This window comes from Anser anser (assembly GCF_964211835.1).
Source record: "Anser anser genome assembly, chromosome: 6".
Classification (NCBI taxonomy): domain Eukaryota; kingdom Metazoa; phylum Chordata; class Aves; order Anseriformes; family Anatidae; genus Anser; species Anser anser.
In genome coordinates this window covers 15,397,739-15,645,364 of record NC_139726.1, presented here as the reverse complement: position 1 = coordinate 15,645,364, position 247,626 = coordinate 15,397,739, and the positions used below count along the sequence as shown (strand labels likewise).

The 247,626-nt window shown below is 42.2% G+C and overlaps 2 protein-coding genes across 8 annotated transcripts; one reads left to right on the top strand and one right to left on the bottom strand.

The window, feature by feature from the left end:
* Positions 1-4,225: 4,225 nt before the first annotated feature.
* Positions 4,226-225,281, top strand: ADCY5 (adenylate cyclase 5). 2 transcript variants are annotated; one of them, XM_083841338.1, is made up of 21 exons: positions 4,226-6,166; positions 129,552-129,701; positions 134,857-134,978; positions 159,103-159,214; positions 159,425-159,552; positions 163,905-164,063; positions 165,093-165,234; positions 175,506-175,646; positions 188,873-188,895; positions 193,588-193,732; positions 195,372-195,469; positions 198,265-198,352; positions 204,402-204,518; positions 206,072-206,236; positions 208,186-208,361; positions 212,143-212,169; positions 212,988-213,120; positions 215,009-215,272; positions 215,588-215,792; positions 216,639-216,763; positions 218,691-225,281. In XM_083841338.1, the coding sequence occupies exons 1-21, from the start codon at positions 5,156-5,158 to the stop codon at positions 218,817-218,819; spliced, it is 3,660 nt and encodes a 1,219-aa protein (XP_083697464.1). In that variant the 5' UTR covers positions 4,226-5,155; the 3' UTR covers positions 218,820-225,281. The 2 variants fall into 2 exon arrangements, with proteins under 2 accessions (XP_083697464.1, XP_083697465.1); XM_083841339.1 differs by lacking the exon at positions 4,226-6,166 and adding an exon at positions 11,822-19,038.
* Positions 224,444-241,185, bottom strand: SEC22A (SEC22 homolog A, vesicle trafficking protein). 6 transcript variants are annotated; one of them, XM_083841343.1, is made up of 9 exons: positions 241,055-241,185; positions 240,086-240,155; positions 238,313-238,544; positions 236,147-236,350; positions 233,969-234,132; positions 232,513-232,707; positions 229,808-229,926; positions 227,184-227,249; positions 224,444-225,592 (listed from the first exon to the last, which is right to left on the bottom strand). In XM_083841343.1, exons 4-9 carry the CDS (start codon positions 236,326-236,328, stop codon positions 225,392-225,394), a joined length of 927 nt encoding a protein of 308 aa, XP_083697469.1. In that variant the 5' UTR covers positions 236,329-236,350; positions 238,313-238,544; positions 240,086-240,155; positions 241,055-241,185; the 3' UTR covers positions 224,444-225,391. The 6 variants fall into 6 exon arrangements, with proteins under 6 accessions (XP_083697469.1, XP_083697468.1, XP_083697470.1 ...); XM_083841342.1 differs by having other exon boundaries at positions 240,957-241,099; XM_083841344.1 differs by having other exon boundaries at positions 240,967-241,096.
* Positions 241,186-247,626: the final 6,441 nt, after the last annotated feature.

The window sequence follows — 247,626 nt, the reverse complement described above, 5'->3', positions numbered from 1 at the left end:
AAACACACTTTGCAAGTTCAGGTGCTCCAACTAGAGAATCATAGCTGCTGTGTAATCCCAAATGTATGCCTAACCAAAAAAAAAAAAAAGCCATTGGGGGATGATGCAGAAAGTGGAGGGCGTTCCAGTCAGCTGAATACAAGGTTGCTTTAAGATATCAGTTTGCTTTCGAGTTAAAGGTCTCTTGAGGTAAAATACAACAGCCTCTCTCGCTGGATAAAAACAAAAAATACTGAGTGCTGGGCTTCTCTGCTAGATGGCATTCTTGATACAAGTACAAGATGGAAGAAGAGGAGAGGTACTGGATACAGAGCTACTACTGAATTTCCAAAAAACATTGCTGGGAAAATTTCAAGCTTGTCCTCCTTTTTTTCCTTTGGTGTCCAGTAGATTTTTATTATTTTTTAAAATAAAATAATAAACGGGGGGGGTGGGTGGGAAATAGCATTAAATGGAAGTGCTGGTGGTGTGCTGATGACATGGAGTCCCTTTCATTCTACAATAAGCATCTATTGCATGTTTGTGATCGTGGGGAATAGTGTGCATGGCTTAGGTGCTGTTTTAGTCCTCTGTTCCTGTGTATAAAGTACTTTCAGGAAAACTACTGACTATTAAATGTTTCCTTATTCAGCTTTTCTGTGCAATTTAAACTGTTCTAGAAATGTTTTTCCTCTGTTTAGAATACTGCCTTTCTACAGCAACAGAGCTGAATTGGAGAAATGCTCGTATTTAGCTGAATAAAAGTAGTTGGAACTAATATTTACAGATGCATTTGTAAACACTATTTACTTTCTCATTGTTCATAGCATGGGAAAGTGTTGTTTCAGTAGAACAAAGACTACAGTATACAGGACAGAATACTGTCAATATAGCAAGGATCAAGTTCACTTGAGAAGGTAATGTTCTTAAATCCTCATGCTGACATAATGATGTTAGTTACAGCGTGCCGCTATTTTACTATATGTGCTTACTGGGGTTGCCTTGCCAGACAGCAAGAGTAGTTGCTTCAACTGTTCTGAAGTTAGAAAGCTAAACCAGCAGAAAAGGCCTTTCTTGCATCTGCAAGAAAATGGCTGTTGAAAGTAAGGCATCATGGGTTAGTTTACTTAGCAAGGATTAGAAATTAACAATACTGTCAAAGCCCTACCACAAGTAAATTATGCACTCTGAAGATAACTGCTTTGTTTTTTCAAAAGCACTATCATATCAAAGGATATATGGAAATCCGCTCTAGGAATATAGATGCACACGAATGTGGGGCAGACATAAACATTCAAGAGTCAGTGTGATCCAGTTTCCTGGTGACATATGACTGCAGATCAGGCCATAGCTTGCCAGATTTTGAAGAAATAAATCGCTGATAGAAAGATGTAAATACATATATATCATTGATGTTAAAAATCATATGATTTAGTTTTTCTTGGTTCTAAGTTTAAAACTGATACTTGTTTGCATATTGAACTGTCACTGGAATCCTATTACATGAATTCTTAAGAATAAAAGTACTGTACAGTATACTGACACCTGCCCATTGCAGTTGTATAATTTGGAAAAAATTCTGAACAGAATAGTGTCTGTATGTGGTTGTTCAAACCTGTGCTTCATGATGAAAACAGGCTAGGTAAACATTCTTTTTTCCAGCCCATTTACCTATTCTTGACATAAACTAGAGTCAATGAACAGTATCGGCCACATTAGAAAGAAGGGTAGAGGTCTCGGAGAAATTCCTACAGCTTGAGTCTGTGCTTATCTTCAGACCACCCACAATATGCTCTAATCTCATGCCCAAATAAATGAGGAGGGGAGCATACACAGTTAAGATGAAAACATTTGAAACTAACTTTCATTAGTCATCTTGTACAGAGAACACTGCTTTTCCATCCATGGTCTTTTTTTCCACCCTTTTATATATAAATGACAGCTTGTTCAATTTCAGTATTTCATGTCTCTGTATTGGATTCTCTTATTAGCTCTGGGTTTCAGAGGACTATTTTGGACTATGCTAAGATAGTCAGTGGAAGGACCAAGACCATGTTTTATAATGGCTTCACTAATTTAGGGAGCATAGATAATTCAGAGTTCTGGATTTAACACTTGCATGAATCACGAAGACTTCAGAAAGTGAAATGTGCACTGTGTGGTCTGAGGCCAGTACCTAGGTGTTATTCCCCATTCTAAGTAAATAATGCAAAGAAAGAATGCTAATGTTTGTCTACTGCACCTGTTGTAATAATAACAAAGTAAAATATGTTTGTATACTGATTTATGAGGCTACATTTAAAATCAGAATGTATGTGAACTCTGTGTGTGTTGAAGAGCTTTAGATCTGTGCTTCATTTATATGACTGTACTTGGTTCTCTCACACCTTCCCTGGAGAGTCTTGTGGAGTTGATATTCTAGTAATTTTGTGGTAGTATTCTCGCAATCTACCATATGCCTGCTGTCATTTAGGTGTAGAGAAACAACGGCTGAAGGAGGGAGAAACCCAAACAGGTAGGGTTCTATTTTGATCCAGAATTTGATTAAATTGTGACTGAGGGAACTTAATGGAATTTCGCTCCCCATCCTCACCCTACCTCATCCCCCCCACCTCCCAAAAAAAAACAAACAAAAACCAGCTTTTATGATTGGCTGAATAGATTTTGGGAAGGCTGCAAGAATTTGGGAAGGATGCAAGGTGAAACATTAGCTTTTCTAGATAAGAAGTTTCTCTGCTTCAACATTACACAGTTGTGATATTTGTGCTTGTTAATCTCTTTAAACAGGGTGAAAAGCTATAGGTGAGCTCTCTTATAATTTGTACCTTAATATTACGATATTGTACTAGTTAGCTTTCTTATACTGCATTTCCAAGATAAGAGATACTAAAAATCTTAAATGCCTACTTTTAGGCGTTCATGTTAATGTATGTGTGGTATCTTGCGTCTTTTGTGTCACAGCACTGTGTCCTCATTAGTGCCCGATTAACTGGCTCTTCTTTTTGCTTCTAATACAGAATCCTTATTGTTTTCTCAAGTCTACAGGTTCCTTGAAAACTTTCCTCCAAGTGTTCCTTTACCTTTCTTTTAACTCACCATCTCATATCTACCTACCTGTTTTTAAAGTTACAAACTTTAGGCTGAAGACTTTTCTCCCCTCTGGCAAGGATGAAGGTTGAAAGCTAAAGAATTTTTTTAAAAATACAACTTTGACGTATTCAGCTTTAACATCGATTATTGTAATATAAATAAGCAGAACGATCACTAGGTCAAATAAAATGACATAGTATAGAAACACGAATGATGCATTAGAATTGAAATGCTCAGTTTCTCTTACCTGTGGAAGTAAACTTTCTGGAGAAGGGGCTGTAGCTTAGTGTGCAGTGAAATCCTCACAGGGACTGAGGCTTCTAGAGGCTGTTGTGTAAAAACTAAATAGGACCTGATTTAGTCCCAGTGGTGAAACATGGGAACCTCAAAACTATTTGTCCCATTACCTGAGCAATGCTCTGTTGATACCCAGAACTGGAGGTTGTCAGATGTAGGCGGATCAGGTAGGGGCCTGCTCCTCAGTTGTTTTCTGTCACGGGGAATTACTTTTAAATTGTCGAGAGCCGTCCTTCTCCTTCCACTTTATTTTACAGTTGCAATTTTTTTTTTGAAAGAGTTTTTTTTCCTAGTGGTTTGGAAAGACCTCCAAAAGGGGGCTTTGTGCACAGAGCAGGACCCATCCCACCTCACAGCGTCCTGGACCGTCCTTTCTCTGTCCATCCCCAGCCCAGTGGCCGACCAGAGCGTTCCTGAGCCCTGTGCCCCTCCACCAGTGGCAGTGCTGTGGGACAGCCCCAAAATGGCGCACTGCTCCCCAAGGAAGGGGTTATTTATAAAAAACAGCTCCTGTCAGGGAGGGAATCGTGAGGGCAACCTGTAGCACAGCACCTGACAGGCCCACGCCACGTCGGTGAGCTACGTGCGCCTACTTTTTTTGGTGAAAACCCTTTATGCGTGTGTTTAGGACAAGGGAAGAGGCCGTGGAGGCAGCGCCTCGTCAGGGTGGGGGGGGAGCGGCCGAGGCAGCGCCTCGCCCTCCCGCGGCACCGAAAGGGTTAAACCTCCTCCCTCCTCCCGCGTTCATTGGCGGGCCGGCCGGCGGCGGCGCCCAATGGAGGCGTGCGGCGGCGGGGGGCGCGCCAATGGGGGCCGGCGGGGGGCGGGGCGGGGGCCGGCGCGGCCGGCGCCCGGTTGAATGGGGAGTACAAAGGGGCGCGGGGCGGGCGGGCCGGGCTGTGCCGCGCCGCGCCGGGCCGTGCCCGTCCCTACCCCGCTCCCCGTCGTGGTCCCGGTCCCCATCGCGGTCCCGGCCGTGCCGCTGCGGGCGGGCGCGCCGAGCCCTCCCCTCCCTGCTTTTTTTTTTTTTTTTCACCTTTTTCTCCTTTTTTTTTTCTTCTTTTTTTTTTTTTTTTCCCCAGCTTTGCCTGCTGTATGTGCATGAGCATTGCGGCTGCCGCCCGCCCTGCCGTGCCGCCGGGGCTGCTCCGGCCTCGCCTCGCCTCCCAGCGGCGGAGCAGCGCCGCCGCCAGCGCCAGCAGCAGCAGCAGCAGCAGCACCACCCGCCGCGGGCAGGCTCCCCCCGGGCAGGGGATGCTCCCGCCGCCCGCCGCGGCCCCGGGAGCCCGAGCCTGAGCCTGAGCCTCGCCGCCTTCCCCGCGGGGCGGCCGCTGCCGCCGCCCGCCCGCCTGCCCCGTGCCCGGCCCCCAGCGGCGGGTGCCCGGGGCCGGCGCGGCGCGGCGAGCTGCCATGCGGCTCCCCCGCCGAGCACCGAGCCCCCTGCGGCCGCCCCGCAGCGGCTGAGGGCGCCCTGCCCTGAGGAGGGGTCCCCCGGGTCCCCTCCGCCGCCCCCCGGCCCCCCTCCGCCGCCCCCCGGGTGTGGAAGCAGCGGGGCCGCCGATGGAGCCGGCGCTGCCCTGACGTCCCCCCTCGGGATGCCCCGGCTCTAGGGGACGCTGCGGAGACTTTGGGGTTTTTGTTGTTTTCTTTTTTTTTTTTTTTTTCCCCTCTTTCCACGTCGACTTCCCCATCTTTTTCTTTCCTTTGTTGTGTTCTGGGGTTTTGTCCCCCTCTGGTCATCCCTTTTGGTGTGGGGGAGCCCCCTGCCCGCTGCCCCTTCCCACAGGGCATGTCCCGGTCCAACAGCGTCAGCCCCCCGGGCTTCGGTGGCCCCGCGCCCTGGGCGGGCACTGAGCAGCACCGCTCGGCCTGGGGCGAAGCGGAGGCCAGGGCCAATGGCTACTCCTACCCGCCGCCTCCGAACCGGTCCTCGGGCAAGAAGGCCTCCCGCATGGCGAGCAGGTGGCGGAGCGAGGAAGACTACGAGCCTCAGGCGAGCCGGAGCCGCGGGGAGAGTGGCTGCAGGATGATGAGCTTTAGGTCCAAATCCGCCTGGCAGGAACACGGTGACGAAAGCCGACGTCACCGGTCCCGCCACCCGCCCGGCGGTGATTCCCCCGCTGCCCCCAATAATGCCAGCCCCCGGCAGCTGGGGGAGCAGGGGGAGGTACGGCCCCGGTCCGTGGAGCTGGGGCTGGAGGAGAGACGCATCAAGGCCAAGATCGAGGAGCTGGAGGAGGAGGACGGGGACGAGGGGGGCTCCGAGGCGGCCTTCTCCATGGGCAGCTGTTGCAGCAGCCTGCTGCAGATCTTCAGGTCCAAGAAGTTCCAGTCGGAGAAACTGGAGCGCCTCTATCAGCGCTACTTCTTCCGACTCAACCAGAGCAGCCTCACCATGCTCATGGCCGTGCTGGTGCTGGTCTGCGTGGTCATGCTGATCTTCCATGCTGTGCACGGCCGCTATGAGGTATCCTACGTCGTGGTGCTCTCTCTGGCCATCCTGCTGATGGTGGTGCTGTGCATGGTGTGCAACCGCAACGACTTCCACCAGGACCACATGTGGTTGGCATGCTACTCCGTCATCCTGGTCATCCTGGCTGTGCAAGTGGTAGGGGTTCTGCTGGTGTGGCCCAGGAGCGCCTCAGAGGGCATCTGGTGGACCGTCTTCTTCATCTACAGCATCTACACGCTACTGCCAGTGCGGATGAGGGCCGCGGTCATCAGCGGGGTGGTGCTCTCCGCCATCCACCTGGCCGTCTCCCTCAAGATCAACGCAGAGGATAAGTTCCTCCTAAAGCAGGTAGGCGAGCCCTCAGCCTGTTCATTCGTGTGCGCGCTTGGCAGCCCCGAACTGCCCTGGAAGAGCGAGGACAGTGGGTTTGGCTCTGTCCCCAGCCCCGAGTGACCTGCTGGGATGTTGTGCTGTCTGGCGGTACCCTCTGCCCTTTTTTTTAATAGCTGTGTGTTTCCTCAGTGCTGGTGTCACTAAGGCTCTGAACATTTAGGAAACCTGTCCGAGGGTTTTCCAATGCCCGCTGTTGCGGCACACGGCCGGCCAGCCCCTGGTGCCCTTCAGCTGTGTTTAGTGTCAACAGCTCTGTGCCACATGCACCTGTGGCACGGTGTCCCGCGGGCTGCCGGGTCACCAGGAAACAAACATGTGGAAAGTCTCGTGATTTCTGTCGGGTAGAGGCTATCCTCGTGTGTAACTCCAGGGGCTAAATGCACGTCAGCGCAGGGCTTGCTGAGGCGTCGGGGAGCGTGCTCCAAGGAAACGTTGAATAAGCTTTTGGTTTACCAGGAAGGTGTTTGCTCTGAGATGTGCTGGAAATGTCGACGGTGAGGAAGCCCAGAGTTCACGTGCAGCTAGCAAAAAGTAAAGATGTACAAAAGCAGATGATTATTTAGCTGTGATATCGTATTTAACTGGAGCAGCTCAGTTCACAGGGACAATAAGACTACTGCTGAATGCATTACGGTGCAATTTTTAATTACCGTATCTGTATAAACAACAGCAATACAAGGTGCCACTCTTCTTTACAAAGCAAAGCAAGTGGCTGTGGGGGTCATACACTACCAGCTCCGTAGGCACCGTGGGTGATCCCAGAACCAGCAACTGAAAACGTAGCACTGTGATAATCACCAGCCCTCTAAGGAGCAGGGGTCTGAGCAAGCAGGAACCTGTCGCAGCCAGCCTGGATGCTCGTGTATTTGTTAACACCAGGAGTTCGGTAGCCTACCGACCTGTCGCATCACACAAAATTCAGCCTCGTGCTTGCAGCGCCTGCCTCTAGCCTGACCGTGAAGTTGCTTTGAGTTCCACCGACTGCAGTATCAGGAAAAGTTCTAGGGCTTATTTCCCCCCATCAATAAAACTCCAGTATGCTCAGGCTGTCACTACTTCGCTGTACAAAATATCCCTTGAAATTATTACTGCATTCCCCCCCGCTTGCTCCCTATTCTCTTCTCCCCCTGTCCCTGCCCAGTTAAGCCTGCTCGGACAGTTTCTGGCTTTGTTCTTAGCTTGTTACAGATATTTTTATAAACTGCACATGGCATATTTTTCTTATGCTTGATATAAATGGCTTTTTGTGCATTTCCAGCAGAGCATACGCTGTAAACGGGACTGTTACTGTTTTTCTGCTTGACTTGGAAAAGTTTGCTAATGCCAGAAATTGCTCACCATCACTCTGGTCCCACAAAGCCTTGTGCATGCTCTTCCCTGCATACACTGAGACTTGTCCTCTTGAATTCAGTATATTCAGAGACCGTGTTCTTAAATAGGAAGGCAAAATCATGATGAAGGCCAAAAGACTTAATCTGTTACAAGTTGATTTTTGAGGGCAGTGATGAGCACATAACGTATTTTCACTGTGGAAAGTATTGGTAACTGTATCTTAATGGGAAGGAGCCTCGTTTGATCGATTCCCTCAGTGGAGAATTTGGGATGTTTACAGCTCAGGATCGCTAGACTAGCTCCCTCCTCCCAGCACAGCAGGTTTATTTGTAAGAGGCGGAGCAGGTGAATAAATGTGAACTTGTTGAAGGTAAAAGCACGGGCAGGAGGGGATGGTGCAGTGTTCACAAATCTGCGTGCCACAGTTGTGTTCCCTTTTGTGCCAGAACTGGGCTTTACTGCAGCTTCAGAAAAGTGTTTAGTTGATGAGGAATATCTTAGGAGTCCTCTTACTTTGTTTTCAAAGACAACATCTCTCTCCATGTTGCACTTCTTTCTACTTACCCCAAGTGCCGGTCTCTATCTTACTGTGGTCTCCACTGGCACAGCTCTGCTGAATCCAGCGGGGCTGCACAAGGCCAAGAATCAAGATTCCTTGCACATTTGCGTATGAACGTGAGCTGCTATCTCTGGCTGATAGAAAAATCTGTTCCTACAGAGCACATTGCCTCACAGCTATGAGCAGGCCTTTCTCACTGGGGCTGCGTTTGTTGCCATGGAAATGTGGCGCGTTCAGCTCTGCCCCACTGAAGCACATAAGCCCTATTTTTCCCTTCAGTCTCAGTGAAGGTGAAGGTGGATGAAAGCCGGATAAAATCGAGAGGAGAGGGTTAAGTTGTCTTCGGTGGCTGCACTCCGACTGTCACATCAGCCCGGGTTTTGTGGAGCAGAAGTGGATACGAATGCATCTGTGACTGCGTGACCAGATGGTTCTTTATCCATAGCATTCGCAGGAGAAAGGCTGTTTGGGATGTGCGTCCCCCAACCTCTTCTTGTCATGGCATTTTTAACCATAGTACTTCAGCAAGTTATTCTTTGTGAGGGCTTGTTTTCCTTTAATCTTCTCCCAGGTGCTTCCAAGCAAGGAAAAATCAGACACACTATAATTCAAATCTCAAGCAGGGTGACTCTTGCATAGACTTCTGCACGCTTTTATGAGGCTCAGGGACCCTGTTAAAAGCCTTGCTGCTTCTCTTGAGAAAGAGGGTGAAATTCTCGGTTGTCGGTCCCTTTTGGGAGAAGGGCAACTTGCTGGATTCCCTCTCTGAGGATGCACGATTTTATTTGACTGAATGGCCTTGCTCCTAGCACTCCTGGACTTCTCTGTCACCAGGTGTTGTGGTCTGCGGTGATGCTAGTCAGGCTGGTGTCTTTAAAGGCAGAGCCCTCCTCATCCGTTGCTTCAGGAAAGGATTAAGGCACACCGCTGTTTCTGAATTGGTAAAGTGGCAGGAATAAAGGTAGCTGTGATTGTTCCCTCTCAGCTGAGCTGCTTTTTAACAATTCTGGGGTCAACAGACTTAGAAAGGCAGCTCTGGCTTCTGCCTGTTGACTGGAGGAGTCTGGGGCCTGCCTTTCAAATGAGCAGCCTGAGTACCCCTGGCAAAAGCAGCGGGTGTATGTGGTCCCTCCATGAGTCTGATCGGGTACAGGCGATGATCCTGACTTCATGAACTAATGTTGGACTGGAACAAAACACGACGATTAGTGTGAATTATTGCATTAGTTTCAAAAGTTATCCCCTGCTGAGTGAGGGGATAAGAAGAAATTGTTTGAGAACTTACCTCCAAAGACTGCTGCCGGAAGCAGAGCATACTGAATGTCTGACACTCCTCCAACTACAAATCTTGATCACTTACAGGTTTTTGTGTACCTGGGATCAATTAATTCCAGAAGGACTGGGTTTGGATTCACTGGGGAGGGGATGACTGCAATTGTCTTCAGGTTTGTGTCCTTGTGTTATTTTGGGAAAGATGGGGGTTACAAATGTGTTTCAGTGCACACTGGTCTGTCTTCCCCTCTCCGTATTTATGCTGTATCTTTTTAGACTTTTCCATGTGGTGGTTGTGATACGTTTCTGGGCTCTGAAAGTAGTCAACTCCAAGATTCATGTGAGAAGTAAATGCCAATAAAACTGTCAAATACTTACCTGAGAAGGAAACACACTATTTATCAATAAATTGTCTTGTATTCACAACAAAGTTGATAATGAGGTTTGTTCCGTGTTCCAGAAGAAACAGACCACCTAACTAACAGACAAACTCTGCACGGACACACGGGGGGAACTTGCAGCGTATGGGTTGCAGATGCTTCACTGCGGTCATGTGAGTGGACCAGTTGCCCTCAGCGCAGCAGGTCTTGAGTAAGCCCTGGCATTTCTGTCAGGCTAGGGGCTAAGGGACAGGGAGTTTCACAACGGAGTTTGTTGGGCTCTGAATCAGAGTTGAAAAGGGATGGGGATGGTGTGTGGGAGGGATGGGGGACCAGGAGTAAAGGATAAGAATGTAATATACAAACATCAAACAAACCTGTGGACTGAGGTTAGATTTATTCCTGTTTTCCCATCCAAACCTGTTCTATTGTAACTTTTTGAGGTTCCTTGTTCAAGGATACAGTTAAGGCTTTGTAGTTTATTAACTCAGTGTGAGTGGGTGACTGTTAAGGTACCACAAAAACAGAAGACTGGGAAAGATGTATACAAGTTTTTTTGGGTGTGTGTTTTTTGGGTGGTTTTTTTTTTTGGTCTTGTGTCTGTAACCTCCCTGAAAGAGAAACTGAAAACCTCAGATCTCTTTCCTCCCCAAATACTGCTGCAAACCTTCTGCAAAGGCTTTCTAATAGCACAGTTGGCTGCAGCTGCCCCAGCACAGGGCTCTTGTTTTTGGCACTCCAATTCAAGGCTCCTGATGTTGAGCTTCTTGTTGCTCGGCCCCTTTCCATATGCCTCCATAATAACAACATCACATGAGTACTCCTCATCCTTCACTTCTGAGAACTGTGTATGTGTTGGCCTTTCTCCATGTCAGTCCATGTTAATGATACACGATTGATCCACAGCTGCACAGTGGCTCTCGAAACTGTGGTGTTTCAGTTTAACCATTTCTAGGAAGATGTTGGTATGAAAATGTGTCTTTTTCCTTTCCCTAGATAAACTGTCACTTCAGCAGAGCTAAAAACATCTTACTGTAATAGGGTATTGACTTGTGGATATCTTCTAGCATCTCGTAAAGATGCTTTTCAGATGCAATTCAAATGGCATTCGATGAGAAGCTAGTCACATAGCAGAAGTAGTACTGCATGTTCCAACTGAGCTGCAGCATGCGTAAGATATGTAGATAATGACTGATTTTGAGACTAACAGATTCTCAAGAAGTGTTACCAAGTCACTGTATTGCATTTTCATTGTCTTCTAGTGGCATTTATTCACAAAGGAGGAGAAATGTGCTACCTGAAATGCAGGTAGATCTGTTTGTCACTTTTTTATTTTTTTTAACAGTTGCATGCTGCCTCTTTTACTTTTGTTTGCCTGGAAAATAAATTTGAGTAATGCTTATTTAGGATGTGATCTTACTGTGTGCCTTGCAGCACTTAATGTCCTGTTCTGCATAAACACAGTAGAGCTGCTCGTGCAGGGAGGTGTGCTCCGGCAGCACTAACAACTGAAGGCTGACTGAGCCGTGCTTGGACTGAACTTGGTAAAAATTGACCATTTGAGGCCTTTAGGTCAGGAAAAAAATGGCAACCTGAAACATTCAGTAGCTGTTGCATTGATAATTGCCTTCCCTAGTGTAATTTGCTAACAGAGGTAATTAATTTAATCCCTGAGGTATTGTATATCAATTAGTCTTTATTAGGAATATTGTCGGTATCTCTTGGGAATGACTGTGTTGCTTGAGGTTTATAGAGGCATGTCTGCTTCTCTTATCTTCTAAATTACCCTGTGGTCCTGCCACCTCCTAATCTTCCTCCCATGTTTCACTTCCCTCCTTCCCACCACCCTGAATTTTTTTTTTTCATTTCACTGTAGCATTCCCCGACACCCATAACTGCTCACGTAACAGTGTTTACTGAGGGCTGTGCGCCTAATTTCTCTGCGTTCCTGGTAGGTTCGTTGTCTCAGTAAACTGACCCATTCAACTCGTTTCTCTTGGCCCTGTGGTAGCAGTCGCAGTCCCACGGCTGGCCTGGAGCTTGTGAGTTGAATACGAAACTCGGTGGGGGTGATTTGGGTGCCTTGCTGTGCCAGGTGTGCTAATGCTGGCAAAAGGCTTGTCCTGCTGAGCGTCTGATGGGCTGGAAAAGTCAGGGTGTGCTAGTTTTGTTTCCTTCTGGGGAGGCAAAGATGTTTCAGCAAAACGTCAGCAGATTTCATCGAGGTGCAGGAGGCAGAAGGACAGCTTTGGGTGCTGTAACCCCACAGCGTGGCTGTTGACTTGACCTCATGCGTCCTGGGCTGGGGGCTTTGGTTTGAGCCACACATGACCCTGTCCGAGTCAGGACCTCTTATTGATGTGGTCTTTTGTTACTAACTGCATTCAGGTGATTTATAAACCTGACCTGCAGTGGAAACAAAATGCTGGTTATCCCCATCCTAAAGACTCACCGAGGCTGGTTGTGCCCTCTCAGAGCCGGCGGCAGCACTTCCCAAACATCCTTACGGTGCTGCTGAGCTCCGGGGTGGAAGAGGACTGGGACTCTGCCCAGCAGCAATGTGAACTTTGGGCTCCAGACAGCTCTCCAAATATGCTTTCTCTCTCAATTTGGGTTTGATTAGCTAATCTTTCAGTCATGCACCACAGCTCCCTCGGAATCTTTTATGAAAATTGAAACAATTGCTAACTTTTTTGGCCGTTTCAGTAGTGGGAACAGTTACGGTCTTTTGGGAATAGCTGGGTTTGTTTTTACATTTTGGTAGTGGGTATTACTCTCATCCTCTCATCAAACCAAAAGACCTTTCCTTCTGTCCTGGCAAAAGATACAATGAAAAAGATCTTCAGCAGCAGCTGAAACATCGAGAGGTGAAAATCAAAATTATTTTGACAGTAGCTTCCATGTGTGTGGTAAAGTGGTCTACCCTATAGAAGTTGGTTGCTTCTGAGTGAGAACCTGTGCTTTGAAAAGTTCCTGTCCTCCTCTTTTTTTTTGATTTTTTTTTTTTCCCTGTGCAGGTGGGTGCGGTTCAGAGAAAATACCCGCTTTTGTTTGGGGAGGTGGAAGACAGGGCTCCAAGTTTTGCTACCCTTGGGCAAGGTTTATCTTACTGTCTGCTTTATACTGTAGGATTTACATGGCACCTTGCATGGGTAATATGTACCCAGAAAATGCAATGCAGACGGAGCTAGAGCGCAGCAGTCTCCCCCCAGCCTTATAGCTGCTCCGAGATTTCATGATGTGCTATATGGCTTTTTTTCATGGCCTGCAGTGGTAGGATAGTGACAACGTGTGTGTTTGTGAGGAATGCAAAAATTCACAGCTTCTGGGAAGTGGGTGGGGTTCCTGTATAGCTGCTGAGTGACTTTTTTTCATCTCCTGTGAGTCCTGGGTTTTGATGTGGGATGCACTCAGCGTTAGCTCCTTTACTCCTTCTGAAGTCTGGCCTAGCGATCCTAGCTTGTGATAGCTTGCATCCAGGGGATGCTCTTTCTTCTTTTTGTTTTTAAATTGATTATACTTTAAGAAAAACCTTTTTTGTCTTTACCCGAGATGTATCCTCCTCTTGCCAGGAGTTTAAATTGATTCATTATTATGGAGTCCTTAGGCTAGGTAAAAACCCAAGGGGAAATCTCATGTGAATGAAAAAACACAACCCCAAAGATATTAAAAAGAATAATCTACTTATGAGGGGGTGTGAGAAAGAGACAAGAATTTTAATATTTGTCTCCTGAACTCCAAGATGTTCTCACCTTATCGTAGAAAAGCTTGAGGTTTCAAGTACTTAATGAGATCACACACAAAATGGCTGTCAGGCCAAGACAAGAGGCAAAATGCTTTTTAGCACCTGCGACTGGACCACTCCCAAGAAAATCTGTACTTGATGTTTTATGATGTTGATGAGCTGCCAGCCTTGCTGCTGGCAGGTAGAGGAATGGCATTGCTGATCAAATCTGCAGCAGAACCTAGCATGGGTTGGTCTTGCTCTGATACTCGGAGCAGTGGACTGAGCACAATTTAAAGCTCTGCCTTTAGCTTCTGGTTTCAAGCTTGCGTTTGATGATGTGGGAAGCCCTTCTTTCTTCAAAAGCCTGGTGGTTAGACAAGTTTGAGAACTGTTTCTGCCAGACACATTCAGTTTTGCACTGCAAAGGTGATGCATTTACAAGTGAATTTAGAAGAATTCATGGGCAGCTTTGGCATCACTAACAGTATCACTCCTAGTGCCAGGCTTGGCTTGCTGATGAAGAGTAGGATTTTCCTTTCAATGTTAGCTGTAGAATGCTTCATTGTATCATCATGCTTTGTTCTGCAAATAAAATGTTTTTGTGCTTCTCTTTATATCCATCATAAGTGATTAATGCAATTGCGATGCATCTTTTGCTCTCTTCCCTAGACATCAAGAACACAAATCGCGTTTGTGTGTTTAAGATGTTATCTGGACTGTCTGTAGTAAATAGCATCAGGCAAATCCAGTGTGCACTGTATGGTCAAAGTTTTATGGCTTCTCCTGCTGCATAGCAGCAGAGATGACAGAAGAGAAGTGTGTTTCAAAGCATCCTCTGTCCTGCCCTGGTTTTCCCTCCGTCGCCTTTAGCCAGACTGATTCTTCTGCAGTTTGATGGCTTTTCAGGTGAAATGCTGAACTTTTGCATCTCTTCATGAAAAGTTTTACGCATCCATGGAACGCCCATAAAAGTTTTTACTGTGAATTGGGCGTTTATGGCACTGCAGTGCTTAGCTGCCATGCTCCCTCCTCCTGGGAAACTTTACTTCTGGGGAGCTGAGTTGAGTTGAGGATTAAAGCTGCACTACTGATTTAACATACACATTCCACTAGTATCAGAGTGCATCTTTGTAGACAGTAAACAAAGGACTGTGCTGATGCAACAGAGGAGGAATATAAATGCAGAAAGTTGCTCTTCCCCCCCTCCCAGACATTAGAAATTAATCTCTTAAAGCAGCAAATTACGCAAACTGTTTATTCCTTAAACGTGTTTGCAGCTTGTATAAGACATTCTGTCTCACTTCATAGTCGAAAGAAAAGGCTATGACATTGCTTGCAAGAATCTGTCATAAAACGTTTCTAATACAGACAGTTCCCTGGCTGTGTTCTCCCCTTCAGAAAAAGCCGTGGCTCCTTCCCTTTATTCCCTTCTCTAGACTAAATGTTACAAGCACTGATTTCTGTGTACCTCAGAAGCTGGAAACTGAATTCTTAGAGCTAGCACTGTGGTAAGGGACTACTCAAATCAGTATTTCTAAAAACAGTAGTTTGCCAGTCAGCCCACAGATGACAGAGCTGCTCAGACATGCTTGCTGAGTGATGAATTCTTTCCATTTGCTGGGAGGTACCCGACAGCAGCTTTGTCTGTGTTCTTGCTTAATGTATGGGGATTTATGCACAGAATTACAGCACAAATGGGTGGACCAAGGAATACATTATTAATGAAGATGTTTCCAACTGAATGGGCTTTCTTTTTTTTCAGGCAGGTGGTTACTAGTAAGCTCACAGAGGAAAGGAAGCGATGCTGTGTGGTGCCTGCAAAGGAAGATGCTATGCATTGCCGTGGGAGACTGTGTAATTAAAATGTCATTCTAGCTCTTTAAAAGCTAACTGCAGTCTTTAAAACCGTTAAGCAGGAGGGAGGTTACTAGTGTGGGAACGGCTGTTCTGCAGTGAGCTCGCTGATGGCGAGGCCGGGAAGGACTGCCGACGTTGCTTAGTGCAGCTCGGTGACTGATTCTTCTCTTACGCTTACTGACTTCTGTTCAGATGGCATGGAAAATCATTTTAATGCAGAACGCACAGTATTTGCCAGCTGAAAAAGGAATCAGCAACAGTCTCTGAACTGAAGGTGAACCGAACCTCTGCTTCCCCCACCTTAGTAAGACAGGTTTATAACGCCCTGTGGTGGAACATATTGGGGGTATTTTCCTACTTCGGGTGGCATCGTCTGCCTGAAACATAACACAGATGGTCGTGTTAGTTTGTGAAGGGGCTCTGACATCATGCCCAGATTTCATACTGGGTAATTACGTTCTTGCCTTTGTAACTGTTGTTGAATATGGCATTTTTCTTTGCTCCATTTCTGTTCTTGACTCTTTAACAGTACATGAAAGCACCATCATGTAGCTACTGCTCATATGTGGGGTTTACTACCGTATCTGAGAAATTTGCAAGGTTGTTGAAAAGCCAGAATAAAATGAGGGACTAGAGCTCAGGCTTGGGTCTTCTTAGTCATGTTAGTGTGCTGGAGCAAGTGCCATCCCACTGCTATGACAGATGCACTGACAGTTTTTGAAAGCTGCAGAACTGGAGATGATATGGTTGAAGGATGCCTCTGGAGGTCAGCTACACCATCCCAATCCACCAAGACAAGACTAAGTCAGCCTAAACTGTTTGTGGCAGGTACTAATCACATATTCATCCAAAAAACACCCGTCCTTTTTATCCGTGCTTTTTGGAGTCATGAAGATGCCGATATGCTTTTTTGGTTTTGTGCTTGTTTTAAGCAAACGAGCAAGCACAGCCCTGCATAGGATTTGATGAGCAGGTAGTAGAGATGCCCATGATCGTAGCTCTGTGGCTGCTTGTAGCTGAAACTGGCTCTTAGCTTCCTCGTTTCGCTTTCTTTAGTTCCCACCCCACCCCAAGCCTGCCGCTCTCTCTCTGTCACAAATAGTACATTTATATGACATCTGGCACATAAATGAGGTGGTCCTGAAAGTGCTGCAGTACCAGCAAAAAGCTTGATGCTCAGCTCCTCTCACAGGTGACTTCCCTTTCATCCTGTAGTCCTCCTCAGCTGGTGGAACAGGCATCCTTAGTTAACTACGTTCCTGACCTGTTAGCACTTCAGGGCTGCTCCAGGGGCTCTTAGGAGTGTGTGCTTTTTGCAGCCACAGTTGAAATGGCTGTGAACAAATACTTGAGGAAGTATTTCCTGAAAATGTTTTCATCTCTCATTGGATAAAGTTTGGAGACTGCAATTTTCCCTTCTAAACTAATGTGGATAATGATTATCTGGCTGTAGTCATGACACTGAAGGTTTGTCCAAGTAGTGGTGCCCCGGAAAAGTAGCCATAGGTGGATTAGTTAAGCCACAAAAAAATACCACATAGAAACTGTTGTCCACTGCTGAAATCACCTTATTCAACTATTGTAGATGCAAATGGACCCAGTTAATTTAATTCACTTCCAGAGGGAATGCAAACTAAATAAAGTCACGCTCATTAAGAGGAGCGTTCACACAGGTTTAAATAATCTTCTTCAATTTATTTTGATGAACTTTTCTGAGCAGACAAATCTTTACCATAATTTCTCCAGGGTAAGACTGGAGCTTGTGTAAGACAGGAGTACTTAATAATATTGGCTTAGAAAATGGCATATATGAGCAACGCACAGTTAGAAGAGTGTCTCCCTCTGTGCTTGCCCCTTGGTGTGGGATCCCAGGTTGCCAAACTGTGAAGTGGCAGCCAGTGATGCTGTTCTGGGTCTCACTTTGGAGAAGCTCCCCTGGTTTCCATGAGCTCTTCCTCTGCTTAAGCCACTTACAGCCCTGCACGCACTGTTCACCCAGTGCCTTGCTGCAACGTGAGTGTATCTGCTGCATGTAAAACCTTAGGGGCTGACAGCCCCGCCGCCAAACCTCCTGCTGGGGATGGGTGGAGAAGTGTCGTGCTCCATTCAGGTGGGTGGCATGACAACTTTGGCTTGGTGGCCAGTGCGTTAGGATGGAGTGGGAGAAAGTGACAATGTCCTTTCAGTAGAGAGGAAAAAGCCTGAAAGGTGCCTTCTGCACGAGCAGGGGTCTTAAGTAGAGCTGCAGTTTCCTGGGCTGTGTTAAAGAGCATTTGAATCTTAATGACCAGGCTACCTACTCCTCCCTCTGTTATTGCCTGTCCCTGCCAGATCTAATAGGCATCTCACCCCTGTTCTAACCATGCCCTAAATCCTTATTGCCTTGTCTAGTTTGTATTTAGCACCAGAAGAAATGAATGGGAATCTAAATGTGTTCTGCCAGTCACCAAAAATACCTTTTTCCCTCTGGCTGCTTGGGAATTGCCTTAAACTCCCCTCAGGGCTTTTCTGTATGAAGGGACAGCTAGCGTAGAACAATAGTGACTGATTTACACTGATCAGTCTTCACCTTTCTGAAAGGCATCTGTCTTACACCAGCCACCCTGCAGTGCACACCTTTCAGAGGGGTGCTGGTGGGAGATGTCTGCAGTGTCTCTAGTCTCTCCCCAGCCTGACTGCTCTGTAGGTCCTGGGGAAAAACAATAATAAAATAAATAAATAAGAAAGAAGAAATACTGTAAAAACTTAGTGGTGAGAAGTGCATTTTCCTCTTCTTCACCCATATGGCAAAGGATTACTGAGATTTGGGTCTTGCAGGGTTTTGGTTGCATGTCCTGTAGCAGCAGTGCTTGCCAAAGAGACTATCAACCTCAGTAACTGAAACGTTTTTGCCCCCATCCTAGTTTCAGCCCAACTCAGCTGAAATTAGTTTAGTCCATTTATTTGGACTAAAATAGTCCGGGAGGTGCACATATGCACCTGAGCTGGCAGAAAGGCAGCTGGGCATCATGTAGTGAGAAAGTGATGTCAAGGAGCCAGGAGCAGACACAGATGCAGCTGAAGGAAGCTGAGAACAACTGGTTGAAAGCTTCCTCTCCAGTCTCTAATAAATTTCAATGGATAATTTTATGGAGAAAATAAAAAAAGACACTGCCCCAATTCCCTCCATTTTGCTTTGGTAGGAATCGAGTGTGTGGTTGAGAGCATGACCCAACAAGCACTGTTTTGGAAGCCTCACCTACTGCATGGGATTAGAGTAGTGCCTGCTCCCTTGCATTTCATGTGAGGGCAATTAGTGCACGTGCATGGCAATTAGTGCTGCAAATGAAGTCGACACTGCTGTATTCTGCCTCTTTAATGGCTTGCTTTCCTCCTCTGCCAAAAGAGCAACCAGGCAGTCTCAAAGGAACCTGCTGCCTTCTGATATTTAATTTGCTTCAGGCTTACCTTGGCATCTGCCTCTTTCTTCTGCTGCCCAGCCTGGCCCACCTGCCTGTTCCTGCTACCAGCACTGGAGAGAAGCACTACACGTTTCTGGAAAATCAGGCTGTGACTTGCACACCATGCTGCAGTCCTCCAGCCCTGTCTCTCCCCGGCGTGTTTTGTCATTCTCCATTTCTGGCCTGTTCTCAGCACAACGCTGGGGTGGTTTCTGATGAGCTGCACTGGAAGTGGTGTCACTGAGCAGGCAGACATGCAGGTGGGAAGTTGCAGAACAATTTGCCTCTTTTTCATGTAGGTATTGTGGTGATGAGGACCTTAAATTACATGTGGCATGCAGCATTCATTTGTGACATGTTACTATCTGAAGCGTACGTATCCTGCAGTATAGTTGGATCGTGTATAAACTCTATCTGTATGTCCATCCGTGTCTTAACCAGAACATTAAGTGCTCCAAAAGATTTTTAAAACAAGAGACTGGATGGGAAAAGGTCTGGCAAATAAACATGTGGATGAGTACCCACCAACTATAGGAAAAGCTGGGTGTTAAAATGCTAGAAGAGACCTCTCAAGCTGCTGACAGTGGGAGGAGGGCATGGGAGCACAGGTGGAGCACGTTAATTTGATCAGGATGTTTTGGTGTAGGCCTCCTTGTATGGCTTTCCTTATTGCAGCAGAGCACCTTGCAACATGGACCACCCATCTAGGTTTGTTTTCTGAATGCCTTACAAGCGATATCTGCACGGTGATTCCTAACATGTCTCTTAATAGGAAGCTGGTAGTTTATGAAACATTTTTTAGGTGGAAGTAGGTTTTTTTCACAGGGCAGGATTGCTCTTGGGCAGGAGTATGGAGTGATCAGCTTTGCTTTTGAGTGGATGCTGTAGGCAAGAAGAAAAAGGTTGGTGTTAGTCCCTCCAAAAGAAAAATTACCTCAGAGGACCCCTCCACTGAGGATGGCACACTGGACTAATGGTGCTTCCTTGGGAGCCTTTCTCTTCTGCTCCCCTGATGGTGGAGACAGCTCAAGTGTGGGCCAGTGTTTCTTTCTAAGTAGAACTTGCCTTCACAGGACAACAAGCAAGCTGGTGCTTTCTAGATAACGTGGGTCAAGTGCTGCTTTGCTGAGGAAATGGGGAGGATTTTACTTAGCTAGTAGCAATACACAAGTTATTTTCTAACCCTTTTGTGCTGAGAACTTACACTGTTTTTCTGCTATTTCTTTAGCATAAGTGAGAATCAAGCCACGATTTTATGTCCTCAGGACCGGTGGCTCAGGTGATTAAAAGCGAGGAGCTCACAAGGGTGTGCAGGCCCCATCACTGTGGCTGCCATCAAGGCCAGCTCTAAAACTCCTGAAAAGCAGCTGCCAGAGGCACCCGGTGACTTTTAGGAGCAATGGGGACAGGCAGACAGAAACTGTATATAGACAGGACTGTATATCCCTGCTCTATGAAGTCGTGAACATATGGAGCAGACAGTTGTTTGGGAGGTCTTGGTGGGTGGAATATTAACCGCGGTGAAAACAATACCGGAGGAGCATGCATCCACCCTGGCACTTTGCATGCATGTCGTCATGGAATTTCCAAAGAGGGCCCTAAACAAAACTGCATTATAGGGGAACAATAACGCATTGTCAGCAGTGGCTGAGGATGCTGGCCTGGCACCTCTTTCCATAACTGTGCCCTAAACTGGTTCTTGTTCACAGTGTTTCTGGGGCTGTTGCATGCGCAGCTGTATGTTAGCTTCTGCCTTAAATGGTTTTATGAAACTGTGCTATAGAAAACAGTGTCTGGGCTTTGTTGGGCTATGCTGGCTTGGGGTCAGTGTCTGCATTTGGGATTGTTTAAAAATAGTTACTTTTCCTAAAACCATATTTTTTTTCAGATCACAATAACTTGTCCCAAAAGGAAAAGCATATGGATGCAAGAGATTCTGTTTGAACACCCGTGTTCATTAGTGTTTCCTTGCTTCGAGCTTGAGAGACTGTATTTTAGCTACCTTTCATGACTGTGTGCCTGATCCAAGGTTTGTGTTCTGGTTTGATCGAGGTTTGACCAGCCCCTTGAGCAGGCAGAACCCCCTCAAAGCTGGGGCGCTGAAGGAGCGTGGTGAGAACGGTGATCTGGTCCTCCTGGATGGGCATCTGTCTTGATCATAGTGGGGACATTGTACCACGTGAGAGTGGGTTTTGGTACATGTCGAGTGTCTGATACTTGTCACGGTGAACCCACGGGATAGCTGGTTTGACCCAGATACTTTTACAGCGCAAGGGAAATGCTTATGGTTTCCTGGGGTCCTTTCCAGCCCCAGTATCTGGGGAGGAGGATACAGTCTGAAGAACTGATCATCTTGAATTGGTTAACCTGTCAGTGTCCCCAGCTGCTCTTTCATAGAGTGCCTAGGCACTCTACACGGGATGCCTCAGGCATCTGGAAGCTGAGTTAGCTGTAGGCTCCCAAGTGGGTCTTCTGTAATTAGGCCTCTAAAATCACCCTAAACCACATTTTTCATTGACCAAGTGGTGCGAGTCAAGTTGTGCCTCACGTCACTTCTACAGAATAAATAACAGTCTTGTGGATTTCTGTATTTATTACTGTTTGGTCAAACTTTCAGAGGTAGCTGCTCTTGAATAGGCATAAGCTGCCTGACCAATCTCATGTACCCCAGCAGGCCAATTACTTATGTGATCGGCAGTGCAAATAGGTGTGGTAAAGCAGAAAGGATCCTCACAGAGCCTTTGGCTAGGCTCTGAACAGCACACTTGTGCTAGAAAGGAAAGATAGAGTATACTCAGAGGCTAGGTGTCTGTCAGGTTTTGTTAAAACACATAAATATTCCAAATGGGAATACAGCTTTGAATTTGAATGCTTAGAGAGCAAAAGTGAACAAGCTCCTTGTAAAAATGCTTTGTGTGTTGGCCTGAAGAGGAGGGGCATGGTCTGTGTTGTGCAGATGAAAGGCAAGCACCGAGGGATGCTAACGGTTGGGTTCCAGCTTCTTTTTTGAATGGGTTACAGCTTCTTTGTTGAATTCTGTGCTCGCAGCCCTGCCTGTTTTCTTCACTTCTCTGCATGCCTTTTGCGCTATCCACGGCAAGAGAATGGTGTTGGCAGCGTGATGTTGAGAGAAGGTGGATCTGGGGAGTTAGTCTGCAGGACCTTGGGGAGGGTCGGACTGAAATGGACTGCGAAGGAGAGCCTGTGTGTGAGGAGAGAGCAGGCAAGGTGACGGAGGTGTCTTGTGGGCCTCTAGGGAGGTGGTGGGGACAGAGGACTGGAAATAAAACCAGGAAAATCAGTGGGATGGGGCCTGGAGATGAGGAGAGGCAGCTGTGAGACATCACTTGAGGTTGTTATTTTTTGGTGTAAATTTGTTGTTATTTTGAAAGCAAGGATTGCTTTAGATCTGTACCAGTATTGTTACATAGGCCAGACCAACCACTTCTTAAATTTTCTCCTCTCTCTTGAACAAAGAAAACATTACAAAGAACTTGCAATTAAAATGAATTGTGAAGTGTTATTTGGTGCCTGCTGAGCAAAATATCATGAGCTAGCTGAATTAGCAGTCTGGGAGTGTGCTGTGTAGGATGCAGTGAAGCACAGAGCCTCGGCTGTAGCAAAGAGATGGGGCACCAAAATGCTCCAAGTACGCCCAGGCTCTGCTGCCGCCTTGGCAGTGGATATATGGCAACAGGCCGGCAGGTAAGGGTTGCTTAAAATTGGCTGAAGGGGGCTGCAAAGAAGAGGGGGAGGAGAGAGCAAGGGGCTAGAAGAAGCAAAGACAGACTCTGAAGGTGAGACCCAGAACGTCTTGCCATGCGTCTTACATAGGGGATAATGCTTTACTGAAGTTTTCTGGTATTTCTGGTCCCCTGTTTCATGTGCAACTTGTCCATAACAAACAGCTCTCAGCTGGAACTGACAATAGAAAAATTGTAGGAAACTTTCACCAAACAACTCACTGGTAGGTCTGCCTCCTGTTTTGTTCCTGAGCTTTTCTGTTTTAAAAGAACCAGCTGCTGTGTAGCTGTAAACATAGCAGACTTTGCTAGCAAGTTTTATCTTTGGAGGGTCAGCATCCATCCAATGCAAACTGCTGTCGGGCTCGTTTGTCCTGCCTCCACATTGCCACCAGCACCACTCCTTCCAGGACTCACCTAAGTCTGCAGGTCACAGCTTCCCACCGCGTGGTGATGGTGTGATGCCCACGCAGAATGGCTGGAAGCAGACAGAGCCGTGGATGGAGGAAGCTGGTGTCACACCATCCCGCGGGATGTTAGTGCGGCTCTGACGTTGAAGCAGGCTCAGCAGCTGAGTGGGTGCATTTCAGTTTCTCTTTGCAGGATACTTTACAGGGTCTACTCATCAGGAGATCTTATCTTCACCAGGCAAAGCAGAGCACTGTGCACAATCCTGCTTGTCTCTGTGTGCCTTGTCCAGTGGCACAGGTCATCAGTTAAGTGAAGAAGTGGTTTTCCTAGGGGGTGGGGTCTTACATTATAAGCATATTCTAATTTTGGACATCTTTTGATGTTGCATATGTTAGGCTTAATATGACTTTTTTCTTATGCTTTTATTGAAGGCATGTTTTACCTTTCAGAGCTTCTTCCACAAGGGAAACGTGTAGGCTGACAGGGCTAGGTGGAGAGAAAGAGAGATGCTGAGGACTGAAGGAGTAAAAACTTTGTTCATTACTGCAGGGAACGCTGAAGGGGGGTTGCTGGAGGAAGTGCTGATAGTAGGCATGCTGTACCAGGTGCAATTTCTCCTTAGCAGAAGAGAAATCTTCTGGCTTGGTTTAATGCACGGTATGATCCTGTATAGCCTGGCACAGCTACCAAAAGAAGCATTTGTTGTGGCAACACAGTTATTTTTGTGGCACGTGGATGCCCAAGGCTGGGAACTGTCAGGATTTGAAATTACCTGGGGAAGGGGAAGGAAAGGAGGACGCTTGTAAGTGGTGCAGGGGAAGGCAGGACACATAGCAAGCTGAATAGTGCTTGTGGGGGTGAAATTGTGTGTGAGTTCAGTGGGGGTGAAACAGGCCAGAGCACAGCTCTTGAAGGGCTTATTTCTGGTTTAATGCATCCAACAAATGTGCCCTGAGCTGGACCTCATTGGAGTAAAAGAGGAGAAAGCAGTTGGCACATCTGGACAGTCGGTTAACAGCAGATCACAGGGCTGACAGCCTGCAGGGCCCAAGTCATGCCTGAGAGATGTTTTGAATCTCTCATCTCTAGCAACTCAATGTATCAATATCATCTTTGTTAAACTGATGAGGAAATTAATGCATGTTTGTAGAGACCATACCACAAGCGATATGAGGAGCAACTAGTTAATGTTTAGCGAAGTTCTTATGAAGATGAGGAGTGGTATACAAGCCCCGTTCTGACTGTCTCAAGGTTACTCTTGAAAGAAAAATGCTATTTTAGAGGAAGCTGTTGTCACTGTGATTGCAGTAAGCCTAAAATACAGCTGTACATTCATCCATTGCCCGGCTGACTATATATAGCATTACAAGAGCATGTCGGGTAGAGATGTATATCCCTATAAACTGGAGAGATGTAAGTCAGGTGAATGAAGCCAGGAGAAAAGCCTACCTAAAAAGCATGCTGAGCTAAGTGACTCAGATGGCAGCATGCCCCAAAGGAAACTTTCAGTGAGGGTGATTCATTAGCAGTCAAACACTCCTTTTTGTTTTCCTGCCCTGCTATGTTTACATTTTGAAATGTGTGCACATCTCACTGAAATGGCCTTGCTAGCTAAAGTGTTCTTCTAAATGGGAGAAAGGAAGATTTTGTGTTTAATGTTTGATCGGCTCTGAGGCTTGGACTACAAACAAAAGCTGTATTTAACAGGATTCATGTATATAGTCTGTTAGGTACTGCTAACATCTTATGCTGATAGCATCATGGTGTTTTGGGCTGTGATTTAGCCCTGCCTAAGGAGACCCTGAAGTTCCAGGCCTAGATAGCTGTCTTACGTGTGCAAAAGGGGGAGACCTCGAATTTGTCAGATTCTACACACATCCCAACTTGTTTAGAGTGTGTTAAGACATCATAATACCTGTGAGCCCTCCTGCATCCAGAAATCCCATTGAAACCGAGGGAAACGTCCCACCAAGGGGGAATCCCACTGAAACCAAGGGGGTGTGCTGGTCGTGTGAGCTACATGGCTGCTGTGACCCACGCTGTGTCCTGGGGGAGAGCTGCTGTCCCCTGCAGCAGCAGTGAAGCTCTGCTTTCTGCGTGGCACTGCTGGCTGTATGCTGTGTCATGCTTGCAAGGCTCCTGCTGGTACTGTGCAAATAGGATGAGGTTTCCTGCATCAGTGTTGTGCTGGCAACAGCCACCAGCTCCTGATTCAGTTAAATCCAGGCATGATGCGGGCAGATTGGTAGTTGTGATTTACAGGGCTCTGCTGGAATAGAAAGCCTGTTGTCTATCAACACATTGTCCAGACAGCACAATAGGGCAAGGTAAGCACTAGAAAAGCAAGGTCAAAGAGTTGACAATACCGTATTGTATTGCCTGACCCTGGACAAATGGTTTACATGCCTTGCTTCTGCTATTCTGTGTGAAACCAGAGTAGTGCTCGCTTTTATAAAAAAAAAAAAAAAAAACGCTTTATGGTCTGTGGGTGGAAAGCATTCGTTTGAGTGTGAAGTATTTCTGTTGTAGAAAGAATTAGTCTCATTTGCCTTAGTTTCCTGTTCCCAGGCCTGGTATTCAGGGAGATCACAAATTCCTTTTGAAGATGGAAATCTCTTTGTAGGTGTTCTGAGTTTCATTCATCACGATCCATCTGGAAATGCATTTTGGAACAATCCGTTTTGTTTGTGGCTTTGGCTGGCTTTGCATTCTCCGAATAGCAGAGTGTGGTTTGGGCTTTATAATGGGATATATGGTCTCTCTGGCTTGGTTCCAGCTCAGGCTGGGAAGGACTGAAAGGAATTACCCTTGGGTCTGTAAGGCGGACCTCTAAGGCAGTAGCACAACACCAGGTATCTAGCAGCAAAAGCCAGAAAAGCAGCCTGTGTGGGACGGTTTGGTGGTCGCAGGCAGCCAAAGACGCTGCAGAGTGCCTTTCTTGGGGAGGGTCCCAGCAGGCAGATATGGTCGGCAGTGGAGAACCAGTTACTGCTTCAAGTCACTCTTCACAAGTAGCCTCCTGCTCCGTATTGCTGCGGTGGGTTGTCAGCTTCTGTGGCATCGTTTTCTTGCTCCTGCTAGTCTGTGACCTTTCTCTGAATTCACAAGCTGTTGCCCAGTCTGCCAGACTACATGGGAATGGCACGTGTACCTGCCAGGTGAGCCAGCACCTTTTCTTTCTAGGCAATGTGGTGCCTAAAAGAATTGCAAGAATTTAAGCCTGTTAAGCCACAAACTCTCTTAGAAGTTTTTTTTTTTTTTTTTGCTCCTCAGTGGGACAGGACCAGATATTATAATTAACCTCCCCCCTACCTCCCAGCTAGCTTTCCGTTGAGCGTCTGCATTTTTAGATTCCGCCTGTCTGCGGTCCAGCCCCAAGATAGTTAAATGTAATAAATAAATAATGATAAAAATAGTCTCTGAGGACTCGGCAGGCAGCAGGCCAAGGAATCTGGGCAGGCTGCCAGCAGCTCTTCCACTGGAAATCTAAAGTTAACTCAGACTACGGGCTTGCATCGCTCTGCTCAAATGATTTTTTGGGGAAAAGTCCCTCTCCCTTCCCCACCTCAAACAGTACCCAGCAGCATGGGCTTCAGGGTTTTGATACAAACATGAACACGGGGCAAAGGCTGTGGTGTCCGTGCTGCCCTGGTGAGGGCTGGAGCAGCAGCAGCAGGGGCAAGGCCTTCAGGCCTCGGCCTGGGGGAGCGGGTCGGCTGCCAGACACCAGCATAGAGGGGCCTGCCATTCACGGGGCTGACCCTAAAGCCTGCTCGGGTTATGTCCCACCCCATTACATCTTAGGGTAGGAGCTGTCACACCGCATGCGTTTGTACTCCCGTTTCCTATCATGCTGTATATCCGCGGAGTATAGCTCCGGGATCTGAGAGATCTACCTGCATCCCAGGCAGGCAGTTACCACTATCAGGAATATCTGGGAAATTATGTATCCTAGGAAATGCGTGCCCTGTGGTGAGGAGCAGCCTGCCAGCAGGTGGGAAGGTTTAGAGTAAAAGAGCTGGGATTCCCCTTTAAGGAGAGGCGAGGGGCCCGGAAGAGCGAAGCTTTCCAAACTTATCTGCACGCGGCAATCGGCACAGCTCCTGCAATCGCGCCCAGCACAGAGAAGTCGAAAGTACAACCCTAGACCTGTGCCTCCTCACCCTGCACTGCCGGGAACACTCCCCGCACCAGCCCTGCTTCACTCGAGCCGCTTGATAAATGTTTTAAACTGTCCAGAAGGTTCAGGCTTGCTTTTCTGTAGGCATGTCGCTAACAGAGCGATTGGAGGAGGAACTGGTAGCAGCCGGGTTCAACGCTGGCTCCCACATGCTTTAAAACCCCTAAGTGTGGGATAATCAAACATCCCCAGATTGCCACACACCTGCAGCGTGGAAATTCCAGCAAAGGCTGGTTTGGGGTATAGTGCCTTTGTTTTGCAGGCAAGGTTGGGCACGGTGTCAATTTTGTTCCTAGCTTTATCATCTGTATTAATAAAGTGTGACCTCGAGAACTGGCAAGGTAGCGAAGATAAATGCGCTTTTCAGATTTGGTACTGTGCAAGCCAGTCCCTGTGGATGTGCCTGTTGGTGGTCTCACCTGGAGCTGGGAGCATAAAATAGCTGTTCACAGCGGGGGGGAGAGGGCAGCAGGTGATGGAGAGGGGATACCTGAAATACCTCTGGCCCCGACCCCAGGGACAGTCTCCGGTGGCACAGGATAAATAGTGAGAGGAAATCCCCTTGAAAATCTGAGACATCTGCTCCATTTCGGGCTCTCTGAACTGGGAAGCTATCATACACCAATCCTCCTGTCCAGGGCTTTGGAGTGCAGGATTCAGGCTTTCGCTGCTATCGTGTGCTGAAGAACCTCTAGAGGGGCACCGCCAAGGAAGATCTGTGATTCTGTACAGGCTAGAATTATGGTTCTCTTTTATTTGCAGTTATTTTTCCCCTAATTCTGCACTTTTCCCTAATTCTACACTGTGCCTGCTTTTACTGATCTGCCCACTTTTTTTTATAGAAGCCTGCCGGTCCATGGCAGAGGTTAAAGCGGGCTCTGAGTAAGACTTCACTGCTTGGTCTTTCTGAGGCAAATGAGTCAAACTAGAGCAGACCTAAAGAGTCAGCAACCCAAGATGTGTAGGGAGAGGCCAGTAAGTAAAGGGCCTCTGGGATGCTTATGCTGTCAGCTACCAAATTTAGAGAGGGAATTTCCTAGCAGTTGCAGCAAACCAGCACCACTCATGCAAAATGCAGATGCAGAAAGAAAATCAATGGCTTTAGATACATCCCTGGAGCTTCAGTACATTTGAACTCCATATCCCGTTGCAGGGTGACAAAAAGCAAGTGTTAATTTTGAGCTCTTTGTATATGCTTTTCTAAAGGCAGAACCCTTCGTTTTTGTTCTAAAGCTCGAATGTCTGCACTTTTTTTTTTCTTTCCCTGGCACCAAATGCACCTACTACATAAGTGCAAAAGTGAGCCCTCCTTTGGGACAGTGCAGTGTTGATAGGGCTGCTTTCTAGCTGGAGCAAGTCCATGCAGCTGAGAGCTCCAAGTGTGTCTCATCTCAGGGAGACTTTGTCCACAGTAGAAATCCCTTCTTGCCCTGTAGCATTATTGGACCGATTTGTCATGGAAGTATATGAAGTTCTATAACTCTGGTCTTGACCCATGACCCCAGACAATGCAGAGGGTGATGGATTTCCTTTGGTTCAGGAGCTGTCCTAGAGGAAATATTTAAATACGAATTCTCAACTGACTAAATTACTTTTTCTGGCTGGCTCTGACTGTATGTGTTGCAGCAGCTCATTCTGGTATTAATCTGGGCATAGAGCAACCCTGCATTCAGGCACTTGGTTCATTTCAGGTAGTTAATAGGTAAGTACTTAGGTCCTGTAGCAGTGACTGCTTCACTTAATAGCTCACTGACTTCAGAGGGTTTTGGATAACACTCACAGTATATACTTACAGTCTCTATTCCCTGCATAATTGGACTGAAATCCTTTGTGTAGGTGTGGGAGGAAGGGCTATATGGATTTTTATACCCAGATATAAATTAGTTATAGAAGTAGGAAATCACACGAGTAGTTTTGCTGATTCAGTGAAGCCTACCTAGTCTATAAGAGCCTTGAATAAAAATACCCACATATACCTACATGCCAGGAAGGTCTGGTTCCTGCCAGGTCAGCACGCAGGGCGGTAACGGGGAGATCAGCAGTCTGTCAAGCACAAGACAAAGCAGGCAAACTAATTACATCTTGGCAAAAAAAGTGTAATTAGGAAAGAAAGGCCATTGCTTAGGTGGCTGAGAGCCTGTGCCCCTGCCGTGTATCACAGCCCTCTTGGGTGGTGCTCCCTGGAGATTCCCGCTGTGGTTGGGGTCCAAGCACGGGGCCGTCACAGCAGCCCTCGCGTGAGTTTTCTCTTTGGCAGGAGACACTTAGAAGCGGGCTAAAGGAAACAGCTTGTTCCGACTTCAGCTCCCTGTGCCTGGTGAAGGTGCAGCTCCCAGAGGTGACGAAGGGCCGGCTAATCCCTGGGATAACCCCAGCAAAACCTGGGCCACAAAACACCACCCACCACTGGGTGTCTTGCTCTTTACAGAACTGTGGTGATCGGCTGCTTGAGCTGCCTCCTTCACTGAGCCAGGTCACCGCTGCTGTGAAGCGAGCTTCACAGACTGGCAAACACTTTTCAGCTGCAACCGATGACCACTGCCTGTATTTCCAGTGACAGATCCCATGTTGTTTTCTTGACGGAGTTGCCACCGCTTGCGCTGTTGATTCAGTTAACTTTTTGCCTTATTTCTGTGCTGTTTTTACCATCCCTCCCCCCAAGAGCATGGTCGGTTCTTCCAGCTTGTCTCTTTGCCAAGGTATTGCTGCATACATGGAGAAGGGAGTGCCTTTGCTGTGGCCCATCGCTATTTTTTTTGTTGTTGCTTCCTGTAGCTCTGACTCCTTCCCTGTAACCAGATATTTTTGGTTGAGACATCCCCTTATCTACTGGCAGTGACAATTTTCTCTGGTTGTCCTTCTCATCCCAGTGTGTCTTCCTGATACCTCCAGCCACCACAATTTTGCTTTGTTGGATTTGTTTCTCTTGATGGTGGGTAGAGTCCATTGGAACAGGGATGACACCAGAGGTTTTATTCAAATACTTGTGGTTTAATGCCTGGAAAGAGGAACTGTGGCTTACAGTGGATGGGGACATGGGAGACACGGGTTCTCTTGCTGTCTGTCTTACATTCAGTGCAACATTCCTCAGGCATCCCTATCTGCAAGACGAGGGAAATTGTAAAACTTTTTTTCTACTAGTGAAAATATCGAGTTAGGCTGTGCTTAGGAAAAGAGTCCATTTTATCTTATGATGCGTTGGCAGTGTTGGGAGCGGTCCTTTTTAGCTTAGAAAAGTATGGATTTTAAAGGATCTAAAACGTTGGCAGCTTGCAAAAGGCAGTTAGAATGCTGCAGCATCAAACACCTATTTTTCAGTCAGCTACGTCGTACTAATGAAATAATATCAGAGGTTCAATGAGAGCCTCTGAACATGTGCTTGAAAGCTGCAAGTAAAACTGTTTACCTTTCATTAACTTGTTTAGCTTTTACAAATCACGTGAAACATGAAAGTGTGTCTAAAGAGCAATCCTTTTAGATATGAAATAATGTTTGAGTGTTTAAAAAATAAAGTAGCTTTTAAAAATATTTATGTCAAGGTAAACAAAAAATATTCTTGTAATCTCTTGCTTCTTTCTCTGTGTGTCAAGTTTGCTTTTGTTTTGCATTTGACTTGGCTGTTTCTACTCCAGATTTTTTTGTGTTTTGGCTCTGTTAAATACTTCCTTCTTCAATTAATCTTCACATTGTGAAAGAAGTTGCAAAGCCTACACTCATTCTGAGCATGCTGCGCAATGCTTCCGTCTCATATCAGTTCTCTTCATTTAATACTTGAGGTAGTGTTAACTTTCTTCCAGAGAAACTAAATGAAGTTTGGTAACCCAACTTTTGCTGTCTGGAAGTTCCTAGAAGATGTTTTGATAAACGTCGTCAGTGTTTCATGAAGTCCATGTACCCTCCTCTCATTAGATTTGCTTTGCAGAGAACAAGGAGGGAACTTGTGAGAGGCGCTTCTGGCTGTGGCCATGACACTGGCCGAGTTCCTTGTCCTCATTTCACTTTATTTTCCATGTTTGCATTTTGTTTTCCAAATTTATTTTCCATGTTTGTTATCCGGGAGCACTATGGACTGGTAAGAAGTGAGGTGGCAGGTTTCTCTAGAATTTCTGAACATCCTTTGAATTTATTTTCTTTGTTGCTGGCGACTTGGACCCCTTTGCCATTCCACCCTCAGGTATTTGTGTATCGCCACCACCACACTGCTGCCTCTCAGTCAGAAGGCAACAGTATTGCAAAGGCAAAATCAAGAGCCAAATTTCACCTGGCAGCACCTCACTGCTGGCTGTGGAGGGATAGGGAAGTGTCTGTAATTCCCCCAGGTTTGTAGGATGGCTTGTCCACTATTGGCCTTGTGGGAGAAGTTGATAACAAGCTAATTAGTAGAAACTGCATTATTAAGAGCCTGTTTATTTTTTTTCTTCCTATCTCCTGTGTCAAAAATGAAATTCTGAATGATACTTATCAACGTTGTATGTTTTAGTGACCTTTTGGTAGAGTGAAAGAAAGATACATGAGGAAATAAATAATTAGAGACTAAGTTAGAATGGTCTTAAAACTGGCAGAAGTCTGTGGTATCAGTAGTTTCTGGTATATTGATCAAAAGGTTCAGACACCAGATTTTCTATGTGTGTAGAGTCTGGTCTGAATGTTTTTGTATAGGATACAGGCAGATGTTAGAGTACTTATTGCAGATGCTGTGCAATAGATTTCCCTCTCAAGCCAGTATGTGTCTTGCATGGGCTTAAGTAGTAAACAGCAGAGGAGTTATTTCAGATTTACACTGATGCAGTGTGCAAATGTGATCTAGTCCTCTTCTGAAGTCATTAGGAATCTTTCCATTGCCTTTGTTGGAAATCAGGCTACCCCACAGAGCAGAATATTTCCTGTTGAAATTTCCCACCCTTTACTATTTCTGTGGTTCATTAGTTTTCCCGAAGGAGTGATACGCTGCAATGGAGATGGAAATTTGGAACTCTGCTGAATGCCGTAGGTGCCATTTCCCAATTTAGAGCTCCTGTTTTTGGCTCTGTCTGTTAATGGTTGCACATGGATGTAAGTATACCTTAATTGTCCTTTCTATAATAATCTGTGCCAAAGTAGGCTGACCTGTGGGACCTTCACCTAAAACTACCTACTTAATAAGGCCTTTTTCAGATGGATGGAGCAATTTCAATCAGAAGCAAAGTACTGTCTACGCAACAAAACTTACAGGCTTTGGATGGTATCTAGTTCATTTTGTTGACTTTCTGATGCAACTGGCAAATGTGTTTGTTGTGGATTGTGGTATTTTAATTACTAAGATTCTTAGGACAATGGATAGGAATATTTTAACCCCCAAATATGTAAAATAAGTAAGGAAATATTGGAATAACAGAGCTATTCTTAATGGAAATCTCTCTATTAAATATCTGAATCTGTCCTGTAATGAAGATTTCTAGTGCAGTTGCATTTTTAGGCACCAAATACTGGTGGAAAAAAGAATGATGGAAAGGTCCTTATGTCTCAAGATGAATCTGATGAACAGCTTAGGTACCTAAGTATTTGTTTGCTCCCCAGAGTGGAATAAGAAGCCCAGATTTAGGCATCTTGGGCTCCTTGTACAAAGAAAGCTGCAGGTTGATGCGGACAAGTAATTGCACGCTGTGAAGACACTTACAGAGCTTTCTGTATTTAAATACCTAATGAAGAGGTACATTCAGGCATTCGCACCAGAGCACAGCGTCCATTCTGAACCAGGCACCAATTTGTACTCTTAAAAACACAGTCAGGGAGAAGGCAATAACAGCCCAGTGCAGTGGCTGGGGGCAGTGGCCTCCCATCTTTTTTTCAGCCTGTGAACTTGAGAAAATCCCTTGCTTCCACGGGAACTGTGGAAGGAGTTTAAACCTGCTGACTGCAGGCTTATGCTTTCTCTATGTCTTTCCATAGCTCATCAAGGCAAGGGTGCCTAAGAGCCAGAGCAACATCAGTTTTCGTAAAATTCCTAAATCTCCTCTTCAATCACTTTTTACAAGTCTTTCAAAACAGCTTCTTGTTTGTGCAAATACCTCGCACCAGGCACTTTTTCTCATGCACAGGTTGTTTTTTAGGTATCTCTGGTTTCCAGGGAAACTAGCTAGGTTGCTGCCAGCCCAAGTTGTTAGAGGTGAACCCAGAATAACTCTTCAAAAAACAGATCTGTATTTGCATCTTTTCCTAATTCTACTACTTAGGGCAAACTCTAGAATGGATGCGCTGAACTTCATGAACTTTTTGAGATAAATATTTTTAAACTTCCTCTGCTGGAGGAGGAGCAGTTCCTAAATATCACAGTTGGCAAATCGCTGTCCTTGTGAAAGCGGGATTTAGTGTGAATTTTCTGCACATACCTCCTTGCAATCAGTTTGAGAAATTTTATTTTGTTCTTTTAAATATTTGACATTAGTCACAGTGCATAAATATCCATTTTAAATGGAAGTATTAAGAAAATCGTGGGAGTCTCTGCTCACGGTAAAAAGGAAAAGCATTCCACCTAAATAAATAATTTAAATGTGTTTGGCTTTGAGACTTGTTAGGCTTGGCTTTTACCTGGAATTCCTAGCAGTTAAATATTTATTTTGAAGTATGATGATGGTTTGTATCAACATGGCTCTTAGCTTGTGCTCGCTTGTGTGACAGCATGCAGTGCCTTTTACAGAGAGGTTTGTGTCTTCTGCACAGAAATAAAATATTTTAAATGTACTCATAGTAATGTAGTTTCATCCATGCTAGGGAATTTGCACTGCTTTTCATGAGAGTGGTAGAGCTAGGTACACACCTTTGGGATGTTAACAAAGCTTTTATTCCAAGCTATTGACTTTTGAGTTGTTTTTGTTTCAGGAGCAACTGCGTGACCCTGTATTACATTCAAACCTTTGGTGACCCTCTCATGTGATGAGAGAAGAGATCAATGAAACTGCCAGAAAACTATTTGTCATGTCCTCGGGTTGAGAATCAGTGCAGCAAGCACTGCACATCTCAGTGTTGGTAGGGGCCATTTTCTTAGAAGACCCATTTGCTATGAGGAGAAGGCTGCTAGGATGCTTGGAGTGCTAGCTGAAACAGCCTCCTAACTGTGCTGGTTCTGTTTGTGAGGTCACTGAGGTACTAGAAGAATGGAAAGTATCAGAACTAATGCTGTCTTTCCAAACTAATAAAAATAAAAAATAAAAAAGGGGGTGTGTGTTGGCTGGAGGCAGGGAGAAGTGTGGGGGAATTGTAGATCCATCAAGCTTCACCTCGCTTCCTGGAAAAATCTGCTAGAATTAATAGCACAGTGTGCAAGCAGCTGGGACGTAACGGGGATATGAACAACAGCCAGAGTGGCTTTGCAGAGAACAAATGGCATCTAACCAGTCACACTTCCCTTCTGCTACAGCAGTAAGAGAAATGATAATAACAGTGATGATAATAATAATAACTCCCTGCATCTTGTAGTTTGGCTTTTGACACTGTCTCATATGACAATCTCAGAAGCAAACTGCATTGAGACTGTGTTTCCCTAATATGGGGTCAAGCACAAGAGAGAAAAGTGACTGTATATCCTAGTGCAGCTATAAAGGATTTGCTGTCAAATGAAAAGATGCGTTGTGTGAGGGTTTGTAGGTGTGTTTTTTCCTGGGTCTGCTTCTACTCAATGTCTAGCAGAGGAGATATGCCTATTAAATATGTAGACAACAAAATCCTGGGAAAAACTGTAAGTGTATCTGTACTGGTGGTGATACAGCAGGCCTCTCCTCGAACCTGAGCTGTCCCAGGAACGAGTATTTCCTCTGGCTTTTATCTGTAGGGCTAGGCTGCAGTCACTGCAACCGGTTGCAGTCACTGACAAATCTCTGTTGATTTTGTCCCAGGAAAGAAGTAGAGATTTGGAGCAGAGGTTAGGCAGGCCTGCTTTCTGTCAGGAAGCGAGAGGTGACCTGGAGGTTCCTGAGCTCCTCATTCACCCTGCTTCTTCCACCCTTCACCTCTCCAGAGCAGCGTGTGGCTGCTCCATCCAACTTCCCATCTCGTGAGAGAGGGCACATCAAACAGGCTATCCCTACAGGCACAGAAATACAATTGCAATAAACACTTCACACATCTGGTTCTTAACTTTTAATTTTTTTTGAAGTTCCAAATTGTTTGGTTTTATTAAACAGTTGGAGGTTTTTTTTTTTTTTTTTTAATCTACAGCTGGTCTGGGCAATATGCCTTAATGAAACTGATCTAAGCATCACGGCATGGGCTGCCTGAAACAATTATCATTTCTGGTCACTGACAGTCACCCTTTCTGACAGTTTGATCCTTAAAGCCATAACTTCAATGGGTACAGAAGAAACCAGTCAAATGCCATATATTTCTTCACACCTTTTATGACAAGCTAGAAATAGCTCTTTCACATGCTGACTTAATATTTGTCAATTTTCTTCAGCATTTGGGGGAAGCACGAACAACAAATACAGATGGGTAAATTAATTTTGCTCTAATTGCCTCCATTCTAATTAGCATATACGAAACAAGATATTGAAAGCAATGCAACACAACAGATTTCTAGGGCGTTCTTAAGGGATGGTCTTGGGATTCTCAGGCCCAGCTTACAGAGCTGGAGGTAATCTAAAGTATATAATGTTAATATGAATAATCTTGTGCTATTTTTGGCCTAGCTTGTAATGGAAATGAGGCTTAAACAGTCTTTCTCTCTTCCCTCCTTCCTTGCTGTAATTTTCAAAACCTGCCAGTCAGTTTCATCCAAACATGACAGAGATGCAGCAGCAGCTTCAGATGAAGTTTCATGAACTTAAGCAGGTGGGGGACAGGACGTGCCAGGTATTAGTGCCCATTCAGATAGATGACAACACTGCGAGATTGACCTCTGTCATTTCTGGAGAACCCTTGGAGAAGAGGATATATCCTAACTGCAGAAAAACCTTGAATTGCCAACCTCATTAAACTGCAGAGAACCAAACCGTAAATCTATAGGAAGCCGTCTTTATTTCCCCAGTTTATGGAATTGCTGGTTAATGTCTACAGACAGCTGGCTGTACTGCAGAGTCCTCTTTCCATGTTTGCAGAGCTTGGCTTCCTTTGAAATCCAGAAATTATTTGTAGGCTGATTTCTTTGTGTCTCGTACAGTGACTCCATGAACTGTGATGGGGCTCCCAGTTGTGCTGTTAGCTCAGAGTGGTGTCCCTAGAGACACTGCTGTTAATGTCTCTGTTTTAGTGATCAAATAACTTCTGAAGAAGCTGCTGTGAAGATATCAGAGGGATTTCTGTGTGGATCGCTTGTTCCCTCAGTGCTTATATCTGTTTATTTTTTGTCCGGTCTATAAGAACTTGGGGAGAAGGTACTGTAGGTGATGTAGAGGTATTTCTCTGAACCCACGCTATTGTGTTAAAATTTTTCCCATTTTTTTCCTTGGGGAAAAGTTGAAAGTGGTACTCCTTTTGTCTTATAGCTCTTTGTGTACCTCAGGAATGAGGTATATTGGAAACATCTGTAATAAAAATTGACATATTTAATAAGTACTGAGTGTAAACTGTTTCATCTTAACAGAGAAGCCTACAGGTGGTGGCAGTTACACCTGAAATAATGTATGTACCTTGGCTGCTTCTGTTAGGCTCAGAGGCAATCGTCACTGAGGTTAACGTGGTGCCCTGTCCAGCCAAGGGACACCCAGCAGTCACCAACCAAGCTGAGAATGTCGGGCTGATGGACAAGGCCTCCGCGTTCACCCAGCTCAGACTCTGGCACATCTCGGAGCACAAGTCTGCTAGGTTTGCCATCCTGAGGGCCTCTGTCCCCAGACCTGTGAAGCTGTCCCGCTTGAGCCAAAATATTTGGTTTGATGGGTTTTACTTCTGGAGCAGGCACCACTAGATGGGGGCAGAAGGCCACGGTGGGTGTGTGATTTCCCCTTCTCTTCCCCCTTGGCCAACCCAAGGAACTCTTACCATTTACCCTGCTTGTGCACCGTAATCATAACATGCCTTCCTTGCTCCCAGAGAAAGGGTGGAGGGAACTACTCAAAGGAGAGGAGGAAACAGCATTAGGATGCCTTGCCTTTCTTTACTGTACGCAATTTTGCGTGGTTGAATGTGATGCAATTACCTAGAGAGCAATAAGCTTTCAACTTTGCCACCTGTAGTTGTTCAGCCTAGATTAGTTGCTGCTGAAAGTTTTTCTCCTCTGATGGCTGCTTGTGGGTATAGGCTACATTTTAGCAGATAACAATTCACACAGAAGACTGATGGCAATAATGAAAGTAAATTGTTCATACTGAGGTCCTAAAAGCTTGGCCCCTGACTTTACTGATAGAGGGAGAAAGCAGAACATTCATGAAGTGTGGGTAAGAACCTAATAGACTGGTGACTGAACCAGAGATGAGTTTAAAGGAAACCTATATTTATGTATGAAGAAGATGATGACTGAGTGTGATAGAGGAGAAGAAAAAGGTTGTCCCCATTTCCCAAAATTTGACTATGTTGCTCCCCTAGCTATTTAAATTAGGCGTTTGGAGTATCTTTCACTACAACAAAACCAGGTATTTTTTAAGCTTGGAATATGTCTTTTTCTTTTAAGCCTGGGTGGGGCATATTTATGTACTTGCTGGTTAATATGTAAACTGAGAGGGTGCATGTTGCAAAATGTAACCTCTGTTTACAAAGTAAGGAAAAACAGATGCCACTTTTGGGGGACAAGCAGGAAGACAAGCTAGCATTGTCCCTGTTAATCTACGTGGAAATGTATTAAAGCAGCAAAACTGGGTAGCTCATAGCGATGCTGTCTTAATGATGCTGCATTGGCACTTGGACTTTTTCATGCTTCCAGTCAGTGGTGGATCTGGAAAGAGAGTGGTCTGGCTTCAGTTATCTCTGGCTTCAGTTGTGTGTTGCAGCTATTAGTGGCTGGTAGCTCCCCTTATTTGTGTTACTGGTGAGAACAACTAGTAAACAGCACCTTGCTAAATATTACCAATTCTGAATAAATCTTACCCACGGCGTTTTGACTTGCAAAACAGAGGCTGTTGAAGAATGCGTGAGTCAGGCAAGCTGGAAGAAAAAAAAAAAAAGCCTTCACTTTTGAAATAGATCTGATCATACGATCTAATTAGGGCAGGTCATTCCTTTGGCTTTCTTAATTTCAATGTATGACTGGCTTTTATTTCCTAATAATCTGTCATTTTGTAAGGGTGAGGAATGTGGTAAATGGGACCTCTGAGCTGCCAGCATGGAAAACATGCAGTAGTGCAGTGAGGTGGCTCTTACATATGAGGGTACTTACACTTTCCTTTGAAATCCAGAAAAAGCACCAGCTCTAGTCCTTGCTGCAAGGTCAATGAAAGCCTAACTGATGAATGTTGTTATCCTTAAGTGTTCCCAGCACTTCCATTTGTTTTTGACTTTGATGGTAGCTTCAGCAAACTGCCTATATAACGATTCTTTGCAGTAAAAGCAGATGAAGGGCATGTCTGTCACTCACACGGAGAATTGGTGACAGTCCTACAGTTATAAACCACACAGCTATTTATAGGTTTTGTTGCTTTGTTTGGTTGCAGATCAAAGTCAATGCATTTTGCATTTGCTTTGTTTAGAACTGTAGAATTATTTTGTAATGTAAGACTTCAACTAAAGACCCTTCTTCACTCTTTTCTGGGTGCTCAGCTGTTATGCTGTTTTTAAGGAATTCCTCGCTGTATACTCCAGCTGAGGACAGGACAATCTCCACTAGCCAGCCAAGCAATGCTCTTTTTCCAAGGTCCTTACTAATATCTTCCTGATAACAGCACTTTCTCTCTCTTTGTGAGGAAAAGGTCACAATGGTGGAAATGGTGTGTGTTTGTTCTCTTGTTCCTAAGCTGTGCTCTTCTGTCGTTGTTGTTGTTGCCTCCGACAAGATGGTTGCCAAGCCACTTTGTCATCACCTCTGCATCTTGACAGAACCCAGGAGCTGTCCCAGATAACAGGAATATGTCCTTCCAGCTAAACCTGAGTGACTTGATCCAATCCCCGATTTAAGCAGGCCTGACATCTTCTGACCATGTTTATAAGCAGGGTACTTCAACAGGACTCTGCTACAGGAATAGCTACACTTCTCTTGCTAGAAAAAAAATGTTTTATTTTGGTGAAACCAGAGCTTGATGCTGATGGCATAATCAGTGATGAATCTTTGTAATGAGCTCATGCTGTTTATCTGTCTTAAGCTTCTGATATTGCATTGTGCTGCATGTTGAAAGACAACATACTAAACAGAAACTGTCTGCTGAGGCTAGTAGTCTAAATTCAGTCAATATAGTTTTGCATTGCATTATGTGTATAGTCACTCTAATTGCAGGAGGAGAAGGAAGAACAATGAGTGAATATAACAAACTACTGCCATCATTATCTTCTGTTCACATCCCTGTGCTACAGCCAATTACTTTAATGCTAATGGTAAGAGCCTCTTTTGATGCTCTTATCACTCTGCATGCAGTTCCTATGCCCTGATGACTCCCAGCAGTCCATCGAAATGCACGCTGCGTGTGCAGCTTATCGTTCACTGAAGTCATATCCTTTCCAGTTTTCCTCCTCCTTGCACATACAGTAATAAAACATATCCATTTTACTTGCATATGGATTCTTGGATTTGTCTGTTTGGCTATTGGTAACTTAAAGCTCTGTAAAAATGGTATTTCAGAAGCTTCCTTGTGTATCTCAGTCAGGACAACACAGGGAGATGCTGCTTCCATCCAACTCAGCCACACAGCTCTACTGGTGCACTACCAGATGCTCTAGGTGATTTTATGCTCTTGTGGTTGCTCAGCCATGCTGCCTCCTTACATACAGTTGCTAACCTCAGAGCTATGAGCTGCTTTTAATGACACACTTGTTCTTAGAGATTGATTTTGCTTGGCAGCTGTGTCAAGATGTGGTGCAAATTTTCAGTGCTTACACCAAGCCCTATTTGTCTCTTTGCTTCTGCTGCTACTAACAAGGGAGAAACCGTCTCTGAGATAGGACAGACACACTAAAAAGTCTAAAGAAAATCTAGGTTGTTTTTTACAGACCAATTCTTTTCAAAATCAGTGTATTTGAGACAACCATTTTGGATCCCTTGTTAAGCTTAAATCTTTCTCTCAAAAGCTTGTCAAAATTCAACATCCAGTTGAGTCAGGCTTCTAAAATTGTTTCAGAAGGTTTTAAAGAGATGATCAAATAAGACGATTTGTACTGGCAAAATGATGAGACAAATATAAATTGAAGCAGGGCAGAGAAGAGAAAATAGTATTCAGTAATGCTTTTCAGTGTTTTTATCTTGGCATCTCATTAAGTAATGTAAATATCCATAGCAATACAGAAGAATGGAGAGAGAGCTGCCTTTAAAAAATGAAGACGACTCATCACATGCTAGTTTATTACCATCATTCACCAGAACTGCGTGCTTCGGTCCTGATTTTTCAATAGTCTGTGCTATTGCAATAACCACATCCCTAGAGAGGAGAGCTGGGTGAGCCTAGACTGAGCTCCAGACTATTCAGATGTTTTGTTCTTAGGAATGAGACCTTGCATCTAGATATCCCACTTCCAGGACAGTGTCTTAACCACGGGACTCTGGTGTCATATTCTGCTTTTTTTCTCCCGTGCTGTTGGACTGCACTTAGGGAGTGGCAGACTCTGTGCAGACCAGCCTGACAGTGCAGTGTACTAGCCTGGGAGGTGGGTATGGCAAACTTCAGTGTTCTTTAACTGAGTAGGACATATATTTTCCTGGCTGAATACTCTAAATTGTTGATTAGAGGTGGTCAGGGACAGAATTTTTGTATACCAAATGTCTCCTATTAGTGGGATGTAGGTGAATCCCTGTTATGGCATGAGAGCCCAGGGTGCCATCTTTCTGAGATACCCAGTTCCCGTCAGTGACTGTGCCAGGAGCCTGAACATCTGATCCTGCTCTCTGAATTGCCTGAGCCGAGGCTAAGTGCTTATCAAACGCGCTGGTCTCTCTTAATGTCAAAGAGGACAGAGGAAGTCCCGGCTGGTGATTACTTACTTGACTTCACGGCCTCATGATGTCACAGACCTCCTGAGGGAATGAGAAGTGCTCTGAAATAATCTCATGTTTAACATCAGGTGGGGAAGATCAGGAATGGCAGATGTGATGTTGCAGTTTGGGCTTTAGGTATGAGTTTGCACACAGGTGAGAACAGGTGGGCTCTGGGCACTCCAAAGAGGACGGGAAGCACGTGGTCTGAATGGAGGTTTTGTCGGTCCTCTCCCACTGAATGCCGTAGCACCTTGGTTTGTTTCATCTGTGCTTGGGGGAAAACCTGCTTCGTCGGTGGCGTGGGCAGCGTGAGCTGGCAAGTAAGAGTTGCCATAGGAAGACACCTTCCTGGGGGAAGACATGGAAACTCAGGCTTTGAGTTTCAGAACAGGCTCTGGCTAGGGACCTGTCACTTGTCTCAAAACCACCTTGGGGAAAAGGAGATTGTTTTTGTTACGATAAATGCACTTAAGAAGCAGCACTTGCTTTTCTCCTACACCTGGATGTTTTAAGTGGACAACAGTCATACTCCTCTCCCAGACTATCCATCCATACTCTGAGTTATCAGTTCTCAGTGGCTGCAATGGAAAGATTGTCCTTGGCTTACGGATGACTTCTCTGTTACCAGATGAGTTGGACTGTTCTTAAAACCTGTCTTTTGCTGGGTGAAGAAATGAGGTTTGTGCAGATCCTTGTTTTGTATGAGTACGTGAAAACTTGAACTGTTAAAGCTGCACAGTCCTTTGGTAAAATTAAGGAATAAATTAGGAATAGCCAAAGTCTGTGTCTTTTGACAATGTGGTTGGCTGAGGAAAAGTTTAATCTTCAGGAAGAGTTGGGTGCATATGTGAATTACTATTTCTATTCAAAAATAAAATCGTGCGTAATCAATGGGCAGCATTTGTGTGTCAGAATGGTGTCCAACTTCCCTAGGAAATGTCATCAAATCGGGTATTCAGACAATAACTCGGATAACTCCTGCTTGTTAGATAGGTGGAATTCAACTCTTTCTGGAGTATAGCATAACCTCTAATAAGAAGGAATCTGGAGTTACAAAAAGAAACAAGAAAGCTGTGTTGTTTTGACCAACAAGTGGAGGATTGTTCCTCTCCTGCCTATGGGAGTCTTTAATAAAGAAGTAGGAGTATTTGTGATGGCAGGCTGACTGTAGTGAAGCATCACAACATTTTACAGTGGAAAATGTTACTCTTGCAACTCAGTGGTGTTTGGTGAAGCTTGGAAAATAGGATGATGTGGCATTGCCTAGTCACAAGCAAAATGGAAGTCATGATTGCCCTGCTAAGTTTACCGAAGAGCAGCCTTTCTTTTGGTTTGTTGGAAACTGTTCAGGGCCATATCTTCTTTCAGAGGATTCTGCAACCCAGGCAGAGCACTGAAGGGCTGCTGTTCTTGGACAAGCTTTCCCGTGTAGCAAAGCAATTCCATGCTGAAGGTATTCCTGTCTGTCTAGTGGCAGATCCAGAGTCTGTTCTCTGGCAGTGTAAAGAAGCCCCAAGCAAAGCTGCCTTGTGTTGGTCCCCGAGGCAATAGGCTGTAGATAGTGGTCTCTGTTCCGAGCATTAGACCCAGGATCTTTTAATACTTTATATTCTGCCATTGGTTTCACCTAACAGACTTTTCTTTTAGCTCACGTAAAAGATGCTTGAGACTTTGGTGTTTACCAGGCAGATAACGAAGCTAAAGTTATTATCTTACTGCATGTTGGTAATTTAGATGGCTTGTTGTGGTTGCTGAAGAACATAAATTATTCTGCAAAGCTGCCTCCATAAAAGTAAGTTACATGTGTTGGATGATTCAGAGCTTTACATGATACTAAGAGCAAGTGACATAGGAGGGGCTTGGGAAGTAATTCCTTTCTTCTGGGTTAGAATGTGTCTGGTTGACTTTAAATGATGCTGGTTCATCTTGACATCAAAGGAGGAGTCACTCTGCAGAGGAGAGAGTGGATGCTTGGCAATGCAAAGACATTTTGATCTTTTCCTGTTTCTTCCTAGCTCCAAGAACTGTATGTGCAGGCAAACGACAACACTTGGCAAGCTTGGCTATACATATCTCCGTATATTTTATTTTTACCCTCTTCTTTTGTGTTCTGTGGATTGTTCATATATGGCAACCAGATCAGTGAGGAGCACGCTGTGTGACTTGTTTACAGGAAAGATATTAAAAAAAAATATCTTAGACCATCCAGTTAGATCAGTCCAATACAAGTCATTAATTTGTCTGGCTCTTTAGCAGCATTTCAGTGTTGGGGCTATCTCTGTGCTAACAGTGTGCTCAAAATCCAGTGACATCTCTCTTCTTTCTTTCCTCCCTGTTTTGCTGCCATAATACAATACAACATGAAAAAGGGATGTGTGCAATTATTAGAGACTTCTGCTTGAGACAGTGAAGGACAAATACTTTCTGCTGCTTGAGTTTCTCTGTTATCTTATGCTCTGAAACAGAACCTTGAATGGGTTTTCTTCTATGCTGGCACTAAACTGAATGTTCATTTTGTAATGTGTTGGGTTTTAGCCTTGTTTCCATAGGAAACAAGCATATATGATGAAGCTGTTTCTTCATGTTTTTTTTTTCCTTCCCTCTTCTTTTCTCCTCTCTTTTTTAACCTGTTGTCCAGTAGCAGCCAAACTTTACAGACTGGTAGAGGTCTTGAGAATAACTGCATTACTGCAGATGAGCTTTTTCGTCTAGACACCAGAGAGTCTACCCAAGGCAGACCCCTGAGACATGGTTCCAGCTGTGGGAAATATCTCTTACGCTATGAGTCATTACAGAGCCCAAGATGCAGATTTGCAGAAAACTAGACTTCCTTAATTCCAGGGAATGACACATTTTGTATCCACAGGCAGCACATCGCTGGTCGTAGCCAAGCCTTACGTTGGGGTGGCATTTCTGTGCAGCACTCCGTGGGGTGAGCATCTCCTGCCAGAGACTAGACTGAAAGCCCCTGTTGCCTCCGAGGCTGGGGTCTCAGGATGGCCTCACGCATCTGTTTGTGCTGTCTCTGTCTTGTTCAAACAAATAAATAAATCTTCCTTTAGCTGTTCTTGCTGTTGACAATCTCTAATTCTTGTTATGACATTTTTATCCTCTGGAAACAAGAAATACAGCCGAACAGTTTTTCAAAGCACAAGCAATCCTAGTTAGACTCCTGGGCTTTACAGCCTCATTTCCATGATGCATAGCCTCCAAGTGATGTCTTTTGGTCTGTTTTTCTGCCACCCCTCCTTTGATATTTTGAATAATTCCTGTGATAGTGAAGTTTTCACCGAGCCACGCTGCCTTCAAGTGTGAGGTATTTCACTGAAAAAGCAAATCTTGCAGTTAAAGTAGAAAAAAGCTGTGGGATATTTTCCCCAGCTTTTTCCTCTAAATAGTCTGTATCTACTGAATTATAAGTAGTTGGAGAGATGTTTTCATTGTACTGTGCTTCAGGCCTAAAATGCTGTGTAAACGTAAGACTTCATGAGCAAAAAAGCCGATGTTGGTGGCATGGTCTAGTGGGGTTCCCATTCGATCAGCATTGCTAGCTCACCGGGGTGCTGGCGTGATAGCAGATCTGTAAGCCAGTGATTAGTGTCTACCAAATACAGTGTAGCTGGGACTTTAGCTCATGGTGCTGTTCAAACTTAGTATGATACAACTTAATTTCTTTAGACCTCCCTCCTTGCGTTTCCCACTTCTCCTCTTTGCTTAATTTTGATCTCTGCCTACAGTTGCTTCATCCTCACATCCATTCCACGTTGATCAATCCATTTTCAGCTGTTTCTCCATCCTGGCCACAGTTTCCTTACATGCTAGCTATGTGAGCTGCACAGCTGCCTCAGGATGTTCTGGCCGTAATGGGATTAAACAGCCTCTGTAGGAGCATAAGCCTCGGTGACATAGGAACATGAATGACATAGGAACATGAAAGAGAAGACTAGAATGTCAAAAGTGTCTTAAATGTGAGGCTAGCAAAAGTCTGGGACAAATTGGAGTTGCACAGTGGGGAGGTTCCTTGTAGCCTGTTGCACTGTTTCCAAAACACAGACTTAGTTTTTTTCCTTTCTCAGAGAGGCAAGGAAGGTGAAGGAAAGCACATGGAAGCACTTTGTTTCAGGTGATCTTTCTTCTCTGGTTGGTAACCGTATCAAAGACATCCAAACTTTCTCAATCCTATGATACTTTAATCGTGGCATCATTCTGTTACAGAGCTCCTAATAAGAGTGGATATTTAAGAAGTCAGTCCCCCCCCTCAAGGTGAACAAAGTGGGGGAGCAGATTCTGCCTTCCAGCTTCGGTCTGCCCGGACAATGCTGACCACAGCTAAGTCAATCGCATCCCTTTTTTTGTAGGATCGTGCCAATCTCTGCTGATAGAGCTTTAGGATGAGTCATGGGGTGATGCTCTGCTCTTAGTCTTAAGAGTAGGACAGATGGATTTTTCCCTTCTGCCCTCCTGGTGAGGTCCCTAGCAAAGCTCGGCCTCACTTTCTTGCTGCCCCCTGGTTAAAATCTCCTGCGTGTTTCACCGTGCCTCAGCAGAGATGTCCTGAAACGAGAGTGAAAGAACTCGTGCTACTGCACCGCGTGTATGTGCTTGCACGTGCTCAGCGGGGTAAGCTGGTCATCCTTGCATCGCTGATACAAACAGGTGGTGTTTCTATTTCTGTCCTACCAAAGAAAAAAAAAACATTCTTGAGAAGCTTTTCCTTACCTTCTAGTGGGGAATTTGGGGCTCAGAGAGGTCTTGCGACTTCAGTGCTGGTTTTGTGACACAACAGCAGCAGGAGAAAGAAAGGCCAAGTGTCTTAACTCGTAGTTTCTCTCCACTTGTTTGTTTAGCGGTGAGCTCTGCTGCTCGTTGTCAGGTTGCATGCCCTCACGTGAAATTTCATCTTGCTATAGCCTGGCGAGCAGCCTTACATTGGGACCTCTGTGCGATTGCAGCCTTCGTGACACCCTTCGTGACACCTTGCCAACTGCCTACCCACTTCTTCATAACTACTGTCCTCTCCTGGTGCACTTGCAGGTGTTTATTTTCTCTGTGGCTCTGCATCATTATTCAGCTGCTGCAAGCACAGCCTCAGAAAACAGTGCGCAGTCTGGTGTAGTGGGAGGACCCACCAAATTATGTTATTTAAGCATGAAAAGTTTTTAAATGCAATATTCTTATGCTGGATGAGCTGAGTATTTTTCTCTAGAGTTTTTAATGACTGTATCTTTTGAAGTTTTAATGGGGAACCTGTTCTATATAACAATTAGATTGAAGTTTTCAGAGGGAGAAGGTCATGGTTTACTTAAAATGTCAACATCTAAAACATACTGACATTTTGCTTTAGTTTTTGATGAGTATCGCTTTGTGTTTCAGCTTTCGGGGATCTTTTCTTTTAATTTCAGTGTCACTGTGGCTGGCTCTCAGCCAGCTTTGGCAATTTCAAAGGAGTCATTAAGATGAGTATCCTAAAGATAATAAAATTTGAGATAAATTAATAACAACGTGGTAAAAAGTTTTTATTGCATAAGGTCTTAGAGTAGCGTATTATTTGCCAGCAGCAAAGTCAGTGCATTGTAGCTTATTCCGAATGATCTCTAATAAAAGGAATGTGAACCCCACAACTGCATGTGTATCTTAAAGGATGGATGTGTGTGGTTTATCCAGTACTTAGAAAGGAGCACCTTTAAGTAATGCTACATTTTTGTCATCACTTCTTGAGCAAGCTAGTTTGTCCTAGTTCTGTTATATCCTGCTACCATAAGAAAAGAGCAAAAATACAATGTTTTTCTAGAGCCTGAAGACTTCAAAAATGTTCACATAAAACTGATTTGTATTGATATAAAACTCGCGTGTGCTGTTTTGTGTCCCGGTGTAAATTTTAGACATTGTTCTGACCACAGAAAGTTGGTAGTACAGAAGCCACAGTCTTCACCTGCGAAAATGTGAGGCTTGTCCATCTCAGCTTCTACAAGGTGCCACAGGCCATGCTTAGCGAGTAATTGTGGAAAAGAAAATGAGAAATGTCTAGGAGCCCACATCACTTTTTGGGGATAAATCAAGCATTTATCGGTACTGCTGCTGGGAAAGAGCACTATGCTTTGCCCTGGGGATGGCGGCGGAGGAGCAGGAGCACTCTGTGCAAGGGGAGCCCTGCATTCAGCTCCAGCACCTCACCATCTCGAGGCAGTGTGGGCAGGTTTCCCTGCTTGTGCCAGCATCCAGCCTTGTTCAGCAGCAGCTATCTCTGCACGGTGAAGGGAATGTGCCTGAGGATGATAACAGCTTGTTTGCATATCCAGGGAAAGCTGCACGTATTGATTGGGACCAGGTGGGAAAGCCCTGCAAAGATTAAGTCACAGTTTGTCATGGCTATCTTCAGGCTTAGAGTTTTACCTCGTATGTGGCGTGTTGTGTGGCTCCAGCGATTCTTGCATAAACCGGGATGTGTACTGATGAATTACAGGATACTCGTGAAAAATATTCAGTCTTAATTAAAGTGGGCCCTAGGTGATAGCTAATTATTGTTGTACTCAGTAAACCATTACAATAAGGAATTACCTTTATGATAAAAGGTGCCTTTTGCTTCCAGCTTGAATATCATGTTCCTCAAATTCTGATCACTGGAGCTTGTTTTGCCTTTATCTGCATGACTAAGAGTGTTGTGGCATCAGCTCTCTTTTTTGTGCATGAACAATTGCCTCCCCATCTTGCTTTTGTTAAGCTGCGTAAATGAGCTCCTTATGATCTGTTCTCAAGACCAGATCATTCTAATAATTTATTCTTGAAGCCATTCCAGTCTTTTTTCACCACATTGTAGCACACAAGACACTCGTCAGGGCTGAGATCCTCATAGCAGAGTTGGGAATACTACATTTCCAGGGAAGTCCATACGATTTTTTATTAGTAGTATTATTTTAATAAATTTCATTCTATCTTCACCCCACTTGGGGAAGATGTCACCTGCATTATCAATTCAGCATACAAATGGGTGTAATATTGTTGTTTCAGCTGACTGCAGGTTTCTAGACAGTATTTCTTTCTCATCATGGTAAGTTGCTGTTCAATGGGAGCTCTTACAGCTTGGAGAAGATACTCGATTTGCTAAACAGCATTATCTGCAGGTCCTTTTCATGCAAGGTTTTGATTCACAGGTGGTTGGGACAGCCCTTACGAGGCACAATATTGATCTTGGTGAATTTGTGGAACTGTTTAATAGTAAGTCTGTGTGGAGTTATGGGTTCTATTGGAGAGATGGAAAAAAATCCTTACAAAAATCTTACGTGTGCATACCCCGGCCTTAGAGTACTGAGCAATAAAAAGCAGTTTAATTTAGGTTTCTAACGTAATGTTACAATTGTACTGCTTTTGGAAAATCTGTGTTAGATTTTTTTTCTGTTCTATTTCTCCCTTTTCCTCTGTTGGCTGGCTGCTGGCAGGTGGTCATTTGAGCCGTGATCTTTATCAAACATGGAAATGTGTGGGTGATTTCCTTTCCAAATGGATTCAGAAGAGAGCTTCCACCTACTCAGAAGTGACAGTCAAATACTTTTATTGGCCTTTGAGTTGCCTGAACTTGCAGCCCCTAGTGGTTTCCCGAATTGCTCTTTAAAACAAAAAGAAAGGCATTAGGATGTTTGCCTAACTAAGTGATTTGAGCAATTGAAGGTGTTTTTGTGCTTCTCCTCCCTCTCTCTGTCCTCTCCCTAAATAAAGGAGCTGCTTATCCCACAAGTATATTCCAGGCTTTTAAAGATCTCTGTGGGGTAATAAGAGCCAGCGCTGCCTTTTATGTGTGAAAATAACACAGCAAACAATTGATTCTAAATTAAAGTTTGGAAGAATGAGTCAAATCCCTGTAGAAAAATAACATGTGGCTGAAAATGCTTCTTTTGTAACAAGGTGATGTCAGAATTCAGAGTTCTGAGTCAACGAAATTGTCACCAAGTCAACAAAAGGTGCCAGACAAATGTATTGCCTTACCGCTTGGTTGCCCTGCTTCCACTGGAGATGCATTTTTAAAAGCAAAGTACCACCTCCCTCCCCAATGCCGATATTTCTCTTAAAAGAAATTTGTATTTCATTCCAAGCGAGCTTCCAGGCCAGCTAATTGGAATTAATTTCCTAAAGCGCGAATATAAATTTTAAAGATGGTGTTGTTCAGGGGAGGCAGGATCCTGCAGGTCTGCTGCTTATTCTGAGAACTGGGAGAAAGGTGTTTCATGTAAAGACAGGGTAAGGAGGATGTTGAGCAGATGGTAAGTGGCAATGCCTTTTTAACAGTTCTGCAAAGGAAGATTAAATCCTGGTTTTATGGGTGAGGGGGGACACAGGCATGGACAATTGAAGCCCTGCAGCAAACGAAGCTTACGTTTGAGATGCCAGATCTGTCTGGTGCTGTTAAAAATGTGTGGCTTCCACTGTTTCAACACTTGGTTTTCCCAGGTTTTATTTGCCTAAAAAACTTCACAGATTTTTGACAGTTTTGTTTGTTCAGAAATCATGGTTTTCTATGAATAGGTTAATCTTTCTCCCTTACGTCCATAGTGGTTTTACTTGCTCTCCAGTCAAAATAGTTGCTTTGAAATGCCTTCATTGCAGTACTTCTTGTTTTTCTGTTGTGTCAAAATACTAGGGAAAGCTCCTGGGCAGTTGCAGAAATAGCTTCATCACACCTAGAGCTGCACAGCAGGCAGAGGATGTGGCTTTTTCAGTCTTATGGAGTTTTGCTACATCTCCAGGATCTCTCTATTGCACATTTCTGTATGGAGAAGACGTCAGGATGAAAAATATGTTCCTCTGGGAGGAAGAAAAATGAAATTTCTGGCACTGAAATAGCATGCCTTTTGCTGCAAAATCTCTCCGCTCTGGATTTAGAGACTGAAATTAATGTCTTCATAATTGGCAAATAAAAATATGAACTCCTTCTTGCAACATTTTTAGATGTAAAAATACTCCTTGTATGGTCGTGCTTGTATTCATCTTCTAAGGAAACATGGAAACCTTCTCAGTGGTGAACTTGCAGCCCTCTCAGCTCTGACCGGAGGGCTGGTCAGTTCTAACCATCAAGTTCCCAGCTCGACATTGCTCTTGTAGCCACTGTTGACACATGGGTACGTGAGGAGGGCAGGCAGCACCTGCCGTCAGCTGGTAGGATGGAGAATTCAACTAAAATGCCTCCTGGGGCAGAGCCGATGGCCCTCGCTGGCAGGTGGCTGCGCTGTCCCTGAACTCCATCGCGCATCTGCTCCCAGTGCAATGCGTGAGGTGAGTCTTTTGGCCAGCAGAAGTCACAAAGCAGCCAGTCAGGCTTGTGAGGCGTTGAAAACAAGTCATACATTTCCTTTTGCAAAGCTTTTTTAAAGCACTTCCTTCCAGGTTGGTGTTGGCTGGGCTCGCCTCAGGACAGGGTGAAGGACATGCATGCTCTACATTGTTTCATGCCTTGATATTTTATGATACAGCACAAATCACGCTCAGTCCCTGCATCCTGACTGCACCCAAAATATATCAGTCGTGGCACAGTATAGATATACACAGGTGTATTTCTCCCCATGAAGTGACTTCAAGTACCTACAGCAGCATGTTGAGATGTTTCCCTTGCTCAAATTGCATGTTGGAGAGAACATCTGCAGGACTGGACCTTGGCATCAGTCCTATGGAGACGTCAAGGACACTACAACACCCCACTGTCAATTTATTAAAGTATTTGCTTTTCCAAAGTTCAGGCAGCTGAAACAAAAACAAATTGTAGGAAAGGAGTAGGCTGTGTCCGGGTGAATAATGAAAATGTTCTACTTCATTTTTCTTTGAGTGAAGTATACCATTGCTTGCAGTTGCTAGCCAGCAAAGTTCTTCCAGATCACATTGGGAAGGACGATGCTAAAATTATTAGCAGTGTTTGTGCAACATGTCACTGCTGCTTTGTGATTATATTTTTGTGTGCGTTTCTTTCAGGTGACAGTAGGACTTGAATTATACAAATAAGTAGTATCCTTAAGCTATAAAGCATGTGTTGTTGGTAATTTTGCTTATCAGTAGAGGACAGTTATGACTTGATTTATTACTTTAACTCAAGTTGTTTGGCAGCAATGTTGAAAGGTACTGTACACACTTGCCAAGCTCCCCGAAATTATGAGTGTTGTAAAACAAATCTCTTCGGTTGCTGAGAGAAATAATTGGAAAATGAAAAGGTCAAAATTACAGTATGAAAAGCTATGAACATATTTTAGTAGGTTTCATGTGCTCTGGTGAACATGTCATTGTGGTATTTGCTTATAAGCCATAAAACAGAACTGGTTCTGGTTGGGAATAATTCACTGTAGTCATTTTGAGAGTAGCTGGTGTATCTCTGAATTTTTATACAGTAAAGCTTTAAACATATCCAGCGGTGGTTATGGCACTGGGAACGTATGCTTCACTTCAATTCTGAATATAGAAATGGGAGAGGATGGGTAGGAAGAAAAGCACCCTCTGTTATCAATGAATGTGGAATTACATGTTGGCTTCTATATGTGCTACCACAACATGTGTATCTTGGTTAAGATCTTCTGTGTTGTCCTTTCATGTGCTGCTCTGTTCTGAATTTTCGGCAGTGTGCTCCTAAGTGGAGTAGCTCTTAAAGAATTAATTTGTTAACATGCAGTTAGCTCCTGTTGTTTCTCCTCCAAAGCTTACAAAACTGTTTTCTCAAGAAAGTCTAGACTTGAAATTGAAGGCTGTGAAATGTGATTTCTGGCTTATGTAGAGGAGTTATTTCCACAGGACGAGTCTCAGTTGAGTGGAGGAGCACTGCGGGCTTCCCTGTGCTGATCAGTAGCATATTCTGCTGGAGGTTGTACTTCTGACAAAAGAGGTTTTACAAGAACAAACCTTTCACTACTGTGCCAAAGTGGATGTCCAAGTGCTCCTCTTGCCAGTGATACTGAAGTCATGAAGTCTAGGGGATTTACTTGGAAGTGACTTAAGATTCAGTCACTATCAAACCGACCATCAACACCCTCCAAATGCCAACAATTCTGGTCTCTGAGCCAATGCTGTAGATGTGTGCATGCAGTACTGCAGTGATACAGCTGAAATAGGTGACGCAGAAAACGGTCAAATAGATCTGCAGAGATTTTCGTTTCATTCTGCTGCATGGTTTATGTGCTTTTGCTCCTTTCATTTCCCTGTCTCCAACAGGTTTGGTTGTTGAAGGCTGTTTCTAGAGGAATAAGGCAAAATTCACATTCTTTGTCATCTTTGTTTCAGCAAATACACCGTCTTTCATGCAGGGTCAGTCTTAACTGATAACTTCTTGTAGGCACAAAACCATCTGGTAGCAGTGAAACGGACTGAAGTGATGAAGGATAGAGGGGAGTCGTTTTGACTGAAGCTGCTGGAGGGTGGCTCTTTACCTGGAAAAGCAGATAACTGACTCCTGTGACTGTCCTTCAAATGAAGCTTGAGGTTTCCTACTACTATCTCATATGTACAGCTGTAAACGGAGCATGTGTCCCCCAAGTGCTGATGGGGAGCCTAAAAGGACTGAGCAGCTCCTGGGAGCCTCCTTAGTGTGGGTAAGCACATGCCAGCATGTGGAGTTGTATTGGGCTATTTTTATCAAAATGATACAGGGAGATAACAGCGGTTATCAGAGAGATCAGAACATGCAGCGATTAAGCTTTGGTAGGGAAAAATGCAAAGGAATACCCTATTCTACAAGACAAATTGTTTGCACTTAATGGCCTCTGTGTTGCCACGATAGAGATTACAAGGAATAGATGCACACGCCTTTTTCCATTTAAATGCATAAGATGTAAGATTCAGAGGATCAAGACGAATTATTCAGCTCTTTCTACTGGCGTTTCTTTCATTGTAAAATTCACCCAATCTGGAGAAATTTCTGAATAATGTACTGATACAGAGAAAATCTTATAACGGACTCCTCTGTCTTGCTTGACAATTTAATCAGTGCAGCAAGGATTTTTTAGCCCCTGTTTTTTTTTTCCTTTTTTTTTTCTGCTGGTGTCTCACTAGGTTTATATCTGCCACTTTTTACCTGGGGAAACTGTCTCAAAAGCCATTTCTAACATCATGTTTACAAAGGCTCCCTTGGAGGCACGGGGATGTTGGCAGCAGGAAAACAAGCCCGAAACATGGCTGTATCTAGAAACACACCAAACCTGAGATCCTGCCAGCGCACAAACCCGCTGGATTTATTGCTTAAGAAAGGAGAATCCTGAATAGGAACAGGAACAAGCATCCGAGGAATGGACTGGCACGTTACTGCCAGGGAATGTGCAAAGTCTTGTGGTATAAATTCAGTAGATTTATTTTCTCAACTGCAGTACTGGACTTGATGATTAAACTCTGTCCTCTTTTGAAATGCTATTGTTTGAAACTCTGGATGAAAAAAAAAAAACACCTCTGTCCCTACAAGCTTCCTTTCTTGCTTCCATTTTTTCATTGGGAATCTCCCTTGTTTTTACTACCAAAGAAGCAAAGTGGATTTTTTCTTGTTTACTTCCTTGTGTGGTGTTATCTCTGCCTGTAGTTTTGGGAGTGTAGCTGAGCTAACTGAGTCTGCGTGGGTGAGACAGAGCATCGAAGAATCCGATACAGAGCTGTCATTTGTTTAAATAGTCCTGACTGTGCCGCAGCTTGAAGTCTTTACAGCTGAAGGGGTGTGTCTGTGGAGAGGAGAGCGTGTTCCCCGAGCTTTTATAAAATCATTTTTCTGCCTCGGTGCCAAAATTCCTTTCTGAAAGGAGCTTTCCTGGTTTTCACCAGAAGAAAGTGTGAAGTTGTTGTTAATATTTTTATCAATGAAAAGAGCATGAAGATGCTGATGGAGGTGGAGCAGACAAGGACTGAGCGTGGCTCTCCAGGACTGGAGGGATCTCTGGTGGCAGATCTGCCACTGACCCCCTCTGTCATTTTGGACAAGTTACTTGAAAATCTTTACCTTTTTTGATTTTACCTATTTAGATAGTGAGTTCCTCAGGCCTTGAATGATGTCAGTGTGATGCTGTATTAGCTAGGAAAAATTCCTAATGTTGGTTCCGTCTCTTCATTTGAACATAGTACTGATAACTAGTTAGGATCCACAGGTTACTGCAAGAAAGCAACATCAGGGAGGCAGCATTTGTGTTTTTGGAAGTGTTTTTCAGAAACACTCATTTTTGACCCTGCTCTGCTCCCACTTGAAGGCAATGGGAGATTTGCCTTTGACCTAAATAGGAGAAGAATTAGGCCACTGGGGAGTGAATTTTAAAATGTTGCTTTTATGCAAGGCATAAGGAGTCCTGGTGTGCCTAGAAGACGGCTCTGTGGTGATCTATTGATGTGATGGCATCCTTTTTTTCCTCCCTTAATTTATCTCTTTCTCTTCCCCACCTCTCTAACTAGAATTCAGGGAAATATTCACTAGGTAGCTAAAACCATGGCTTTAAAGAAGCAAGCAAGAAGTACTTGGCAATGCTAATTCCACCCCTCCCCAAGCAGTAGTTGCTTTAAAAGTGCAACTTCAGTAAAAGCCATCTCTCCCATCAGTGTTCTTCTCCTGGTGGCAAAAAATAGACTACTTAAATTTATTCAGTTGGTTGAAATATCTTGTTATAACCTTTTATTGATCTTTTATGTTGCAAACTCATTATCTTGTTTACAATAGATGAAAGTACAAGCGCATTATGTTGCAGCATGCATCGTGTCTGGTGGGTGTGACACAAGAGCCAACAGGATAATCCTTGGGATTCCTAAATGTGTGTGTTTAACATAGCAGAGATGATCAGGAAGAAGCACCTGTTTCTTCACAAACTGCAATTTCTTCACACTGTTTGAAACAAAAATGAGGTGGAACAGGATCCTTTTTGGGGGCGTGTGTGATAATCTATTTTCTGATAGAGTTTTACAGCATTGCGCAATGCTGTTACAGCTACACAAAGCTTCTTCCAGGATTTGGCAGCTGGGGCTGGAATTTATTGTAATTAATGACTTTTTCTTAATGCCTGTGACATGTATTGGACTGTCCCCTCAGGCAGCTGGAGTTAACTCTGGTGACACAGCAAGGCTGGCACACAGAGGGGCAAGGGGACCGTCTCCAGGTGTCTGTGACGCAGCGTGTGCTAACACTGACCTGCAGCCACGAGCCCTGAAGCTTCAATTTCCAGACCCCCTCAGTCCTCAGCCAGCATTGCTAACCAGAATGCCAGACTTTTGGGGGGACAGACAGGCCACCAGGTCGATGCTGGGGATCAGCTGAGTTATCCTGCAGCTCGTCTGCACAGGGCGCTTGTGATGCCTAATCCGGCCCTAATTCACTTGCTGGGATTTGATATCCTTTTTCCATGTTGTGGAGTCATTTTCTTTCAGAGGAACACGTAAGATAAACACACTTGAAGGAAAGTGCAAGACATTGTTTGTGTTAGGGGTGTTGCCAGCAGTAATACGAGCATATCCATTTCTCTTGACAAAGTGCAGTCTCTCATGGATTTAGCCCGTTTAAAGAACATATTGTGCTGCACAAGCCATTAAAGGTGGAAATCTCGTAATGCAAATGACATATGCTACTTTTTAAAGGTTTTTAAAGTTTCCTTGATAATCTCTACCTCTGAAATTTCAAGACTGGAAAGACGGGGGGGAAAAAGTTAAAATCTGGGATTATTGGAGTTTCTGTAGCTCTCTGGATTGTTAATTTGCAATAGTGTGTGCTGTGAATAACTGTCCGCTATATTCAACCAGAGCCTCATTTAACAGAGCCCTGCTCATGTCAGGGGAGTTCAGCCAAACTCATCCTTTGTGTGTTTTTAGTTAATCTGCACTAAAAGCATCCTTTTCTGTGGCCTACAGTGGGGCTGTTAGCCAGTGTCCTGCTGTGCTATTTCATCCTCCACTTGAATGAGTTATTGATCCACAGGCTGGCGTGACGTGATGTAATTGTCCTCAGCTCCTCCGCTCGGCCCTTACAATAGGGACCGGTCACCCTGTGCTAGGAACATGGGAAGTCCCAGGGCGGGCTCGGAAATGCTGATTCAAACCTCGCCGTGCCACCAAACATATCCAGCTAGTTAGGTAGCTGTGGCTTCCAGTAAATTTAGTCTATTGAAAACTCTTGAAGGAGAATAAATTGTGAATATTAAAAAAAACGGTTTTGTAAAAAAAAAAAAAATCCTTATTAAGGATTCGCCTTCTGTAGCATCTTTTAAAAAGTTTTGGTAGTCTTCTATCTGCATAGCATACATTAAGCTGGCAACTTTTTTTTTGGGGGGGTGTGGGGGGGGTTGGTTTGGTTTGGTTTTGAATGGACCATTTCCTGTAGAGTTAGTTCCAAATTTGTGATCAGTTTTAATTAAATGTTTCAGGACCTTATTTGTAGAATGGGGATGATACTTTCTTCAATGAGTATGTTAACAAAGTGTTTTGAAACAGAAACTTTCACAGAACGTAGTCATTGGAAATTAAATTCAGTTTAGTGAGCTTCAATTCTAGCAAGTTCTGAAGCGTCCTGTTGTTACTTTGATCCCTGTTGCTCACTTTCCTCTCCTCTGTTGGTCATATATCCATATATATTAAGCTCTAACTTACTGCAGAAGACACTGATGTTATTTTATAATCCTGCAGCGTAATGTAAGATCCTGGCCTGGCTAATGGCTTCTCTGCAAAGCACTGATTTGTATTTTACTTGCGGATAGTATTAAGGATCTCTGAAAATTAGGCTGTAAAACATCTGGCTAAATGAATTATTCAGATATGGTCTAACATATCATAAGACATGTCTCTCACTCTCTTAGTCTATCTTCTGACATAATGCTTTCCATCTGATTTGTGCAGAAGTGTTTCTGATGGGAAGTTTGTGTGGGCTGTGTGATGGGTAGATCTCTGCTGACGGCAGGGGAGAAGGCAATCAAATGCATTACGCATCGCGCAGTAACAGCCGATGATAATACGCCCATCGTAAAAACTGACCAGCTGTTTGCATCAGCGGTGGCATAACAACACCTCGTGATGATAAAGTGTGGGAACACGCAGTCCGCTGCCATGGAAAGTGCTGGAGGGATGGGTAGTAATGATTGCTGGGTTTAATCTGTGGGGCAGTTGGGATGGATATGGGGACAAAGCAGTTAACTTTGCTTGGAAAGCTATCAAAATAATGAACCCAGCAGGAGCGGTTTGGCCTTGCTGTGCAGATGTTTCATTTGCCATGTGATAAAGAAACTGCCTGCCTGTTCAAAGCAGGGATGATGCTTTGTCAAAAGAAATGAATACCAGGTCTGCTTTGAACTGATGAGCTATTGGAAGCTTCTTCAGCAGAGACTCCTTTCTGGGCGCATGGTTAACTTCACAAGACAGAGCTATAAGGAAATACATTAGCGTGCAGGAAAAAATGCTCCTCGGAGTAACGCTTTACTATTTTTACCCTATGAAGATTTCCAGAAAATGCTTAGGAAAAATGAACTTTGTCAAACTTAAGGAGTCCAGAGTAGAGTGGTTAGCTTCAAAGAATATTAGCTTAAAACAGTCCTGTTCCCTGGGACATGAAAGAGATGCTCAATGGTAACTGTGACTATTGCCTTTTTAAAGAGGGTTGAAGGTGGAGGGCAAAGGCTAGTGATGGGTTTGAGTTCCCACAAATGAAAGACTGGATTAGAATCTACCCCAAGCATTTTGTATAGCCCACTGTCCAAAACATCGTCAGGAAGGAAATGTATTGATAGGAGTGGTTTTCAGCTCCTGTGAGGTTTTGAGCAGCTTGTTAGTCAGCTGGGCTTCAAAAGCCAAGGAAAGGTCTTGTATAGGAAGCTGGCACAGGAGGGTGAAGAAGGAAGAAAATAAGATTGTGGGAGAAAGGGAGGTCGCTTAAAAAGGACATTTTGAAGACGGAGGAAGCAGAAGCTAAGCTTAGTGCAGAGAAATGGGGAAACTAGGAATATGATGAGGAGGGGAGAGTAACCTGATAAAGAGTAGGATCTTACTACTGGTTTTAACTAGCATAAATCTTGTAGTGTGCTGTCCTTTATTCAAGTTCATAAAATGGAGAAGTAGTACCTTTTCGGCTTCTTTTTGTGTATAATCAGGGAGATATTTCCTAAATAAATAAAAGAATAATTGATGTCTCCTTTAAAGCCTCAAACCAGCAAGCAGGAATTTAACATTGATGTTCCCTTTTTACTGAAAGATTTGTCCTACATGAAAATAAACAGACCAGTCTAGATTTCACAGGTATTACAAGCCTACCACTTATTTCAGCACAGATTAATCTTTTTAGGTCTCTAGTACCTTGAAGGAATTTTTTCACCTCTACAAAGACAATGCCAATCCTATTTTGGTGGCCTATATTTTTGGCTGGAACTTAAACTGCATGAATGAGGCCTCTAGAGGAATGAATATATTTTAGGTATCCATTGCTTGTTGTACTGAGTTGCATCATTTATACAGAGAGAAATACTTACAGTTGTTTTGGAGGAATACAATTTTTAGATACCAAAACAACCTAGAAGTCACAAGACCTAAAAACTTTGAAGTTTTCTAAAATAAATGGTGTTCAGAAATAATTTATTAGTTCCTCACTCCTTTTGCACCTTGGCCAGTTTTATATCTTGAATTGAGTTGACTTCATGTATTCAAATATTAGAAATATTGTGCTGCTTGACAGTTTGAATGAGGATGCAAGCTTACCACCTTCTGGAGGTCAAATAGAAGGCCCACAGCTGAAATCTCTTACAGTTTCTTGTGGGTCTGTGGTTTTAAAGGGATTCTTCAAAGTGCTTTCATTTTTTATTTTTTTTGATTGATCCACACTGCTAAGGTCAAATATCATCAATCAGTTTTGATATCAAAAGAACTTTTGAACATGAACCAAGCCCCTTCATCTTTCTCATCATAAGTGCCCATTTCTCTCTCTTGTGAAGTTCGTGACTTTTAAAGATGAAAGTTTTTGTCTTTTTATTGTTTAGAAAATGATGTTTGATATATTTGAGAAATCAGTTTAACTTTCATTGAGTTGCTGCTCTACTAATCTGGTTAACCATATTTACGTGGGCAAACAACTGTAGTTATATGTTGCATGTAAATGAATTAATATTCAGTTTGGTAGTCAGGGAAAAGTTTTATTTTAAGCTTTGCTACAGAATTTTCTGTTTGACTGGATGACCTCTGGACAAGAAAAATGTTAATGTTAAAAAAAAATCCTTTGCTTCATTTAAGAAATATATTTGGAGTAGACTCATTGAGATCAATTTCTAATCCAAATTAAATCCTTAGTACAAATGTACAAATCTCTCTTTCAAGCCTTTCAGCTGGTTGAGATAGCAAAGGTTCATAGGTGACAGCCTGGGAATCTCAAATTTTTCAGGGATGGTAACAATTTTGGACAGGTAAACTTCTTGAGCATATGGAAAGAAGCCTTGTTAAAGGCTCACTGGGGGCGAAACTGTCACTGTTCTGCTTAATGGGGGATTTCTAAGCACCATATTGTGTCACTTGAGTGCCTCAGGACGCATACTGCAATCTGGGCTTTATATCTTCACTGTCAGCAATATCACAGAGAAAAGCTGTATATGTTTTGGCATATTTACACTTAAAATAAATGAGAGAGGGTATGATAGGCAAAGAGTGAAGTGATTTTCCTGGAGGAGCAAGCAGAGCTAACATTCAGTACTATGTGTTCAGTGCCCAGTCCAGTGCCTTATTGTGGCAGGATTTTTTAATCCAGTGGCGCTTGTGAGGTTCAGAGCCTCCTCAGTTTTGGGAGACCTCTGAAGGCTGTACTTACAGTCTGCTCCTTGTTCCTCAGAACACCTTCTCACGGCCATGGGAGAGCAGGGCTGCTGTTTGAGGGGTTTGCTTGTACTTCTTTCCAAAGGACGGATGGCAGCCAGGCTTATCACAAAAAAAAAAAAGACTCAGTGACAGCAAAATACATCCAAGTGTGGCTTCCAGGTTCTGGTAACAACTAGTTTTGGCTCAGTGGACTTGGAAACCTGATTTCGAGGTGTCCAAATTCTGTATTGAATTAGAATGAGAATTGAACGTTTCCCTGCCTCAGGACACACAAGGTTTTCTGGGACTGTTCTTACTGTTCCTACTTTTACCCCTGTTAACAATGAATTTTGTTAAGAATATAGCCCAGAAAGGCTATGCTTGAGTAGATTAAGCTTGCATGTATTTTGTCAGATTTGCATAGACAGGTGTGACTAGATTCCCTGATGCACATGAATTATAATCGTTTTTAATTGTAGCTTCATGTTGTACTTTGAGTAGTGAACTGAATGAGTCTGAGCATTCAGCAATGTGTTTGTAAATGCCATTTTGTTGGCTCTTTTGGATTAAATCCTTGCCCTTTGACACTACTCTTAATCTCAAAGCGCTACAAAGAGCCGTAAATGCCCTAATTCCTTTTGTGGCTGCAGCAGGATCTCTCCAGCATAAAAACTTCAGAGGGCAGCGATTTTGTAGGACATCTATAATCCATAATGCAATATGTGGTCTGAACTTTGGTGTAGCCCGTGGGACATCCTTGCAAGATTACCATAATTTGGAAAGGCTCAAAGGTCTAGGCAGCTAAAGGAGAGGGTGAGCAAGAGTGTCAACAGGTGACACACAGTCTCTTCAGTTTGCCCTGTCCTTACACTCTGATTTCTGAGCTGCTCCTTTTTATGGGTGTGGAATGAAATCCTGCCCTTATTTCATTCCCAGAATTAAGTATAATGCTGCAAAATGCCATCAATTTCTGTCTAAAACGGTTGCGAAAGCCTTATCTGTGATAGCAGATAGAGTGCATCACTTAAAAAATTCATCCTGTGCACAGAAAAGGTAGGAGTTCATCTTGTGCTAGCAGATTTAAAATGGCTTGTATGACTTCTTACTATTTAATTAACTTGGTGTTTAAGTGCATATGAGAAATCAAAGTGTTTTTTCTCTGACACAGGGCTTTTTTCTTTTAAGAGCTGGAATATTATTCATGTGATAAGCTGTAACAAATCTGTAATGAGAGAGATGAATATAGAACAGTTCATTACTTTCCTTTAAGAGCACCGATACTGTAGATATTTGTTCATTTAGACTGAAAAATTATTTTTGAGCTGTGTGCAGAGAAGAGCAATGCAATCAATCTTGTGCCTTTGTGCAGGGCATTCCTTTCAAAGTCAGCAGAGCGCACAGAATACAGTTGGTGCTGGAAAGAAAGCAGGATCCAGCTATTGTGTGTCCATATCTGTATTTTTCCTTCTTCACAGGTAGCAGTTGCAGTCCCTGGAAAAGCCGCTGTATTCATCACACATGTTGAATGTGCAGCTTGTTGCTTCTCGAAAAGACCATTTCAGTTTTTTTAATTAAAACAGGTTTTTCATGTGCAGCCAGTGATCACATCGGGTATTGGGGACAGATTCAAAGCCTGCACTCTGTGAAACCTGTAATCTAAACAGTGGCTTGGGAATTTTAGAGGGCTCAGAAGGGCTTTCCCCAGTAAGAGTCTGTGACAAAGCTGTTCAATAATAATTAAGGGATAATGTTAGAGACCCACAGCTAATCTTGACAAGATGGTATTTTTTCCTTCATGCTCTGTGAGCAATTTGAATGCAATTCCTTTTTCCCTTTCAAAAATTATTTTTATTAGCATTTCCAAAATATACTATACGGGAGGCTGTGAACATTACAGGATACCAATCTAGCTGTGGTTTGATACAAACTAAAATTACCATCATCAGCAATCAGCAGGGAGACCATAAAAGGGAAGCAGAGCAAGGTCGAACGTGAGAGATGCTCCAGCCTCTGCTGAGGAGGGAGGTTGTGATGGAAGGGATGAGGCACTGGGATTTCATAAGGCTCCAGTGAATGTTTGGAGGGAAGCCAGAAAGACAAAATACTAGCCCTGCTTTAAGGGGAGAATAATTCAGGTGGGATAAGCAGGCAGCGTGTTATGTCAGGGAAGTTAAATCCTTCCATTTTTGAAGTGGACAGAATGATTTAACCTACCAGGACGGGCCTGTGGGAAGGAGTAGTTTGTTGTGAGTCATCTTTGCTTTTCCATTGACCGACCTGATCTCCTGGGCTGGCCTTCTGAGGCTGCTCCGAAGGGCAAGATGTGTGCAGGCGCCCTGTGGACGCCCAGCACCCTGGTACCCGTGGTGCTGCAGCAGGTGGGAGGCTCTGGGGGTCAGGGCTGGCTCCGTGCTGCCCATGGGCCTGATCCTGCCTCCTCAGCAAAGGCAGAGCTGCAAGCCCGAGGCTCTCTAAATCTGCAAGTTCAGGAGCATCCGTGCGGGCTCCACCTGCCTCTGCGAGGGGAGATGTTCACTCTCGCAGGCATTTCTCCCGGGGTACCCAGGGACAAGGTATGACTGGTGACAAGTGGCGGTGGAAGGTGGCACTTCTCATTGCAACAGCAGGCTCTAAGAGGTGACATCTCTCCGTAGCCGAAGTTTGAGACACTCGGATCTGAATGAGGATTTAAAGACCTCTCTTCTGGCATGGGGAGTGGGAGATTCTGTCGTCGTCTTCTTTCCTGTAAAACCAGAGCAAGTTTTTCTGCAAGGGGAAGCTGACCCAAGTAGCTGTTGCCAAAAAAAGACCGCTTTGCCAAAGTAATTCTCTCAGTTCATATTCTGAAATGGGTTTTACACTGTAAGACTCTGCCTCACTCCAGAAGAAAGGCTTTGCATAGATAAACCTTCTGAGGGAGAATAACCCTGGAGATACTGAAACTGGAATAACCAAAAAGGTCACAGGAAAGCTAGAAAAGCAAAGGGAACAGCCTGAGACAGCAGTCACTAGCATGAGACACCCAGTGCTCGGTGGAACATATATTGTACCGCTGATGCTTAGACTAGTTTGTACGGCGTCTCTCAAGCATCCTGTAATACGATGATGAGAAAAAAACATAACAATCGATAACACAATTATGTCTCAGCCTGCCATAGGTAACTCATCTTTAACTGCAATTTCATCTCCGTGTGCAGGTGTGCTCACATCCCGCTAGCTGGAGGCTCTGTCCTGGGTGCGTGATGAGCGCTCTCTCTTGACTTTGCACTGTTTGCTCACTGGATAGCTCAATGTTCTCAGAGTAGTGGATTTAAGCTCTTTTTTTTTTTCTTTTTTCTGTATATGGGGTAAGAGAAGTACTGGGAGAAGTGTATATAAAATGGGACTTGAGGGATGTTTTCAGGTCATCTGTTTGCTGCTGAATGCTTACTGCTGCTCTTCCAGCCTCCTGAGAAATACGGCTACCCGAAGACCTTTTTCACTGCTGGGCTGCCTCATCACTGCTTAGTTTGTGGCTTTATTTTACTGCACCTGTCAGCCGTGCGCCCACCCCTACTCCCACACACAATCACAGATACAAAACGGTTCTGCTAAACAGACCCAGATTGCATTGCAAACAGTCACACTAAAATTACAGTTCAGCACGGCGCAGATGATTTGCAGTTACGGTGCAGTGGTCTGTGATTTAGAGTTACTGTACGTGTGTGTTCCTGGAGGGATTTGAGCTGGGGAGCAGTTAGCACACACGTGCTGTCACAGGGAGCTGCGTGCATGCTAAGCTCCTGCTTAAGCCAGCTGCCTGGTCCGAGGGCCTTCTAGTGTTGTGCCCAGCATGTGAGGGCAGAATGGTATACAAGCAGCTGGATCCACATCGGTTTAACTTGCCATTTACAGCCAGAAACCCATTGCCAGGCTCTGCCAACATCCCTCCTGGTCCCCAGGGAAGAGCCAGGGATTCGAAGAAATAACTTTGTTTTCTGGGTGGTGTGCTCAGGTGGTTGCAGGTAGTAGGATCAAACCCAAAGACACATTACAGAGAGGTTAAAGACCGCAACGTTACGGAGACAGGGCTAACAACTCACGTTTACTGATGCTCTGTGGTTCCTGACAGGTTTCCAAGGTCAATAGATTAACTTCACACATTTTGTCAAGACCTAGAAGGAATTGCGTCTTTGAATTGCATGTGATCACTGTCAGTTGCAAGGTCGAGCTAGCCTAGAGGAGACTTTAAAACTGCCACTGCCTGTGGATAAGGGGAGCTTATTTTTTAGAGTAGTGAGTATCTTATTTGTTCTTGTTTTCATTTCTTTTTAATTATTATAAAATTTTGTTTATTTTATTGTAAGAAAAAATATTCTTGTTATTTGTTGTATCAAACACTGATGCCAACAAAAGATACAACATTTTTGTTAAATATACTCATATTCAGGTGTCCAGAGAAGACCGTCACTGATTCAATATGTTACTTTCAGTCATTAGCCAGAGCTTAAGGAAAAACATAGTTTTCCTTGGTTAAATCTGGTTCTTCTGTGCTTGCGTACTGTGCTGTAGTAATAACATACTAGCTACGCTGACAAGGCAAGTGATTGACGCTGACAACTTCTGTAGGATGGCTTATAGCAATCTGCACAAGATGTGTTGATGGTTTACTAATGTGAATAGATTTTCTTTAAACACTATAAAACCTTCTAATTAGCTTGTAAATAGAGCACTGCATTTTGAATAAGGGAAACGTTAAATAAAACATAATATTTAAACCAGATTTTATTTCTGGCAATTACCCAGGCTCCAAATATAAATTCTCTTTTTATTAAATTACATTGAGGGCCTATTATTGCTAGCCTTTGTATAGACATGTACTAAGCTATAGCCAGAGAATGACAGGCTGGAGAGAACAAGAGCAATGTGTCGAAGGAGGCAGCACTGATAGGGGATCGTTGTGAAATAGAGAAGTTACATTAGTATAAAGTAGTCCTCGAAGGTTATTGGCATTGCTGCTTGCATTGTGTTTACCTCTCATTATCAGTGAAATTCTGATAGAATTAATTCCCCTCCTTCCCAAATGAAGGTGGCTATCAAAACAGAATAGCTCAGATAATGCTAATTCTTATGGACCATGCCTGGCAGCTGCAGTGTGTTGGCAGCAGGGTTGCATTTGCTTTTCTGCCTCTGAGGGAGCTTGTAAACAAACAATCCTTCTAGCAGAGAGCTGGCAATACCTGTGCCCCCGAGAATTCACAGGGGAAATACTTGATAGCTAAATGGGGAAGATGGAAGTAAACTGAAGAAGTCAGGTGGCTCCAACTCATGTTGGGAACGCCCCTATTGTCTTCTCTTGAGGATGATTCGTCCTCTTTTGGAAGTAGTTGAGTCGGGAAAGGTCTAAGTGCATGCTTTGGAGAAGATTTTCATTTCCTCCCTGCTCTGTAGGTAGGATGAAAGGTATGAATTTGTGAGATGTAGGGTCTTTTAAAATCATAGCACATGCAAAGTATCAGGTGGGATTAAGAAGGGAAAGCCTTTGTGCTCTGGTGCAATTTCCCATCCCCGACTCAGATCAATTTCTGAGAAGCAGACGTACCTGACCTGCCTCTCCATGCTTGTACGGACCTCTGTGGGTGCACAAGTACATGTGCAAGTCTGGAAATGTAAATGTGGAGAAGGGGGCCTAACACTGCTCAGGCTCATTAGATGCTAAAAAATGCTTTCAGAACAACGTGTAGTTTCATCAGAGGTTTTCAAGAGGAAAAGTCTTAAGAGTAACTTCCAAAAGTGTTTCTAACATCGCGTATAAGTAGGATTAATCCCTGTTTCGTGTAAAGCTAAGTGATCTCAGGTCATCGCACAGCAGTGGTAGTCCAGCCCTCAAATATAAATGTACTTTAAAAAAGCAAGGAAAACAAAGGGCTGGGAGAACCAATTAGGGCAACTGCAAGAAAAACATGAAAAAAATCTTTCCCTGTTAGAAAATTGTGTTTTAGGATCTGGGTTGCCACAAGAGAACACAGAGATTGGAAACTGCTTCTGGGATTTTTTGTACCATGGAACTTTCACTGAAAGCAATAAAAGTTTGTTTTGAAGTTCTCAAGTCAGAAACGCAGCCTAGTTGGCTTTGCCAATGTGTGCCAAGTGTTTCTGCAGCTAGCACACAGACACTTTCCTCCCTCATCTCTCCCACGAAGAAATGTAAAATTGGGAGAGTATGGTTTTTTGCCTGTGGTCAGTCTGGTGATTGTTCGGTGTCCAGCAGCATGGATATGGTGAGTGGAATTTGTAGATGCGAAAGACCTTTTTTTCCTGTGATTGCACTTGGGCAGGTGCAGCCGTTATCCCAGTGAATGATACAGGCTGGAGTCTCTCCACACTCACCATCATTTTCCGGCGTGTCTGTGGCAGTACCTGCCAACTGCTCCACCACTAGGTCTGCAGTGCTGTTAAATAAACACTCCTGTGCTGTATCCTGTGTGGGCTGAGCCGGAGCATTTTTAGCTGAGCAGTCCCTTTGCAAAATTGTACGCATTCACAGCTCAGCACTTCTCACTCGTGGAGGTAACACCTGTCACTGAATTGTACGTCTAAACAGATGCTTAATTTTTCATTGGAGTAAATACTAACTTAATCCCTGTTTCAGACAGCTCCTACTTACTCTAATGCAGAATAATTTAGGGTTAATGTTACTTGCTTGATTTGAGAATGAAGCGGTTGTTCAAGTTAGGGTGAATAATTCATTTTTTGGAGTTCTTCTAAAGGGTAGATGTTAATATTGTGAAGCTGCAGCTGATGTTACAAAAGCCATTCACGTTATGAGAACAAATTGCCACTTGGCATGCTGAAAAATTAACCCAATTTACAGCATGGGTGAAGATGAACTCTCTGGCTAAAGCTATATTTAAATCACCAATGAGATAATTGTATCTTGGCCTCCCAACACATCCCAACACATGTGGCACAGATGTGACTGCTTTTCCCTCATAAATGAATTCAGCTCTATCAACTTCTGAACAATTGTTTGTGCTCATTTTTCTAGATAACACTTTTATCTGGAAATATAACAAAAATAAATAAATAATGTGAGACATGAATACATAACGTGCCACCTAAGGATTAAGCCACAAGATAGGCAAAGTAGAACCAATGTAGACTGTTTATTCATGAAAAAAAACTTTGGGAGAACTGGTTCAAGTCCTATTTCCAAGCAGGATGAGTATCAGCTGTGGGTGCAACTGCTTCTGAACGTAGGAATCTAAGTGGAAACCCCATCTTTTGCTTTAAATTACCTTGCATGAAAAAGTGAGGTAGTTGCGTGGATAAATTAGGGTCACTTCAGTATGATGTTAAATATAAGGTCTATGAGCTCCGTGTCTTTGTCACCGTACTTTTGAGCGTGGGGCTTTTATTTTATCCGTTTAAATTACTTGCAGGACCACACAGTGCTATTCCTGAAATCGAGCTGAGCTTTCCTGAGCAAACAAATTATCCACCAAAACAATGTCTTTGTGTTTCTAATGGAGCTGGAGCAAACACATCTCTTTTGTTCCCTTGTTTGTGCATGATCTGTGTAGAAGATGACATCGCAGAGCCGGGCATGCCTTTCGTTTGTTAAAATCCAGCCACAAACCAGGCTGCAGAAAGATCCTGGAAGTGCCCACCACCCTGTATATCCTTTTGCCTCCCATCTCCATTCTAGGGGAAAAGGCAGTGCAAGTTTGGTATTGCATGCCAGGTGAGAGCCGAGGGGAGGCACTGGCACCCCATGGCATGGTGTCACCAGGTCCTGCCCAGGAGAGCTGAGCTGTCACTGGTGGTCACAGGGCGGAAAGAGAACAAGGAGGGGCAGGGGCATCCCCAGGGAATTGTGTACTGTCCTGGATTTTCCTCTCATCTTTCTTCCCTCAACTCTTTGGTCTCACAGCTGCCCTTCCACAGATGTCGGTAAGCTTGATGGCCTCCAGGAGCTCCTCAGCACTCAAGTCTTGCCCCTTTCTGAAACTTTCCTCTCTGGCACAAACTGGTTCATATTGAGACCACAGATTTGTCCATTTGCTGAGAAGATAAGAAATTATACTTCCCTGCAGAATGCAATAAGGTTAGATAAACAGATCATCTTTCTGTATGGAAATCAGCCCCGTTGGTTTAAGCAAGCTGGGATGCAATTGCAGGGGGAAAAAAAGCTGCTCTGTATTCATAACAGAGTCCAGTCCTCCAACTTGTCAATCAAAGAGCACTTTCTATACTCTGCATACCTTCAAACGTGCCTAAGATCCTATTGTTTAGTTGGTGCTTCCAGGCTGTGTTTGGGGAACGAGTTTTGTGGCACATCATGTGTTTGCATCTATAAAAGGTAACTAATCTAAGGTTTTTTGAGAAAGCTTTGGGAAGCTGTGATGCATTAAGGTACTCTTGATCTCCACATGGTGCAACTACATAGTAGCTCTTAGTCACATGCACCTAATTAAATGCTGATTTGTTTTCTGTGTAAGTAGGAAGGTAAAATTGAGCAGAAACTGTTAGTGAACATCTTAAGCTCAAAAGGATGATGAAAACGCAGCTTGTGAGGTGGAGCTGTTGGACTGGTCCACAAATTTATTCAGTTTTATCTAAGAAGAAAAACAGCATGAGAGATCTCGGTAAATTGCATTTTCTGTTTTGTTTTGAAGTGGTGTCTTTACCTCTAAATTGACCTGAGTCTTAAAAAACGATCTGGATATCTGAAGCTAACAATAACAAAGCAATCACTTTGTCAACCTCAACAAAAGGAAAAAAAAAATAAAATCCTACTTTTGGGTAGGATTCTCATTCTCAACTTGATTATTTGGTTACAGGTCTTTCAAAAAAGAGAAGACTTATTTCATGCAGGTCCATACCTAATTGAGTGACTGAGTGGCCAGGAAACTTACCTCCCAAACTGAAAAGCAGAGGAGGATGGACTCAGAAAAGAGTTGTTCCCTTCAGTTTTATTAATAGAGGAACAAACACAAGGGCAAAGCGGTATATGTAAGGTCACACCACAAGTCGGTGACAGAACTGAAAATGTCACGCATTTGAGTGTCTTGGTCACTGCTCCCTCTTGCCTTTGTGGTATAAGGAAACACCTGCCTGTGGCTGGTACATGGAACAGAACTTGCCTTAATGCCTATGCCAGACCGTATTAGAAAGATCATATTAAGGTTTCTTTCTCCTTCATTCGATGCTATGGTAACTCTCCTACCTCCTCTCAGCCATAGAGCCAATCATTCGTACAAAACTGAGTTTCGTAGTGGTGTTGACTGGTTTTAGTCTCTTAGTGCTACTTAGTGACTGCAGGTTAGGAAAAGAATGAATACTCCGTGGTTACCTGTATCGCATTAGGTGTTCTCCATTAAATGCAGATACCTATTGACTGCAATTGTGGGAAAATCAGATTTCTAAGGTTTCGAGTGCTAGTTCTGAGACCTGCTATTCAGTTGGATATTGGTATAGATAGACACTAAAGGGAATGCTTTGCAGTTCCTAGGTGCCTACCTGTGGGAAATACTGGATCCCAACTTCAGTCATGTGGCCCACTCAAACATGGGAACTTACCTAATAAATAAGGATTAAAAGCATTACTAATGGAGTGAGGTACTGGACAGATTTGGTGGCTGGGTGCCGGAAGTATTCTTTGACCTTGTGAGTGCCCTTTAACTGCTGTGTGCCCATAAAGTAGGCATAATTGCTCTATGCCCATAAAATGGGTATCGGAGCTATCTCACAAGGCTAATTAATGTTGGTAAAGTGCTCTGAGGCCGAGAGATAAAAGGGGTCATAGACTGGTGGTGCTGAATACTGACATCTGTTTATTGATAAAGTAATCTCCCTCAGTTATTGCACTCCTGTCCTATTGTCTAGGATCAGACTGTTTTTTGCTTAGTTATTTGCACGTATGCAGGTCTGGAGACAGATAGTTTGTCTGCTATAAATCACTACAATTAGTGATACTGAATAATCATTGTTTATAAGGATTCCCTGAAACTGCTTCTTTTTAGGTTTGAATTGTCCATGCGCTTAATTGCAGGCTGGCACGATGAAAAGCTTTCATTGTGATGAGCAACTGGAAGGACAAGCCATTTCTTCTTCCCTCACCAAATGGCTTAGTCAAACGTGTGACATACAGTCCTAAATACACAGGACCTCTTGTGCCATAGATAACCTCTTCCCCTCCCCAAGCACACATTTCCAAGCTTCCAGGTGAACCTTACCTGTTTCCAAATACCATTTGATGCATGTTTAAACAGAAGGTTGTGTGGATTTAAATACTTTGTTGATTCTTGCTCCAAGACTTGATGGCCAGAGGAGACTTGCTACTCCCCAATGCAAAGAATTTGCCCTAGTTGTCTAGGGATTCAGAAATGATTTATTTCTTACAATGACGGTCAGATGGGAAGGTTGCAGGCTCCTTCACAGGAACAAGGTGGGAATGTACAAAAAGGCCTATCAAGCTGCATTTCCTTAGCTAGCATCTTAACCCCTTTGATTTCCTCTGGAGGAGCTGTGGTTGGTGTTTAAGCTGAAATTAGATGGTTAAAATAAGAACAGTTTTCCCTGTGCTTTTTCCTCACTTCTTGCATAGCTCTTGCTCTATTGTATTTCTGCACCTCCAGCCAGCACCAGCCAGGATCCAGTAGTTCAAACTGCTGCCTGTTTTCCACAGCTCCCTTCGATGGCCCCGTCAGGTCTCTACTTGCATCGCTTCCAGCTCTGTGGCCATCCTGCTTCAGGGGGATGGCCAGGGGCTCGGAATCTGAAGGCAGATGTATGTCGGTGGTGCCAAAACAAGCAAACAAACAACCCCCCCCAAACCCACAAACCCCAAGTGCTGCAGTCATTCATGTAACAGGATGAAGGGCTCTGGCAGCTCCCATCTGTGGCCAGGAGATTGAAAGGGATCTGCAGACAACCTTTAACTCTGGACAAGCAAATTCTGCTGACGACTGGTAAAGAAGCTACAGTTAAATGCACAGCAGAACCCAGCAGGCAATGGAAAAAGGCAACAGAAGGAAGAAACTGAGAGAGGCTGAGGAAAGGCGAGAGGAGGAGTAAGGGTGAGCTGGTGTCTGTCTGTTAGCAGGCAGAACTGGCAGCACTGTAGCATTTAGAACAGTAAAACTTTCTGATACCCTCAAGGGATCTGAACTAATTCTCCTAGTCCCTGATATGAACTACCAGAGGAAAAGAACCCCGCTGTACAAATAGGAAAAAATTAGTCCCAGCAGTGCCAAGCATCTAAAATTTAACCCAGCATTAATGGCAGCTGCCGGTGCTCAGCACCTCTGCAAGACAAAACTGCATAGAGCTTCTCCAGCTCACAAAGGGCTTTGGTGGTCATGCTTGCAATAGCCCAAATCATTCTTGCTCCAGTCCATAATAGCTGTCTTCCCTTGGAGTTTCACAGAGGAATCTAATACTCCCATAAACCAATTTTTCCATTTAAACTATAGCTGTGGTAGCTGCACATTCCCATCACTGTAATACCTGAATCACAACCTTCAGCTCGCTTCCCTCCATCTCCTTCGGAAAGGAAAAGCCTTGGGTTTGTGTTTGGCACAGCTGAGGCACAGAGAAGCTGAAATGACTCACCTGGAGGCAAAGCCCAGAGTCATCCCCAGCTACTCCAGTGACTGGATTGGAATCAAACTACTAAAATATCCCATTTGCTTAATCTATCTTCATCTGTTGTAAGACCTAAAGGCCTGAGAAAGCTGAAGTAAAAGAAGGCAGCCTGTCTTGCACACACCTGGCCTGCTGGCAAAGCAGAGGAGTCAGGCTGTTGGTCTGTGTGCGTGTGTGCGTGCACGCTTGTGTGTGCACTTGCAAAAGGAGAGGGTGAAGTGATCAAAGCAGGAATTGTTTTAGGATCTTACTGATCACGGTGGATGGGAGATTACAGAACTGCAGGAAGATGTGTTCCCATGGCAACTGAAAGCTGTTTTACCCAGAGGATGCTGTGCCTTTCCTATGGGCCCTTACTACAACTTCTGTGTCCAACATTAAGGGCTCATTAAATCTGAATTGTATTGATCTGGGTGTAGGGATTTTTCAACAAGAGGAGGAAGGGTAACCTGGTCTCTGCTGGCTGTGACAATGCTTGCTGCTGGAAACCACATGATTCTCTGCGGGCATTGGGGTTTTTAGCAATAGAAACGTATTTACAGTACTGTTGTGGGCTGTGCAGCTTATGCATTTCTTTTTGTTTGCTTAGAATATGAAGCAACAATTCAATCGGGGTCTTGTTTGAGCTTGGGAACTTTGCACCATCACTTTTATCTGCTTTGGCATTATGCTTTCAAAACTTCCATAAGTAAAGTAATATTTTGCTATATATGCACCTAATATTTCAGGCTCTCAGCCACAGGGGAATAAAGACTTAGCTATTAGCTCTGAGAATGAGCTCTATACCACTGTCATGCTGCGTGTCAGATAGCTACCTCCTACCTGAAAAACTCTAGGTAGTGTCGTGTCTCAGTAGCATCCTTATTCTGGAGGCTAGGAACTGGCTGCCCACGTGCTTCCCTTTGCAGCCAAGGCCTTCAGCTTTAAACTCTCTCTTGAAGGAGGACAACCATCCCTTCCCAGACCTTAAGCTCCAGGTGGAAGAGCCAGAGAAAGTGGATCTGCCACTTTTACATGAAGAGTCTACTGTTAGTAGATTCTTCATGTAAAAGTGCACTTGTGTATGAAGTGACCTCAGCTACAGTGGAGTTAAACTTGTCTCTAAGCAAGAAACAAGGTGGTAGGAAATATTTCCTCATTTCTGCTGGAGTGTGTCCCTTCACAGAAAAGGGAATTATTCTGTTGCACAGTGTTTGAGGGGACTCACCTGGCCCAGGGAAACACAGGGTTCTCATCCCTTTTGTCAGAACTACCCATTTTCAGTTAAAATTGTTGTTCATTTCTACTGTTTGTTTGTCATTGCCTCTCACTGGGAGACAACATGCTGATTACACACCCCAAAATCATTCCTTTCCCACCGCCGAAGCACTATGCTGTGCACGGTGGGATCTGATAGTCATTTAGGAGTGCTGAGCTGCAGGTTGCTCTGAAGCAATTCAGAATGCACAGCCAAGATGAATGCCCTCCCCTGCTAAAGCTGGGGGGGGATTTACATTAATCAGAATTAAATACTTGGAATGCAACCTTGGTCAGGAATGAATTCTTTACAAGGATTTCTCTGGCATCTTTGGCAATGAAGTTTTTACCTTCTGAATACATTCATTCTAGCATCTGTTTTCCTTCTTCCTTCATTTCTCTCCATCACTGCTGAGACCACATTTATAATGCGACAACTTCCAGTGTTACATTGGTCAAGATCAGTTTTAAGTTAATCTCTCAGGCATTACATCTTATTTTAGAGACTTGTGTTAGAAATCAACCATGTTAGTTCTTTTGAATTTGAATCTTCCGAATACAAGAGCTATGCTTTCACGGTGGTGATACATTTTGCTTTATTTTGTATATACTTTTCCTACCTGAACATTTTGTGGAGCCTACACAAAACTAGCCTGTTTGTCTCTCTAGCCTGTCTTGGAAACGGTGACTGGGAGAAGTGGAGCGGACACTTTTGAAAAACTGAAAACTCTTACAAAGTTGTAAAAGGTTTAGTGCAAAACGCTCTCATTTCAAATCTGTCCACCTACCTGAATCTTATCTTTCCAGTTTTTTTGAAAGTGCAGAGGAGGAACAAATCTCACTTTGATGAAATTGCTTCATCTTGTTCCTTAACCAGCTGAGTAACTCCGTATGCTAAAACTATGCTAGGGAAATATTAAAGCAGAAACAGAAAAAGAACTCAAAAAGTTGACAGTGATTTGTGCAGCCTGGTGCACACGCATTTCTGTATAGCCTTGAATTATTGATTAGATATTATTTCAGTAATTGATTTTTCTGCTTTACACTGCCCTTAGAGAAACCTGCAAGAACTAAAACATTAATTTGTATCCTCGAAAGAACCTAGTATGTCTTTACTGGCTTTTATGAGGTGATTCAGCCCTTCTACAGCACTGCGGATCTATAGAGATTCAGTGCAGTTGATTTAGTTTATACTGATATTTATGAAAGAAGTTGGGGTCTTTCATTGTTTTTATACATTTATTTCCCCCCTCAAGCAATAGCTCTTGTGCATTTAACCAGATGTTTTTCTTGTACATTTAAACTTAGAAGCATTACTATAGTGTCTTGCAAAGCTTTTGTCATGGACTCAAACTTTCAAGCAGCAATAAATTTACCCAAGTGGCTTTTGAATCGTATAGAAATTCTCAGGTTAAAGACAATCCAAAAGTATAGCTAGTTACTTTAAATAATCGCTGTTTGTACTACTTCTGGTAATTTCTGGTCACTCTGTCTCACTACAAGGAAGGAATTAAATTTGGGTTTTAATAAGCATCAGATTCTCAAAGACAAATTAGTTCATTTTAGAAGAGCATCAGAACAGCTATACTGAATCAGAGCAAAGATCTGTCTAATCCAGTATCCTGACTCTGACCATAGCTCGGTCCTTCACTCTCTTTTCCCAAAGCATCTGCTCTTGGTCAGTGCAGAGCAGCATCCCTTCCCGGCTTCTGGCAGTCGGCTCTTTGGGTACTTCTTGAGCCAGAGGTTGTATCTGTGTCTTAATAGCCCTTGATGGATCTTTCTTCCATGAATTTTTCTAATAGCTTTTCTTATAATCCATTTATCCTTTTGGCTTTCAAAACATCCTGTGGCAATGAGTTCCACAACTTAATTACGTAGTGTATAATAAAAAAAATAAAAAATAAAATTGGCCCCTCTTGTTTTAAACTATGTTTGATCATTTCATTTTGTGCCCCCTATTTCTTACATCATGCGAACAGTTGTTCCTGTTCACTCTGTCTATGCTGTTCATGATTTTTGACCATAATCCTATTCTTCTCCACAGTCATCTCTCTTGCAGGCTGAAAAGTCATCCTTTGGATAATCTCTTCTTGTAAAGAAGCTGTTTTGTACCTCTGTTATTTATATCTTCCTTTTCATGTCTTTTCCTAATTCTTCCAAATCTGTTTTAGAACTGTGCGTAGAACTGAAGATGTGGGCAAAACTTCAGTTTATAAGGAGAGAGACGGTATTCGCTGTTCTTTTTGTAATCACCCTTGACATTGTTTTTCCCTTTTACCATCCCTGAGCATTCAGCCTGATGCTTTCAGAGAACTGTGTTATGATTCCAGGATCTCTTTCCTGAGTAATAGCGGGTAACTCTGCATTCACAAACTCAATGGGTTTTATCCACGTACAGCACGTTGCATTTACTGACACTGTATTTCCTAGCATCCCGAAGCGACTTTCTTCCTTTATGCTGTTTATAATATTTATGCTTTCATAACGAGCAGAACTGAGCAAATCATCTGTCTGAAGGATTTTTGCCTTGGTTGTTGCCTGTTTCAAGTAAATTGCAATTGCTTCAAATTCAGATTGTGCCAGGGCTGTACAAAGCAAAGTTGAGAGATAAGGGAGAAAGGAGACAGTAGCTTGAGCAAAGAACCACACTGATCTGCTTAAATTTTCCAGGTGCCCGAGCTATGTTGGGACTTCTTAAGCAGCCCTGCACTGTGGAAATGTGTCTGTGCCCATATAGCAACTGGCCAGAGAGAAAAGCACTGCTCAAAGCCAGTTTTCCTATCTCAGTTGTAAAGATCACAATTAACAATAGGTAACATTTTTTAAAGATTGTGGCATATATGGGGCCATGGTACAGCCATATACTTTCCTTCAATAAAAAGATTAAAAGTGAATGGAGGACTCTTCATGCCATCCTTCACAAAGCTGAGGCAGGAGATGCCAAAGGGGCAGGAAAAGTGATCTGTAAGCAGGACAAAAGGTGCAGAGAGGGACCCTTCTTTCCCCGAGTGCCTGTGTTGCATCCCAGTGCTCTGGCAGGACAGGGATCAAGGTCTTCATTGTTCTTTAGTCATTTTCTCTTTCCAGTTTCTTTTAAAACAAACCAACCAAAACTAAATACAAAGGTGAAAATCCATTTTACTGGCATATGAAATGCTGAAATTGCAGTATTCCTGAAAATGGAAAGCTTGTGTGCCGTGACTATTTGATGGAAAATATAAAGGCTGAATAGCTTTGGTGAAAATAATAATAATAATAATAAATACATTAAAAGAAAATCCAAATAATCTATTTTCTCTGAAGCACTGGCTTTCCTAGTAGTAAAGCAATAACCAGACTTGGTTCCTTAGAGGCTTGCATGACCATTAGGTATTTAGTATTGAGTAAATATTAGCTTTCATGGTCTGGTGGATTTGTGTCACTGTGTGTGATTATCATTTTTTATTAAGAGTTATCTTTAAACATCTGCGTGATAAATAACTGCAGTGTTATGTCAACTTGTATCTGTCATGTGAGCTCACACACAACCAGAAATGCAGTCTTTCTTCCATGGCGAATGCACATGTTTTTGATGTTATTTCTTCCCCAGAGAAACAAGCAGACTCTTGTGCTCGGCAGCTCTGTGTTTATTGTCCTGTTTCTGTATACCAGAGCCTGAAGTGAAGGGAGTGTTTAAAATTATTATTGCTATCTATTAATTTGTTTTTTTCACCCATCCTCATTGTTATCCAGAAATAAAAATTAAGACTTCTTGGGTAGGAGCAGAAGGTATAAGAGGGCGATAGTGACTGTAGATGGGCTTGCTCGGAGACCAAAAGTAAAACTGATGAATGCATAGCTAAACCTGAAACACCCACAAAAGAGATCAGGGAAAAATGTCAGTTAAATACTGACCTGAGGAAATATCTGGCAGAGCCTTCCCTTTTACCTACCTCTCGTAATTTTCAGAGCATCCACTGAAGATAAATTTAGAATCTCTAATTCTGTTTATTGTATGATTTTGTGTGTGTGTTTGTGTGTGTGTGTGAAAGTTGGTGTTGGAGAAAATGGGAATGCTTTCATTTCCACTTTTTGGATGGAGAAAGGAGGAAAAGAAGAGCACATTTAGGCCTGACTGCATATGAGAACAAAAACAGTTTGCTGTATCCAAGAGTCTTTTGGTAGCATATTAGCCAGCTAATCCCTTGTGGATATAACTTGTATTGATCTCATTAATGGACCTCTAACAATGAAACTTCCCAGCTGCAGATGGCTTACATACAAGTGGAAAATATTCAAAAGAGATCTACCTTGTTGACTATATTCCATTATATTTTAATGTATTATTATATACAAACATAGATGGATATTTTTGAATCCTGTAACCCTTGAATAACTATGATAAACTGGTAGAGGAAATTATTTGTCAAGGAATGCTTTTAGATTATTTCTGAATCACTAAAATTTTAAAATTAAGAAACTTTTAAGTTTACATCTATGAGGGATGGCAAAAATTAGTTTGTATTTTAGTCTAGTAAGTATTCAACATACTCTTTGAGTATCATCATAATGTGAAATGGAAAAGCATATGTTGAGAACAATTGAAAGAAAAAAATCAGCATCATTTTGTACTTGAACAGGTCTATATATAGACAATGAATCATTTCACCCACCTCTGCAAAGGAATGTGGCCACTTGCTAGCAATCTATTGCACCACTGCAGCAGCTCAGGGCAAGGAGCGAGGGGCTTCACGGACAGCTGAAATGGGGCTGCATTGCAGGTAGGGTGCAGCTGGACTTTTGGCTGACACCTCTCCTTCCTGGTGAGCTCTGCTCTGCCATCGGCAGCACCTGCAGATTTCCAGGGCTGGAAGATGGGTCTTTGCCAGTACCCTGAGGCTCCTGTCCTGTGCCTGCTCTGCTGCGAGTGCACAGGGAAAGCTTGCCACCTGCTAGCAGAACACTAGCTGCAAACTTCAAGCAGAGGTTTCCCTTCCTTTGCACTGCAAGATCAAAAGCTTCCCAGTCTGAAACTCAGAGTAGATATGTATTTCTTAAAACAAAAACTAAAAGATGAAAGAAATTCTTCATCTTTTGTTGACTGCTTTGTCTCTGATTGCTAGGCCAAGACTTAGTTTTGCATGTCGTGCTGACCATCATGTATTTCCTCTGAGTCAAAGTAAATTAGAAAGTTTAGAAAAACACTACTGTTGCAAAAAATAAGATTGTATGCTCCTGGTCATGCTGATGGAAATACTGAACATGCTTTAATAGCTGATCTAGATTAAATTCGCAGCTCTTCATCATTTTCCACATATTAGGAAGAAGAAAGACTGATAACATCAGAGTTAATAAGTGGATATGAACACAGTATGGGAGAGAAAGGAAAAAGAGTCCTTAAGAGAGGCTTCAGAAAATATTCAGTTACGGAGGAAGTTTCTTTGGATCCAAGGATGATTAGCTGCTGCTCCTGATCCACATATTGCAAACATTCCTGTGCATTATTGTAATTCAATGCAGAGGGAAGTGTCACCGGGGCAGTACTGTTGGGCACTGAAGGTTAAAGTTAACGAGATGAGCTGTGACTACATTACGGTCTGAAAGTGAATGATGGTTGGTTATTTCAGTTCAAACCACAGACTTGTAGGGAATATTTCTGCCCAAGTGAATTATGTGAAATTATTCACAAGGTTGACAATTATTAGTTGCAGACCTAATTGGAACATCATGGGAGGAATGGAAATTTTTGCAAAAGAGGCTGAGCAGTTTTGTCATTTGTATGCCAGTAAAATGCTTGCACTTTGGGGATCCAAGACTGCATATGTTTAAACGTAAATGAAGCTCTGGTAGCATTGCTGTATTTCCGTAAATAGTTTGTGAATCCCCAGAGCTTCACACTGTATTACTTTTGATTTTTTCCAGTACGTTTGTGTATTACTAGAAACAGATCAGTGCTGTGTTTTGTTCGTAGCCACGTCTGCAGCGTGTGTGCAGCAGGACTAGTAGCTGGGACTCAACTAGGCCTCGGGGTTTCTTTATGTTTTTTTTTTTTTTTTCTGAGGAGAGCAGACGCACAAGGAGAATGTGATCCCCTCTGGGAGTGGAACAGAACAGAGGAAACTGGAGACCTGGCAAAAGCAAAACTTGAAAGTCCCCCTGCACCTGCTGGATCTTGAGATACTGCTGGGTTGTGGTTTGAATTTCATCTTTAAAAGAGGGAGAGGATGGAAGCGAGGGGAAACCTGTTTGTAGAAAATATTTTTGGGGTTGTCTTTTGGTCTGAAGTTGTGTGGTTTTTATACCTCAGGAGAGGACTGGTCAACTCCCTCCTTGTGCCTGCTTGTTTTCTCTGTAATACCCAGACGCTCCTCAGGGACATGGATCCATCTATTTTGGGACAGGATGAGGGGGACACAAGCTCTGTATTTCTGAGAGGTGGGAGATGCATTTACCTTCAGCATAGCAGTGCACGTGGGATGGGGAGTAACCAGGCCAACTCCTGGTGCTCCTCCTCCTGCCTGGCACTCTTTCTCTTAAGCAGATCTTAGAAACTAGGAAATGCTTTGACAAGCTTTCTGTTTATATTTGGCTTTTTCAGCCTGGTTTTCTGAGGAAACAAGGCTGTGTGATCACACTGTCTGTGAATTTGCCTTACTCCCTCACCAGGACAGATTTAAACTGGCTTACTGGTTTCCACCAAATTTGACAGGGCAGAAGAGGTCTCAAAGGTTACAGAGTTCCCAGAAGTTGCATAAAGGAGCATCTGGTCAGAGGAAGGAAACCCAAATTCATGCCCTACTGAGGGGAAGGTAGACGAAAATGAGGGCCAGAAGCAGCAGCTGCTGCCCAGCCTGAACGTGGTGGTGGTGGCGGCCTGGCAGCCATCACTGGGAGCCAGCCCTGGCAGGTCTCTCCTTGCCAGGATATATGGGAAGGGAAGGAAGTTTGGGAGTACCACAGTAAGAGAAGGAAAGAGAGATACATGTCAGTGCATAAATCCCTACTTGCATGGCAAAGATGTTTCAGTTCACTCTTCAGCCAGAGACTGTGAGGCCAAGAGCTGGCTGTTTCACTTGGGACAGGAGCCAGGCTGAGACCTACATGGAGTATGTCCCAGTTGCATTTGCAGCCTTCCTCATCAGCATTTCCCATGCCTGTGGTGTCAGGCTGATCCATGACCTGTCGGTGCTAGTGGGAACGGGGCTTTTGTGACACACCGTGCTCCAGAGGACAGCCCTGGAAACCTAGCCTAGCGTCCTGCCTCACAAACGTGGGTAAGTGCCTGTGCTCACACATACTTTGCTTTATACAGAGCTTTTAAGAAGCTGAGTTTACTGAAAGTCAGACTTTGGTGCTTAATTCACATGAGGTACGGCCTTGGGACATGAAGGAGATGGAGGAGAAGTGAGGTTTGGGGTCCTGCTCAGCCACCCCAGCTCCTCGCCTCCTGTCACAATTTAAATCACCAAAACCGAGCCTTCAAAGCAGGAAATGTGTTAGAGTGGTGGAAAGTGCCCAAATCCAGCCAAGCTCTAATCATTCCCCTGTGTTCACAAGATAAAAATCCTAGCTCATGCAGTGAGGTACCTGTGTCACCTAGCTACCAGTGACATAGGGTGAGTGTATGACAATAGCCCAGGTACACAAGACTTCTTCACTTCTGACTTCTGCTGAGCATTGGTGGAATGCAGTTGTGTCTTTGCTGTTAATCTGTTCCCGTAACATCTGCTAGAAGATAAAATATTATTCCCTAGGACACGAGACAGTCGTGTGAAAGCCCTGTTTGCATCACAGCTTCCAGCAGAGCGCACGTAAATCTCCATCATGCGTTCCTGAAAAGCTGAACGTGACGTTGGCGTTTGTTGCCTGTGGCTCCCCTGGTGCTGTGAAGTTTGTTCTTGGCAGGCTACGTGCAGATGCATCCTCTTGGGGAAGGCAGATGTGTCCCAAAAAGGCTGTGGTGGTGCAGAAGCAGGACAAGGCTGTGAGATGGGACCACAGTTTTGTCCCAGGGCTCTCAGCCGTTTGCTCTGAACTTAGCAAAGCAACTTCACTGTGTCTTGTTCTCTAGAAGCTCCCTTGATCTGTGTGGGGGACATGGGACCTGGAGCCAAGCACCGCCACAGGGAAGTGCCTGAGCATGAGTGGCAAGGTTTCCAGGAGAGGGTGCAGTAGGAGGAAGGCGAGTTTGTAGGAAGTGTTTGTTTGTTTGTTTGTTTTTAACAGCTGTGACTTTTAGCAGCTGCTTTCCACCAAATTCTCTCCAAATTGCAAAGACCTGGCAATTGTTTGTGACCAAAGTGATGGAGGGCATCTGTGGCCAGTGCTGCTGGTGGAATCAACATTTTCAAACTTCAGGGAAGAGAATATTTTGCTAATGTGTTGCTATATACTGTTAGCCAGAGAGGAATGTCTGTTCTTCAGTTTAAGTGCTTTTCTGCAAAAATAAGCAATATGTCTTGTAAGTAAAGTGAGTAACGGAAAGTATCTTCATCTATGATGAAGCATGGGGTGTAGCATCACTGCAAATTTTTTCCCTGATCTTGGTGAATGCACAGAAAGCTTCCAGAAACAATCATTTATTTTGAAAGTACAAAGTAAAACAACTCTTACTGCTGAATCTTTACAGCTAGTGAGCATCTTCATCTCCCAGTGGCGTAACCTGAAGGTTAAGTTATGGCACTCAAAGCTGACAGATATGGGGAAACAATGACGAATTCTTCTCTGGGGCATGCTTTTTTATATTCAGCTGTAAAATAGGAATTATATTTACCTAAGTGTTTTAGGACTTTTCTGAGATTAGACATGGGGAAAGCATTTGGAAATCATTTAACGATAGAAAGCATTGATAAAAGTTTTGTAATAAATTCATTTTTATTCAGAGATTGTGGTTGATAGTAGAGTAAATCTGGCTATAAATCATCTAATACTTTAATACTCTAGTATCAAAACCCCCATGGCAATGTTGATATGGTAGCTCTACTGTATGTTGCCTGTCCAATGAGAGGTGATGTAGACTCACTTTGTACTGGCAAACTTTCTAGATTGTGCTGTGTCCATCCTTCAGCAGTCACGATGGATTCCATTGTGGAATGGATTCCACAACATCTGTGGGGTCACAGGTTAAGGTGTACGAAAGCATTTCTAAACTCCTCTGAAGAGATTTTTGATGCAAATTTTAGAATATGAAACATCCTGTAGGTGCTACATGTATGGCATCTTCCCTCAGTGAATTGAACTGCAGTTCATGAGTAGGACTTCTTTCCTTAATGCCTAAGATCCCACCAATATAACTGCAGTTGGTTTTGGTACGTTGTGTGCGAATTGTGAAAATTTGCTAGTTCAAGAAACTATAGTGTGAACTCAGCTCTTGAGAGGCACTTCTTCAAAATAATAAAATAGCCCAGATAAAATGACAGTACAGGTAGGTAGGAGCCACTGTAAGTGGCTATTGCAGGAACTGGGCACCTTGCTGGGTTTTGGTCCTGTTCTTTGACAGGCATATTCAGTTTGCGTTTAGTTTGTATTAACTTAAGGTTTCTGTTACACTGTTCTGTAAGGTATATACTTATAATTCCCTTTGTTCCCTTTAGCCAAACCATGTACTGGAGAGCTTCCTCAGGAAGCTTTTCTAAGCATTTGTGTTTCAGGACAACTATAGGAATACACAGAGCTGCTGATGGCAATGGGAGTACACTGAGCGTCTGTTGTATTTGGAATAACTGTAGAGTAGCATAGTAAAAAAACAGGGACACAGCTTGAGTGATCCAAAATGAGATACAGATCTCAAGTCAGCCTATAATTCAATTTTTCTGTCAGTTCATTGTATTTCACAGTAAGAATAGACAGAAGAGAGGGAACGCAAAACAGATTTACTTGTAGCTTGACGTTCTATCTGCATACAAACTAAACATGTTAAACTTGGCACACAGTGTGGATTCACTATGTTGTAGCTGCATGGCTTCATAAAAGAGTATTTACAATACATGGTTAGCATTAAATTTACCAAAGCCTCAGTCATCTGGAATATGTTCTTCTTTCCACATTAGCAATCCTGAAGTTAAATTTCCCATAAGATTTTTGTTTCTATGCCCTATTAGTTTTATGAGCAGCAAACCAGCTATTGGAGGACTGGTTCCAATTGCTCACTCAAAAATACCTTTGCGTCAGCCTTGCAATCTTGCAGCAGTTCTTGCTGAGCTAGTTTCACTATATCACTAGATCATGTTACTCCAACTTTTTATGATATATATATATATGTGTGTGTAACTAGTATAAACCTTGTAGTAGTCAAGGAATTTTTCCCCTCCACCGTAGGGCTTTTTTTTTTAAGCTATTATTAGAAGTATTTAATAGCTCTGGGCAGAGCAAAGATGATCCCTGACTCCTGCAAGTAGTCCAGGCAGGAGCTGGTAGTACAAGTAGCATTCTTCTTTACTCAGGTACAATTGGCCTTCCTTGTTACAGGTAATTTTACCATGATAGTATATTATTATTATTATTATTATTATTTATTTCACACAAAGAGAAATTTATCTTCACTGTGATGATATTCTTCCTTCACCAAGAAAGGAAAAGGTTCACTTTAGAGCCCATCCACCAAAGACTATATCAATAAATTTTGTTGTCCAGCTGATAATAATAACCAGCACATCTCTGTCCAGATAGCCTTTCCTGTTTCATTGCATCATCTGCCTCCTCTGGGAATGTCATGCTGTTAGATGCTAAAAGGACATTAGCTTCTCAACAACATGCCTACTAAATTTTAAGAGCTGAATTTAAGTATAGACTTTCCTGACTTCCTAGCTGTATTTCTGTAGGCGGATGCAAGTTTACCTCAGGGCAAGGACATACTGAGAGGCCTGTAGAAACTCCAAATAATGTGACAGGCAAGCTCTGGGTTATCTGGTGTACAGTACTTTATTCCTGCAGGTTAAGTTGCAGCATTTAGCTCTGGTAGCCATTTGCCTTGATTTCTATCCTATTTGTCCTTAGTTGTATCCAAACAAAACATTCCTGCTCCTCTCCCCTCCTTAAAATTTCTACCAATTTATTTTGTGGTAAATCTCCATGTTTTAGCACTGCTCCTTACAAGCTGCATGGTTAATTTTGCATGTTTTTGCCCTTAGTGTCAGAGTATTACAAGTCAGTCCTTGCTTCTGTGGCTGCCAGCTACAAGGGCTGCTCTGCACTGGAGGATGGACTGTCGTCATCCTTTATAGACAAGGCACGCAGCGAATGAACAAAGGCTTTTTTGGAGCATGTTTTGCAAGTCATTTCTCTCAATGGCAAAGTGAGTTTCTGTTCAGTTGCGCTAAAGGCCACCCCCGTTATGGCACAGAAATTGCTGGTGGCAATTGCAGATGCCAGCTATCATTGTACGTCTTCTCCACATCGGTGCGTGTTACCTCAGTGATGCCCAGGCAAATGAAACCTTTCCCCAGCTGCGGAAGATGGTTAAATGCAAGGTTGTATAAAGTGCTGTCTGGAAGTGCTCTCCCTAGAAAGAGAACATGGGGTTCATGTAGGCAATCCATGGCTAATATGGGTCATGCTTGCTGGCTGCAGCGTGGGCAGAGTTTTATTTTTCAAGTGAAATAGTACCATTCTGAGCTGTGCCATTTCAAGAGCTGAGAGTAGTATTCAGGAAGGTTGGTGTAGCTCTGAAGGCTGTTTTCTCAGCCTAATGAGCCAAGAGGGAAGGAGAGAAGTAGGTTTTTCTGGGGGAATTCAGAGCACCTACAACAAAGCTCCAAGTTTGAATCGCTGTCCAAAACCACATATTCTTCCAAATACATTTGCAATGTTATTTTAGCTTTTCCGAAAGAACCAGACATTGAGAGACTTAACAGCAACCTGGATGTGGGCTTTGCTTTTTGCTTCTTTGTTCTTTTTTTTTCCTTTCCAACATCATCTCAGTTTTGTTCTTGAGGCCCTATGGAATCACAAATGTAATGTAGCCCTGAGAGGGACTTCAGGAAACTATCTAGCTTCATTTTTCATGTCTGCTTCCCCTTTTCTCTGGCAGAACTAAATATCCTGAGGCCAATCCTGATAGCTGTTTTCCTGTTCCTGAGCATCTTTAGTGGGAATGGTTCCACAAGTATCCCTGGCACATGTTCCCGTTCTGAAGTATTCTTACTTTGGGAAAAAATCCCTAGTGTCTGACCTAAGGAAACCTCCTTTTCTGCAAGTGGAGCCAACTGCTTGTCTTCTGCTCTCTAAATGTGGAGAACAACTAATTGTTGTCTTTAAATATTGCTATCATTTATGATAAGCCATTGCACCTCAGTCACTTTCCTTTTTTCCTAAACTAATGCAGATCTTTCACCCTCTCCTTTCATTAGTTATTCTGCGTCTTTGTTTTCTAGAGAGGATTACAGCACTTTACCTTCCCACTTAGCTGGGTCTTTAATGTTCACTGTAGATTCTGAAAGACATTGGGGAGTGGTTCAAAGATTTGGGATTTGGGGTTGAATTCACTATTGAATTTTATTAGAAATGCCAGCTTGACTACATTTAACCTGCCTTATATTTTTCAGCTGCTTCTTTCCTTATTCTAGTCATTCTTAGAATGGTGTGAAGCTTCTGGTCGCAACTAACCCCCCCTTTTTTTTTTTTTTTTTGTGAAGACCTGGAGCCTTGAAAGCATAGATTACTTCAGCCTCTCTCTGTCATGAATTATTTTCTCTTCTTTCTTATTAAGCAGCAGAGCTGTACCGTCCTTCTGATATATTAAAAGAATATTTTCTTTTCATCTTTCATGTCCCCTGGTACTTGTAATGCTCTTTTTGATATGTAGGTTCCAATTTTGTCACAGCTCTGCTGTTATTTTATATTTATTCTTAGCCATAAGAAGTTGTTTCCATGTCAGACTTTAACTAATTTTTAAACTGCTAATACAACAGCCGTCTTCTCTACTGCCCCATTGCCAGCCTCTTGCAAGTTTTCAGTGTGATTCCACTGAAGTTTCTGTTGTAGGAGTCCAACCTACTGGTTCCTGAGTTTACTAAACCCTCTTTAAGTCCATCATTCTCATTCTGTTGCTTTTACTGTTCTCCCCACACACTCTCAGAGTGTTTTCTGATAACATTAATGTCAGTCATCTTCCCTTTCTGAATTCTTGGAGGGTTTTTCCCTGTAAATCAGATTTTTTTTATCTAAAATAATCTCCATTGTAATTTTCTCCAGTTTTGAAACCAAAGTAAGTCCCACCGTAAGCAATTCTCCTTTGAATAAATGGTCAAGAGGCTAACATTCGTTTTATCTAAATATAGATATTGACAATGGTGGATACCCAGTTTTGACCAGTGCTTCAAGCGGTAAGAGACAGGCACCAGCAGAGCAATGCATCTCCTCTTCGGAGGAAGAAATTCTGCTGGAGGTTTGCAGGTCTGAGGGCAGAGACAGAAGAACAGTTCACGTGGCTGAAAGCCTCTTATTCTCCTGTGTCAGTCAGTCTAATTAGACATGTTCCCTCAGCTGGCCAACCTTGCCTTGCCTTGGAGGAAGGGCTTCCTTCAGCCCACCTCCAGCAGCCTCAGCCTCTGCCCTTGCCTCCGGGAGGCTGTTGGCTGGACACCCCTGCGAGAAATTCCCCGTGCACGTGGTAGCCTGGTCCAGCAGAGGAACTGCTGGAAGCGAAGGAGCTGCTGCTGTAAACTGCGGGACTGAAAACCTGGGCAAAACCTTCTGCCGTTGTCCAGGCGAGGAGAGCGGCCAGTGTTTACCAACTGCTCTAGCTGTCCGTTTACCTAAAGTAGGAGCTAAGTGGTGTTTAAAATGTTAGCTAATTCCTTTCCTAAGCACGCCTGGTCTGGTTTGTTTAGACAAGACTGGCCAATGTCTCCCTTCATTGGAAATGATTAGTCACAACCCAAAAAAACTCATAAACTCAGTTTCTCATAAACTCCTCTTGGTCCCAGAGTGGATCCTCAAACCTTGGTCCAGAACAGGTGGATGGTGCTTACAGTTCCCCTTTTAATCTTTTCATGTCAGTTTTGTGGGTTTGGCTTCAGTAGGAATTGTGCTTTTTCACTGCACCTCGATGTTATTTCAGGGTCCTTCACTGCGTAGCTGATGTATGAGAGAACTTCTGAGGGAACTGAAATGTTCAGACATTTCAGCTTTGGAAGATTTTCAGGCAGCTGGCTTCTTCAGCACCTTCCAAACAACTTACACAGAGAGATTGCTGTTTCCCGGAAGGCTGGTGCTTGTTTTGCTTGAGTTTATATTACTGCATGGGCTGGAGCACATGAAAAAGGGAATTTGGGGCTCTAAACCAATGTGGGACCATGGCAGAACATATATGATTGCAGGGAGGGACCTGTCCAAGAACTTCACATTTAAACACTCAGCTAAAAGTTTGGAGTTTTTCAGATTTGCACAAGGATTTGGTTTATTCTACACCTGGTTTGCCATCAGCCTAAATCTCTAGTTTCCTGCTTTTCCACAGCTTCACACAAAAGTAAACACATTATTTTTAGACCAACGATAATTTCCTTATTTTCCTTTACCTTTGAAAAATAGGTAGCGCAGCCTTGACTTGAAACTTTCATCCTCAAAGTATATATCCCCTCTATGTCATGTCTTTCGTTAAGCTAACTTTCTTCCTTTCTTCCTTTCCCTTTCTCTTTTTCTTTTGCTTTTTTCACCTTTGACTGAACATTTATCAAGTGGAGTTGTATGTCACCAGCTAGACTGAGCTGGGTCAATAGGGAATGCCTACCTGCAGCATTCTTAATTTTAAGTAAAACTGAAATCCAAAAATGAAATTCTGTTGAAACTGTGAAGTCTTGCTTATGTTGTGTCCTGTGAGCAGAGAACCAGCCTGGGATGCCAGCTAGGTTGGTTTTGTTTCAGTGGTTGCTATTGGCCTGTTGCACCACTACAGGCAACTTTCTTCCCAAACTCTTCTTTCATTCCAAAAATGGGGCAAGAGGGGAAACTGTGAAAAGAGCGAAGCGCTCAGAAGCCTTTCTTTGGAAAAGCACTATGTGCAAAACTGGTTATTTACAGTGATATGTCTTTCAATGCCAAAATCAAGAGTTGACTGCAATTTTCCTAAGTCAAAGTCTGCATGTAGTTAAGAGCTCACCACCTTATAGTGAACTCTCGCAGGACTTAAACTTTTTTCTTGACAACAACAGAAACATGAATCTTGGGAGGAGCGGGGGAAATGTTTCCCTGACCCCTACCTTCCTAGCTTACTTGGAAGTGTTTGTGAGATGCTGATGAGAATGTTTCAATAATTTTCTGAACATCCCAAGTCATGCCAAATCTGAATGCCTGTCTCTAATTTTTCCCTGCAGCTGCCTCAGCAGGATTTTTGCCTTCTTTTCATCCATCTTTCAGCAAGTGTATTGTGCAAGAGTATGTAAATATCTTTACAGAGAGGGTAGCACAAACTGCACACATGGTACTGTTTAGGCAACTGAAACAGATGGTGCGAGTGTAGTTACAACGAAAACAATTCCTTAAACATGGGTGGGGGAACATTTCACGTCTCTTTGCTTATGTGGAAGCTCTAGCAAGACCTGAGCCTGGGATCACAGTAATCCCTCAGCTCGGGGCATTGCTGGCAGAAAATTGCGTTATACAGTTCCAGGTAGCTCAAGTCCCGTACTATTTCCCACCTCGGCAAGGATGCAAGATGAAGAGGTAGTGCTGTCTTGGCTGCTTTTCATTCACATCCCTTCCTATTGTTGGGCTGGCAAGAGGCATTTTTATTTACCCTTTCCCAAATGAAAACATGAAACAATGGTGGGATTTGTTTCTCAGGCCTCAGATCCTCTGTTAGTTGACTGCAGTGCTACAAAACACTTTCTGCACTGCAGACGCATGCTGCCTTATGCCCTCTACATGCCTGCGCGAACACCAAGAACCCCTTTTGGAAACAGGAACTGACACCAAAGCTTGCCAAGTCAGACTCCCCCGTAGCACGAGATGGGTTGTGTCCTCCCCATCACTGCCTGCCTCATCCCCTCGCACTATTTTCCTACCTTTCTGTAGCAATGCATTTAATCTGGGGGCTTGGCAACGGGGAAACAGCTGGGGCAAGAGGAAAAGCAGAGAGGGCGCGCACCTAGTGGTGATTGTGGTAAATCTGCGCCCAGGCTTTTGTTTGATAGCTCTCCAAGCTGCTCGTCTATCCCTGGCAGGGTTCCTTGGCTGCCAGGTTTTGGGACGCAGAGGCTCCTCACAGCACCGCTTCGGCTTGCAGCTTCCCCACTCGCTGTCCTGCCCCGGCCGCACAAGAGCACCGCGGGCCCGGCTTCCCAGCTGCTTCCTTGCGGAGCCCCCAGATGACTGCTATGCAGAAATATGCACGACAGACAAGACCTTGCTCAGTCTAGCAGCTGTTGCTAGGGAAGGATGTGACATTTAGTGCTAGTACAGAGGGTCAATTAAATAAGAGCCCTAAGGATAATTTCTGTAATAAGGGGGTTTGGTGGTTTGGAGTCGGGGAGAGAGCTGTAGGAATTATGCAGCTACAACTAATCTGGTTGGGGTGGGATTTTTTGTTGTTTTTCTTTTTTAAACCTTGCCTCAGAGAGCTCACAGTTTCACCAAGACAGATGTTACCACCTTCAGATATTAAAGACATGCTTAATCTCTATGGAGACATTTGCTTCACCTAATGAAATGAGCTGCAGCAATCAATTTCATTCTGTGCCTATTGATCATGTCTGTTTTAGGGAGACAAATACAAGACAACCTTAATTAAGAGGATCTATCTCTTGCTTTAGCAGTGCTTTCCAGCAGGAAGCTTTCACATCTCATATTGTATTTTTTGATAGAAAATCTCCTTCTACTTGAACCAGGATTAAATTGAAATCAGAAGCTCGTATTTCTATCCCCTGTACAGATTTTAAAGGAACAAAATGGCCTGTATTTTTTAAGTACTTAATTCAATTTATTTAGATTTATTATCCCTCAGGAATTGGAAAATCAATAACTTCAGCTGCCAGGTGCACTGTTTATTTATATATGTTAAGGCTGCAAATGTGGGTGACATCTATCTGTTCTGAATTGAGTGGCTTTCTTTTAAATAAATAAAAAAACAAAGGATTATTTTTTCTTTGGCTTTGGCTTGAGGGTAATCTCCCTTGGTCTCTTTCCTTCTTTTCCTGGCCATATTCCAAGTGCTGGTTTCAAACTAGTCTGCCTTTAGCATAGTCATCAAGGAGAGGAGCTTCAGGAAGTCAAAGGGTTGTCATCAGTGCTGTTGAGGGAGGTCTAACCCAACAGCGGTCCAATTTGTTAGGTGAGATGTTGGTGCCACTGGCATAGAACATGCTGCTTTTGCACCTGAGCTCTAAACAGAAGTTAAAACTCTGTTGTACAGATAAACCTGGGCACAGGGAAGAGACCTCTCCAAGCCCAGTATATAGCAAAACTGGGAAGAAAACAAGAAACCTTGTCCTCAGTCCCCTGCACCTCCAAATATAAAAAAAAATATCTTTTTTACCTTTTTTTTTTTAACCTTTATGTGTGAGCTGGTAGCTCAGCATTTATAGGGCTTTCTCCTTGCTTTGTTCCAAGCTGGTTAAGCTGGGCACAGCGCAGAAACCTGGAGCACCTCTGGCCTACAGGTACAGCGTTTCAGCAGGGTTAATCGCCCCTGACTTCGCTAGGGCGCTGAACTGCAGCGAATTCCATCGCAGTGTGCGTTGGAGTCGCTTGGATGCGATGAGGCTGCGTGTGGGCGGCCTTAATCCCAGAGCAGTTCTGTAGGAGCAGTGCTTTACCCAAGTGCTCTGGGTTGAAAACTCCTCTTCTCTGCAGCACCGCCTGCCCTGCTGACTTCCCGGCACCTGCATAATGTTAAGGCTCATCCAGAACAGCATCCTCCACTCTTTCAGAGTTTTGCTCCAGGTGCTACTCAGGTCAGGGTCAAAAAGATTTTTTTATTTTTTATTTTTAATTCTGGGCTAAAGTTAGCCAAAGTAGTTTCCTTTTATGGGAAAGCTATGTATGGCAGCTGGGGAAAATGGGTCTTTAACACTTTGCTATAAACAAAGGGAATAATTTGAATCTTCAGTCTTTGAATCCCCACTTTCTGTAATGCTCATACCTCTGTTTTTGGAGAGCAGTGGTTGAAATAAGTATGTGTAGAAATCATCTACTCAAAGCAACAACGCAAGTGCTTTTACTGAACTAACACTGAGAACTTTTTTATGAACAAAGATGCGTTTACGTAAGCTTATCTTTATTTACACGAAGTTCAATAAAATAAGCAATTTCAATCTATTGATATTTTCCTCCTCCTCCATTCTAGAACATAAACTTGATGTTGTTTGACTTTCTTAGACATTTTTTGCCCCTATAAGGAAGTTCAGCATCTCAAAGCAGTATGCTTTGCTTTGTTTTAGTTCTCTGCTGGATCTCTGGGTGAAGTTTGGTGTCCTTTAGATAGTGCTCAAGATTCAACACACCAGTTTATTTATTTGTAGGAAAATGGTTGTTGCTGGACATCTGCTGCTTGTGGTTCATACTGGAGTTAATACTGTTCCACTGCTCTGCCTGATTTAGTAATAAATACAGTTTGACCTACATGACTTTGAGAAATGGGACCTATCCAGGACCTTACTGAGAGTGGTATGAAATATTATATGGAGATCTGCACTGGATTTCTAAGTCTTGTGATGATGGATATTGTGAAGCCAGCAAGAGACTGCTGTAATTCAGTGTTCTTACTTCTTTTACTGCTATTTTTCTATGCAGACATTTGGTTGTCACAAAAAAAAACAAACTTTAATGATTCATTAGTTTCGTGATTCAGCCAGTCCCTGTTGGTTCAGTTTAGACTGTACAGATTAAAGGGTCTCAAAGTAAGACCCATTCAGTTGGTCTCAGACAGCTGGGCTGCACAGGAAAGTGTTCTCCAGAATGCTTAGTTTGAGGGAGGGGAACTCTCTGGGGCTTTTCTAATAAACTGAGAGATCTTCTAAGGGCCTGCTGGTGAGACAGGAGCCCATTGTTCTTCCCCATCCCCTCCCTCTGTCTTTGAGTTCATAATTACGAGTAAAGCAAACAAAAAAACTGTGATTCATACACGAAGGCTTTGGAGAGATGTGTCTGATATCCTCTGAGATATTGATGCTTATGTTGTCTTATACATAACAGATTGGAAAATGGTAGTTCTGGCACGTGTCGAAAAGGCAAGGTAGATTTATTCATAGAATTGTATAATGGGCAATGTTAGACTTGGTTAAGTACCGACTTAGATTATTGCTTTCAACCTACTTGAATTTCTACTGGAATTTTGCTTGGAGATCATGCTCTTCACTTCTTCCTCTCTGTTCTCCGTGTAGTTGAGCTGTCTTAGCCTTTTCTAGTGTGTTTGTCTAATGGCATCAGGTTGAGTGTATGTGTACTTCATTTCTGTACTGAGAGCAGCAGTTCCTGTACTGATATCTCTGCAAAGCCTTTGGGATAATGGCATTCTGCTGTTGTGAAATGTTTTCTTGTTTTATTACTGCAGTGATAACATCCTGCATTGCTTTTCCAGTAGCAGTATTGCACCCAAGAGGCAAAGGGTTCATGCTTTAGGAGCACTACTAATTAACATCGGTCTTCTCTTCCTCTTTAAAGTAAGGAAGTAGCATCACTGTTTGATAAACATGAGTTTGTGGACGAGTTAAAATTTCCTTTGCAGAATCATCAGAAAAGCTATAGCAGTAAGGGATTCAACCCAGAAGGCAGTCTGTCATTGTATCTATTCATTCCAAAGAACAGAAAACCTCTTCTTAAATTAATGAATTAGTTACAATAATGTTCACCCATAAACAGCCTTAAGTGTCAAGGGTTTGCTGGTAATACCAGTGAGATTGTTACATGGAGGCAGCAAACTTACCTTTCCATCCTGAGGTGTAGGAATCTGATAGATGGCAGCAGGGAAAGGGAAGACTTTTGTCCTTCTTAGTAGAAAGCATCAAATCTTTCTGTAGTTCGCTTTCATTGCACAGAACAAGATAACTAAATTCATGGAAAGAGTTTGTTTTGAATGTGGCTAAGTATCCCGTACTGAAATAAGTGGTGAGCATTTAATAATTTTGAGGTTGGTGGCCAAACATGTTACATTACCCCTTAGTATGCAGTCACAAAGTAGAGTGTGCAAAGGCATTTGACTTGTGAACTCTGCTTACAATCGAGATGTTATTGCAACTTCAGCTTCCTAACTTGCTGTTTAATGGTTAAATAATGAGAGTGGCATTTGGTTATTGCAATACTGCATTGATTCTTAACCACAGGTTTACTTAAATGGTAATGATTCAGCTTTCCTTTTGAGGAGACTTAGCAGAAAGACCTTGTTCTTTGAGGAAAAATGCAAGTAAGTGGGCATTTTCAGGGCATCTCCATAGCACTGTTTCTGGAAACAAAGCAAAGGAAGCAGCATATGGTATTAAATCTGCAGACTGTTTGACAGTAACCAGTCCCAGGTACTTCAGAGGTCAATTTACAGAACCCAGAAGAAAGCAGTTAATCTGCCCAAGGAAGTTGCTCCTCTTAAAGCCAATAGCTTGGAGGTCAACATAAACTCCGAAGTGTTAGACACGTAACGCCTCCACTGCTCGCCCTTGCTGTCCTTACAGAACAGTGTTTCTGGACAATCTGACTGTTCTGAGCTTGGTCCAGTTTTCCCTTGAACCCTGATCAGACTTCGGCTTCAATAGTGTCATTAATACTTTGCAATTTTGCAAGCCTTACAGAGGATCTGGTAAACTTTTGAATAACCCATTTCACTTGAATTATGAGATGGAATAGAGGATTCTTATATATGTTCTGCTGATTATTTGCAATTGTACATACTTCTGTCAATCACCTCTTTATTTAAGTTAAGCAGGTCCAGTCTTTCAACATAATTTTGTGAGAAACCTTCTGCCCTCATGCTTTTTGTCACTGTCATCTGTTTCTGAGTTATTTTCAGTTCCTCAGGGTCTTATAATGGAGGGAAAACTTTGGGATGCAGTCTTCTAGACAAAGGGGAGACACTGACTTGTGGAAGCTTTTGCTACAACTGTATGGAGAGGGAAAGGAAGCACTTATCAATCAGAAGGCATTTGGGTTTCCTTATCCATAGTCCTGTCCTTAAACCCTCGCTATAAAATTCCCATTTCAGATGCTCTGTGATTAAATACAAAGATCCCAGTGAAGCAGAGTCCTGTCAGAATGCAAATTGCAGGACGAAGATTGCTTTAAGTAGATAAATGACTTCTGGCCTATGAAGGCTTAGGTGTCTGAAGAGATTGCATTTTAGCACTGAACAAAACCAGTGTTATAAATGATGTGGTTAGGAAGATGAGTGTGTTTTTCACTGTAACATGAAACTGGCACATGAAAAACAGCCTGAACATTTAAACTAATAGAGTCATTCTTATTTTCCATGTGTGTCTTATTGTTTCACATCTGTTATGTTTGTGTAATTGACTTTTGTAGTAACTCCATAATACAAGTAAATTGTCACCAACAAAGCAGATGGGATGAAATTCCTTTTGAATAATGTAATTAAAAAAATGAGTACAACGTAGGAAGGAGCTAGTACGTTGCTCTCTCTCATAGAGCAGGAACTCATCATCCATGCCAGCCTCTGTTGGCAAAGCACGTGGGTGCTTTTTCTCTTCTTAAGCATTTGATTGTTCTGCTTGGTTTTTCTTTTGATTTTGTTTTAAAAAGCTTCATATGGATGATGATGTTTGAAATTACAGCTATCTCACTGAAATTGGTGGGAGTTTTGGCCTCTTTGAGAACACTGCTGAATTCCATAGTTATACAAGCAAGTGTGCATTTTTCTCTTAATTAGGAAATAAGTGTTTCTAATAAATAAAATAATTTGAGAATTTACTCAGTCTGTTTCATTCTTCTAGCACAAGCCAACTGAAATGTATAATCCTCAGATGTGCTAATTGATGCACCACGTTTATAAGAAACTGTGCCATTTAAAAAGTCGTGCTTATAAGATAATAATTAAAACAGCACGTTGGAGGGATTAAGTATTTGCTCGTGTCTTTTTTGACCTGTCTAAATTATTATGTAACATCTCTGGAGTTTGAGATTTCCCAGTTTCCCTAGGCAATCTATTTCAGTACTTAATTATTTTCACTTTTAAAAAGTTGTGTTTGGTACTTGGAAAAAAAAAAAAAAAGAAAAAAAAACTAACGATGATAATTTCCTTTTTATTGTTTGCAATTAACTTTTTGTCTTGGCTAACACAGATATGAAGAACAGATGATTTTCCTTATGATTTTGCAGTAAGCCTTCATGTCCCTCTTGCTTCCCTTCTCTTAATCAAGCACCCATAGTACGTACCTACTTACCTGTAGTCATCCTTGTTGTTCCCCTCTTGGAGCAGTGGATGGCAAGTGCTGGGTAGAGTAACAGCATTGATCCGTGTGGTATGCAGATCGTATTCCTGCTTGAATACCTGTCACAGAATTCCTGTTGTTTTCTGAATACTTGAACTTGATCTCATCTCAACTTCATCTCCACACACTTTATCTCAACACTTACATGTGATGAAAGTGTTAAATAGGAGTCAACTGTGTCACGTTGTTATGCTTAAAAGGGGGAAAGATATTGAGCTTGGGTGTGTAAACAAGGAATAAATATTTTCCTAATCTAAATGCTATTTCTAACATTACAATTTTGCTGTGGTTCATATGGGGATCACTAGTAATTACTGACCTCCTATTTAAGTGATAGTTGCCTGTGGCCACTGAGATAAATCAAAGAAACTGCTCATAGTTTTGCAAGTGGTTGATTTATCTTGTTGCCTTCTGGAAAAAGCTGAATACTAGGTTTAGCCAGTCTCTTTCAAAGGAAAATCAAATGAGGTTGCAAGTAGAGTGGGAACAATGAAGGAATAAAGAGCTGGTAGGGAAGAAACCTAGTAAAAATTGTAGCAACTATGTTGTTTACTATGTTTTACGCAAACTATGTTTGCATGGTGTTTTATTAGTTCTGAATTGATTAATAATAATTATAAATAACTGTCTCACAGGGTCTTGTAGTAATGTGGTTTTGTTTACTCTTAATGGGGTGGAGTTCAGCGATGCTTTCAGCAGTGATCTGTGAGTTGTTTTCAGCACATTTTAATTCTTGGCCTAAAAATCTGGATCTTGATTTTGTTGAGCATCAGAAGATTTTTGTGATGTCATTTGTGGTATCTCAGTATTTATGATGTTTTTGAGATATATTAAACAGGAGTTTACAGACCCAGAAGGTACCTAGGCCCTACTTGATTGACTTCGCTGAATCGGAGAGAATGATAGAAACTTAAGATAAAGGCTTTTTAATCCAAAGAGAGATCAACTATAAAACTGCCTATAAGTGCAGCTGTTGAAGAGATGAGGAAAAGCCATTTCCATCCTTCTGGTCAATTGGATCTTTCCATTTGTGGCCATCTGCTGACATCTAGCATATTCCAATCCACAGCTTAATTTAAGCAATCATTGTCATCTTACACAAACCTGCAAATCGTTGGATGCTCTGTCATATGACACTGTCCAAGCAGGAGATGGGATTGTTGCAGAAGACCTTACAGTTTGCTTCTGTTGAACAGCAGGACAATGCTGGTTGGTGGAATTATCCTGTAGGCAAATGCGTTATTCCTTTAACTACTCTTGGGAGTTAACGTAATTGAGTTCAGCTAATGTTCGTAGGATCCAAATGTCAAAAAGGAATAGATAATAGTTAATAGTCATGTGTTCAGAGTAACTGAAATGTCTTAGGCAAGTTATTTTTATAACATGCCTAAGAAATACAAATGTCAGGTACAGTCCTAATCTTTTTATTGTTTATAGCTCAAGATGCTGAAGATAACTCTGAGTGTCACCATTTCTGTCATAAGATTAGTTAATTCTAGGTGATGCAGAAGAAAATGGGACTGTTTGTATAGAAAACACAATGAGAACTGGTCTTTTCTTGTGTGTAATGCCAACAAAGGGAAGCATTCTGTGCTATGGCCGTAAGGATCTGAAAAATATAAAAAAATCATGAATAGCTGTTGAACATTTTCCTGGTAAAATGTGTGTGCGCCTTCACATTTTCAGCGAGGATAGCTGTCAGGGAGTCAGTAAAGACTGGAATTCGAGCAAAACAATAGTTTTCTTCTTTCTTGGGTCCTTGGCTGTGGAAAGTGAAGGGACAGTCCCTGATAGCTTCATTTCCTCATTCCACAAGGCATTAGGGTTCCCAGGAAGAAGTGCATAGAGGATAGCATACACAGCATCCACAAACACTTTCTAGCTGAAACCCAAGGCACAGAGGCATCAGCCATGGGATGTGACGTAACTTTGTAGTCCATTCCGGGAAGCATCTGCCCAAGTGTGGGAGGCAGCAAGGAGCAGAACAAGGGGAAGCACAAAAACTTTGGCTTGAAAAGTATAACAGATAATGAGGTGGGGGAGTGGATATGCTGAGGGTGAATAAGACAGGATTGAGCAGATAGGACAGGAAAGGTCAGCCACGAAAGAGAAGCTGAGTTTTTTTTGTGTGCAGTGTGGTGAGTGTAAGCATTTTGCTCCATTCCTAGTAAGGGCTGTCAGGCAATCTGCAGTAGTGCTTTGGCCATAAAAGAGGCAGAATTATAATTGTTAAGCCTGAGATGGAGAAGAAGCTGAGGATCCCAGCAGGAAGCCTAGATACATAGGTGGATCTCTTAACAGCAGTGTTTGCAAACACGTCCTAGCATACACTGTCTCGACCTTACAACCTTAAGCGTTATAACAAATTCAGTACAAAGACACTTGAGCTAACTGGATGCAGTCGGGTTGAATGTCACTGACTCAGAATTAGCATGAGTTCAACCTAATAAACTCAGTGCATCTTAAACTAGACTTACTATGGTGGCTTTGAACTGTGCAGTGCAGGCATATTGTCTTGTGCCAGCAATAGTTCTGGATTGTTGTGTTATTTATATGGACTTGTCCACCGCCTCACAGGTGTCTTAACAGAAGAATCAACAACTTAGGGTTTCTATGCACTGCCATTACTAGAGTAAAACTAAAAATGTTGATTTTTGTGGCAGATGTAAAGGAGATAAACGACTACCTGATACCTGTGGAAAAAAAAAATCTTTCATAGTGGCTTATAACTCAACTAATCATTTTCTTTTGCAACTTCCTAAGCATATTCACTCTAAAACATGTCACACCCACACTACAGTTTCAGGTAGAAAATTGCATAGAAAAATAGATTAACAATAAAACAGAAAGAAATGAAGATGTTCAGACCAATAAAGTTCTTGCTTATAACCTTAATAATATTTGCAAATAGCACTTCTGTATTAGATCTTGTAGAAAATTTACTGTAATGCAAATGTCCTCATTAAGTCTGAAAGATTCAAGAGAAAGAAAACAAAGCTATAAATGGATAATTTTAAAAAATAAGGCAGACTTCAAACTTCCCATTAAGGTATTTCTTTAGAATTTCATTAATTCATTTTTCTGTAAAAAAAATCCCGGTGTAAAACTATTTTGGCATATCTAATATAATATTATTTTCCTAATGAACAGCTCTTCAAATTGAAGTTCAGATTGATAAGCATGTTATCTCTCATATTCTAAGCCAAAAGCCACCAAAAAAGGCTTTCTCCCTTCTTGCCTTCAGGGTGCATCTTGGAATAGAGACCGTGTGGAAGTATTGAAATAGGACATGTTATATTGTAGATTAAGAGCAGAATTTGAAGCTGAGTTGGGCACGTGTTCAAGCTTCGTAGCACTGCTTGGTTTCAGAGTTATGTACAAATTAGAATCTATACTGCGTACTGGTAAAGCAGCGCAAGAAAAAGGAGTTCAGATCATCTTTCACCTGAGACCAAAACACTTACCAAGATCTCAGCTTCCCAATGAACAGCTGCAGGACTGAAGGCTTTCATGGTTTCTCAGGAGCTGTACAGCCCTGGGATGTGTGCAGAACACACTGTGGTTACAAACCGGGCTCAGAAGCCGAAGTAGTGTGTCGTACTGTCATTGTGTAAGGAAAAGGCTTTTAGAACCAGGCAATCCAGTGTAATTTGAAATATGTTACCACTTAAGCAGCAAAGCAAAAGCAGACAGGCACTCGCAGTCCTTATTGCTGAACCCGTCTCTGAAATGAAAAGCTTCAGAATACAAAGGGAGATTTACTGAGGAAAAAATCAACTGATGTATGAATTTGAAAGAGATGAGAGAAATAACATGGCCAAAAAAAAATGTCTTGCCCAAAGGAGGAGTAGCAGATGTCACTTGTATTGTGGTGAAAATTTTAAGAATATGTTAACTTTTGTCCCTGCTGCCATTCAATGAAGTTGTACATGCTGATGGACTGACCGGGAGGTGGCTGGGCGCACGTGGTGCTGGCACACCCAAAGACAACGCTTGGGCATGAAGAGGATAAAGGAGTAATCCAAGCTTCTCCTCTTGTCATGAAATAGCATCTCAGAGAATATGGGTGGGAACCCTAACTGAAGGATTACTTTAACCTTAAGGCCAAGAAACAGGAAACCTTTAGGAATACTTAATTTACTAAATGAATGATTGGCACTTCGGTGGTGGGAAAAAGAATGGGAGGACTGACTGCTCTTTATCCTGTCCTAGTTTTTTGTCCCCAGGTCAGCTTAACACCTGAGGTCAGCATCTGAAAGAATTGTGTTAGTAAGTTCAGCAGAATTTATTGTTCAATGAAGAAAATGTTGTGTATTTTAGCCACTCACATATAGTCTAACCAAGGTTAGCTCCTCACCAAATATGCGTCCATCCTAGGACCCCACTCATCACCAGCTTCCAGAAGATAAGCTTGTTGGGGAAAATAGGTGGTTGAACACCTAGGCTACCTTTATGCCTTTGGTCTGTCCAACTACTGGGAGGTTGAGTGAAGTTTTCAGCACCCAAAGGGTCCTGATAGCAGAGGGCATAGGGGTGACTTAAATATTGGATTGTAAGCATCATTGTTCTCTATTTCTCTGAAGATGTTTGTAAAATTACTCACTGTCATTATTAGTCCTCTTCTCTCTCCAAATTGCTGCTGTTCCTAACTGTAAGATTACTTTGACAATAATACCAAGAAACAGGAAATAAAGATTTAGGAATATTTACTTATTTTGCAAAGTAAGTGAATGATCAGGACTTCAATATTTCATATTATGAGCCACGGACGATATGCATATAATTGGGATAATGGGGTGAAGGAGACATAGCAGAAGTTGAAGATTATAGGGAATTGTAGAGGTTAATGAAGATTAAGGAAGTCTAGGGCAAAATGAGGTGAATGGATGTGGTGGCACATGAAACGAATTTTGTCACAAGCTAGGCACAGAACAAAGAGTAACAAGATTGATTTGTGTGTGTTACAGGGTTTTAAATTAAGAACCATCATTTGTGGGTGGAAAAAATATTGTGGGGAATAAAAATATTTATTCCCACAGCTTCCACTGTGGGAAGCTGAATGAACATGCCTGCTCAGTGTGTAGTGGTGATCTAATAGAACATATGCCAGGACTGCAAGGAAGAGTATAGCAAACACTTCCCATTGTTGTTAGCAGGCATTTTCTGTCACTGATCCCTCCTATTTCTGCTGCATCACTATGTAGATAAGTGAAGAAAGTGAACAAAATAATGTTGATCCAAGGTTTGGAATATGTTCGCTGGTAGGCTGTCCCTTTTTTCTTTATATATATAGAAAAAAAAATGCATCAGGCCATAAATTATGGTGAGTGGTGGAGCTTAGGAGAAAGCCTTTTTCTGTATGCAGTTTATCTCCTAATTTATGTTCTGAAGAGTTTCTTGCAGCTTCTGATGTATCTGTTACCATTCGTTATCAATTACAGGATACTGAATGCAGTAATGGTTGGTCAGATTTGCATTGATTTTTGTATTGATTATCTAGTAACACAGCTTTATGATGCTGCTATTACAAGTATTTTCGTATCTGATACAACACAAAATCAATCTGCCTTTCGTTGGTGTTCAGCTGCATCAGCATCGTCTCCCAGTATGAGAAGAAAGAGCAAAGATCTGGGCACTCTGTGCAACACCTGATATTGCAGGACAGAGTTAGTGACCCCTGGGACCTCAAGCTCAGCTTTGATAAAGCTCTGTTGACAAAGGAGAGGAGCTGACCAAGCAAGTGTTATGGGCTGATTTCTGCATTGCACTACGAGAGCTGTGACTTCTATGAATACATCTCTAACTTAATTCTGACCCTGTTGACACGACAGGCAAATTCCCACCAGCTTCAACAGATGAATGTTAAGTCTTGCATCTACGGCTAATCAGAGCTGAGGGAGACACCTGCTTGATGAATATATTGACGGAGGGTGGAGAAAATTCCATCCAGCTTTCCTCAGCTAATAATAAAGTGGCGTTGGAGAGAGACAGCTGGTAAGGCAGAGGTCTGTGTGATGTAGAATAGTTAAGTAACAATCACAGATCCTAGAAAAACTTGAAATCTAAGGAACAAACTAAATGAGGAAAATCAAAACTGGACCCTATCTGCATGTATTCTTTAGTCAAGAGTAAAAAACACACAAACAAACAAACAAAAAACACATGTGGTTTGCATTCAATGTTCTGCAAACTGTGACAAATGCTTTTGGCCTGTTTACATTGGTGCAAATACTGAAGACCCTAACAATTCTAGGGAGAGAAACTGGCAACAAGACCAGAAGCCAGTTAAGATAGCTTAGCAATGGCAAGACAATGGTTCTCAGAGGATTTTTGTAGGCAAGTTGAAAAGATAACAGCAGACAATGGGCATAAGAATAACTGATGTGAAACAATCTTATCCCCACAAACTCTGTGTTTGTGTTGGGTGGGGGCTGAGATAATTCCTGACTAGTTCCAAGCAGACCTTATTTTTCTATTAGACTGTAAGTGTGCAGTAACAGGGACCAGGACCTTAATGTAGTGAGGACTGTGCAAACTCATAACAAAAGATCTTATCTACCCCGTCAGAAGGTAAGAGATGAGTACAAAGTAGTGTTAATGCTGCATTTGTTCTTATGTTCTGAACATGCCTATGAGAGCCACTGAATTAATGTGTCAGATTTTTCTGATTTAAGGGTTTCAGTGGGAACTTACAGAACTGAGAGAAACTGTGCTTCAAAACTCCGAATACAGATGATTTCCTTAAAAGGTTAGCTATAGAAATAGGGCCTGGCTCATGAATCCTTCAGGCTCTTTTTGTATCATCCCACATTATACGGATAGAAACTTGGGCAGAGAGAAAAGAACTTTAATTCTCAAATATGTTAGTCCATTATTTGTGCAGTGCTTAATTTGAGATACAGATTACCTGAAACTCCCATGGACTGTGGGGTTCCAGCAGGAACAAAACTGACCCAGATGACTTAACGTGGAAAAATAAGATTAGGTAAAAATAACATGAAGTTCCTTCCTGAGATTTGTTTGCAAGCTTTGCTTACTAACTGTTCATACAAATTCCCACTGAAATCCATCCAAGCTTGCATTGCATGAGGCAGAGCAGAATTGCTCAGAAAAGGTAGTAAGTGATGTGAAAATCTAAGCTATATTAGAAAAAATTGTTCCTCAAGGAGAGATGAAATGTGGTGTAGCTTAATGACACTGCTTGTTTGTAAAGATTGCTTCCTGCCCTTTGGCATAAAGTAACCCCTTTGCACGTGCATTTTTCCTTGAGGAGTAGTACTTAAAAAGGCATGTCCAGTTTCCACTTCTGTAGAAATGTAGTTCTTGCCGTGATTCATGACCACCTGGTTTTAATTTTTTATCCTTAGAAAGCAAGGCACGTTACTAGCTCGCTGTTACAGCTGCTTTTCTACATAGGTAGCCTTTTTCCTCTCCTGCTACACAATGTGAGGGTAGTTTGGGCTGCAGTTCTCTCTCCTGACTCCAAGGGCTGTCTGCCATCCTTTCTTTTTGGTCTTGATGTCTTCCATAACCCAGGAAAGTTTTCCATAACCCACATGCCTTACTGCTCGTTGTGAAGCTGCCTAACTGATTTGAGACAACTCTCTCTCTTTGATACTCAGCTTTTTTCGTCCATTTCTGTCCATGGATTTTTTTGTGTTTGATTCAAATATTTGCCTCTGCCCTTTTCCCAGCCTGCCTCGGTTCTGACGTTTCATCAAGTTTTCACGTCTGTTTTTGGGGATGGATTTATGTGGACTAAATGTTGACAAGATTTTGACAGGTTGGCATATTATGTTCCTTGTGTAAACATGACTGTAATGATCTCTGGCCTGTTTTAAACCAGTGTTCAGAGCTCAAGGGCTGTAAATGAAAGTGAGTCATGGTGGTCTATTGTATGTAAACAGAACAGGAGCTTGATTGATTTCCAAGATCAGTTAACGTGACTTGATTGGGAAGGGTTGCCATGGGAGAAGGAAGGTGATAACAAAAGTAAGCAGCTTGTGTCAAAGCACGATGGCAATCGTAAGCTCTCATCACATGTAGAGTAAAATCTTTAGTAGGGTATTTTTAAGCCTTACCTTAATCGTGCAATAATGTAAACATTTGCTGGAGTTCTGCCTTGGCTGTGCGAGAAGCAATATTTGCTAGAGAAAAGGGAATAAGGGGCAGGGTCAAATCAGCTATTCCTTGGCACACCACAGCCGAGATGGTGTCTGATGTGCCTGCGAGCCTACCAGTCCACTCTTGTTTTTCCTTTCAGATGAATGATCTCTGAGGCAGCCAGGTTTCTGTGATCTCTCAGCAGGGGATGTGTGGCTTTATGTGTGTGAGGTTTTATGCTTGCTTTGGAAAAGGTTGGCTTTGCATGCCTTCTCTCTCATTCTGGCTAAGTCCCTAGAATAGAAATGTGTCCAGTAAATATTTAATTCCAGGGATGCTGCCAAAAGATTCCATGCTCTGTGATTGCTTCGAGGTTCGTTAGCGTGAATCAATTTTTACTGTTTCTTAGAACTAAATTTACAGAGGGAAAAAAAAAAAATGGATCAGAGCCGTAATCAAGAACACAAGGAGAGCTGCTGGCCAAGGATTTCTACGGGCACGCAGTTGGTACCCTGCTACATCCCAGGAAGGGCACCAGGCTTGCGAGAGCTGAGCGCGACAGCTCACCTGCCTCTGGAGCAGTGGTTCTGCTTCCCTGCTCTGTTCTGTGCTGGGTTGCAGCAGGTATGGCTTTAAAGTGTTACAGACTCCGACTTTCTCCATTGCACTGTGTCATTTGACTACCCACCTAACTGCAGCACGTCTTATTTTGCCTGTCTGAGCATATTTACATAGATAAAAATGGAGCAAGGGAAGAACAGCAGCTGCCAAGGCCTGGTTTAAGTTTAAGACCACCTAGGAACGGATTAAAGGTGAATAACTGTTTTGCCTCGGGACAATACTTGAGCAGCAGGGGAGAGAGAGAAGGGGAGAAAAGGTGAAAGGAGATATGGAGATGTGGTGGTGCAATTGCCACATCTAAATGTAAGCAACGCTGCAAGTTTTTAGCATGCTCAAATGGAGGGAGGGCTGGAAATGAGAGAAGAAACCCTAAAATAGGCAAACAGTTTTACGTTACATTGCAAGGAGTTTTAATGGATGCATCACGCTGACAGGATGCCATAGGTCTGAAGAACAGCGAATGCAGATGGATATCTGAGAAAGCAAATTCATCTCAGTGAACTGTCAGGGTGCTCTCAACTGATTTCAGTTGTGATTTCAGTTGACGAATAGAAACCTTGGGCTTAAATCTTGTTTTGCAGTTGTGCACTCTTTCTTCTTAGAGGTAGGGTCTTACCAGTTTGACAGCTCTTAAGTCATGCTAGATTTAATTTCAGCTCTGCACTCAGCCTTCATCAGTTGGAAAAGACAGAGAAGGAGAACGATGGCAGTGCATGAGTCAGTCCAACAGTGACTAAGCTGCTGAAGCGATGTAGCTGTGAAAGACGAGCACAACCCTGGGCTGCATTCAGTGAAGTGCTCCCAGGAGGAGAGGAATTAGTAGCTCTGCCATGCAATGAGTGAGTGAGACCTTGCAGTGCTGGAAGTACTGCGCGCAGTTCTGCTTAGCCAGGTTTGGGAGTTAATTACTTGACGTTGAACATGTAAAAAGGACTTTCCTCTTAGCAAATGAATGGAGGGTCTATCTTACATAGAGAAAGAAGGTTCTTACTTACAAAAAAAACTAACACTAAATATTTTAAAATATAGTAATTACCCTGTTTCATATTTGTAGACAAACTGAGAAAGGGAGAAGACTGAGTTAAATAGGAGGACAGCATTCAAACCCCAGATCCCTGTCTGTGCGTAAAACACAAGGTGAAGATTAGAGTAATGTTCCTCCTTCTTCAAACAGCATTATTTTAGGATACCTTGGGCTGGCCCTTTCTCAAATATGTGCCCTTAAGCTGAAGTTCCTTGGTCCTTTAGTTACAAACAGAAATGTATACCTGAGTCGTCACTCCGCGGCACCCGGCTGGCCAGCAGCTAGAAGCAGAGGAATAGCAGCTGAGATCGCTGCTGTGCAGAGCACGCACTCGGGTACGTTTCAAGCTGCTTCACTCGTGCGCAGTCGCTACACAAACAAATTCATCATCTGTCAGCATCATGACAGCATGCTTGCTTGCATACTTACTCAGCAGATTTAGGACTTCTCTAGCTTTGGAACAAGCTTTTCAATTAGTGTACACAACTAAATCCAAGTCCAACGTGGATTATTTAAATACAGGGCTTTTGCTTCCATTTGCCTGTCAATACAAGCGTTAACCCAGCTAGCACAGGCACCCAACTGGAGCCACTTCTGTGCTAGTTTGATGGATAGTATTTATGATCAGTAAGAGATCTGCGTAGTAGAGATGAAAAAAAGATAATTAGATTCAAGAGTCGCCTACATAAATCTGTGAAAGATTGCCTGCGACACCGTGGTCCTAGTTTCTATTTCATATTCTCTCCGGGCGTGAGTGGCAGGATGGCTGTGGCACCAGCTTATCGGACCATTTTTAAGGGGACCACATGCTCCATGAAAACAGCAATATTGCATGTGCTGTTGGCAGCAGATCTCTTTCCTCCTACCCCTTCCGCTATCATCCCTCTGATTTGCTATGTTGATGTTCTTTAAAAAAAGAAAAAACGCAAAAACTGAAGTCTTAGTCAACTGAAGTCTAATAATATGTACTGTCAGAGCAGCAGCTTTTTTTTTTCTCAAGATTTGTCTTTTTAGTACTGTTTTAGGTCACGTTGTGTCATTTTACACCTGTCCAACCTTGTGTAAGGCTTCGTTGGGGTTGTACAAGGACAGGCGTGGGTGGAACTCAGTGTTTAAAACCTTGTATGGCTGTTGACAATGTGTGAGAAGGGAAGAGCCCTCTGCTTCCCAGACCCCAAATTAAGCCTGCAGGGCTGACAGCAAAGCAATTCTTGTAATGGTACATGGAGCTAATTTGTTATGAAATCAGAGAAGCAATAAATTTGGAAAAAAAAAAAAAAGAAACATTCCAAGTTTAGAGTAGTCTGGAGGGAAATTACACTGTGAGCTCTGCACTCTGCTGCTGCTAGCTTGGCATCTGGTAGACCTGGGTAGCGATAGGGTATGGTGGGTTCATCCCCTCACGTTTTCCCTTCCGTGATACGGGGGGCATGCAGATTTCTCCACTGCAACTTAAAATCAAATGAATTCTTGTGTGTTTGTTTGTTTGTTTTCCCACCCAGGGTTCTCAGGTGTGCCGCTCATTCACAGCCCGGAGCTGCTAGTTAGCGTGGAGTTGCTGTGATCTTTAAAGAAGGGCAAGCTCAGCTGTTCAGGCCCTGACATTTCTTGTCCCTGCGACTCAGGGTGACCTGCTCTGGGCCAGCTGCTTACCGGCAGCAGAGGAAGAGCTCCCTGGCCTCGGCCAGAGCGAACTGAGCTACATCTGCGAGATGTTTTACAGGCAGATGTGAGCCCCTCCGAGCCAGCGAGCAGCCACGTGGCTGCATCACCCAAGCCCGGAGCTCTGTGTAGGAGGGCTCACAACTATCTCTGGGGCACCCACGTGTCGTCCCGATGGTCTGCATCATCCACAGCACTCGCTTGCTCGTTATGCCTGCGAATAGCCTGCAGATGTGCTCGGCACAGGGAGCATGTGCTTTGTGGCAGCACAGCCCTGAGCAAAGTCGGCTGCTCACTTTGCAGCTGAAGTGCAGTGAGGAGGGCTTCAGGCTGCTGAGAGGGGTTGGGTACAGGGCAGCACAGGTTTCCTGTGACCTCTGAACAGTAAGCAACTTGTCTGCAAAATCTAGGCTTCATCAGTGCTTGAGTTTTTAAGGCATTGCCCATGCCAAGCTTTTTCTGTACAGGCAGCAGCTGGGAAGTGCTAGTCAAATACAGGGTTTCTGTGCTCCTCTATTCATTGCAGGGCACTATTTTATTCAGCTCTATCGCTGTTTCTGAATTAATGACCAGAAAGAAACAGAGGTCCTGCAGATAGTGTAGGCTATGGGAAATTGCAGCAGTGCTGAGATAACATAGTTGGTACCAGTACGTCCTGCTCTCATGCTTTCCGAATTACTTCTGTTAAAATAAACAAATAAAACAAGAAAACTCTGCTGGCCGGGAAACCCTTAGGCACACTTAACTATTTTGTGTTGAAAAATGTAAAGAAAAATTCATCGTCTGCTTGTTATTTTTGCTGTTTCTTTTTAGAAATTCCTTTATAAAAACAACAAAACAGTTTTATTCATTGTCATAAGCAAATGTGTTTCTGGGGAAGACGAGGCTTGCATGGGAGGAGGAAAGAGTGCTTCACGTTGCCGTTGGAAGTTGGCCTTCACGGCCAGACTGGGACTCAGCGAGCTGGTTGGGGCTTGGTGGGATAGAGGGGATTCAACACCTTCTCAGTCTTAGAGACGGGTGATGAGAAATAACAGTTCTTTATGCTGCCGTAAGTGCATTGATTTCACTTCTTAGAAATTAAGGGTTTAATCTGACTAAACTCCAACTGAAGGAACTAAGATGGCGTTTGCCCAAGGGGCAGGACTGCAGGGTTAAATCACGAAGGGCAGTTGCACCGTGCATGCTGCGCCTTCCACCAGCCTTTCCAACCTGCCACGGGTGTGCCATGTAATAAATCGGTATTAAGCTGTTCTCTCTAGGACCAGGACTGGAGCCACATTGTGCTAGATGCTGGGAAGCTGCATGGTAAGAAACTGTGACCTGTTCTGTGAGCATCCCGATGACATGAGAAAGGATATGAAACAAAAGCAATCCACAGCCAAGCTCTGGCACGTGGTGATATGAAGTGAGTAGCTGTAGGTTGTGTGGTAGGTCTGCTGCACAGGTGGAAACTGAGCTGAAGTCTCCTGTGCTGTCATTATGTGCTTCAAAAAATTATCTTTCCTTTATTGTTTTTGTTCTTCTCACTTGACTGCTCCAATTTATCCCATCAGCTCTTGTGCAGAGAATGGTATAGATGAACCAGCAAGTGTGACTGGGCTGTCCCCTTGTCCCTCAAGACTGCTTGTTCTCAATCCTCTGCTATCCTCAGTAACATAACTAAAGGACTGCAGGTGGCTGGATATTACACTGGCAGGAATGGCAAGCATCCTTGAGTCTGTTTCTTTTGAAGTTAAGCTTTTGTGGATAGCATCTGCATTTATGCAAGATACTTTCATATCCAGGGTTGCATTCATTCCAGTTTAACCTAAAGAAGAGATAGGTGCTGCTTTGAAGGCATGGGTCTGCTCACCCAGTTTTTTCCTTAGCTTCTTTCCTCTCCCTGTGTTCCCGTCTTTTTGACAGAGAATTGGGAAGGACGGTGGGCTCTTGCCTGTATTGTATCATCTCTCCAGAGAAGCAGCAGTGGCCAAGGAGGTTCAGCATGGCTGCATTGTTCTTAAGTATGCAGGAACAAGAAATCCCCAAAAGTGACTTTTATGTTTGTGCTTGCTGGGAACACCGTAATAAATTAAAAGTTCAGGAATGCCTTGTTCGTGTGCAGCCTGTACCACAACATCATCAGCAAAAGCAAGGAATCAATCTTTCATCCAAGTACACGGTAGCCATGGGGCTCAATCTCTTTTCTGGTGATGTTTTATCCTTCCTTCTCTGTTCCCTCTAACCCTTTGTTTGCTGTATTTGAGGGGCAGCCTGCACCTTGGTCTATGGTTTTGGGTCTTGAAAGGGTTTCGTGAGGCTACATTAGGGATTAGGGGAAAGCCAGCAGGTGTCTGCAGTTGAATTCAGGGAGAAGGCATAGCCTGTGCCTTGGAGCCCCTGAGCCTGTGTGTGTGATGCAGAAGCTTGGTGTCTCTTGAAGTCAGTGTGCCAGGCCATGGATTAAAGCTCTGCGGACTTAGTGGGTTGTGACAATTGCACATTGGTGAAGGCACTTTGAAAGGGCTTTCAGACATGTTTTCTGCAAGTGCTGAACTTGATCAAGAGCTGAGACTGGTAGCATGAACCGTGAGGAAAGAGGGGAGAGGGATGTAAGAAATCATTATTTGTGGCTGGCCATGCACTGGTGGGATGAGATGGTTCAAACTGGGGTATACTGGTAGTACCTGTAAGACCATGTCTTGCAATCATGGGCTCTGCACACTCATTTACTCAGGCCACAGCTCTTGTCATACATGTGGGCATTCAAACAGCCATGTTGGAAACTGCATCCCATCTTATTATTATTCTTTCTTTTAAATGTTGTAATTCATCTGAGGGTAAAGAATCACAACAGAATTTGGGACCTCAAAATCTCTGGGACTGCAGGAGTCAGCACTTAAAGGCAGCTTTGCCTCTGGTCGTGGCATCAAGTTCCTTTTGAAGCCTTTGAAGTCATCAGGGCTGGAGGGAGAAAGTGTTGTGTTGTTTCTTTAAAAAGAAACATGCTTCAGTTATATTTGCAGCTGAGTTTTTAATGGCTGAGAATTAAAGCATGTTTTATTTGGCCTTTGATTTTAGTGCATTTTTCTCCCCTTAGGGGGACTCTAAACCAAGGCGCAGCTTGAAACACGGCAGACTGCAGTGCACCGACTTAGCCGTCGCCAGCATGGTCTTTGGATGCTCTGCGAAGCTCAGTGCTCACGATTTGTGTTCCTGCTCTCCCTGGTTTACTTGCCTGGCACCTCTTTGCATGTGCCGTGCCTCGGCTCACGCAGCAACAAGTAGCCTGTGGCTGACGTTGTGGCTTGGAGTGAACTGGAGTAAACTTTGTGCATTGGCCCTGGAGACCTTCATTTCTAATCAGCTCCTATTAAATTACTATGAATCTGATAAAGGGAAAGAAGCTCAGTTTAAAAAGGCGCGGATAGACACTTAATGTGATTTAATGTATGTCTAAATAGTTTAGCTGCTTATCTGCACATCTGGCCTAAATACTTGTGCAAATCTGACCTGTACTGTATTTTAACCATATTGGCACTGGAAGGAGAGAAGGTAGATGATGCAGTTAATAGGTTACAGCTTGATCCCCAGTTGTTCCTGGGATCATCAGGCTTCTTGCTGACTGTGCTGAGTACAAAGAAAAGTACTGGGACAGCGATGGCAGTGGCTAAGCAAAGTGCTCTACACTGCAGGTTTTTCCAGCAGGATTTAGTTCCCTGCCCTGCTGTTTCCACAGAAACCACTGCAGACACAGGTATTAGTCTCCTGAGTAAATGTTTTGAATCCACCTTTAGGCTCGTCCTAATTGTTGTGCAAAACTTGTGCTGCCCGTATGCCACATGAGGAGGGGTGTGAGAGCCCTCTGACCAGAGAAAATGGAGCGATCTTCTCAGCCCTACATTCGGTGCACCTTACTTGGTGGAACCTTTAGCACATCACATCAGATGTGTGGCGTGGGCAAAAAGAAAGTCTGAGCAGCACCTTATTTTGTCCTTGTTTCATACTCCCTGCCTGACCACCAGTGTTATTACCTTTGTGTGATCAGCAGGACAACTCGGCTGACTCAGCTCACTCCAGCAAGCAAGAAGACAGGGTAAATTTAATTTATTTGTTTATGTGAATTGAAAGCAGTTTTGTAAGTATCTACAATGAAAACTTTTTCAAGTAGGGGAAGGGGGCATGTAATTTTATTATCAAAATTGATCTTCAGAGGCTTGTGCTCATGTGGCAGATAAGCTTACAAACATCCTAGCTCCAACTTTCTGTATGATGTTTTCAGTGTCCCTGGAAAAATTCGCAGAATTGTACTATTACCTGGTTCATTGAATTTATGTGAATATAGTAGCAATCATTCTGATCCATAATCCTTTGGATACTGAGTACAAACTGCTTCATAGTTTCATTGAGATCATAAAAAATGGCCAGTGAGGTTCCTACAAGTCCTCCTCACACTTGCAGGTGGAAAGTTGTTTCATGCAGAATAGAGATAATTCTCTGATTCTTTTTATGAAGATGCCATTCTTTGGATCACAATGGGTTTATTTCTTATTATTTGAGATTTTTACAGCTGTCAAATGTTTCCAGCCCTTCATGTGTTTTGGACCTGGAATCACTTTCTCCTCTCAGAGTTCATAAAGGGAAGAGTGTATGGTTAAGGCAAATTCTTTGTCTTTCAGCATTTCTGACTCCAAGTGACTGAGCAAGAATATTTTGCTTGTTTTTTCCTGCATGGCTGTTCTCACGGAGGCTGAGACAGAGAAGGAACTAGTGAATGCTTTCGTTAAAGTATTGGGCAATTTGGCTCTTGAGAAATCTGTATGCAAATCCTGGCTTTGCCTTTGGTTTCTTCTGTGACCTTGGACAAATTCTTTGCTCTCTCTGTATATATGAAACATGAGGGTAATATCTCTCTCATTTGCAAGGGCGTTATAACAATAGATCTGTAAGTACATGAGGGGGCGTGGAGGCAGTAAATGTCGTCAAACCAAACTTCTGCCATTTTATCACCACCCTTCTATACTGCCGTAAAGAAGGAAGCTGAAAAACAAATGTTTTTTTTTTACATCTCCTAAAATTCTGACAGTCCATATCTCCCATCTACCTCGTGTACTCAGGGCAGTTGGTTTTGGTTTTGCTGGTTTTTTTAATTATCAGGGCACAGGTGACAAAGCTTGCAACATTCATTTTGCCTGAGCGTTGCCATGCTTTCTGCATGTGTTTTAACTCTTTAACCTTCTCCCCTATCTGTCAATTCTACCCCCCCCCCCCCCCCAAATAAGAGCAGTGGAAAACAGTGGAACATTTCTGCTCTGTAAGGTACTTCCCCTCCCTCCCCTTGCTTTCTGTGCCTGGGAAGATAGTGGCCTGCAGTGGATTCCCTGCAGCATCTGCGTTATTGCATACACATGCTTGTGACACTTTAATAGTAGCTGTCAGATAACATTAACGTATTGCTGCTACAAATAAATCAAGCAGGGCTACAAGTGAAGAAGTGAGCAAATGAGAAAGGACAGTCTCGTCCACTGCTATCAGACAAGGCCACCAGGAGTATTGTCTGCTCACTTCACCAGAGAAATTGTTGGCTATATAAAGATAAGCTCAGCAGGGACAGCCAGTCCCCAGCCAGAAGCCCTCCTTCCTGTGACTACCCAAAGAGCTCCATCTACCAATTATTCACAAAGTGGGGAAGAAGCCTGCTGGGATACCCTTGAAGACCCTCTCTTTTAAGTCCTGAGGACTGATCTCTTTTTGTGAGGAATGATCTCCTGAGGAAGATATGCAGTGTTTGAATGATCTCCTGAGGAAGATATGCAGTGTTTAACTGAAAATATTGTTGCTGCAGCAGGGTCCCAAATCTCAGGGTTTCTATCAGGTGGTTTAGCATGGTTGGTGTGCTAAATCCTGTGGCAGCAGGGGACACTGGTTAAAGACTGAGCAGAATACGTTGAACAGGAAGGGAACAGGCTTCAACCTGCAGCCTGAAACCCCTGTCCAGCTTCCAGACCCTCTTTCTAGCAAAGATGTAGCTAGTGGAGCTAGCTAGCAGAAGTCACTGAGAGGGGATAAAAACAGGCTGAATTTACTCCCACAGAATTATAGCCCTCATTTTTTCAGTGTCCTACCACTTAAGGATATCCGTTTTATGGCTCTCTTTACACTTTGGAGAAGTTCTTTAACTTGATACTGCTTATAGAAGGCTTTTTTATCCACTAGTGCAGATGTTTCCAAACTCAGGAGTGGAATTTGCACCTGGAATATTGTCCTCATACTGCTTGTAGAGATTATGGAAGTAGTTCTTGCATTTGATCAATGTGTTAGAAAATCAGCCAGTGTTAACTTGCTTCCAGCTTAGATTGCTGTACACTTAATGCACTGACTTGTCAGGCTCTGCAGCTACACTGGCAGTGAAAGTTTGACTTTTGAGAGCTGGCATAACGTGGCTGGAAAATTACTGTGTTGGTTCTCCCTCTTTAACTCTTGTTGACATGGTTTGATTACGTTGTGATAGACTACAAGGAAATATAGATTGGAAACTTAATGTATACCAGACCATTGCCTGGTTCCTGAAAAGCATTCAAGTGTCACTTTGAGTGACTCTGTGATTCAGACAAGTCCTTTGTACAGAAAGCTTAGAAAGTTTCAATAAATTTAAAAAAAGCACAAACTTCTTTCAGAAACAGTTGCTTTTACTGTGTGAAGGTGGAAAGTTATTTCTTGCAGATCCAGCTGTGGAAAGTAGCATCAGTACTTTTGTTTAATTTATACATGATTGTCGTGTTCTTAAAATTCTCACTGTGACAAGTCTTTTGTATTTCCTTAAACTGGTGAAGGGTTTATTATGCTGAATTTGACAGGTTAATGATCAAGTAGGAAATCACATAACACTTGTTAGAGCAGTTTCTGATGATACAAAATTAACTCTATCCTTTCTACGGGTAAAATCAGAAATTAAATCTAGAGTTTGCAGGTAGGGGAGAGATTGTAGCAGACAAGTACCAAGAAGACTGCATAAGATAATACTCACACATTCCCTACTTAAGTGTTGTATTTAGTGTAGAGAAAGAGATGTAAACCCTCATACAGAAGATTGTAAGTCAATACCTAAAGAGTGGGATTTGAGGGGGTGTTGTGTGGGGGTACGTTGTTCTAGTGATAGATTGGCCTAATGCAGGATTTCTTGAAGCATCTTTCTCTGAAGTATCAGGGTTGGAGTTTGCTCGTTTATCAGATGGAGGGATATGTGGTGGTTTGCGTGCTAGTTTGAAAGACTGAGTCTGTTAGAAGTGGACTGCCACCCTGTATTTATTCAGTCATTAGCTTCCTTGCTGGAACCACTGTGAAGTGTTGGTTTGAAAGGAAACATTTGTGATTTGGGCATTCCCTGATAGTATGATGAGGAAAGCGATATTGACAGCAATACTGACATGCCATTGCTAATAATAAGGATAATACTAAAAAGCAGTAAAGCAGTGATCAAAATAAAGGCAGTTGCTTTGGCCAGCATTGTTCTAGATTTGTGCTTGTCATTTTGACAGCAAAAGACCTCACAGCCTGTTTTCAGTCCTCGTATGGGTATGTATTTTAATAACATTTTTTTCCTGCTCAAGCAGAGCAAAGCCAGAACAAGCTGTTCTTCTGGATTCCTGTAGTTCATTTATTCCCAGTGGATTCCAGTGGGAAATAAAATCAACAGCCTCTCCACTTTTGAACAGTGACCCTCACTGCATTTGCTAATACCACTCAGTGTTTGTCTCCATCAGAACTCAGGATATAATTGCTAGACCAGAACATGCAGGAGAACAAGAACTGAGATTTATGAGATTCAAAAAAGTACATGACTACATTTAATTTTGGGTGCCCAAAGACTGCACCTTACTTCAGGAGCAGCTCATTTGTTTAAACAGCTTTTAAGTATCAGACTTTTTATACAGATAGTTTCAGCTCCTAAAACCACATCATCAAAGCATCTTAATGAGCTGGTACAAGTTATACACCTGAAAATCTTTGAGTGTGTGGGCTTAGATGCCAAAAATTGATTTCCCTCTGGGGCCAGGAGAAAAAAGATTTTTTTTTCATCTCCTAGTTAAATTTGCATTTGACTTACCTATCACTTTGTGCTGCTTAAATGGATTAGTGACTGAGTCTTGCAGCACAGGAGCTGGAGAGTATTTCCAATGAGTGTACTTTGAAAATGCACAAAATGATTTTAATTCACCTGTTGCAGAGCAATTAAAAGTGGGTTCTGTAACACACGTAGCAAGAAATAGAGGTAATAGCCAGATGACAGAAGGGAAAGGTCAATTTACCAAAATAAAAATGGATAGGAACCCCGTCTAATATCTACTTGAATAGAGGGTCTCCTAGAAGTGCTAAAATTGTGGCTGAATCTTAACCCTCAAGGTCTGGACTGGAACTCCACTTTCTGTACGCCTTGACAAGTCAAGAAGGACTCGAATGCTCAGGCAGGTGGCGGGCCGGCAGTGGGCAGCAGCCACCATTTTGTCTCCTCCCGTTGCAGTGAGAAAGGGGCGAGGGGGAGCAGCGTGTTGCTGGTGCGCTGCGGTTCCCTGAATTCTGATTTTTGTGTGGTCCTCTATGGAGCTAGGACTTGGACTTGATGATCCTTGTGGGTCCCGTCCAGCTCGGGGTATTCTGTGATTCTGTGAATTATACTCAGGTATGCAGACAACAATGTAGTTGGGGGCCTACAGATCAGAGCAAACTGTGGTGGAAGGGGAAGTATATGAAAAAAGGTATTTTCAGAAACATGATAGTTTCTTTAAAAGATAAAATAAAACCTGTATATGGAATTGTCACAACTGTTTTTCCCTTATTATTAGATCCTTCCAAATAGAAAGAAGATCGTAGGACCTTTGATTCCAACAAATAGCTAGACTGAATTTCTGTAAAGGATTCCAAGGTTTGGAAATGTGTAATATCCATTCAATTCACTGGCTATTAATACAAACAAACAAACAAAAACAACAAAAAACAACCACCCTCCAATTCAGTCATCTTTACTATACAGACAGAGGTAAATGATCACTTAAAGAAAAAAAAACACTTGATAGTTATAAAAATTAGCAAAGATAGTTTCAGTGATTAAATAAATTCTGTTGTGTGAATAAAATACTCGTGATGGTGCCAATATTTTATGAGTCTTACCACAAAGTGCTTGACTACTTGAGGTGAAAGGTGGAGAGAGGATTAATTAAATGTTTGTTGGTTCTCTGAAGATTCATGTAGCAATCATACTGTGGGGATGAATTATAACACATACAAGTAACAACACATCTGTTCATTATAAGCTATTCAATGGTAGAGCTTCTCTTGCTCTGTTTTGAGAAGATCTGACATAGTAGAAATTGTAATGGAGAAACTCTGGTTGTGTCTTGTATCCTTGGGATCCCCCCAGCCCGGCCTGGCTTCAGGCCACAGCACAGTGTGGAAGCAGTATGAGTTCCTTGATCAGTGGCGATTACCACCCATTGAGCAAGTGTCAAGTGTGGGTGTTGAAAAATATTGTGGACATGCCCTTGGTACGTATTGAGAACAGAGGTAAAGGTAATAAATAGTCTGTCACTGTTGTCCATTTGCCTAAAACCTTTCTCATGAAAGGACAAATTCCTATGTTGTGCATTGCCTTGTTGTGCCTTCATGTGTTGCATTCTCTATTGAATATTCAGAAGTTTGGCATGGTGAAACAAAATAGTTTAGAGGGACCAAAGGTATTTAATTGCTTAGTGCTTACTGCTGATGAATTATTGTATGAGCTATGTCAAGGAACACTAGAGTACTCAAATGGGCACCTAACATATCTAAGATCAGGAAAGGTGTAGGCTACGTGCCTTTTTAGTCATGAGATAGCATGAAGAAATGTGTGCTGTCTGTTTGATACAACTGTTATAGATGGAGTAGTTAAAAGGCGGCTTGATTGAACATGTTCTGGGTGAAATTTAACTGTAGTTAGAATGAAGCAATTCTGCAGAGCTGGGGAAAAAATTAGATGCCATGGCATAGGATTGTTCACCTCCCCTGAGGGAATTGCACCTGCTGTTATTAAGATGATTTTCTATGTAGGGGATCTTTGACTGCTTCCAGACACTTTACAAATAGGTATACTTGAGCACATTTTCCATCCGCTTTCAGTCTGAGGACCAACCTTTTTCTCCTTAAAGTGGAAGCTGTTACTGCCAGGTGCATCTTTTGTTCCTTTGATACTGGAGCTGATATTACACACTCAAACTGAGAAGCAGAAGCAGAGCTGAGAAGGCATGCTTGCAAAAGGCACTTCATGGGCAACCAGGTTTCTTCACTATTCAGTGTCAGGTACATTAACTTCTGCTTCTAATGATTTTGTTAAGATATTACATTCAATGGTGGACTTAGGACAATGCACTTTTTAAGTCTTTCTTTCTCTACCCTTCCGCTCTCCGAAGAAATCACCCTTCTTACAATAGTTGGGTTAAAGAAAGGAATGGGAAGTCACCCAACATTATATTCCTGTTTCTGCTGTTTTAAATCTCAAATTCCCTTCCTGAATTCCTTTGGATAGATAACTTCTGGCACTCTATTTCCTGTTGTTTAGACCTGATGTATGCATAATTGGATCAAATCATGATTAGATGCTAACATCTGACCCATATGCAGTGGTAGAAAACAGTGGGGAAGGTAAATACCCTCCTTGGCGTCCAAGTTCAGGTTATTTGCTTGTATCAAATAGGTATTGACAGTCAGATAAAACTCAGTGCTGATTTTCCAACTAGTTTCTGTTTGAAAGCAGCACAGCTTGTTCTGAACTAATTAAACAGTCATTCATAGCAGAGATCTGCTGGGTGCCGATAATCAGATATACCGATATTACACTGTAAAAATGGCATTTTAAGGGCAAATTGAAGCTGTGAAGTTGGGCATTCATGCTAGGAAATATGACATATTGCCTACTGAGCCTTGATTGAAGCTGATAAAAATTTGATTGTGAGCTGATGAATGTTATTCAGTATTTAGGTGGCCTCTGTAACCTTAGTTCTGTTCCCTCATTAAGGCAGTCCCAGGACAAAAATAGTGTTTAATATCTGTGTGCTCTGCCAGCTAGGTGTTGCAACAGAGGACCATTTGGTTCTCTGCAGACCTACCATTTGAAGGGGCTGTAAACCTAGTTTGTTATTGAGCAGAAGTTATTTTACAGGTGGAAAAAGCAATGGAAAAAATAGTTTTGAATTCAAGTTGTAAAAGAAAAATGTGTAATCATCAGAGAAAAAGTATAAATGTTTGTGCTTCTCTTTTTTTAGTCATAAGCAAAAAAGATACATCTGAGATGGTGTATTTTGTTGCTTGTTTTTTAAGAGTTATATGATACTACTTTCTGTAACTTCTGATGAAAACATTTTGAGAAGCTTTTCTACTATTTAGGAAAGATATTTGACATTATAGTTCCCAAAAGAATAGTTGGTTTATTTTAAAGACTGTCTTGGAGACTGCAGTGGATGATAGAAGTCAATGGTAGAGAAGACCCAGTTAAATCTCTTATACATGTCTCTTCTGTTTCTGTTTTCTCCTTGGTTTGCACTGCCTATCTGGAGTTATGACTTTCTTCTTCTGTTTACTGTTATTTTACAAGCGCTGCAGCGGTATGCGTGTTAGAGCATTTGGGCCTTCTGTATACCAGCTGATGTATTCGTTATCATTGCGATCTGTCAAGGACCACCTGCTTTGCCTTTGAAGGGGTATCTCATGTTTGCTTATTATTGATCATCATAAAGCACTAAGAAGTGTTTGATGAGCTAAGATCGTGGAGATTAATTCAGCATTTTCTCTAGCTCTATCTGTCTTAAGTTGATAGAGTTAAACTGATAAGAATAGAGAACTGGATCCAATCAAAAGCTTTTCTATCAAAAGCTACTTGGTAGCTCCCTATTGTATTTAGACCAACAAATGGTATCAGATTACAGTAGTATGCCAAAGAACCAGTTTATGATTTCAGACTGCGGGCAGGGAACTGATTACATGCTAGGGCACGGAACTGATCACATGCTAATATATTTTTCTCCATTTTATGCCATTTTTAAAATTATCGTTATCTCTTGATAATTTCTTTTTTGTTTGTTTGTTTTCACATGGCTCTTATTTCTCAGACATAAAGGCCATAACTGCACCTCATTTTCAGCAGACAGCAAAACCTCTCTCAGCTATATTTTCCTCTTAAAGCAATTGCTTGTCCAGTTACCTTCCATGTTTGAAGTATTTTTCATAAACTCATTTTGTTTTCAAGTGTACTAATAAATCTCAAAATAATACAAAATGACGAGTTGTGAAAGGCTTACTAGGCACAGGTACTGTATTCTTGGAAATGAAAAATCTGTTGCAACACCATGACTAAATGTTTAAGCAGTGGAGCAACAGATGATGTTCACTGAGAAAGTAGACTGCAAACTGATTTATTTATGATCAATATTACCCACTCCAGGGAAAGTATCTCTTTGGGATGTATAAAGACAAGTACTGTATATAATATAAAGGAAACAAGTAAGGCTATCCAATGCCATTTAAACTTCAACAGGATGGTTGTATCAGTTTTTGGATACCATACTTTTTAAGAGGCAAGTGGAGAACTATATAGTCCATAGGGTTTCTTAAGTTCCTTACTGTCCTGTTGTTACGTTACAAAAAATTCTGAAATTAAAAGAAAAAAGTCTTCCTTTTTTTTTCTCTATTTCTTCTTCAGATTAGGTTACTTTAAATATTTGTAATTCACTTTTTTTTCAAAGTCCACTTCTATGATGTACACTATCCTCTTGGGGAGGTCAGTATGACATTAGGTCTATTTTAAGTTCACCTCAGAAAACCTATTCAGCTGCATAATCTCTGGTAATGATCTTTGGGAGAGTAAAAGTACATGCTCAATTACAGACTCAAAATTTTCCACTAGCTAAAGAAATTTGGATTTCTTTTCTTCATATCCTGCCCAATTCTCAGCAGACCCAGCTTATTTCATATGTCAGAATTCAAAGACTCTTCCAAATTGTGCATCTTGAGCAAAATTATCTTGATTTGTTTGTTTCTGTTAGGCATTTGAATTTTTACAGTGTTATAATCCCAATATTTCCAGGATATTCGTCTTATACATTTGCTAGCGAGAGCAGAAGGTCCTAGCAAAAATAACCATCAATTGTAGCATATCTCAGTTCAAGAAGCCAGCTTCTTGCCATTTCATAATGTTTAAAGAAATTAACGATGCAGTCTCGTGGTATGGGACTTGGAGAATGTTTTCAATACTTATGCCTTGAAAGTATAACTTGAATTTTTTTCCTTCAGATATTGCAAAGCAATTGAAAATGTGCCCTGCACTGCGAAAAGCACATCTAGTAGCAGAGTAACCAAGTTGTTGGAACTAGCAGAAAAGAACAAGGTTCATCTTGGCTTATTTAAGAATACTAGTTTGGTTTGATCCTGGAATTGTGAGGCTGTGTGTTTGTGTGTATGTTTGGAGGAAAGACAGGACGGGGGACCTGAGAAGAGAATCCAAGGTGGACAGCAATGAGAGTTACAGTACAAGTGAAGAATTGCAGGTCTAAAAACAGAGGAAAGACGGGCTCAATATAGTGAAATAAAGGCAGGCTAAATTATGTTGTGTAATTTGTATTACACAGAGCTGGTTGTAAACACTGCTGTTAGGTTGTCTTACTCTTGTCTGTATAAAAAATTCTGAAGAGTCTGTTGGAGCTTCTCTCTAAAATCACTATTGTTTTTCTGAATTTTCGAAATTCAGTATGACAAAGCTGAAGGCCAAGGAATGTGCCTTCAAGCTGTCCATTGTGCTCAATTAAAATTTGGTGAGAATTTGCCTACTTACCTTTTTTTTTTTTTTTTTCCATTGCTGAAACTCAATCTGTATGCTCAACTGCTTATGAAGCCTGGCTGTAAGACACAACAATGAACCTCAACTTGTATGCGTCCCCCCCCCAATGCAGACACAAGCTTAGCTTAGTGTAACAGCTAGCAAAACAGCACGTTGGCTTTTAAAGAAGGGTGTTCAGTTGGGATCCTCTTAGATCCCTCCTAGGTAGGCTTGTACGTTAGCAGGGGCTGTGCACGCTCTGTGCTATCTGTTAGGAGTGCTGCTCCTTTGCCGCGTGTGGTAAAAGTCACTGCTTCAGTTCAAGAGCAAAGACTTAGTGGTTCTTGGTGAGTTTTGTATGTTAAAAATGTGTGTTGGGATATGGGTTTGTGAGGAAGGAGCCTAGCTGGTGGGAACCTGAAGCAACAGAAGAAGGAAGGGGGTTGTCCTTAAAATGAAAACAACAGAAAATAATCCATCTGTATTCCACTCTTTCTCTCATCTTCTATTTCTTCCCACACAAACAAGCAAAACCAGCCTAACTCACCACCACCCAAAAAACACACACTCAACTGCCTGGGAAATAATGATTTTTATATTTTACAGACTGTATTTAGGGCACTCATTTCTGCCTGCTGAGCAATTGGCAAATGCTCTTTTTTCCCAGATAAATAAGACTTTCATGTAACTAGATAAATATTTTTGTTTTCCGAGTGACCTGGAGGTGACGCCTGTGCTTAAATGACTGTGGAAGATAAGGGGTGATGCACTGCCTGTGTCTGAGCACAGGGCTCCCAGAGATATTCCCAAAAACACTAAAGACTGGGGTGCGCTGTGGTGGGGAGGCAGAGGGATGTTGATGTTGAGGGATGTAATTTTGCTTATTTAGTGTGGGCATTTTTTCTCATAGGCACTGGAAGCAGCACAGGTCTTGGGAAACATGCTTCTCTGTGAAGCGTGTTTGCTGGCAGCAGGCTGATTGCAAGGCAGAGCACCCCATGCCAGGAGGATGGAGAGGGTAGGTGGTGGCAGCTGTGGAGGTGACCGTGAAGAACTGGGATGGGCTGTGGAGGTCGCCTCGGCTGAGATGTTGTAGGAAAATACTGGCTGCCATGTACAACCTGATCCCAACCAAAAAAAAATGCAGAAAAGCAAAGCAGGCAAAGGCCTGCTCCCATCATGGGTCAAATCAAAATACACATTTGCTTGCTGAGTTAGTGTATATTAAATGGAGTTTCATGCATTTGTCACTATAGCGAACTAATTTTAACAGGACCTGATAGAAAATCTAAGCATTTGGCTTTCTTCATATCCCCTCCACCAGACAGGAAGGAAATATGATATAGGAGATAAATTAAGCACCTTTCTGGACCTTTCTCACTGATTACACCTTCCTCTAGCTGCAGAGGGCAACAAGGAGAACCTTGAGAGTATAACCAGACTTCTTAATCCAACTTCTGTGCAATTCCAATTTTTTCTATTACACCCCGTGTCTGCTTTTCTCAACAGCTCTCCTGCCTTGGGAGTGGTAGGATTGGCAGGAAGTGTACCCGAAGCCAAACATGCTTAGAATCATTTGCAGGTTTTGCTGGGATGTCAGGGTTTTGCTTAATTTTCTAAAGCTATAGTTATTGCCTAAATTGCCTAAGCAATCATGCATCTGGGCAAATCTTATAGAGTTGTCAAAATTATCATGACTTACCTCACGTGTGAAAATGTCCACCCAATGACTGGTAAGAGTCGTGCACAGAAAGACTAGGAGCTTTCATCCACTTCTGGCACCTCAAGGAGATGTACCTCATGTCTGAAGTCCTCTTTGAAGAGCTCGTGTTTCAGTGGGGCTGTATTTGGTTGCTCAAGCCTTTGACGTGAGATACCTCTGTTGACTGGAAAACAACGCACGTCCAACACAGTGAATTCATGCACAGCACAGATGTGTTTTCACTAGGCTTAAGTCAGGTGGGCTGGCACGTTAAACCTGCCCAGAGCTGCAGGAGTCCCCCCCTTCATTTCTAGCACGTTTTGCCTCGTGGAGGCTGTCACAGCGCCTGGCGAGAGGTCGGCTTTGAAGGTGGCCAAGTGCACAGCTTGTGCTCAGCTCTCCTGCCAGTGGGTACGTGGTGAGGAGAGGCGTCTGGCTGGCGAGATGCTCAGATAAGGAGCCGGAGGAGACAGCCTGGGTGCAAAGACTTAGCAGAAGTGGCAATTTAAATGATAAGGTAAGGGTTGAATTGTTAATGGGGCAAGGGAAGGGAGATACGTCCCTGTTCCCTGTCCGTCACGCTTGGCTTGGGGCTGCCACCTTGCTTCATCCATTCTCCATCAATGTTCCTCACATGACAACTGGCCCTTATTCATAGCTCACTGAGTTTGTTAAGAGTAAAGATGCATGGAAACTTGGTTGCTGTGGAGATTCAGTGAGGATGGACGATAGGACCTGGGGATCTCCTTCCCTGCTATTTTGTTTCTAACGGAGAGCAACGCTATCTCCCTACCAGGTAGTGCCACCACGCAGAGGATGCTTTGCTGGGATCATGATAGAGTTCCAGGAAAATTTAGACACGGAAATACTTCTTTTAGTTGGTGTTATGCCAAGATTTGGTCAGGACAGTGTATTCTCCTCCTCTGCACCTTATCACTCAGTAACTCAAGAAAATAGGATCTTGCTGAAACCCCAGTGGAAAAATTAATTAAAAAAAAAAAAATGCTGATGAGGAAGTAGAATTTATCAGTTTGATGTAGGAATGTTTCCTGTTGAGCTGCTTGCTAAAAATACATTTGTTTGTAATATTTTTGTTCTTTAATAAAATTGTGATTAAAAGTTTTAGTTATAAACACAAATCATAAATACTGTCCTTTATGGTTCTGTGTTCCATATGGCAGTGAGGATATCAGCAGGAAGGAGCACATGGAAGGTTTGCAATGACAGCAATCAGTAAATGAATGAAAATCTTGTAGAACAGGGTGTGAGGTTAAAATGAAGAAAGCAGCAGCAAACATTTGGCTGTCATCTGAAACAACTGGAAGAACTGAAAAATATCAAAATGTTAATTTTTTCCTCTGGATGAGGTATGCAATATATTATGTCTTTACCTGCAGGTATGTATTTTAAAGCTGATTTAGATATTAATTTTTTATTCTGAAGACCGAACTTATGCGGGGCAAAATAATTGTTTGCCTTTCCCCTGGGAGAAGAAGAGCATCACATATTGGGGTGGAAAGGTGAGGTGGTCACTGAAATATACAGAATGGATAGCTCCAGTGTAGTACTTCTATTGACTGGAATTCTTCAGCAAAGATACTCACAAGCGGCATGAGGGTTATTTCAGTGTTTTCAGCCCTGGTACCACTGCTTCACTGTCAAGAAGTAACTTTATGCTGAATGTAGAATCTAGCTGAAAGGTTGAAGTAGACACCTTGTGCTCCTTGTAGGCTTCCTAAATGGAAGGAATATGCAAAAAAAGTGTCAAAAGAATTTCTACAAGGAATTTTTTTGTTCTCAACATTAACTGAGTGGATACTCTGCCTATCTAGAGCATCACTCTTTAATAAATTCTGCAGATTTGGGATTGCTAAATTACACCATGACATAGGGAAGCATTTAAATTTTCAGAGCTGGCTTCAGTAGCACTACTCATACATGAAGTGCACTTAGAGAAGTCTTTGGAAGATAGTGGCTATAATCAGTATTCTGTTCTGCTCGAGATCCAGATAAGTGGTTGCTGCACAGAAGTAGCAGAACAGAGAGGGAAGGCACCATTTAGCAACTTCAGAAAATGTGTTCTGAGACTGGTGTATTGATTTAATCTTTTGTTGTTGCTGTTATTTCAAGAACTCAGTAAAAGTACGTGTCACATTTAAAATAGTAATAATAAAAAAAACTCTTCCTAATTTCTTCACTAGTACTTTTCTTGTTCTTTACTGACCACGAATGAGGAGAGGACCACGTGACTCTATTTAATTATCTTTTTAGCATAATCTACAAGTTTTCACTTTCTTAGTATTCTTAGTTGTAGCTTTGGGAAATGGAAGATGTTGTTGTGTATACAGCACAAATACATGAGTAATTAGATCTTGGAGCCAGCTGATGTTGTCTGTCTTTTTAATTTTCATTATGCCTTTGGCTCTGTAGCTGCTTCAGTTTTCTTGTCGTTGTTTGGTTTTAGTTTAGTTTTGGTTTATTATCTTACTAGATAGTCGTATATAAAAAGGCAATACAGGGTTAATTGCTGTTCAGGGAAAGTGTTTAAAAAACAATATCAGCTATACCTCATAACAATATTTTTTTCATGTTTGCACTTCTTATTTTTGAAGCTTTAAGATGTATCCATATGTCTGATTCTGAATCACACACATAGGTGCTATAGAAATACAATTAGAGCTTTTGTACACCATCATATTTTTGTTCTTATATTCTGTTTCAGATACGTATTAAAATTTTATAACAATTTTTCATTGTTAAAAAAAGGAACTCTCAAAAGTAAATCTAATTTCAGTGTTTGCCCCTGTAATTAATAGTTGGTCCCCTTGGTCAATTCACTATACAACTACTATAAAAAGTAGTCTAGAAACTCAGTTGTTATCTGCTGTTAACCTAGCTGCTACACCAATAATTGATTTAACAAAAGATTTCCTACTGGATAACTGTTAAGAGAACTGAAAAGCAGAGGCAGAGCAGTGAAAAACTCCAGAAAGATGGGATACGTCATTTGTTTCCTCTAGGTAGTTTTCTGTGACTTTTTGGTCTCTGTGTGTCATTGAATCATAGAGTGGTTTGGGTTGGAAGGGACCATAAAGATGATCTAGTCCCAATTCCCCTGCTACGGGCAGGGATGCTACCCACTAGAGCAGGTTGCTCAAAGCCCCATCTAACCTGGCCTTAAACACTAGGCGCTTTTCTTCTCCTTGTGGCAGTTTTACTGTCCCACAGTAAAAGCTTGAAAAGAGGGTGTCTGCAAAATGGGACTTCATGAAATATCAAGATATTCTGATTTAAATGAAAAATAAATAGAAAAAAATATTGCTGTGGGGTGTTAGAAACTATTAGAGAATGGCTCGATGCTGTGATCTCAGAACAGAAATAACCCTGAGCCTCTGAAAGAGAAGTTGACCAAAGGAGGGTAACTTGGGAAAAAAAAAAAAAAAAAAAAGTAAAAAGCTGTGATTATTATAATGAGCTGTGATATTCAGAGGAATATGGCCCGTATTCTCATGGTAGTAACCAGCTTTGTTTTCTCTGGCGGAGGTAAGGAACTAACAAAATTTATCTTGGTGCTATCCCTCTTAAGCATGTTGTTTACTCTTAATTACATATTGAATAGCAGCTGGTGTTTGAAGAATAATCAAATAGAAAGTTAGTAAGGAGAAGCAGGGCGATAATGATTCAAGCTGATATTTCTTTCTGCTTGTGATGGTCTGGAGGACTCTTGGTGATCACTGAACCATCAGGGCTCCTCCTCAGTCTTGCCTGAAATGCCCAAAACATCAATTTTGTAACAATAGAGGCAGACCAGATTTAGCTCTCAATTTTGATTTTGTAATACCAGGTTTTCATAACTCCTAGAACACGTGGAACTAAACTGTTTCCATCTCTCTCTCTCTATTTTTTTCTTCCTTCCATTACCAAGGAAAAAAATATTGAAAACCGTTTCCTGCAAGAGATTCAACAAAAGCCTTACACTGCTCTGGTTGTGAGCTAAAACCAAAGTGACTGTCCACTCTGCTCTGTTCTTTGAGACTGAGAGATCTATTATTTCAGGGGAATGAAGAAGTCACGCTAATTTTTTGAGAAACCCTCCAAGTACTTTTTGTTAGATACTGAATTGCCTGTAAAGAGCTCTGCCTCAGTAACATCAGGATAATAGCATTTCACTGCCACACACAGATGCTCTAAGAGTAAACATATTAGTTTATGAAACACTCAAATATGGCAATAGTGTAGGCCAGTTTAATAGCTTATCTAGGATTTATAGGTAAGTGAAGTGGTCTTTTATAAACTATTATTTTCTAAAATCAGAAGGGCAGGAAACTTCCTAGTTTAAATCTCTGGCTAGGCAGGGGAAGGAAATCAGCTCCAAAATAGCCAACTGTATTTTCCCATTGCCTTGAACAGCTCTTCAAGCACAGATTGTCTGAAATAGTTGCCATGATATGTTTTTACTTTTCAGGCCATGGAGCTTAGGGAATCAGTTTTTTAATATCTACATCATTTCTTTCCTCCTGGGACTGAAGCTGGTTACCATAGCAAAATGGCAAGGAAGCTGATAAGCTTGTAGTACCATTTGGCAAACAGGGTACAAATTTATTTTATTAAGACAGCGGACTGTGAAAAAATTGAGATTAGATATTCTTTTTTTTCTTCTGCTTTAGTATAGTTTAAAATACTCATGAAGAAAATTATTGAGAATACGTATTGAACAAATGCTCTTGGCTACATAACAAGTGTTGCTGCAAATAGTAGGAGCTGCAGTTTTAAATCTCTGCAAATTTTTGATACTCTCAACATTGCACTCTGATTTCTCTCTTTTCCTCCCTATGGCATCCCTCAAAGATGCCATACTGTGAATGAAATGAGCTTCTGTTTAACAGAATAGTTACAGGTGTCTGTCTCTTTCTACTTAAAAATTACTTTGTCATATAGTTTTTATTCCCTCTAGACAAAGCGTGGTCATCTGTGCCTGTCTTATAAATCAGTCTGCGAAGTCCCTTGGATACACCCACGAAGGATATACCCACAAAGAGCTTGTCTTCAGGACTGAGCTGTTCCTTTTTTTCTGCTCAGTTAACTCCTGAGACATTGCCTGGCATCCAAACCACCCATTGTCTGCTGTTCTGGGTGCAAGAGTTGAGTCACTATTTTGGGGAGTTTGCTTTGGTTTTGCACTACTAACTCTAAGTGAAACGAAGTCTCGGTTTCTTGGGGTTAAAAAAGAAAACAGAATATTTCCTGAAAGTCATTTGTGCTCTCATCTTTTTCCATTTTGAATATGCGATGCGTGCTGTTTTATGTGCACTGACAGATTTTCCATTTACTGTAAAATTAAATCGTTCCAATAGAGAGGATTTGGGAGTCTTGCTGTAATCCAGCCGTGCAAAACATGCTACTTAGTGTTAACCCATTCGATCTCGTACTAACCATCTTGAACTTGGAGAAGTGCTGTTCCCAAGCTGCCAGTAATGCAGCTGTGAAGGAGGAATCAGAGTAACTCCCAGGAAAGCCTACTTCTGCTCCTTTTTTAAGATGTTTCTTCAAGATAATGAGCACTAGTATTTTTTTATACTATGGGGGGATTTTTCATCCTTAAAACCCCAGATTTTTGCTCATTCTAAGCAAAGCAATGTGATGTAGCAGTGGGTTAGGGTGCCTGGGCAAGATCTAGGTGGCAGCTGGCCGGTGTCTGATCAGTTTGGGGAAGAGATGTGGGACCTCAGACCTGGGAAGATTCAGACAGCCATAGAAAGAGCTGAGTAAGAAGATAATTGTAAGGGGAATATGTGAGTTTCGGGTCGGGGCTTATTGCATGTGTGTGTGTATGACCTGCGCCTTAGCCCTTTCTCTGTCCCTTGTGTGGACTCTTTGGATGGAGGGAGCAATCTGCAAGGGATGAGAAGTAGTTTCCTCCTTGGAAACCAGTTACCTGCAGATACGTGTAAGTGATAGTGATGATAACCACCCACGGGTATATGTATATATGTATATATAACCTGTGGTCACTGTGTTTTACTGGAATTCCTGAGTGTGGAACTCGGTGCAGGGATGTAGCCCAGAACGCAGCACTTTGATGCGGGAGCTTCGGGTGTTGCCATCTACTGGCAGCCATCCAGCGAGAGGAGAAGTCCCTCCGCAGTAGTTTAACGTACTGCTTCTTTTGAACTGAAAGATGGGATTTTTCTGTGTAAATCCTCTTTCAGGTCAGAGTTGTTAATAAAACAATTTCTGCTGTCCTCTGCGTATGGATGTAGTCAGTCCCAGCGGGCTTTCTCTGAGACACCGTTGCTCTTCGGGATGTTAGTGTGTGACACGGGGACAGCTCCTCTCTCCTGCACAAAACGTGGTCTGGGGAGTCCTGAGCACCCACTGTGAGCTTGGGGCTTGACAGGCACCCACATGGGTGCTGATTTTCAGAGCCTGGCCCTGTATTTTCAGGGAAGGGGTTGGTCTGGAAATTACTAGTAACAAAGGCAATGGGTATGTTTGAACTCATTGGAGAACAGGTCAAAGATTCCTATTTTTAAGAATATTGCAATTCTGACAGTCTTTTTTTTTCCCCTAGAAGAGATGAGAGGTGTTCCAAATAAGTCTGTCCTCAAAGGGAGAGACAGTACAGCTTGTGCAGCTCTCCAGAAGTTGTAGTTTGACCTCTGTCAAGGGAAATGTTTATATGATACTGTCAAAAGCTGTTTGAACATTATACATGAACCAAATGCTAGCAATGGGCATGTTTCTTTCCTTTTTATTAAAAAATGGTTAGGAAATAAAAGAGTTGCAACACTAGTTTTCAGCAGAAGTTATGTGATTGCTTTGTTACAAAACATACTCCATGTGGAAGCAGAAGAGTGGCATAGCTTTTCCCTTGTACTTGTCCAATCCAAATACACACCAGACTTAATAACTCTCTCTGTAGTCATGTTCATAAAAATGTTAAAAATGTACTTTTAACATAAAATTTTATAACATAATTTATTTAGAAGAACTGGATATTCCAATTGCTCTTAAACCCTGTGAAAAAAAAAACAGCATTTTCTCTTCGTTATTTTAAGCACTATTTCAAAATAGTGGTTTAATGTATCTTTGGTATGTTTTCAGGCCAGATATGTAGGTACATGAGCACAGAAATATTTGTGTTCCTCTGTCAGGTCTGTCTTCATGAGTCCTAGCTGCGTCTTAGCTGACACAGTGGTAGCATTTTTAGATGGATTTTTGTCATAGTAGTTGCAAGGTACTGGATTACCAAAACCAAGATTACAGTATTGCTAGTAAAGTTGTATTTTTACAGTGAAGCAATACACAGTGTTAAGAACATATATTTAAGGCCATATATGGAAGTTTTGTATTTAAAAACTAGAGAAGTGAAATACACTGGAATTAAGAGCTTAAGGTTTAACCATGGCTTGGATCAGGGAGTCATGGAATGGGCTGAGTTCTAGCTGTGCTTTGTTACTGATGGCAGTTTTCCAAAATGTAATCAAGTATTTCTTTTTTTCTTCTCCTTTTTTTTTTTCCCCTTTTATTGCAGCTGGTCTCCAATGTTCTCATCTTCTCCTGTACAAACATTGTAGGCGTCTGTACCCACTACCCAGCAGAGGTGTCCCAAAGACAGGCTTTCCAGGAGACGAGGGAATGCATACAAGCCAGGCTGCATTCTCAAAGGGAAAACCAGCAGCAGGTAAGACCAACAGTGGGAAATAAAAAATGAAATTGCTGAAATGGAATTAGCATGCAAATTGTTCCTGTAGGATTGGATTTGCAGGCCTCTTGCTTGATGACTGATGCAAGCAAGAATAGGCCAATAGGAGACGGCAGGCTTTTTAAAGGCTTGAAAGAGAACTCAGGGAGTATTTCTTCCCCAGTACACTGATGGATTTGTCCACAGACATCAACAAATTCTGTGGACTCTGCTCTGCAGATGAAAGTTATATAGTACACAGAGTGTGCACTGGTTTTTTGCACACATTGGAGCTGTGTGTTGAACATGGATGCAGCACACAGGCTTCAGGTGGACCCTCTTTGTGAGGATACAGTGTGGTGTGTTTATCAGCAAAGCCACTACCAACAGGTAAGGCAGGTTTCTGAAATGAAAGAGGTATAAATTTGGCCACAGAATATACTGTCCCTTGATGCTTCCAGAGAGTCCTCTTCCTGCCTCGTCCAAGGTTTCCTGCCTGCTTACACACCTCTGTGCACCATATAGGCCTGAAGTCAATTCTATTTTATAATAGGATAGAAGTAATAGAATAGAAGTAAGTTTCATCAACATGTCCAATGTTTGTGTGCTGACAGTAAACAGCTTAGTTTTCAAGGGGACCGACCATATTGGCTTCCCGTTTCAGTTGTGGGTTCTGTGGCAATGAACCTCTCGTCTCCTCAGGATTAGATATGAAAGACCTTTTGGACCAGTGTGACTATTCCTTTGCTAATACACATCTCTAACTCGCAAGATGTCTTGCAGTGGTCTGTCCCGTCCAGTTTGAAGGGAATCATGAAATGGGGCTTCCAGTCTTCCCTTGGGAGGTATCCTGGAGCTTGGTTGTGGTTGTGAACTTGGGGAAGAGGTCAGGGGAATGAATCCAGTGGAGCATCTTTGTATCTCTGTGGCAACACAGCTTATTTTTCCCTCATGTCCCAGCCCATCTGCATCTATGGATCAGTCTTTTGGCAGCGTTTATGAGGTTCTTCTGGCTGACATACTTGCTGCTTAACCCTTACGGTTATTTTGACAATATATATATGAAAACCAAATTCACAATCACAGCTCTTTTTTCCTTTGTAACAAATGTAGTTTCAGAAAGATGAAACAAGTGGCCAATCCTCCTTTGGCACCTTGAAATGAAGGAAAGAACTGAGCCAAGAGAATACCCTATTTTATTTATTGATTACAGCTCTGTCCTCCCTGCTGAGAGGGAGGCTGCCTTTGCATGTCTCAAATGCATGTGCCGTTCTGGATTTAGGAGCTTCTGTGCCAGAAGTACCACATGAAAAATGTCCTTACAAGTGCCATAGTCTTTGGCCTTTTTATCTCTCCCTCTTCCCCTCCCCAAAGGTACCATACCATACAGGAGACAGCTAGGACATCAGTAAAACACAGGTCAAAGCCAGTCACTAAGTTGTGTCCTCCAGTACATCCAGCAGGAACCGTGGATCCTGGCAGCTGGGGACTCCTAATAAGATTATTTGCTGCTACAGCCTGCACTGACATTGATTTCCAGGTTCAGTTCAGATGCATCCCTATGCATAATGCATCGAGATAATCTTGAGGTGACAGCAGATGCAAATACCGGCAGCTCAGCCCGCCTCTGTGAGAGCAGGTCTCCAAATAGGCGTGGAGGGAAAGAGCCCAGCACTCTTATCATCGTTTGCCTGTTTCTGGAGACCTGACGATGCTCTTGTGTGCTGTTCTCTATTAAAGGCAGGCAGATTATCTCCAGCAAAGGAGTGTATATTTTCCCTTATTAAGCTTCTACTGGCATCCAAAATTAGAAAGAAAGTAAACAGAAATCCAAAGTGTCCAATCCAGAATAGACAATCCTCAATGATTTTATTACTTGAGATAACTTAGGGCAGAATCATAACAGGAATTACTGTACCTTACACAGAATAAAATAGTAGTGGGTGAAAAAAAATATATATTCTCAATAATCTGCAAATACTTAAGATCTGAGTAAAAGAGTGGTTGTCAAGACTGCAGTTTTCCTTCTAGCATTGCTTGTCTTCTGTCTGTGAAGTCGTCTTCTTTACATCTCTGCATCACTTAACTTGTGATGAATAGTGTTATTAAACCTGAGGACAAGTGGACAGATGTAGCACACTGAATATTTGTTAATGCTTTGGGGTCATCTTGGGAGAGTACGACATAAACAGTTAAAATTCCTGTGTAGTATAGAGTCATTGTACGGATGTGTGTGTTTTATATATCCACCCACGTATACATATATCCATGTGGATGTATGTAAATAGAGTAGATCTGTATTTTACTCCTTAATCTGTGCCTATTCTAGTGAGTGGTGCTTCTTGGTATGCATTTGTTTAATGTATAATTCAGTGGAACTATACTCGCATCGTATTTTGAAGTGAGAATTATATATGAATTTGCTTTTGCTTTTTTTTATCAGGTCAGACTGCTGCCTTGTTAGACTTGTAAAACAGCAGTCCCAGCCACCTCACTTGTACGTAAGTGATTTTACAGTGAGGGCTGCAGTACATTCTAGTCATTACACCAAAATGAAAATTGTACTCTGGTGGAGACTTTAATTTCTGTGCTCCATTTGAAATAAAACAAAGGGATTTTTTTGTTGTTTTGAAGGTCTTTTAGCGTGGCTTGTGCCTTACTGAAGCACTTGTTACAGCCTCCTCCTGGTAGTTTCAGAGGTTATTTTCAGTGATCATGATGCTCCCAGAAAACAGGATGAAAATAATGTCCAGCTCAGTAACACAGCTCAACCTCCTAATTAGTTGTTACACGAAGGATTGTTCCTGTTGCATGCATTCGTTTCACTTGTTAAGTCTTATTCCCAGTCGGTGATAGTTCAGAGTGGTGTTAGTCTCATGGAGACCTCAACTGTCTTGAAAATATTGGTGGTTTAATCTGGCAAATGCCTGTGGCGTCAGGAAGAGCAGGGGTGAGGGTTCTCAAGCACAAGTTATCCAGAAATCTACGTGAAAATCCCTTGGAGTACCAGTAGAAGAAGCTTACTCCCCCAAACATGTCCCTGCTTTTCAAGCAAGTAAAAAAAAATCATCCTTCACTCTGGTGCACCCACAGGGAATGTTCCAAACCTGCGGGTGCCCTGAGCTCCCCGTTGAGCTCTGAGTTATTTAAAGGATGTGTAAAATCACACGTAGAGTAGCAGCTTTCACACATTTGAGGATGCCTATTATAATATGCAAATGACAGCAGTGTATACACCAGTTACCCTGGTAAACATACAAAATGTGTTGCGCTTTTACGCTCAAGGAGTACACTAATAGCTGACAGAAGCCTGAGGACATGTGCATGATTCATAATCTTTATATATATATATGTGTGTGTGTGTATATATATATATATATAAAATTTGGCATTGTGAATGCTAGCACATGCAGTATGCCAGTGAAGGTGAGAGCGCTTTAAAACACAAGTATCTTGTCAGGACTGCTGCAGTTTGGAGCTGGGGAGATAGACATCCCTCCAACACATCTTTTCCTGTGTTATTACTACCTCCTCAGGGACCGGAGGCAAGAATCAATCTCTTTAAGGTACACGTTGAGGGGGAAAAAAGTAAATACTGGGCAATGTTGCAGCCTATAAAATGTCTCAGTGCATGCTGAGTACGTATCCAGTGAATCCATCTTCATCTGGTTTTCCCAACGTTTCTCTCCCTCCTTAGAGGAAGAAATAAGTGGGGAACTTTCAGATAAAGCCAGAAATTAGAATCCAGGAATGTGTTTATAACTGAAGTGTGGGCAAGAGGTTTGGTGACGTGAGTAATTAATACAGGAATGCTGACCCCTCTGAGTCAGGGCTGCAGCTTGAGCCCAGCTGCTCCCTGTGTTGTTGAGAATTAATGAGCTGTTAGATAAAGTTAGGCACCTTCGTTTATTCTACATTGTGTCTGTGTCGTCAGGAAGGAAGGCCCTTTTCTTCTGCTCACTGCAGGGAAAGAAAAATAATAAAAACAAGAGCGGCGCAAGCTTTTGGAATTCTTCAGCTATTCCAGAGCACTGCTTGCAGGTTGAGCTGGAGCTGAGCCCTGAGGAGATGCTCCCCACCTTCTCCAGCCAGAGCAAAAACTTCCCCTGAACTGCAAAGGGTGTGAGTGGGAATAAAATTAAGGGATTGAACGGTCTGGGCAGAATTGATCAGGTGAGATTCCTGAAATACACAAATGTGTCCCTGGGGTGCATGTTACCTGCAGGCTTAAATTCTATAGCTTTTGCATAAAATTGCCACCAAATTTAGAATAATAGCAAGCGCGGGCTTTTGTGTGAGTTTTTAGGAAAATTACCAGAAAGTCATCATTTTGTCATGTAACTAATTTTTGCCTAGCATACAAAACTATATATGGAACGGCTTACAAAATGGTGTTATGAAAGTCACACTGAAGCTATTATCAGTAAATAAAAGTGCAATTTAGTTGTTTCAAGGGAGGGTGAAGAGCAGTGAAATGCTGATGACAGAAGGTGGTTATTGGAAATACTTTTGTAGGTGAGTGGGCGGGTGTACAGGTCTTAAATCAGTTGGGCCCTAAGTGTGGTTTTAGGTGTAGAAGTATAACACCGCATTGCATAGTTGGGCTAACTTCTCGTGCTAGTTTTATTGGGGCATTCCTACTGACTTGTTATCTGCCAAGAACAGGTTTGTGCCTGTTGGGGGAATGTGCCTAGATGATTAGATGGGAAAGGAAGGAGTTGTAGAAGGTGCCCAAGGGTGTTGGGGTGTCAGTCCTGTAGGGCTGTGTGAAAGAGGACTTCGTGGTGGTGTGGAGAGGCTGTGGGGAAGGTCAGATGGTATCATTTAGCAGAATCATTCCAGGAATGTGTATGTGCAATTTCTGAGTTGCATGGATCCTTCATTTGCAAGAACTGGCATTAATCACAGGCCCAGTGCAGCTGGGATGAAAAATAATATTTTCCCCTCTAAAATCATTGAATTATTGTTTCAGGCTCAGGACAGAATCGCAGATGCCTTGACAGAGGGTCAACTGCTGGGTTTGTGGATGTGGTTTCACTTGGTCACACTCTTCGCTCCCCAAACTGATGACTTCATTTCTCCCCAGCGCGGAGCAAAGTGTGTTTGTTAACTGGGCAGCAGGTGTTTTAATTGCTTCATCTGTCTGACTCCACAGGAGCGGCTCCTGCTCTCTGTACTTCCTCGACATGTTGCCATGGAGATGAAAGCTGACATTAATGCCAAACAGGAAGATATGATGTTTCATAAAATCTACATCCAGAAGCATGACAATGTCAGGTAAGAAGAGCAGCCTATCTCCCAGCTGCCAGGGGAGGAGGGACCATCCCAGTATTTAGCACTTAAGTCCTGGGAACGAAGATGACAGCAGCACTTAATTCAAAATAAGTGTAAAAGCTCTAAAGTGCCACCAGTTGACTTTTGTAAGTTTGTCTATAGGATGGGAGGAGGACTGCCACGTGTCTGCAACATCTTCGTCTGATAAGCAGCTTTAACTGATCTCTTTCCTTAGCTTCTTTATTTTTTCTCTTTTTCCTCGATTGCATCTTGGTGGCTTTGAAAAGGTGGAATGTTTGAGTTTGGATATTTTTTTTGACAGTAACAAGCACCCTTCTGATAAGCATTGAAGGGATGCAAGTCAAAGATTGACAGCACTTTCCAGGGGGTGAGTTGCAGAGACCAGCTGAGGTTAAAATCACTTGGAGTAGTCCCTGCCAGTCTGTAATTACAAGCAGGGGGTCCATTAGTGGCAGCCCTTGGCACCTGCTCAGTCACCGGTCAGCCACCCAAGGCCGTGTCGCTCCTTGGTCTGCCTGGATGAGCGGATGAAATGGATGTCTGGTGTCTGGGAAGCGGTGCAGAATCACAGCCAGTCCGTGTTGCTGGGGCAGTCTGTCCCCATGAGCTTCGGCACATCACCAGGTTCCCTGTGTCCACTTCCCAGGGAAGAGGGAATGAACTCATACTTGGTATTGCTGCTGATGTTGCTTGATATCTTCATGGGCTGCAATGAAAAGTAGTTTAACTTAATCTTGACACATTTTAATTCTGCTGTTGTACCTGGCCTCTTTGGGAATGACTTATGTCTCTGCCAAGCCAGGTCCTGGTGCTGTGTAACAGCTCTTTAAGTCTGTAAATACTTCTGCCGAGACACGGGGATGGGGTTGGAGAATCTCTCTCATTCCTCCTTCCCTCTTCCCTTCAAATAAGAGGTTTTCTTATAAACTGCTTGTGTAGCCTTCTCTCTTATGTAGCTTTAAGTATGTTGGTGAATTATATTTTCTGATACTTAGTGCTCAACAAATAAAAGTGGATTTATTGCATCTCCAACATACTGCACCTGCGTAATCTCCAGTAGACGATGCAGTAAAATTCACTTAAAATTCTGAAGCATTTGAAGACTGCAGCAAATTGACATTTCCTTAGTGTTAGCAGTGGAGTAGAGCGGTAATGTACAAGCAGAAAATTGGGAAGAGGGACCTATAGGTTAGGTTTTGATTGTGACTGGGCAAAGTGATAAAGATCCCCTAGCAATACTGAAGACAAAAATGTTATCACCTGTAAAATGCTTTAATGGTTCTGTAATGAAAAATAATCTACATACAGTGATGAAGGCGAGCGGAAGAGGCCTCCCAGAGTGCCCACAGCAGAATAAGTGTTACAGTAGATGTTTTTTGTCTTTGCATCCAATTTTTCCTTAATAGCACTTAGCTTGTTCAAGTAGGTTTGTAAATTTCTCATGGTAGATGGCATTTGTGTATTTTCCTAATAGAGGAATTACTTTTTTTCCAGTACTTAAAGGTCAGCTTGACATTCAAATTGAATGCAAGTTGTTGGATATGACATGAGATTAATCAGTATGATATTATATTCTTCCACATTAGTTTCCATATATCATTATTTGCAGGTCTAAAAGTCATTCGGTACAGTCAAATCTTAGCAAAAGTGATTATCTCTTTTGGATGATACTTCTCTGAAATTTTGTTTTAACTATATCACCAAATAAACAAAAACTAATTAAAAATAATATACTAAATTAGCAAATGCACAACAAGCATGGTATTCAATATATGCATTTTTTTTTTCTTCTTTAGTTCCTTCACTCTGCCAGACAATGGCTTCTTGTAGCCTTTACCCATATGTGCTGAAAGCAAAGAGAAGGTAACATAGGAACATCTCATCTTCATATACTTTAGGGAAATGAATAACTAAGTATGAATATTGAAAGAGGAAACATGATTTGGAACAAATGACTCATTTCACACTAGGAGTTCAGCATGGAGCCTTTGCTCTTGCCTGGGTGCTCTGAAACCACCTCTGGTGGGAATTTTACTGTGGATGGTTTTGAAGCATTCACATGCACCCGGAAACGCGCTGGTGGCAGGGAGTAGTGCCTCCATGATGGGGATTAATGAATTGGCTGAAGAAAAGCAAGTGCACACATTACTTTTCATGGGGAAATGCTCAAGGGGAGGTTTTTGAGATTAGAACACTCCAAGCAATTTTGTTTTGTTTTTGTCAGTATTCAAAAATGTCATAAGATCTGAGTTTTTATGAGCTAAAGGTTATTGTGTTAAGGCAATTGAGAAGCATGTGAAGTCGACGCAAGGGTGCTGTGCCCAGCCATTGAATCTGGTTTCCTGCTAATGATTTATGAGCAGAAGCATTTCCTTTCAGTTCTCAGAGGTGGGAAAGGTCCGTGTGTGTGTGCAGAGGTGTGCGTCTCCCTCCACCAGCGGCCGTATGCAACGGTTCTCTTTTCCCACTCTCCCAGGTTAGTTAAAAAGGCAGATTGTAAATGAAAGTATGACGGATGGGAAATTTTGTTCGCTGCTGATTTAAACCTTTAAGTTTTCTTTCATAGCGCCTTGAGTTCAAGAGCTTCCATTTTTCTGGATGTTCAGGGTGCTCACTGATTTCCCAGTCTGCATGGAGCCCCTGAGCCTGCCTGGCGCTGGTGGTTTCCATCCAGCCGAATTTTGTTCTGTCCCTGTGAGCTCAGGAGGCTCAGGAGCAGAGCCATGCTCTGTTAGCCTGCCTTGACATGCTGTGTGGGAGAAGAAGTTTGCAAAGTCCTGTGCCAGACGAGATTAAATATTTTAATTTTCAGGGATGATTGGGCCCGGGCTTTTGGGACTACCTCTAATTGAAATTAAAACACAAACTCAAACCACTCTACCAGCAGAAAATGTTATGCTAAAACTATGTCAAGTTGCTGTGTGGTTTTTCTTTCTATTTTGAAATGACCAGTTATTCTGTGATATGCTTGGTTTCAGATATTATATTACACACTTTTTTTCCTTAAAAAACAAAACTAAACTAAACTAACTAACATACAAACTATGTAGAAAGATCTTTCCCAGCTGCCAAGAGTAGGCCTGTAAAACACAGCCATTATCCTTTCATAAGGGCAGGTCTGCCATGATATTGCTTACTATGTTACATTTATCTTAGGGGTTAGGTTATCTCTGTGGAGGAAAGGTGATGTTTTTATGCAGAAGTAAAGTGGCCTGTCTGACCTGAATGGATAAAAGCAAATCTTTTTAGAACCTTATCAGGGCTTCCTGTGAATGAGTTCATAATCTCCTGCTTATTGTTATGGAAAGTAAAGTTCAGAGACTAATTTATCCACAATGAAAATATAATTTCCTGTCATTTTTGGCAGCAAAATTTGCTTCAAGACTACATTCTGAAGAATTTAGGGTGATGAAGAAACTAAGATGAAGAGGTTTGGGGTTAATATTCTCTTTTGAGATGCAAATGAACAGAACCTTTGAATGGGGAACGAAACCATTTTCCATCCTGATTTATTGAATGAGAATTAACTTTGACAAATGGAGAACCGCAGAGCGTGACATGACCTTTCCCACGTATGTGTGTTAAATATAAAGTCTATTGTCAAATGCAATCAGGAAAGGAGTTCCCAAGACCATATGAGTAATTTTGGGTAAACAACAAGGTGAGTTACATAAGTAAAGCAGTTCACTTTATCATGAATGAGATTATGTCTGATAGAGAAACCTTAAAATACGTATAGATAATACTGTTTATCTGAAATGCTTCCTAGGCGGAATTTTAAATGTTTTACATTACTGTAGCTATTTATAGTGTCTTGCTGCAGTGATAGTGGCTTTAATGTTATCTAGGTTTGGCCAAATATAGTAATCTCTGTGCTATAAAAGAAGGTTTGAAGTCCTCTGTGAAGGGATCAAGCTTGGCTTTGTCATTGAAATTCCTTTGATGAACTGTTTCAAGCTTATTTTAGGGCTGGCGTCCAAGCATGGTGAAAGTGACAGTTTCCTCTTTTCTACCCTTCACGTAATTCTTATGAATCATGTACTCAACAACATTAACCTGATCTCACGGTTTTCTAAACATCTTGACAACTCAAACCAAACTCCTTGCAGAAATAAAACAGTCCATTTCCTTTCAGCTTTGTAAATGAAACTCATTTTTAATTAGTCTTCTGATCAAATTACATTCTAACACCAAAAATTCTCCCCTTAAAAATGACCAAACAGTCGCACTTTGGCTGAGTGTCAGGGTATTCAGTCGGCCATGTCAGCTAAACCTCTTCATCTTATAGGTGATTTGATGCTTTATTAGTTGATTATGAAGGGCATTAAATTCTTAGATTGCAAGATGCTATGTAATTGTATGTTATGGTTTACAATAATTTCAACTAAACAAACAACCTTCTCCTTCCTGCCACTGTCCTTGCACACAGGACATCCAGTATGAATGTTTCTTGGGGTTAAAGGAGTTTTCAATATAAATAGCAGTATAAGGCTGGGCTCTGACTGCAGCTAGTAGGAGTGCTCCCAGAATAGTGCTGTAACGGGACATACCAGTGCCAAAGCAGTGTGCTGCTTAATGGTGTATTCTGGTTGGTGAGTACAGGCATAAGGACATTTTTCCAACTTGCTAAAAGAGACATGCCTTTTGAAATGCTAAATGGGTTTACAATGAGGCATATTCTCTCAAATCCAGGTCAGACATCAGATTGTCTTTGGGGGCAGTTATGCCAATTGGTTTTGTTCAGGAGCTCATCTGGATTCTGTTTTCATACCTTTTTTTTTTTCATGAGATGTTATTGAAGCTAAGCAAAAAGCAGTTTCATTTTACCATCTTTAAAAAATAAAACTACATTATGGAGTGTATAAATTTGTTACAGTTCTTCTCTGGATATTTTCAAAAATTCCCCAAATAACCTTGTTTCAGCCAAAGCTTTAATTTCTAGGCAAAGCCTTGTTGCCAGGGAAGGGCAGCACCAATAATTCTTATATATTTGCTATATAATTAATTTCCTTCCTCATCTTCTCCTCCCTTTTGGGAGAATGAAATATATGGTTTATGTATGGAGTTGAGGAGATCAGCATTAAGTGGGAAGAAGCCTAAAATCAGGTTTCGTCCATGCTCTCCCTGCCAGTCACTGAGCTTCCATTTCCTTATGAAATGCTTTCGCGGGTTGCTTGCTTGGTTGGTTCCCAGCATCAAGTCCTAGCAAGAACTTCTGCTGTTTTTCTTCACATGAGGCCTATGCCCACATGTACCAGCAAGTTATTTTTGGAGGTAGGTGGGGGGAAACTGTGTGGGTTTCGTGTGGGTTCAGGTGTCCTCCTCATTTAATTGCCATTAGTTCTGGTTCAGGCTGTAGGCTGAGAAAAGTGAGTAGGAGGGAAGTGATCAGCCTTCCCACGCCTTTCCCCAGGTGACAGCAGTGAGTTTTACTTTTTCAGGAACTCTTCTGTTTCTCTGTCAAGAGCCAGCTCTTGGGTACTTCACCTGTGTCTGCCTGGTGTGAATCTTAGCTTTTTAATTTTCCAGAAAATTTAATGATTTTTTTAATAAGATAGCAGTAGTTTTTAGGGAATGTCAAAGTCCCTTTCACCCATGGGTGGTGGTGAATTACTTTGCACTTACCACTAAATGCTTGAGTCTTCCTAGACAATTTGTTGTGTTTGAGAGGGAAATCAGTGTCTTTTGGAGAAAGGCATTCAAGCTAAAACATGTAAAGAAAGGATTTTTTTTTTTTATTTTACAGCCATTATTAAATCTGAACTTGACATCAGAGCTATGCAATAAGCTTGGACATTAATATTCAGGGAGGCATTTCATCCAAATATCACTCCCCCTTTTCAATATGTGTGTTGATGGTTCAGTCCTGAAAACTTTCAAGCTATAGAATAGCGCATGTTTATATATTTTATTGAATCTGCCTCTTTGCGTATGTGCACAGCAGCCTTTAAGAAGAACAAATACATGCTAACTTGCTTAAGCATTCATCTGGCTGTCTGCAGATCTGTCTTTCTGAACTGGGAATACACTGTGATCTTGGTCCCTGCTGGGAACCCCTGGGCATGAGAGTCTTGTACCCTCCGAAGAACAAAACAGATAAATAACTGGTTGCAGGGCACCCCGCTGGATGCATTACTTAAACACATGTGTTGTAATAAAGACAACATCCCAAAAGTGCAGCGTGCCAGGTGACTGCAGATCTGCAGCCACCAGCAAGCCAGCAGCAATTAGGAAGAGCCTGTGATGTATAATTCACACCCTGCTATTCTGAGTGTACACAAGGGTCTGTGAAGTTCACAGGGTGATGGATTGAAGAGTGTTAGATGTTTTAATGATGAAATACTGTGAATAGTAATTTGGAGAGAATAATGAATGTGCCTGCAGAAGTTTACAGAGCAATATTTTAGCTCATCAAGGTTATTTGAATTCTCTTTTTTCTTCTGTAGTACTAGAAACAAATTACATTTTTTTAAAATGCAAGTTTCACTGCTGATTACCCTGATAGTAAAAACAAATGCATTGAATGTATAGTAAACATACATGTATATACATATGTTTATTAAGCAAATCCACCTCCAGTCTTCTCTGTTCTGAAGTAACCTTGAGGGGAAAAAAAATAAAAATCGTAAGAGTCATCTCTGACCAAAACTTTACTTTTATAGAGGCTTGGTTATAAAAACTTTGTTAACTTTTACTTAATCACCTACTGCGTCATGTAGTTAACATGCAAAGTGGTTTTAAGAACATTGAGTTTATATAACATTTGAAGAGGTTCTTGTAAAAATCATCCTACCTTTTTGCTTCCTCCTTAAACTATAATGATTGAAAAGCAAAAATCAGTTAAACTTCTTTGTTCTGTAATGCACTGAACTTTGCAAAACTATTTAAAGCACTCCTTTTACAGAAGCTGAAAAAGAGAAGCACAGTGTTCAAAGGGGATGGGTTAACTTCTCTTGTCTGCTACTATGTTTACACCCCTCAACAATTGTTGCTAATGCATGCATCTGTTTTCACTGGTGTATATATCATTTTTACACCGGATAAATAATGAAGAGCCAAAAGCTGAAACCAATTAGTGGTGAAGAGCTCTTGAGAGGTCTGGTATCCTGTGATTCAAGTTAGTGCATTGCTAACTTGAGTCTGTCCTCCACTCTCTGAAAATAAGAGTGTATTCTTGAAAATTTCAAGTTTTTATTATTTTTGCTTGAAACTTAGAGGTTAAAAAGTTAAGAACAGGCTGGTACTGACTGTGTAAACTGCAAGATTCCTTAATGGTGTTTCTATAAGAGACCAGGCTAAGAACAGGTCGCTTCAGATAGACAGCTAAACAGAAATAAGAAGCAGCCCGAGGACTGCACAGAACAGCAAAGGAGGAAAAAGACCGAAGAGTCTTTTTTGAATTTCACAGGGCATTGGCTTTGTGGAATGATGGAGGTGATTTTTTAGAAATCGGAGATTTTTCTGTGTCCATTTGTGTTTCTGTTACAAAGACTTTGAAAGATGCACCAAGTTTTAAATGGTGCGATTGTGAAGGATTTGCAAGAGCAAATATGTTGTGAGGAATTGGAAGTTTGCAAATAATTTTCGTAAACCACAAAGAAGTGCCTGCATTAGCTCTGCTTGATCAATGATCTTTTTTTAAAAGTCTGCAAAATACAGGAATATGTGTGTTTTCTTCCCCGATCCTTAGCCAGCAGGAATATTTGTCTGCTGTTGCTGTACACGTTTAGCAAGTACCTGAGGCCCTCAAAGGCACTGAAAAATTCTAAGGATGTTGCCATTCCTAGATGAATCCATTAAATATATAGGAGGATACTCAGGGTTTGAAATTAGCTCCCTCAACTCCAGGTCTACAGAGCTGGCCCCCAAGACATGGTGCAACGACTCCTTGTGTTGGGTGCTCCACCACGTTCAGCTTCAATCTGTGTGACTATCAGCAAAATATTCTCTCCCAGCCTCCTCTGGCAGAAACCACCCCAGTAAATGGCTGGTGACGCAGAAGGCTGGATGACCACAGCTTTGTTCGGCTGTAAGTTCATCCATAAATCCCTGTTTGTCCCCTTCAGCTGCTGGAAGCACAACTTGCCCTCCCAAATGAAGAGGAAGGCTGAATGTGTGAGGCAGCTGGGATTTTTTGTTAAAAATGAGATACAATAGAGAGAGTTTGTTGATCCACCAACGAAGACAGCTCACTTGTTTATTTGTTGTTGGTTTTTTTCTTTTTTGGTTGTTGTTTTGGGTGCTTTTTTTTAGCTTTAACAAGAATTCTTTGCAGAGTCTGATAAATACATCAGCACTATTTCACACTCATTGTGGGGAATGCGTTGCTAATAGGACGTTACTAGGACAACCCTCGTTCTTCTGACAAGCACTTAACTTCAGCTATCTCCGAGGCCTGGCAGCCCCATACATCAGTGCTGAATGCAGTAGCAAGTTGGAGAGAGGCATTGTGACATCCTGGGATGTGAAGGAGATGAGAGACATATGTCACGGAGCTTGTGGGATGTTTGTGTAGCAGGCAAAAATGACAGGGAAGACCAAAAAGCCTTGGAAAGCAAGGAGCAAATTTAGCAATTGTTAGCGATGGCTGGAGAAAAGGCAATGAGAAAATGGAAAAAAGCCACGTACTGTTTTAGATAGTGGGCGGTTATGTGCCATAGTGGTGCTGGTGGAGAGCCTCCGACCCTGCAAACATGAACACCAATGTGCTGCTGCTTTCTGCAGGGGTTGTTTGCAAAGAATGAGCTAATAAGAATCAACTTGCAGAACAAAGCAAACAAAATTTTGGCTTCTGCTCAGGGGAACTGGAGCAATTCAAGTTACAGATCCGGCCACAACAGGAGCCAAATGGTGATCCATAAAAGTATAATTATTCTGTTTCATTTGGAGCCTTTTGTTCTGGATTATATTCAAAACTACTGTAAGCTCCTTTGTAAGATTTGTTTTCTTTCCAGGAAAGAGAAAAAGAGGCCTTTTGAGTTAATAGTTCTACTTTGTTTTAATTAAAAAGGAGGAAGAAACCACGTTTTCTGTGCCTTTCTTCCTTTAGAGTCTTGCCTTTTGCAGAGCAGCAGCCTGCAGGTCACAGTTTAGGATGACAGGTCCGATGTAGGACAAAGTTGTGTCATAAAACGTAAATGGTAAGTGAAAATCTGTTTTGAAGATCCAGTGCTCTTTGTCATTTACAGCTGCAAACTGAGTAAAATTTTGTTACGGAAATCAGAAGCGATTACAAATCTCTTGCAAAGCCCACAAAGCCTGAAATTGCAGCTGTGACTTTCCTGCTGAGCTCCTTTTCCTTGGAAGTGCGTAATGATGGAAGGAATAAACTGAAAATGGCGTACTCTCCCAAAGCTTAAAAACAACTGGAAAAAAAAAAAGGAGGAAAAATAGTGTTGGCGATCAACTGTACAAAACTAAAGTTGTGTTTAAGGATGAAATGAGGGATTCTGGGGGGACCTGGGATTCTGAGAACAGCACAGGAGGGTGACAGCGTTTGCTCACACATTGTGAAATGTCATCTCTGCTGAGAATCACGCAGGGCTGCACTTCTGTAATACAGAGTAACACCAAGTAACACCAACTTCATTAGCATTTAGTAGATCACTGTACTTCACTTACACCTATCCATTCCCTGGTTTATTTAAATTATTTTTTATGCGTTCTTTCATGTCTTCTTAGGTTATTTTATCTGCAGATTTAAGGATCATTTCTAGTGGAAGATCATAAAAGCTGTATTCTGTCAGTCTGTCATGTCCCGCAGCTTTTTATTTTTCTATTATAAATATGAGACCCAGAATTTCTTGGACTACTAATAACTGGACAAATTGTAAGCCATCTCACTGGATAACGCGCACTGCTGGGAAGCACCTCCTTGCATTTTTTAGGGCCTTCCACTCACAAACCCTTGTGTGAGTGTCCACGGCTACCGCTCAGCCCCATGGGGCAGGCTGCGGGTGGCTGCTTCATTTAATTTGACTAGGTAGAGAGGCTGATGAGAGCTCAGACGTTCCTGGCTCCTGTTACAGAAGCATCCTAATGAGCAGCCCACGAGGGCTCTGCTCTGGCCAGGCTGCAGAGGGGCAGTGCAGAGGCTGCAAGCGGGGAGCGTGCGCAAACAATCGCGCTTTGTGCTGGGAGCCGCTCACGATGCTGTGGCTGCAAAGGGACTCAGCGCTAAATTACAGGGTGGAGACCCAGAGAAATTAATGAATTCAGTTGATATTCGGGGTGACAGAAAGTAAAACGCCAAAGTAGTGAAGGCCTGAAGAGACACAAGGGATGAGGCATCCCCTCCTCATCTGGGAGCGCTGAGGCTCGACCCACACGCCTGTGCTGGGTATCCAGGCTCAGTGTCCCCACGTGCAAGAGGGCATCTGAGGCCACATCATCTAGAAGTGCTAACCAAACGGGGAGTCCTCATTTTCTTTTGTGAACTCTCCTTTTTTAATACAAAAGAAGGAAACCGTGCAGCAGCGTCTTGAATCCCACTGTCCCATGTCACGGGGAGCACCGTAATCAGCAGGGCAGAGCGTGGTGCTGCCTGCCTCTGCCTCTAATTATTCCAAGTATTTTATACATAAAGAGCAGCTGCAGCACGAGGTCCTGAGGGCAACCTTGTTTCTTATCCAATATAGCCCCTTGTCCAGTTCAGGCTAGATTCAGGCAGAGAGAAAATCAGACCTGTATTTGCTCCCTTCTGTCATGCAGGGGGGTCTTAACAGACAGGTTCCTCGCTTGCCTTCTCTCTCCATTTATTTATATATATATAGCAGGCTTTTGCAGAATATCAAAGAATACAGGCTGCAAGTCACTGTGTGTGCTCCTGTTCCTTAAAGGTGTGCTGGTGTGCTGGGGAGTTTTAGCTGGCTGCAATATGGGTTCCCAGCAAAGATTTGGCAAGAGTCATCCAGCAGGCAGCGCGGATGTGGTAGGGATGTTCCTAAATGCGGGACACATCCTTTTCTGCTGTAGCTGCTGACTTAGCCTGAGCCCTGTCTGTATTTCTCAGTCAAAAAAAAAAAAAAAAGTCAACTATGCCTGTAAAATGCTAATATGAGGCTCAGACTGAAGTGAAAATTCATCCGCTGGGGTTTTGCAGCCTCCCTAGTCCTTGATTAACCACAGAGTGTGCAAAGCAAGCAGGAGGGGCAGAGGCCAGTGTGATCCTGGGGATGATTTGCTTTTGCGTTTGACCACTGTTAACTTTTGTCCGGTCTGTTTGTAAGGACTCTGCTGACCGGCTGTTGTCAGCAGGATTTTTTTTTTCAGTTGCATAAGGACTGGGAAAACAGTGTCTGTCTGACTCTGCCACAGTGAATGGCTTTCAAGTTAAGCCGTGGCTGCAGTTATTGTGCTCTAGCCGTGACACTATAAATAAAGTTATTAACAGCAATATGTAAATGGGTTTCTATTTTTGTCCTCTGTATTGTTTGCAAAATCTAGGGCAGTTATTCAGTAAGAATCATCTGCTGTTTAGCACTGAGCCTACCAGCATTTGATGCTGTGTGGGCTGTTGCTTTTTTTTTTTTTTTTCCTTTGCCTTTCTTTCTTTCTTTGCACTGGCTTTTAGAATCCAGCTCCTCTGCAAGTTTGTTTATTGTGGTATATAAGAAATAGAGGAGCTGTGCTAAGCATTTTCAGGCTTCCGGAGAGTGGCTTGGTACTTAAGAATAGAGAATCATCTCTTGATATCTGAACTATAGGAGCATTAAAAACAGCTACACAAACATCAAATACCACAGCTGCTATTTGCCTTAGTGTGCATCTTGCAAATTCCAGTTTGTTCAGACATCTTCAGTTTGTGTTTCCTTCCGCTCCCCTCCCGTGGCTCCGGCTCAGGCTGGAGACGCGTGCCCCCCTCGCTGGCGCAGACCCCGCGGGAGGGCACAGTCGCGTTGTTTTAGAAACACTTCCCTACTGTCATGGCTACTCCTAACTGGAAGGGCAAATTATGCTAATCCGAGGCATCTGTTTAGGAACCTGAATGCATCTGTGCTGGGGACAGCGGCAGTATTGCCTTGCTGACTAGCAGATACACTGCACGGCACATCGCAAGCGTGGCTAAGGCACGCCGGCTGAAGACCTGCACACACCCTTCAGTGCACCACACAAGGCAGCTTGTTCAAACTTCTTCCTGCTCTGCACATCTATCTAGCTCTGGCTTCCCCGAATCCCCTGCAGAGGAAGCCCCAACCTGCTTGTCCTGCACCTCATTAGCCACAATTTCGGTGCCAGCTGTGCTGGCTTGCAGACAGGCATGTGTCCTCCGAACGCCGTTCGATGCAGCGCTGAGAACAGCCATCCTAGAGCTGAGCCACCAGCAGGCTGTCTCCTGTTTCACTCCTAACATGCAGTGGTGGTTAGTTTTATGGTATATATATCAGATGAACGTATAGCAGCGGTTTGAGGTTGTGACAGCTGCTATTGTACACTGGACGGATCCTTTCAAACGCCTGGCACTTTATTTCATTTTTTGTTCTTTAATCTTCCAGCCGAAATTTTTGCTACTCTAAAGGCTTAGAAAGTAAGCAGAAGTAAGCTAAACTGGTTTAACATAGATGTAGAAAGAACCACACCAGTAACTTTCCTCCTATTTTTACACTTTGATGTACATTACTATAAATTAAATATTTAATAAGTGGTCCCCAAGGTGACTTCCTATACTATAGAAAAGATCTGGTCAGACTCTATTGATTTTATTGGTATTAGTTCAGTGGTAAACTAATAACTGTTTACAGGAACTTCATTTGGAGATGATATTTTGTGAATATTGAGAGTAGGAAGCAAAAGGCTTAGTGAAATATCTTAATGCATTAACACAGAAATGAAATTTTCCAATGGAAAATGCAAGAGAAAAGCCATTTCTTTATATGCAGATCTATTATTCCAGTGATGGCAATTACAGTAATTCTCTGAAATCAAGTTAAAATTACATGCCTGCTTCATTATGAGAAGAAACCACTGATTGCAAAAATCAAGGGAGATTCGGCTGAAAGTTAAAAAGACATCCACAAGCAGCGGGCAGCCCTGCCTCACCGTGCTGCCTGCTGCAGCATCTCAGGGGGAAGGCTTTGTGCGGGTGTTCTTGGGATTCACGAGGTCAGGATTCACATTCCTGCTTTGCCACAGTGTTCCCATGTGACTGACCCCTGTTATCTACCTTCTTTATATACCGTGCTGCTGTCTGGGTGAAATTGTGTGGCGTTGCTTTCGTAGTGCTGGTGAGAGAGTGGAAAGATTTGTGGGGTGCTTGCACACTGTGCTCATGGACCCACATTTGTTTTCTCTGTCTGCACACCCTTCCTCCTAAGTGCCTTTGAGGCTTGATACGCACATACGCGTTTAGTGCCAACATTGCTGCAGGCTGTAATATGTCACATCTTGTGAGCCATGGTCTGTTTGTTTGGGTTTTACACCAACTGGAGTGGGAGTCAATCTCTTTAGTCTGTTTTCTCATTTATATTTGTAAAAAACAATTTTTTTTTTCCATTATTTCCTCTTATTAGCCATTACCTAATGCTGGTTTGTTTGAAGACTTCATGCACTTATGAAGCCCAAGATACAGTGGTCCATTTTATTTTATGGAGAAAGAAATTGGCAGAGACAGATAAGTGGCCACAAAGTCAAATGACAGGCAGTCAAAGATGAGACTCAAGGTGTCTTGATAGCTTGTATCTTGACCAGCATAATGAAACAAAATTGCTGTAAATGGTGTTTTTTGGGGGTTTTTTTATTTGCATAGGTAATCTAAAGGCCATAATGTAGATTTAAGACTAATTAGCAGGTACAAAATGACATCTATATGCAAAGTATTTGGAATATGAGGTCAGTTAGGGAATGAAGAGGTGCATGAAATTTAATGTTCCATGTTCAGAGATGATCTTTGCATAGAAATATGCAACTTAGTGAGCTCACCTATACTGATTGCCTCAGAAGGGGAAGTTTTTTTACTGCTGATATTGATTGCACAGTATTTCATTATATTTACATTGCTTCTCCACGGCAGCTGGAGTCTTCTGTGTCACCAGAAGGAAACGCAGCTATATGTCTGCTCAAGTGTCATTGATCTGTTGCGATGTGATAGTAGACTAATATCACACTATTAAAAAGAGAAGAAGAAAAAGGAAAAAAAACTTAAAGTTAGATTGTAGTCCCCATAAAGTTGGGAGAAATTTACTCATGACTTGAGCATATCTATTCATTACTGGTTCTTATCAGATAAGAAATATTAATATAGTGCACAATAACCAGATAACAGGTTCAATTTCCTGCAGGGTTTTTTCCTTTTCATTTAATTCTGAAATTACAGCCAATCCCCCTTCTCACTGAACATATCATGTGTTTTATTATTAAATTTATTATCAGGTTTGTTTATTAATTAAGAACAAGATGATCTCTCAATTAATGAGCCGAACCATTTTCTTTGGTCAGCCATTTTACCTTTCAGAACCCCTAACAAAGAATTATGTCTTAATTTAAAAGTTCTTCTCCTTTGATATTGCATTGTTGTTTCTCAGAAAAGTGGCCATTAGGAAGCATTCATGGTTAAGTTTCTCTGTATAACTTGGGTTTCTGTTTACAGTCTCACTGATGTCATTTAAAAAACGCAAACACTCGATTACATTTAAAAATATAAAAATGAGGAGGCAGCAAGTCAGCTCATGTTGGCTGTTCCAGAAAGGGTGGTAAGATTCATGTGCCTTTTCTCCAGCAATCAGTTCTCCCAACAAATGGCCACTTCAGTGTTATCAACCTGGTAAGCTCCCAAACACGAATGGCAATTGCCTGTACAGAAAATTGCATCGCTTGTCTGTTTTCTGCTTATCTGTGAAACATTCTGAGTATTTTTGTACCTAGTCTGTGTCCTTGGAAAAAAAGCAGATTACTATAGCAAAGGCATAGTTGCTCCTTACTGATGTAAGTTATGACATTTGTATTTCAGTGCAGTGTTTTCATTATGTCATCACTTTTCAGAGGAAAAAGTAGAAGACACCCCAACTTACAGACCTGGCAGAATAAATAAATCACCAAAGGACAGGATGCTGGGGAAGTTAGTGGAGGCAGTGAAGAAGTGAGGATATGTTCAAGTGATCACTGCGTGCAGAATTCCTGCAGCTTTTTGGGTAGGGAGTGCAGAAGTATCATTATTTTGGTATCCATGATACCAGGGAAAAACAGAATGCGATCTGACCAGGTATGAAGAGCTCATTCTTTCAAAAACAAAGACAAAGAACCAAGTAATATATAACAGAAAACACTCCATACTTGATTCAATACAATTTACTCCATCTCTACCCCTTATGCCTAACCCAGTATTTCAAGATACACATGTGAAACTGTTAACTGTCCATGCCAGAACTTAATACTCTCTTGCCTTCTCTGACAAGTGACTCACTGATTGCTGGCACTCAGCCTCTATGCAATAGAGCATGCTTTATTTAATATTTAAGTTCTGAGTTTTTTCTTTTTCCTGTTGCACTGCTTCTACAGCATTGGTCACTCTTGCAAGCAGTCCTCTCGAAGGAGGGCAGGCAGGAACAGCGCCAGACTCCTACAGCTGTGGTGGTAATGGATAGTCCCTTCTTGCGGAACGCTCCTAGCTCTGACTTCCTTCTTGTTGGTTTTTGGCAGGATTTTGACATCAAAAATTGCTCTAAGGCCAGAAAAGAGATTCCGAAAATGCTCACAGCAAAAAGCATGCCTCAAGTTTGAAAAACAGAAAATAGCATGACTTCTCCTTTTTGTTTTATATACAGTTGTGAACTTCAGGCTGTCTTGTGAGACAAATGAATCTGAGATTTATTTTGGTGAGGGTTGGATCCAGCTTCAGTTTGGACAGACCTGCCAGCTGGTTTGCACTGGTCAGGAAGGCCTGGGTGAGTCTGGGCTTGCTCTAAATGGTTATTTATTCAGCTATACAGTAGATAAGACTCCTTTGCACCAAGTGTGTCCTTAGACTTTTCCTTCCTAAGCTTCCTCAGAGGTGGAACAGATTTGGCATCCTTCTCACTTTCGTGTTTTTCCCCTGACCTCAGTGATTGGACATACATTTCTCATTTCCATCAGTTCCTTCTCAGACACTTGAAAAAGTCCCTCCTTAACAACCCCAAATCTCATTTAGGCTGCTTGGATTTTCTTTTCGCTGTTCAGCAGACAGCAGCATGTAATTTGGCTTGTGATGATGGAGTAATAAGATTCCTTCCACTCATCTGAAAGACATCTATAATGTGCTCCACCTATAGTTTGGCAGATAGCCACTACATATCTTTATTTGTTTTGCCTTTCCCAAATAGTTTTTCTTCCCAACAGGCTATTTATTGTTCCTGTTCCCAGTGAAGAATCAATCTGGTTAAATATAGCCTGCTGAAATAGGAAAATCTTTTAACTCGAGATGTTTAGAGGGAGAGGATGGCAAGTTTTTCATGTTTAAAATTAAAAATGAGTACTGAAGCTGCTTAGCTATAAGTAATTTCTGATAATTGGGGTTGCTACTCATGCTTGTAAACTGCAAACCTATGAAGGTCATGGAAAAACTTTTCCCTGTGTGACTGGTGCAGTCTTCCCCTTCTGCTTGGTGATCTCAGAATCTTATTTCCTGCACTGGCAGTGAAGGGCAGACCACAGGTGTCGAGTTGAGGAGCACTGACCATGGTGGAAAATGCCGTGCCGTTTTTCTCAGCAGCTCTTGGGAGCATGAGGAGGGCTGGACGCTCTCAGCCCGACGTTCCCAGGAGCACACTGCTAAAGCAGACAGCACGAAAACCACAAATGCTGGGAGTTTGTGCTGGTTGTATCCATCTCCCATCTGTGTCCCCCAGGCAGCTCTAACCTCCACTCAGTAATGCTCATCTGAGAGCAAACATTGGAAAATCAAGTAAATGGAGGGTTCTGCAGTTGGTATCTTTGCAAATGAGCCTTGGTCATCCGCAGGGGCTCTGCGGATGGCAGTCCGCACATTACCGCTGATGTCTCCAGAGCCATCTGGTCTCCTGCTTTTATGTCGGTTCTTTCTCTGTCACCAGCTTCAGTCGGTATGGCCTTGCAGAGTGAACTTCTGGAGTATGGAATGTGGTTTTGGTTTACATTTGCGGCTACTTTGGAAGAGCGACAGGGGCTTTCTGCCTTAACTCTTAAGAAAACGGTAAAAAGGCCCACAGTTTTCTGGGCTTTTGTTTTGGTAGGGTTTTTGTGTACATTTCTTCTTGGTTACTGTATTCTCTCTTTCTCTCAAGCATTGCTTTGCTTATCACAGCATTTGTGTATGTACGTGCCTTCTCACCCTCTTGAGCAAGTGGGAGCCAGCATGGCTGGTCCCAAAACAGAGCACTGTCGTGGTGCGTGGCCGAGTCCTGCTTCCCACGGGGGAGCCGTGCCAGCCGATGTGTCACTGAAGTGCTACGGCTCAGTTACCAGAGGTGATTCCCAACAGTAAACGGATCTTCTGCAAAATGACCATAGAAGTTTAGGAAAGAGAGAGTTTATCTTTTTACTGTTGTTGTGTTGGTTCTTTGTTGTTGTTTTTTCCATGACTGTAAGAAAGGGAAATATTTTAACTTCTGTTCTGTCTGATGTCCTGCTGTTCTGGAGAATGTTTTTGGTATTACTGAGGCTAAGACCTTACCCTGTCGCGTAGACATCCCTAGAGAGCAAGGCTGACGTGCTGTTGAGACATGAGTAAATCTGGAGGTAGCAAGCAGCCTTTGCTGGACCAGTCACTGGGCTGTTCGTCATCGCAGTGATCTGTGTGGGCCACTTCGCCCTCCTTACGTGGGCTGTGCTGCCCTTAATGAGGCTCGTGTTGCTTTACCTAGACATGCTGCCCGCCAGTGGTCCATTTGTACTGAGTCCTGCATCTGCTGCTGCAGACTTGTCCTCGGTTTGGTTTGGTTTGGTTTGTCCTTTTGTTGTTGCTGCTGTTAGATTCTTGAGGGAAAGAGTGTGATGAGATTTTCTCACTTTCCAGAAGGTGAAATCCTTTGCGTGCATAAGATATGTGCATAGAAAAGAGCACACAAAGCATCTCCATGCCATCCCATCCCCATGGGGCTATAGCAAGGAAAGAGAAGACTGGGTGCATCTTGATACCAGATCTATTCTGAGAACTTCTAGAACTTATCACTATGCAGAACAGCTTTTGGGCTTCCACTGCTGGCAAAGAACTTGCGCAAATGAATGTCCAAGTGCAAAAATTGACTCATTTAGCAAACTGCTCAAGAGATACTCAAAAGCTGTCTACATATGGTTCTGGGCAACTGGCTGTAGATGGCCTTGCTTGAGCAGGGGATTGGACCAAATGATCCCCAGAGGTCCCTTCCCACCTTGGCCATTCTGTGAATCTATGCAAACTTTGGTGTTAGGAGCCTTCTGCTGAGAGTTTTGTCATCTTTACCTCGTTTTCCTTCCTTGTTTGTAGTATCACTTAATAACATGCAACACCAATAGCAGTGGGTGGTGGTGCAGAATAACAGCAGCATTTTTGAGACACCATCCTCACCAATTAGCCTGGTGAATTCATGGACATGGACATGCTGGGTGTATAGCAAATGACTTTCTCTTGTTACACCTTTGCTCATGAATGCAAATTAGTGAGCTTCTACTTAGTGAGTGATGGTTATTTTGTTATGGTACATTAACTCTTCCTTTTCTTTTTAGGTACCATTCATTGCAGTAAAATACCATGGCTTCTATTCACATGCAGTTGGATGCACTTAGCTGTTTTTATGTCATTAAAGCTCACCGAGTCTGGGGTTTTGTTGTTTCCCATGCAGTGCCTGTGGTGTTCAGTTTCCAGTAACACATGGTGTTTATATTCATGACTGGCATTACCGTTGTGATGGTGATAGGGTTTGTGTTTCTTGCCTTGCTTGATTTATGTTGTGGCTGGCGTGCATGGCACGCACATGTCTTGAAATAGAACATGACTGTTTTTTGTGTTTTTGCATTAAAAGCACTGATGATTTAATTTAGCATTTTGAACAATCCTGCATTTGCAGGGGAACCTGGCTGTGTTGTGTCCCTCTTTCAATAACTCTACTAGCCTCAGATATCTAAGGCTGCACTTCAAAATCACTCTCTGTAGGTGTTTGTGATTTTTAAAAAATTCATGTGAGTTTCCTGCTTCCCACTTTTTGCTTAGCTCTTCCTAATCCTTACATTCTTGGCTTTCTGGCAAGATCTGTCCCCTTGCCGTGCTCTTGCTAAGAACCTCCTTTGCCATCCGTAAGATGCTGCAGTGCTTCTGCCTCGGGGTCTGTTAGCAATGCAGTCACAGCAAGGATTACCTGAGTTACAGGAACCAGTTTTAAATGATCTGCAGTGGTGGAAGGGGCAGGGGGACGGACCTGGCACAGACATCAAGGGCAGGCAGGCAGCAGGCTGGCCTCTGTGCAGAGGGGAGGATGGCAGGATCTGGAAGCTGCTCGAGCTCCTTTTCATCTTTCCTCTCCAGCAGCCGTGAGCCATATAGGGCAACAGGCACAGAACTCAGCTTGTCTTGTACAGCTATCAAGTCTTGAGCCAGTCCTTGATGGAAATAGGAGCTGAAATAGGAGCTTAGGAAAGTATTCACCTCTACCCTATAACACAATTTGTGGTACTTTTCGACCTAAATTAAATAAAAATAATTTTTGAGAAACCTTGTAAAATGAATGTTAACTCCCCATTTCTTGTCCTGCCTTCCCAGAACTAAGTCATTTTTTGGTCTTTTTTGAGGTCATACCCTGGTTGCTGCTGGACAAAACCCAAATCAGATGGTAACTCTGAAGTCAGCGATGAAGTGGAAAATATATCAAGAGCTCTGAAGCCATTACAACATTTTAATTACTTGCGAAATGGGTTTTTCCACACAGCAATAGCCTTCAAGATGAAGGGACCGGGACTCTTTGCTGATAATAGTGGCTGAAGCCCAAACTGCAGATTGTGTGGTCAGTCCCTTCCAGTCAGCTTCATTTAATAGTCCTTCTAAACCACTCATTTATCTCATGATATTTTATAGCTGTAAGAATCATTTCATTTGACCTTTTGTTGACCACTGTCATTCACCCCAAATTTTGGCACAGGGAAGGCCGATTACTGGCATTATGCTCCCACCAGCAAGGAAATGCCTTGCCCTCTGAAGACTGACAAATAGTTGGCTTGAGTTGTGCCCTTCGGCACAATCATCCATCACCAGTGTCCTTTAATAAAATCACCTCATTGCTAAGGGGAGCTTGAATTGAAAGGCTGAAGTGAACTGGGGGCAAGGACCTAAGGGTGGGGGGAAGCTGTGTGGGGAAGGCTTCTAGGCAAACTGGCCAGACTGGGAGATGTTCCTGCAACCTCACTGTGCATTGAGGGTGTAAGGAAAACGAGTAGGCTGCTTTTTAAAGAAAAGCTCTTACTAAACACAAGATGAAGTTCATGTGCTGTTCTCTGGCAGCTGTTTTAAGAGAAATATTTTTTTTCTAGTTTTTGCTCGGCTGTTGGGTATTTTGCAAGGAGGAGGGTGAATTCCAGGGTCACTGGGGTTAATAACAAAAGGAACAGAAGTGGCACAGCATGGCACCTCTGATCCCCATTCCTCCCTTGTGGGCTGTTAGCAGTGTTGGGAGCAAGAAACCCAGTTGTTGTCTCTGCTGCTGGAGCTGCTGGAGCAGTGCTAGCAGGAGGGTGCTCAAGGAACACATGAGGCAGGAGGAGGAAAACGTGATTTGGTGGCTTTCAGAGCTCTTTGTTGGCAGCAGAGGACAGAGAGGCTTCAGGCTGGGTTCCTGTTTCAAAAGGCTGTTTTCTCTGACGGTTTTTTGCTGCTCCTTCTCCAGTCTGCTGCCACAAATGTGTCTCTTCCCTCCCTGTCTTCCATTCCCAGTTCACTGCTCTGTCCTCTGCCATCTCCCACGTGGTCGTTTCGGTCCCTTGATGAGATTCTCTGTCCCCTGCAACCTGTGTGCCAGAAGAGGGACAGTGAGAGCCCAGGCAGCATCTTCTGCTGGCTCAGTGGCTTAGGTATGTGCTTGCAGGGCAGATCTTACATCTGTCTCAAACCTGTAAAGGAACAGGCTCAGGTGCTGCGAGAGGTACATATGCCAGCTGTCATGGAAGAGGGGAAGGGGATGGACTGTGCTCAGTGCGGGTAGATGCTTCTTGTTAACCACAGAGCACAAAAACTGAGTCATATGAAGGGCTTACTTAACATGCAACCAGTTCTGAGCAGGTTTCCATACAAACAGCAAAAGGCACATGCCAGATGAAGCTCTTCCCCTTACTGCCAAGCATCATGTCCATGTTCAAGACTGTGAAGAGACTGGAAGCATCTAAACAAGTACTTCCAATTCATTCCTTTACTTTAGATAAGCCGAACTTCTTTTTTCTTGACTTCCCTCTCCAAAATGATAAAACTAGCTTTGTTGAAATTATTTCACACGCCCCTCTTTCCTCAAACAAAGCACACATCCAGAGAAGCATCTCGTGCAGTACATGTTGGCTTTCTAACAGAGACATCAGAAAATGTTGACTTCCAGATATTGCTACCAGCTCGTGTGCAAAATGCCTTTCTGCGTCCCATCACGCAACCTTTCCAGGTTTTATTCTCATAATAAACCCTTCTGTAGTTGCTTATAATTCTAGTTTTCCAAAACTTGTTCAGAGCACTGCATGTGGAGCTGCAACCGTGCTGTCCTTGGAAGAGCAAGCTGAGGATCAAGCCGACAAGATAGCTGCTGAATTTGAACAAAGAGCAATTTGCTGGTCACCTGCAGAAGGTTGCAAGTCTGAGAAAATGTTGTAATCAAGTAGTTTTAATTTGAAAAGGCATAAATCTGTGGGTAGGTTTGCTCCATAGGTCTCTGCAAATTACTCCATTTGCCTAGGTGAAAATATTGCCGCAATTTAACTTCTAGGAATATCTGATCCATTTATCTGGCATAATAGTAACAGTGAAAGGAGGGCAACCTTTGGTCATTTATCCGTGTTTATTAGGACACTCTGCTGGCACTAATTTTCTGATTCAGGCATGAGGAGGCAGCTCGGTGCCTCCACAAGTGAGGAATTTGCAATTTGTCCCATGCTGGAACAGGAACAAATTCTCATCCCTCTGAATGAATGAGTTTGCACTGGTTTTGTGCATTTTTTATGTTGTGTCTTTTGTGCTGGACACATAGTCCTCTCTTAAAAAGTTAGCAGTTGTGTTAAAGAAGTATTATTTAGAGTTTCAACAAGATACATTTTGTTACTGCCACAAGAGCTGGAGAATTTTCCTCTTTCTATGTTTCATATGAAAACATACTTAAGTTGCTTAGTGAGCAATACAGACATCTCTAAGATTTCAGTAGGTTTCAAGTGTATTTCTTTAGGAGGTTTACTTCTGTTTGTAAATATGTGAGATGGTGATTTATTTTGTGTGTATTTTGTCAAGTGTTTTTAAAAATGGCAAAGTATATTTTGATTCAGACATCCTTGCATTCCTCTTTTGTGTTTTTCTTGTACATTTTCTCTCCAGTCAGGCTAGCAAAGAAATATTTAATGCAATATGTTTGGCTGATGATTTATTGGAGTTGAAATGTAGAAAAATATGAAAAGCATGCCAGAATTGAAAAGTGTTTCAGCATTTTTGCAAAAAAATGCTTGTGAAAATATTTTTGTTGTCTTTCCTTCTTGTCTGAAGATGTTGCAGGGAATTATCACTGAAAACATAGCCTCTGCAATTGCCTAAAACATGTTAAGAGTTCTATTTTACAAAGAGGCAATTTTAAAGTGCTTGTTATTTACACTTTTATTTCTTTTTCTATTCAAGTACAGCTTGATGCAACTTCAGAGAAGATATTTGCTAGTTGAAAAATGTTCTAATAGAAAAAGATATACAAGTATAGCTTATGAATTTTATATTTATTTCAATGCATGTGCATATATACATTTTATCTTAGATCTGCATAGACATAATCTGGTGCTTATTTTACTGAACAGCTTCAAATGTATCATAATAACTATGTTTGATTACAAATCAGTGTTTCCAGTGTTGTAATTGTCCCTCACACAGAATTGTTTTCCAGTTAAAAAATGATTAATCGAAATCAAAGAATCATTACTAGTACAAGTAATTTTTCAAATCATTCCATGCTGCTTTCAGAGGGCTTTCCTGGCCATTCCTCAGCTGATGCTAGCGATTCAGTGTCCCTGCTGCAATAGCAGAGGTTTCCTCAGTTGGCTGCAGAAAGCCGGGCGATGCCTGGCTGCAGCTGTCCGAGAGGAGCTCCTGAGCCTGTAGGGGTATGTTTGTGTAAAGCATCTCAGGGGCTAAAATTAGAGCGGAGTAAATCAGCAGAGATTTCCTTCTCCAGTAAATGAAGAGCATTAAAAGCTCACTGGCAGGTCCTCACCTATGTACGGTGGTGAATCGTGGCAGGACACGGCAGCCAGCCCTGCTGTGCCCAAGCCTTCGCCCCGACAGCACGTGGTGCTGTTGTGCCTGGCTTTGCTCACCGAGAGCTTTGTAGGAGTGTGTGTCCACACATGGTATGGGCAGGGTGCTGCCAGCCCCGGGGCTCAGGTGTGAGCGTGAAAGCCCACCACAGAAGCAGGAGTGAAAGCTGTGGGAAGCAGGCTAAGTGTATTCACTAGAGAGGGAATTTATCAGTTGGCTGTGCTTTGGCAGAGGAGGAAGCAGGCAGAGGGATTTTCATGCAGCAGAGTAGAGAAAAGAGCAATGTTATTGAGCTGAGAGATTGAGGAATGTGAAGAAAATGGTAAGTGTTGGTTTTCTGGCTGGGCTAACCTGGTCATTGTGTAGGAGAGCCTGGTTCTTAATAATGGTCAGTAGTATTATCACACCACCACCAGCTCCCAATGTACTATACAGTTTCTGGGCACAGGGTTGGGGGGAAGAGAGGATTGTAGGGTTTTCTGGCCCTTTCTAAACTCTGTAGGGGAAGAGGTCATGTCCCTCAGGGCTTTATGTGCAATAGAGACTGTAACATAGATGGTATTGGGGGTGCTCATCTCCTTGCTCCTGTAGGACTGGGACACCCCTATTTCACACGTCTCCCCATCCCTGGACTTCTACCCAAGATCTTACACAAATATCAGCAACAAATTTTATGACACTTTCATTTTTTTTCTCTTTTTTCCCAAGCATCCTCTTTGCAGACATAGAGGGTTTCACAAGTCTGGCCTCCCAGTGCACTGCTCAGGAGCTGGTCATGACGCTGAACGAGCTCTTTGCCAGATTTGATAAGCTAGCAGCTGTAAGTTTTCTTTTATAATTCTGATATATTTTTTTTCCTGTTGCAAGAATGACATACTGTGCTGGTTCACTGGATTTCTGTAAATATTCACTGCCCTAAAAGGCAAGCTATTACAAGCATGAATATAAGCTGAATATTTCTCTCTCCTTTATTATTACTTTTTCTTTTTCTTTCTTTCTTTCTTTTTTTTTTTTTTTTTTTTTTTTTAAGGAGAACCACTGTTTACGTATCAAGATCCTGGGTGATTGCTATTACTGTGTGTCCGGGTTGCCAGAAGCAAGAGCTGACCATGCACACTGCTGTGTTGAAATGGGAATGGATATGATAGAGGCCATCTCGTAAGTACCATATTCCCCATGGAGAATTTCAGAACGAATAGCAAGTTAGATCTTCTGTACTTCAGTAGCAAGGTAGCCAAGCCAGGGGACTGATGCCAGCAGAGAGAGAGAACAGCTGGAATGAGAAAACAGAATGCAATAAAGATTTCACAGTAGAAAGACAGACATTTAAGTCCGTTACAGCCACGTGGAGATCAGAGCTCAATCTCCTGATGAGAAAGGCAAAGGTTACTGTAGTTAGTAGGAGTCTCATTCCCAAAGGAGGATTCCAGTGAATTACAGAAATATGAAATCAGAGGATTAATAATAACTTCATTAAATTTCAATCACTCTGCACTTATCTGTCTTTAAACCAGCTTTTTACTCACCTGACAATTCCCCTGCTGAGGTCTGTCTTCTCTAGTTTAACTAATCCTTAGCCAAGTGTTCTGACACCAAATGGGTTAGATCCAATGCTTTCTGAATTTAGGCAAATTAATTATTGAGGAAAACCACAAGCTTGGTCTGGCACAAACTGAGACAAATCCATAGTGCTTTTTACTTTATTTCTCTTTCCTTACTCATCTTTGGATTTTTCTTTTAAAATCCATTATGAAGATTTGCCTGTTTCTAAGGTCAAACTAACAGTTCTGTATTTGTCCAGACAATCTCTTTCTTCGGAGAGTGACAAGCATGAGACCCATATCTAATAATATTACTTGGAGGACTGCACACAATATTGAATATTCTTTGCATCGGATGTAAGCTTTCACATTCCAGTTCTTTAGGAATGCAGGGAAGGGATATTTATTTCGTCATCATGAATGAATGTGAGTTTAGGCACAAAGTTGAGTGAGCTTTGGATGGTAACTGAGCTGACCTTAGTATCTACACCATCCTTAGTGTGCAGAGACTCTGCTTTTTCTTCCCTTCTATTTTTTTTTTCTTTGTGAAAACAGCTTCTAAAGTACCCATGGTACTAACATGAGAGATCTTTATGCAGTTCTCCTCTCATTCTGTTCGGTAAATTGATCGAGATTTCACTTCATCTTGATAATAAATAGAGGTACCTATTTGATGAGCTTGATACAGAACCTCCTTATAATTTGGATTTCTGCAAGGACACAAATAGTCACCCACTTTTCAGCCTCATTTTCTCCACACAAATACGTAGTTTGAAGAGCAGCGTTTTCTACTAGGAGACGTCATTCAAAAAGCAGTGTGCAGCAGCATTCCCTTGCTTTGTATACAATGTATGCTGTCAGTACTTACTACCTCTTCTTTCCTGGTCTAAACTGTTGTTTTGCATTAGTCCCCTTTTGAGCTTTGAATGTAAAATGCAAAATAAAAACAGTTGCAAGTAGCCCTTGAAAGTACGCTGTTTCTTCAATGTGAAGTACACTTAAGTGGCAGGTGACAAAGTATCTTGTTGAACACAAGAAGCAGTGATTCTTATCAAACCAGCCCTATAAAGAAAATACTACGTACATTAACCAGAAGCGTCTCACTTTCTGCAGTAGTTGGCTTGATGAAATCCATGGACCTTGACATGTTGCTCTGTAACCCCCACAAGGCTGGGTAACACCTCAGATGTGTAGGCTTCATTGATTAACTGCAACCCACCTCACCTTGAAATAAACTGAGCTGAAGTGCACTCAGCGTTTGTTTACAAATAGCTCTTCAGCATCCTTTAAAACCGGTTTCCCACTTGATGTGCAATTAATGCGTTTAACAATCTTATATCTTATTAAGTCTGGAAGGTGACACTGTTCTGCTTGTCTCTCCATCCCCCTCTTCCTCCGACCTTAAGGATCAGGACAAGAGGTTTTACAGTTAAGGTAACAAATATCTACTGAACATTCACCTGCAGGCTTTGCCAACATTGGGTCCTGCTTGTCTCATTTCATCTGTACTCAACTGCAGGGCATGTTATCCCAGATCAGAAAGAGAATCATAGAATCATAGAAGTGCTCGGGTTGGAAAGTACCTTAAAGATCATCTAGCTCCAACGTCTCTGCCATGGGAAGAGACACCACGCACCAGAGCACCAGACCAGGTTACCCAGGGCCTCCTCCAACCTGGCCTTGGACAGCTCCAGGAAGGGGCATCCACAATCTCTCTGGGCAAGCTGTTCCAGTGCCTCACCACCCTCGGAGTGAAGAAATTCCTCCCGACATCTGATCTATATCTCCCTTCTTTTAGTTTAAAACCATTCCCCTTTGTGCTGTCATTATCTGATTGAGCAAAGAGTCACTCATCTATTTTATAAGTCCCCTTTTAAGCACTGAAAAGCCACAGTGAGCTCCGCCGGGAGCCTTCTCTTCTCCAGGCTGAACATCCCCAGCTCTCTCAGCTTTTCTTCATAGGAGAGGTGCTTCAGCCCCTTGATCATCTTCGTGTCCTTCCTCTGGACCTGTTCTAACAGCCCCACATCCTTCTTGTGCTGGGGGCCCCAGACCTGGATGCAGCACTCCAGGTGGGGCCTCACAAGAGCAGAGCAGAGGGGGACAATCCCCTCCCTCCACCTGCTGGCCATCCCTCTGTTGATGCAGCCCGGGATGCAGTTGGCCTTCTGGGCTGCAAGTGCACACTGCTGGCTCATGTCGAGCCCTTCGTCCACCAGAACCCCCAAGTCCTTCTCTGCAGGGCTGCTCTCAATGAGTTCTTCTCCCAGTCTGTGCTCATCTCTGGGATTGCCCCGACCCAGGTGCAGCACCTAGATAGAATTATATTCATTTTACTGCCAGTATAAATCAACTTAAAAAACAAACAAACAAAAAAAATAAGACTATTCCTTTTGTCTATAAGGGGTGACCAAGCTTGTTTATTTGCTGCCAAGTCTGACAAAAGTCACCTTCTCATCCATGACCATACTGGGAGAAGTACCCTTGTCTTGTGGCATGGCAGAGGGTGCAGTGGGGTTTGTAGCACTCATGCAGGGTGTTCCTCCTCCCTCCCCTGCATGCACGCTTCAGCTGTTGTTGTCCTTGCAAAGCTAATGGCTGCAGCTGCATTTTCATTACTACAGTTCCTGTTGCTTTCCAAAGTGATGTGGTCAGAGCTCTTTCAGTTCAGAAGCCTGTGGTGCCTTACCCATATGGAGCTTCCCTTCTCTCTGCCAGAGAAGCTTTGCAGCTTGTTAATAAAAATAATGGATGTCACTTCAGCTGGTAGATAATGAACCATAAAAAGATAGGGATTGTAAGGACAAAGGAATTCAAAGCATAGCTCCTAGCTGTTTCAAAGAGAAGTGGTCTTGAACAACTCTAAGGGGCATATTATACTGCAAGGAGTGATCTAGAATCCAAAATTGGTCTATCTTTAATCATTCATTTTCATCAATAGCTAAAGCATAAATTTTAGATCTGTGTTGATGTTAGGAAGTTAACAGGACTTATGTGTCCAGAGGATGTAATTTAGAAAGGACTAGATGAACCTGAAGACCAAAAAGATTGAAATCTCGTAGATACAATGTATGACTTCATGCTTCGAAGTACTAACAACACAAAGGAAAGGACTGTCCTATGTAATAATGTGGGTGAATTTCCGCATGGAACATGGCCATTCTGGAAATTATGTGACCAGCAATAATGAGAAGCAGAGTTGTTCTGATGTCTTCATCAAGACTTTCCCCTACCCACATTCCTGAATGTATTTTCCATGTGAACAACTCTTGAAGTTAACTTTTGCCCTAAAAGGGCAAAACCCACAAAGTATTCCAGCAGTCATTTTGGGAGTAAACAGGGCATCCAAGACCTCATTAAAATCAGAGTTTGAGTATTTGTAGCTGCCTGTTTGGAGTGACTGCAATAGATGTGGTTCTCTGGTTTTGCTGCTCTGACTGCAGCTGTAAACCCCGTTCAAGCTTTCCAACGGCAGTGGGGTATTTCACACAAATATCATATTTCATCTGTGGAACAGTTGATGCCTGGTGCCATACAGACAAATTAAGATCTCTGAAATCATTTCCTTTTTCTTTTTGGAACATGCTATTACTCTTAATGATGCTGAGTGCAGGCAGGTTATGTCCAGCTTTGGTATGGAAATCAAAGACCAATGCTTTACTCTTTTCACTGTCCCCAAAGAAAATTTTTTAATGAATTTTCAGCTTGGCCATGAGTTCAGAGGACATGCGTTTACTCCAAGGGGTCCCCTAATCTAATTACTACTCTGCTTGCTCAGCCAGGCCATCCAAGTACAGTGCAGCCTGTCTGGTTTTGTTTTGTTGTCCTGTTATTGTGGATGAGAAACACTGTGTGTATACATGAATAATTTATAGGTCGTTATGGATTTCTGTATTCTGGGCGCAAGTTTGTGTCACCAACTACAAGTGTGCAGTTCTTAGTGTTATCCTTTTTCCATATCTCTTTCAGATTAGTCCGGGAGGTGACAGGAGTAAATGTCAACATGAGGGTTGGAATCCACAGCGGGAGAGTTCACTGTGGGGTCTTGGGCCTTAGGAAATGGCAGTTCGATGTGTGGTCAAATGATGTTACGTTAGCCAACCACATGGAAGCAGGGGGCAAGGCTGGGTAAGTTGCTTCTTCAAAGCTGTCATGTTAATCCGTGCGTCGTTTTGTGTCTGACACTTCACAGTGAGGTGTGGAAATGGGAGACAGAGGTTCAGGCAGACTGTATGCCTGCTGCAAAATGAGCTGGGGATATAGCATTTTAAACATATACAGATGTTAGCGAGGTTATTCAGTTCCATGTCTACATGTCTTTGGTTACAGAAAGACTACAAAATCCCAAGATGGGCATATTCTTCTGTGGTAAGAAATGAATCCTTCTCTGTGAAACAAAGCTGATAGCTGCAGCAGAAAGGAACAGGTGTGTGTGAACACAAGCAGAGCTGGTCATGGTTACAAAGAGATGTGACTGTATGTTAACAGTGCTTGCTGGAGAGCATCCCAGCTATTGCTGGATAATGTGAGAAGTGTTGTTTCAGACCAGCCTTTTGTTTTGAAAGATTCCTTTCAGAAAGCAGAATCAGTTCTTGTTTCACCACTGCATGGACCAGCTGAAGTCTGACTTGCTGCCAAGCTGTCCCGGGGAGATAATTGCTCTACACAACTTTTCATGTCTTCTCTGTTCTGGAAGAAAGTGCAAGACTATGGCACTTGGCAGGATACTTCTACAAGACACTCTTGTACCACAGTGATTAATGCGATGCAATAAAAACATACATGCTCCGGTATATATTACATGTGTCTGCTGAATAGACATATTCTTGTGAAGGGCCTGTGTTTGCCAAAAATACATATATACACATCTGCTGTGTGATAGGGTGAAGTGAATAGAAGAATGAGTGCTTTTTCTAAGGAGGTGCTTATAAATAGATGTGTAACATGCTTCTCTCTTTAAGAAGATGTCCTGCTTCCTCTAAAATAGATGAAACTCCTGTGCCACATCTGTAAGAGTCATAGTATGGCTAAACAACTTGTTTTTTATTGCCTGTTTGTTCCAGGACGTGGAACCTGTCACTGACAAGAACTGATCTTATAGATACATGATAACTTTTCAGAGGCTACAAAACTGTCTTGTCTTTTGTCTCCTTTAAGGCGCATCCACATAACAAAAGCAACCCTGAACTATCTCAATGGAGACTATGAGGTGGAGCTGGGCTTTGGAGGGGAACGCAATGCTTATCTGAAAGAGCACAGTATCGAGACCTTCTTGATTGTACGGTGCAGCCAGAAACGGGTAAGGTCAAACAAACTAATGCAGGTTTTAGATACTTTTAATAACAAGATGATCTCCAACACATCAAAGTAGAGTGAACACCAGCTTTTTTAGATGAATGAGGACTCTGTGCGTGCAAAGCAATTGAATGTCTGACCTTCAGTGGCAAAAACTCCAATTTCACTCTCCTCTTCCTGAGCTTTTGCATATGTAGAATGGAGTGTAGCCACCTTCTGCATAAAGTTTCTGCACCAAGTACTTTCTAGTTCTATCAAAAAATCTGTCCTGAGTTATTTTCAAAATCATTTTTAACAATGTTTTTAATGTAGATTTGTGTGGTGGTTTTTTTTTCTATTAATTTTGATATTTGCGCAAGTTCTTTAAGCAACAGATTAAAAACACAGAGATGTTTTCTCCATCAGATTACAAACAGAGTTGGTTTTGTCCATTGGCTCACCATATTGCCATGAACATAAAATTTAGAGCAGTTCTTATCATTAATTTTCAGCCTTTGCTTCTGAAGATGGGAAAATCTGGCCCACTGTAATGATGGATGACCACTGTGACAATGGGATGAGATCATACCCATTGCTATGACACAGGTCAGCCTGCACATAATAAGGCTATAAGGGCACTACTGACTTGAACTTGCATCAAGTCAAACTCAAGCAGACTTCAGCCAATATATCTTCTTTTTATGATGCTGCCAATAACAGAAAATAGGTTGATGTTATTACTAGTTTGTATTCTTTTAAATAATGGTAGACTTTAATATTAGAAAAGAGCCTTTTTGGTCATCTAATTGAGCCTTCCCAGTAATATTTCTCTAAGTAATTTCTGCACTATAGACACTGCTTTGCTATTCATATTACAGACAAACATAAGAAGGTTGCTCCAAAATGAAAATCATTTAAAATGTTTCTGCATCTAAGACCAATTAAAGCTTCCCACAGCCATAAATATGGCCACCATGAGATTAAATGAGTAAGTATTTGTGACATGTTCCAATAGCATGGTTGCTATGAATAACTGTAACACCTATACAGAACTACTTTGCTACCATTGCCTCATTTCCTAAGAGAATAGAAGCCTCAAATCTCCTTAATGGATATTGAGTAAAAAATCTCCAAGAAAAACCCTTATCATCTGCTAAAGAGAGAAGCTGATGTTTTGGTTTCTATCTGCTCATAAAATAAATCTCATTAACAATTGTCAATCTTCAAAAGAGGATTAGAGCTTGCAGTGCAAGTTTATTGTTTTCTGAGCATCACTGCCTGTCAGTGGACCAGCTGATGTTTATGCCTAAACCACTTCCTCATTGCTGGGTACAGTTAAGAACATAAACCAAAATACCCTTATGGTCAGACTCTTATCTCCAGAGGTGGAGAAGCTATATTGACTTGTTAAATCATGCAGTCACTGACTTGTCTGCATGTTCTTGTGGAGAACTTAAGGTTTCTCTGGAGAGAAGAGGAAGACTTAAGGAAACATCAGGATTCTGTTCCTTGCTATTGTAGACAAAACACTCAACAGAGAACCAAACCACTTGGGTTTTGACATAGTTCTTGAACACAGGGCTGTCTTGTGACTGGGAAACTGGACAGAGACTCAAGAGATATGCGGATTCCATTCCAGAATTAGATTTTGGGGAAGTCGCATCTTTGTGCCTTGATTTTTCATGTGTAAAATAAAATGTTCCCTCCCCTTACCCCCCCTCTTCATTCCTGCATTCCTTCACTACTTTATCTGTATTTATTACAGCTCTGTTACGCAGTGTAGCCCTTAGCTGAAGCCTCCAGGCACTACTATAATGCTGCCGTAACATGCTGCATCCCAGAGTAGTTAAGAACTGGGACATGCACATGGCCTACGTAATTATTGTGCTAAATTGAAACGTAAAGAAATTGCTACCCAAGGTCATAGATCTTCATGTTTAGAGTTTGAGGGGCTCCTGGTTTGCCCATACTGCTGCAACTTTCTTGCTCCCATAGCCATTTTCTATCCCTTTGTGAGTAGTTTAAAGTTCACTCCCTCTATGAAAACTCATTTCACCTAATAGGAAAATCAGAAGCAAAAAAAGCTTTCTCCCATAGCCAGCTCAGTCTGCCTTGAATATTTTGCTAGATGCCAGGCAAAGTTCTAGCACTTCACTTTTTCCTTCCATTTCTGTTTCATTTTAATGACTTCCTGTAATGTATTTAGCCAGGTTTTCATTTGAGCCTGTTGCAGTAATGACCACAGAGTGTTCACCTAACTTAGTCGTGGGTTCCTGTGAGTCGTGTCTGGGTTCCTGCCACCCTCAAACATAAGCCACAGGATTTTCTCACTGTGCATGCCATTGTGATCCCAGCTAGCAGCATCTCTTCTTCTGGAGAAAATATAAATCATGTCTGTCTTTATTTTCTCCCTCTTGGGCCCAGGCAAGGGCAAGGGAAAAATTTCCCATACTCTGTGCTTGTTCTGTTCACATGGCTTTCATCTATCCTGCCCCTTATACCACTGGATGATGAAGGATATTTGTTTAAAATCTTGGCCCTTCCAGGTAGTAGCTTATATCAGGTTCTACTAAGAATGGTTTTTGATGGATGCTTTGGTAGAAGATTGTCCCTTGGATCCTGATTTCTGCAAGGTGATTAAGATATTTTAACATTTGCTTTGATCAGGCTGCCAGTTGCCTTCGTTTCACAACTGCACTAACTGTATACTTCTTGCAGAGAGTGAAAGGGGTTGTCCATGTGTAGTAGACCAGTAAATGAGTCTGCTCCCAGCTTCAAAACAACATTATTCGTTCTTCAGTTCAAGCAGTACAAACTCATGCCTGAGGGCCTTAGACGAAAACCCTGCTGTTAGTCCCGGTGTGATCAGGTACATCTGCATCATGCTTTGCAATTCTGATGCCTTTTCAGAAGCACAAACTGCTTAGTTGCAATTGGCATTGAGATAGTTCTTTCATCTTAAATGATGTTACTTTCTGAAACACCGACCTTTTGAAGCTGATATTTCTCATGCTTGGTCTCTGGATTTAGTAGAGCATGAATTTTAAACAGCTGTCCCATCTGCACGTTCTAATAAGATTGGTCAGTGGGGAAGTACTGTTATTGACTTTGGATAGATATTAATACCTTAAGGTAGTAGTGAATAGAGAAGTGGTTTTTTTATATACATATGGGCCATCAGATCTTTTTTCCTAATTCTTTCTCTTATATGTACTGAGAAAATTACGTTGAAATGCTGAATGAATGAACACAATTATTAATATATATGTAAAGAAAGGAATTAAAGAATACAAAAAAAAATGGGAGCAGAAATGCAGTTTAATTAAAGGTATATGCTAGAGGATCTAACTCGTGGTGAGGATGATTTATATTATCCCAAGAGCAAATGCACAGGTGACCCGATTTACTGCCTGAGCTATTTCCCAGTTCACACAGGCAGTTTTAAATTACCCGAATACCTAGTCCATCAGTCCCAAATGTTGTCCAAACCCAACAATCTCGGGAGTTCCAGTGAATGCATAAAATGTAACAGCATTTATTGTCATACCCTTTCTGATTATTGTTGCCAAGGGGAGTCATAACTTTGAATTTCCTGTATTTTTTTGTTTGTTTTACTGTTTCAGCCATGAAATGAATTCATCATGTTAATGCCATTTCCTTGGCACAGAGTAAATGGGAGGAACATTTATCCAGTATTTTGGTTCCATGAACTCAGACTAACTCCTTTGAAAATAGCTTTTTTCCTTCTTAAGGATGCTGTTAACTAGAATATATTTATTTGAGATTTAGGAAAAAAAATGCCTACATTTTGATCACTTAGGCTTTAAATAGCATCCCTAGAGATGGAAATGTAGTCCTTGATTTCCTTCTGATACACAGAAGGGTTGCTTTCTATTGAAAGAGAATAAACTGCAAAATTTTGAAATCCAGTCTGTTTAGGTTTCCCTTTCCTCATCTCTATTTGCAGATGTTTTCACCTTTCTGTTTGCACTCTCTTCTGATGCTCATTCTCTTGTGGGTAAGCACTTCCCCTGTAAAAAGGGCAGTGACAGAACTGCTGCTCAGATAGCCCAGAGCAGGAGTGACTTATTTCATTATTTTCAGTTTCTTAAACTAGCGTTTTGAAGCCCCGTCCAACCTGGCCTTGAGCACTTCCAGGGATGGGGCATCCACAGCTTCCCTGGGAAACCTGTTCCAGTGCCTCACCACCCTCATAATAAAGAATTTCTTCCTTATATCTAATTTAAATCTACTCTTCTTCAATTTAAAGCCATTATGCTGCATCCTATCACTACACCCCCTGACAAAGAGTCCCTCTCCAGCTTTTCTGTGGTACCTTTAGGTACTGGAAGGCTGCTGTAAGGTCTCCCTGGAGCCTTCTCTTCTCTGGACTGAAAAATCCCAACTCCCTCAGCCTGTCTTTGCAGGAGATGTGCTCCAGCCCTCAAGGCTCTCAACTCTGTCCATGTCCCTCTGGATGGCATCCCTTCCCTCCAGCATGTCGACTGCACCACTCAGCTTGGTGTCATCGGCAAACTTGCTGAGGGTGCACTCGATCCCACTGCCCACGTTACCAACAAAGACATTCCATAGTGCCAGTCCCAGTAGTGACCCCTGAGGAGCACTGCTTGTCACTGGTCTCCACCTGGAGACCAATTTCTTAAAACATTAAGAAAAGCAAAGTTTCTTAAAGCATGTAAGAAATGCATAAACTACAATGTAGACAGGAACATGTAACTGGAAAAAATCTCTTTGGCCATCAAATCTACTTCAGTGCTATTTGAGGTAGTGCTGTCTCATGTTTCTTTTTTGTTATCTGTCACATACTGCCAGTGCTTCTCTCATTAGCAAAGTCCATCATTGCTGCACTGGTGCCAGATGTGATAAAGAAAAAATTAATAACAAAATCTGCCCTAAGACTAATCACTGAGCAACTCTACCAGTAACTTTCCTCCAGCCTAATACATCTTCACTCAAAGCCATCTGTTACCCTTTTACTGTAAACCAGCTCTTTACCCAGCTTCTAGTTCCCCAGCTATCTTAGCCCCAGTCCCCAGCACAGCACTCTCACAAATATTGTATGGAAAAAACAAGGCCAGTGAGAGCTACTGTACTTTTCCTGTTTAGGAAAGCTTGGATGCTCTCAGGGCTGTTAATTCAAGCCCAGCATTTGCTGCTCTACAGTTCAGTGTCATGATCCCTGACTAAGTAGTTATTAAAAGTATCTGTAATCGGAACTGAATCGCAGTTGGCAGTTTTGCAGAAATCTGGGATGGAGGTTGTCCTTCTGCCTTCAGTACATTACATTTAAGTTTTGCTTCCAATTTATGTCATGTTTTCTGTTTATATCTTTATTTTTATGATCCCTGCTCTCTTTTGCCTCGACTGGGGCAGTAGTGACTATCTGAAAAGAGAAACAATTTGTTCCTTCAGTTCTGCAGGAATGTAGATTTTTGAACCTCTGTTACCCTTGGGTGATATAGGGTGATTTATATAGGGTGACTTCTGCCCTTATTCACTATTTTTTTCTCATTTGTTTGTCTGTATATTTCTATTGAGCTTAGCACCTTAGCATGAAATAAATACAGGAATTCTCCAAGGAGATCTTTGCCATTCCTCTATTACTGGCTTTGCATCCTCATTCTTTATCTGGAAAGCCAGTGTTTCCAGATAAACAGAGACTTACCAGCTAGAATTACTGCCTATTACCCAGTTTGTCACTGGTTTCTAAACTTAGCCCCAAGGCATTGTAGCAAACTACCTAGCATTACCCAGTGCAACTTCATTCTTCTACAAAGTGGTTTGGTTTTATTTGTGTTATACTTTTAAGTTTACCTTGCAGACCGTAGCATTCCTAATGCACAGCTCTGTACCCCACCTCTCCACTTTTTTATATCTGTCCTTCTGCAGTAATGCATTTTATTCAAAACCTTTGTCCTGGTCATTACAGCTGTTCTGTCACATCCCTGCTATTCTTACATTATTCAGTTTAATTATTATTGTGATAAGTGCAAGTTCTTCTTTTGCCTGAGTTTCTGGAGTTTGTATAGGAGCATGTCATTTGGTGGCTATGGACAACTTTCTGTTCTTCTCTGCGATCGGGTGCAGCACTAGTTGATTTGCAGAACCAGCACAACATCAGTTCTAATCACTGATAGAAGCTTTGCTCTCTGAAGGGTGCAGAAGTCTGTGTTTGGTGGAGTGGGAAAGTGGTCTTCATTTAAGGTGAATAGGATTTTAACAACATGCTAGGTTTTATAGTCCACAAAATTGTTAGAAGGCTGGAGAAACGCTTTGCTTTGAACACAAGTGGAAACAAAACATGACTGTCAACTGATGAGCAATACTGCTGACAAAACACTGCACTGGGTGCACACAGTCAGCAAACTGAAAAAATGTTTATTTTTTTTCTAATGCCTTTCAGTTGCAGTAAATATGGGTGTTTCTTTAAACAATAGCAGGTACACAACAGTTTCAGAAAGAATTGTTGATGGTGGCCTTGAAACAGCTCAACAAAACTTTGGCTGTAACTCCTAGAAAAACAATTCTCATTCTTTTCTAAATAGCGTCCTGAAACTCCATCCAGCTGAAGAAACAAAATGGTCATTTAAATGTTGTGCATGTGACTGTACTAAAACATCATCCGTCTAATGTGATGATTCCTCAATTGAACAAATTTAATCGCAACTCAGCGGGGTTCCACTCATGTAGATTTATGAAGGCAATGATTGGACTGTGTATTACTGCAAGAAATACCATTCACATGTCAGCACAACTTCAAGACAACTGAAGAAACAATATGTATCTGAATGAGAAATGTCTGATCCATGCTCAGGCTTCACCACTTTGTTGTGCTGATAGTGATTGCATATGCTGGAAAATCCAATCATACACTACAGAAGTAACAGGCATGCTTTATGCAACTGATAATTTTACGAAAATCCCAGCTATTTCTGCACTTCTGCTACAGTATTACTGTAGCTCGGGGTGTGGGAACTGGTGGTGGGAACACAATAAAACCTCTGGGAATAAGATTTACAGGCTCTTTGCGAGCCCAGATTTGAAAAGTTCCCACAACATCTTCTGGAGCGTAGCCACTCTGAATCTGAAAAACAGGCTGCTGTCAGAAGCTTTTGCACCTGCTCCTGTTGTTGGTAGTACCTGTAATGAGAAGAACTGAAAGGCATTGTCTGTTCCTTTTCTTTATTCTTCTTTCCTGTTTTATTATGCTTTAGGTAGCAGTGTGTGCAAGTTGTCCTCATGCTAGGGAGGACAGTTAACCAGGAAGAAACAGAGTAGGGATCCTCTTAAATTTCCGTACAGGAGCTGTGATCCTTCTCATTCTTCATTTTGAGAGTTTGTTACTATCATCACCCATTGAACAAGTGATTTTCCAGAAAATAAATTAGCTCAACTTTTAAAAATATCAGGTTTAAAATAATGTTTTTGAATAAGTGTTGATGTTAACAACAAAGTCCTACCATTCAAGATAATAAAGTAGCATACCATATAATGTTAGAAAGCAAAAAATCCACTATTTCTATATACATGTGTGTTTTAATCTGATTGGAAATATTGCTGGTATCCAGTTCACAATCTTTTAGGTAAAGAATTAAACTTTCTTAAGGGGGTGGGGGAAATACTGCCAGACTGCACGTAGCCATGGGTAAGTTATGGTGCCTGACCTCAAGATTAGAAACAATCTCAGAAGTATGTATTTACCTATTTGTTCCGACCTTCCCTCAACCCAGACGTGCCAATATACATGTATGAGGTCTTTTATTCCCTTCAGATTAATTAAGTGATTGGCATGAAGTAAAAGTAATGTTTCAGAGTCAACCCACACTAGAAGCAGGTAGTAGGGTCACTCACTGGTCAAGGTTTAGTACATCTGCTTGAATTTTTGGCTTTAAGGCTTTGCCCAAATTCTAAGCAAATTTTCTAGGCCATGGGCAAAAATCTACTGAATGTACCTTTTATCATCTTCTGATGTAAAGGTATGTGTAGCATGTGTAACATAACTAAATGGCTTTGCTTTTATAGGTCCCCAGACTAGTTTTAGCGTCTGCACTTCTTGATTGCTTCTGGTTGAAAACCCTTCACCAATTTGTAACAGAATGGATTGGCAGTGTCACGTCTATTGGTGAAAACAATGTATATTTGCATATAGATAATGAAACTATTTTCTACCAGTTTTCTGGCATCATATCATATAAAAAGGAATTATAACTATGAAAAAAAAATCTGTAACTGAAAAAAACACAGAAAGTGCTGCAAATGATTGCAGACAGTATTAAGTGTAATGACTTTTAAAAAACAAAACCTCAAACCAAATCAAGTCAAATCCGGACATCAGTGTTGCATCATACATGTGTATTTTTAGAAACATTTATAGCGCTGCTCTCCTGGAGGTCATCCAGCGGCGCTGTCATGATTGCTCATGTGCAGTTCGGCTGGTGCCAAGCAATGGAGCTTTCAGCACTCTCAGACGAGGCAGTGGTGGGTTTGATGTGGGGAGGAAGCAGTGTGGGAGGCACTTGTAGCCCTGGGGACAGGCGGTGTGGGATCACGTCGGGCTGTCCCCAGCAAACATCCCACCAGCAGAGCTCGCATCGCCTTTGGGTTTGCTCCCACGGTGCCACAGCGACTCCTTGGTGCTTTTTTAGTGACTCAGGTGGCTGCTAGCAGGGCACTGAGTTTCCATGAGATGCTACGTCAGTCATTCTGCCTGGGTGGGAAGAGATCTTCTCTGGCAGCCCAGGGCTGCAGTGACCACTGCTTGTCACCATCACGGGTGTCCCGCACAGGGCTCCTGTCACGAGTGTCCCCAGCTGGTGGCCACGAAGCCTGCAGGACTACCTGCCCAGGAATATTTGGTGCCTGCCGGGTGATCTTGCAGTCTCCTGGGGAATGTTGTCATCAGAGTTGTCTCTTCTTTGCAAGAAAGAGATGATGAGTTCCCATGCTTGTCAATCAGGCAGCTTTCCCCAGCACTGACTTCAAACAGGTCTTTTTTCCTTTCTTTAAAAAAAATAAATAAATTTAAGGCAGCATAACACTTGACATTTAACTCTCTGGTTTCCATGGAAATAACACCAGGTATTTTGCAAACTCCTGACAGGTACAAGTTACAGTGAATAGCAAGGTATCAAAATAAATAGATAGGGAAAGCAGTTTCCAGGCAAAAACAGCTGCAGACCAACCTGTATTGTCATGCAAGACTTAAGTGAAAATTCTAAGTTCAAAACAACTGATTCTTTCTTGTTAAATTATCCAGTTGTCTGAACACTTTCTGAAACCCCAAATTAACTATTTCATGTAAATTTTTTGGCAATCACATGGAAGCAGTAATTCTCTTGAAATAGGCTCACTCTCTCAAGTAATAAGCAGACAGGTTTTAGCCATTTATGCTATCCAAATTGTCAAACTCTACAGAATTTATCTCTGTTTAAGTAAGGACGTGACAATTGCTGCACTTCTGTGCTCTTTCAGTTGTTATTGAACTTGAATGAAACCTTTCAGGCAGGTAGTCTACAAGCTTTGCAGTAAGATCCAGATACAACCAAGATTCAAAACCATCTCCAATAATATACCCAAAGACCTTGTCCAAACTTTAGGAAAGTTGTGCCAATGACAAAATTTGCAGCTGTCGTCAGGGCAGAGGAGACCATTTTGTTACACTGTGCAATAGTATTGCCCATAGCAGTTACACAGTTAAGTTGTTTACAAGATTTACATGCTCTCCTTGGCATTTCTGGGACGATGCTCTCTTCCTGCAAGTATGGAAAGTGCCTTGCTTGCACCTATTGAGATGGGTGTTCGTTATTCCCAGAGCTTCAAGGTTCCTGTTCTTTAACCAGATCATTCTGCATGTTGTTTCTCTTGCAGACACAACAATCTTTTTTTTTTTTTTGAGGACACTTTTTGTAGCTTGAAAGTACAATTTCATATCTGAAATTATTTGGTTTATTAAAAAGAAAATAGATACCTCTGTTTTGGAATGCCCCCTCTGTCTGCACAGGTTCTGGTGGCTATTCGAAACAAGAAAAGGAGTAATTAAGTAAAATAATGGGCTCCATTTAAGGTAAGTATTCTAAAAATTTTCGCCACATGGTTGTACATGGGGAAAAAGAAATATTGAGCTGGGCCTGCTCATGATCAGCAGCCATTTCACAGAGTTCAAGGTGCAAAACCAACAGCTAGCATGAGAGGTCAGAAGGGAGAGGTATTTGGAGGATGACTGCCTTGTACACGTTTCAAAATTTCGTCTGCATTTCTCTCTCGTTTGTATTTCAGAAAGATGAGAAAGCCACAATAGCCAAGATGAACCGCCAGCGCACTAACTCCATCAGCCATAACCCACCACACTGGGGTGTCGACAGGCCCTTTTATAACCACCTCGGCGCTCACCAGGTCTCCAAGGAGATGAAGAGAATGGTAATGCCTTGCTTTATGGACATTAATGTCTTTTCTTCTCGATACAGCATTATATAACCCTCCCTGCTTTGTCTGAAGGTTTTTGCAGCCCTCGGGGCATTTTCCAAATGGGGGAAGTAAATTCTTTTTTGACTACAGAAGTAATAATAATTGGTACATCCGGAGGTGAGTGATTGTGAGATGAGGTGCAGGGTTGTTTGGAAGTAGAAGGGAGGCTGAATGGCACAAAGAAGGCTCTTTTGTCTGACTTGTCCCCCGTTCTCAAAACTCATCCAGGCTGTTTGAGAAGATGTGATTAGCTACAAAAATGGCTCAGTAACCCAAGTATTCAAACGGTAGATGACATACATTTCTATTAGTTCATAACAGACTTCATCACCTGCAAAGGTTCCTTATTTTGATTATAAGAGGCAGATGCTGTTCACCTTCTCTAAGCTATGTGCCAGCGTATGCTCGTGAGTCTCCAGGAATCATGCCACTGCATTTAGCTCTCGAGAATATGTTATAATGTACATGGATTAATTGGCCTAAGGTATCAGGAATCTTCATTTCATAATTATACCCTTAATTCCTTCTAAATTAAAATGAACGATAGCCAGTTACCAACACAATTGGGCTGAGAGCACTTTTGTGGCTTATTTTACACAAAGTTAGAGATGATATCTTTGTTGTCTGCAATAAAGACGAATAAAAGAGAGTTTCTATTATAAAGAAGGCTATTAATAATAATAAAAGTATTTAGCACCTATGTAATAGTTTACATGGGTATGCAGATTGTTCTATGAGCTTACTAATCTTTAGATGAAGTCTTAAACAAATGAATTCCTTTTAACGTTCTATGTCAGGGTAATTTAGGACAAAATTAAAATATATTTACCTTGGTTACACGTGGATATGTCTGTCAGATTGGTAATGTCAAAGCTGTTTGAGGACTGCAAACCACATTCTGTTAGTCATTCTGTATACCTGATATACAGCTGCATATCCAGCTCTTGGAATAGTTTGGGGATTTTTTTGTGTTCCCTCTGTGGTTCATATGGGCATGACTAAAAGTCCTTCTGCAAAGAGTTCATCCTGCTGTTTTGGCCCTTCGTACACAGTCAGAAGTGTATATTTGTTGCCCAAAGTCAAAGTTTTGCTACAGGTCACCAAAGGCTTACAGACCTTTTTAACATGATGCTCACAAACACAGCTTAAAATTTTTGGCATAGCTAAAGGCAACTGCATATGGTGTCTTATAATGGGAAATGCTGGCAGATTTATTAATAGTTGGTGCTAATATTATTCAATCATAATATTATTTTACAGTGCTAAACTAAATTTCTTAATCTCCATAGTAATATTTCTTTCATTTTTCAGATCTTCAAATTAGGGTTTCTGACATAAGCGTACAGATCTGTGGAACTGTGCATTTTTTATGTGGGCTTTTCAATAGGTTGCGCTCAATAGGCATCACATTATTAGAAGAGCCTAATCACCCTAGCACATAATTATAAGTTTCTTTGAATAGCTTTTAAGGAGTTCTTGCATCCTCCTGTTCAGAAACAAGGTGTAAGCATGCCAAATGGTATTATGCTTCTTGGTGTTAATTACAGTTTGCCGTGTCTAGCTGGTTGTTCCGTTGGAAAAACATAATTATTTATTGAAATACCAAGCCGAGTCCTAAAAACTTCACTGCCCTTCACTTTTAAGAGGAAAGGATTCACTTTTTTTTTTTCGTCTTCTTCTTATTTTGAACCTTTCTTGTAACGGTATTTACCTTTTTATAAATTCAGCAGCTCAGAAAGTCTTTTCCACTCAATCTGCTTCTGTACTGCCTCTTGTAGCAAGCTCTCTTTTGAAAGGCTGATTTTGTCTGTGTTGTTTGTGTCATGCTATTTTCTGAAAACCAATTTAAACCTGTTTCAGATGTATTATTACTTATTTTCAGCTAAACTTTCTGTTGTTCTTGCGGAACGTTTTTTAAAATCTATTATTTACAGTATTTCCCACTGCTGTATCTCTGAGCTGCTTTAGTCAAAACAAAAACATGCTGCTCTCTGTGGACTAGAGACCATTTTAATATCTGCTAGATGGACATCTTATTGATTATATCAGAGGAGCAATTTCTTCTTCTCCTCTCTCAACTCTTTCTCTCTCTCTCTGTTAACTTTTGATATAAATAAGCATTTCCTTGCACCACACAGCTTTGCACAGTACTTTATTTGTATGCCACCTCTAACATTGTCTTATGTGGATGCTGCGTGTGCTTAAATGCATGCACAGTGCACACTGTCTCCATGCACATGCACACTGCAAGCTGCCTGCTTAGAAGTACAGAATACAGACAGACAGAAGGGGAGCAGAACTACAAAGGCTTTATTCAGCCCTCCTCTGGGATGACATGTCATTGATCTCAGAAAGCCGCACCAGCTTTCAAAGCTCCTGAAAATGTTCTCGTTGTTCCGCTTCACCCACCTACCCCCCAGCCCTCTTGTATGTCATTATACGTAGCCTTGTCTCTCGAAAACCATGGGCATGCAAGGCTGAGTTAGTCAAAGCAGTAAGCCAAAGGCAAGCAGTGCAGCATTGCCTTCCACTTTAAAACCTGGAGCTCCTTAGCCCTGTAATATCAAAACAAGTGTTTGTAAGAGTGGCCGTGAGCTAGTACTCTGTCAGGTGCAGGGTGATGTTGCTGTGATGTGCAGTTACGTTATATTGATACGTCAATATACATACATTTGTGTATAGGGAATAAAATGGATGGTTACAAAGGACGTAATTTTTTGCCACAAGACTTAGAACGTTGCATTATGAAGGCAACCATATTTCCAGGAAAAAAAAAAAAAGAGAGTCAGTTTTCTGTGGTACTACTTAGAATTCCCCAAAAGAGAATATTAAAGTTCCCTGAATAGCATTTTGGGGAGGGATCTGTTTTATTTAAAAGAAAACAGAGTTATTTTGTCTTTCTTTCTTTCCTTTGAACACTGGCTCTGCTAGTTCTCGGTACTCTGAGGATTTATTACTAGTTTGGGAGGAGACAGATTCACATCAAAGGTAGCTGCCTGCTCCTTTTTTTCCCCCTCTTTTGTCATGGCATTTTGACATGCTGCCGAGAGTGGGCATGGGCACGGCATCACACCGAGGTGGGGTCTGGCAGGGTTCAGGGGTGGGCACCCCGCCGTTGGCCCCTGCTTCTCTCTGTGTTATGGCTTGGAGCTTAACCTCTGCTGGGTCCAGCTGACTTCAGTTGTTCCCCTGGGCACACAGGACTTTATCCAGGCACTCGCACACACATATAAATAGCAGAAAATATCAAACACATGTCCACGCAGCAATAATCTAAACCATTCTGGAAAACTGGACTTATTTCCCTAGTCCTACCCTAGGTAGCTGGTGCCCAAGTCAGCTGAGGTTGCAGCAGTGCGAGCTCATCCTCTCTTTGCCAGCAGCCTCTCCATCTCCCGATGCCCTGGTTTGCTCCCAGATCTCTCTTTCCCCTTCCATCACTGGGCAGTGGCTCTCTTGCCCCGCAGAGCCTCCAGGGAGGCAGCACGCAGGAGGCACCAGGGTTGCCCCTTCTGCGCTGTTCGTGTTGTACGCAGGGGAACAGAGCTCCCACAAATCTCCCTACACCAGCCTCGTGTTCCCCACTGTTTCTCTGGCCCAGTTTGTAATTGCAAAATGTTGAGAAATAAGCTGACTTCAAAGCATTTGAGTGCACAGGTATATTTATAGCTATAACAATATTTATATGTTACTAAGAAATACTTTGCTTTTCCCAGTATAGACCTCAGAATGCTTTTATAAATATTGATGAATTTTAGACTTCTGGAAATAATGCTTGTGCCTCAGTTTTCATCAGCAATACAAAACTATGTAAAAAAAGAAAACAATGGGGATTGTAGTAGACTGTAAATTGAAAGAGGTTTGTTGTAAACAATGATCAAAAGGCAAATATCAATACCTTCCAAAATGACAGGGCTGTTCTAGATGACAAATGATTCTCCTCAGTGTTAGTAAGGCCATAGCTGGAAACCCACGTGCAGTTTGGGATTACAATCCTGTAGGAGAATGTGGATGAACTGGAGATAGTCCAGTGGAGAGAATTACAAATGAGGAGAGTTTCAGCAGTATGACCTGTGCGGAAGGGCTGAAGTCTGAAGCGTTAGGTTTGTTTAGTCTAGAAAGGAGAACACTGAGGAGGAACAAAAGTCTTCAGATACATGAAGGCTTGCTTGTAGGGACAGGATATATTCTCCATGTCTGCAAAGTACAGGATGAAAAATAGTCATCTTAATTGGTTGCAAGGAAGATCTAAGTTAAGAAAAAACGTAGATACAAAGAATAGACTGTATAAGGAGCTTGTGAAACTCCTGGTTTTGCTGAAAACATTTTATTTCCTTCAAGGCTTTTCAGTCTGGAGGGTCATAAAGCATTTTACAAATACAAAAACAACAAGAAAAATCAATATTGATATATGAAATAAGAATGAGACTTCATAGGGCATAAAGAATAGAAGATACATTTAAATATTTTATGAAGTTTCCGGTCTAGGCTGCACCAACCTTTGAGGCATCTATCTCCATCTTTGGACAGGAGCCAGCTATACCCACATTTCTGACAAATATTTCCACAGCCCTTGTTTAAAAACCTGAAAGAATGGAAATCCCACAGTTGTGCTGAGCATCCTTGTCAATGGTTTGATTATTTTTCTTGATCTTTCACTTCAGATTCCCTCACTTTAGTTTTAAAACATGGTGCTGTATAGGCTATTCATGGTAGATAGAGACCAGTTTAATTTTCTCCTCTTTGTAGTTACTTTTTCTGTATTCTTGTTCCCCTCTGAGCACTCGCCATTTCATGGATAGCAGGCAGTGCCTGCACTGAGCCCCATACTCCTGCTGAGGTTTTACTCATGCTGCCCGGAAGACATGGGTCATTTTAGAGGCCTTACAGCCAGAGCTGCTCTCCTTGTGTCCTGGCAGGAGTTTTGCCTCCTCTGCAACAGCACAGGAGGGTCCAGTAGAAACCCTGGCAAACTGAGTGCATCATCTTGTTAGGGTTACCCAGGGCTGTAAGATTTGCCCAGGTACTTCAGCCATATGATTCTTACCTCAGAATTGGTCTCATCTTTTATCAAGCATCCATTTCGGTACGGATCATCTGTCCCAGTCGGCAGAGATCAGCACTTCATCCTCCCAGTTGGGGGAGCGCCCCCAACACAGGTGGCAAGTCGGCCAGCTAAGACTGCCACAGCCAAACACTGTCTGGCTTCCCAAAACCAGAAGCATTAGTTGTGCCTCGAGGTCTGGTCAGCCATGCAAAGCCCTGATGTTGGTTCTGTCACACAGCTGTTGTATTTATTTTATGCTGGCTGGCATGGCCAAGCAGCTTAGCTTGTTCCACTGATACATGCCAGTGGGAAGGTTTGCTTCAGAAACAGGTACCTCTGAGTCCTTGTAATCCAACAAGAGCAGAGTGCTAATGGGATTCCTGAGCCTGGCTGTAGGTGCCTGGCAGATTTCCTTTTATTTTTTCAGCTGGTGGAAAGGTCTAACATCAGGAAGTTTAGGAACAGAAAGAGGAAACCCTGAAGATCAGCGATGCTGATTTCAGTCTGAGCATGTTTCTGTCATGAGCCTGCGTAAGACTTATGAAGCATTTAATTTGCAATGAAATCGTGTATGAGCTCAGCGCTAGTTACAAAGTAAAACAGAAGTGAAATTGAATAGAGTTTATGCAATGTGTGGGAAACATGACTGCATGCAGATGTTAAAAATGTGAGGCGAGGTTAAAAAGTGCATCCTGGGAATGGCTGGAGCAGTAAAGAACAAGCTCTGCTTTGAGGTGGGCACGGCCTGATGCCTCGTGGCACCATCCAGAGCTCTGTGCAGTCTCCTGCACGATACTTGACTGCTTGTGTGGCGTTTACTTTCTAATGAAGCAACACTTGTCTACAAGCCTGGTCACTCAAGCATAAAATATATTTTTTTTGTACTATTCACCCTGTCTTAAGCCAAGCAGCTCTCTGCATGTTGAATCACAAATACAGCTCACTTCCACCCTTTGTTGTCCCCAGGTTGCCCTTACAATAGGTTTTCTTGTTACTTGGAAATGAAAATTGGGAAACAGGTGCATCAGAGGAAAAAACACTATACCTGGTTTTGTGCCAAGTATATTGATTAAACATCAGAAACGATCAAAAATGTAAAACAAAAGTCAGTGGGGCAAGTTTTCCTCGGTCAGTAGTGCAGCCCCATCAAAGAGAAGTGCATTTGACTCCATGAATGAGGCACACAGGGCTCGCCCTCCTTCTAAAGGTTTTCATTTAGCTCGGGGTCACTATTATCCTCTTTTCCAGCAATCATCTGCTAAATCTGGTAACAGCAACATTGACGTCAGCAGAGTTGGACGAGGGCACCCAATGGAGAATTTGACCCACTATTTTTTTGCTGCTATTGTAATATTCAGAACCCCGCAAACTCCTGTAATCAAGTAGGGAGAAACTCTCATGCAATCCACTGTGCTGTAATCCCCATCCACTGCTACAGACCTGGAGGAAATTGTTAATCTAGTCTGGGTTTTCTATAGCCAATATGTTTAGATAGCTGACAAACAGCAAGGGGAGGAATCCTATCCCACAGTTATGCTGTATAATTGCTTTGGCACTTCTGAAAAGAGGATTTGTCTGATTCAAATGTTCCGTGTGATCTCACATAAATGAGTGGGAGCCATATAAAGCATTGTACATTGCTCAAGTTGTCAGAGGCTTTGTACAGTTTTGTGTCCTCGTCTGCAAACTTAAATTTTATTCCAGTTGATCAGGGCTTGCAATCGTCCCTGATTAATTTTTTTTAAAGAGGGGTAAGAGTCAGCAATCTGCAACAGCTGATCTGCAGCTGCATTTGTAAAATTTAGGTAGAGTTTAATATTTGCATGGAAGTCTTGCACTGATTATTTTCCCACCATCATGTACCCTGTTCTAGAGTAAACTGTAATCATACAGGAAAAGGCAGCTTGGGTCAAGACACTACTGAAAAGAGTCATTCAGTCTTTCAGTCCTGCTAAATTAAGCCTGCAGAAAGAAAGATACTGATTTCTATTTATGCAAGGAACACTTCCTCTGAAGTTAGTGGCAGCTCAGCACAGGTGGACATTGGAGATGAAGTTGTGGCAGGTCAGCAGCTTTGGGTCTGATGTTCAGAGGTGGTGAGCAGATATGGTTGGCACCGGTGGGTGACTTTGGTTAAGGCTGGTTATGTTTGGATATGGTTTGTCTATGTCTGTGCATCTGATTAGAAGGCTATTCAACAGTAATTTCTGTAGGTTTTTGTTGTTTGTCATCATTTGGAGTGTAGAGATGAAAGGACAGAGATTAAGGAGCCAGGAACTAAGTCAGAGCATTTCTACGACTACCTATTTTTATGTCTTTTCTGTCTTGCAAGGCATGGTAACTGCTCACAAGTGAGGCACAGAACCATGTACCATTTCACTTGAAAATGTATCCTTGACCTGTAGAAATTTGGATTCAGACACAAAACTGGAAAGTGTGAGCAACCTGCACTTCTCCAAGGTGTGAGTTCAGAGCCAGAAGTTGATTAAAGTTAAGGTGGGAAAACCTATTTCAAAGCTACAATTTATGTTCTAGAGAGTTTAAATCTGATGGGACAAATAAATCCATGCAGTTGGTCAGGTCCAGTCCGACTGCCATGGGCTGTGTACCAAATCATCTTCAGCAGAACAAAGTGAAGTGTTTCACCATCTGTGAGCAGTGCAGAGGAATGAAAGTCTATTTATCAAGTGGGGTGGGATGCAGAAAGGGAGCACTTCAGCTTTCCTTTTCAGTACTCATTAGTCTATGTTCCAGTTATAGCAGACACACTCATCATATCTGTTTCATAAACTGGTTTTGTGCCAGTTTGTTGTTCTGCACTTAGACGCTTGTTAAATACCCTTCCCATCAGACTGTGTATTTTATGTGCCAGTTCTTTCTGGACTCAGGTATAGAAATTGCATTATTTCTGGCTTGAGTGCTTTAAAGTCCTTCAGTTTTGTTTCTGCACTTACACCTAACAGCATCTGTCTTCCTAGCCTTGCCTTGTTGACCACAGGGACAAAGGCAGAATGTAAAACAGTACTGAAAACAGAGGTGAATAATTAGTTTTGCAGCAGAGCCATACCAGGTTTGTTTTTAACTACATCCACTCCGTGCCTGTCTGTCTCCTTTTGTGTTTTCTATGGTCACTGTCACTGTGAAGCACCTGTGATTTGTAATTTGGCCTGACCTCTTACAAACCTCAATTTGTCCCTAACCTTCTTGACCATAAGTCTAAAGTTCTTTTGATTTCTGCTTTAAAATCATGTAAGTCCCATTTATTTGGGTCTTTGTGCTAGAGATGAGCAAAGGGCAAGCAAAATTAGTTTCTCTGACATTTTTGCCCTTACGATCTTTGCTGGAGTTGCCAACAAAGCTTTTAAGGTGGAATCCATGCAATCCAACTACGTTGCCATTAAGAAGGTCATAGAGCTCATCAGCCCCTCTACTATCTTATTTTTGGAGCTAAATGAAAAGTTAAAAGGATGTAAAGTCTATTCCACTTCTCTTTGCATATTTACAATATGTTAATAATTACAGCTAATGTTCTCAAAGTTAGAATTATTATTTCTAATGGTTCTTGATTCGAAGCATTATGGTATAGCAGTCAGCTTGTCATGGCTTTGACAAACACTTTATCATCCTATTTAAGGAATCTGTATTAATCTTCAAAGAAAAGGGCTTAGTTAATTTAGAAGTCAAGCAGAGAGATAGAAGTCACATGAGCTTTTAGTGCAATAGATATTCATAAAATGTCCCTCATAAAATTGTAGACCTTTGGGACAGATGCAGTAATATAACATTCCCTCTTTTTTTCCTTCTGCACGTCTACTCCCACTGAGGATGGTCATTAAAAGCAAGTGCTTGTAAATTCAGAGCCACCTGACCTGCCATAAAATGTTTGTTTTTTAAGAATCCCATGTAGAAGAGAAGAAAGAGCAGGGCTGTTCATTGGTAGGTACTATTGCCTGTGAGGGAGCTGATTCAGCTAAGATTGGGTTAATATTCCTGAATTCAGAAAGACAACTGTCATAGTCTCAGAGCACTTATTAAATGCTTTTACCTTTACATTTGCAATCTAATGGCAGAATAATGCAGCCTCCTGGGGGAAGGGGAAAAATTCCAGTATCAGGGACATTTAAAATGTCATTGAATAAAAATTGCATGAGATCCTATATACAGAAGTCCATTAGCATGGCACTGTGATAAGACCCATCTCATGCCTTAGGTTTCCTTCTAGAGAAAAGGAATTCTGGCCTTAACAAGGGCTACTCCATCACCATGGTTGTGGAGCTATTCCTGAACTCCTGTGAACTCACATCTGTCTGATTCTTGAAGCCATCACCACTATTGCCATTTTCATTCCTGCTGACAGTTCCCAGCCTTTTCTTCATAGCACCCTGGAAAGCCATCGGCACTGGTTCAGCTTGCTGGGCACAGGTCCATGAGCAATCAAGGGGAGATTTACATACTTTACTCCAGGAATTGGCTTCTTCTCTTCCTACCCTCTTACTCCCTCTCTCCTAAATGGTAGGCACCTGATATTTATTGTCTATTTTTCCTGGGCATTCAGGTTTCCCTGTATGTGTGTGCAGAAATGCCAATCTTGGCATACCCTTGGTGAGCTCAAAGCCTGCTCCATACCCGCACAGGCTGGGCACAGCACTGCCCAGCACAGCTGCCCAGCCTCCAGCAGCAGCACAGACAGAAGAGGTCAGGGCTGCTTGCAGCAGCGACCCCCATTATTTTACTTTCCTGCTTGAGCTCCTTCACATGGAGATGTTTCTGCACATGTGATGGAGCTCCATGCAGAGATACCTGAGCAAGGTCGGGGGAATTATTCCAGCAGTGGAGGCAAACCAATGGTATGAGCATGGCCGGCCGTGCAGGATGGGAAGGGGAGGAAAGCTGTACCTAGTGTCTGTGCTGCTTTGCCTGTCTTGAGGAACTTGTGATTTGTGGTCATTTTTCTACTATACCATGAGTGTGTTAATTCTTAGGAACAAAGACAAATCCATGTAGCCCATATTTCAAGATTGCAAGATTTCAATTGCAAGATTGACTATGCTTAGTGCAAATCCTGTGTATAACAGACCATTCCAATTCATGCAAGCAGCCCTATGCTAAGCTAAAGGACTTTAATTGGAGCAAAGCATCCAAGACATCAAGAAATAAAACTGTTTGTTAGCTGTGGAAAAGAGAAAAGACCAGTGTGCCATTAGTGCCCAAGCCTCTTGCAAGGGGAAGGAAATAATTTAAGTGACTATTTTCAAATGATTCTTATGGACCAAGCATGCCCACAAAGCAGGAGGAGGTACAAACACATTAACCAGAGCCCAGGGGGAAATTTCCTTCCCAACCCGAAACACACGAGCAGCATGATGCTGTGTGTGCGATATCTCCTCCGCTTAAAAGGATTCTTAGTGTGCAGTTGAGAGACTGATGCTTCAGTGGACAGGGAAAAAATTCCTTGGTCAAAACCAGATGCTTGAGACATTTTTTTGCTGTATCCTAGCAAAGTGTTTCAATGCAAATAAAAAAGATCTCCCGTAATAAAATATCAGTTTTTAAGAAGCTGTGGTGTTTTTTTGGTTTTTATGTTTTTTAGTTTTTGCTTTTTGTTGTTTTTTTTTTTCTTCCTAAAATAATCTTGCAGACCTTTCTGCATAGCAATTCCATTTTTGGAAATTCTGCTCAAAGAGACTTTCTCATGAAATGGGAACATTTGAAGTGAATCATTTAATTTGCTTAACTTAAAGAGGTTCCTATTACATTTAATTTTAAGCTGATTCTCTCTAATTAAAGTTCAAGTCACTCTTAAATATTTAGCCTTGTTAGATGAAGATCCAGGAAAGAAAATATAATAATCTTTTCCTTTTTCTCTTTTGCTTTACCTGAAATATGCTTATTGTGAGTTTTTAGTTTTGAAATACCAATTTTGTTTGAGCTGCCAGCTTGAGTAACTTGCAAGCTTCCAACTTTCAAGCATAATTTAGTATTTTAAATTGAAGAACTAGATCAATTATTTGTGTTATTTTAGAAACTTTCCTTTCAACAGTTTTGCTGGCAGAAAGAAGCATGGGAGAATTAAATTAATGTTGATTAAGTGATCACTCATATAAATAACCAGCTAAACATACAGCCTACATGTATTTTCATACTTGAGATATTGTGAAATATTGGCATTTTTTGAGAATAAGTTTGCTGAGGTTTCTTTGTAAATTGACCCGTTGGCCTGTATCCTCAAACGTATGCACCTAGAAGGCAGGAGTTTGAGATCTGTATCTAGTTTCAGGGCTCCAGTAGGATGAACAGTTTCTTAGCTGTCCATGAAAATCAGACCATTTTAGGGGACGCTCCGACTGCAGTCAGTCATCCAGTTCCCATGTGGATAAGCTAGAAAATGTGAACTTGATGGCTATCTAATAAGCAAGTACTGTCTGTTTCCACATCAGTTCTCTCCCCCTCGTTTGTTGGCTGGTAGCTATCCATCATCTGATGATTTTCTTATTTTTTTCAGCCTAACTGGCTATGACACCGGACAAATTACTGAGCATTTCGTCTCCATGATTAATCAGTGAGCTTTTGTTTTTGGCACCGTGTTACAGCATCGCTTAGAGGATAAATAAATAAATAAATCAGATATTCAGACAACAGTAAAACGATTAAGAAAAAAAAAAGACACAACAAAAAGTTGAATGATCCCTTCATCACTGTTTAATGTGAAATCAAAAGTACATGTTTTGTTTGGCTTGGATAAGTGCACATGCTAACGTTGAATCAACATTACTGTTTCCTTCTTCCCACTGCACTTTAATCCACTGGTGGTTAGTATGCGGGACTGAGAGACTTCCTTCAGCTGAATTTCAGAAGGGTTAAGTTGGAGTTGCAGTTTCTATTTCGAAATGTGGTTTTCATTTGAAACTGAGGATGTAAAAATGGGCATTGGTCTCAGTGAATCGCAGTCCTGCTTGTTGACCTTAGGGACCAGAGCCATTTTTTACCCCTTGCCAAGCTGATGTCATTCAGGGACATTGTTGGATTTATTTCTGCCCGTCGCCATAATGCCACAGCACTAACTCGTTGCAAGGGCAAAATCTGTTCTCCTTTATGGAGAGGTTGATGTTCTTGTTTCTGATGGTGTCAGAGAAGGCAGCTGCACAAAAACGTCTGCCCAAATGGTTTTACTTGCAGTTATGCACCGTCAGGACAAACCTCAGTTTGCTCCCCCCAGCGTGGGAGAGGTGCAGGTCCAGCAGCTGGAACATCTTCACATGCTCTGAGCGGTTCGGGCCTGAGGTCTCAGGGAGGAAAACAAAAGGAATGTTACATATCTCCCAGCTACATTTGTTTTATGTTTTGGAACACAAGGTACAAATCCCATGCCTGTGTATTTGACCCTGCGTGTTAAATATACAACTTTTCTTAAATTCACTTAAATTTAAGGCAAGATATCAAAGGGCAGATTTTGTCTCAGCCCATGCAAAATATCCATTTTCATGGCATGGGTCTATTAGGTATGATAATGCTAAACATGTAAAACTGAGCCTCCATAGGTATTTTTCTCTGAGGCCTTCCAGCCACTTAAACTATGAGTGACCTTTAAATACACACACTTGCTCAGTTCAGGTGGCCCTGAAGGAATTATGAGCATTTGGGCTATTGCAAAAATTATAAATAATTCCTGCAGTCTTATTCAGGAAAACACATTTTGTGTGTACATGCAGTGAGGGGAGATGGAAGGAGACCCCTTAAGGTTCCTACTGAAGAAATGAAAAGCAAAATGCATCCAGCTCCCTTAGCCGAGTCCCGACACAAAAAGGTGCAATTCTGTTGAATGAAATAGTTGTCCCATGTTATCAAGCCTGAGTTTTGTCTCTCAAATAATGTGTGCCAGCAGTCAGATGAAGCATTCCCCTCATCTTCACTTCCATTAATTTATATCTGAGGCCATGCATTTTGTCTAAAACTGTTCTGTCTGCCTGACGACATGGCAGCACAAAACATTGCCATGGGTTGGTAAGGCTCTCCATCCATGGCTAACAAGTGAACACTAAAAACTCCTCTCCAAAATGCCGTTCTCAGGCATACTTTGTGTTCTTAAGGTCAGTCTGTTTCCTAACCATTGTATCCTTTTCCTTTCTTTCAGGGTTTTGAGGACCCCAAGGACAAGTAAGCAAATTTACTTCTGTCATATTCTGTTAATGTTTGCAGATTGTGTGGTTTTTTTTCCTCATATTAAAAAGGACAAAAATTAATGCCCAGCAGCCAAGAATAATGCCTGGACTCCCCAGTGGCTTCTCCTGGAGGGACAGCCAGTCTGAGGACATGGGTTTGACTGTGGATTCAGAGCTGCCACTGCCTCATAACATTTATTCATTTGTGTGGTTCTAACTGGCATTTGTGATCGAAACACTTTTGCTGCTCTTGCCCTGCCACCACCCACCATCCTTTAGTATTTGCTGTTTTGACAATATCCCAAGAACAAAGTCTTCATGTACAGGATGTCTAAAAATACTGAATGTCTCCAGTAAAAACAAATTATTTATCTATTAAATGGCATATATAGTTCCTGTTTCATATATATATATATGTCTAATTATTACATATTACTTATTTCTACATATAAAAATAAACTCAGAAATGACAGCTTATTTTAAAGGGCAAATTCATACTTTCATGCTCTAAAATGCAAACATATAACAGCAGCATTTTCATTTTTTTGTACAGAACTTTAAAAAATGGCAAAGATAATTTAACAGGAGTGGTGTTTTGTTGTAAAAAAATACTTTTGGAGAAAAAAAGGTCATTTTCTAACTTCCGTAGTTGAAAGTAACAAAAAGATTGCTTGTAGTGAAGGTATCTGTAATGATTTCACATTCATTTCTACTGAATGGCATTAATGTAAGCTTGCTCAGGGTGAGACAGGTGACAGTAAAGGAGACTGATGGCTGAAAGATGTTGCTCTTGCTCCTTATCGTGTTTCTCAGGCTGCCAGTCAGGACTCAGCAGCTCTCTGTCCACTGGGTCAGCTGAATGCTTCTGTGGGTCCTAATTCATCTACCTTTGGGAAAATTCAGATTATGATGGCAGAGCACTGATAGCAACTCCATAAAAGGAAAGGGATGTGATAAGATTGAACATGGCAATACTAGGGTAGCTTAATAACCCCGAAAGGGTTATTAAGCATTGGAATAGGCTGCCCAGGAAGGTGGTGGAGTCACCATCCCTGGAGGTCTTTAAAAGACGTTTAGATGTAGAGCTTAGCGATATGGTTTAGTGGAGTACTTAGTGTTAGGTTGGAGGTTGGACTCGATGATCTTGAGGTCTCTTCCAACCTAGAAATCTGTGATACTGTGTGTGATAGGAATCATTCTCTCCTTCCCTTGCCCTTCACTGCAAACTCAATTTAGTAACATTTAGCTCTGTGCGCCCTGGGATGTTTTGCCGGTGGTACAAGGTGCCTAGGGAGAGTCTTACATCCATATCTGCTGTGAACTCAGTTGGTATTAGGTATACCTTGGAGAGAAAAGATCTAACAGATTACAAAAAAATAATCCTTAGGAATACAGAAATTTTAAGTATTCCTCATGAAATAGGATCTATCCTTATAGTTTGTGCAAGAGATCATAAATTCCCCTGCCTCAGTGTTGGCCCACAGATGAGTCACTCAGCAAGAGAGGAATGACACCTCCACAGGTGCTCCAAGGACTGTCATGTCTCTCCTCCATCCTGCAGTTTGCAAAGGTTACTTGAGCTGTTATGGCCAATAGTTAAGCGCTGGAAAGGATTACTCTGTATTTACCAGTGCTGATTCAGTGTGACCCCATTTTGTGGTACAGATTGCAGGCTTTTTGCCATTCTGCTCAGCACCAAAAGAAGCTCCTAATTGCCTCAGATTCTCTTGATCCAGCAGTCTGTTTAATTTAGGGACAAAGTTTTGGAGGAAAAAAAAAACAAAACACCACCAACAAAAACTCTAGAAGGAAATGTTGGAAATGTTCATGGTGACATTGTCTAAAATCAGATGGCTAAACCATGTCAAGCATTCAGTCCAGTGCCTTCACATGCAGAAACACAGCTCTTCTCTGACAGCAAAGATGAGGCACCACACATCTCTGAAAACAGGTCCTGACAGTTACATGCCTAAATGCAGATTTAGTTATTGAATCTAGGCATGAAGCGTTTAAAATTATGGCATACATGTAGTTTTGGCACTGGTCGCACTCTTCATTTGCAGAAAGTAACCGAATCAGCAGAATGTTTTTGGATTACTCCGAAGCCAGCATCTCTGGGTTAATTGCTGGCTTTCACATGTGCAAGCAGAGTGCAAAAGCTGCTCCGAGCTCTGTTCTTGCTGTTCCTGTCCCATGCAACCGTTTTCTGTTGGCTGCATTTAGAGAGATCTCAGCAGTGTTTTTAAGAGGTGTTTCTGAAAGTTCCACAGGGGCCTGAAATCCGTGCTTTTCCCCCAGACACTATCAATATATCAATAAGCATCTCAACATACGAATCTCATTTGTCTATGGCAGTACCTCAGCTCTGACTTACAGGCACTGCCTCCAGGGCTCTCCTTAGCATGGGAAAAAAATTGTCTTTTGATTTAAAACGTGCAGTTATGAAGATGTACCCAAACTTTCTGTACAGTAATTAGTTGGGGTACAACAGGCAGAGTGCTTGGCTGCAGAGCCATCCCAGAAGCTAGGTATATGTAGGTGATCAGGCTTTCCTGCAGTTTGTGCGAGTGTGACTGCCTCATGATGAGTGTCCCAGCAAGGTCACTTAAAACCTGCAGGCATGCTTCTATATAAGCTGCAACCACAGATGTCATTGTAGTATGAGAAATACCCTCTGCAGCATAAGAACCTATTACAGAACTGGAGACGGCCAAAGCCAAAACCCCAGCAGACAATCTTTTCTCCTCTTCATGTCTTCCTGAGTGATGCTGTTGAACTGGAGCTCGAAATGTGACTGAGGTTCACCAAGATGCTGAGCTGACTCTTTTTTTCCACTTCTGGGGGAAAATGTATTGCCTCTCTCACATGTGGTATGAAAAGACTAAATGTGAATGGCCCACATGTGTAAATAACTCGCAGGATCTTGGAAGACATTCTGTAAATACAAAGCCTAATAATTTCCTTGCTCATTTTTATTAGTCCAGAAGACAGACTTGTGAGGACTGAATGAAAATAAGCAGCCTCTTCTTGAGTGCTTAAGCAGATGTGCTTCCTCTGAGGAAGCATCTAGAAGTAAATTGAATTTCCTGTCCTTCTAGGGACAAAACTACGTTTTAATTTCAAAGCAGAATATATGACCTTCAAGGAATTAAATAACTCTAGAGTCCAGAAATAAAAACAACTCTGGATGAGGTGCTGTTGTGTGGCCACTGATGGGACGCCAATGCGGCCTAGCTGTGGTGCCAGCACTTCAGCTCGCAGGCTGGGCAGGGGCAGGAGGGCAACAGGCCCGTGGGCCTGGTCTGCCTTTCTCTTGGTGAGAAGTATGCGGCAGAGTAGGAGCACAGAGTGACACTACAAGTCTGGCTCCATTCTGTAAAAAGCCTTTGGAGAGCCTTTCCTCTGAAAAGGGACCTTTAACCGCGAGCCCAAAGTCACGTCCTGGTTTGCAAGCCACTGCAGCACAGCCTTGGGCATTGCGCCCTGTCCTGCAGCGCGAACAAACCCCCAGAAAACAAAGCAGTGCAGCTTCCCATCTTGCTTGTCAGACCCCGGGACTTTTCTCCAGAGTGCCAAAGGTGAAGGTCACACAACATGAGCTGGGAGCTTCATTCCCATCGTGGGATTTGCACACAGAAATAGTTATCCATTGGAATATGCCCCCGCGCAACTTCTGTGTCCTTGGCAATCCTGTAAGCAGAGCAGAAAAACAGCACTTCAGGATCAGCTTTTAATTTCTGCCTGTGGCTAGTTTTAAGGCAGGCCATTAAAGTGACAGCATCAAGTCATTAAAATCCTGTTAGATTTAAGAACTAGAGATTTTTGGGAAGTGCTTCAGGTTTCATGATACTCAGTGTGGAATGCCTCAGGGCAATTAAGTTTTCGGTGTTATTTTTTTTCAACAGTTTTTGAAAATCAGCCTAATTTTTCTGAAGCTGTAGCTGAGTATCGAAAATAAACTGGTGCTAAAGATTATAAGCAATTTAAAAATCTCTTCCACATATTTGGAAAGCAGAATCTAATTTATGTTGTATTTTCTTTTGCTACCTTTTTCCTATCTCAAGTGAATTAAGTAAATATCTTATAAACAGGAAATTTCATCTGGTTTATGTTTCTCTTACTCATATATAACTGCATAAAAGGGAGGCAGTGAGTAGTCAGGCCACATTTTTTCCTACGTTTGTTCTGTGAACAACTTTTTTCTCAAAAGTGGACAATTGTTCAAGTTCAGAAATATTCACAGACATATTTATAGAAATTATTATTGAGGAGCAGTGAATGTGACTGGTTACATAGATTATTTTGCCAGTTCAGGCAATAACAGATAGGACAGCAGGGAAATGCAGGGAAGAATAAGTCCAAGGACTAGCGGAGGGAAGGAAACTACTGCCTGATTTTGAGAAGAAAGGACAGTAAAGAGACTCCAAAGCAAGAAAACAGCTCCCTGATGGATGTAGTACAGAAAATAAAAAAAAAAAAAGCCAAATAAATCCTTTCACTGGTGGACTGTCAATGAGCTCCACAGCTGGTATAATTTTCCTCTCAGCTCATAATCCATTTTCCAGCTCAAAGTTGTCATAAGCAAAATGCCATTAACCTACAGTTTGTTATACAGTGAGATGATAACATGTGGTGAAGAGGGGGCAATTATCTTGTCCTCTTATGTTCTTTTTTTTCACATCCTCAGGAATACACAGGAAAGTATGAACCCAGAAGATGAAGTGGATGAGTTTCTGGGCCGGGCCATCGATGCCAGAAGTATTGATCGGTTACGCTCTGAGCATGTGCGCAAGTTTCTCTTAACATTCAGGGAGCCTGACCTGGAGAAAAAGGTAATGCTGGCTAATATTGCAACTTGTCAGTCAGGCTTGCCGTGAGTTTTAATTTTCCTGCATAAGGTCAAGCTTTCATATCTATAGATTAAGTAAGGTTTTAGATGTTGGACATGGGGCTGTGGTCTTAAAAATTCAGTGCTTCATCATGGAAGCCATAATATATGCATCCCTAGAAAGCCACAGTCATCTGCAGTGAGCACTGGGCAGGAAAACACATGACTATGCAGTGATGAGCTGTAAAGGGAATACAGAATAAACCAGATTTGTTCCTCTGTTCTTTAGGCATCCAAACAGAGCTTGCAGTCACCCCTTATCTCCTTCAAGTCACTGGAGGAACCTGCTTCAGCCTGCCTGAGATCTGACTCACCTCTGGAGGGTCTTTTCCCTGCCACCCAGGGAGCCCCAGCTGCTACTGAGGTTCACTGGGATGCAATCCATACTCTCTTTCTCTTTGGGAACCAATTTTAAGCAACAATTAGAGTTCTCTTTCTCATACAGATTTGGAAGAGCAGAGTAGCAGACCTGGGGCTCCTGTATAGCTCATTGCTTCCTGATTTTATTTCAGATATCTTTGTGTTGTAAGGCAAAGATCTTTTTACTTTCTGCATCTATCTAATAGAGACAACATCAGCTGTGGTAGGCAGTGAAGTTAAATTCAGTTAATTCCAGGGGCACCTGGCTGCTACTATTAAGGCTACCATATGAACTGTTGTTTTTAATTGCCCAAAGAAAGCTAAAGTTTACATTTTTATTTTTCCTTTTTTTTTTTTATCCAAATCCTTGGGATACTTGAGCAGTATTCAGGTTAAACTCACCATTTTATGGATAAATCTTCAGTAATTAAGTTTGCACTGATCATTTCATTATTTTATTTATAAATACTCTTTCAATGACAAGAATTGCAACCTACTGCAAAAGCAGACTTTTTCAGGATTTATAGCTGTTCAATGAATCTGCGTGGGATTGAATACAAGCACAAGCATGTAATTTACCCCCACTCCTCCCCTTCAAATTTATAGCTGAAAACTGCTAGGGAAATTAGTGGTTCACCTGTTCTGAGCACCTTTTATTTCTTGGTTCAAACATTGAGACCGTCTGTACTGAGAACCATGCTTCAAGCTAAATAAAGCATCTTTGGGAATCGGATGCAGCTCCCATGTGACTGATATGTTGGCAAGTAGTTGGAGTGAGTGACTGTGTGAATACTGCAGCATCCTTGCACTATCATTAGAATGAGCCAAGCTGTCTGCTCAAAAAAAAAAAAAAAAAAAGAGGTTTTCTCATTAGCAACATTCATCCCTGTTGGTAGAAACTTCCCATGAAAGAAGTTTATGTCTGATGATGGTCACCTGCTATCCTGGTCCCACTTAATCTGTTTCTGTTCCTCATGTCCAAGGATCAAGTTGTGAATCCTGTCTCCATCCAGCCGTGTGGGTTTGTTCCCTGGCTTTTGGAGCCCTGTAAGGGTTCAAGCCCTTACAGCTTGTGCAGGGAGAAAGGGAGTTTGTAATGTTGGTCTTTTCCTACCAACAGTGCTTTCCAAGGACCTAAATGGAAGCCAAGAATGAAGTTTTTGTTGGGAAAAGGCAGTCAGCCAAATTTCTCACTAACATAACGTTGCTTGCTTTTTTTGCAGTACTCCAAGCAGGTGGATGACAGGTTTGGAGCCTACGTGGCTTGTGCCTCCCTAGTCTTCCTCTTCATCTGCTTTGTTCAAATCATAATCGTGCCACAGTGAGTATCTTTTCATCCCTTTGCTCCCATCTGCTCCCCTCCTGTATTCTGGCCTACTTTTCTTTGTTTTTTTTTCTTGAGAGCTCAGAGCACCAAGGAGAAAGGAAAATGCTTAAATAATTCATGTTCAAGTGATGCGTGGTGCTTATTGTTTTCACTCATTTCTAGTGCATATTAAACTTCCTCACTGGCACGTGAAGATTTCTGTTTTGCTAATGTGATTCCTCTTACCATTTACCTCCATCTTAGGAAATTCATTTCAGCACGTTTATAAGTTTGTGGAACACAAATATCTCTAAGCTGGAAGGATTGCCTACTAAGGCTTAATATGCATTCACAACATGAAGCTAGTCTGTCCTCTTATCTAAATGCAGTAGGACAGAGAGGTGAAAAGGCCATCACAGCCTCCTTGCTCAGAGTGCTGAGGTCTCAGGGTCTACTTCAAAGGTGATGTATAACCTGTTGTGCATTTATTCTTCTGGACTCAGACTAGCAATGCAAGAAGAAAGGTACAGAAGGCTACATGTGCCTAAGCTTTGGGTAGTTCATCCAGGGTTTAAGGGATGCAGTCATTTCTTTGCCCGAGCAAGAGAGGGACTGGAGTGGAATAAGCTCCTTGGGGCTGTGGGGCACAGTGCTGTTGGACCACTGCAGTGTATTCCTGCGTCTGAAAGGCACAGTGTAACCCACTGGATCTCTTCCAGAAGTGAGCTCTGCAGCCATGGTATTTCTTCTCAAAGAGCTCATAAAAAATGTCTTGAAATTAAAGCATGTTGGTATTTCCTGTCCTCTCATCTAGTAGCAATAATATATCATTCACTGCTGTGTTGGAAATAAATTCAGAGTTAGTCATTTTTAATCTGAAGGACAATATCTCAGAAGCTCTAACAGTGCTCCAAATTCATCCTCATTACAAGAAGACAAAAATTGTTTAAAGAGAGTTCCAATACTATTGTCTGTCATTACAACTGCTCTCTACTTCTGTTCACACTGCAGTTCTTTTCAGAGTAGAGATTGGTTAGTGCCATTCAGATGAGCTATTCAGAAGGTCATAGAAATAATGTGTGGTCTGATGTTTGAGGTCATTCACTCTCCCAGGCAAGAGGACATTCACTTCTGCTCAAAGAAGTATTGGATCAGCAATAACATCAGTACAAATGCACTGTGTAAACAGACAGCTCCGCTTTGGGAATCTAGAGGTTCAAAACTGAAACCAGATAAATTCCAGCAATTAATGCTAATGGCCAAAAATATTCTTTGAGAGTTTGGCCTCTTTAGTAATGAGGCTTGCACTTTGGATCTGGTGACTGGATATTACTGCCTGGAGTTCGCACATGCAGAGGCCCTCTACCAGCCTTTGTTGTACTCATCAAACTCCCTAAGCAGCCACCAAACTGTCTCCATAAAACCCAGTTTAACATTTAAATGACAACTTGACAGTTTCTGATCTGCAGCAACCATATGGCTGACTCTTTTGTATTATGCAGGAGCCAATCCCTCATGGCAGTGTGGTGTAAATGTCACACTGCTCCATCTCCTTCCTCATGGCCCGTAAGGGGTGGTTATTTATTTGTTTAATTATTTTGGTAAGTTTGTTAGCGTTGTAAGGTAGCTTGGCCAAAGATAATTGGGTTAGAGAGTAAATAAAATTTCGTGTTTTAACTGCAGGGCAGATACACTTTTCCTCAACTTTTGGTTTGTTTTTCTCGATATTTCAGTTGCATAGTTTTGGTCTTCCATTGAAGGTAACAGATAAGCAGCAACAGAAGCCACAGGAGTGTATGTGTCACCATCAGGGCTTCATCAAAGACACAATGTGGAATTCGAATCTGACACTAGAGACAAAATGGCAGTGGTAATTTATGATGATAAAGAGGAATAGCTTTAATGAATTTCACAAAGGCTCAAACAGTGAATTAGCAAGTACAATTATCTTAGTAGTCATGAGAGAACACAGAGACCAGCTGGCTTTGGTGTGGTTAGCCTTAATGTCACGTTGCAAGAACACTTCCTTTAAATTATGAACAAGGCAAACTCCTGGGAGGGGGCCTGTCCTTTCATACTGAGACCAATCACTGTGAAATTGTTGTTGAATATCTTCATGATCAAAACACATCAAAATGCATAGTACAAAGTTGGCCCTGGGGTCCTGTTTGTACTTCAAAGTTGAGAGGAACAGAGAAAACAGAAGAACGTCTCAAGCTGACCAGGCTAAAGCTGTTTTCCCTGTCTGTCCTCATGCCATGGTTGCTTCCATCCCATACACAGGACAGAGCGCAGTCATGGCAAGAATGTTTAGCTATCCCCAGCAAGCTTTTCCTTTGTGCGTTCCCTCATAAAGAGCACCAGGTATCCCAGCAGTTCCTGAGGTACAAATAAAGGGCACAAATAAGCGGGTTTCATCAGCTTGACATGAAACGTGCCTCCCCTGCAGATTTCACGTGCACTCAGCCTCACTGCAGTGTGCAGCACTGCATGTGTGTAGCACTGCACCACAACAGATTGTTCCATCAACTCCTCAGGCATGGGAGATATTTCTCAATCCCTCTGCTGTCACCCTGGCAGGAAGGTGATTGCTGTAAAAGATACAGCATTCTCTGCTCTGCAGCCTGTGTGAGTAATTCAAATAGGGCAGAGTATCTGTTGGTATTCAAGGCACCTCATATCTCCTACTGCTATCCTAATTGGAAAGCCTGTGCAGTGTGTCATAGCTTGTACAAATGTCATAGTCTTGAGAGCAGAGCTGTAACTCTTCTATATGATGTGCATTAAAAAAGAAACCTCCTTGCTTTCAGCTCTACATTTATGCTGGGTTTTTACCTGACCTGTTTCCTGATCCTGACCACAGTGGTGTTTGTTTCGGTCATTTACTCCTGTGTAAAGGTGAGTAACGTGGTTTCTTTGTAAAGTCCTTTGCCAAATCTAAGTGGTTCAGTAATCTGTTTCTTCAGCTAACGTAGCATGTTTTGTTAGCCATCCTATCCACACTATGTGACAAGGGTTACAGAAAAAGCCTTTGATAAGACAGAACGAACTGCAAACAGATGTTAGGGTTGGCATCTCTTTAGCTCAGCAAGCAGTAATCACTCTGTGGATCTGCATGTCTATTAAGTCCCCTGCAGGCACTCTCATATTGATATAAGAAGAACACATTTCCCAATGTGGAACAAAACACTGACCATTCGTTTCCTCCCTGTAAACTTCCTGCGGCGTAGCCTGTGTACTGTCCCCTGCTGCATATGCATGTTTGGGTAGGCAGATTATCAGAAGCAGAATATCATCGCGGAAAAATGTCCTGAGGGGAAGTAAAAGCCATAAACATATATAACTTTATCAGCCATTCTCAGATGACTATACAGAGCTTCCAGCATTTAGTGAGCTCTTTCTTGTAGCTGGTTTTGATAAGCAGAGAAATACGTTGTGTGAAATCTGAAATTATACTAATTATTCTTGGCATTCTGTGGCAAAATGGCCATCAGTGCTTTGGAAGGGGTGATGTGCTCATCTTTTTCACACAAAGGTATTTGTATTAAAATGCTCGTGCTAGTTGATTGTATCTGCTGTTTTGGGGTTACTTCCATTCCACACATGGAGATTCCATACATTCCAGTGTCTGAACCTGGAAAACATACAGATTCAGGCACCTCAGCACAAGCTCACCTTTGTTACTCAGAGCTTGGAATAAAATAACTCAGAAGCATTAATTTTTCTGCAGAAGAAACAGGTAACGGATTATGTCAGACAGATGATTTGCCTCGTTTTAGTTATCTTCTCTGTGCCATTTTTAATAGTTGAAGGTGGGTGCTTTTGACAGCCTTACACCTTTCACATCTTTATGACTTTTGAAATTTAGATTTAAAGAATTAAGCTTTGCCCTCTCATTTAGTAAGAGCTGTGAAAGAAGCTTTAGGTTATATTTGCACTTAAGAGCTCATGGGGCTTCCCTTGGGCTCACGACAATTTTAAAGGGAGCCACATACAGCATCTCATGAGTCCTGCTTGTTTACCATCAATGAGACTTACAAGTCAGAGATAACAGTGCTAATAGGAAGGCTTGGGTCCCTTGAGCTGAGAAATGGTATCCACTGATGTCTGGTTATATTTGGTGTGTCCATTACGTGTGAAGGTGCTATTGAGCGTCATTACTTTATAAACTGTGCAGAGCTGTGCTGGAGCCTATTTACACTGCAGTGTCACAGGCAGCAACATCCCAACACACTGCCAGCCACGCAGAGCCGGACCAGCACACCAGCTCACCTGTGGCGCTGTGCAATTACTGGGGCAAGAGCTGTAGCAGACCCAGACCTCTGAAGGATTCGAGGTGGCGGACTTGCCACCAGGCAGATTTCAAAGCGCACGGTTGTTTGTCGCACACTGGCTTTTACAAGCTTAGACTGCTTCCATGATACTGACGAATTTAAAAGGCACATAGCATTCTTCAGTCCCCGTGACCGTGAGGGATGTTCAGTCTTGCTTTCTTTGCCTTGACCTTCCAAATTCCTGTAGAAGTCTGTTCACTGGTGCCTGCAACCAGTTTTAGTCTGCCTTTGCCTCAGTGGACAGGCTTTGGAAACACAAGACATCCAAATGAATTCAGACTAATATCAGAATTTAACAGGATTTTATGAAGTGTTCGGAAAAGTGAGTCTTCAGCATTCTGTCCTGGGCCACAAGGTGCTTTTGTATAACAGTGAGATCAGTGCCTTATATGCACAAATTGCAAATGTTGAAAACAGAGAGCCTTCTAGCTCCAGTACCTTTTTGATTACCTCATTTTAGTGCTCCAAATTAGCCTTGGCTGACAACATCTGATTATGAGATGGCGTTTTTAGGGGACAGGTACTTCTGCTGTATGGTTGCGTTGTCAGCTACCTGTATGTTGGCAGCAGTTCCCAGCAGCTGCAGCCTACTTCTGTCATTGAAGATTTTGGTGTTTCATTTCAGAGTTTTTTAATCAGCGTGTTTATCCAGCCCCTGGTTAAGGGGCATTACTTTATTCCTGTACTCCACACTGTTTCAGGAAGCCTTTTTACAAATACACACAAGGAAGGAAGGTGCTTTTACAGAACCTTTAGATAAAATTTTAAGACACGGAGATGTCAGCATTATTTGTTTTGTTTCACACTCGGATGTGGGATAGGAAAGCATGTACTTTACATACCAGTGGTTTCTTCCATACAAAGTTGGAAAGCAGGTGTCCTCCTCAGGATAACAGCACAAGCATAACTTTTGCCTGTTTGCTGTGCTGTTACATGATAAGTGACTCTTTTTCCTTCCTTCCTTGTTTTGGCCTCTCCAACTCGGGCTTTGACAGTGGCCAGCAGGCTCTTTCAGGACAGCTTGATCATGTTTTATTTTCTTTTGCTGTCATTATTATCTTCTACTATAAAATTCTCCACGGACTAGAAGTTGATCCTGGACCTGCCAATGCAGCCAGCTTGGCTTTCCAAGTTTCTTCAGCTGTAATAAACAAGAGAGTTCCAGTTCTTCACTTTGATACTCCATGAAGACTTGGCCACCGTGAGATGGTGTTCCTTCCCAACAGAGTCTAAGGTCATGGGAACCAGGGTCCCTTTGCAAATACTCCACTGTCAGACATCTGTTTTGCTGCTAACTTATCAAGTTCGTGTTTCTTCTTAAAATCCTGAACTCCTGGTATATAAACTGCTGTGTGGAATTTAACTTCTTGCATGTTCCTGGGAGCACGTATGAGAGAAATTTCAAGTTATCCCTTAGTCTCTTTCAGAGAGTAGGATAGGATTTTGCGACTGTGGTTTTGCATAGGTACAGTTTGCCTACTTGTTTCTCTGTCTCTGAAGGCTGCACTAGAAGCTCCTTGTTATTTTTTTTTCTTCTAAGGCAAGGGAAAAATACTTCTGAAAACTGTACTTTTTTATAGACTAATAAATCTCAGTGAAATAAGTTACATAAATGGACTTGCAACATCAAGTTGCCTGGAGATATTGTCTTTTACTCCAGAAGCATCTTAATGTACTTCAAAATGACTCAAAGGCTTTTATTACAAATTGAAAAATCAGAACTTAAAGACCTCCAATTTTTTTTCGTCTCACAGACAACAGCAATTATCTAAGCAGTTTTCCATGTCCACAATATATCTGAAGAAGATAAAAAGGACAAATATTACTCTTCTGTCTGTGATCAGCTGTTACTGCAAAGTACAGTTTTTATTTAATGTATTTTTGTCATGCGAATGAATGGATGATGTGGATCATTTTCAATGTAGCACTAGTACTTGTTGCTTTTTAAATTTGGATTTTCACCTGTACAACAGTGCCTGATTTCCCCTTCTGTATTCACTGTGTACTTTGATGCTCTCTCTTGTGGGAAGTTAGGTCTTCCTGCAGCATTTATGCATTTCAGTGTACAATGAACTGGAATTGACTAGAGAGCCCAGTTTCCTTTTTCCCACCGTGGTTATTTTTCCTGACATGGGGATTTTAAGAAGGCTAACAAGTGGTCTCAAGTTTCTGTGGCAACCCAAATGTGAATCTTGGATAGCCAAGTGACAGAGTCCACAACGTCACACTTCCCTTCCATGACATTTCCCAGGAGATGCATGTGCATGCTCAGAGGTGCCATTTCATCAGACCCTCCTCCCTTGTATCATTCTTCACTCAGGCAAGATTTGAGCTGTATTAACAGGAGTAAATGATGCTGGGCAGTACAAAACCAGAGGGCTGACCAGCAACAGGGAACAGATTTTCAGTGTGCTATAACATCCTGATTGTTCTACTTCTTTTACTAGGACAGCAGGATTCTTTTTTTTCACTGGAGAATGGGAAGAAAAGCCATCCACTTTACTTTTTTGTTTTTCTCTTTTTGTCTTTTTTGGGACTGTTATACCCCTGACTTGTGGATGCTTTTATGGAAGGAGTGTTACTAGAGCAGAGCTGACCTGTCAGAGCTGAGACAGGTTCCCCGTTTCTACCACAGAAGTCCTCCAGACTGCAAGTGCCCTGGCTGCTGGATCTGCCTCTGTAAAATGGGGAGAGGTTACAGAGTTACAGAGCCTTCATGAAGGCTGTTCCTAAGGCAGAGACTGCTCAGATGGGCGGCACAGCTGTGCTGCTGTGCTCTCCATTGCAATCCTAACCTCCTATGGTTTCTGGCATTCGTTACCTCCTCAGGACTTTTTCCATCTGCACTTGTTTACTGACCTACGATTTTCCCTATTTTGCCTAATCTTGGTAATGAGAACCAAGATTAATACAAAGAAAACATGCTTTCATTAGACTTTAAGTGTCTTCCACTGATAGCTTTGCTTGATATCTCAGGCTTGGTTCAAAGTCAGGCTTTTTTTGGGATCATTGGCAGCAGGGGCTTGAGCCAAGATCCACAGCAAAGTGCTCCTGAGTTTTATTTAGGTGCCTGATTTCCCAGAGATCACAGAAGGAGGCTGCCTGAGCCTGAAGGATTGTATAAGTTTTCAGTGAATTTCAATCAATTCTCAACCAGTGCAAATAAGTTAGGACCCGAATTTCCCCTTTCCACTCTGCTATCCCAAACAGAGACTTGCCCTGTCCTCCCTCCTGAAGTTCACTGGGTTTTTATACACGCACTGGTGAAATTGGCTCCTTAAACTCTCGCCATGTCGGCCTCTCTTTCCCTCTGTAAAAGTCACCAGCTAATCAGTGCTTCAGTCACTCTAACGCTTCGTAATTGCGTTGTAGGGTCGCTGTGTGGGAAGCTATGCATTGACAAAATGTTGCATCTCTGAAGATGTAAGAGTGAAGGATAAAAGGGAAAAGCAAGACTTTTAATAGAAACGTTAGTCATAGTTAAATTGCAGTGCCGTGTCGCTGTGCTGCTAGCTTCTTTGTGTCTCTAAAAATACCCTCTAGTGGCTAGGTTATTCATGCGGTGTGCGGGTACGGAAAGGAGAGCTGGATTCTGGAAAACTTTGGCAGTCCTCAGCAGAGCCCCTGTCCCCGGCGCTGTGGCAGAGAGGGGAAGGGCTCTGCGGGGCTGATGCTCTCCGGTCAAAGGGTGGCTGCGCTCAAGGCTGTTCTGCGTCCACCTCTCGCTGCTCCAGCCCTCAGTTGTGTGTCGGATTGCTGGTACCGAATAACGAGGAGTTTGTTTCAATGTCTTCTGGACTTCTCTGGAAACTGATGCAGAGCAAGGAGGCCTCGTCGATGCTGAGGTGTGACCCTTGCTGCAAAGCACTCCTGGTTAGTCTAGCTTTAATGCAGAGCCTGTTTCTACCTAGGGTACAGTGCAGCACTTGAAAGCAAAGAGTGCTGCAGGAGTACAGTTAGAAGGCAATTAGAAGAAATCTAACTTTGATAATAGCTAATCTCTGGTACAGACTATTTAGGGAAGCTGTGTGATTGCCCTTACCAGAGGTTATTTTTAGCCCTCTGTGTCTGTGGTGCCGAGTGTTGCAGATGAGACGAGGCCAGCTGGTTTCTCCAGTGAGGGTGTAACACAGCACGAAGCTGGCCAAGACTTTTTAAATGTGTTTCTGAAATGGCACCGGAAAGTGCTGTGATATTGCTTCTTCATCAAAGGGATATAACACATTTTTTTTTCATTTCTGCTTTTAAAAAAATTTAATTCAGTAATTTACAAGCTCCAGCTCCTTGTTACTTCAGTTACAGGTGGTTGTGGTTTGCTTCTCACAGCAGGATGAGTGCAGTCTTGTGAACAGTGCTATCTCAGCTCACAAACTGAGATCAGGCAGAAGCCTTTCCACTAGGAAGGAATAAATAGATTTGGCCAGAAAGCTGTCACGTTCCTGCTCGCCTTTGTCCCAAAGCTGCCATCCCTACAGCCATTCTCTGACCCCTGTGCAGCATCCACTCAGACATTGCACTGGAGGATGTGGGCAGTTTAAATGCAAGTTGTAATCTGTAAAATAAGCAATGATTTTACATGTTTAGATAATCTTTTTTTTTTCTTCCACACCCAGCTTTTCCCAGCTCCACTCCAGACTCTTTCTAGGAAGATTGTACAGTCCAGGACCAATAGTACCTTAGTTGGAGTCTTTGCCATTATCCTGGTTTTTCTATCTGCCTTTGTCAACATGGTACGTGCATTATTTCCCTTGACCCACTCAGTTCTTTACAGTTTTCTTATTAGTGCTCTGCTGCATTATAACCCTTACAACCACTGGGTTTAATGTAATCCTGCCTAATGCTTACAGCATCTGAGGTCAGTCCCCTTTTGCTTTTTGGGCACAGAAAGGAAATGGGAGCCAGGCAGCTGCATACCTATAGCCCATTATATGCCTGGTACTCATTTGTGCCCGTGTTCTTTTCTGATTCTTTAAATGCTCCTTCTACAAGTACATAAACCATGCCTGAAACGCACCCCAGCATGCAGGGCCAGCACGAGGCCTATGCGTCATTTAACTCCCACAGTACTGAGTGGGACTTAAGTGTTGCGTGGGCTTTGCGCTGGCCGTCTGCACAGTACTGAATCTTGCTCCGAGTGTAGTAATCGCTTAACAGGGACTGTAAAGACTTTGCTTTAAGTTTCACTTTTGGGACTGGGGTGGTTTTGCTTCACATTCAAACACCACTGCTGATTTCAGACTCAGAGGGAGACTGGCTGTTTTCTAGGTCCCCGTGGCTGCTGGTTTCTCACTTGCACAAATAGCTTCAAGGCTGAATGCATTTTAAAGAAACCACTTTAACATTCTATAGCCTGCATACATCTAATTCAATTTTTAAGAGAGGGAGAAAAAAGAGAAAGAGAGAGAGAGAGATGGTCCCGGGACTTGGGGGTAGCTACAGAGATTTCTCATGACTCTGCTTTCAGTTACAGCCTCAGCTGAGGCAATGCTGACTTGCACCGGAATGGAAAGGTTTAACACCTGAAATCAGATCACTATGTTCTCTTGCCTAAGCTTCCCTATTTGCATTGTGGAGATTTAGGAACAGTTTTGTGCTCTGGTGAGGTACTTGTATAGGAGGTGCCAGCTCAGTGGCGTTGGCACCCCACTGCCTTCACCCACAGCACACCTGCAAAGAGCTGGTGTGGGTTGCTGAGCACCACACAGAAGAAACTTATTTTTCTGTATAATGTTTGATTCTCTGCAATTGTGAATTGCTTTGTGTAAAAATTTGCAAAACGGACAAATGGAACAGCACATGGAGATCAGAATGGGGCTCTACTGCTTCCTCAATATAACATAAAACCTTGAGTGAGCCTTGCCAGTAAAGTGTTTCCTGTACAAGGATCCACTGCAGAAGTGTTAGGGACTTCGAGACGGCAGATGAAAGTTACCAGTTCAGAAATTCCTATCAGTAGAAATACACCAGGACCTTATCACAGAAAATTGAATGTGTTTGTACATAGCTACAATCCCTGTGCCTGTAAGCTTTTAGGCATAAAGTTGTTCACAAAAGTTGAACACCAAACTAGCTTTCTAGTGTGCACAACCTGGGTTTTATTACTTATTATTTTGGGAGAGAAAAGCATAGCCATTGCTCATCCAATAAAACATGGGTTGGCAATTTCATTTTGCACATTGATTAATTCCCCTGCTACAGCCATTTTCAAGAGGCTTTTTAATTGTTAGAAACTATTTGATTTTATTCTCCTTGTCTGTGCCTTTAATACCATCTTTTTCTTCAGTTCATGTGCAGCACTGTGGATCTTGCCAGCTGCATGGCTGCAGAATACAACATCACGCCTGACCGGGTGGACATATGCCTTATCAGCAATCTGACTTCCAACTACAGCCTGGGCACGTTGCAGGGGTTCTGTGACAGTCCTTTGCCTAACTGCAACTTTCCAGAGGTATTGCTTGAAAAAAATGGGCTTCAGAGCTTCATCTGAGAAGGGGCTATAAAACTGTGTGATAAATCTTGGTTGTTCAGAGGAAAGGAGGTTGCTCCTGACTGATGTTATAAGGCTGACACAGGCCACTATTCACAAACTTAGGTGGCTGAAGTTGTTATCAGGAGTCCACAGCCACATTTAAGTTCCTTCAGGGTTGAATAATCGGTAGGCTTTTATGATTGTTTTTAATGGCAAAAAGCAAATACATTTTATACAGTGGTAGAATACGTTGCCAAAAAAATCATCCTTTTGCATAGCTATTCAAGACCTTTCTGTGACTTTATACGTCACAACCACTCTGTGTGTTGTCTGCTGCAAATGGAAAAGTGAGGGGAAAAATCTCGCTAGCATGCAGGCAGAATTTATGGCAAAACCATCTGGATTTATGGTATATTTTTTTCAGATTTATGGCTGATCTGTAGCCATGCGGGTGTCCAAGGTGCTGCTGAAAGCCCTGGTATCCCACTGAATTAGTTTCAGTTTTATCTGATGGGAATATTTCCACAGTCTGATTCAGTGAGGTTTTCGAGACCACCATTACCGTGACTTTCAACCCCGCACAAGCTTCTGGTGTGTCCGCAGAAAGACCCAGGAGCAAAATCTGGCACAGTGGAAAACTGGAAATAGCCTGCACTCATCAGAATGTGGTGACGAGTGCTAGTTCAGAACAAGAGGGACTATAATCAATGGGGAGCAGCCATTTTGCATGCAGAGAATGCTATCACAGCATCGAGCCAGCTCCTGCTGTTCAATGGGCGAAGGAGGAGGAGTCCTTCCCCGTTGCTCTGCAGGGCAGATGTTGGAGCTGGTACAGGAGGTGCCTGCTGCTCCCAGTGTGCTTTCAGAGGTGGGGGGATCCTACCTCTCTGCCACAAGGAACACCCACGCATTTTCTAGACACTGAAGAGTCAAATAACAAGCTGTACAAGTGATTTTCTCAAATTGAATTTATCAGCAATTAACTATTAATAAATGAGCTCAGAACATGAGCATATTTATTCTTCAACCAGGATTTGCTTTTAACTGAAAAGATGGATACAGTTGTCAGGCCAGAAATAGGCCTGTCTGGACAGAGTGGAAACTTAAAGCTTCATGGATTTGATAGCTGGAAGGCGATGAGCTGGATAACATACCTCCTTGGTTTTACATCTATAGCAGCTTTCCCAGGAGCGATACACAGCACTCGCAACCTGCAATCACATTGGAAAGCACTGGCATGGTAAACATTCAGCTATCAGATTGGCAGAAGTTCGTACCCTGGTGACTGCTAAAGCAAGGTGTGGCAGCAGGCTGAGCTACCACACATACACACGCTGGTTCTGCAGCTGCTGGCAGAAAAAAAAATGATCACGGTGTTGGGCATTGGTAGAAGCACGTCCAGCCCCTATTTTGCCAATGGGTTCAGTGTGTCTCATCAGCAGGGGCAATACTTTCCATTTGGCCTCAAGTGGATGTCTGTAAGTCCTGACAGGGTGAATTCTTAATACCCCTGGTCCTGTGTAATGTGTAGTACACAGATTCGGGACCAGAATTGGACTTCAATACATGGAGTATTCCAAAATAACTGGATGGGCCTTTCTGCTAATTTAACAGCCACGTCCAGGGTGAGCCTACACCACAACCTTATGTCTATAGTTGTGAGCCCTACACCTCTTGAGTATAAAGAAAACAATGCCTGATAAGAATGCTAGATTTGATCTCTCCTTCAGTTCAGATTTAACACTTAAATCTCCTGCAGTGTTGGAGGATCCCACAAGCAGAACTAAGTCTACGTGTTCATTCAGCCCAACCACATGACTCCCAATCCCTTTCTATCCCTCTGTTTAGTTTCCTTTGTTTTCAGTTTTGATTTATCCAGCTGACATTCATCTCTCTTCTGTTTTTTCCCCCTTTTTGTCTTTATACAGTACTTTACCTACAGTGTCTTATTGAGTCTCCTGGCCTGCTCTGTGTTCCTTCAGATCAGCTGTATTGGAAAACTGATCCTTATGTTATTCATTGAATTTATATATGTTCTCATTGTGGAAGTGCCAGGGGTGAACCTTTTTGACAACGCAGATCTCCTGGTTACAGCTAACACCTAGTAAGTGCCTTTCACTTCTGAAATCTTCACCTAATTTCTTTCACCCAGTGATTTCAGTGTGATATTAGGTGGATGAGCGTGCCAAGGCCATGGTGCAAGCAAGGGAAGTGCATGGTACCAGGGCAGGCAGGCTGTAAATTAAAGTCTGTCTATGCTGCTCTCCACCTCTGAAGAGTAGGAGATCACAGGTCTCTTTAAGACCTTTTTATTCTGGAACTTGACTAATGAACCTTCTATTAATAACAAAATACAACTGCAATCAGAGTGGATCTGTGGTTTTTTTTTCTTCCAGAAATGGGGAGCTGCAGTTAGTCATTCTCACTTCTTCTGGTAATACACTCTCAATATAGAAATGTTTTTTTCTCAAGAAAAGAAAATTCCCCTACAAATTTGAGGTGGCTCAGGGATGTAGTAATGAACCACTGAGATATGTGGACCTCTGTTGTAGTGCACCCGAAAAATGTATTTGACATTTGGCTAGTGATCTCCTTACTGCTGTTGGACATGTGTCTACATTTGAAAAGCTGGCATCACAGCAGAATTCCCCACCGAGGGACCTGGGCTAAGAGGGAGTATCCAGTTACCTTTTCACTTACAAAAGGTAGTTTGTCTTCACCAGGTCACATATTAATTATGATTGCAACATCCATCCACTGACATGGATACACCTCTCCTGGAACTCATGTTGGGGAGGTAAATTAGGCACATTCATAAACACTCCCTCCTCCACTAGTTTCATTTCTCACTGGGAGTTTGCATTGGTGTGTTAACTACTTTTTTCTGATGATTTCCCCTCTTGGGCAACAATTGTGCTCAAGTGTGGGTAGAACATGAATTTAAATCACACCAAAGTATTTGCACAGACACTGAGAAACTCTTTAATGGTAAAGATTTGGTAAGCAACGGGATAACCCAGTAGGGCAATTGTAACATCTCCAATCTTGATAGTTTAAAGGCCAATTTAGGTGAAACATCTGTAAGGATTGTACCTATGGTTGCTCCTGTCTTGAGACAGGAGCGTGGTTGAGGATATGCCCCTGGCCCTGTGCTGTTTTGTATGTTATGAAGTAGCTGATGCAATTGCTCAAATTTCTTGATGTTCATTAAATCCTACTGGCTGGATGCACCTGGTTACTTCTGTCCTTCGCATAAATATTCCATGATTTTAAACATTCCTATGTAGCCATTAATAATTAATGAATGTATGGCTTTTATATCCATTGGCAGTAATCACTTAAATTATTTTGTTAACTCACGCAAGTGAAATTGTGTAGGAAACCCATTGGAGCTTTCTGTAGGGGCATGGGGAGAATGAGGTTTCCCTTCCTTTTTTGCAGATGGTGTGTATTCCAACAGTGGAAGCTATTTATCATTTTCTAACACAATTAGAAAAAAAGCATTTTATATCCCAAATATCATTTCATTCTTGTAAGTCAAGCACTAAGTGAAATTACAGCACTTAGTAGTATAATTTACGTCACTCCACAATCAAAATGTCAGTAATAAAGTGGAGAAGGTTAGCAGGTTTTTCCCAGAAATAACTTTCTGTGGTACTGTATTCTCTCTCGTTAAATGGTATTTGTTTTGTCCTGAGAGCTCCACGGACCGCTTTTTGATGCCTCAAAGCCTGGCAGTCCATTTGTGCGTTGTGCAGGATGGGAGCACAGCATGTAACACGGAGTTCAGAGATGTACCTTATTGTCCGGCTGATATTAAAAAAAAAAAAAAAAAAAATGACCTCATACTACTTTAATTGGGTGCCCGTTGTAGCGACATAATTACTGTCTGCTCTGCAGTCATTATGGTGCTCTGACTAATTAGAAGTGATGCAGATGTCGCTTCACACTCCTGTGTACAAACCAATGCAGCATGCAAGCAACTGAAAGGCTGATTGTAACACGCTGGGATTGGGTAGCCGTGGCTGTAGTGACACACCAGCACGGTGACACATGAAGTGTAACTGGATGCACAGAGCTTCTACTGTCTTACCTTTTCCCCACGCAGGAGATAAATGCATTGGTTTTAAAGATGTGATGGACCCATGTGGTCTTCTCAGTTGGGTTTCTGCATAGCGGAGCCTAAAAAGCTTTGCCCAGCAATTTGTTCATCAAGCCCGGAGATGCTGTTGTCCTATAGGAGCTGTCCCCAAAGTCAGTCACCCTTCCTGCTAAAAAAGTGCATTTAATGTTGAACAGGAATGTATTTGGCAAGTTTTTTACTGTTTTATCTTCCAGTAATTAAAGAGCTATCTGCTACTGGAAACGTCTGTCCCACGGGGAGCAGTGCAACGCCCATTATTGCTTGCATTGGGCATTTTCAGTTATCCAAAGCTTTTGTATAAATGCTGGGTTTGCTGCATTTTACAGTCTGTGTTACTGCTGAGGATTTTAGAGCAAGAATAGCACCCACAGTGAGCAGCAGGCCCAGCAAAAAAGGTCAGATCTGCCCCATCTTGTCATAGACTGATAATGAGGCAGTCAGTCATCCTTGGCCAGGCAGCGATTTAGGAGAGCAGGGGACTCATGCTGCATGCAGTAAGTGTCTCCCACTCCGACTAGCTCCATCCTTTAGCGTGGGAGTTGCTGGCTCCAGGGCTCCCAGCCTGGGTCCAGAGCCAGACACAACCTGGGCTTTGCTACGTGGTCAGTGCTGGAGCTGGCCAGGAGGCCTCGCAATAGATCATGTGCAAGACAAACGGGTTGCAAAATCTGTGTCAGAAGAAATTCCATGCTCAGAGATGAAAAAAATGTCTTGGAGCAAACAAGGTTAGAGAGCAACTATGGTTTTATTTTTTAATTTTATGCTCAGTTAGGCTCCCTTGGCTATTTCAGTTTTGATCATTTCTAGCTCTGACACTGTAGTGAGAGAAAACTCTGGTCTGATGCTCTTCGGACAAACATGAGTTTCCCAAGGTAAAGATGTATCCCATTAGTAGCCTGCAAAGCCACAAGTCAATGACAATACGGTAATTTTACCACTGATTTCTTTCTTTCCATTTAAACAGTATTTTAAAAGATACATATACGAGGTTCTCAGTCACCTAATACTCCGCCCACACTTGAGAAGAAACCAGCAGCATTAAGCAATCAATCAGTCGGGAGCTCAGCCAACTACTACCTACCAGAAAGCTCTTTTCCATCCTTTCACTGTAAGAAAAGCACACCCTCCATCTTCAGCAGCTCTGCTTCATAGGAGCCCTTTGCAGTGTGGTGAATAGTACCAGCAGTCTGCCTAAGGGTTTTCTTCAGTGTGCTTGTGTGCAGTACCCATAGCTAGGTGCAGCACTGGAGATGAGCAACTTGCAGAAGAAGGGGATAGTGCCAGAGGTAAAGGAGCTAGGCATGCCTCCGGCTTACAATGAATGGGGAAGAAGGCAGCTAACCCTCACGAGATGTTAACCAAAAGCTTCCTTCTTTAGATCAATTATTTTCTGCCTGACGTAATGAAGTAGTGACAGATGCACAAACATTTGCTAAATATCCCACACTGACATTCAAATCCCAAGTGATTCTCTGACTCTCATTGCTCCTTAGATGTTTTAACTAAATTAGCCATGTTGCACCATCACTCTGGATCTTCGAGCATAGCTCAGACGACCTTTTTTCTCCCCCAGTCCTTTTGCTCTTTTCCATTTTAAAAGGGCTATAGCCCCGCACAGCGTTAGAGGTGCCACATTGCAGAGGTACTCTTGCATTAGGTACAGAAGGACGAGTGCTCGAGGAAGCACACCGCTCTACTAACCTTGTCTGTGTTTTTTTTGTTTTCTTTTATTTTTTTGCAGCGTGTCAGAAAATGCAACGTTACCATGGTGAGTCACTTTGGCATGACATATTTTTATGGGTCTTTGTCAGAAGGGATTTTCTGTTCACAAGGTGCAGTATCAGCATGTTGATTCACCGGTGGTGCCTGGTACTTGTGTACGCACTGCTGTGATCCGGTGCAATACAGCACACATACCCGAAGTGGATTGGGTATTGCCCTTTTGGCTAAATAGCTCCTCTCAGAGCATCCTTTCCTATGGGAACTTGCTTTGCAGAGCGTCTCATAGATCTTGTAGTTACAGATTAAAGGTTTTATCACAATGATATTTTCATGCTGTAAAACTGTAATTCAGACAATTTTTATTTACTTGCTTGTCACAAGGGTTGGGAATGTATCTTAATGTTCTTTTCAGCTTTTAGATTTTTTTTATAAGACAAAAGTCATTAAAAAGTGTCTAATTAGCGAAGTAGGAAGTGTAGAACAGTTCCAGACTTTGGAGGCTGGGGAAGGCAAGGCAAGAGACACAGTAAATACAATCTAAAGAACTGTTAGCATTTCAGTTTTGCCAAGCATAGCACATATGGCTATTCTCTTGAAAGTGGCTTTTACATTGATGTTAACCCACTTTAAGAAGTTGGATTAAATTTCTGATTTTGAAGTCCTGCTTCAGAAACCAGCACCTGTAAGTCAAAGTCCTAAGCTTATTTCAGGTATTGTTTTCCCTTTGCCAACATGGTCTACAGAGGGAAGGAAAAAAAGCCTTTTCTTCAGTGGTTAGTTAGCCTTAAAGTGAGGACGGGGGAGTGTGCTGTGTTCCTCCACGCTAAGAATAACTGGGAAATTCTGCTCTTTTGTTGGCTGCAGCTCTCCAGTGATGACACGAGTCGCGCTGAAGATTGTCACCCCTGTCATCATTACAGTCTTTGTCCTGGCACTGTACTTGCATGCCCAGCAAGTGGAATCCACTGCAAGGCTTGATTTCCTCTGGAAACTCCAGGTGAGTGGGTGTTTGCTGTGTTGGAGGAATACACAGTCTTTGGTGTTAGCCTAAAACTATTGCGTTATTCACTATCAAGTTTCAGTGTTGTAAAATGCCTTTGAATTTAATCTGAACCTGGCACATAACTAGGCATACCAGTAACGTTCCTTTCTCCTTTTGTACTTCTCATTCTGAGTGCCTCTCATCCTGGTTATTTAATTTAACCCTGTGTTTCCTTGTAAGTGCACTTAGGATGGTCCTTGCAATAAAAGATCATAGATCTGAAGATCTTGGTTAACAAACTCAGGCACCTGAGCCTGTCACTGTTGCAGGAACCTGTAATATAACACAATCTGTAAATGTAAGAAGCTCATATTTGCGTCTGATTTGCTTCCCAGAGTTCAGTCAACTTTAGTTTGCTGTGTTTAGAGGTATGAAAGATTCACAGATGCAGTTTCATTCACTATCTTGTTAAGCAGTGAGAACTGGCTTCATGTCCAATCTTCATTAAGCCCCTAGGCAGCGGCACTGGGTAACCAACATGGTACAGACGATGCCTCTCTTTGCTTCCATTGCCGGGTTCAGTGTTAATATTTTTACTACATGTGCCCATGAATGATGTCAGGGTGTCCTATGTGATTCTCAAGTAAGCAGGACAGGTCTCAGCTCTGCCCATGACTCAGCTGGGAAACCACAGGACTGCAGGTTTTCTATAGATTTTTTGCCTTCTGGACAGTAGGACATCTTTCTAATAATAGGTCTCAGTGGTTTGAGTAAGAGGCACTGAGGAAGAACCAATTAATTAAAGCTCCTTGGGAAGCAGATAAACATTGTTATCCTCATTTATAAATGGTAAAGCAACGGCGGAGATGAGCTCACTTGCCTGTTCCAGGTTTGTGCTCAGCTGGCCGAAGCATATTGTTTCCCCAGGCAGCGCCAGGTGTTTTCATTGTTCTGGCTGGACATACCTTCTGAAAGGTCCTTCTTCACTTAACCTCCAGTTTCAAATGTCCCGTTTTAGAAGCCAGCAAAGTCATAAAATGCTTTGCAACTATTGCTTGGCTCTTTGCCACCATGTGGGTAAGGGATGTTGGGGAGGTAATCCCTTCTGTGATGGCTGCTGCGGATGGCTAAGCTGTGTTTGTCCATGCCAGTGTCCCAAAGAGCCAGGACATTCTGCCCTTTTTTTAACTCCAGCTCTCCAGGAATAACAAGAGGCACTGGAAAAATAATTATAATAATAATTGAAGAAAATCCATTTCAAAATGCTGTATGTTGTTAGGGGAATTTTGACTGCTGCCTCTGCTGAAGCTGATCATGCTGTACACAGGGTGCTCTCCAGGGCTCCCATAAGCCAAATCACTCTACGTGTCTTCTGTACCAGTTGTGCAGTCTCCAGCTGTTGCCTGACCCGTGTTTGTCCTTTGCTCAGAAATATTCAAAATGGCAAAAAGTAAAACAAGGAGAAAAATACTGCAACCATCAGGTAACTGGGGAGAGAAAAGTTATCAATACCCGCACCTCTATGCTCCTCCTGAAGCCTTACGTGCTTGTCTAGGAAAGCCAGCTATGTCATGGGTGCTAGGATTGTAGTGGAATTCCCCAGAAGGAACAGGCCTTGTGGAGATTACCTGATTCAGTGCCTAGAAATGTAGCAAAAATGGATTTTGGTGTTATTCTCTCTGCCTGTAGGGAGCCCCTTTGGCTTTTATGTATACATGCGCACAAAGAAACATCTTCCACTGCAAAACACGTTCCTGCATCTCTCTGCCTCTGCCCTTGTTTGCTGTTCCCCCACTTTCCTCTATTTCTGTCCTCCCTGCAAGTTCACATTCAGCTTTTTTTCTTTCCTCTAGAGCAGTTACATGCAGAATAAGCATGTCACTCTTTCTCCCTCCTAAACCAGGCCACTGAAGAGAAAGAAGAAATGGAGGAACTGCAGGCCTATAACAGACGCCTCCTCCACAACATTTTGCCGAAGGACGTGGCAGCCCATTTCCTAGCTCAGGAGCGGCGAAATGATGAACTGTACTACCAGTCCTGCGAGTGTGTGGCTGTCATGTTCGCCTCCATAAGCAACTTTTCAGAGTTTTATGTGGAACTGGAGGCCAACAATGAGGGGGTGGAGTGTCTGAGACTGCTCAACGAGATCATTGCCGATTTTGATGAAGTAAGTCACTGAAAATTCGTGTGGCTAGAGCAAATGGATTCAATGAGTTTATTTGGGCTTTGCTGAACTTATGAAGGAAGGTGGCTTATTGAATCCTTGCGCCGTGTTTCATTTCTTCCCATTCTAGAAGTCTTAATTCTTTTTTTTCATTTCACTGCCTTTTCCCTCCTGTGTCCCCTTTCCTTCTGTACTTTGAGTAATGCAGACTGTCTACAGTTTTGTAGTGCTCGTACCAAGAGAGGACACTTGGCAAGGACATTAACAGCATGTATGTGTCTGACTATTCAGTTTCTTTGCACTTCTCATGTGTAACAGATAATAAGTGAAGACCAGTTTCGGCAGCTGGAGAAGATCAAAACCATTGGCAGTACATACATGGCTGCATCAGGCCTCAATGACTCCACTTACGACAAGGAAGGGAAGACACATATCAAAGCTCTGGCTGATTTTGCCATGAGGTTAATGGACCAAATGAAATACATTAATGAACATTCATTCAACAACTTCCAGATGAAGATAGGTAATGTCACTGCGTTTATGGGATTGAGTATCAGTAGCGGTCATTCTGAGCTGGGGATCTCACAGAGAGAGAAAAACGTAGAGGTTACCTTAGGTGTGTAATTATGTTAATTGTTATGTACCCAGTGACAGAAAAATAACAGTCTGCCTGCTCGGGCCGCTGTGAAATGTCAGAGCAGTGCTGTTAAGGCAGCAGGGTTATTAGCAAAGCTCCCTGGAGAACCAGGAGCAGTTGGGCAACTGACTTTGGTGCAGAGAAGCTCTTGTCATGGCATGGTCACACACAGTGGTTCTGCCTGGGCCCATTTCACCTGTGATGTGCTCCACTGCCCACATCCCCAGTGGTCCCAGGCTCTGCTGTTCAACAGCTGGTGTTGGGCATTAGGCTGTCATTCAAATCAGGAAATAAAAAGAGACGGGAAAGTAGAAGGAGATGAAAAGGTGAGGATGTCGAGTGTGGGGTTCGCACTTGAAGGCTGTCGGGATGCTGCAGTGCCCATCTCACATCCACCTGGCAGCAGAGTGTGCTGACGGCCAAGTGAGCAGTTAGCTTGGCAACAGGGTGGCAAATAACACTTACCCTGCTGTCTGGTACTGGAAAATAGCTGTGGATTGAGCAGCTGCAGCAAGTGCTGCCAGTCAGACAGTCATAACTGATCAAAGAAGCCAACTATTCTTTAAAGTTTCTTTCCCCGCAGTTGGCAACAACTTTATGTGTCAGGGTAAAGCACAGCTAGAACTGATGAACCTCAGGAGTTTTTGTTGTCTGAAAAATAACTTGCCTCAAGCTTCATGTGGTTCGTGTGTGATGGATCTGAGCATTGTGGGATTTCTTCCCTACTTCTAGGCCTCAATATTGGTCCTGTGGTAGCTGGGGTGATAGGAGCACGTAAGCCCCAGTACGACATATGGGGAAACACGGTGAATGTAGCCAGCCGAATGGACAGTACAGGGGTGCCTGACAGGATTCAGGTAAGGAAATCACTGGAAAACAAACTTACACTGCCTGTATCACTTACGGCTTCTGGAATGTATTTAGAACTGGAATTTTAGTTTCATTTTATTCCTTTAGGTCATATATTTATTTACACAGCACTGAAAGAAAAGGAAACTGGGGAATGCTAGTAGTAGCATCAAGTTGTGCCTTTTAATTTTGCCCATCATAGCAACCTTGGGTCAAAAACTTGCTGTTTAGTTCTGTAAGTGTTGAGCTGAGCTTCCTTCCCTGAGCACAATGGCGTTGGGCACACCGTCCTGCTGGGATGCTTACCCACTCACGCTGGTGGCTTTGCTGTGAGGCTACACGCAAGGTGTGGGTTGTTTTCTTTTCCAAGGACTCGTGTCAATGTATTTCTGTATGTCACTTCTCTGTTCACGGTGCCATCTGTGTTGTGAGGCTAGCAAGGAGCTAGACGTCAGTGGAATGAGAATATAACACTGAAGAGTGAGAACAGTTAAATAGGTTAATGGAACCTGTCTTGTAACCATACATCTCCTTGGCATTCAGGCAGTCACCTTTCCATTGATTCAGTTTCGCTGTCCTGCTTTTGCTGAGCCAAGGCCCAGACTTACAGATTGTCATTCCCCAGGAAAATACTGAAGGGATGTAAAAATAATGAGTAACTGAGGTAAAATCCAAGAGGGAAGCCATGCCATTTCTATCCAAGTAAGCTGTCGATTAACTGGATCGATATTTATCCAACACCCTTTAAACTTTCCCACAAGACAGTCCCCGAACAACTCTCATTTGAGTTAAGCAAATCAGTACAACAACACGACAGCAGCAGGAAGCCAGAACTGGAAATATTTAAAACCACCTGAAAAAGGATGAGAAATTACAAAGTCAGAAAGGCTTCACCATAGAAGAGAGAGGATTTAACAAAAATTTGCTGCTGTTTTTATGTTGCCCATTTGCTAGTGAAGTACTTAGAGTTTGTGTTTATGAGTGACTCAGACAAGACAGACTTGGACTTTCCCAAGATTTTTCTTCAGTTATTTTTTTGGTTGTTTTTGTTTGTTTGTTGTTGTTGTTTGTTTTGGTTTTTTTTTGCTTTTGAATAGCATCTGCTGTAACAGCCAGATACTGGGAAACCGAGAGAAGAGTAAGCGTCTACGACGGACCTGTCAGTGGGTCTAATAACTTCAAGCACGTTGAGTGCTGTATTTCAAAAGCTTGGGGGTGAGGTTAGTTAAGCTGCTTGATAGGATTTTGCAAATTAGGTAGCTGGGAGGAATGATTTACCCAAAAGTTTGGTTTTGTTTTCTTAGGCTCCAGAAAATACTGTGCTACACCTAGCTGCCTCATTAGGCCCTGAACAGCTCACGAAATCCGGCCTTTAACACTCTGTTATTCTGCAGCGTAATTATTTTTTGAATGGCATCTGCCCAGAGGATCTGGATGCTGGCTAGTGTTCCGTTCTTTGGCTCTTTCTCATTGCCCACTACCTTCTCCTCCATAAAACAGCCTCCTGAATGACTCCTGAATTATACATCCACTATGTAAATTTTTAAAGCCATTTTTGAGGACTTTTAAAATATTTTAACCCATTTTCCTACTACCTCTCCAGTGACATAATGAGTGCATCTGAGTATCCTGAACTACCAGGTACATTTTTTTAAACGTGACTCATTTCTTTCTTTTTATACTGTGACCTCCTTGAAAAATATGGTTCTCTTTAAATACCGTACCCTGTGTGGCTTCTGTAGTTTCTCAACTTCAAAAGTCTGTTTGTTTTGTAACTTGTGCCAATTCTTTAGTTAGTGATTGATATGAAAAAGTCAACTCAGAAACAAAACAATTGATCCTACTTTAATTTTACCTGTGGACTACTCCAGAAGCAAATGAAAAGCCCGCGTGGAAAGCATGACAAGCGTATGCTTATTCTTGTTTATTTTGCAGGTAACCACAGACATGTACCAGGTTTTAGCAGCCAACAACTACCAGCTGGAATATCGAGGGGTCATTAAGGTCAAAGGCAAAGGAGAAATGACCACCTACTTTCTAAATGAAGGGCCTCCGGTCAGTTAGCACCAATTGCAGCATCGCTCAGAGATGGAATTTGCATTACAGATCGTAAACCGGAGAAGAATCACTTTTCGGCAGTGAATCTTACAGATGCAACGCAGTTGAAATTTCACACAGTGACTCTAGAGCTGGTGTCAGCAAACTCTTTGGCCACCTATCATGAAATGCAATCAAAAGAAACCATCTTCAATTTGTTCCTGGCTGAGTGCTAAATCAACCAAAGATGCGTACTACGGCGTTCACAGATAAGACAAGAATTTGGAAATTTTAAAAAAGGCTGCTACCACAGGATGATACAAGAAGCTATTTAAGTATTTATTGATGCAACACAACATTTACTTGGTTGAAGGAATGTATGATTCACTACAAAGCATTATTTTGGAATGGATTTGCACTGCCATAATGTTTCCATCCCATACTGCCAGCTATTTGAAGTGTACCACTGTGCTTTTATTAGCTGTTTTGAATGGGCTTTCAAAATTGATACCCACCATTGCAACACACAAAAAGGCCTTTTAGAATGGCATCATTAATGTTTTAGTGTGAAAAGACGTTATAGCTCTGGCCTTCTCTTTCCCCTTCTTTTACATGGCTAAATGACTGCTCTTTTGAGTGGAGCTGGCACATCTTGCGAAGGGGAAGATCAAGATAAAGAAAGATGGATCTACAAACATATTTATTAAAAAGTCTTCTGTGCTCTTCTTTGGTATATATCAGTTTACATGGGAAAGACTAGATGTAAACAAGAGACGTTGGGGGGGGAAGGGAACTCCCCTGAAATTTGTTGTGTTTTTTTTTTTGTATTTTTTATTTTGTAATATTGAAAACATGGAGATCTAACAGAAATACCAAATTCTATATTTTGTAAATTATATATAAATTAGAAGGCAGGCTGTCCACACCAAGGTGTGTTGGGAGGTGTATATAACCTGTTAGACTTTTGTGTAGTTTTTTGTGCATAATACTCTGAACACAGACTTGGCAGTTTTCAGATTATCACTATACAATCAAACAACAACAGGTGAGTTTCCAGGCTGGATCAGATGCATTTTAAAAAGAAAATCCAGAAAAATCTACAACCCCAAAGAGGGAGAAAAAAAAAAGATAGTCACACAGTTGTTCAATGCAGCATTCATATAGAGGGTGGCATCTTAACAAATGGAAACAGGACCTACTAATTTTAGCTAATGAGATGGTATCTGTCAAGCAAGTTAAAAAGCTCTAAGCAAATCTTCTAATTAACTGTAACAGGAACTCTTATAAGAAAAAAAAGAAAAAAGATTATTTGAACTTTTCTTTAAAAAAAAAAAAAGCATTTTTCAGAGCTGGATTAATAGAATCCTGACGATATGAGAGTTGTCTGATATTGTAACTGCCATTTGACATTACAAAAAACTATGTACTGCAGCATCAAGTTGACTTTCCTGTAGTGAGCACTTACTTAAACTGAGTCACATATTTTCAGTTTTGAGGAGTTAGGCGATCTTCAAAAAGAGGTTTTGATGGCAAATGTGTGTATGAGGTGACCGACCTTAAAATACAGTGCCATTGATATCGTGTTGGACATCTTTATCACTAGCGGGGGTTTATGAATAGTTCACTGTTACCATTTATGTACCTTTTTTAGCTATTAAAGAAGAATCCCTTGATATTTTATTAAAAAAGAAAAGAATTTAAAAACTATATTTTTTATATTCTATGAGGGGAGAGTTTTGATATTGAATTTGGCTAGCACTAAAAGTGACTCCAATCTTTTGACGTTTAATAAAGTTCTTTTCCACTCTTCTCAGGGCAGAATTATTGTAGTACTAACAGCTTAATGATTGCACTGTGGTGGTAATTTATTTTTTTCCTACTTGACAACAAGAACAAGTGAAAATCCATGGGCCTGTCTTAATTAATTTGCCATATTGCTAAGCATAACCCTAGCATTGAGCCATTTAAGCACGAGCTTAAATGGCATCGCCCCTTGCCTTCCCCCCTCCACTAGGAAACATCTCTGAAAAGTATAGTATATTGACTTCTGTAAAACTGCCAAGTCTGCCCTTGTACTATACTTTTGCTCCTTTACATCCCTCCTGGTTTGCAAAATACTTAAGTTGCATCACGCCATTTCGCATTTCTTCCCCATTCCACCCCTTTTATTCCCTCACTGAGTTCCATTACCTCCCTGCCACAAATTCATTTTTAGGTTTGCTTTCTGCTTTATGAAAGTCTGCAGTCTTCTTAACTTTTGATTCATCTTATGAAGTTGTGTTGTCAATGAAATTTCAAGTCCCCAGTATCTCTAGCTGTGATTGTTGACAGTGTGTCATGATCATTTCAAGGGGTATTCACACACTCTTTACTCTGGATCTTGCAAAAATGGATACAGTTATGATTTCCCATGGAAATTGAAATCTATTTAAGTAATTTAACTATATTAAACACTGTTTCACTGGTAAAGTGTCTGTTTTATTTTAGATGCAGCTGGCTAGTGAGGAGATCAGGTGAAAGTTGTGTAGATACACCCAGTTTGCACACAGAAAGTCAGCTCTTGGCTAGCACTGGATGCCCACTGGGACCACAGCGGTACTACGCAGAACCCAGTTACAGCTCCTCAAGCTCTCACCTGCATAGTGAACACCCCCAGCTTCCATCTCATGCATGTCTGCTGTGTACCTGCTTATTTTGAAACATCAGCCTCAGGACACCTGACAAATCCACACTGTAGCACCAGGGATAGCTGAGGGGAAAAAAAAAAAAAAAAACAAAACAGCAATTTTGTGTGCTCCTGAGGATAGTAGCACTTCTGGTTTGAGCATACGTGGAGAGGGCTAAAAAGAGCATTCAAAATTGGCTTAGGACAAAAATCCCCAAATCTGCCAGCTAAACCTAAAAGCACTGCTTGGGCTGGGGTGGGGGAGATACCAGAGAGCTAGCTTAGGATGCAGGCTGGAAAGGGCCAATTTTGCAGATACTTGCTAAAAACAAACCGAAACAAACAAATTTACATTCTCTTGACCCTTTCTGTTACGAGTTTTTCAACTGACGGAGACACAGCACCTTACTCAGGGGAGGCAGAGCAGCTTTTTCTGCCACCTGGCAGCCAGCGGGCAGGTGGCTTCCTGCAGAGAGTTATGGTTTCCTTTTTGTCCCTGAGCACCTCACCATCCCCTTTCGTCCCGCTTTCCCCTGGAGCTCTGCTTTCAGTGTGGTGGGCAGGCCCTGCTGGACCTGCTGGGTCCAGCCGAGAGCTGCCAGCACAGCAGAGAGCGAGGCGGCCTTGAGGCCCGGCACCAGCTGGCCCCAGACCGTGCTGTAAACGCGCTTCCAGACACAAACACCTACTGCCACCTATTGGTAACAAACCCGTGCAGCCTCAGCCAGGTGGCAGCTTACAGATAAGCTGCATTTTTGCCTATAGATGAGCAAAATTAATCGCTGGTTTGGCCAGGTGGCATGTTGCCATCCAACCCACACGCCCACAGCAGAGCGGACAGCAGGCAGCAGTCAGGCCCCTGCCAGGTGCTCCGATGCTGCTCCTCATCATGAGGGCGCCACTGAAAGGCCCACGTGAGGCCTCCCACCCGAACCTCAAACTCCTTTCACCCTGCAGCACAGCCCCAGAGCCCAAGTTCCCACAGAAACCACTGCTCCCACACTTGGTGCTCTCCTGCCCTTGGAGGGACCACTGCCATTGGATTGGAAATGAAATAGGGGCTGAGGGACACCCCACCTCTCCGGCCCTGCTCAGGCAGGGGCCCTGCGCCTGAGGGACAGGAGAGGACAACAGGAACCGGGCATCCAGCGGCACGCAGGGGGCTCTGCTTCCACTAAATTCCACAGAAAAGTCAACCACCAGCAGCCTTGTGCGATTCAAACTAAAATCACGTTGCTCAAGACAGCATTCACCGCCCATAAATTCATCTCTACAAGTCTAACTCTCGCATCTGGTCATAGCAGCAGGGAAGCGCTGAACTAGAAGGTTCTCCGAATGCTGGATTTTTACAAGCAAACAGGAAACCCTGGGAATTTTCATGGTTTCACCTCTAACCTGGTCTGGCACATCTTGTTTCTCATCCTATGCAAAATTTCAGCAAGTCCTGATATTACCGTCACGCTAAAGCCCTGTTTTTAGCACATAGTAATATCAAGTGATGAAGAACAGCCGTCTTTACCAAACACACACTAACCTGTCATTGTGAGGAGGGATTTTTATCAGTGCCGTAAAAACAAGCACAGAAACAAAGACACAACTGTCCTCTGCTGCACCAACAGCTGCATTTGTTCATTTTACCTGCTAGTCAGCGGTTAGCTTAATGCCAGCGTACCCGGAATGGAAGCGTGCCTCCACACGTTGCGGAAAGCCTTCAGTCCTCAAAAAGGCATCTTCAGAAACAGGAGGAAGAGAAGGAGTCTCAGAATACAAACAAGATTATCTGCTGACATATAAACCAAAAGTGATACAACGGAAAAGCCTTCGTCTGCACAACAGCAGGAGTTGAAAGCGAAGCAGTACTTCAGGGGTTCAAAAAAATAGCTCCCCTGCCTATTGAGCAGGGCGAAGTGAAAGGACAGTCAGGACTCTTCTAGACTTTGTGAGCAAGATAAAGTCTGTTTTTATACCTAAAAGTAAATATTCATAATTTTCATTGACTTAAAATGGTGAAGGACTGCTTTTCACCTTTTCTGGTGACCAGCATTCATGAAGGTGCATTAAAAGGGAAGGCAAGCAAACCTCCCTGTGCTAAGCAAAGGCTGATTTCTGTTCTTTTGGATCTTTAAGGTATTTGTGGTTTAAACATCCCTAAGACTTGTATGCTTGCATCCATACCTCCTCTTTGTCTCTTCCCCACTTTCCTGGTTCCCAAAACAATATCAGGCCACGTTCACAAATGCGTTTTTTTCCACTAGCTCAAAGTGGGAGGAGAGAGGCTTAGCTACAAAGCACATTTTCTGCAACACCAATTCTGGAGGCAGCACACCCGGGTATCTTCATGGTCTTGCTCTCAAACACCAGTCTCAGAAACAAGACATTATGAAGAACATAATACAACTTCTCCCGTTCACTTTGGATTACAATTTCATTCTCTATTTCTTCTTAGTTTTACCTTATTTTCTTGACTAAAACTACCTCTTGAAGAACTCTAGCTTCTTTCTTCTTGGTCACAATCTGATGAAATAGCTTACTGAAGCACACACCACATTTTGATACAAAGTACCCCAGGAAACTTGTCTGGAGCAACACTTCGGAGCACAGCAAAACTCCGCCAGTCCCCAAATCTGACACCACAAGCAGCATGACAACCTCCTAAAGCCTTTTTTTTTTCCTTCTTCTTTTTCTCAAGATTTGAGAGAATCCTCACATTACTCCAGGTCACACAGAAACCCACCTATAACCATCTATTTGTGTATTATAGGGCATCACAAATAACCATCATCTAACTGCCACAAATAAGGCCAACGTAACCGATGCCGGTAGTATACTGCTGCTGTTCTGTGTTGTAAATGTTAGGTGTTTGCTGTTTGTTCACAAACTTCAGGAGTGTATGATGGTTCTTTTGAACACAAGTCTCTCTCAAAGAGGTTCTATCCCAGCACAAAACAGCCTAAAGCCAGAAAATAATAAACAATATTCCCGTTAGTTTTTTTAATTTAAACTAATCAGACTGATTTATTATTTTTCCTGTCAGCACTTGTTTATTTCAGGTTTCAGCTAATCATTCACCCATTTCTAAAAGTATATAAAAAGAACAACAGTCCAACAAGTACAAGTTGCTCCAATTTACTCACCAGTCCATTTCCTTTCAACCTTTCCGCAGTTCAAACAGAGGAAGTGTGCGAAAGTCCTGGGTTAAGTGGCAGAACTTTCTGGACAATTACTAAAAAGAAACGCTGCCCACACAGATCACTTTCAAACGATAATTAATAGAAAATCATGGTGAAAAAATGTGCAAGTATTTATGCCACTAGATGGAGGGCCACAGGTGCCAAAAAGCTGATCCCCAGAAACAAGGAGTTTCAGGTTATGTCTTAATTAAGAAAACATTCATGCATATGTCAATGTGAAACAAAACATTCCCAAATGTAGTAGCTTACATATTCCAAATCTCGTTTGTTAATATGCAATAGCATTTTTTTTTAATTAATTTACCCTATCCTCTACTGCCTCACAAAGGCAAAACTGATTTTGGAACTGAAGAGCTTACATGATATGCAGGACACATACTCTATACATTCCTTCCATTGACATACTTTTGAGTGAAGCGTTTTCATGCCACCAGTGAAATTCACCAATCTCAGTCTCTCTGCAACATATATTTCACTGCATGATATGACCCTCTTTATCCTCCAGTTCTGTATTCTTTTGTGTCCTTGGTTGTTCTTTAAAAAAAAAAAAAAAAAGTTTAACCACCAAGTGAAAAATGTCCACAGGCATCTTACATTGCTTTATTAAAAAAAAAAAAAAGAAAAAAAGAAAAAGGAACAAAACCAAAAAGCGCCATCCAGACAGCTTCTTCTTTTGGAGAACAGCTTTACATTCCTGAGAGTATCTGTTGGAACAAGACTGCCTCTAAGTGTTCCAGGACTTGTCAGACATTGTAATCAGGGGACTTTCCCTGTGGTTGTCGCAGTCGAATTTGTAACGTAGAAAATGCTCCCACAGTCACATGAAAGAAGAGTTGCCACAGGTTGCGCAGTTCATACAGGTACATGTTACACAGGCAAATTAGCCCAAAAGTCAGGAAAGATTTGGCATTCCTCCAGCCCGTGTAATACACAAACAGATAACACTGTCAGGAGGAAAGAAGAAACCATATTACTGCATGGAAAACAACTTCCACCACCAAAATGTCTCTGGTCATTAAGAAATTAAAAACAAAGTAAAACCCTAAATTAAACATGTAAGAACAGCGTCAATTTGGAAGGGTGAAAGTACCTGACATCAACAACAATTCTCTCATAATAATTGATTAAAAGCTGCAATAACGAGTGGCCCACGATAAAGGGAAGTGGATGTTCCTGGCAAACGCTGGTCAAAAATACACTCTTTGATCCACCTGAGCAACAGAGAAGCAGCAAGAGCCAGTGTTAAATCCTCTTCAGATGAAGGAGCGGGGAGAACAGGGAAAACACCAGGGCCCAGCAACGGGGAATACTCAGCACAAGGCAATCCCCCAGCTGCAAACCCAGCATCCTGCCAGAGTTAATCAGAGGATTAACTGGTGGATGCAGACAAGTCCACACACATCCACTGCCCTTCCTCGGGTGGTACAAAACCGATCACGTTTTGAGAGAAATGCGTAACAACTCTACTTAACTCTACTGTGTTTAAAGTGTCCGTTTCTGCACACTGTGGTGTAATACGGAACATCTGGACTGCCCCCGGTTTCCTACCCTTTACCTTCTTACTACTGCAAGAGGAGATCTGCTCAAGTCTCTTGCCTCAGTTTTCTTTTCATCTCTAAAAGGACAGAGCTGTCCTGTACTTTCTTGTGGATATTACTTTTACTTCTCCTATTATTCAAACGACTTCCTTTTGACCTCCACTAAAAAAAAAAAGTTTGCCCCCTCTGGATTCTAGCAATTTCCATCTGCCAAAGAAAGCTTTTACTGTGCTTCCAGGTAGATAACATCACTTGGGCTTACTTTGTAATCCAAATCTGCTCCCAGAGAGTATATAACTATTCTCACACAAATTTTTAACAGCATTCATCATCAGACTATGTAAGTGTTCTTCTTAAGCATTTGCTATCTTTTATTAGTGTTGGAGAAATTCTACTTAACTTATTTTAATATTTTATGTTCCTCAGAAAATGCCAAGGCATTGAACACTTTCAGCCAAATGATACAATTTACTGGGGTTACTTTATGGAAAACCTGCAGACGTGAAATGTAAGCACAAAATACAAGATAGGAGAACGAGATAGTGGGAAGTGGCTGAAAGATTTGAAAATGAAAGAGATGCACGATAATGTATGAAGTAGAGGAAAATTACTGCTTGTAGTGACTAGGTATTACTGTATTTACTTCAAACCCTTCCAAATAAAAGAGCAGTAAAGCATTTGGTCAGATGGTTAGATCCACTTAAACTAGGAAAATATTGCTTTAAGGAAACAATATAATCTCCATTGGTTGAAAGTTCTGCAGACAAACTACACTGTATCACTCAATCAACTAACTCAAAAGAAATGTCAGCAACAGAAAGTGTATTGTATGAGTCTACAGTATGATATTTTATGATCGATGCATTAAAATAGAGCAGAAATTATTTTGATAACCACTCTATTCAAGTATCCGTGACATTTAGGAAAACACCATGACATTTATGCATGACTGAGTGATGTTTCTAAACGAGTGAATTATGCAAGCACAAGAACGCACCTGGTACAAACAAGCCGCTGTTCCAAGAAAAAATGCAATAACATAGCTGAAATCTTCACCTTCGTTCTGTGAAAGTGAAACAAAAAGCAACCACAGCTGTTTTCCAATGTTTCATTGAACATATACCAAACACATACAGCATGAAAGTTATTCATTATTACATGTTAAAATAGTCTTACAGAGAGGTTTATAAGAATCCCTATAATAGGCTAATCCAAAGAAATTAGCACTCATCATTGCTTATTTATCTCTAATAAACCACTGTGATCTGGAACCTGATTTGAAATCATGAAAATGTTTATTCACAGCAGATAACTAACACTGAGATTTTCAGAAGCCTTAGAAGAATCCTAGCTCTAACACTGGAGACTTACCTTCTGCAGATGACTCTGAAAATTAACTGCCTTTAATATCAACTTTGTAGAACTGTGCCTTCCTGCAGCTTCACAAAATGGAAACAAAGCAAAAGGGAAACAAACTGGCCACTAGGGTGTGGTAAAATTCTACACAGAAAATAATGCAGGCACCTTTGCCTCAGTGGAAATGAGAGCAAACAAAACATAAATTTATCAGATTATTAGAAAATTCAGTTTTCTTGAAGGAAAATATGGAAAAAGTTATTTGAAGTGATAGAACTTTCCATTGTGTGTTTAAAAAAAAAATCGACAACATGATTTCCAACTTACTCAAACAGGTTGCTTTTCAGTTCCTTTATAGCTAAGCAGAATAAACCTACACACTCTGTGATATTCTAACTGCATTTCAAACAAATACATGCAACAGTCAAAAACTTTCCCAGGCCAACAATGGGTACTCATGCCAAAGTCCCCCCTTGCCAGCAGATTTCACTTTGGGAAGAAGGCAATCCATTCGGAGCTACAACTTGTTACTGCTCGGCGTGTTCAGTGTGAAGCATTTCCGTTTACAATGCTGACTAGAGAAAAGTGGGTATGTCTGCACCTCAAACTTACCGGCACAATGCAGTACATTCCTAAACCACACACACGTGAAATGGCAGTGAGGCAGAGATACTTGCTGCAGTATAGCTACACATCATCACAGAGTTTTTCTAACACCTAAGTAAAATACTGATTATAAAGGGAACAGTAATTCAGGAGAGAAGTTTTTGAATGACTTTTCAGAAGAAGTTTAATTAATCACATTTTGGATTATTTCTGTTTTAGAAAAACCCATAAGATATAAAGTAAGCTTTATGGATTTTTGGTGTGCATCATTTGTCAGAAAGAAGGAAAAAAACTCTTCCATCTGTACTGCCATCTATTACCTCCAGATGCAACAGCATACAGCATAAAATGAATTGACTGCCCTATCATCAGTCAAACGCATTAATCTAACATCTGCATACCCTTCTGCAGCTGATTTTTTTTTTTTTTAAGAACAAAAACCAAGTTATAGAACCATGAAAGAAAATCGCAGAATTCTGTTCAGTATTATTCTTACAAGAGGGTACTTTAAATTCTATCCCATTTATAAACTGAGAAAAACATGCTAACAGAAAATCATATCTAGGAATAATGTAAAGATATGTTCACTATTTTTCACTTTTTTTTTTTTTGAAAAAATAGAAGCCTTCACATGGAATGCTTTCATTAACCTTGCTCTACTATTCATTAGTCTTCAGGAGATGCTGAGACATCAAAGAATAATTTTTATTAAATCTTTACACATTTTAATAACTACGTAAACTACTGGAATAAAGGTCATCTTCTTTACCCTTCTTCCATACAAATTCCATTAGCTAGCAAACCCATTGCAGTCCTCGTGTTTTATACAAAAACACTATCTGTTGGCCAAGGAGGAAGATTTCCCTTCTCTTTCTGAAAACCTCCATGGAATTTTTAGTTTCTACAGCCATCAGCACAACAGTATAAACCTGTTTAATGTTAAGTAAATCTTTTTCATAGTAACATACACAAGCATTCTGTGCATAGAAAGAAACTGAAGGTCTACAGGGAGGGTAAGAGCAGAGTTCAGGTAAGTAAATAAATGTTTGAAGGTTAGGGGTGGTACTTTTGTGTTTTTTTTTTTTATTTTGTGTTGTTTGGAAACAAGAAATCACCCAACAGCTTCTCTCACGCTGATCCTTTCAGAACAGAGTGAAACAAGCACTCTGTCTAAGAAGGTTTATTAAGAACAAATAAGCAGAAAGAAAAGCATTTCTAAAAAAGGATTTTCCTAAATCTCTTTAAAGATCCCTTCTCCACAGACCTTTCCAAACATGTGGCCAGATTTTCAACAGTTCCCATCATTTCTCAGAACTGTTTTTAAATAATATCTATTAAGATTGTTTCATATCCTGGCATAACTTTAGAGAAAAGAGCAAGATGTTCACATAATCACTGCTGCCAAGGTACCTAGGGAGGCAGTTGGACACCCACCTTCCACTGCTTTTGCAACTCGCAGCCTTAACGAATGATGCATCAGTCTCAAGAAGGATACCTAGATTATACGCAGGAAGAGTTTCACTAATAAAGGTCTGACCTCACAGACAGTATTTGTGAAAATAAAACTGGCAAGACTCAGCTCATATAGCAAGCACTTCTAAGATAACAGTATAACTATGATGATGCAGAACTGCTAAATTCATAAACATGATACAATACCTGCAGGAGACTTTCTATGGCATGAAAGCCACGAATTAAGTTCAAAGCCCCACATAACAGACTAAGTACAAATGAGACGATCCCTGGCAGAGTGACAGGTTCCAGACGCTGATGAGGAGCTGCAAATCGAAAGATCAAAAAAAGATATCAGAAGTCAAAGCAATACCTTAAGAAATACAGAAAGATATCAAATCTCATTTTTTCCAGTGTCTTCTATTTCAAGAGGTAACTGAAGCAAACCCCAAAACAAAATTTTGTTTCTTAAAGAAGAAACATTTTAAATATATCAACACCAAGTTTGGAAAGGAATTAAAGCATGTTTTTCTTCAATGCATAACTGTCTTATTACATTAATCTAACTCAATACATCCAATTTATTCAGTAGGGTCCTGAAAGCTGCCTAAACACACCAGGAAATCAATGGCAAATGATGCACTTGCTGGTGAAATTTGTCCACAATTAGTAGCCAGGTAATAAGTCACATACTTAAGAGCTCCTCTCACAACCTCCATTTTTCTTAACACTAATGCATTAGAAGAATTATCAAGACTTATTTAGATTGCTCACTGAATGGAACACTATGAGGTAAAGCCTATTACATTCCCCTAACTTAAAAAAAAAAAAATACAGCCAATGAGTACTACCAAAGAAGACTGCTCTGAAACTACAGCTAATACCAATCTTACATCCTTGTACAGACCTTCCAGATACTGCTTAGAAGTCTCTCACAAAATATGTTAAAATTAAAAACATACTTTCTTTGCACAGCAACTCCTTCAGGCTTATCTCGGGTCACAGGAACATAACAGTTGCTTATGTTGCTCATTACTGTCCCTTTCCATAATTAATAACAGAGCGAAAATATGAAAAAACAATGCAAAACTCTAAACAGTCCAAGCAACACTGGGAAAACAACAGGACTACTGAACCATACTTAAATCGCTCTGTTCAAATCAACGAAGTGTAAAGATGTGAACAATGTCGTTAATGAACCGTAACATTAATAGAGAGGGGGGTGTCAATCCTGGCTGTATGCACTGAACAGATCCAGGAAAAAGGCTTTCCAGTTTATGAAGTTACAGAAACTAAACAAACAAAAAAAAAATGACAAAAGCTATTTCACACTGATAAGTAGGCGGGGCTGTCCGATTACCAGTGTGCAGTAACTTAAAAATAAAACAAAATGAGTTCAGTTAGCTCATTTGTGCTGTATTTAATAATGAACTTAGGGGAATACTACTAGGAACAATCACTCCGTTACAGTTATCTATGGTATGTGCATACCATTCAGCAAAGGAGAAACTTTCAAGTCTAGCCAGCAGAGTGGGTAGTAAATATCCAGAGAGAGTTCTTTTCAAGGATGGAAAGAAGCAATGACAGTGACGAATTACACAAGTATTAGCAGACTTGCTAAAAAGACAGTCACATTCAAGACACTGTTATTCAATAGCATCTAAAATTTGAAGATCTGAAGGAGGAGGAAAGTGCAAACCTCTCATAATGCACAGCCCATGGATGGTGAGTTTCTACAGCAATTCAAGGAAGGGAGTGGATAACTGAACAGAGAGATGCATGGGAAGGAACAAACCTTTCAAAACAGCATGCAATAGATGATTAAAGGTACGTACGGTACTGCTTAAAAGATTCTACTCCTGTAAACAATTTAAATATCTTCACACTTTTCTTTTCCTAATTTTCCAGAATCTCTAGTACTCTTAAGTAGTAAATATTGAAATTTAAGTTATTTCTACACTGTTTAATAGCACCTAGAATTCTCAGGATCAAGGCCCTGGCAGTACAGATAGGGCACCCTAGCAATTCTGTTTCTCATTTTTAGTAGAAAGTAGTTTTCAGTCTTCTGAAGGAATCCTTAGGGATAAGCAATGTAATTAGGCTGATACCGCAGTAAAGAGATCCTATTAAAAATATATACCTGCACAAAATTAAGCTGATTTCTTATATGAAAGACTTTAGCAAATGTTTAGCTTTATAATTGCAATTTCCACCTTGACACTGTAAAGTGAGTGGCATTGGTATGTGCCTGCGCAGGATAAGCAAGGATTTGGGAAGTTTCAAGTTTTCTGGCATGCTGGGAAACATCTAAATGTGGGCCTCAAACTGATTCCGAGCATTCACTTAATACCACAAACCTTAAACCCTGCTAAAGTTTTACCTCAGTTAAAAACCACACAATGCCACATGCACCTCCGACGTGGTAAATTAAAGTTTAAAAAAAAAATTCAAGACCACTGAAATGAATGCGAAAAGTTTACATGAAATTGCTATCACTGACCTCATACACACAGCACTTATTTTAGAGGATAGTTCTTTTAGACACCACAGCTCTTTGGAACTTCACCTTCACAGATGCTTCCTAAAGCAATGCCCCTCTCTCCAGCTGCTCTCTAACTCATAGCACTCACTGGATCTCACTGGGCAGAAACAATCAAAATTTTGATAAATATTAAGAGGTCAAAAAAAAAAAAAAGAAGAGGATTATGTTAAGTGCTCATCTTGTTTTGCCTATTTTCATGTGGTTATTTTTCCCTTCAATAACCTGTCCATTGAATAGGCCCTTTTTATGCTTTAAGAACACCACAATGAAAAACTTTTTTTTTAAAAGAAATAATGTCAAAAGAAAGATTAATTCTAGCACTCTGCATCTGTGACATTTAAGGATACAAATATGAAAGTCTGAAACTTACCTGCAGATATTTTACCAGTCCCCTTATACTCTGCGGCAGATAGATGTGCAAACCCATTAGCTGAGCCAAGTTCTGACAGGGAAATTTGATAAGGTGGCCTCAGTTTGATTTCTGTCTGCATGTCAGCAAGATTCATCTTTGTTGACAAAGAACGTGTGTTGTTGTATCTCTGTTTGGTCCTCTGAATGAAATTATCTGTGTAAAATTTAAAATAAAAGTTATAACCCTATGGACCTTGGTTAATTAAGTAATCTTAAACCATGCAGCTTTATGTACTACATACTTCACAAATTTAAATACACTGTTTGAAATGATTACATTTAGCTTGGAACGTTCTAATACCATTTCTGTTTTGTGACTAATATATCATGTGCTACTTTATTCTGCAGTCAAAAAATCAAGCTGTAGAAATCTAAATACTTAATAACTGTGAATAAACTAATGACTTTTCACTGCATGAGACTGAATGAACTGCTAATACGATGGATTTACTGCACTTATTCTGGCTTTTCTGATAGGTTAGTAAATATCCTTATAAAAAAAAATCAACTGCATTAAAGTATAAACTTACTTTGGCATGAAATGTGACTGCAAAATATTCAGGCTGAGAAAATATATCATCATACTATACAAATATAAAGATTGCAGTAGACCTATGTTCTATATTAACAGCTAGTAAAACAAAGGCATACAAAAAGGATTGAAAGAAATATTTATAAGGAAGACAATGTCATACAAAAATTGTTAACAATGGACTGACTGAATTACAGGAACTAACTAAACTGAGTCATTTCCTTTATATTAGTTTTATATATAATTTCCTCTACAACTGCAGTTTGTTTTAGTCTAATGCATTTTATAAGAATACTTAAAATAACTGTGTAGTATTAAAGCAACAGATATTAATAGAATCCATAACAGCTGTTATCTGGTATACACGAGATTAGCTGTATTTGGAGCTTGCGTAACAGAGGACTAAATGCCTCAGTATATCCTAAGACAAATAAAAATCTCTCCCTTTCATGTACTGAACAAAAACTACAGCACACCTAAGAGCCAACATGAAATTGCAGTATTTTGCTTGAGAAACTAATGGAGCTCAATGTCTTCACAGGTTACGTATTTCAACAGGTATGAAGTCAAACTGCTCCATGTATTATTAACTAGGTGAAGCCAAACTCCAGATTTGGTCACACAAGGCTTAAACAAAAACCTACCTGAATAAACAGAAAGACTATAAACAAGTTCGGATAAAACTCTAGTAGCCTAATTCAATGCCCAAAGAAGTATATTTTTATTGACCCTAATGGGAGTTAATTAAGATTCTCAATCCACCTGAAGTACAGCTGTAAACTGCCTCGCATAGTTTTGTTTTGTGTACATTAAGTTGCACATCTATTTAAATATTCATTTATCTTAGTATGAGAACAGACATGAAAGGAAATCAGATCTTTACCAAACTCTATAAAACAGTACGGTCTGACAGCAGTATTTGTCTTCATCATGTTGTAGGTAGTGATGAACTCTTTCTGAAGCTCATCCAGGAAGCAGAAAGCCAGGACACTGGGATAATTTTCAGTGCACAACATCATGTAACTTACTCCCAGAGAACTGATAAAACTGTAATTGAGAAAAAAAAATAATCAAAATTTCAAATTTAAATCTGGGTAACACAGCTTCACTAGTCTGATCTTGTATTCTGTAATCAGAAAAGCAAAAAACTGTTGTGGGGTAGCAAAGAATTAATGCTTACTGAAAAGTCAAATGGTATTCTAGTAGAAAATTAATTTAGTTTTAGTCAAAAAGCAAAAGCTTATTTTCAGAGAGCAGAGAGGGGCAGGTGGTTCTTGTTAAAATACGTTAGGACGACACAAAACTGATCCAAAAAGTAACAAACACCTCATTCTCCAGAGAGAGCAAGGATGACCAGAGATGGCAAATACAAATTCAGAATTTAATACACATAAGCCTATTGCATTTAGACAATTCATTAGACTTCACTTTTTCATGACACATATTCAAATTTCTTCAAGATCTTGACATATAAGACTTACACTATTAAAAATACACAAAGGTAAGTCATAAAAACCTCTTGATTAAGCCTTATGTCTCATTCTCCAAAGTTTTTTTTAATCTAGTCAGTTTACAAGCCAGATACAGGTGAGGCTTAAAAAGATTAACTATTGACTTTCTTCAATAGCAGTTCCGCATTTTACAGGTAATTAAAGGAATGATGCAACACATTAATGTATTACAGGAAATATTTACTTTTTGTTCCTTACTTATACAAAGAGAACCTACATTTGCCCTGTGTTTGTACGTGCAATGTGGAAGTATAACAGAAATTCAGAGCAGTACTGATACTACGTACACATTTTGTAATGTCTTTACTCGTGTTTACAGAATGATCGTTTGACATGATGTTTAAACAAGAAAATGCGGATGATAGTTGGGAACTTATTTTTAAAATAAATCAAGTGTTCAGCCTTGGAAACCTCAACTCATCTTAAAACATCAAAACAACAAATGGAAATAACTAGAAGTTACCATTCAACAGCCAGGTAAAACACACGGCTATTGACCATGTTTTCTTGTAATAAGCACTGAAAGACTAGCTGACAAGAATACAGAAAACATTAATTTCAAGCATGAAAATCAAATTAAAAAGTCTACTAAAACAAAGGGATGCACAATTTCTTGCAACTGATCCGTCAGCAAACTTTGAAACTGCTTTTCCGAGAATGCTCTTGCACTGACACAAGGAATCAAAGAAACATTGACTGGCAAGGTTTAGTCTGTGCTGGCCCTGATCCTGAGCAACGCAGGACACTCACACATACATATGGGATACGACAGACACTTGCATCTCACATGGGAGATGAAGAAGGCTGAGGAGAAAACCTTCTAGGACCACGGAAAGGTGGGAGAACAAGATGAATAGTTTGTCTGAGAATAGAAAATCACGGCATGTTTTTAACCAAACTCACATCAATGTATTTATTTAGATTCAGACTCCACATGCTGCCAGTCGGGATAAAAAACTGTTGACACAACCAAGGCGTGAAAAGGTAGGAAGACACAAAAAGTAAGACGCACAACTCGTTGCCTCTACTGAGAGCACAGTATGAAATAATTATCATGTTACGCTTCTTTTTTAGGTTATGTTTTCTCCGAAATCAACAGAAATTCTGAAGTTACAACAGAAGCGCCGTAGGGCCTAATTCCATAACAACATACACGAGGTTTCAAAAATACTGGGTTATAAATGTATTTGGGTAATTTTTAAATTTGTGTAGACTAAAAAGAGAAAACAAATACTAGTTGAACTAGCATGAAGAAGAGCAAGTCTGACGATTTGCATGTGAAAAACAATTTTGAAATTAATAAAAATGCTTCTAGTAGGTCAACAACTTCAGTATTTATAAAAATGTTGTCTATTTCAAACTAGAATTTTCACTGAAGTATGGCTAGGCTTCAATCTCTCTACAAATTCTCAATTTTTAACTTCTGATACACAACTACTGCCAAGAATTACTCTTACTTTGATTAATCATTTCTATCGTACAACTGTTAACTTTAAACTACAGACAGATATAAACACAGATATTACAAATACATAAAAGAGAAGTCTTACTTTATATTATAGTGCCCAGTTTTCAAAGTACATCTATCAGGAAGCTGAGAAAGTTTCTTTGAGAGCATTTTAAAATACTTTCTACATTCTTGCACTCCTGTGCTTTGATCATAATCAGTAGATGCAGACAGTGGGAGTCCATCCCTCACACGGACCACAGAGGCAGATAAAATCATAGACATTGCCAACAGAGTTAATGACAACCTAAACAAAATAAATAAAATAAACTTAGAAATACAGTTGAATCAGAATTGAAGTAAAACTAAAAGCAAAGGAGTTAACTGTGATTAACCAACCTGTGCCAACTGTATACTGGCTGAAGCCTAAAATGGGACACATGGATAATTTTCAAACTTAACTCAGATTGAAGCCCTAACAAAATAGGATCCATTAGTCTATGTGAAACACAAAGTAGCAGCAAATTTAGTGTCACATTTTCAAATATGTATTTTTTAATCTGAATTACCATAAATCCTGGGTGATACACTATTATTTAGCCTTAGCACTACTGTACTTACATTCTTCATGATGTCTTTTTTTTAATTATTTTTTTTTGTTTTTAAACGAGACAGCAATTACATGCAAACAAACAAGAACAATAACTGGAGAGGAAAAACATTTACTACAAAGAAATGCCAAATGGAAAATTTATCCAGCTCCTGATCAAGTAACAGTGTTGACGTTCTTTCAGTGAAACTGTATTACTGCTTAAGTATTTTGACAAACACAGACTTCGGCAACTTTTATACTATCAAATAAGAAATCAAGGAATCCAGACAGCATGAAACGTAATCCAGCTCTCCTAAATTACAACAGAATTTCTTAAACATGAGATGTTTCATTTTTATCTGGTTCTCTCTCTTTAAATCTGCAAAATGTGTCTATCAGTATTACACAAATACTGGGCAGGTTGAAACGGCACTTGCAAAGCCTATGTGCTTTTCCAGTATTTATCATTCTCAAAGCATAACAAATAAAGCTTTGTGAAACCTAGCCTCCTAAAGAAAAAAAAAGTGTATTTAAACATTTCCCACACAAAAGGCGAAAAATTCTAGCAAGCATTTAACAGCATAAACACCTAGCCTGTAGACAGTCTTTCAAGACAGAAGACACATTTAAAACTTTCAAGTTCTTCAAATCTTATGTTAAAACAAAACACCCAAAAATTTAGCAAGACAAGCTCTATGCAGATTATTTTAAGAGGCTGATTACTCTGACAAGTGGGCGAACTGCTAGAATCTATATGAAGCCAACTGCAAACACTTCCTTACACAACTTCTAACACTGCTCTACTGACTCCTACCACTTACTACACCTATCATTTCAGAAATTATGAAAAAAATAGTTTTTGCCTCCCTCAGATGATGCTCCTGAAGTTTCATATAGTCATAAAATGAAATGGAAAACAGATTTATGAATACAGCTGAAATATGCTTTAGCGCACAATATTGACATGTTTATAGCACCTTTCAAACCATGACATTAACGGCGCTTTACAAGCCCCAGCAACTCAAGGACTGTATTCTGAAACTTAGGAATCCAACTTTTCCCCAAATAGCACTGCCTCTTCGTAAAAGAAAGGAAATAGCTGTTTTTCCCCTGAACTCTCCCCTCTCCAATTTCCCACCCCCCAAAGGTTATACATAGGGATACTTACTAAATAATAATTGATAGTCCGTTTTTTCAAGTACATTTACAGCTCAGAAAGACACACGTACTAATTCCATGTTGTAATTTCTGATTTAAGAAACTCAGCTTAATCAGCAAACTTCAACCTGCTCTGAGATGCAACAAGTCTGCTGAGTAAGTTCGAAACGAACACCCTTCTGGTTCTACTTCCACAGCATATCAGCCTCCCACCAAATTCATAACAGCGGCACAAGTCACCATTGCCTGTAGTCTTCTGAGTGCCTTTGGGCTTTTATAAGGTATGCTTGTCTTTCCCCATATCCCTAGAGAACTCCCTGTTGTACATAACGCTTTGATCAGCAGGATAACCAACAAAAAGCAGCCAACCAGAAGACACAACACCTTCAGGACTTCCTAGAGGTAAGCATTCTGGAAATTTGGGGCCCAGTTCTGGGAGGGACTTCTGGGAGCTACATCAATATAAACATAAGAACAGTAACGTGAGAGCAAAGTTTAGAATTCCCCTCCTTAACTTACTTGCACAAAATGGAATTTCATGAATCTGCATTTCCTCTGATGAAGCAAGTAACTTCATTAGCACCTAACATGAAGAAAGGAACATAACTCCATGTCCTATTTCAGGAACAGGTAGCGAGTATGACAGCACTGCAGAAGAATCTCGGAATCCTGTTGCCTGCTCTCAGAAGGAAAAATATTGTTCTGGTCACTTCTTAAATGATCTCGATCATTATAGTTCATGTTGAGCTATCTGATGAGATAAGAACAAACAGAAAAAAAAATAATGAATATATTTACTGCCTAACAACATTTTTAAGCTCTTTTTGTGAGGTCATACTTACAGGAAAGGCCTGAACACACCCCGAGGAGATTATTCGGATGTACTCAAGCGACAAAAAAAAATTAAACAGAATAACAGAAATATTTAAGTGTTTCTACATTCCTTAAGAGAAGCTAGGGAATCTCCATTACTTCAGCCATTTACAATGGGAACAAACATGTATCCATTTGCAGAGTATGCTACTAACTTAAATAATGTAGCCTTTTAACTCTGAAGCCTACGATTCACCTCATACACTAAGTTTAATAAATTTATAATCCACCTCAGTTAGAAACCCAAACACTTTAGGAAGGTAACACCACACAGCCATACCTATATTTCCACAGCATTCGGATTCTCAGTGCTCAGTCTAACATGAGTTGTTTCACAGTTAGGGACAAGGCAAGTGTCACTATCAACCGGATATACACATGGGCAACAATGCGAATGATAAAGACCACTTCAGACCCTTTTCCCATAAATATTTGCATAAATCTAGAATAAAAATAGTTACTTTCTTCAGAACTCACATTTAGAGAAATTACTCTTTTAGAGAAGACAGGCCACCATTAAAACCTGCCAGATCTCTTCATGTACTATGAAATCACACAAGGGAAAAATGGTGTCTAACACCAACAGATAACCTGCTTCTGTTACTGTCATTTAAAAAAAAACATGCAGTGAAAAGATATACTTCTTTCTCAGCCTCCTTAAAGCAGAATCAGAAAGGTACCCAAGAAATGAAGTTACTAGAAGTATTATTTTGGTTTCAAGATCACATGTATGTACAGAGGTATGTAGTACATACACTGTAACACAACATTCAGCCTCACTTGAAAATGCATTCACATAGAAGAAAAGCTTAACAAATCTTCAAAAAGAAAAAATTACTCATTTCTCAAAACAACAGCACTTCAAACAAGGCAGCAAGAGATAAACTGACACGGAGTTTGAAGAAAGAGTTTTAAAGATATGGGATTGGTTTTAGAACTAAATTTAAATGGGTTTTTAGTCATCTATTCAAAACTGCAGGTATGAACTCACCCTAACATTACAAATTCCATAGTTTTTCCTCAAAAAAAAAAAAGCCTATACCCTTTGAACACTTGAATATTACACTTCCACCACCACAAACGGCCTATAAATCCGTCACAGGTACGGAGAAATGAAGAGGGACTGGGTTTGCTACCATGTTCTGTGCAAGAACTGAGCGAACGAGCAGTGCTGGGCTCACAGGTAACCTACACGGTTCTCCACAAAACATGCAGTTAGCCAGAGGAACTGCTCGCCGCAGAACACTGCTGATGCCAAAATGCTATGCAAATTCAAGAGGCAACTGGAAAAGTTCACAACTACACAGGTTATTGAAACTAAGTCACTTCCCCTTGGATGGGGAGATTATGAGACCCAGACAATGAATGATAGGGAGAGTTTGGTACAGAAGCATCCCTCTGTGCTTGTCCTGTTCTTACCTTTCCCTGTGTGCATCTGCTTCTGGCCAGTCTACTGATTTGCCCTCACACCAACACTCAACAGCCCTTCCTGCAAATGGAAATTGGCAGAACTCAGGAAAAAGAAAAACATGGAGAAACCTAGCCCCACGCAGAAAGGGGAGAAGCCGACTGGCCTGCCTGGTGCTGTTCCACCCTCTCCAGAACAGTCCAATATAACACACGTCAGCCTCCACTGCTCTCACAAACAGGAGCTGCCACGTGTGGCTGCAGCTTCATTTCTTCCCATGAGACGGATGATGGAAAACAGAGCCTGTCTCACCATGACTTTTTTTAAAGAGAGATGCAATTATTATCTAATTTATTTGCATGTCATGGTGGCACTTGGTCCCGAGGCAGCATCTGTAAAAGCCTTAGGAAGAGTATATATAGCAGTACTGCTAATAAATTGATCTTCCAATTAGTGATCTGATAATAATTGCCTTACACTTATCCGAGGTCTCCTTGTAACTTCTTAGGAGAAGGCAGTCACCTCCATTTGATCTAAAAATCAGCCCAGATCCACAGATACCCCACAGACACTGCAGGCAGCCCTCGAGCCACAGCAAGCCCCTCCTGCCCTGACAGCCCCCAGCACCCCCACAACCGAGGCGCTTCTTGCCAGCACGCCGCCTCCCGCGACACCTACCCCCGCACCACACAACCGGGCACGGTCCCCGCGTTTCCTCCAGGCCCTCAGGGCAGCCCCAGGCACCTCACGGGCGGCAGCCTTCACCCCCCCAGCACCCAGCCCGCCTAACGACACCCACCGCGACCGGCCGCCGCCACCTCAACCCAGCCTGGCCGGGCAGCGGAGGGCCGCGGGGTCCAGGGAAGCCGGGCCAGGCCTTACCGGGCCGTACCGGGCCGGGCCAGGCCGCACCAGGCCCCGCAGGCCCCGAGCAGGCCCCGTTGCCTAGCAACAGCGGCAGGCCCCGCGGGCAGCCTCACCGGAGCGCCGTGGCGGCGGCCGCTGCCGCGCTGCACGCCGGGTACCGGCCACGTCCGCCGGCGGCGGGAGCGCCGCTCACGTGACGCCCGCGCGGCCCCGCCATTGCTCCGCGGCCGCGGCTCCCCGGGGCGGGGCTGGGGGCGTTGCCACGGCGACGCGCCGGGGCCGGGCCCGGGCCTGCGCGGGGTGGATGGGGCCTGGGGCGGCCCCGCCTGGCGGGGGCTGGCCCTGCACGGGGCGGGCGTGGGGTCTGCGAGATGGCGTGAAGCCCGAACCGTTCGGGGGCTGCGTTGTGCTCTTCGCGTGTCGCCGTGCAATAAAGCCTTGGTTTCCACTCAGTTTCATAAAGGCTTGTGGGACGTGGCACTGCTTGGCACTGTGTGGTTCCTGGGGTGCGCCCTCCCAGCGGAGTGGCTGGTGAGCCTGCGGGGCAGGGAGAAGCGACACAGGTGTCACCAGCTCTCCTTTTGCGCATTCCCAGTCAAATAACAGTCAAATGACTCTGAATGACGATACGAAAATGGAAAATCCCATTACCAATCCTAAAGTGAGACTCCTATTTTAAAGCTTTCCTCACCAACACAAGAACATTTTTCTCCATTACTCGTTATCGTTACTGTTTCCCTGCCGTACCATGCAGTTTTAGTCTGCCAACTCAGATCTCCAGGGGAAGCAGCCTGTTTCTTTGCTAACACCCTTTAATTTCCCCATCCGCTGCTGGCTGAGCTGTACAAGTGGCTGCAGCACTGCATAGTGCCAGGTATAGGCACCGTGCCTCACGCTCTGGGCTTTCTGGTTCTGCTCAGCCTCACTCCGGAGCAAGGTGGCCAGCAGGGCAGCACCAAAACACACGAACGCTCTCCAAATTCAAGTCTGCCTTCTCTAGGCAGCGTCACTTGTAAGTGGACACCCACAGCAACCCCAGGTGCCAGTGCTGTGGTAAAACCATCTCTCGCCCCGGCCTTGAGGCAGGAGGTGTGAGCCCGGTGCCCAGTGCGGTGGTAAAATGGCTCGGTGAGCAGCCTGCCATACACTGCTTGTGCTGCAACTTACTTGAAGTTAGTATCTTGGCCTGCCAGGAAGAAACTGTGTCCCTGCTGGGCTTCTGTAGAGCTGAGCACAGGAACATCTCAATCCTGACTGAGGAGGCACAACTGCAGTGTATGTTAGGAAGATAATACACTAATCTAAATAATTTCTAGAGTCCTTATCCTGTACAAACAGAGTGCAGAGCATTACAAGCTGCTACACAATTCAACAGGGTATGATAGCATCTACCAAATGCTGAGAAGTAGTGATTGCTTAATTAGAGGCAGCCTAAAGGTCTGTGATAAGTGCATACGTGTGTCATTTTAGTATTTCTAGTTCTTGTGAACGGTTTATCTTTCAACCCTAAAATTCTCCTGACCATTTGTAAATGCTTTGAAGGCAGAATGACAAGCATTTTACATTTATACAAAAAGAACTTGAAAAATTATATACACATCTATTAGTTAATACTAACACATTCCTAGGGAAAAAAAAAAAAAAAAGGTAATGTTCTTTATTTTCAGGTGAACCTGGCCCCAGGAGGTTCAACAAATTTCACAAGGTCACTGAGGGAGGCAGTGGCAGTCAGAAGTGAAGTTACAGCTCGAGTGCTTCCAGCTCTCACAGTGAACTTAAATCATACCTGTTATTTAAGAATTTGCATGGCTAACAAGCCAGATACATTTTAAATATCTTTTTTTTCTTGTCCCACTGGCTCCCCTAAGACAATGAAGCAGTAAAACATTGTTAGAGGGTACCACACAGGGAATAAATTAGGGAAAGCTGAAGCAAGAGATAAAAGTAAGATTTGTAAGAAGTAAATCCAGTCAGTACAAAGGCAAGTCAAGTGAAGGAATGTAGGTGTTGGGAAAGGAGGAGAGAGAAAGAAATTAAGAGGAGTACAAAAGTGGGTATGGACAGCACCAGAGGTTGAAGAGTAGTGGTGCCAGGTCCCTGTGGTGTCAAAATCCTCAGAGATGGCAGTGAGGAGCCTTTTCATGGGTGCAGCAAAATAACAAAGCCTGTGATTGCTTAATGTGCCATCAGCCAGCTGGAGATAAAACAACAGCCGAGACAAGTTAGGATGGGATTTTTCTCATCAAAATTGCCCGTTGTGAAGCTGTTTGTTGCTTTTGCCCCTCAGTCACCACAGGGGGAGCCAAGAGGAGCAGCCTCATTTATCCGCTGGGGTTTTGGATGACTAGAGGTAGGGAGGATAAACTCGTGGGCTCTCTATACAGTGTTTAAGCACGGTTTCTAAGTAAGGTTTCCCAGAGGGAAAATACCCAACCTGAGGAGATGGCAATGGTTGTGCTCCAGTGATGGAGTCACAGGAGAGGCACAGAGGCCAAAGGACCCTTAAAGGTCACTCAGAAAATTCTACCTCAGCTTTCTTTGTAGCAAATTAAACTATTAAAAACCCAGTGGGTGTGGAATATACCAGATCTCTGATCCACTTTGTAACCCATTTTTATGGGGAAAAGTTCTACCATATTCCTTAGCCTTCTCTGATTTAGACTAATCAAATCCAAAGCCTTTCATCTTTTCCCACAACTTATGTTTACCAAACATCCTTATAATTCTGTTGCTCCTTTCTCTGGACCTTGCCAACTTTTTCTATATCTTTCTTAAAGTTTGGTGCTTGAAGCTGGGGATTTAGCTGGAAACCAGACTAATAATGCAATAGTGTGCTTCCCATTTCTTCTACAGAAATGCCAATTCTCATGAAAACACAGATATATCAAATCAGTGTCTGTTAGTTTATGTTCAGTGCTGCCCAACTTCATCACGAGTGCTTAAAACTCTGAATCAGGCTCCTGACATCATGACATGGACTAAGAACGCATGATATTCTAACAGCTTTGCACTTTAAAAAAACTACATCTGATTTGAAAGGTTTTAGACAAGTTAATCACATGAGCTAAGATTATATTAGTTCGAATGACTAGTAAGAAATTAGAAAAATTAATACCAAAGCCATTGCTTTCCAGGCTTATGAACTGCTCTTGCTAACAGAAGTACGAGCAAGGTCATGAAAACTATCAGCAGAATATCCAGTTTCCTTGCTTCTGTTTCCTTGCTTCTGTTTTAAATGCTTCTCCACTGATTCAGACTTAAGGGCCTGTGCTGGGCACAAGAGTTTCTTTCACGTAACAATAGTGTTTAATTCTCAAGGGCTTTACAGGTCTGAGGCCACCTCGTAACGTCACATAAAGTATCTCAAAGGTAATAAATGCAGATGATAGAACAAAATAGTGTTATCCCAATGGCCCTTGTTGCAGTAGGCCCCAGCATGATCTCCTGCATAAAGAACATCATATTTCTGAAAAGTAATCTTCATGCTGCATCTCAATTAGTTTGAAAAGCAGCATGTTGTTAATACATTTTTATTTACAAGGCCATCAACACTTTGGGCTTAAGAAATAACATGAGTGAGCTTTTCTGATGATCACGTCCCAAGCCATTCCTACAGTAATGATCTCTCTTTGGGGCTTTTCTACTTTATTCCCTGTCTGGTAGAAGAAGCTGATCTGGAAAGCCACATGAATATGTTAGCGTTCATGAAGACACATAATCCACAAAGTGATTATATGAAGGTGCTTTATTAGGCGCCGGAAGTTAGGGGCATGCCTGCCCAAATCTAACTTCCTCTGATGTGTTTTCTTAGTTCTCTTTTATCTCCTAAGATACTACATATGCATTAGGTTTCACAACTCATCTATGCATATTCATTTCCTAGCTCCACCTAGCCTCGCTTCGTATGCTAATTATCTTATCAGTCCTTCTGCACTTGCGTACTACTCTCTGGTGGTCGTCCGGGTGGTCGTTGGGATGAAGTAAGATGTCTTCATCAGAGTTGAACTTTTTAACCTTTCCTTTTCACGCATGCTCTCTGAGCCCTTGGTCTCAGTCCAAACCGCAAGGTTGGTTTGACCCAGTTCCCAGAGTCCAAGAAGCCCCAGTTATCTAGATGTCTTGCAAATTGAGCATTCTTTTAATCCTCCTTACTCCTCATCATGAATTGGTGCATTCTCATGTTACCCTTGCACATATATTTTGTATCTTCCAAGCGCAGCCTCGGAACAGTACATCGCAAATGTAACATACTAAACAATGTTGTATTATTTCTTCTTCTATTACTAACATATATACTCCTAGTAACACATAATCCCTTTAGTTCCCTACATGACTGTAACCGAACACATTGCAGACTTTGTTTGTATTTAAATATTTTCACGTGACGGAAAGTCTTTCCAAGCTGATCACTTAATGAGGCCAAATATTTCGTTAGGCGCCATTTAAACAATTATAATAAATAAGAATATTATTATTTGCTAGTAAAATTTTGCCATAAACACTCTTGTTTATATTCAAGGAACTCTTAGTCCCTAAAGAAATTTGTCTTTGTGATAATAGCTACAACAAACTTACTCGAGTAGGAAATAAACACATATGGCTTTGTAATCCACAGTTAGGATGTTCTATTTGAAATTTAATTCAGAAGGATATAAAGGTTTCTTAGGACTGAAAGGATTATTAGGGACTGTAATATCTAATGCGATTATAAGATAGAGCTGGTAGCTCACTGTAACAGAAACTCGGTAAGACACAGGAATATACTAAGGCATAGGCCCACAAGGACCCTCTGAGTTATCGAATCCAGTCCCCGGTTACTACAGGCAACTGGATCAAATAATCTATTTAATACATTTTGTGAGCTTCATGCTAAAACTAGGTATGTTTTTGTGCCATAATTTGATACTGGGCTGACTTGGCAAGGGTTTGGTAGCCGGGGGGCTGCAGGGGTGGCCTGTGTGAGCAGAGCCCAGCAGCTGCCCCACGTTAGATAAGGGCCGCTCCAGCTGCTCCAAAGGGACACGCTGCTGGCCAGAGCCGAGCTATGAGTGACACTGGTTGGGCCTCTGGGAGAGCAGTTAAGAAAGGGGGGGAAAAAAAATGCCGTGCAAGAGCAGCTGGGAGAGAGAGGAGTGAGAAATGTGAGAGAAGCAGCCCTGCGGGCCCCAGGGTCAGTGTGGCAGGAGGGCAGGAGGTGCTCCAGGCACCCGAGCAGTTCCCCTGCGGCCTGTGGAGAGGCCCCCGGTGGGCAGGTGGATGTGGCCTGAAAGAGGTCTGCAGCCCACAGAGAGGAGCCTGTGCTGCTCGAGGGGAGGAGGTAGAAGAGGGTGGATGGGGGGAAGGTGTTTGTAGTTTTCTTTTAGTTTCTCGCTGCTCTCGTTTGTTAGAAATAGGCAATAAATTATAAACTCCCGATGCTGAGTCTGTTTTGCCCACGATGGTAATTTGTGAATGATCTCCCTGTCCTTATCTCAACCCTTGAGCCCTTTCCATTGTATTTTCTGCCCCTCTTCCTTTGAGATGTGGGAGTGAGAGAGTGGTTGTGGTGGAGTTCAGCTGCCCAGCTGGGCGAAACCACCACAAATTTTTACATGCTTAGGTGAATAAACAACACAGAATTCACAGCACGAGTTATTTGTGGTTATTTATATCCACTTGTTCTTACACCAAGGTTGCCCCCTAGTTTTAGTATTTCCCTTACCAGAGGTATTTAAGAGAGATCAAACCTCATACCAACCATCAGCTGCCAGGCTAAACGAGCACAGTACACACACTTCCATTTCCTAAGAGGTTCTCCAGTTCCCTGTCATCTCAGCAGCTCTTTTTCTGTACCAGCTTCAGTAAGAATCCAACTTTCTTTAATATGGGTGATCATGGTCACGTATTATCCCAAAGTCTTTCTGTGGTCCTATACAAGGGCATTCATATTTCCCTCTCTCTGCTGGAGATGTCTCTCCTACCGCGTTTTAGGGTTTCAGTTGCCTTTTCCATCCCCACACCACACTGGGGCAAAGAGAAATCTTTCTGCGTTGTTGCTGGTTTCCTGCAGGAGTTTTTCTGCTGTCAGCTCTCTGACCTCTCGTGTCACCTCACTCACGGGGTCATTTGGTTCTTGCTGTATCGAGTTGTGAACCTTCCCTGCACTGATGAAACCTCCTAACTCGTGACTTCAATAAATTTTAATTATCAGACACCTCTGTTTTCCACATTGCCACTAGGGAAATATTAAATAATTATGAGTCCTAGGAACTCCAGACAACTCCCTTTCAACACAGCTCAGCTTCTCTTCATCTAGCACCCTGCATGCCTTGCAGGTGCTCTAAAAATCTCAGACTTTTCCAGGTAGGGAATGTAATTTTACACACAGCTCCTAATCAGTTACTGTACTGAAGTCTGGACACCCGGATTTTCCTTCTTTGTCTAGCTAATTAGTTACTATATCAAAGACAGTTATTGAGCTAGTTTGGTATTATCTAGCCTTAGTAAATGCCAATTCCATTTTATTCAGTTTTCCATTAACTGCCGTGACTTCTACATTTCTCTCCTACCAGTCTTTCCTAAAGTCAGGCATAAAACATTGATGTACACAAAACAAAATGCATTGTGCTTTTTGAATGAAATTCATGTTTTATTTGTCTTCAGAATAGATTATTTATTTACATCAATATGTATTTTTGACTAGCAG

Excerpts from the sequence above, each read along its gene's own strand:
- ADCY5 (XM_083841338.1), top strand. The coding sequence starts at position 5,156 with ATGTCCCGGTCCAACAGCGTCAGCCCCCCGGGCTTCGGTGGCCCCGCG. Across the intron at positions 129,702-134,856 it reads AAAGGGAAAACCAGCAGCAG|GAGCGGCTCCTGCTCTCTGT; the intron begins GTAAGACCAACA and ends CTGACTCCACAG. Across the intron at positions 159,553-163,904 it reads GATATGATAGAGGCCATCTC|ATTAGTCCGGGAGGTGACAG; the intron begins GTAAGTACCATA and ends TATCTCTTTCAG.
- SEC22A (XM_083841343.1), bottom strand. The coding sequence starts at position 236,328 with ATGTCTATGATTTTATCTGCCTCTGTGGTCCGTGTGAGGGATGGACTC. Across the intron at positions 227,250-229,807 it reads CCATAGAAAGTCTCCTGCAG|AACGAAGGTGAAGATTTCAG; the intron begins GTATTGTATCAT and ends TCACTTTCACAG. Across the intron at positions 225,593-227,183 it reads CAGCGGCTTGTTTGTACCAG|TGTTATCTGTTTGTGTATTA; the intron begins GTGCGTTCTTGT and ends TCCTCCTGACAG.